Source organism: Schistocerca cancellata, chromosome 3, assembly GCF_023864275.1.
Source record: "Schistocerca cancellata isolate TAMUIC-IGC-003103 chromosome 3, iqSchCanc2.1, whole genome shotgun sequence".
NCBI classification, from domain to species: Eukaryota; Metazoa; Arthropoda; class Insecta; order Orthoptera; family Acrididae; genus Schistocerca; species Schistocerca cancellata.
The window spans coordinates 42,635,660-42,924,017 of NC_064628.1; the positions used below are offsets into that span (position 1 = coordinate 42,635,660).

Below are 288,358 nucleotides of genomic sequence, written 5' to 3' on the forward strand. Positions count from 1 at the left end.
TAAGCATTTTCTGCTCCTAAAACGAAACATTAATTATTAATACACATGTAGTTTGCAAGTGAATCCTGACGATACAGTTTAGTAACATGATGGTATATACCTCTCAGGATCCTCAGGAAAAATAAAAAAGACAGCTGTGGTGTCTTCTTCCTGTTGTTGCTGCAATTTATTGCGCTAGAAACGCTCCAGCTTGTAAAAATCATTGCAGAAATCAAAATAAACAACCACTATTCGCTTTCACGATAACGCCGAACTCACAGTTTAAGTTATTGGCCGCTTGGGGCGCTGTTGGTGCGGTAGGCAACAAAATCGAGGCGTGAGTCGTGTCTGTGGTAACAAAGTCCAATGTGAGGCGTCCGTACATATGTAGGTGTGTTCTTGTCGAGTGAAGAACTTTGCTTTGGCAAAGTCGTAAGGTGTAAACAAAACAACACGTGTTTGGCAACGAGTTGATAGATGTTGTAGGTGATTGAAGGAATGATATTGTAGAATAATATTTATGTATTTATCGGTGTGTAGTTATAAGTTATTTGCACCCTGTACAGTTTATATGTGATGTGCCAATTGCCAAGTGTTGAAAACATCGTCGTTTCGGTAAGTACACTGATCGAAAAATATGTAGTTTCTTTTTGTTATCTGTCCATATGGAATATGAGAGAATAGCCTAATTCAACTGGAAATAGTTATTGTAGTTAAATACATAAGTTGTTTTGAACATAAAAGTATAAAACAAGAGCTCTTTTTTCTCCTGCAACACAATGCCTCTCACATTTGATTAACCATTGATTCTCAGTGGCTCTTAATGCATACTTCTTCTGAAACAGAGCCAAAGGTTTTCTCAAAATCAATTATTACCAGGTAGGCAATAATTCATACTCATTATGTTTTCTGTAATGGTGTCCAGGACATGCAAGCAGTCGATTTTTCTATATCCTCATTTATGTCCAGATTATTCCTTTGTGTGACAAAAAGTCTGTGATCCCCTCATAGCTGCTCCAATACTGCTGCATGAGCCACTTTCCAATGTGATATAATTGTATTCAGCACATACTTAAGCACAAGTATGTATCACAGTGCATGATAAAAGTACAATGCAAACTTTGACACTATGTGTAGGATTCAGTTAGAACGCTCATTGAAAACAAGAAGCACATCATGATTGCTTATACCAAGTACAAATCTGATGCATGGTGACCTAGAGGTGGGAAATGTCTCCTGTGTTACCAATGCTTAGAATGTGTTGTTGTGCGTGTGTTGATCGACTCATCTTCAGCATAGCTGGAGGTCTTGGTTAATTGTTGCCTATACATTACTTCATATTTAAAACTCATAATTATGAGACATTAAAACTTCACTTTGCAACACTTTTAATCTCAAACAGGATCAATTGTTACTAATTGTATGCTCCATATTTAATATACTTTGCTTTATAAGTAATAAAAATAGTAATGTAAATTCAGAAGTCCACCCCTCATGGTCACGCAGTAGCGTTCTCGCTTCTCGAGCATGGGGTCCCGGGTTCGATTCCCGGCGGGGTCAGGGATTTTTCCTGCCTCGAGATGACTGGGTGTTGTTGTGTCGTCTTCATCATCATCATTCACCCCCATTACGGTCGAAGGAAGGCAACGGCAAACCACCTCCATTAGGACCTTGCCTAGTAAGGCGGTGGGGGTCTCCCGCATCGTTCCCCTACGCTCTGTAAAGAAGCATGGGACTTCATTTCCATTTGTTCAAATTCAGAAATGTATATACAGTAGAGAAGTCGCTCATGAGTATTTTGGTCCATAATATGTACATCAGGGACTCTTACCATCAGGTACTGCCTCTTCATGCAACATATCACTCTCTTTACTCCTGTCAGCATTGATCAAAATGCATAGGTCAAAGTTGCTAGTCACCTCATAAACCACTTCGCCAGTGCAGTTTATGCAATACATATACTATAAGCAACAGGCTACATTGGTCACATCTAGGAAAGTAACAACGTAGCTTGTTAGTGTAAGAGGGGGGTGGGGGTTGTTTTTCCGGGTTTGCATGCACATAGTTAGCTCTAATATTTTTATGGACATTTAACAAGCATAATAAAAATATATATTTCTATACAAGAGTGTAATTTTGCATAAAAATATTTGAATCACTGTATTTTTGTATGTTTTGTATTTCAGTGGCATTAGAAAATGGGCCTTACAAAGCAATATTTACGATACTCGCCATCAGGACATTTCAATATAATAGCAAGCACTGACTGCAATATAGTATTTCTTACACTTGAAGGTCAGGCCGGAAGGTTTGTTGGCGTAGGAGCTTCGGAGAACATAATCATATGGGATTTGCGTCTTGGAGAAAAGGTAATTATGTATTTTTGTAATATGAATGATTTCTATCATTTAGTAATTTAGTAAAAAAGTTTATTTTTAAATTGTTGTTTTCTAGTAAAGGGAGTCATATGTTTCAAGGGAAACTGACATGTTACTGCACAATGCAGGTGTCACTGGCAGGAAAGCTGATTGAAAACTTACTGACTCTTGGCAGTAGCATAATATTGTTATAAAATGTGAATAGTCTTGTGTATCTTCTACACTCTTGACATCAACTCAGATGATGGCAGGACCTCATTCTCCCATGTTGACAAGTAGTAGTGTGCTTTGGTTTATTTGTCAGGCTGAGCCATTCTGAGAATCAAGGGAATGTGAACAATGAAACATACTGTCTTTAAAATTTCTGGAATGCAGCTGAATGGATTGGCCTTTGGAGAAAATAGAATGAATTTTCAGTGGCATAACATACCATTATTATCAGGTTCCTCCTACTGACTGATGTCCTGAGCTGGGTGAGTTGGTATGTATACCCCCCCCCCCCCCTCGCCCCCCACAAAAAAACCTGTCCTTGCATTGTTTGCATAATGTGCAAACTGCATGCTGTGTTGGGGTGACTTGCTTGTAGAATCTGAACGTGTGGTAAGGTAATTATACATGGTGAATCACCTAACACTGACATAGGAAATTTTCTGGAAATGGAAAGTGAGTGCTGTTGATGTCCAGTTTTCACGGAATGAATTGGTAGTCATGGGCTAGTATTGCTAACCAGTGGAAGACACATTGTAATAATACTTAGAATGTGCATTTTTTGTGGAATTTTTTTTTTTTTTTTTTTTTTTTTTTTTTTTTTTTTTTTTTTTTTTTTTTTTTGAGATATCGTATTTTGAAAAGTTTCCATGCACTGACACTTGTGTGTGCCATTCAACCTGCATAGTTGCTAGTTGTGGTGTTGTTATGTTTGCTTAGAGTGTGCTTGTGTGTTCCTTGAGTGCATTGTGTCTCACTAGTCAGTTAATTTATGAAAGTCCAAGCAGTAGGTCGTGAATGGATGATGGGATTTACCATTGCAGAAAAAGCCTATATGCTCATGGTGTATGGAGAGTGTAGGAAAATGCAGTTTGTTCTTCTATGGTGTATCTCAGTAGATGTCAACCGTCTCAGCAATTATTTATCAACCTATTCAACCAGTTTTGTGAAGGTGGTAGTGTAAATGTTCCTTCTGCTGTTGCAGTTGATCTCCACTTTATTTCCTGTGCAGTTGCACAGAAATGTGTCATGAGTCAGGCAAGTGTCTTACGCTTTCTCCATTTATGTAGGTTCCATCTCTGTCACATCTCACCCCATCAAGAGCTGCATGGAAATGATTGTGATAATCATACTAACTTCTGTACATTGGCATTAAAACAGGATATTCCAGCTGTATCATGTATCTTGTTTAGTGATGAAACCACATTTACCAATCATGGCAAGGTGAACTGCCGAAGTATGCACTATCGGTCTGTTGACAATCCCTGCTGGCTTCATCAAGTGTACCATCAGTATCCATGAAGTGCAAAAATGTGGTGTGGGATAGTGAACCATCAGCTCATAGGCCCTTTTTTCATAGACGGAAACTGAACATGCTCAAGTATCACAGCCACCTAACAGGCCATCTTCCACGGGTGCTAGAAGATGTTCTTCTGCAGACTAGGAGGAACCTGTGGGACCAACATGATGGCTGTCCATCCCATAGTGCACGAAGTACTACAGCATGTCATCATGAATTATTTCTCATGAATTTTTTCCAAATTGTTGTATTGGTTGCTGAGGACCTGTACCTTGGCTGGCCCTTTCCCCAGGTTTGACACCTGTAGACTTTTTTTTCTGCGCTGATGACTGAACCAGTTACACCTGATGATATGCAATGATATATTACTGCAGTCTGCTCGGACACCTCTGCAGAAATGCTAGCATGTGTGCAGCAGTCATTCTGTACCAGACTGGAAGTGTATATTACCGCTGCCAGTTATCATTTTGTACCCAACCTGTGATGGTCAGTTCTCTCATTACTGGTCAGAATCCACATAACTAGTGTATGGACTTTGGGGTTGTACTTTAGTGTGTGCTACCACAGGTATTGTACAGGTGTTGGTGTGGGAACTTTTAAAAATATCATATCTTGTAAATGACTCACACTAGAATCCTGCAACAAACACCACTGACAGCTGAATTTAGCCTAATTTTAGTTTTTTAATATCAATAGGCATTGTTCCATTAAAAAAACTATGTTTGCACACAAATACACTTTCCAAGTATTATTACAATCTGTTGATTGGGTAAAGATGAAGCCCTGACTACTAGTCCATTTTGTGAAAACCACACATCAGTAGCACTTTCCATTTCCGCAATATTACCAGTACGTGTGTGAGGTGAGTCACCCTTCGGCTCAGGTTGTAAGTTTGCAGGAGTAACTTGGTGATCATGGAACATTATGCTATTGAAAAATCATTCTACAACAACCAAACTAACCAGGTACATGCTCGAGAAACTTTAAAGCAAACAGTGTTTCCCTTTGATAACTTAACCTGAAACCTTTATAAATTTATAACAGTCCACTGTTTCTCACTTTCTTTCAAGTAAAAAGAGGTCCTTTCCACATTAGTAACAGAAATAGTGAATTAAATTTGTAAAGTTGTGAAGTTGTCAATGCTTTTTCCTATATTGTGGTTTGAACGTATTTCACTGTTTATCATCACAATGTCTACATTATTACTTACACATACAGATTTTGATCAAACCCTGTTGTAATACCTATGAGAGGGAGAAATCATTAGCAGTTTATTGGCCATTTGATATTAGAAAAATAAAGATTAAAAAAGTAAGCTACAGTAAGTTTTATGACAGTCTGCAGTTTTGTTTATATTAATGTAGACCATTAAAAATGTTGTACAGGTTTTTCAGTTTTCAGCTGCACTCACTTGTTGAAAGTGGGCAGCAGAATACAAGTATTGGGAACTAATTTACATTAGCATACTTAGCATTTGTTTTAACAGTTTGCGCAACTGGTGGAACTGATGCAATTGTTGTCATATTTAAGTAAACATCCAAAATAAATTTTACTAATCAGCTGGAATGATTTAATTTTGGATATCAAACAACTGTGTCATCATATCCAATGTCTGTGGAGCATGCTGGTAAATACACACTTCAGCATTCTGAAACCAATGAGATGACAACTGTCTTGGCCTCTAAGTAGGTCTATTGTTTTAAGTTAATTTTTATGCAAGAGTAGCACTTACTAAGAACCTGTGGAGAGGATGATTCACAAATTTCCCCAATTCTGCGATATCCCGATTGTGGGGTTTTACAGTATGTTAAGTAATTGAATGATTACAAGTGTACAGTTGTTTTTATCTTTATTTCAGCTCTCATTTTGTTCTTCAGAGGCTGTTACTAGTTTTGTCCACATCACTGTAACTTGTGAGCCATTTTCTTTGTAATCTTCTATGTAGTCAGCATTTGCGAATTCTGACCGGAAAACACCGTCTTCCTGTGATAAAGTCTACATTTTATCATTATTAAAGGTAATAAAGGCAGCATGATTAAGAGGCTTGCTAGTAGATTTCGGGAAATAAATTGTTGGGTTACAAAGATTCCATTTAGTGATCCTTCTTTGAATCTGCAAAATCGTAAGTCTTGGATATACTGAATCTGTTTATGGAAGACGAAGATGTAGCAGACTGTAGTGCATATCATGACAGAAGTATGGAACACTTTCAAACTGCTGGTTTAAATTATTGGTGGATATAAATCTCATTGCAAAAATTAATTTTGTTGGCAGAAGATGCTACTGTTTTAAAATGGAGTTTGTAAAATTAGATAATTTTTCTGCTTACAAGAGCAAGAATAATCCATAGAGTCTTGTATACAGCAGATGTGATGTGGCTATATACAAAAGAATGAAAAAAATGCAGGAGACGGAAGGAGCACAGAACCCAAACTAACTCTTGACTATTGATAGTTCAAGGAATAAGGAAACATAGTAACAACACTGTGGAAAGATACCAATAGTGGACTGGAGTAATTAAAAGATGGAGCAGATGAAATGAATGTAATGTTTAAGAAGCCTGAGATATTTAAAATAACCGCTTCGAGGCTCTTGAGAGACACATACAAAGTTCTTTTTATTGAATTTTTCCTTCGAGATTACAGAAAATGTCTTTTCATCTGGTGGAACTGGGTGTACTGCTGGTGGTATGTGTATTTCCAACACAGTATTTTAACATTGTAACTGGGCATCTTCATCATGTGTTTCCTGTGATTGGCTGATAAGCTGACGCTGTCCCATATTTATGCCTGGGCAATGTCTGGTGTTCCCTAAGCCGACCGCACCCACTGCGGGCATTTCTGGTGGTGCTATTTATCTCTAGGTGTGCCGTTTTTGCTGTTTTTTCCAGTGGCAACTGTGCTGAGGTGTTCCATACCAGGTCCACATCCGTCAGATGTATTCCCAGCACAATCAATATGCTGCAGACTTTTCTTGTGTTGTTGGCAACCACTCCGGCTCTATATCATTCCCCTGTCATTCTCCTGGCCTTTTGGGGTAGGTATGCCCCCTACAAAGTGTGCCTCCTGCCAAATCAGGCTGCTGTGGAAATTGCATATTCTGTCTGTGCATGCTGCAACAGTCCCAAGTGGCGGTGGCCTCCGTCTGGAGTTCTGTACTGTATCCACTCCAAGGATGTGTTGGTCCTGAGGTTTCTGGTGTCCATGTTGTATCTTGAGGAGGTAGTTGCCTGCTGGTACTCCATAAGAGATTCGATTCTGTTAGTTGTGCCCCTGGTTGTCTGTGGCTCATTACCAGAGAAGGGACCTTTCTTTCCATTTTTTCTGTAGTAATACTAGAGCCAGATTCCATGCTGTACTGAACTGGTATCCTGATTCTGGTTGTTCAGCTTCTCCGTCATCTTGATTATGACAGATTCAGTAATCACACTATCCCCAAATCTGTGGGTCTGATTCATGATCCTGGTTTTATCATAATGCATGGCGTGTTCAAGTTCCAGGCAATGTTCTGCTACTGATGATTTAGTGGCCTGTTGTAGCCTGGTATTCTTTGGTGTTCTTTACATCTTATTTCAACTGTTCTTGTGGTTTGACAGATGTGAGGCATACCATATTCACATGGTATAAGGTAGATACCAGGTTTCCTTAACCCCAGATCATCTCTGACCATACCAAGGAGCACCCTGATCTGTTCGATGGGCGGAACATGCTTCTGATTTTGTGTTTTTCCAGGATCCTGCTGATCTTAGTGGATAGAGGCCCTGTATATGGTAGAAAGGCTACCCTCGTGTTCTTGTTCCTCTCCCATTCTATCAGGTTGCCTGGTGGAATGTAGTGCTTTCGGATATACCTGTTTGATTACCCGTTGTCTGTAAACAATTGCTGTGTTCTAACTCTGCTGCCAAGCTGTTTGAGTCTGACAGTGTCTTGGCTTGGAGTACAAGTGTACTCAATACCCCTTTCACCTGCGCTGGATGATGGCAGCTGTCGGCCTGTAGATAGAAGTCAGTGTACGTTGGTTTCCTAGATATTCTGTGGCCTAATGTACCATCTGTCTTCATTTTCACTAGGACATCCAGGAATGGAAGTTGACCATCATTCTCTAGTTCAGTTTTGAACATAATGTTGGAGTGTCTCGAGTTCAGATGGTCAAGGAACTTGTCCAGCTTTTTTTTTTTTTTTTTTTTTTTTTGACCGTGTGGCCAAATAGCTAATGTGCCATCAACATACATGAAAAAAGAAGTCAACTGTTAGACAGCAGTAGTAAGTGCCTCATCCTTGAATCTCTTCATAAACAGATTTGCCACTACCAGAGAAAAGGGGCTACCCGTTGCGACTCCTTCAGTCTGTTCTAAAATTGGCCTCCACATAGGAAGTAAGTCCATATTAAAGGTCCAGCAAAGTTCCATCAAATCTCTTGCTGATTAAATTGAGTGTGTCCTGAAGTGGTGCCCTCTTGAACAGAGACACGACATCAAAGCTGACTGTGATATTTGTGTTCGAGATTTGCAGGTTTTTAAGACATTCCACAAAGTCTGAGTTGTGGATGTGGTGGATGCGCTTTCCCACATACGGTGCTAACATCATCTTAAGGTGGGTGGCTGTAGGGTAGGTAGATGGCTGCACCAATATGCTTACGATTGGGTGAAGCGATATACTCTCTTTATGGACCTTGGGCAATCCGTGTAGTCTGGGTAATACTGATGCTTTAATCTTCAGTTGCTTGACAACCTTTATCACACCATCCTGTTTTCTTAAGAAGAGCCCTGGTTTTCTTGCCAACTCTATCGACGATGCTGTTCTCTAGCTGATTATAAGCAGGGTTATCTAAAATTTGATGGCTCTTCTGGTCATAGTCAGTCTTCAGCAGTGCTACAGTAGAGTTCCCCTTGTCCACTGGTTACAGCACTAAATTGTCATCTTCCCACAAACTCTTGAGGGTCATTCTCTTGTCTCTTGAGATGTTTAGTTTGGATGGCCTTGCTCTAGTGAGCACCCTGCACGTCTCTCTACAAATCTCTTCTGCAACACTTGCTCCACAGATATGATGAAGCTGGAAATTGGTAGGTCTCTTATAGTGACTGCAAATTGAGGCCCCTTCCAAGTGCCTTTAAGGTGGCATCGTCCAGTGTGCGACCACTCAGATTTACTACCTTGTGATATCTTGCCCTATTTTACTCGTGCACTCAAAATTCATCAGTTTTTAAGCTGCTGCATAGTTTGATGCTTGCTGCCAGTGACCACACAACTGTATCACTCACGGACAAGAGAGGGAACAACATCAACCACCAGAAACCTCGGGCACGACACGTCCTAGGAGCAGACACAGTACAGAACTCCGTGAGAGATTGCTGCATTATGGAAGCGCACCTTGTAGGAGCATCCCAAACTCACAAGGCCAGGTGAATGACATGGGCATGACAGAAAGCTGGAGCGGTCACCAACAGCATAAGAAACGTCTGTAGTGTGTTGATAGTGCTGGGAACAGACGGGTGCGGTCCTAGTACAGAACACCGTGGCACGGTCGCCACTGGGGAAAATAGTGGAAATGGGTGTGGATGGAAAACAGAATGCTTAGAGATAAATAGCACAGCCAGAACTGCAGCGGGCGTGGACGGTATAGGGAACACCGGACACCACTCAGGTCATGGGACATGGCCAGCTTGTTGACCAGTCGCAGGAAACACCTGATGAATATGCCGAGTTACGACATCGAAATATTGTGATGGGAAGGCGCAGGCCACTGGCAGTACACCCAATTCCATGAAATTACACTAAATCGCTGGGAATGTCTTAGGATTTACGTAAAATCTTGTTTGTGTTTCAACACTGTGAAACAGCCAGTCTTATCTAACATCATGATTTTTATGTTTGTTGCATCCATTGCATAAAGAGTTTCTGGCCAAAGTATGAGAAGAACTGTATTCGTAGTTTTATACTTTGTAAAAAATATCTCCACATAGAAAACATAGTTGGGTTAATTTGTTTATTATAAATTTCATCTGTCATGTGTAATTCACTGTTTAATGCAACAAGCAAGAAAAAATTACATTAAAAACTCAAAAATTAACTTTTGGTCAACCAGTGTACCCTGTTAGCCGCAACATTGCTTATTTAATTTCTCAGAATGAGTAGAAGATTGGAATGTGAAGCTGTACTCATGTTAGATGTAGTCTGCTATAAAACTCTCCTTTCCTCTTTGTAATTTCTCATTTTTCATCCACTGCTTGACTAATAATTTGCTAGACTCCACATTTTGCCAAAAGTCCCATCTGTTGTCTATTGATCATTTTCTGTGACGGCTTCTACTGTGTAACCTGTTTGGAATACAGAGCTATTGAATAAATATTGTTCTTGTGACTTATGACTGTTCTTTAGCCCAAACACCTCCTATTTAGGAATCAACATGGTTTCCACAAGCACAGATCATTCATGAGATCCAGAAGGCACTAAGTATCAGAGACCTGGTTAATGCCATGTTTCTTGGCTTCCAGATTTATTGAAAGACTCATGAGGAAGTGTGATCTACAAACAAAAGAGATTACATATGAGGGTGAAGTAAATATGAATAGAATTAAGTGTGATCCCTGCTCATTGTTGCTTTCATTTCCAGCGTTTACTACATTATCATTCTGTTTCTTTAGTGAGAATTACAATGTCAGAATAAGTAATACCATCAAATCTTAGGCAATACATTATAATCAAGTTTTGCACAACAGAGGGCATAAAACCGTCTGAAATTTTGAAAAGACTTGCAGCACGGTTCAGGGAAAAGACCCTGGGAAAGACTTACGTGTGCACACAGCACAGTTTTTACAAGGATGAGAAACAGTTGAAAATTCAGCTCACCGATTGTGCCCAAGGACCAGCATGACTGAGGAACGTTGTTAGCCAGCTTATTGAAGACTATCACCAAATAACAGTTACTGAAATTGTCACTGAGATTGGCATAATCTACAGTAGTGTTCAGGTGACCATTACTGACAACCTTGGAGTTTTGAAAGTGTCTGTAAGGTGGATGCCTTGTCTTCTCACAGCAGAGCACAAATTTCATCATCTCGATGTGTGCGAACAGTTATTGGCATGCTACCGAACTGAAGGGGATCATATTTTTTTTTTTTTTTTTTTTTTTTTGCTCTGGATTGTGACCTGTGATGAAACATGGGTGCACTGTTACACCCTGGAATCGAAAGAAAGTGACGTGGAGTGGCACAATTGAATGTTCATGCACAACTGGCTGCTGTCACAGACATGTTCATTTTACGAAAACGGGTTCAACAAAAAATGCCTATCGGTTGGGCAAAATGTGTTTCCTGTCATGGAGACTGTATAGAAAAATAAGTTCCTGTGTGTGAATTTTTCTGAAGCTTAAATAAACTTATAAAAAAAATTACAGTTTATATTTGATTCAAACGGCCTTGCTGTGCTGGTACTGCGAACGGCTGAAAGCCAGGGGAAACTACGGCCGTAATTTTTCACGAGGGCATGCAGCTTTACTGTATGATAAAATGATGATGGCGTCCTCTTGGGTAAAATATTCCGGAGGTAAAATAGTCCCCCATTCGGATCTCCGGGTGGGGACTACTCAAGAGGATGTCGTTATCAGGAGAAAGAAAACTGGCGTTCTACGGATCGGAGCGTGGAAAGTCAGATCCCTTAATCGGGCAGGTAGGTTAGAAAATTTAAAAAGGGAAATGGATAGGTTAAAGTTAGATATAGTGGGAATTAGTGAAGTTCGGTGGCAGGAGGAACAAGACTTCTGGTCAGGTGACTACAGGGTTATAAACACAAAGTCAAATAGGGGTAATGCAGGAGTAGATTTAATAATGAATAGGAAAATAGGAATGTGGGTAAGCTGCTACAAACAGCATAGTGAACGCATTATTGTGGCCAAGATAGATACGAAGCCCACACCTACTACAGTAGTACAAGTTTATATGCCAACTAGCTCTGCAGATGACGAAGAAATTGAAGAAATGTATGACGAAATAAAAGAAATTATTCAGGTAGTGAAGGGAGACGAAAATTTAATAGTCATGGGTGACTGGAATTCGAGTGTAGGAAAAGGGAGAGAAGGAAACGTAGTAGGTGAATATGGATTGGGGCTAAGAAATGAAAGAGGAAGCCGCCTGGTAGAATTTTGCACAGAGCACAACTTAATCATAGCTAACACTTGGTTTAAGAATCATGAAAGAAGGTTGTATACATGGAAGAACCCTGGAGATACTAAAAGGTATCAGATAGATTATATAATGGTAAGACAGAGATTTAGGAACCAAGTTTTAAATTGTAAGACATTTCCAGGGGCAGATGTGGACTCTGACCACAATCTATTGGTTATGACCTGTAGATTAAAACTGAAGAAGCTGCAAAAAGGTGGGAATTTAAGGAGATGGGACCTGGATAAACTGAAAGAACCAGAGGTTGTACAGAGTTTCAGGGAGAGCATAAGGGAACAATTGACAGGAATGGGGGAAAGAAATACAGTAGAAGAAGAATGGGTAGCTTTGAGGGATGAAGTAGTGAAGGCAGCAGAGGATCAAGTAGGTAAAAGACATGGGCTAGTAGAAATCCTTGGGTAACAGAAGAAATATTGAATTTAATTGATGAAAGGAGAAAATATAAAAATGCAGTAAATGAAGCAGGCAAAAAGGAATACAAACGTCTCAAAAATGAGATCGACAGGAAGTGCAAAATGGCTAAGCAGGGATGGCTAGAGGACAAATGTAAGGATGTAGAGGCTTATCTCACTAGGGGTAAGATAGATACTGCCTACAGGAAAATTAAAGAGACCTTTAGAGATAAGAGAACCACTTGTATGAACATCAAGAGCCCAGATGGAAACCCAGTTCTAAGCAAAGAAGGGAAAGCAGAAAGGTGGAAGGAGTATATAGAGGGTCTATACAAGGGCGATGTACTTGAGGACAATATTATGGAAATGGAAGAGGATGTAGATGAAGATGAAATGGGAGATACGATACTGCGTGAAGAGTTTGACAGAGCACTGAAAGACCTGAGTCGAAACAAGGCCCCTGGAGTAGACAACATTCCATTGGAACTACTGACGGCCTTGGGAGAGCCAGTCCTGACAAAACTCTACCATCTGGTGAGCAAGATGTATGAAACAGGCGAAATACCCTCAGACTTCAAGAAGAATATAATAATTCCAATCCCAAAGAAAGCAGGTGTTGACAGATGTGAAAATTACCGAACAATCAGTTTAATAAGCCACAGCTGCAAAATACTAACACGAATTCTTTACAGACGAATGGAAAAACTAGTAGAAGCCGACCTCAGGGAAGATCAGTTTGGATTCCATAGAAATACTGGAACACGTGAGGCAATACTGACCTTATGACTTATCTTAGAAGAAAGATTAAGGAAAGGCAAACCTACGTTTCTAGCATTTGTAGACTTAGAGAAAGCTTTTGACAGTGTCAACTAGAATACTCTCTTTCAAATTCTAAAGGGGGCAGGGGTAAAATACAGGGAGCGAAAGGCTATTTACAATTTGTACAGAAACCAGATGGCAGTTATAAGAGTCGAGGGACATGAAAGGGAAGCAGTGGTTGGGAAGGGAGTAAGACAGGGTTGTAGCCTCTCCCCGATGTTATTCAATCTGTATATTGAGCAAGCAGTAAAGGAAACAAAAGAAAAAGTCGGAGTAGGTATTAAAATCCATGGAGAAGAAATAAAAACTTTGAGGTATGCCGATGACATTGTAATTCTGTCAGAGACAGCAAAGGACTTGGAAGAGCAGATGAACAGAATGGATGTTGTCTTGACGGGAGGATGTAATATGAACATCAACAAAAGCAAAACGAGGATAATGGAATGTAGTCGAATTAAGTCGGGTGATGCTGAGGGAATTAGATTAGGAAATGAGACACTTAAAGTAGTAAATGAGTTTTGCTATTTGGGGAGCAAAATAACTGATGATGGTCGAAGTAGAGAGGATATAAAATGTAGACTGGCAATGGCAAGGAAAGCGTTTCTGAAGAAGAGAAATTTGTTAACATTGAGTATAGATTTAAGTGTCAGGAAGTCATTTCTGAAAGTATTTGTATGGAGTGTAGCCACATATGGAAGTGAAACATGGACGGTAAATAGTTTGGACAGGAAGAGAATAGAAGCTTTTGAAATGTGGTGCTACAGAAGAATGCTGAAGATTAGATGGGTAGATCACATAACTAATGAGGAAGTATTGAATAGGATTGGGGAGAAGAGAAGTTTGTGGCACAACTTGACCAGAAGAAGGGATCGGTTGGTAGGACATGTTCTGAGGCATCAAGGGATCACCAATTTAGTATTGGAGGGCAGCGTGGAGGGTAAAAATCGTAGGGGGAGACCAAGAGATGAATACACTAAGCAGATTCAGAAGGATGTAGGTTGCAGTAGGTACTGGGAGATGAAGAAGCTTGCACAGGATAGAGTAGCATGGAGAGCTGCATCAAACCAGTCTCAGGACTGAAGACCACAACAACAACAACATTTGATTCACCCTCGTAGAAAACCCTTTTTTTTTATCAACTCTTGAGTATTGTTGTTGTTCTGGGTTGTTTCTCAAACTGGGTTAACTGAGATTGTAGAAAAGATGCATAGGAGAACTGCACAATCTTAGTGGGTTTGTGTTTTCACTGTAAAAGTGTTAGATATGCTCATTGAACTGCAGGGAGAGAAGTTACAATAAGGTGATTGTGCATTGTGGAGTGTTTTTACAAGGTGATTGTGTGTTGTGGAGTGCCTTTACTCACAAAGTTCCAAGAGCTCACATTCCAAAATGAGTCAAGAAACAGATTACTTCTTCCAACATATATGTCAATGTTATAAAATTAGAGAAATTCAGCCTTGTACTGACAGTTTCTCTTCCCCCAAATCATCTACAAGTGGAATATTAAATAGGGATAAGTTATAGGAACCGTCTGTGTACTCTGCACCACATCTGTGTACCATGCGAGTATTGATGTAGATGTCCCACATGCTACTGTGTTTTGTCACAGTTGGAAACTACTTCACCATTGATTGCAGCACTCACATTTGGAAGCAGCAGGGTTCAAATCCATATGTGACATCCTTGATTTGATTTTCCATGGTTTTTCTAAAGTGATTCAGGCAAATTCTGGTCCTACGTAAAATTGCTGAGTGGGGCAAAAGCTTCTGTCCACTCACTCACTGACCAGTCTGTTGTGGCAGTACAATAGGGCAAAAGGAAAACTGAAGTTTTAAGTTTCTCATTTAAGGAACCATTGACCGAGGAAGATCAGACAAACATACCGTTATTTGACTGTTGCATAGACTCCCATACAGAGGAGGCATCCCATATAGAAAAGCAACTGAAAGAGTTGAAAATAAATAAATTGCCATGTCTGGATGGAATCTCAATTCGGCTCTACAGAGAATACGCTAAGGGTTTGGCTTCTTACTTAAATTGCTTTTATCACAAATCTATCACCCAGCACAAAGTGCCAAGTGACTAGAGAAAGGGCAGGTGACTCATGTATGTGAGAAGGATAAAAGAACAGATCCACATAATTACGGACCAAAATCTGTAACATTGGTTTGCTGCAGAATTCTTGGACATATTCTCAGTTTGAATGTAATAAATTTTCTTGAGACAGAAAAGCTTTCATCCGCAGATCAGCATGGTTTTGGAAAGTGTTACTCGTGCGAAACTCAGCTTGTCCTTTTCTCACGTGATACCATGTGAACCATGGTTGATGGGCGACAGGGAGATCCCAGATTCCGAGATTTCTGAAAAGCATTTCACATTGTGCCCCGCTGCAGATTGTTAATGAAGGTACGAGCATAAGGAGTATGTTCCCAGATATGTGAGTGGCTTGAAGACTTCTTAAATAATGGAACCCAGTGTGTTGCCTTTGACGGTGAGTGTTCATCAAACAGGGGCAGGTGAGCGGGAATCTACAACTGTTTGCTTATGATGCTGTCGTGTACAGGAAGGTGCTGTTGTGGAGTAACTGTAGAAGAGTACAAGATGACTTAGACAAAATTTCTAGTTGGCGTAATTAATGGCAGCTTGCTGTAAATGTAGAAAAATGTAAGTTAATGCAGATGAGTAGGAAAAGCAATCCCATAATGTTCGAATTCAGCAATATTAGTGTACTTTTTGACTCAGTAACGTCAATTAAGTATCTAGGTGTAACATTGTGACACAATATGAAATTGAATGAACTGGCAAGGTCAGTTGTAGCAATGGTGTATGTTTGACTTCAGATTATTGGGAAAATTTCAGGAGAGTGTGGTTCATCTGTAAAGGATACCATGTAAAGAACAATAGTGTGACCCATTTCTGAGTACTGCTTGAGTTTTTGGGATCCCTACCAGCTCAGATTAAAGGAATACATCAAAGCAGTTCAGAGGCGAGCTGCTAGATTTGTTACCAGTAGGTTTAAGCAGTATGTGTGTCTTGAGGGTATTTTTGTTTCTGTCATTGAAACTACAAAAATGTGTGATTTATTTTCACCAGACTCGTTTTGCTTTATTGATGGAAAGCATCATCAGTGGTCTGTAATTAAGTTATTTACATTTTGATTTGGTTTTAGATCGAAAAACAGTTCATCAAGAATACGTTGAGAAATGCCGTCTGCTAGCACATCGTTGTAATTTTTGTGCTAGCTGAATGTGAATTTCACATAATTCTTTGTTCAATGTCTGTTTCTTTGCACTAGCAGACAGAATTTCCCAATGTATTATTAATGAACTGTTTTTCAATCTAAAAGCAAATCAAAATGTAAATAACTTAATTACAGACCACTGTTGATGCTTTACCTCAATAAAGTGAAGTGTGTCTGGCGAAAAAATCATGCATTTTTGTAGTTGCAACGACAGAAACAAAGAATTATAAAGCAATATGGGCACTTGGCCCACACAAATGAATAAAATATGTGAGTGTTTAAGAGAGGCTTTGTGAACTCAAACAGTAATCCCTGGAGGAAAGACGGAGTTCTTTTTGCAGAACACTGTTGAGAAAATTTAGAGAACTGGCATTTGAAACTGACTGCAGAACAAGTCTACTGCTGCCAATGTACATTTTGTGTGAGGACCACGAAGGTAATAGAAATTGGGGCTTGTTTGAGTCATATGGACAATTGTTTTTCCCTTGCACTGTATGTGAATGGAACAGGAAATGAAATCACTAGTAGTGGTACAAGGTACCATGCAGTGACTTGTGGAGTATGTATGTAGATAGAACACTGGGGGGGGGGGGGGGGGGGTGTTCATAAATGAAGCCACAATCGGTTTCTTTCCTATCCTCTCTTTTTGATTTTGATTGTGCTCCATCTGCAATAACCTAAATATCAACTGACATTTACAGTTGTGTATTGGTTCTACATGGATGTTAGTGACAAAAATGCCATTAAAATCAAATAAAGAAAGGAATACACATCTACAGCCACTAACAAAGCCGAAGTTTTTTGTTCCTTGTCTGGCAGCATCTGTGAAATGGTGCCTGTAAAAGTCCCAATGTAGTAGCTTGTGTTTTAGATTTTAAGAAGTTTGGTAGAGCATATCAGTTACTGCAGAATCCTTTTTTTAAAAGCTCAGTGTGCTAAGTTCGAATATAATAAATTTTCTTGAGGCAAAAACTTCTACCTGTAAAGAATCACTTGTGCGAAATGCAGCTTGTCCATTTCCCACCCAACATCCTGCAAACCCTGGATCTATGTCTATATCTATACCTACATCTCTGCTCTGCAAGCCACCTCACAGTGTGTGGCAGGGGTACTTTGTGTAGCACTGCCACTTCCCACTTTCCTGTTCCAGTCTGAATGGTTCACAGGAAGAATGATTGCTGGTTAGCCACCGTGTGAGCTCGAACCTCTCTAATTATATATTTGGCAACTCTTCTAGGAACATACACTCTTGGAACTCGACCAATAAACCACATTGTGATGTAGCAGGCCTCATGTGCAGCATCTGCCACAGGAGTTGATGGAGCATCTCTGTAACACTTTTGCACTTACTAAATGAAACTGTGAAGGAATGTGCTGCTGTTCTTCAGATGTTCCTTATTTTCTATATCGATCTTATCTAATACAGATCCAAGGCTGAGTAGCAGTATTCAAGTATTGGTTGAATGAGTGTTTTGTAAGCTATCTTCTATGTGGGTGGTCTACAGTTTCTCAGGATTCATTCAATATATCTCAGTTAGGTGTCTGCCTTACTTGCATTTAGTTGTATGTGCTCCTCTTACTCTGAATCACTCCAAATAAGTATACTCCTGGATATTTTGTGATTGTAACTGTTTCCAGTGATTGTTCTTCAATCGTGTAATCATACAATAATGTGTCCTTTTGCCTGTTTATGTGCATTTGTGTATGTTGAGAGTGTACTACCAATCCCTGCACCAAGTGCAAGGCAACAGGAAGATTCCATATTCTTAGATTTCTGGAAAGTACTTGAAACAGTACAACACTGCACAATGTTTACATAGGTCTGAGCATTTGAACCAAGTTCTCTCATATGTAAGTGGTTTGAAGACTTTTTAATAGAACATAGCATGTTGCACTGATGATGAGTGTTCATCAGTGATAAAGATGTTGTCAGGAATACCCCAAGAAGTGTGATTTGATCAACCTTGTTCTCTATGTATGTAAACTGTCTGATGAATAGGGTGAGCAGCACTCTGCGCCTGTTGGCTGATGATGCTAAAGAGTATGGGAAGTGTCGTCATTGAACAACTGTAGGGGATGTAGATAGACTTCGATAGAATGTATATTTAGTGGGATAAATGGCAGCTTTCTCCAAGTATAGTAGGAAGAGCAACCTGTAATTTTCTGGTACCTTATTAGTGGTGTGCATCGATCACAGTCACATCAATTAAATATCTAGGCATAGTCTTGCAAAATGACATTAAATTGAACAAGCATGTAATGTCAGTTGTAGGGAAGGTCAACATTTGAATTCAGTTTGCTGGGAGTGCAATGGAAATTGCACTATGTGTATAAAGAAGACTGTATACTATTCTTGAGTACTATTCAAGTGTTTCGAATCCCTACCAGGTCGGATTAAAGGAAGACATCAAAGCAGTTCAGAAACGTGTTGCTAGATTTCATACTGGTAATTTTGATCAATGCATGAGTGTTACAAAATTCCTCTGTGAGCTCTTGTAGGAATAACTGGAGGAAAGATGATGTTCTCTTTACAAAAACTGGTGAGAAAGTTTATAGAATTCGTGTTTGCGACAAACTGCAGAATGGTTCTGTTGCCATCAGTGTACATATTGTGTAAGGGCCAAAAAGACAAGATAGCAGAAATTGGGGTTCGTGTGGAAGCTTATAGACTAATTTTTCCTAGCTCCATAAAAGGGAATAGCAATGATATTAGTACCCTCAACCGTGCAACATAAGGTGGTCTTCAGAATATATATGTATATATGCTTTTTATTCTTGTACCTTCTGTCATTTGTTAAATAGTGATGCCCTGTTGTCATAATTTATAAATGGGAGGCCATTTGTAGATGTTTTCTAATGGCCATAATGCAAACACTGTCATGCAGTTCTCACTTCTGACTCAAACAAAATTCCAAATAAAGACCTGTTCCTTCTCCTTTGATCCACACCATCACAACCACCATTTTTGTTATTACTTCTCTTAATACCTAACCGCCCTTGTCAAATTAGACACAAAAGTATGTAAATTCATATATATATAACTCTTTGCCTTTACAAATGTCTGCTTGTGTCTGTGTATATGCGGATGGATATGTGTGTGTGTGCGAGTGTATACCTGTCCTTTTTCCCCCCTAAGGTAAGTCTTTCCGCTCCTGGGATTGGAATGACTCCTTACCCCTTCCCTTAAGACCCAAATCCTTTTGTCTTTCCCTCTCCTTCCCTCTTTCCTGACAAGGCAACCGTTGGTTGCGAAAGCTAGAATTTTGTGTGTATGTTCCTGTTTGTTTGTGTGTCTATCGACCTGCCAGCGCTTTTGTTTGGTAAGTCTCATCATCTTTCATGAGACTTACCAAACAAAATATATATATATATATATATATTACGTTTTTGTTTTTAAAATGTAATGTAACATGTCCAGTGCCCTTGTAAAAGAGACCTGTGGATTACTAAAACTATGGCTACTACTGACTACTCATCATACAGCACATGGTCTGGCTTCCTGCGTGCTCTTTTTATTTTTCTCATTACAGTGGAACCTCACTTAATGAGCACCTCCCATAATGCACAATTCGCATAACGAGCAAAACAAATTGTAAAAAGATGACTCACTTAATAAGCGATGTTTTGCATAATGAATGACGATGATGATTTAGTGTGACGTCACTAGCTGTTCGCTTGCGGTGGGGGGAAGTGTTCAACAATATGAACGCCTTTTGTTGTTGGCAGTGCCATATAAATGATGTCTTTAGTGCGTACTGCAGTCTGTGTTTAGTGCACTTTCTGCTGCTATCTTAGTGCAGCTTGTGGTCACGCATTTTTCTAAACTTGTGTTCACACATTGATTTTGTGTGCAAATTTTAATAACCTTCCTAAAAATGTCCCCGAAGATAAAGCCGCAAGAAGATGGCCATAAGAGAAAGAAAATTACCTTAGTAATGAAATGTAAAATCATTGAAAAATGCAAACATGGTGTGAACATTGAGCACACACATACAATTGGTCTACATCAACTATTTGCACTATCCTCAAGAACAAGCACAAGATTAAGGAGATAAATGCTTCAAAGGAAGTGACAAGTGTATCTAAACAGCTGTTTTGTTTTCCGTCGGAAGGTTGGTCCTTATATGGATAAATGAAAAGCAATTTCAAGGTGACACTTTTAACAAGCACATCATTTGTGAGAAGGCAAGAATGATTTTCACTGACCTATTTAAGAAGATGCCAGGATCATCAGCTACTGAAGAAGGGTTTAAGGGAAGCTGTGAATGGTTCGAGAAGTTACAGAGAAGAACCAGCTCCACCAACATTGTGAGGCAAGGCAAAGCAGCCAACTCCGACACAAAGGGAGAACTTTATCAGCAACTTCAAGATTCTCGTAGTTTCTGAGGATTATCTGCCACAATGCTTTTAATTGTGATTAGATTGGTCTATTCTGGGAAAAGATGCCAAAGTGTATCTTTACAATGCAGAGGAGAATGCATTGACCAGCCACAAGCCAAACACTCTGCCAAGACCATTTCACTCTGCTATTCTGTGTCAGTGCAAGCAGCTATTAGAAAATTAAACCACTTCTTGTTTACCATTCAGAGACTCCATGAGCCTTCAAGAAGTGTATAGCCCAGAAGAGCAGGTTAAATGTGATGTGGAAGTCCGACGACAAGGCTTAGGTGACACGGCATGACGTGATTGGCCCTTTGGTGAAAAAATATTTGCTTGAGATGAATCTGCCACTCCATGTCTTACTTGTTATTGACAATGCTCCTGCCCATTCCCCAGGCCTACAAGACCACCACCTTAAAGTATTTCAGTTCATCAAGATCTAATTTCTGCCTCCCAACACCACTCCGTTACTCCAGCCTATGGACCAGCAGATTATTTCGAACATTAAGAAACTCTACACTAAAGCACTCTTCGAGCATAGGTTTGTGTTGAGTGAAGCTTCCAATCTCACTCTCAGAGTACTTTGGAAATATCACTTCAACATTGTTGACTGTTTCAAGATGATTGAAAAGGCATGCATAGGGGTTACCAAGAGGACTCTCACTTCTGCTTGGAAGAAGCTTTGGCCAGAGTGCATTGTCGAATTTGACTCTGAGGCATTTAGTCAGTACCTGTGGTGCCCTTGGTCAACGAGATTGTGTCTTTGGCCAACAGTGTGGGACCAGATGTGGATAACAACCAAGAAATGACCACCGAAGAGCATATGGAGTTGCAGTGTGTTTCACAGCGGTAGGATGTGGAGAGGAGTTCTTCAGAGGAGGAGGAGGAGGAGGAGATGGTAACAGCAAAGCAGCAATCTTCTGGTGCAATAAGAGAAATGCTGAAAGCATGGGGATAGGTTGCATCGTACATTGAAAATCATCACCTCAATGAAGCATTGGCTATGCAAGCTACAAAATTATTTGACGATAACACTGTGTCACATTTTTGCCAAGTGTTGAAGCTTCAGCAGGAACAAATGATTATAGATAGCTTCCTAGTAAAAAAGAAATGGTTATGTATCATGAATAATAAAGTACACAATACTGTATGTATAATTTTCTTTGAATAAATGGCATGCCGGCCGCGGTGGTCTAGCGGTTCTGGCGCTGCAGTCTGGAACCGTGGGACTGCTACGGTCGCAGGTTCAAATCCTGCCTCGGGCATGGGTGTGTGTGCTGTCCTTAGGTTAGTTAGGTTTAAGTAGTTCTAAGTTCTAGGGGACTTATGACCTAAGATGTTGAGTCCCATAGTGCTCAGAGCCATTTGAACCATTTTTTGAATAAATGGCATGAATAAGATAATACTTTTAGTATTTTTTCTGCATGGACCTCATTATTGTATTTTACATTAATTTATGTGGGATAAATTGTTTCGCTTAATGAGTGTTTCCCACTACGAGTAAGATTCTGGAACGAATTATGCTCTCTATGTGAGGTTCCACTGTATTATAATTGTAATTCGTGCTACTCTTTTTCAGTGGTTCTACTTCCTCATATTTCAGTTAATTACTACTGAGGCATCCTCTCCTCTCCTCTTTGTATATTTTAGTTTGTAAAATTTTACTGTACTCAACAGATTATCATTGAATGTGGAATAAAAATCTCAACTGGTACTTTAGTTTGGAGTGACTTTGTCTTCCTTCTGTTTAATCTGCTCTCTTTGTTATTTCTCTCGTACCTCACAAAGATATAATCATTTATCCTAGCAGTTTGTGATCAGTTGTTTTACACTGATTTCATCTTCACCCATTTCTCAAGATTTTTAATGTGTGCACTGTGGCTTTCAGCATTTTTGTTTGATTTTAGTAGTAAAGTCAGCTGATGTTCACACATTTATGTTCATTCCTAGGCCCAAGTATTGGAAGGTGATAAGCATGAGGTCAGATATCTAAATGCCAGTCCCGATTGTAGGCACTTGGCTGCTGGTTATTCAGATGGAATGGTCAAAGTCTTTGACCTAAAAACTGGCGAGAATGTTACAAATTTTGCTGGACATCGTTCTGCCATTACTTGTCTTTCGTATGATTCAGCTGGTCACAGATTAGCATCGGCATCAAAGGTATGTTTTTAATCATAATGAAATTATGTTACAAATAAGATTATTGGTACATAAGCTAACAGCATTAAATTATCAATAGCAGAGATGTATGCAACCCATAGCCACCAGCATATGAAAGTGCTGATAGGAATGTACCTGTGAAAATAAGAATTGATACTTTTGTTACAAAAATTTTATATTTATGTTTTTTCTAAATTCGTGAGGTTCATCAATGCATATTGACTTCTTTTTATAGATAGTTATGGTACTACAGCACTATTATTTTTTAACAGGGAAAAATTATCAATGAGAAATGAAATATTAAAAATACAGCTGTAACTTAGGTTTCAGTAAAATGTTACCAGACACACATTATTATAAACAATTAAATAATTATCCACATCCAATACAGTATTTTGTGTTAGTTCAATAAATTATGTTTCATTCATTGAATTACAATATACATTACATTTCCAATATTATATATGTGCCATGTGTGATCTAAGAACAGTGATCTAATTTAATCAGCATTGAATGTTAGCATTAAAATATCCAGAAATAATTTTTGTTGGTATGTGACCACATTGTCATGTTATAGGGCCACTGTTTCAAATTATCTTAATCAGAATGGTCTGTTGAGTAAATAATAAATCTTGAAAAATTCCCAAGCAGTTTTATAAATGTTTTCAACAAAATCTTTTACTTCAAATGTGCCACAGCAAATTAAAGTACGTTAAAATGGATCATTAATGCTATAAAAATCGAGAATGCTGTTGATAAAATTAGCATATCATCACTAAATAAGAGCAGCAAATTTACAGAAGTATTCTGTGATCTCAGTAAAGCATTTGACTCAGTAAGTATGTTTTGCTAACCCACAGATTAGATAAGTATACAATTAGGGACAGTGTTGTGCTGTGGCTTGTTTCCCAGTGAGGAAGATTCACAAGATACTTAATATTGTAAAACATAAAAATTCCTGAAACTTCCTGGCAGATTAAAACTGTGTGCCCGACCGAGACTCGAACTCGGGACCTTTGCCTTTCCCGGGCAAGTGCTCTACCATCTGAGCTACCGAAGCACGACTCACGCCCGGTACTCACAGCTTCTGTATAGTTTGGAAGGTAGGAGACGAGATACTGGCAGAAGTAAAGCTGTAGGTACCGGGCGTGAGTCGTGCTTCGGTAGCTCAGATGGTAGAGCACTTGCCCGCGAAAGGCAAAGGTCCCGAGTTCGAGTCTCGGTTGGGCACACAGTTTTAATCTGCCAGGAAGTTTCATATCAGCGCACACTCCGCTGCAGAGTGAAAATCTCATTCTGGAAACCTACCCCAGGCTGTGGCTAAGCCATGTCTGCGCAATATCCTTTCTTTCAGGAGTGCTAGTTCTGCAAGTTTCGCAGGAGAGCTTCTGTAAAGTTTTGAAGGTAGGAGACGAGATACTGGCAGAAGTAAAGCTGTGAGTACCGGGCGTGAGTCGTGCTTCGGTAGCTCAGATGGTAGAGCACTTGCCCGCGAAAGGCAAAGGTCCCGAGTTCGAGTCTCGCTCGGGCACACAGTTTTAATCTGCCAGGAAGTTTCATGTCAGCGCACACTCCGCTGCAGAGTGAAAATCTCATTCTGGAAACCTCCCCCAGGCTGTGGCTAAGACATGTCTCCGCAATATCCTTTCTTTCAGGAGTGCTAGTTCTGCAAGTTTCGCAGGAGAGCTTCTGTAAAGTTTGGAAGGTAGGAGATGAGATACTGGCAGAAGTAAAGCTGTGAGTACCAGGCGTGAGTCGTGCTTCGGTAGCTCAGATGGTAAAGCACTTGCCCGCTAAAGGCAAAGGTCCCGAGTTCGAGTCTCGGTTGGGCACACAGTTTTAATCTGCCAGGAAGTTTCATATCAGCGCACACTCCGCTGCAGAGTGAAAATCTCATTCTGGAAACCTCCCCCAGGCTGTGGCTAAGACATGTCTCCGCAATATCCTTTCTTTCAGGAGTGCTAGTTCTGCAAGTTTCGCAGGAGAGCTTCTGTAAAGTTTGGAAGGTAGGAGATGAGATACTGGCAGAAGTAAAGCTGTGAGTACCAGGCGTGAGTCGTGCTTCGGTAGCTCAGATGGTAAAGCACTTGCCCGCTAAAGGCAAAGGTCCCGAGTTCGAGTCTCGGTTGGGCACACAGTTTTAATCTGCCAGGAAGTTTCATATCAGCGCACACTCCGCTGCAGAGTGAAAATCTCATTCTGGGTAAAAATTCCTGTCTCCATCATTAATTCACTCAAAACATCTCAAAAATCCGTGTGGTACTGTTCAAGACCAAAAAGTCAAAATGTCAGGAAGTTAAAGAAAAGTGGTTCACAGCAGAAATAGATAAGAATTTAAACTGGATTATGCATATTAAATGTCTAAAAAGTAAATGGTATGCTATGTAAATAATATGCACTATCTCTAACAGGGAGAAATAGGAAAAAACAAAAGAGATGCAGCAATTTTGAATCCATAATAAGATGTGGTATTGTTGTTTGAGTATGCTCTAGTAATGTATTGCATATTCTGAATCACTTAGATCGGTCATTTAAAAACAGAGATGAAAGTAATTTTATCCACATTGATCAGAACATAGTGGAACTCCAATTATCTGAACTCTTAACTATTTGCACCAGTTATGCAGATCACGTTGAGAAAAAAGACATATGTCCTGTATGTCTAAAATTGTTGGCTTCGTTCGATAGTTATTACAGTATACAGTACAGTGTACAATTCTTTATCATTCTAAAATCAATCTGCAGTGAATGTATTAAAAGACAAAATCTTCCAGTGAACAACAAATACAGTGAACACATTGTTGTATGCACAATAAACACACTGTTGTGTTTAAAGTGCCCATCATTCAGTGCAGCTCAGTTCCATCTTTCGTACCTCTTGTTTTGTTTTATGCATGTGTTTTAATTTACAGTGTGGCATATGCCTTCTAAAAGGAAATGGGTTACCTTATAGATTGGCAGATAAAGAAAAGTCCATGAACAATTAAACAAAGTCATGGGTGGTAAACAGTTAGCTGAGATGTTTAGTGTCGGAACATCAACAACTTTGGATCCATTTTATTTTATTAAGTCCTCAATTGTGAACTTTGTATCTGTCCTTGGGAATGAAGATGGAAGTTTGTTGAGAAAAACAGCAGAAAACAAAGAGCTTGTGAGGCCATATTCATGTGGTTTTTGCAGCAGTGATCATTGGGAAACCATGTTTCAGGGCAGATTGTTTGCAAAAAAGCTAAACTTTTAGCCAAGGAAATGAACAGTTTGTCTTCATTTAAAATAATCAAAGACTGGCTATGGAAATTCAATGGATGGGACGGCATTTGTGAGTTAGATATAAATGATAAAGTACCAGCAGAACCAAAAGCAGCAGAGAATTTTATTGAAAAATTCAAAATTGAAACAGAATCTTATGACCCTGAATTTTTATACAGTGCAGGTGAGACATGCCTTAGTTGGAAGGATTTACCTGAAACAACCTAAGCTTCTAAAAGAGATACTAGTCCTGCTGGCCATAAGGTTAGTAAAGACCACCTTACTCTGCTAACTCTACTGTAAGCGAAGTCATAAGAGTAATTAGATCATTAAAAAATAAAAATTCTACTGGTGTGGACAATATTTCTAGTAAAATACTGAAACACTGTTATAAATTTGTTAGTCCCGTGGTATGCAACATATACAATACATCCCTACAAGAAGGGATTGTCCCTGACAGACTATAATTGGCTGCAGTGATTCCTCTCTTTAAAAAAGGTGATAAAAACATTGTTACAAACTATCGCCCAATATCCCTATTAACTACCTTCTCGAAAATCCTTGAAAAACTCATGCACAGGAGGATTGTAGACCATCTCAACTTCCACAGTATCTTAAGCAAAAATCAGTTTGGTTTTCGTGCCGGTCTTTGTACTGAACAGGCAATATTCTCTTTCAGCAACCAAGTTTTGGAAGCCATTAACAAAAAAATGTCTCCAGTGGGTATTTTTTGTGATCTTACGAAAGCCTTTGATTGTGTAAACCACCAAATTCTCTTGAAAAAGGCAGAATACTATGGTTTAGGTGGTACTGTTGGCTTGTGACTACAATCATATCTACAGGACCGGAAGTGGACTGTAATGCCAAATGGCTCTTCTGGAGAACCTGCCTCGTCTGAATGGGGCACGATAACGTGTGGTGTGCCTCAAGGCTCCGTTTTGGGCCCACTGCTTTTCCTCATCTTTATTAATGATCTTCCTCTTTGTTCTGAGACAAACAGCAAATTTACCCTGTTTGCTGATGATACCACAATTCTAATTGACGATTTGATAGATCACGATCTTGAACAAACTACAAATACTGTTTTTAATGACATCTTAAATTGATTCTCCTCAAATGGTCTCTCACTCAATGCAGATAAAACTCATTATATGAGGTTCCATACATCACAAAGTAATCTTGATGAAATTAACATAAAATGTAGAGATCAACCAATACAGAAAGTTGAAGATACAAAGTTCCTGGGTGCTTAAATGGACAGCAAATGTAATTGGTCAGTTCACATTCTTCATCTATGTAAAAAGCTTAGCTCGGCGACATTTGCATTACGGGTAATTTCTTCAGTGGCTGAAGTTGACACCATTAAGGTTGCCTACTTTGGCTACTTCCACTCATTGATGTCATATGCTGTCATATTCTGGGGGAACCAACTGCTTGCAAAAAAAAGTTTTCACCATCCAAAAAAAAGGAATCAGAATAATGTGTGGGGTCCATCAAAGACACTCTTGCAGGCACTTGTTTCGGAAGATAGGTATCCTAAACAACTGCCTCACAGTATATTTTTTCCTTGCTGACCTTTGTGTGCAAAAATTATTCTATCTACCAAGACAACTGTAAATTCCATGGCTATAACACCAGAAACAAAAACAATCTACATTTTGAAATGAAACGTCTCATTCTAGTACAAAAAGGAGTTTACTACTCCAGCATTAAGCTATTCAATGCTCTACCACTACATATCAAATGTGTTCATACAGAACTGCCAAAATTTAAACAAGTTTTCAAAGATTACCTGACAGAGAAATCTTTTTATACTGTGGATGAATATCTGAAGGAAAATGTTACCATCACTAAACTTATTGTGTCTAGAAGTAGTTCAATTGATTTTATTGTGCATTTGAGCATTAGCACACTTTTTGTAACAACAAATTGGCTGTACCTGTATTTACTCTTATAGGCCTAATATCTGATTTAACTTTGTGCTCTTATCTTTAACCTTTATTTGAAACTCCTGGTTGTTATGTTATCTAGCTGACATTGTATCTATTACTGTATTTATAGTATGTCTTACTTAAACTATGTACAATTTGGCATTGAATTGCCCTTGTATTTATTGTAAGTTTAAATTGAAACCTGTACAATTTGACACATTCCACATCCTTGTGATTGACTCACTAACTGGATCTATGGAACATGAAATAAATAAACAAACATGAAAGTAAAAAATACCCATTCTGTTAGGAAAAACAAAAAAAAAAAAAAAACTCCAATCTTTCATAAATGTTAAAAATGTTTCCACCTTTTACAATAATCATCCAAAGGTGTGGATGACTGCTACTCTTGTTTTGAATGGTAAGATTCAATTTTCATATCTGAAGAGGGGGGGGGGGGGGGAGAGAAAAAGGCCAAGGGAAAGAAGATAGTAAGGTAATGGTAATTCTGGACAGTACACCCACCCACGCCACAGGAAGCCTTCTTGGTAGAGAAGATTGATGTTTCAAAACACACTTCTTGCCTCCAAACATAGTGAGTTTGCTGCAGCCAATGGACCATTTAGTTATAAAAAATTATGGTTCATCACCAAAAGTTGAAATTAGAAGACTACTAATTCATGGTGGCAGAAGCATGGAATTTGGTGAAGACAGCCACATTAAAAAAATAAATTGAAAGTCATTTCAATCAAAGATAAGCTACAGAAAGAATGTAGAAAGACTGTAGAAGAAATGTGAGAAGGAAGAGGAAGGAAGAGAAGTAGCAGAGGGCGAAATATCACACAACCTTTTGGAAATTCTTGGACATTCCAATTGCAGTGCACAGGATACAGGTGACTGGCTTGCTAGTGATTCCTCAGAACCTGTGTTCCAAATTCTCAGTGGCTATGAAATCACTCTTAAGTCAGAGAGAAGAAACTGTGGCCAGGAGGATGACATTGTCACTGAACTAGGTGAAGGACCGTCAGCTGGTGGGGCATTTGCAGGTCTTGACACTGTGCTGACATGGACTGAGTTGTAGCCGGAGTGTGACCTTATACAGCTGCTAATTGTCAAATGGATGTGAGACTTAGCTGCATGAAAATGATTGAAGACAACAAAATAACCGTCTCTGACTGATATGTTTAGCAACTGACAGGACAGGTCCAGTCCAGAGCAACCAGATAATTGGGGTTCTACTGTACCACACTTAAACATCTTAAAATATGAGAATGAAAATTTACAATGAATTTAAAAACAATAAAATTCTAAATAGGAGGATAAATAATAACTGTAGCAGATTTACTCCCTTATTAAGTTCAACCTGCTCAGAGAGCCGAGTGCATTAGAGCGCCACTTTCGGGATTCAGGATACGGTGAGATGAGTCTGCCCCAGACTGAATCCACCTCATGGATTAATGATGAGGACTGGTGAGCTGACCAGTCTGGATTTGGTTTCTTACATTTAACTAGGTAAATACTGGGCTGGTACCATATCTCGCCCTGGGTGTATTCTAAACACTTAGAAAACGTTCTTACATTTCAACATTACAGAAGCTCTCCTGCGAACCTTGCAGAACTAGCACTCCTGAAGGAAAGGAGTGCTAGTTCTGCAAGGTTCGCAGGAGAGCTTCTGTAAAGTTTGTAAAGTAGGAGACAAGGTACTGGCAGAAGTAAAGCTGTGAGGACGGGGTGTGAGTCGTGCTTGGGTAGCTCAGTTGGTAGAGCACTTGCCCGCGAAAGACAAAGGTCCCGAAAGGCAAAGGTCCCGAGTTCGAGTCTCGGTCCGGCACACAGTTTTAATCTGCCAGGAATTTTCATATCAGCGCACACTCCGTTGCAGAGTGAAAATCTCATTCTGGAAACATCCCCAAGGCTGTGGCAAAGCCATGTCTCCGCAATATCCTTTCTCTCAGAAGTGCTAGTTCTGCAAGGTTCACAGGAGAGCTTCTGTAAAGTTTGGAAGGTAGGAGACGAGGTACTGGCAGAAGTAAAGCTGTGAGGACGGGGCGTGAGTCGTGCTTGGGTAGCTCAGTTGGTAGAGCACTTGGCCGTGAAAGGCAAAGGTCTCCAGTTTGAGTCTCGGTCCGGCACACAGTTTTAATCTGCCAGGAAGTTTCATATCAGTGCACACTCCGCTGCAGAGTGAAAATCTCATTCTGCACCACTACTATTGCCTCAACCATATAACTGTTTACCCAGTATATGAAAGGAGAAAAGGCAAAAGAAGAAGGAGAAGAAGATTCAGTCACAGTTCAGAATCAATAGCAACATTCATAAGTAAAATGTTAGAAGGAGAAATTACTTACAGTACCTGTCATTCACCCTTAGCGGGCACAGAAAGGTATGAGATATACAGTCATAAAACTCATTTACCTTTTACTCATTGATGAGAATAATAAAATTAACAACTGATAATCAGATTAACTTTAAACACAAACTAATATCGCAACTGCTTGACAACTCTATTTGGGAGGGAGGAATTTCTGAATGTGTAGTTCTTTAATGTGTGTGTGTGTGTGTGTGTGTGTGTGTGTGTGTGTGTGAATTAGAGTGTACTACTTTATAGAATTTCTGATTTCCAGGACACAGATGTGATCGTGTGGGATGTTGTTGCAGAGACTGGTCTCCATAGACTTACAGGACATAAAGGTGTTGTTACAAATGTCAGGTTTATGACAGATCACAACTTTCTCATCAGCAGTTCCAAAGATACCTTCATTAAATTTTGGGATTTAGATACTGCGCATTGCTTCAAGACCCTTGTTGGCCATAAGTCAGAGGTACATGTCCAATGTTTATTTCCTGCATTTTATTTAATTTCCGGGTAAGACATAATCCAATGATCATTCTCTAAAATAGCACTGTTTCCATATGTCACTACTTTTTCTTATACACTATGTGATCAGAAGTATCCGGACACCTGGCTGAAAACGACTTACAAGTTTGTGACGCCCTCCATCACTGATGCTGGAATTCAATTTGGTATTGGCCCACCCTTAGCCTTGATGACAGCTTCCACTCTCGCAGGCATACGTTCAATCAGGTGCTGGAAGGTTTCTTTGGGAATGGCAGCCCGTTCTTCACGGAGTGCTGCACTGATTAGAGGTATCGATGTTGGTCGGTGAGGCCTGGCACGAAGTCGGCATTCCAAAACCTCCCAAAGGTGTTCTACAGGTTTCAGGTCAGGACTTTGTGCAGGCCAGTCCGTTACAGGGATGTTTTTGTCATGTAACCACTCCACCACAGGCCGTGCATTATGAAAAGGTGCTCGACCGTGTTGAAAGATGCAGTTGCAATCCCCAAATTGCACTTCAACTGTGGGAAGGAAAAAGGTGCTTAAAACATCAATGTAGGCCTGTGCTGTGATAGTGCCATGCGAAACAATGAGTGGTGCAAGCCCCCTCCATGAAAAACACGACCACACCATAACACCACCACATCCTAATTTTACTGTTGGCACTACACACGCAGGCAGATGACGTCCACTGGGAATTCGCCATACCCACACCCTGCCATCTGATTGCCACATTGTGTACTGTGAGTTGTCACTCCACACACTTTTTTCCACTGTTCATTCATCCAATGTTTATGCTCCTTATGCCAAGCTAGGCATCATTTGGTATTTACCGGTGTGATGTGTGGCTTATGAGCAGCCACTCAACCATGTAATCCAAGTTTTCTCAGCTCCATCTAACTGTCATAGTACTTGCAGTGGATCATGAAGCAGTTTGGAACTCCTGTGTGATGGTCTGGATAGATGTCTGCCTGTTACACATTAAGACCCTCTTCGGCTGTCGGCGGTCTCTGTCAGTCAACAGATGAGCTTGTCCTGCGTGTTTTTGCGCTGTATGTGCCCCTTCACATTTTCACTTCACTATCACATCGGAAACAGTGGATCTATTGACGTTTAGGAATGTGGAAATCTCGTGCACAGACGTGTGACACAAGTGACACCCAATTACCTGACCACGTTCGAAGTCCATGAGCTCTGCGGACTGCCCCATTCTGCTCTCTCATGATGTCTATTGACTACTGAGGTCTTTGATATGGAGTACCTGGCAGTAGGTGGCAGTACAATGCACCTAATATGAAAAACATATGTTTTTGGGCTTATCCAGATACTTTTGATCACATAGTGTAATTTTTGTCGTCATTTAAGTATTTTCAGTTAGTCTCCTCAGAAAAATTGCATTTTCCTGAGTAGGGAGGCAAGCAGTGTATTTGGTGTAAATATTAAGATCTCATATGTAAGATTAAGGATTGTGGTCAGTAAGATCACAGATTCATCCAGGAGAGAATGGCATTACCAGGATTGTAATACATTTATTTGAAGTAATCTTTAGGTGGCAGAATTGTGTGAACTGGTTTCTGCTAGTAGTGCAAGGTTCCTGATTGTATTTATACTGCCTGTTTAGTATTTGGCTACAGTGTCACTTCTGCACTCTCTGCCTCATATCACACATACTAAAGAAATCTTTTTTGGATATGTGAGTGATGTGTTCAGAATAAATCTTTAGTTCAAAATTATTGTGTCAGTGTTGAGTCATTTAAAATGTTGTTTTCTTGGATCTTATTACATAATTTTTCATAATATGGTCAAAGCTGATTTGGATAAAATATATTTTTTGTGGTATGAGAATGTCATGATATGGAATGCTAGTTCTTTCCCAGACGTCTATTGTACATTGATTTGAATGAAATGAACTATATATTGTTATGACACTTCCTGGTAGTGATTGAAGATCTCCAGTATAACTCGGTTATACTGCAATAGAGACCTCCAGCTATCAGTAGAGTTAGTAAATACAGGCACTAGGAAACAGTATTATAACTCAAACATTGATTTTCTTTTATATTTTTGGACTCTTTTTACACTTCTGAGTCGTGCTTCCGAGAGTGTGAAACTTTGTTAGTAAATTAAAGACATAAATAAACTCACTTTCTCTCTCTTTTTCTCACTCACTAGGTCTGGGGATTTGAATTGATGAAAGAAGATAAATACTTGGTAACTGGATGCAATGATAATGAACTGCGAGTGTGGAATATTACTTTCAGAGAAGTCCATGGTGACAATTCTGAAAATATTGACAATAATGTAAAACATTCCAATACAGAAGGTTTTCTTACTGGAGAAGACGTTGATAGTGATATGTTGGTGAGTCACAGTTATATTTAAGCTAGGAAGTATAAATTAATAGCACTAGTAATGTGTATATTCTGAAGACTGATTAAAAGGAATAAATTTTGAGAATTCATTGAGTACAAGACATTAATTTTATAAAATCTTTTCTTTCACTTGTCAGATTCCATGTATTGCTGCTGCTGCTCTCTCTCTCTCTCTGCTTTTTCATCAGTCCTCTGACTCGTTTGATGAGGCCTGCCACAAATATCTCTCCTGTGCCAGCCTCTTCATCCCAAAGTAGCACTTGCAGCCTACTTCCTCGGGCATTTATTGAATGTATTCCAGTAACTATCTTTCCTACAGTTTTTACCCTTTACAACTCCCTCTGATTCCAACTGTTCTGTTCTCCGATTTTGAGGAGATCTTCCTCATTACTTATCATTCCACCTAATTTTGAACATCCTTCTGTAGCACCACATCTCAGAATAATTTGATTCTTTTTTTCCAGTTTTTCCATATTCCGTACCGCCGTACAATGCTGTGCTCCAAATGTACATTCTTAGAAATGTCTTACTCAGATTAAATCCTATCTTCAATACTAGCAGTGTTCTTTTGGATAGGAGTGTCCTCTTTGTCTGTGCTAGTCTGCTTTCTGTGCCACACTTCCTTAATTTGTGAAGTTTTTTTGGGGGGGAAGTTGCTACTCACCACATAACGGAGATGCTGAGTTGCAGATATGCACAACAGAAAGACTCTCACAATTAAAGCTTTCGGCCATTAAGGCCTTCATCAACAATAGTCACACACATACACACACACACACACACACACACACACACACACACACACACACGACTGCAGTCTCAGGCAACTTGGTGGTTTCGGTTTTCGTTTTATTTTATCTTTTTTAAATTTTTTTTTGTCTTTTTGAAATGAAATATTGAAATTTTGGAATTTAATTACCACCATATTTTTTAACTAGGCTTCTCTACTGGGATTGTCTGTTGGCAAGTAGAATTTTGGGACGTGATTCCCACCTAAAAGCTATCGGACTTCGTTTTGCAAAAGGTGAAATTTTAGATGCAGGTTTTATTTTGAAAGCAGACCAGTCTTATTCCACTGATTGGTACCATTAATATGTAGTCATTCACCAATAGACATCCTCGAACAAAGTAAGCCACATTTACTTATCAAATTCATGAAAAAACTGAGGAAAAGAGGTATGATTAATCATAATGATAAACACAATGAAATTAAATAATTATTATTATGCAAAATGAGCACAAATAACATAATCTCTGCTTAACTGCAAGTGTACCGGAGAATTGCTGATCAAGAAGAGAGAGAACAAAAAGTTGCCGCTGTGGTTCATTTAACATTACATAGATACTGTAATTTACAGAGAAGTTTTATTGTAATCACAGTGTCTACTAAGCAGTGATAAAATCGTCTCAGTGCTACTGGATGAAAATACAGTCACGAAATCCGCTAACACTCGTGTGAACATTAAACAACCCCCTAAATTTTTAAAGGTTTTTAAAGTTGTAAAAAGTTTTTAAAATTTTCATCACTTCATTAAGTTTTAGTCTTTAGATAGTCCCTTTTTTTTCATCATTTCATTCGTTTGAGCTGGAGCCTGTTTTAGCTTTGCCAGGAATGTACTATGTCTTCCCATTCGGGTGTGATCCTGCTGGAACCTGGCGAAACGACAGTAAGGCATAGGCATCCAATTCCTTTCTCATAGAATTTAAAAACGTTACACATTGACAAAATCAGATCATTTAGTACAATTAATCAGCATGAACAAATTACATCGTTAGAAAAACATTAAGGTGGTAATTTTTAGGAATCATCATATGGGTTTTCGTTCCAGAAATACGTGTTTTTTTTTTTTTAAACAGTTTACAATAATCACTAAGTTGAACATTATTCATTCTTGGTCAATGGTTATAAAGGTGATGCATTGTAGGCGAAGTCAGTCGGGCTGCGGCATTCGCCGTTGCTGTGGTGTAGAGCGGTCACGGCGGCGTGCTCATAATGTTGACAAATCTGCATACGTGTGCACCATGACGATCTGCGTTGTCTGCGATGGAGCAAGAAGAATGCGGAGTTCTGGGCTGGTTGTGCTCGACATGATCCAGTCAGCTCAGGATACAGGGTTACATGAAACATCCGTAGATTGGGGCCAGTAACACAATTTTTAATACGCGCTCCCTAAAGAGAATTTTATCAGTCGGTAGTTGTAATCACTTGCAACATTTAATTTACATCAGTTTGTTCGGTAATAGCTTTGGGTCTAATGTACGGTTTTTGTTCATGCACTTTACTGTCAGTTCACATCTGCACTGTTACTGCACAAACACATGCATGTTAGTTTCGGTTTCTGCACATTCATTAATGTCTGCAGAATACCGTACATTACACATGTTTGCAAAGTGTTTATCAAAATTTTCGTTTCTTAAGCACTTAGCTTTGCATTGGCTTGTAGTAGTCACATGTGACGTCACATCCATAAAGGTCGAGTGCTACAATTTCTTCCACAGTTTATGCGTGATACACACTATCTGAGTTCCATGTAACAACAGTTCACTGTGTTCCACTTCAGTAGATCATCACATCACTTCAATGCTGTCATCTGGGTGAGTAAACAAATTAAGTTCACTTGCCACTAAGAGTGCCGTCCAGTCGACATTTGTGCAACGTGTGTGTATTTATTTCACCAGGCAAAATTGTATTATCAGACATATAACGTCTCTTGATAACACATATTTCTTTTTGCTCTTGTATAAAGAGTCCTCCCATGAAATGCAAATTTACGTGCGCTACTTCACCATTGACAGTTCTGTTTGCCATTGACAACTTATTACTCAGAACATGTCAGTACGTATCATGTTACTTACAAATGTGCTCAAAGAAAAATCCCACAGCTTATGTACTCTGTTGTTGGTACCAGCTGTATCATTTACATAGTATTTATATTCTATAACTTTCTAACTTTTTCCTCTTACAGTTCTTCACGACATTAATTTAGTTGTGTGGCTGTTTACAGTAGTAAAGCCTAGCTTTACATCATTTTGTCATGTAATGCAAGTTTGTTTATTACTACTGGAGCTAAGGACCTCACTGACTGTTTTTGCCTCACACAAACTGGTGTGTGCCGTTTAAATTAGTCGCGAGAATTAGTGCAGAATATGAATCTGCTCATGCCACAATGTTGCCATTTCACTTCTATCAGAATAAAATTTCAGTAGTTTTATCACTTCACTTTAAAACACGACCCACAGTGATTAGATTAGATTAGATTAGGTTAGTTTTTCATTCCATAGATCCGTGCTGACCAGATCCTCGTGGATGTGGAACATGCCTTTCTTTTTTTAAATCTGAAATAACAATACTAATAGTATGAATATATACAATTTGTCCCTATTAAAAAATTCGCCAATGGAGTAGAAGGAGTTGGCCATTAGTAAGTCTTTCAGGCTACTTTTAAACTGATCTTTATTTGTAACTAAATTTTTTATGTTTGCTGGCAAATTGTTGAAGATGAGTGTTCCTGAGTAGTGGACCCCTTTTTGAACTGAAGCAAGTGTTTTTAAGTCCTTGTGCAGATCATTTTTGTTCCTGGTTTTGTATGTATGAACTGAGTTGTTTGTTGGAAAAAGAGATATATTATTTAGGACAAATTTCATTAAGGAGTAAATATACTGAGAGCCAGTAGTTAGTATACCCAGTTCTTTGAAGAGGTTTCTACATGATGTCTGTGAATTTACTCCACAAATAATACGTATTACACACTTTTGGACTCTGAAAACTTTTGTTTGACTTGAAGAGTTACCCCAAAATATTATACCATATGACATTATGGAATGAAAGTAGGCAAAATATGCAAGCTTTTTCATTTTTATGTCGCCTATGTCAGCTAACACTCGAATTGCAAATACAGATTTGTTAAGGCGTTTCTGCAGTTCTGTGGTGTGCTCCTCCCAACTGAATTTATTATCAAGTTGTAATCCCAGGAATTTAAGACTGTCAAACTCTTCTATGTGCTCTTCTTCATACTTTATGCATATGTTGGACGGAAACCTCTTACAGGTTCTGAGTTGCATGTAGTGAGTCTTTTCGAAGTTTAATGTCAGTGAGTTGGCTTTAAACCATTTCCATGAAAATATCATTAGCAGATCTTTCTAGAACTACACTCGACATACTATTTATTGCAATACTTGTGTCATCTGCAAACAAAATGAACTCTGCTTCTGGCAGTGTAACTGACGAGAGATCATTAATGTACACAAGAAAAAGCAATGGCCCTAAGATGGATCCTTGTGGGACCCCACATGTAATTTCTTCCCATTCTGATGATGACTGACAACTTAATTCACTAGTCCCTTGCACTGACACCCTTTGTTTCCTGTTAGCGAGATATGACTTGGACCATTTTGCAGCACTGCCCATGACACCATAGAATTCTAATTTATTTAAAAGGATGTTGTGGTTCACACAATCAAATGCGTTTGACAAATCACAGAAAATACCTGCTGCTTGTAATTTGTTATTTCATGAATTAAGTACATTTTCACTGTAGGTGTAAATAGCCTTCTCGATATCAGAACCCTTCAGAAATCCAAACTGTGTTCTTGATAATATGTTATTTGTGGTCAGATGGTTGAGAAGCTGCCTGTGCATTACTTTTTCTAAAATTTTTGAGAATGCTGGCAAAAGTGAAATCGGTCTGTAGGTTGGTGGTATCTCTTTATCCCCTTTCTTGAATAGAGGCTTAACATCTGCATATTTTAGCCAGTCAGGAAATGTCCCAGTTATAATTGACTGGTTACACAAGTAACTTAGAATTGTACTAAACTCACAAGAACACGCCTTTATTAACTTTGTTGATATTTCATCATAGCCACTAGAATGGTTTGTTTTTAAAGATTTTATTATGGAAGTTATTTCTTTTGGTGAAGTGAGTGACATATTCATGTACCTGAAGCTACTTGTAAAGGCTAGTTTCAGATATTCAGTAGCTTGCTGTTTATGTTTGCAAACTACATGCTAGGCATAAACAGAAAATTATTTTATAACACTAACCATTGCATCTGTACAAAACTTAAAATCTACTAATAGAAAAACTTTATCACCTGTATGGCCTCTGCCTTACTTTCTTTACTTAGAATTGCATAGCAAAAGAAATGGAAAAATTGAATCCATGAAAATGTTACTAAGAGTACATCAAAATAAGATTCTTGTTACTTTTCTCTTCATAATATTAATGAAATGAATTTACTTAAAAGATTATTTCTGAACTTCTACTATTAATGTGAAAGTTTGTTGTTCAGCAGATTTACTTAAGATGTACTTATGCACATGAAGAAAATAAATTTGTCTTAAGACTACTATGTACACTGGCTTACGTACTAACATATTTACAAGTTCTCATAATATTTATGTAGGTACATCCACTCTAGGAAATGTTTACTCAGTAAAATATTTCTTTATATCCTGTTGTAACATGCAACGGATTTCATTCAACACAGCTCCTCTGTTGGCTCATGGGACAGTACAGGCAAAATGTTTCGTGTGGCTTTACTTGCATTATATACCCATATCTTTTAATTATACTGGGCTTACAGATATATACTTGTTTAAAAGGTTAATTCATTTTGTTGTACAGTGTTTAAATAAACTGATTCATAAACTTTGCTTCATATTTCCTGTCTGCATACTGTACATCAAATTCCTGTTGACTGGGCTGTGTTTAATCTGGCAACATAGGAAATTGATTGTCACATAAAATTACCTCTGGTTTTACATATTTGATTTGGACTCCTTGACATAACTTACTGTGAACCGGCTTCCTTTTAATGAATGGTAGGGCTATCCTTTTCCCATTCACTTTTAATACACATTTGCCACAAGAAATGTCAATTACTGCATCTCTTTCTTGTAAGCACACTGATAAACCTTAACAAACCAAGAATGTCCTCTCCATAGCTCCATTACCTGCCTCAACTAATACATGAGTCTGCATATGTACTCCCTTTGACTTATTTCCAAATGCACCCATGATCCTACAATTGTGTACCAGCAGCATATATGGTGTCTGAAGTTCACAAATCTTATTATAGAATTGTAAAGCCATACAATTTGTAGCTGCGCATGTGTCAACAGTAACTCTGGTTGGTATCCCACCTACTACTGCGTGAAATGTAGCTTGGAGTGTTTCCTTTTCTGTTCGTTTACACAAATGGTTTTCTTTGCAAAGTTCATCACTCAGATTTTTTCCCTGATTATGTCTTATTAAATACAGGCTTTTACGACATTTGCCCCCTGCTTCTTCCGTGACCGCCATATGAAGTCTGTATGAGGTCGCATTTAGTTTATAACGCCTCTGTAGTGCTGGACGTAGTGTTGCCCACCAGTTTTATAATTCTTACTGGTGGCTGTTGCCTCCAGTTGTGTTCAGCGGCACTGTTCAGTGGTGCAGGAGCACCATCTGATTGTGTATTGGTTCTTGTGTTAGGATGCCAATTACTGTTTGACTGCTGTGTTATTGGTTGCCAGTGGTTTGATTGATTATTGTTATTACTATTGTAATTACTGTACCCTGGATGATACCTGTTGTCTTGCCTATGCCACTTATTAAAAGGAGGAGAATTTCTTCCATCCCATGGTCCTAGGTTATTATTACTGTTGTAAGATTAAGGCAAACTATTCCCATTTTTGAGACCTTTACCATTTTTATTGTGATATTGATAATAGTTATTACAGTTGTTACTCGATACTTGAGCATTACTGCCCCCATTCAATTTTGCGTCTTCATGCAACAGGTCAATAGAATTAAGCATTGAAATGAAAAGTTCTACACCTGAATCTGTACATGAAGTAGTTTTTCTTTTATTGGTACTGGTAATTTTGATTTTAAAAGCCCTATGACTTCTTGTTTGAGCATTGGTTCATCCCAATATTTCATCTTATTTATATACTTCTCAAAATATTTATGCAGTGTACCTACTTTACTATTGTTCATCTCAGGATTATATCTCTCATGCCTTAAATGTTCTTGTGTTTTTGCTGGCCAATATTTATTTAGAAAAGCGTTCTCGAATTCCTCATAAGTATGGCAATAATCTATTACTCCATTTGCCCATAAGGCTCCATCACCCAGAATATGGGTAGTGACAAATTGTATTTTCTGTTTATTGTTACACGACTTTGGTAGTATCTTTTTGAAATTAAATATTGAAATTTTGGAATTTAATTACCACCATATTTTTTAGCTAGGCTTCTCTACTGGGAATGTCTGTTGGCAAGTATAATTTTGGGACGTGATTTGTGCCTAAAAGCTGTCGGACTTTGTTTTGCAAAAGGTGAAATTTTAAATGCAGGTTCTATTTTGAAAGCAGGCCAGTCGTATTCCACTGATTGGTACCATTAATATGCGGTCATTCACCACCAGACATCCCCATACAAAGTAAGCCACATTTACTTATCAAATTCATGAAAAAACTGAGGAAAAAAGGTATGATTGGTCATAATGATAAACACAATGAAATTAAATTATTATTATTATTACACATAATGAGCACAAGTAACAGAATCTCTACTTAACTGCAACTGTACCGGATAATGGCTGATCAAGGAGAGAGAGAAGAAAAAGTTGCCAGTCTGGTTCATTTAACATTACATAGATACTGTAATTTTTACTGCATGAAAACACACAGTCACGAAATCTGCTAACACTTGGGGCACATTACATTTTGGTCTACATCCTTCATGAGAAGTAGAAAACACACACACACACACACACACACACACACACACACACACACTTTCTATGCTTCCAAAGCTGTCTCAAACTTGGGCTGCAATAGTGGTATCCCTGTGTCTTCCAAATTGACTCCCATTTCTTACTTTTTCTGTCATGTCATCATCAGACAAGTCCCCCCCCCCACCCCCCACCCCGCCCCGCCCCGCCCCGCCCCGCCCCTTAGAGACCTCCAATGCACTCTTTTCCATCTATCTCTCTCCCCTCTTGAGTATGACAGTCAGATTCTCATGGCTTCTTAATAGTGTTGCCACTCTTGTTTTTAATTTTATAAAAGGTTGTTTTGACTTCTCTTTATGCTATAGCAGTCCTTACAATTACCATTTATTTTTTGATTTCTTCACATTTTTCCTGCAGCCATTCCATCATTGCTTCCTTGCCCTTCCTATTTATTTCATTCCTGATTTACTAGTCCTGTCTTTGCCTGCACGATTTTGTACTATCTTCTTTCATCAATTAGTGGAAGTATTTCTTCTGTTACCCAAAGTTTCTTCACACTTACATTCCTTGTATGTATGTTTGTGTGTCCAACCTCTGTGATTGCTCATTTTAGAGATCTCCATTTCTTTTCACCTGAACTACCTACTGTGATATTCTTTCGTACAGTAATTACAGTTTTAGAGAACTAAGATCACATCTCATCAGTCCTCGGCACTTCAATATCCCACTTCTTTCCACATCAATTCCTCCAGACAGTTCTCTTTAAACTTCAGTCCTCTCGACATCATTAGTAAATTGTGGTCTACGTCTACGTCTGCTCCTGGGTTCACCTTACAATCAAATATGTGATTTTGGAATCTTTATCTGACCATGATGGAATGTGATCCAACTGGAATCTTCCTGTCTCCAGACCTTTGCCACATATTCCTCCTCCTCTTGTGATTATTGAACTTTGTGTTCACTGTTACTGGCTGAAATTTATTGCAGAACTCAATAGTTCTTGTCTTTCATTCATACTACCAAGCCTCACTCTTCTATTCCTTCCCCTACTGCTGCAGTCCAGTCCCCTATGGCCATTAGATTTTCATCTGCTTTTACATAATTAATTACCTATTCAGTATCATTATATACTTTATCTCATCCTCATCTACTTGTGAAGTCTGCACATATACCTGAACCGTTGTTGTTGGACTTTGTTCGATGAGATCAACCCTATCACTGAACTTTTCTGTACCCATCATACCAAAAATCAATTTTTTCTTTCCATCTCACCTGACTGGCCCGCACTGTTATCTAGAATAATTAAACCGTTGCATTTCCCTTCTCATATTTTGTAGCTTTCAGGCCATTTTCAAACATCTGACATTCCATGCTCTGATTCATAGAATGTTATCCTTTTGTTGCTTATTTCGTCCTCTTTGGATGGTTACCTCTGCCTTGGCAGGCTCTCCCTGAGATCCAGATGGGGGAGTAACCCAGAATCATGTGCCAATGGAGAGATCATCATGACACTTCCTATTACAGGCCATACGCCATGTGGATAAACATTGTGTGTCTGTAATACAGTGGCTTCTATTGCTTTCTGCACCCTCACATTGTTGATTGTTGCTTCTCTAGAAACTGTAATTAGTCAGTTGTTCGTGCTTTTAGCTGAGTGGTAAATAATTGGCAGAAGAAGGGCACAATGTTCCATTTTTATCGGCAGTTTCAGTAATGTTATTTATGAGGGAAATTTAGTTGCAAAATAACTTTTTTAATGTTATTGTGTGAATGTCCACCTGGATGTATTTTTAAGTGTAGCTGTTAGTAATTGGTATTGTACACACAGGATTTCGTGTGCCTCATATATTTTATTTTTGATATCAGTTAGTATGCTTTGGGCTTTGTATGACTTCTGGGTTATGTGTCATCTAACTGACATTATTTTCATGCCAGCTGTTGGTTATTAGAGATTTGATTTGTTGCAGAGTCCAGTTATATGTCAGAAGGCAGGATCTCTACTCCGATTTGGGAAGGGCCGAGTTGTATCTTTAACTGCAGACTCTACAGGACACGTGTTGTGCTGCCATGGAACTGATAACAGTTTGGAATTGTATCACTTTAAGTCGGATGAAGAAACACAAGCACGCTTTAAGAAGAGGCAAAAAAGGGAGAAAAAAAGACTTTCCCGGTATTTCCACAATAATCTATTAATTTAGCATATAAATGTATTTACATTATCCAGCTAAATATATATTTTAAAGGTAGTTATTGCTTATTGAGCATCTGTTATAAGGCTGTTTGATATAAGAGTGGAAAGTGTTTGTGTGTTTTGTATTGCACAAACATATCAAGGAAATACAGTAATAATTTCTTTCAAAATAAAATTCATGCATCAGCTGCACAGTTATTTATAGTGTCCCAATGTTTTTTACGCTTTTTGAAGACGCAAGGGTGATCTGTCAAAACTGCTGAGCAAAACAGAAATAACTGTGCAACTGATGACTGAATTTTTTCCTGAAATATATACCATACTACTGTTGCTGAGAAAGTAACAGCTAGGAATAAAATCATAAATAACTTCTTTGTTGCGTCGTTTCTAAATGAGTCAAATGGTAGATTTCAGAATTTCTCCTCCTCAAATACAGTCAGTTCCATCTTTCAGTTCAGCTAATTTGAAACATTCTTGATGATATGACTGTCTCAGAGAGAAAGAGAGAGAGAGAGAGAGAGAGAGAGAGATTTGAACACAACAGCAGCTTTGGCTGTTCTTAACTTGCCCTTTACAGTAGTCTGCCATGATGCAGGTTGTTGTGGCTGATTTAACTGCAGTCGACATCTTGAAGAAGATTGCAAGTTTCTATAAATTTGTCCTTTTCACTATGTGTGGCATAGTGTTACTAATAGAAGTACAGCAGTATTATGAAAAGGATTAATTGCAAACCACCATAAAGATGATAGATTAAGTTGCAGGCAGGTATAACAGAAAGACTGTTACACTTTGATCTTTCGGCCAAAGCCTCCTCCAGAAAGGAAACACACACACACACACACACACACACACACACACACACACACACACACACACACAAGCACACCTCACGCACACACAACTGCTATCTCAGGCCAGAGGTAGTGCTCATATGTACGTGAGGTGTACTTACTGGTGTGAATGGTGTATTTCCTTTCTGAAGAAGGCTTTGACCAAAAGCTTAGTGTGTTACAGTCTTTTCGTTATTCCTGTATGCAACTCAGCATTTTATCTTTATGGTGAGTAGCAATCTATCCTTTTCATAATATTGCTGTTATTCCAACCTGGACTTTCCATTGTTTAACAAATGTACAACCATACAGTTGCTGGCTGTGTGTGTGTGTGTGTGCGTACTGTTTAATACCATACAGAAGAATGCAAGTTGAAAATGTCCAATTTACTGTTTCTATTCCCAAATATTTCTCTGTAATTCATTTATACATTGAAGTTTTGTCTTTAACATTGTTTGCATTGCTCTACATAGAATTTTTATCCTGTTACGGTAGATAGAAAACATTTAATTGTTGTGCTACTTTATGTTACCACAGCAGATTTGTTAAAAACATTGTTTTGGGTTTGCCAGCAGATCACATTGTCTAAATTCCACAATATTTCATCAAGGCTAGTGCTGGCAAGTTTCTGTATTGCTTTTTTGTGGAAACATCCATATTTTGTTTGAACAGTTGTGGCAGATGAGAAAGAAGTTATAAGACTGGTGATGCATTTGCAAAGAGACTCGTCATCAAAATAGATTTGCTTACAATGGTTGTCAGAGCCATAAAAGGAATAATTTACATAAATGCAACTTTCATATTGACATTTTTTTAGATGATCATTGTGAGAGAAGAGTGAACATAGTCTTTGTCAAGGAAGTTTTTGGGTTATTATTTTGTCCCATTGACTTCAATTTGTCTGAATTGACTGAGACTAATGAACAACTTTCATCTCAGTATTTCATTTTCTTGTGTCTCTTACAAGGCTTTACTTCTTTTTGACTCTCACCACTCTCTCAAAACCTCTTTAGCAGTATTATTAACCATGGAACATCGTTATGTATGGCCCACCTGTGTAATGTAGGCCAAAGTAAACTTGCATTTTCAGTGCAGTTCCGTAGAGTGCCCTAGGTTTTCAATCTTGAACAGGATGAAGTGGCTTGTGTGCTGCACTGTCCACTCTGTCAACATGTCTTGTAGGGTCATTTCAAGGTTATATTGCATGTACATTGTCATTTTACAGGAAGAAGAGTTGTTACAAAGGGTAGTTTTACACTGAAGTGGCATGCACCACAATGATGAAAGTGAAACATTCAACCTCTGCCGTCAGGCGTACAGTACTCAAAATCTTTACATAGTGGTAGCTGGTAGTCAACAGCACCAGCTGATGATTGCTGCTTGGTAATTATGGCTCATAGGTAACCCAGGGAGAATGCTATAGAAGTTTGTGTTGGTTTGTTGGAGGCAGCTGACAGCGCTATGTCCCAGACAAACACAACTATCAGGCAGCTGAGAGAGCTATGTCCCAGACAAACGCAGCTGTCTTCACATGATCAGTGTGATCTGTAGTTGTTGATTATGAACAAACAAGAAAAGAGATTGTTTGAAGGGAGTGAGAGAGAAAGAGAGATTAGTTTCTTTGGTACATTGGCAGGTGCAGAATTTGAACATGCTTGGTACCAATTGAAACTTGCAAGAACCTTCCGCAGATACTGGATGGTCTCAGGTGAGTTGTTGTCATCAAACTTATGTTGCTTGAGCAGTAATAGCTCAACCATCTTCCAGATAGTGTGCCAAAGAAGATGCAAACATAGCACGGGCTGGAGTGAGATAGTACTGAATGTTACCCAGCATCAGATTTTGATTTCAAAAATGCATGCTGTCGAACTGACTGTCTTTCTTCTGATTAAAGTGCAATTTTTTGGCAACGTTATTTTTTTTAGTTTGATTATGTTTATTCTGTCATTCCCTTCTCCCCTTGAATCTAAGCTTACACGCATTTGAAGATATTCACGTGGTACGAAAGATAGTTTAAAAACTGTTCTTAGTAGAAAACTGTCAGATGTCAGCCATTTGTTCTTCTTAATGAGGTGGTTTTATAATATTTCAGATCTGTGTTGTAAGAAACTGAAACATTTTGACATTACTAATTTGACTACAACACTTGTTGTAATGTGTATTTTTATTTCTGTATTGCTCCCTAATTCTGAATTTGTAGAAGTTTGACACTTTGGGTTAGTGTTTGCATCTGTGAACACTTTGTTGAAGCTCTTTTTGTGAAATGAGCAATGAATCAGTTCCTAGTCAATCATATGATGTACTGGTTCTCAGGAAAGAAAGATCAGTATGCATGGTGACAGTAGATAACAGTCCTTACTAGTTGTGAAACATAAAGAATAATTCTGTGGTGCATTATGTGAGGGAGGTGGAACACTATCCTCTCTCTCTCTCTGAATTACTCCTCTTCCTGTGTTTGGTGAAACCTGATTGTTTCACTCCCCATTCTCCATGCTCCTCTTTCTCAGCAGCACAAAATAAAAAGCTTAAAGGCTATGCGTTTTGCAATGTTTGTGTATAAGAGTAGTACTTGTACTTTACGGTTCATGGGTAATGCATTATGTCCAAAACATTTGTAGGGCAGAAGAGAACTGTGATCCACCTGAGGCTGATACATCCCTGGTCCCTGGATTGAAAGATGAAGTTGCAAGATTACCTGTAATTAAAGCAAATGGAAAAATTAAGGCAGCACATGTAATTATGGGGAGTCAGAAGGAATTAAGAGTAAGTTTTATTTGTTTTATGAAAGTCTACTATTGTTACATTCCATCCTGGATTTTCCATTGTTTGATTTTATGAAAAACTTATTTTTAAATATCGAATAATGGGCCCGACTTGTTGGCCAGTACCTACCTTTGGAGACTTCTATCTTCTGCTGCAGTACATTGCCACAAGTTGCCCACAGTAATCAGGTAGTAAATTTTTATGCCTTTTGGATTGTAATAAATCCACCTGATGATGGTGTGCTCCACCAAAACACATAATGGAAAGAACAATAAAGAGACTACTTAATAGTAATTATTATGTCATATTGATGTTCATAATGGTCACAGTCAAGTATAATGTAAAATGTTCACATGTAAAACATCAATACAATAAAAGTATACATACTTAAGCAACACTTGTAGCAATAACTGTTTATTTTAATAATATTTTGTGTTTTGTTTCCTAATCATTCTGCAATTTGTTGTAGGTATCTGTGTCCCTCAGTAACAACAGCATTGAGCTACATTCAGTCGTCGGCACAAATAAAGAGGCAGAATGCAAATGTATTCGTAAAATATCAAGTCAAGGACATCATTCTGAAGTCCGCTCAGTGTGTTTCAGTTCAGATAATTTAGCAATTGCCTCTGCAAGTGCTGAGGCAGTAAAATTATGGAACAGGTACTTCCATTTCATTCCTAAATGTATAACATGAGAGTGGATGCTAGAAAACACACATAGCATTTGAAGTCTCTAATGAAAGGAAAGAATGAAAGTTCTTCCCATTAAGTGATCCTCTTCATTACATTTTAATACAGATTGTGACTAACAGAGTCACCATATTGATGTTGCAGGGTGTAAATCACTGTAGAAATAGTAGATACTTGTGAACTGAGGCATGTCTTGTGTATTTGGAGTCTTAGCTTTGTTTGTATATCGGATGGATATGTGTGTGTGTGTGCGCGAGTGTATACCTGTCCTTTTTCCCCGTAAGGTAAGTCTTCCCCTCTCCTTCCCTCTTTCCTGAAGCAACTGTTTGTTGCGAAAGCTTGAATTTTGTGTGTATGTTTGTGTGTCTATCGACCTGCCAGCGCTTTTGTTTGGTAAGTTTCATCATCTTTGTTTTTAGATATAATAAAAAAACTAATAGATAAGATGTAAGATGAAGTGCACTAGCTCCTATCTCATCATCTTAGCTGCATAAAGTAGTGAAAGCATGTTCGCACCTCATCTCAAGCATTCCAGTCCTATGGAAAATACATGATTGCTCAACATGAAGCAATTACAATGCTGTCACCAAGGGAAGTGTTAATTGGTTCACCCAGAAAAACTATCTGCAGTACTGTATTAGTGAAATAATTTAAAAAGCCATCATATATACTACTAATCGACATCTACATACATAATCCACTCATAACAATGTGGTGCATAGTGGAGGGTACTCTGTACCACTGTTTTTCCTTGTGATTACCTTGTCTGTTCCACTCACAGATGGAGTGATTGGAAAAAAAAACTGTTTGTATGCTTTTGTATAAGCCCTTATTTCTCTTATCTTGTCTCCGTGGTCCTTAAGAAAGATGGATGTTGTGTGAGTACGATCGTTCTGCAATCTGTCCCAAATGCTGGTTCTCTAAACTTTTTCAATAATGTTTCACAAAAAGAAATCTTCTCCTTCCAGGTATTCCATTTTGAGTTTATGTTGCATATCTGTAATACATCTACATCTCATCTGTACTCTGCAAACCACCGTGAGGTGCTTGACAGAGAGCACTTCCCATTGTACCAGATATTATGGCTTCTTCCTTTTCCATTCATGTATGGAGCACAGGAAGAATGATGGTTTGAATGCCTCTGTGCATGCAGTAATAATTCTAATCTTATCATCACGAATCCTGTGTAAGCGATACATAGGGGGTTGTAGTATGAGAATGGCTAGAAAAGTTCTCAGAATCACCACAAGAGGTCAGCGCTAGCACGAGTTGTTCATGTGATATTCATTGGACTTTTGCCTGTAAACATATGCCACGTCATTGCTCTTGGAAGAGAGCTGTGGCAGCAAGGTGGCTCAGTGATTTGCAGAGATTGAAAAAATCAACATTCATGCAGTGATTAAGTACTTCATAAATAAAAGTATGAAAGCAAAGGTCATACATGCTGATTTCCGGAATACATTGGGGGCTCTGCTCCTTCATATTCAACTGTTGCCAAGTGGAAAAATGAATTTAAAATTGATTGGGCCAGCTAAGATGATGATCCCCGCAGTGGTTAGCCAAGATGTATCACTACTCCAGAAACCATTGCAAAAGGGCACAAAATGGTCATGGAGGGTCACTGATTGAAAGTGCATGAAATGGCTCATGCTTGCCAGATGTCATCTGAAAGGGTATATCACATTTTAACTGAAGAATTATAAGTGAAAAAATTATCTGCAAGATGGGTGCCACAACTCTTGATGCTGGATCAGAAATGTATGAGAATGGACATGTCGGAACAATGTTTGGCCCATTTTAGCAGAAATGAATAAGATTTTTGGTGCCTGTTTGTGACCACAGATGAAACTTGTGTGCATTACTGTACCCCAAAGACAAAACAACAAAGCAGTGAAAACTCTCCACCACCAAAGAAAACAAAGACAATTCCTTTGGTGTGGAAGGTCATGGCATCAGTGTTCTGTTTGTAGATTACCTCCCCACTGGGCAAACAATTACTGGAAAATACTATGCTAACCTTCTGGACAAATTGCAACAGAAGGTACGCGAAAAAGGTTTAGTAAGGAAGAAAGTCATCTCCCATCAAGACAATGGGCACCCGCAAACATGTGCCATCGCCATGGCAAAAATACATGAACTAAAGTATGAATTGTTGCCACACCTGCCTTATTCACCTGATATGGCTCTGTCAGACTTCTGTCTCTTCCCAAAACTGAAAATTTTTCTTGGTGGACAAAGATTCACTTCAAACAAAAAATTGATAGCCAGAGTTAACAACTGTTTTGCAGGCCTGGAGGAAACTCATTTTCGAGATGGGATCAAGGCACTGGAACATTGCTATACCAAGTGCATTAATCTACAAGGAGACCACATTGAAAAATAAAAAAAGCTTCAGTTATGTAAGTACTTTTTTTCTATTCTGTCCTGAGAACTTTTCAAATCACCCTTGTATATCCCTAGAGTAACCAATTGAAGTCGGCTCTTGAAGCTTTGTTAATAGACTTTCTCAGGATAGTTTATGTCTGACTTCAAGACTCAGCCATTTCAGTTGCTTCGGTATCTCTGTGACCCTCTCCCATGGATTAAACAAACCTGTGACCATTCGTGCTGCCCTTCTCATTGTATGTTCAATATCCCCTATCAGTCCTATCTGGTAAGGGTCCCATACACTTGAGCAATATTCTAGGATGGGTCACAAAGGTGATTTGTATGCAATCTATTTAGTAGACTGATTGTACTTCTCCAATATACTACCAATAAACCAAAGTCTACCACCTGCTTTACCCATAACTGAATCTATGTGGTCATTCCATTTCATATCCCTACAAAGTGTTACAACTGTGTATACGTATGACTTGACCAATTTCAATAGTGACTCATTGATATTATAGTCATAGGATATTACGTATTTTCATTTTGTGAAGTGTACAATTTTACATTTCTGTACATTTAGAGTAAGCTGCCAATCTCTGCACCGTCGTGAAATTTTATCAAGATCTGACTGAATATCTATGCAGCTTTTCTCAAGTAGTACTTCATTTTAGATAACTGCATCATCTGCAAAAAGCCTGATTTTATGAGTAATATTGTCTGCAAGGTCATTAATATACAACATGAACAGCATGGGTCCCAACACACTTCCCTGGGGCACACCCAAATTTACTTCTACATCTGACGATGAACTCTCCATCCAAGATAACACGCTGTGTCCTCCCTACCAAAAAGTCCTCAATCCAGTCACAAATTTCACTTGATACCCGATATGATCATACTTTTGACGTAAGTGTAGTTGCAGTTCTTGGGGTTGCCATAAGTTCTGGAAATCAGGTAATTTCAGACATGTCAGGGAAAACGGGAAAGTTTGTGTGTGTGTTGTGTGTGTGTGTGTGTGTGTGTGTGGGGGGGGGGGGGGGGGGGGGGGGAATAAATTAAAAAAAAAACTGGAAAAATCTAGTTTTTTGTCTCAGTAAATGAAATGGTTTGTTTATCGAGATGTCATGTACCATCGCTGACTGGGCACATCTTAGTATGTACGCCACTTCCATACTCCCTCATTATTACTGCTCCTCCCATTCCTACCATCCCCTTCAGCGTGCAGTTAGTGCTGCCACCACTTTTTGCCACTAGCCTAGCAACTGCCGACGAGAAGTGGGGGGGTGGGGGGAAGGTGCGAGAAGCGGTTAGTTTGCATCTGATTCTCAGAGATTCTTGACGCAGTGGCCATAGGTGGGGGTCATGTGTGCACGAGTTGTGTCTGAGTGACCGTGTAAACGTGTGTATGCTCTCGTTTTCTGACAAACGCTGTGGTCAAAAATTTAGCTGTGAACGTGTGATTTTCTTTTCTGTGTACCTGTCTGAGGCTCAGCAATCGTATTTACAGGGAGTTGCTACCTATCCTCATTAGTATTGATTCTCAGAGTATTCGCACAAGTTGTGTTACATGGATTGACCACTGCAGTCTCATTTCATCAATATGGTCTCTGTGACATGTGAATAGCTGGCGACACGCGTGGACTTTGGGGTTATTTCTAAAATCAGTGAAGGTAGTTTGAATTTGTCTTGCGACTCCAAGGAAATGCATGTTTTTGTCATCAAATGTGTTTTGTTTTATCGAAAAAAAGTAACAGCAGTGGTCTTAATGAAACACTTATACCATTTGGCTTGCTTTCTCGATCTAAAAACGGTTCATCGCAAAAGACATACATGTTAGTACTTAAGATTTTTGCTCACACAGGGGAGAAATATGGAAGTCTTTACTTTTTTTTGTGTCTTTACTTACCCTTGAGATATCAAAATTTGTCAGGGAAAAATGCTAAAGCCTGTCTGGAAATCAGGATAATATCAGTGAATTTCACGTGGGGAAACTTGTGGCAACCCTGAGTACTGAGTCAAATGTTTTTTGGAAGTCAAGAAACACTGCATCTACCTGGTTGCCTTGACCCAAAGCTTTCGATATGTCATGTAAGAAGAGTGCGAGTTGGGTTTTACGTGATCAGTGTTTTCGAAAACCATGCCGATTGGCATACTTGCGTGTTGGATGAACCTACCAGTAATAAATGTAGCAGCATGCCTCTCAGTTGCTTCGATGTCTGCCTTTAATCCAACGTTGTGGGGATCCAATCACTCAAGCAGTGCTCATGAATGGATTTCACTTGTGTTCTGCATGTAATGTGCTTTATAGATGAGCAACACTTCTAGATCCTCCCAATAAACCAAAGTTGACCACTTACCATTCCTACATGCTCATTCCATTTTCTGTTGCTAGATATTTAATCAACATGGCTATATGAAGCAGCACACCACCGGTACTATATTCAAGCACTACAGGATTGTTTTCGTATTTATCTTCATTAACATACATTTTCCCCACATTTAAAACAAGCTGTAATTCATCACACCAAATAGAAAATCTATCCAAGTCATCTTTTATCCTTCACAGTCACTCAAAGATGATACTTTCCTGTACACTACAGCATCCTCAGCAAACAGTCCCAGGTGTTGCTCACCATACTTGTTAAATCATTTAGACAGAGAACAAGAGCAGTCTTATTGCACTTACCTTGGGCACTCACGACTGTATTCTAGTTGCAATCCAATAACTCTGATGGAAATTCTAAGATCCAGCTACAGCCAAGCAATTATCTAGTACCAACATTCTCCAACTTGTTTCTCATAATGTTCTTGGCAATCTCAACAAATAAAAAGGAATTGACCATTTTGTATGTTTGCAAAAAAGTATTGTATTCAGTGTTAGTAACAAAATGCAGAACTTGCACTTTGTCTAATGAATGGCAGTTTCTTTAAATTTAGTTTAACACAAGATAATTACCATAGGTAAGGGAGCAGAAATAATGAATGACTCACAGAAATAATGTGTTAAACTAACTTGTGGGTGAACAAAGCAGCCACGCAGTCTTGTTTCCCAATATACCTGCACACTCCTTAACAAATATATTGTACTCCTTTCCAGTTGGCACCTGCCTTTCTTCTGCCTTAGCTGTTAATAAACAAGTTAGTGTTATTACATATGAATGTCTGTGTGATTTTATGTGGGCTAGGAGAAAGCACAGTAGCTCGAAAGCTGTTATGTGTTTCTATGTGCCACACAACCACCAGCTACAGGTGAGTGGTTCATTGGCCCCACCTTGTTTATTGTTTCCATCCTGGAATTTGTTATTGTAAAACTTTGTATTCAGACATTCTCTTGCAGGAAAGTGCCTCATTTCATCCCACATATTTAGCTGGTTGTATGTTTTTTTTTTAAAAAAAGGTGGTAGCTTTCTTTCAATAAATTTTGGATTTGAAAAGTCACTAAACTTCACAAGAGCTATTAATTATTAAGGAATTTGAAAGTAATTGGTTTGAGTTATGTGGTAATAATAATAATACAGTTTGCATCAAAAGCCTGGTGCAAGGCTTTTGATTGGACGCCACTTTGCTGACTTGTGCATCCCTGACCTACCCCAGAAATCATTTCGGGGAAAGAGGACAAGTGGAATTTGAACAAAGTGTTGTACCTACCAAATATTCAATCATTGAGAGATGAAGCCTGAAATATTCCATGGGCTGATTAGGATTACATTGCACGACCAATTGGTTCTGTGTTGGGTAGACACAATGTAGTGCTCAGAGTGCAGGGAGGGGGATTGTTTGGGGGGGGGGGGGGGGGGAGGGAGGCACTCCAGCTCATCAAAGATGACTCAACATTTCTGCTGTTTGGTGAGTCATCTCCTTTACTCCTCCTTATATTCTGCCAGAACTTTCCTTATTATATTTAAAAACTAGATAAACTTGAACTACATGTGCACACCTGGTTTCATTACATGTGATTTTCCTGTGATGTTTACTGAGAAAAGGTTAACAATTAAGTGAACTACACTATGAGCACCATCATTTCATTAAGTTATAGTAATAAGCTGCATTGCAATAAAATAGTCGACATTTGGTAATGTTTTCAGTAACTAAATATAAAGAACACATATTTTAGTTTTTATTGAATCATGAAGAGCATGGCTGACCTTTTATGTTGTGAGGTAGATCAGTAACTTTTGCCTCAAGGTACGGACAGAAAGAAAATAGAAATTGATTTTTAAACACCATTCCAGCCTGTATACAAGTTTTTTGTGATCTGGCAACTCCACCAGCAGTTTTCTCTCTCTTGCCTTGTGAAGAAAGTCCTGCTTCTTAAAGCTAGTCAGGTTCTTTCTGCGCCTTTTTAGCTTCTTTTGCACAGGAAGACTCTTCCCCTGCCTTTATCTGCTTGTTTTTTTCAAATTGGAAGTTATTTTCCCTCGTAGGTTTATGGTCATTGTGATTTAACTTGAAATATTTCTGTTACTTCTTCTCATATTTGACATTAATTTGATTTAGTCATTTTGGTTCCTAATCAAAATAAAACACATTGGTTTTCATTGAGAGAAAATAACTGATGTCCAAACCTTAATAACCAACAAACCAGGAACCAACTGCCTACATCTGGAAGCAAAAGCTAACAGGAGCATGTAACTCCATTTAATCTCAGATGTATCTGTTGGTCCTGTGTTTTCGATGTCCATCTGCACTCCTTGACCTTACTTGCAGTGCAGTTGCTAGTATGTTGCACTCCAACATATGAATCATGATTGATGATTTATTCTAAGACGACAACACTCTGAGGTTGGTACACTTGTAAATGAATAGCAGGCAAATCTGGTATAATCTTAAACATTGTTGAAGCTCAGAGGCCTCCCGTTTTGAAGGTGGATAAGCAGTATTAAGTTATTGTTGCTTTTGTCAGGATTCATGGAGCTCCTAGCACATTACTACCAATATGAAAGACAAAGTTACACGCGTATGAATTTACAATTCTAAGCTGCCAAAACCGCACTATGCCATGTGGCATACAATTTATGCTGTCTGCCCGGTAGGACTTCAAACCAGAGTGAGGATAATTTATGTTTTGCTGGTAATTAATAACTTGATGTTCTTCAAGACACACAAATAATTAAAACCAACTGCCACCACCAAAAACTAATGAGTGACAATAAAATCACAACACTGAGTCAGTGAAAACTGGAATAGTCACAGAATCCTACTTGGTGGTGTGAGTAGAATGATGGCATCTCACATGACATAAGCTTTGCTCATTACCTACCATCTTGTAACTTTGTGTATGTTGTCACAAATCAAAATATGCTTTGTCAACAACAATGAGATTCAATGCCTATGCAAATGATTAGGTGTTGTTAACTCAATGTGAGCAAAGCCAAAGCTTATTATGCCATACAGGTGGAGCTGACCTTTGCCCGACGTCCCACCTCTTCCGTCACCCAGCCACATTCTCTCTGACAGTGGTGTGTTTCCCCCACTGCTGCCCGTCCTGGGCTTCAGTGATGACATAATTTCTCCTACCTCTAATGATGACAACCCATAATTTTATGAGGAGCTATTTTTCCTTCCCCTTTCTGCAATCCCTTAGACTGTTCCACCAGTTGTAGCTGAGTGGTGTCCATCACTCTCTTCAGTCAATGTTAGTGTTCTTATGCCAGCCTTTGAACATCCCGGCATATTGTAGTTTGAATTCCCGCCGTGCTTGCTTGTGTTTCTGTGCGCACCTTGGCCCGTCTCTGCAACAGTGACTGTGAGTGGCCACTGCCAGCTCTAATGAACGCAGGTCATTAAGCACAATTAAAATCAGAATTTTGTGATTCTTCACTCGGGTCACAATGCAGTTTTCACCAGTCTCACTTAAATAAAATTGTACATCCATCCACATATGATTACATCTGATTTCTTCTCTCCTTCTTTATGCTGGACAATTGACATTTCGTAAATAGCACCATTTTCTCTTTCAGTCACATTTTAGTATCAAAAATTAGATTGAACAATATGTTTCAGTAGCTTGTAGCCATTATCTGATGCCCATTTGCTTATTATACTTTATTACATTGTGCTTACATTTGCCGCAAGAGTGTGTTTTTGATTTTGTTGATTATGCCAGTGAGGTTAGGTGGTGAAATTTAGTTGGTTGTCAGGTAGGAATATAGATCAAACTTGTGGCACGCAGTTCACTAAGCAATATCAAAAACATTCCATACACTTACATTAGCTTTTTTGTCTGGAGCAGTTGGAATAGTTTCACAGACCAATGTTCTAGTTGTGTAACATCACTGACATGCGAAACAACAAAAAATGTTATGTCCAATGTAACCAGACAGTATAGTGTATGGTTAGTAGAGGGGACACTTGATATTGGCAGCATGCTGCCAAAATGGGGCATTCCAAACTAAATATTCATATTAAAGTATCACTGAAATAGAATTGTGTTTTTTTACAAAATTCACAAGACACTCCCCACACTCATCCACTTCCATGTTATTTAGATACATTTAAGTTAAAGAAAAAAAACCTTCTTTCTGGCTTTTAGGTATTTAGTGGCTTATGTTATCTCACCTTTGTCCTACAATTGAAATAAATTTTTAGATAGTTATTTTAAGTGACTACTTATTCTAGAATATTCTTTTTCACAATGGTTAATGGAAAAACAATGGTTGTCTTGCCTGAAGGTTGTGTATATATATGTATTAATAACAAGTATTTTCACAGACCATCATTAGCCTGTCTACGAACTGTTGAGACAAGTTATGGACTGTGCTCATGTTTTGCACCCGGAGATCGGCACTTGCTTGTGGGAATGAAGGATGGACAAATTGCTTATTATTGACATAGCAAGCTGGAGAAGTTTTAGAGGCTATTCAGCACATACAAAGGAACTGTGGTCAGTTTGTCTCACAGCTGATTCGGTAAGCAGACATGGGTATTCCTGTGTTCTCTATATACCACATTACAGAATGGCAGAAGTTGCAGTATGAGGGCACATGAGATGTTGGCGATCATAGACAGGGGAGGGGACTGTAGATATTTTTTGGTGATATGCAGTAGTGAATGAATGCTGGGTAGCCCCACGATAGGGAGGGAAGTGTGATTTAATACAGTTAAAGGCATCATGACTAAAAAACTAAATAGTTTCCTGCACTGCAATATACGTATGAGATTTGTTCAAAAAATTCCAGAACTTTGGCCACAAAATTGTTCTATGCTTATCTTTTACTTATTGTGCACGGTCTTCTTCGAAATACTCTCGCCCATAGTTGATACACTGCTTCCAACACCGTTTCCACTTCCATAAGCAGACTTGGTACGCCTTTTGCTGGATTGTGTGAAGCGCCGTCTGCAAATTTTATTTTATCTCATCTATTGTTGCAGATCTCTGTGCTTTCAAAGGGGTTTTGAACTTTGGAAATAAAAAAAAGATCATCTGGGGCCAGGTCTGGATAGTACAGAGGATGAGGCAGCAAAGTGATTTCATTTTTTGTGCAAGAGTCACACACCAACAGGGACGAATGCGCAGGTGGTGCATTATTGTGATGCAAGAGCCTGACTTGTCTCACCATGTTTCAGACTGTTTCCTTCTCATACTTTCTCAAAGGTGTTGCAACACGTCCCGATAGTACCATCGATTAACAGTTTGTCCCTGTGGCACGAATTCATGATGAACTAATCCTTCAAAGTCAAACTAACTATCAGAATGACTTAAACATATGACCTGACCTGACAAGCTTTTCTTGGTCTTGGGAAACTTTTCCCAACGCATTGCGAAGATTGAACCTCGGTCTCAACATTGTAACTGTAGACTCACGTCTCATCACCAGTTATGATTCTTTTATGGAACGTCTCATTCTCTTTTGAGTGATCCAAAAGCGCTTCACAGATTGTGAGGCAAAGGTCTTTCTGATATTGACTAATGAGCACTGGGGTGAACTTGGCGGCAGCACGATGCTTTCCAAGATGCTATTTCAGGATTTCGTGACAAGATCCAACTCAAATGTTACATTCTTATGCAATGACTCAGACAGGCAGGTTTTGATTGATATGCACAATTTTGTTGACTTCCTGACATGAGCATCATCGGTAGACATCGAAGGGCGTCCTGCGCGAGGGTTATCATTAACTTCTGTCCGGACATTTTTAAAGTGTGTGAACCATTCGTAACACTGAGTATAGCTTAAGCACTCATCACTGTCAGCTTCCTGCATTATTTGGCATGTCTCTGTAAAGGTTTTCTTGAGTTTCATGCAAAGTTTGGTACTGATATGTTGTTCCTCTAACTCTGCCATCTCAAAATTCACAAACTGTGCGACACAATGTTCTACTCAGTACAGCACTGAACAATAACTAACACATATAACAATGAAACTTCTGGCAGTTACACATTAAAGACAGGCATGTACAGGGATGCCAACCACATTTCGCTCTAATATACCATTGGTCCGAAATTATAAATCTTCTGGAATTTTTTGAACAGACCTCATACATTTGCTTGCCTTCTATTTTAGGTTAGAAGCTAATTTCGTTGCATATGTACATGTTGTAGTTGTCAATCACTCGTGAATATGAAAGCTGATTTTATGGATGAAGTTATTTCTCTTCCCATTGGTTCAACAACTTAGTACTTAAAATGCACAGTGACAAGTGGAGAAGTAGTTTATACATGGATCAGGATAATAAACTGATGGACAGTTAGGTATGGAAGAGGGCAAAGTTGTCTTTTCCATGTTTCCCACGTGACCATTGTGGTTGTGGTAGCAACAGCTGTGCTATTCAGTTCTGAATTTTTCTCTCACATTTCCTACTAACATATAGTATTGAATTTACCTTGCAGTATTGTAACATCCTTATCATTTTTCCCTGCAATTTTGCTTCTAGTTTCGTACATTTTATTTTGTCAAATAAAAAAATCCTAAAAAGAAACAAAACCAGCCACAAGGCGATAAAAAAACATAACAGTTACTTAATCAACAGCCATTGTTGTCCACGTCTGACTGTGGCAACCTGGGCTTGAGGAAACAGAGCAGTATGCAAGTGAGCAGGACAAAGGCATGATCAGGCTTGTTTTCTGGTTGGTTGTTGCAGTTGCAGTAGCTGTTAATAAACAGCTTGCTGTAAATTAATTCGTTATTCTGATCAGGGTGTAATGTCAACAACTGAATCTGTGATTCTATTCCATTTCCAAGGAAGTGTATAAATAGCTAGAGATATTGATAATATTTTACATTATATTTCATTTGGTTAGTACTATAGTACATAGAAATTGCAGATAGATAAAATGAAATCAGAAGAATCAATGGCTGCCAAAAGTTAGTGTCCAAGTGTTGGGTTATTTACATGTAATAATTGTGATCTCATGCTTGAGGTAAAAAATTGTAGTTGTGATTATTTTATTGTTTCTCAGGGTAGAAGTAAATTCTTAATTACAATTCAAGGTAGTGAATGTTTGGATAAAGTTGTTGCATTAGTATTATTTGAAGCGTCATTGTACAACTTTTTTCAGAGTAGCAGATACCACAACAGGGTTCATAGCATGTGTGGTAGCTCAAGTGTTTAACTGAGTAGCATGTACAATTTATCACTTATAAGAAATTATGTGTGCAGTAGTACTAGTTACAAAACAAATCTCATCCAAATACCCAACATCCCCACATTTCTAATACATCTTCACCAGAATTTCAAAATATTTTACAGCATTTCATTACAATCAATGACAAAGAAAGCCGAATATGGCCACACAAGTCTCAGTTCTCCCAATTTATTGGAACAGAGAATATTACACAATGGCTCTCGACTGGGAAAAATCTTACAACAATGCCTCATGGTCACATAATAATTTGGGTTACTGGACAAAGTATGTGACTGAGTTGAAGGCTTTCTGATAAACAGGAATCAGTAATATATTTTGTGCAGATAATATTTGAAGGAAGTCATATTTATGTACACCCCCATGAACCATGGATCTTGCCATTGATGGGGAGGCTTGTGTGCCTCAGTGATGCAAGTAGCCGTACCATATGTGCAACCACAATGGAGGGTATCTGTTGAGAGGCCAGACAAACGTGTGGTTCCTGAAGAGGGGCAGCAGCCATTTCAGTAGTTACAGGGGCAACAGTGTGGATGACTGACAGATCTGGCTTTGTAACAGTAACTGAAATGGCCTTGCTGTGATGGTACTGCAAACAGCTGAAAGCAAGGGGAAACTACAGCCATAATTTCTCCCGAGGGCTTGCAGCTATACTGCACTTTACTGTATGGTTAAATGATGGCGTCCTCTTGGGTAAAATATTCCGTAGGTAAAATAGTCCCCCATTTGGATCTCCGGGCATGGACTACTCAGGAGGACGTCGATATCAGGATAAAGAAAACAGGCATTCTACAGCTCAGAGTGTGGAATGTCAGATCCCTTAATCAGGCTGGTGGTTAGAAAATTTAAAAAGGGAAATTGATAGTTTAAAGTTAGATATAGCAGTGGCAGGAGGAACAAGACTTCTGGTCAGTAGAATACAGGATTATAACCACAAAATCAAATAGGCGTAATGCAGGGGTAAGTTTAATAATGAATAAAAAAATATTAACATGGGTAAGCTACTACGAACAGCATAGTGAATGCATATTGTAGCCAAGATATGACACGAAGCCCGCGTCTACCATAATAGTACAAGTTTATATGCCAACTAGCTCTGCAGATGATGAAGAGATTGAAGAAATGTACGATGCAATAAAATAAATTATTCAGATAGTGAAGGGAGATGAAAATTTAATAGTCATGGGGGATTGGAATTCAATAGTAGGAAAAGACAGAGAAGGAAAAGTAATTGGTGAATGTGGAATGGGGGTAAGGAATGAAAGAGAAAGCTGCCTAGTAGAATTTTGCACAGAACATAACATACTCATAGCTAATACTTGGTTTAAGAATCAAGGTTGTATATGTGGAAGAGGCCTGGAGACACTAAAAGATTTCAGATAGGTTATATAATGGTGAGACAGAGATTAGGAACCGGATTTTAAATTGTAAGACATTTCCAGGGACAGATGTGGACTCTGACCACAATTTATTGGTTATAAATTCTAGATTAAAAGTAAAGAAACTGCAAAAAGGTGGGAATTTAAGGAGATGGGACCTGGATAAACTGAAAGAATCAGAGGTTCTAGGGAGTTTCAGGAAGAACATTAGGGAATGATTGGTAAGAACAGGAGAAAGACATACAGTAGAAGAGGAATGGCTAGCTTTGAGGGATGAAATAGTGAAGGCAGCAGAGTATCAAGTAGGAAAAAAGATGAGGGCTAGCAGAAAACCTTGGGTAACAGAAGAGATATTGAATTTAACTGATCAAAGGAGAAAATATAAAAATGCAGTAGATGAAGCTATTGAAAAGGAATACAAATGTCTCAAAAATGAGACCACCAGGAAGTGCAAAATGGCTAAGCAGGGATGGCTAGAGGACAAATGTAAGGATGTAGAGGCATATATCACTAGGGTTAAGATAGATACTGCTTACAGGAAAATTGAAGATACCTTTGGAGAAAAGAGAACCACCTGTATGAATATCAAGAGCTCAGATGAAAAACCAGTTCTAAGCAAAGAAGGGAAAGCAGAAAGGTGGAAGGAGTATGTAGAGGGTCTACACAGTGGCATGTACTTGAGAGCAATATTATCGAAATGGAAGAGGAAGTTGATGAAGATGAAATGTGAGATATGATACAGTATGAAGAATTTGACAGAGCACTGAAAGGCCGAAGTCGAAACAAGACGCTGGGAGTAAACAACATTCATTAGAACTACTGATAGCCTTGGGAGAGCCAGCCCCGATAAAACACTGCCATCTGGTGAGCAAGATGTATGAGACAGGTGAAATACCCTCAGGTTACAAGAAGAATATAATAATTCCAATCCCAAAGGAAGCAGGTGTTGACAGATGTGAAAATTACCAAACTATCAGTTTAATAAGTCACGGCTCCAAAATACTTGCACAAATTCTTTACAGACGAATGGAAAAACTAGTAGAAGCCGACCTCAGGGAAGATCAGTTTGGATTCCGTAGAAATGTTGGAACACGTGAGGCAATACTGACCCTAAGAATTATCTTAGAAGATATATTAAGGTATGGCAAACCTACACTTCCAGCTTTTGACAGTGTTGACTGGAATACTCTCTTTCAAATTCTGAAGGTGGCAGGGGAGAAATACAGGGAGCGAAAGGCTATTTACAATTTGTACAGAAACCAGATGGCAGTTATAAGAGTTGAGGGGGCATGAAAGGGAAGCAGTGGTTGGGAAGGGTGTGAGACAGGGTTGTAGCATATGCCAAATGTTATTCAATCTGTGTATTTAGCAAATAGTAATGGAAGTAAAAGAAAAATTTGGGGTAGGAATTAAAATCCATGGAGAAGAAATAAAAACTTTGAGGTCTGCTGATGACATTGTAATTATGTCAGAGAGAGCAAAGGACTTGGAAGAGCAGTTGAACGGGGTAGACAGTTTCTTGAAAGGAGGATATAAGATGAACATCAACAAAATGAGGATAATGGAATGTAGTCATATTAAATCAGATAATACCAAGGGAATTAGATTACACAATGAGACACTTAAAGTAGGAGATGAGTTTTTCTATTTGGGGAGCAAAATATCTAATGATGGTCGAAGTAGAGAGGATATAAACTGTAGTGTTTCTGAAGAAGAGAAATTTGTAGACATTGAGTATAGATTTAAATGTCAAGAAATCTTTTCTGAAACTATTTATATGGAGTGTAGTCATGTACGGAAGTGAAATATGGATGATAAATAGTTTAGACATGAAGGGTCTACAAGCTTTCAAAATGTGGTGCTACAGAAGAATGCTGAAGATTAGATGGCTAAATCACATAACTAATAAGGAGGTACTGAATAGAATTGGGTAGAAGAGGAATTTGTGGCACAACTTGACTAGAAGAAGGGATCAGTTGGCATTACACGTTCTGAGGCATCAAGGGATCACCAATTTAGTATTGGAGGGAAGCGCAGAAGGCAAAAATTGTAGAGGGAGACCAAGAGATGAATACATTAAGCAGACTTAGAAGGGTGTAGGCAGCAGTAATTATTCGGAGATGAAAAAGCTTGCATAGGATAGAGTAGCATGGAGAGCCGGATCAAACAAGTCTCTGGACTGAAGACGACGACAACAACAACAAAAAGAGCTGCTGACCAAATAAACCTTTATTCATTAATAGTCTCAATCAGAATGATCATCAGGCAACATAAAATCATTATAGCGCCTGTGTGTGTCACCCTTACTGTGTCTTCAACAAAAATAAAATTTGGATTTTTTTTTGTAGTTTACTTTTAATTGGCACAACATTAACATTCACACCACATAGGCCACTGTAATAATTTTATGTTACCTCATGATGATGGTGATGATGATGTCCGTTTTATTTAAAACTAGTAGTGGATAAAGGTTTAATAAATTGTTCTCAGTGGCGAACCCATAGATAATCAGTGCTTGGGGCAAAGGGAGGCAGCTGGCACTCAACTGGAGAAAAATAAGTGTAATGCACCAAAATAGACAAAGATGGCTGCAAAAGGTAACTGTGTGAATAGTTCAGATGAGAAGCCTAAATTAGATTTTAGTGGGACTTAAGTTACCAAGCAGGGTAAATTCCAGTGTCCAGCCCAGACATTCACACTATACAGTCATTAGTACTCATATGATAAAAATCTTGATTGGTTGCTGTATGGGGAAGAATATGAATCAGCTGCTCACCAACCATCACTGCAAACAGCTACCCTTAGGACTAAATATTTTAAGAGTCAAAATGACAATATTATGATAAGGACATTTTGCTGTTCATCATATAGAGAAGATGCCAAGTCACAGACAGGCACAACAGAAAGAATACCAAACATAAGCTTTTGGCCAAAAGGCCTTCTTTTAAATTTGGTGAGTAGCAATTTGTCTATTTCAAAATACTGTTATTATTTCATCCCAGATTTTTCAAAAGTCAAAAAGAGATTGACTGACTGTTAAACAAGAATGTTGACATGATATCTCTGCTAGCAATTTATCAACATGTGATCTGATCCTGTTGATCCAAGGCTTTGAGTTTTAAAAGCATGCAGGACCGAGCTGAGACTGCTTAACATATAACTTTACTGAGCTTACCAATGTTCAGCACTATTCATGTGGCTCGACATATCATCTGGTCCCTGGTAGGCTAATATGTTAAGAGTAGGGTCATTGGAGGTCCTACTGGCACATGCAAGTTCCTGGGACATCAGTACACTGGTTTGGGTGGAAGAATGTTGGGAGTGGTGGACTAATGGAGTTCAGCCAGTGGCGTAGGCCGTGGGTCACACCAGATTTTTTCTGTGCCCACATCTTGCTACTCAAAGATTGATTAAAAAGACAACTTGGACTGAACATTTACATTGAACAGATGTGGCATCGGCATGTATCCCACTGTGAGAAGAGCAAGATTTGAGTAGAAAGTATTGGAATGCATTGTTAAAACACAGTCATGTAGGACATACGTACAAGTGTCACCAAAAGATGTTGAGGTTCATGCCCATCTTTAAAAAGATATTAATTGTTGCTGACCTATATTAACAGTGTACTTTCTAAAGAGGTACTGATGTGTTAGTTGGGTCCAGAAAATGAAAATGTCTTTTAGCACTCTTTTAGCAATATCAACACACTTTCAATAATGTGTATTACCAAGGGGGTTAGGAGGGACTTTATGCCTCCCTGGAGAGAGAGAGAGAGAGAGAGAGAGAGAGAGAGAACGAACAGCATGCCTCTTAAATAGATATTGATGTGTAAGGTCCTGGACCTGAAAATATTCAGTATGACATTCGTCGAGGAAAGTTACTTGTACTACTAAGACTTCAATTTTTGCATTGAGTTTAACTGAAAAATTCAAAACATTTATGGAACTTGATAGAAGAATTCATTAAATACCATTTTTTTCAAAACTTTACAGTATGAAGTAACTGACTAGATCACAGTATTCAAAAGGTGGATATAAGCCCCCTCTCCCCCCCACCTCCTTATTCACAGAATTGCTCTTTCCTGCCCTACAGGCAAATGTGTGTTAGCAACAATCTACTCAAGATTTATGTATTGTGTTGAAGGTAAAAGACAGTAGTGAACCATTCGTGAAGTAAAATCATGCAGGAGTACAGTTCATTGCAGGGGAATTACATGCAGAGAAGAGGAGAATGCAAATAATGTCCAGGATTTGGTTCAGATTTCAGAATAGTTAGAAAATACCTCATTACTTCCATACCATAATGTGTTGGGCCAGAGGTGAACATACCAGCCATTAGGTAGGTGTTCATAATATTCTGGCTGAGCAGTGTATACTGACATGGAAATGTATGCACATTTTTGAACCATCATGGACTCTTTGCCTTTCCAAATATTAGTAGCACCAACTTTTATGTTCCATGTATGTTATGACATAATAAAACAGTTAGTCCGTATTAAATGTTTCACCTCTTCTGAGCTCAAGAGTTTTGTCAGACAGAAGGTGTAAAAGTAAACCCGTTTCACCTGCATTAAAAACATCAGTGGGACTGTACTTTCTATGACTGATGGAAGAGTATTTTTCCATGACTGAACTGTGCTAATGTTCGTGCTTCCAGCCTTACCTCGAACACATTTATACACTAAATTATGCCTGTTCTGGAACCTTCGATGCAACCATTGGATGCTTTGAAATCTGCAAGTCCCAACTTTTGTGCTAAATATATTCTGCAGCACAAGCCAATGTACGATGAATTGGAATGTTCAAAGCATGAGCTTGTTTATTCACTTAAATGGCACATTTCCCAGTTCAGGAAACTGACTGTCACACACTTTCTTTTGTTTATAACAATGAAAACAATCAGTTATTGACAGAATAATTTAAATGGATAGATAAAAAAAATCTACTCACCAAGCGGCAACAGAAGAACACATTTACAGGCTGGTGGCTCCTTCTTCTGGCAGAAGAGTTGAAGGGGAAGGAATAGGGTTGAAGTGAAAGGATGGGAGAGGTTTAGGAAAATGGGTACAGTTTATAAAAGTCACCCAGAACCTCGGGTCAGGGGGAGACTTACCAGATGGAATGAGAAAGAAGGAATGACTGTTGGGGACTGCACGGGACAAGATTTGAAAACGTAAGAGCTTAAAGGTAGAAGACAGGGTAATATGCAAGACCGAGATTACTACTAAAACATCATGCACAAGTTAATAACTGTGAAAAGCTAAGTGCATTGTATGTAACAGAGGTGAGAGGGGGATGGCAAAAAATAGACAGGTCAGGAAATGACAGATGCAGAAAATTAAAATGGAGTGAAAAAAGGAGTAGTTACTGTGAAGAAATGCTGAGATGAAAGGAAATAACATAAATTAAGACTAGTTGGCTGGTGAGAACCAAGGACATGTTGTATCGCTAGTTCCCACCTGTGTAGTTCTGAGAAACTGGTGTCCTGGGAAAGAATCCAGATGTGTTGAAACAGGCACCGAGGTCATGACTGTCATGTTGTGGAGGATGCTCTGCAACAAGATATTGTGTGTTGCCAGTATACACCCTCTGTGCCCATGCCCATTTGTCCTGACTGATAACTGGGTGGTAGTCATGCCGATGTAAAAGGCAGAAAGTGTTTACATAGTAGCTGGTATATGATGTGTGTCATTTCAAGATGGCTCTCCCTTTGATAGTATATGTTTTGCCAGTTACAGGGCTGCTATAGGTGGTGGTATGAGTGTGCATAGGGCAAGCTGAACATTCCCTCAGTCAATGCCCACCTGATTTCAAACCTATGACTTCCATCTTTATGCTTACCAATGATTACTTCACGTTAGAGGAGCAGACATACAAACAGATCAGGAGTATGGCCATGGGAATCAGGGTGGCTCCTTCCTATGCCAACCATTTCACAGGTCACTTGGAGGGGGCTTTCTTGGGATCCACAAGACGTCAGCCACTAGTTTGGTTTAGATACATTGATGACATATTTGCAGTATGGACTCACAGTGAGGCTGACCTGTTAAAATTCCTGTAATCTCTAAATACCTTCTCCCAGTCTCCTTGATGTTGATCTCTTTCTCACTGAAGGCCAGCTATGCACTTCAGTCCACATTAAAATAACAAAGAGCTGTACTTACATTTTGACAGTTACCATCCTTTCCCTGTCAAACATTCCCTCCCATACAGCCTTGTTATTTGAGGCAAACATATTTGTTCAGATGCAGACTCTTTAAAGCAGTACACGACCATTCTCACCTCAACCTTCACTGGACGTAATTACCCAAACAGTAGATTTCCCGGGCCATCACATCCAGTCCTGGTACTGCTGATCCCTCCAAAAACATTGTTGGAGCACACCACTTGTCACTCGGATTATACTGATCTTGAATGTATTAATCAGCTACTTCGACAAGGCCATGATTTCCTAAAATCATGCCCTGAAATGAGATCAATTCTGTCTGAGATTTTGCCCACCACATCTAGAATAGTTTTTCTTCATCCTCCCAGCCTCTGCAATATTCTTGTCAAACCCTATGAGTCTTCGGCACCCATCTCCCTACTCTATGGCTCCTACCCCTGTGACTGTTTCCCCTGCAAGACTTCCTATTCCAGCTCTGTAACAAGCAAAACATATACTATCAAAGGGAGAGCCACTTGTGAAATGACGTGTCTTATACCAGCTATTATGTTAACACTGTTTCGCCTTTTACATTGGCATGACTACTACCCAGTTATCAATCAGGTTGAATGGGCATAGGCAGAGGGTGTATACCAGCAACACACGATACCCTGTTGCAGAGCATGACCTCGGTACCACATGCGCCGTCTGGACTCTTCCTCCAGACACCAGTTTCTCAGAACTGTGTAGGTGGGAACTAACGTTACAACATGTCCTTGGTTCTCACCACCCACCTGGCGTCAATTCCTTCCATCTCAGCACTTCTTCACAGTAACTACTCCTTTCTTCATTCTATTATAGTTTTCTGTTTTCTACAGCTGTCATTTCCTGACCTGTCTATTTTTCACCTTCCCCCCCCCCCCCTCCCACCTCTGTAACACACAATACATTTAGCATTTCACCCTTATTAACTACTGTGTGATGTTTTAGTAGTAATCTCTGTCTTTCATATTACCCTGTCTTCAAATTTCTTCCAGTGCACTCCCCAACATCAGTCTTTGTTTCTCATCCCATCCAGCAAGTCTCCCCTGACCCGGGGTTCTGGGTGACTTTTCAGAACTGTACTCCTTTTCCTAAACCTCTCCAGTCCTTTTCCTCAGCCCTCTTCGTTCCCCTTCAACTCTTCTGCCAGAAGGAGGAGTCATTGGCTCTGAAAGCTTGTAAAAGTTAAACCTTCGTGTGTGTGTGTGTGTGTGTGTGTGTGTGTGTGTGCGCGCGTGCGCGTGCGCTCTCCTGCTGCCACTTGGTGAGTAGATTTTTTTTATCTACTCGTTTTTGTTTGCTGTTTTGCCCATTCCAAACATGCTACTTCAGTTATTTTTCGTTTGCTCACTGTTGTATCTAATGTTGATGGAGGAGTGTTCAGTTGTTGTGCAATATCAGCCTGCTTCATGTGTGAATTTCTTTCCTTATCCTCAATAATGTTCTAATTCCTTTGTAAACTGTCTCACTGTCTTTTTATCCATGACAAACCGGTATACAGTTTAACACAAAAAAGTAACTGACTAAAAAGGAAACCACAAAAAAAAGAAAAAATGCAAACTGAGGGGCAGTCAAACGCAAATCACAAACAAAGGAGACCAGAGACTGAATTTGGCTGTTACAGAGCTCAGAAGTTGTCAGAGCTACTACCAACCCGTATAAACTACTTCAGCGTGTTATTTCGACCATATCAAATGATCTGTATGACCTGCAAAGTTGCTGGCACTGAATACTGAAATGTCCTGCACATTTCTGCAATCTCCCAAAAGTAGGAAAGGTTTACAAAGTTGATGAATCAGTGCAGCCAATATGTTCAGCAGTACTGCACCATCTGGAGGGAGATATATGTTGCAGACAGTTATTTCCTACATCTTATGAATCCTGACAGCCACAGCTTCAAGAGGACTTTGAAAGGGCACAGGTTCACCACATACAGAGTTCAGGACATAGGTGCAAACTCCACCTCACACACTATTATATTCGGTACGGTTCTTTTAATATCCCCTATAGCCGTGGAGGGCAGTGGCCGTATTGCTGGGAACCAAGTTTCCTGGAGGGCAATGCAGGAAACAGGCATAAAGCTTAATAGTCGCCGTAGCTCAACCAGGTGGTGGAAAAAACCGCATCCTACTCCCACCACTCTCACAACTCTCGGTGGCAAAAGTTGCAGCGGCCAAATGTTACCAATACCACCAAATTGAAACATGCTAAGTGGGGAGGGAGAATGTGCAAACAATCAGATCAACATGTGTGTAATGTAGTTGGGACTGTGACTTCTAAAAATGGATGTAGTATGCAGGAAAACACTGTGAAGAGGGATGTATTTATGAGTTTCCACTGTACATTCATCAAAAGCTTGAGATTTTTATCAAAAATAATGTAACTTAGTAAATGAGAAAAATTATTTGTGAGCTCCTACCATAAAAAATTTTATCCTTAGAGAAGAAAAGAATGGTAATGAGAGAGCAGATTCATAAAGTGACAAATTTCTGACAACAATTCCCACTAGACATGTAAACATAGATAACCATGCTACTACCTCCTGATGTTGAGAGACTGATGTGGCTACCTCTCTGTGTCAGGCAACTACAAGTTGTTAAACCCAATACAATTATCTGCTCTGAACAGAAATGATGTAAGAAGCACCTCACCTTGCACATGCCCAAAGCCTCCTCTCCCATTCTCTTCTCAAACAGCTAAATATTTGTTTTTCTTTGTTTTCTAATCAGATGAAAATATAAATAACATCAAATATTGCAGGACATATTTGAAGTACATTCATAAGACGGTTCCAGAATGTGCTAATGCTAAGATGAAAAAAAAGTTAATATGTAGTGGGACGCAAATCATTTAACCTACTTCCTTTGGCACAGTAATCCACGAAGGTACCCATTATGCTACACTGTAGTCATAAAATTTCGGTCTTTTGTTTTGGGTATCATAGTGTCTCGTGAAGGCTTACCGTATTTACTCGAATCTAAGCCGCACTTTTTTTCCGGTTTTCGTAATCCAAAAAACCGCCTGCGGCTTAGAATCGAGTGCAAAGCAAGCGGAAGTTATGAAAAATGTTGGTACATGCCGCCACAACTAACTTATGCCATCGAATATATGTAGCGCTACGCAGGCATGCTTTGAAAGATAAATACTGGCGCCAAAACCTCTGCGTCAGTAAATAAATTTAAAAAAAAGTTGAAGACGAGCTTTTTTCCTCCGCCGCGAGTTTCGACCACTGCATTTTCATACATTATCCCACGAAGTAAATACAAATTCCGTATTGTTCATCTTCGAATGTAGCACAATTTCAGTGTACTACGAAAATCTGACTGGCAAGACTGTTTGGGATGTTTGTCAATATGGCCAACTCTACGTTCTGAATTTTTTCCTATCTGTGAGGAGAGATGGTTGCTAATAGGAACCTGATGAAATTTGAATCACATACAGTATTCTCTTCACCATAAGAATAATACGAATATAAACATTTTGCCATGTATTCTTTCGTGTTTGCTGCTATCTCATTTAAATCCTGTCTGCCAAATAAACTACGAAACTAGAGTGAGACAACAGCAAACGCGGAAGAATATACGTTTCGTGTCATGTTTATATTCGTATTATTCTTATGCCTAATAGTGATACAGTCAGAAATGAAGCACGGTAAGTGACTAGATTTTTAAATCTGAGATGACTCTAATTTCTGTGCAGAATTTGATGTAATAAAGAAGCGGCCGCAAAGCTTTTCAAACGGAGAAAAATTTTCGCCCAACTCTCGTTCAGAACATGTTCTATCATACGCAGTCTATTATTTGATTCTTGTTGATGATTATCAAAGAAAGCAGCAGTGTAAGTAACAACAAATAGCAGTCTCTTGTCATTGTTTCGCTAATGAGACGATTCCTCTCTCTCTTTTTTTTAATTGTACGCGGCGGTAGCGCGCCCAAAAGCAAGCCATGCCGCGAGCCGCGACAGGCCGTAAACACGCACTATCGGAATGCGACAAACAATGCATGACACAGTGTAGTAATGCATTTTCAGCTTAAGAGTGACGCAAACACCTATAACAAAGAAAACGGCACTTATCAGATGAAAGCAAAATAAGCAATCGATTCAAACCAGACGAAGCACGTGAAAAAGGAAGGGCACCCGTATAAATACGGACGGAGCGCCTGACGCATAGCAATAGCTACGTGGTAAAGCTTAACTGCTAAGCTTACGACTCGAACCAAACTACTGTAGCTGTATCGTCATTCATTCGACCTAAATTGTGTCTCATATTACAATGGACCAACTTTGTTTCGATTTGGAGGTGCGGCCTACAACTTTTCTTTCCCCTTGAATTTCGAGTCTCAAATTTCAGGTGCGGTTTAGATTCGGGAAATTTTTTTTCCTTTATTTCGAGTCTCATTTTTCAGGTGCGGCTTAGATTCGAGTAAATACGGTATATCCTTTATGTGACGTTAACTCTCATCTAATAATAAGGGTGATGTGTTTCTTATAAATCTTCAGTGTGCCTTTACCATGGAACTGCATACTGTAAATCATAATACAAAATTGCTAAATATGCCAAAATTAATATGATGTCCACCACACTGAGCTGGCAGCTGATAGGTAATCTTTCTGTTTTGTAGGTAGCTTACACTTCTATAAAAAGACAGTATAGACCATCCTTACAGCTCTTCTCCCTCCCCCTCCCCTCCTCCCCCCTGTGCGAGTGTGTGTGTGTGTGGGGGGGGGGGGGGGGAGGCATGCACACATGTTCTCTGATAATGGAATATCATTGAAGGAATAATTATATAATAATAATAATAATAACAGTGGAAAGAGTAAATGCAACAACTCACTATATAGTTTAAGGTTGTGGTAGTTGATAGGCGCGTAAACAAGACTAAACATTGCTAAGTTTTTTGGCAAATTCTCCTTCAGAGCTAATTAGTACAAGAAACACAAGTTACCTATGCAGGTATACATATGTGTTTTTCATCTGCTAATTTACATCCATTTTAAATTTTTCAGCTTGGCTGTGTGACTGGAGGAGACAACACAGTAAAATTTTGGCAGTTTGAATTAGTTGCTGCACCAGACAGTAAGGCCAAAGTGCTTTCATTGCTACACAAGCGAACATTGAAGTTGGATGAAGGTGTTCTGGCTGTGAAAGTGTCACAGAACAATAAATTCTTGGCTGTATCTCTGTTGGATTCGACTGTGAAAATTTTTTTTGCTGACACCTTGAAGGTACGTAGAGTAGTAATGCTATTATTATTTACTTAATAGTGCTATTACATCTGGATTGTTCCTACATAAATGATTTTGCTATGTGGTATGCTTGGTTACAATAGCATCTAAGGATACAACTGTGGCTGTGTGTGTTTTGTACCTGTCTACTACTCAGCATCTTCAGAAATATTAAAACTGACCAATTAAAGAACAAATAATTCTGCATCCAAATAATGTTGAAAGTTTTTCATAAGTGAACATTCTCATGATTTCAACTTTCCATTTGGAAACAGTATGATGTCAACACTTTAATAAAGGCTGCTGCTTATCTGAGAAGAATGGAAATTAACAGAACAGGAATTGTGACAAGATGGGAAAGTAGGTTCTTGTCAGGATATCGCTGTCTGTTGAGTTCCTCTGTTTGAGTAGCTTTACGACTGCCTTCAACTGCAATAAAAGAAAAGTAACGAAGATGCAGTTTTTAATCACGAACTGCCTTCATTTTATGTGACATATCATGTAAAAGTACAATAGTACTGCACTGTACTTGTACAATCCTTGCCCCTCGCTTAGCTTGCATTTGTTGTGAATCTCTTACCAAACGCGTAGTCCTAAGCAATTGGAAATAACCGCAGGTGACACCTGTATATAAGAAAGGTAAAACAGCAGACCTGCAAAATTACAGGCCAATATCCTTAACATTGGTTTCTTGCAAAATTCTTGAACACATTCTGAATTCAAATATCATAAATTTCCATGAGATTGGAAAGCGTATGTCCACAAATCAGCATGGTTTTAGAAAGCATCACTTGTGCAAAACTCAGCTTGCACTTTTATCACATGATGTACAGAAAATTATGGATGAAAGGCAAGAGGCAGATTCCGTATTTTTAGATTTCCAAGAAGCACTTGACACAGTGCGCTACTGCAGACAGTTAAGTAATATACAAGCATATGAAATATGTTCCAAGATATGTAGGTGGCTTGAAGACTTTTTAAGTAATACAACCCAGTATTTTGCCCTTAACAGCCCATGTTCATCAGAGACAAAGGTATCATCCGAAGTGCCCCAGGGAACTTGATAAGACCATTATTATTTTCTCTACACATAAATAATGTGGCAGACAGGGTGGGCAGCTGTTTGCTGATGATGCTGTAGTAGTGTAAGGGAAGGTATCGGAGTTGAGTGACTGATTCGTGATTGGTATGATGAATGGCAGATAGCTCTAAATGTAGAAAAATGTAAGTTAATCTGGATGAGAAGAGAAAACAAACCCATTATGTTCAGATACAGCATTAGTAGTGTCCTGCATGATACAGACACATCGCTTAAATATCTAGCTGTAGCATTGCAAAACAATATGAAGTGAATGAGCATGTGAGGATTGTGGTAAGAAAGGCAAATGGTCAACTTCAGTTTATCAGGAGAATTTTAGGAATGTATGGTTCATCCGTAAAGGAGACCGCACGTAGGATGCTAGTGCGACCTCTTCTTGAGTACTGGTCAAGTGTTTGGGATCCACACCAGGTCAGGTTAAAGGAAGACATTGAGGCAGTTCGGAGGTGGGCTGCCAAATTTGTTACTGGTAGGTTCAAACAATACTCGAGTAACACTGTGGAGATGCTTCAGGAATTTGAATGGGAATCCCTAGATGGAAGACAATGTCCTTTTCGAGGAACACAATTGAGAAAATGTACAGAACTGGCATTTGAAACTGGCTGTTGAACAACTCTACTCCTGGCAACATAAATTTTGTGTAAGGATCCTGAAGGTGAGATAAGAGAAATTAAGGCTCATACAGAGGCGTATAGACAGTCTTTCCCTTGCTCTGTTTGTGAGTGGAACAGGAAAGGAAACGACTAGTAGTGGTACACGGTGCCCTCCACCATGCGCCGTATGGTGGCTTGCAGAATGTGTATGTAGGTGTAGATGTAGACTTCAACTGAAGACAGTTGATTGAATGACAAGAGTAAATTTTCCTTGTGTTTCCGTTTCTTGACTGTCAACTCCAGCAAGTAGACAAGTTAAGTTACGCAGGGAATCTGCAAGGTATTCTAATACAGGAGAGTCAGACTCACCTTTGCGTAACATTTTAGTAACATCATGATTGCCCTGAAGGGCAAACTGTGATATGTTTGTGAACAGGTCTTGAAGTGAAGTGAGGGAGTGGATTACAAAATAAAAAATATAGGGTGTTATTTAAAAAAGACACATTGCTGTTGATACCTTCATAGTGAACAAAGTTTCAAGAACAGCAATCATACTGGTTAATGTCGCCTTGGTAGATGGACAGTATTTGCTTTATACATTTTTATTTTTCTTCTGGTCAAGAAGTTCATTGTGAGGGTCCAGATAAATGTGACTTTCTTTGTGGTGTGGAAACTACTGCTTGTACTGTATATTTGAACCTGGAAACCAAATTGTCTTAAGTACAACAGGCATTTGACAATGCCAACATTTCCTTTTGGCATGATTAGTTGCATGTTCACCAAATTTTTAAGAGATTTTATCACTTCAGAGTATTGACACATCAGAGACCTGCGATTCCAGGTATACTTAATGGGTTCTTTGCCATGTCATCATTCACAGAGATTATAGGTTGACTCTTACACAGAAGATTCCAGAACCAGCCACATTTTACAATGCTATTTTTTTATTTAAACAGCGCCATTACCAGTTTCTAACCGACATGTTCATCTTCCGATGGCTAGTTTGCATTTTACATTAGATTTCGCCTTTTGTTTCCCCCCCTGACGAAACGTCCTTGGGGTGTTAGTGCCCTACAACTACAACAAGATGTGAGAAAATTTGCCTCACAATGATTTCAAGTGATGTAAACAAATTATTATTATTAAAGGGAGATGTTTCAGTTACTTATGATGAAGAATCCGTGCCATTATGTTCCAGTGCAGGTTGCTTATCATATTGCAGCAGCGAATACTGTATAATGCACTTTTGTGTGTATATATGTATATGCATATGATGTAAAGCACCACTTACACACTAAAAAGGTTCATCACATGGAGGTATGTATATGGAGATGGTGATATTACAACCATAACAATGCCAAATACTTCCACTCTCAGAGATATTTCATTATGTGCATGTATGTGACAGTAGAAATTTACAAATTGCTAATGGTACATTGCTTACTATTTACATTGAAAGAGAACTGATTAAAATTAAGTTAAACAAATAAAGTAGTCAGTTATAAAGTGTTACTGCAGTGATATTACGTAAGTATTATGCTATACATTGGAACAAAAGTAAATGTTAAGGGCTAGATGTACATAAATAATGTTACAGCTATGGGCATATTATGGCATGCATTGAAAGCACAGTAAATGGGTTGGGATGGATGTTATATAAATATTACAATAGTGGACTTTTTTTTTTTTTTTTACTTTAAGTTGGAAAACAGGTGAATAAAATTTTGAAGAAAGGCTGCATTGGCTAACTCGGTTTGTTCATTGAGGAGATTTTGTGGTGATTTGCTTTTATGTACATATATTTAAATCTCTCCAAGCAAATTCACAAGGCTACCTTTCTCATCATGGTGCAATACTTGTACATGGTCTTCAACGCTCTTTATTCCACGACTGTTGGTAGTTGTGCATGTGGCAAATGTGGATTTTGAAATATTGTTAAGACATATGGCATCTATATGCTCTTTGAACTGTGTTCTAATGCTTCTTCCAGTTTGTCCCATATAGTAAGAGGGGCAACTTTGACAGCTGAGTTTGTATATGCCTGATTTTTTTTTTTGTATGGGGGGGGGGGGGGGGGGTTGTTGTTCTTCTTTAAGTTGTGAACTGCTAACTGCTGGAGTTTGTTGTTTGTGTGGAAGCTAATTTTAATGTTTGTATTTTTAAATATGTCGCTTATTTTATAGAATATGCTCCCCAAGAAAGGTTCCGCAATATATTTTCTGCTGTTTTTCTACTGTGTCTTGTGTAAGTTGCATGATTGTCTGGTGTGCAGCTTTGTTTTCTGATGGTTTTTTAATATCTTTTGATTGTTTGTCTATCATGAGAGGACTATATCCATTGTTTGAAGCCATGGTTTCAATGATACTGATTTTTTTTTCTTTAACTGGTTCAAGTGGAATTTCGTGTAGGCGGTTCAGTGTGGATCTAAAATATGCTATCTTATGCTGGTTTGGATGACAAGATGAGCTGTTGATACAGTGGATGTTGGTTTCCTATAAATCTCAAAATTATGATTATGGTTTTTGTTGGTGATTTTTATGTGTAGGAAATTGATGTTGTTGTTATTCTCATGTTCAATAGTGAATCTAATGTTTTTGTGCATGCTACTCAGATTTGTTGCTAATGTGTCTATTTCCTCATTGGTGCCATCAAAAAGTATAATTGTATCATCAACATATTTTGATGTTGATGTGACTGTTAGCTCCAAAGAATGTCTGCTCTTAGTGATTTATGTAAATATCTGCTAATGTGGATTTTGAAATATTGTTAAGACATATGGCATCTATATGCTCTTTGAACCATGTTCTAATGCTTCTTCCAGTTTGTCCCATATAGTAAGAGGGGCAACTTTGACAGCTGAGTTTGTTTATGCCCGATTTTGCATTGGTTCCAATGTATAACATAATATTTACATAATATCACTGCAGTAACACTTTATAACGGAGTGCTTTATTTGTTTATCTTAATTTTAATCATTTCTCTTTCAATGTAAATAGTAAGTAATGTAACATTAGCAATTTGTAAGTTTCTACTGTCAGTACATGTAGGTAATGAAATATCTCTGAGAGTGGAAGTCTTTGGCATTGTTATGGTTGTAATATCGCCATCTCTGTATACATACCTGCGTGTGATGAAACTTTTTAGAGAGTTAGTGGTGCTTTACATTATGTGCATATATTTATACAAAACAGTGCATTATACAGTTTTCGCTGCTGCAAGATGGTAAGCAACCTGCACTGGAACATAATGGCACGGATTCTTCATCGTAAGTAACCGAAACGTCTTCCCTTTAATAATAATAATTTGTTTACATCACTTGAAATCGTTGTGAAGCATAATTACAGTTAAAAAGACATCTCACATTTTGTTTGGTTGTAGGGCACCAACACCCCAAGGAAGTTTTGTCAGGTGAGGAAACAAAAGGCGAAATCTAATGTGAAACGTGAACTAGCCATCAGAAGATGAACTTGTTGGTTCAAAACCGGTAATGGCACTGTTTAAATAAATAAATAGCATTGTAAAAAGTGGCTGGTTGCTGGAGTCTTCTGTGTAAGAGTCAACCTATAATCTCTGTGAATGATGACATGGCAAAGAACCCATGAAGTATACTTGGAATCGCATGTCTCTGATGTGTCAATACTCTGAAGTGATAAAATCTCTTAAAAATTTAGTGAAAATGCAACTTTTCATGCCAAAAGGAAATGTCGGCATTGTCAAACACCTGTTGTGCTGAAGACAATTTGTCTTCCAGGTTCAAATATACAGTACAAGCAGTAGTTTCCACACCACAAAGAAAGTCACATTTATCTGGACCCTCACAATGAACTTCTTGTCCAGAAGAAAAATAAAAATGTATAAAGCAAATATTGTCCATCTACCAAGGCGACATCAACCAGTATGATTGCCCTTCTTGAAACTTTGTTCAGTATGAAAGTATCAACAGCAATGTGTCGTTTTTAAATAACACCCTATATTTTTTATTTTTTAATCTTCTGTGTAAGAGTCAACCTATATTTTGTACACGTCCATGGGCTCAAAATGTCAGTTTTTGACAAAATAGCATTAACAGAGTTCATTATCATTTTGTTGTTGAAACAAGTTCACTACTGCTGTGAACATAGACCTGCATGTATATGTGGCCGTAAGACTTCGCAGCTTCATTTGAGACTGCAACCCAGTGAATTTCACTGTTTCCTTCACCTCTTCCTGAAGTGCTTCACTTCATGCTTTTCTTATTTTGCTAGTTCCATCTTTAAACATTGCTTTTCCCATAACAATGAAACCACCCTCTGACCATTTCAGCTTAGGATAGGTGTAACAGTTTTCTCTGCCAATGTCATATTTCCTCAAATTACTGCACAGCAAATTGCGCCAAAGATGCTGCATTTTGGAGATCTTCAATTCTGTACATCAGTTGAACTGCATATTTTTGTAAGATGTAAATGTAAATACAGAGATGGCCAAATATGACACTTCAGCTTAAAAAACACCATCATCAACATGGCACCTGCATGGTTTGCTTCAGTCAACCAACCAACAGGCAATGGACACACTGACTCCACACAGACATTTTTCTGACAGTAGAACAGAACATTGACAATATGTATCATAATATTTATTCAGTATTACTTTTACTATTTTGTGAAATGAAGTCTGTGTTGACTGCTTGATCTGTAGCACAGCCCTAAGGACTGAAACAGTTAAAAAGAATGAGGTGCCATGTTGATTTATGTGTCTGAAAAAGCTAAAGTGCCATGTTTGCTTACTTTCATATTTACACTTGCATGCTACATAAATATGCAGTTTAATTAATGTGCCACACTAAAGATCTTGCCAAAATGGGACATTTTTCTTGTATTCTACAATATCACCACCACCACCACCACCACCATTTAAGACTAATTATGCCTTTCAGCATTCAGCCTGGAGCATAGTCCCCCTTATAAAATTTCTCCATGATCCCCTATTCATTGCTAACATTGGTGCCTCTTCTGATGTTAAGCCTATTACTTCAAAATCATTCTTAACCGAATCCAGGTACCTTCTCCTTGGTCTACCCCGACTCCTCCTACCCTCTACTGCTGAACCCACGAGTCTCTTGGGTAACCTTTGCTTCTCCCATGCGTGTAACATGACCCCACCATCTAAGCCTGTTCGCCCTGACTGCTACATCTATAGAGTTCATTTCCAGTTTTTCTTTGATTTCCTCATTCTGGACAACCTCCTGCCATTATACGCATCTACTAGTACCTGCAATCATCCTAGCTGCTTTCATATCTGTAACCTCAACCTTATTGATAAGGTAACCTGAATCCACCCAGCTTTCACTCCCATACAACAAAGTTGGTCAAAAGATTGAGCAGTGCACAGATAACTTAGTCTTGGTACTGACTTCCTTCTTGCAGAAGAGAGTAGATCGTAGCTGAGTGCTCACTGCATTAGCTTTGCTACACCTCGCTTCCAGTTCTTTCACTATGTTGCCATCCTGTGAGAATATGCATCCTAAGTACTTGAAACCATCCACCTGTTCTAACTTTGTTCCTCCTATTTGACACTCAGTCCGTTTATATCTCTTTCCCACTGACATTACTTTCGTTTTGGAGATGCTAATCTTCATACCATAGTCCTTACATTTCTGATCTAGCTCTGAAATATTACTTTGCAAACTTTCAATCCAATCTGCCATCACAACTAAGTCATCTGCATATGCGAGACTGCTTATTTTGCATTCACATATCTTAATCTCACCCAGCCAGTCTATTGTTTTCAACATATGATCCATAAATAATGTGAACAACAGTGGAGACAGGTTGCAGCCTTGTCTTACCCCTGAAACTACTCCGAACCATGAACTCAATTTACCGTCAACTCTAACTGCTGCCTGACTATCTATGTAAAGACCTTTAATTGCTTGCAAAAGTTTGCCTCCTATTTCATAATCTCGTAGAACAGGCAATAATAATGTATTCTACAATAGGGCTAGGAAATTTGACTTCAGCAGATAAAACTATTATCAACTGACACCACACCTAGGTATCAGTTTTTAAATAGGAAATGAATGGACATTTTAAGGTTATGTATGTACCTCAGCCTTGAGAACAAAAATCAAGATCCAGTTTCAACATTAAATAACTAGCAGTTACTAATATCAGTAAATGTCCTTCAGATATATAAGATTTTATGTGGGAATGGGGAAGTGCCAGATTTCCCAGTATTTTGTAAAAACCACGGATTGTGTGTTATGTCACTGAAAACTACTGTTTTCAGGTTATTTTCCATGTTACCATTTACACGAAATCCCTCCTTCCTGTGGGTCCAGGGGTTAGAATAGGCCCAAGGTATTCCTGCCTGTTGGAAGAGGCAACTAAAAGTAGTCTCACAAGTTTCGGCCTTCATATGATGGTCCCCTGTAGGGTTTGACCTCCATTTTACAAAATTTTTTCGAAGAGCAAGCCAATTGGGGAAGGGTGCCTTATGTGGTGCATTGTGTCCATGGTGCATTGTGTCCATTGTGCATTGAGATCTTTAGCCCACTTCCTCATCATCGCATTGCAGTCCCGCTCATTCTCAATCTCTTGGACGAGGACACCTTCCTGGGTGCGTTTTCTGCCATACACTGTGCAATGTCACCTTCTGCACTGATGATGACCATGGACTACTTAGCACCTCATATCCAGCACGGTAGCCAGTCCGTTGTGGTGGAGCCACCATGTACCTTGTTGGTTGTAGCCCCCTGACAACACAGGGATAACTCTGCTGATACCTGCGCCGTTAACTCTCCACGTATGCCATGGAGTAGATGCCATTCTCCGTGGGGCATCAGGACTCCCAGCAATGGCCATCCTGCCAGATGGCCCTTGCTGAGGCTGGGTGGTGCCCATGGAGAGGCCCCCTGGTTGGAGTGGGTGGCATCAGGGCGGATGACATGCCATGAAGCGTAGTCCGTCATCTCTTGCTGGTGGGCTGTCACCAGTCTAAGCAGGCAAGGTCTAACTTCAATGCTAAGAAATATGACCCAAATTATTCCCCTCCCTGGCCACACCATTGGAGGAATGCCAGGCTAAGGATGGTAGTGAAGCTTATTCGCCCTGCTACCTCATATGTACAAGAGTTGATGGGGAATCTTTCCTGTCCATGAAGCCTCAGTTTTTTGTGGAGCATTTGGAGGATTAGTTTGGGGAGGTGGAGGGCTTGTCCAAAATGCGCTCTGGGTCAGTCTTTATAAAAACAGCATCCTCTGCCCAGTCACGGGCATTACTCACTTGTGACAAGTTGTGGGATGTTTCTGTTACCATGACGCCCCATAAGAGCGGAAATATGGTCCAGGGTATTATATCCCACAGGGACCTTCCTTTGCAGTCTATCAATGAGCTGCGTGCCAATTTAGAGCGGGGAGTCGTTCATTTTGTCCGGCATGTCCATCATGGTGCAAGGGATAATCAGGTTGCCACAAGTGCCTTCATCTTGGCCTTTGAGGGTGAAACGTTGCCCGAGAAAGTCAAGGTGATGGTCTACCCAATTCACCATGTGCCCCGCTTCCCATCTGTGTCAACTGCAGACAGCATCATTCACCTTGCTCACCAGACTGCAGGATTTTACAGAAAGAGAAGAAAATCATGGAATATAAGACCCTGGACCGAGTGACCTACACTGAGGCTAAGAGGAAATTTGAGCGCCTACATCCTGTGGCTATGACCTCCTCTTACGCCGTCGCTACAAGAACAGTTGTCGCCCCGTCAGTTCCTCACATTCCTGTCGCCTCTCAGAACCAGAAGACTACCCTTGCCCCATTGATGGTGGGGAGCACTTCCCCTGTTGCTCCTCCACCACCTACTTCGGGAGCAACCCCCCCCCCCCCTCCCCCTTCCCCACCACCATTGGGGAAATCAGTCCCCACTTCTGAGCTGGAGAAGCATAAGTTGTCTTTGGCTCCTCACGCTAGGAAGGGGTCCCTTGGGTCACTCCCTTCCCAGGTTTCTGGTAGTGGGAAAGATTACAGCTGCGAATGGTTGAAGAGCCCAAAAGCAGCTGGTTGTAGGGCTTCACGCTCATCCTCAGTCCCGGAGACAGAATCGGTGAAGTCCTCCCAGCCAGGGAAACCCAATGAGCAGCAAGAGAAATCTGAAAAGAAGGTCCCCAAGACCAAGGGAATTGCGCTGGCACCCACACCACTGCTACCTACAAGCTCTGTGTCTGGGGATAAGGTGGAGATTCTGGTGTGCACTGAGGACCTAGATGTCACCGAACGCTCAGACACAATGGATATAGACTGCTTGGGCAAAATGTCGGTGGCAGCAGGTGACCCTGAGGTGTAAACTGCTTCATTGAATGTTCCATGCCTTCCCAGTCTCATGATGATGTCATCCTCCGGTGGAATTATCGTGGTTTTTTTCCACCACCTGGCTGAGCTACGGCAACTGTTAAGCTTTACACCTGCTTTCTTCATTGACCTCCAGGAAACCTCGTTCCCGGCAATGCGGACCCCTGCCCTCCACAGCTGTAAAGGATACTACAGGAACCGTAGCGACTATAATCGAGTGTCAGGTGGAGTTTGCGTTTATGTCCCAAACTCAGTCTGTAGTGAACCTGTGCCCCTTCAAACCCCTCTTGAAGCTGTGGCTCTCAGAATAAGGACGATGCAGGAAATAACTGTCTGCAACGTATATCTTCCTCCAGATGGTGCAGTACCCCTGAACGCATTGGCTGCACTGATTGATCAACTCCCTAAACCTTTCCTACTTTTGGGTGATTTTAACACCCATAACCCCTTGTGGGGTGGCACCGTGCTTACTGGCCGAGGCAAAGATGTCGAAACTTTACTGTCTCAGTTTGACCTCTGCCTGTTAAATACTGGGGCCACCACAAGTTTCAATGTAGCTCATGGTAGTTACTCGGCCATTGATTATCAATTTGCAGCCCAGGACTTCTCCCATCTATCCACTGGAGAGCACATGACACTGTGTGTTAGTGACCCCTTCCCCATCTTCCTGTCACTGCCCCGGCGTCAGACCCACAGATGCCTGCCCAGACGGGCTTTAAACAATGCAGACCGGTAAACTTTCACCTCTGCTGTCACCGTTGAATCTCCCCCACACGGGAACATCAATGTGATGGTTGAGCGGGTGACTACAACAGTTGTTTCTGTGGCAGAAAACATGATCCCTCGCTCTTTAGGATGCTTCCTGCGAAAGGCAGTCCCTTGGTGGTCGCCAGAAGTCACTGAAACAATTAAGGAGTGTCAGCGAGCTCTACAGCGGCATAAGCTGCACCCTTCCCTGGAGCACCTCATAGCGTTTAAATGGCTCCATGTCCACGTTCGCCAACTTATCAGACAACGGAAGCAGGAGTGTTGCCAGAAATATGTCTTGACCATTGGGTGCCATACGTAACCTTCCCAAGTCTGGGCAAAGTTCAAACATGTTTTCGGGTACCAGACCCCAACAGGTGTTCCCGTTGTTAACACAAATGGCGTGATATCTACTGGCACAAATGCGATTGCCAAGCACTTTGCTGAGCGCTATGCTCAAGCCTCTGCGTCAGAGAATCCCCCCCCCCTCGCCAGTCCTTCGCACTCTCAGACAGCGGCTGGAAGTGAAAGTCCTCTCATTCACTGCACAACACAGTGAACCCTATAACGCCCCATTTACTGAGTGGGAGCTCCTCAGTGCCCTTGAAAATTGCCCCGACACAGCTCCTGGGCCAGATCAGATCCACAGTCAGATGATTAAACATCTCTCATCTGACTGCAAGCGACATCTCCTCGTCATCTTCAACCAGATCTGATGTGATGGCATCTTTCCATCGCAGTGGTGGGAGAACACCATCATTCTGGTGCTCAAACCTGATAAAAAACTGCTTGATGTGGATGGCTATTGGCCCATCAACGTCACCAATGTTCTTTATAAGGTGCTGGAATGTATGGTGTGTCGGCAGTTGAGTTGGGTCCTGGAGTCATCTGGCCTACTGTTCCATGTCAGGGTGGCTTCCACCAGGGTCAGTCTACCACTGATAACCTTGTATCCCTCGAGTCTACCATCTGAACAGCCTTTTCCAGATGCCAACACCTGGTTGCCGTCTTTTTTTTATTTACGAAAAGCGTATGACACCACCTGGTGATATCGTATTCTTGCTACATTATACGAGTGGGGTCTCCGAGGCCCACTTCCGATTTTTATCCAAAATTTCCTGTCGCTTTGTACTTTCCATGTCCAAGTTGGTGCCTCCCGTAGTTCCCCCCTTATGCAGGAGAATGGGTCCCGCAGGGCTCTGTATTGAGTGTATCTCTATTTTTAGTGGCCATTAATGGTCTAGTAGCGTCTGTAGGTCTGTCCGTCTCACCTTCTCTGTATGCAGATGATTTCTGCATTTCTTACTGCTCCACCAGTACTGGTGGTGCTGAGCAATGCCTACAGGGAGCCATCCGCAAGGCGCAGTCATGGGCTCTAGCTCACGGTTTCCAGTTTTCGGCCACAAAGTCGTGCGTTAAGCACTTCTGTCGGCATCTTACTGTTCATCCAGAACCAGAACTTTACTTTAATGACAATCCACTCACTGTAGTGGAGACATATCGATTCTTAGGACAGGTTTTTGGTGCCCGATTGACTTGGCTTTCTCACTTTCATCAGCTTAAGCGGAACTGCTGGCAGCACCTCAGTGCCATCCTCTGCCTAGGCAACACCAACTAGGGTGCAGATCGCTCTATGCTGCTGCAGCTCTACAGAGCCCTTGTCCAATTCTGTCTTGACTATGGGAGTCTGGTTTATGGTTTGGTGGCACCCTCAATGTTGCTTTTACTCAACCCAGTGCACCACTGTGGCATTCGTCTAGCGACAGGAGCTCTTAGGACGAGTCCGGTGACCAGCATCCTGGTGGAGGCCGGAGTCTCGCCATTGCAGGTTAGGCGTGCACAACTGCTGGCCAGTTACATTGCACACGTTCGTAGTTCTCCTGCACATCCGAATCACCATCTTCTTTTCCCACCCAGGGCAGTTCATCTCCCGCATCGGCGGCCAAGGTCAGGGCTTCCAATTGCAGTCCGTGTCCGATCCCTTCTTTCGGAACTGGAGTCCTTGCCTTTACCACCTATACATGAGGTCCGTTCACGGTGTACACCTAGGCCGCAGTTTCACCTGGACCTTTCACATGGCCCTAAGGACTCAGTTAACCCCGCAGCTCTCTGCTGACACTTCCTCTTGGCTCGATGACTGACGGTCACATCAGCTTCGCGTATCTCCATGGAGGATATATTGAACAGTATTCCTTGCCCGATGGCTGCAGTGTTTTCACTGCAGAGCTGGTGGCTATATGTCGTGCTTTTGATCAGATCCGTTCAAGTCCTGGGGAGTTGTTTCTTCTGTGTACTGACTTCTTGAGCAGCCTACAAGCTATTGACCAGGACTACCCTTGTCATCCTTTGGTAGCGTCCGTCCAGGAGTCCATATATGCCCTGGAACGGTCTGCTCATTCTGTGGTGTTTGTCTGGACCCCAGGTCACGTCGGAATCCCAGGCAATGAACTTGCCAACAGGCTGGCCAAACGGGCTACGCGGAAACTGCTTATGGAGGTTGACATCTCTGCAACTGACCTGCGTGCAGTACTAAACCACAAGTTTTTGTGGCTTTATGAGAGGCATAACCTCAGCAGTCACAACAAACTGTGTGCTATTAAGGAGACTACAAATGTGTGGCAGTCCTCCATGCGGGGCTCTCGCAGGGGCTCTGTGGTTCTCTGCTGGTTCCGCATTGGCCACGCTTGGGCGACACACGGCTACCTCCTGCGCTGTGATTATCCACCTCAGTGTCAGGGCTGCGCCCCGCTGACAGTGGCCCATATCTTGGTGAACTGTCCTCCTTTGGCTGCCCTGCAACGGACTCTTCAGTTACCAGACTCACTGCCATTCTTTTAGGTGGCAATGCCTCATCGGCTAATTTAGTTTTACATTTTATACATGATGGTGGGTTTTAGCATTCTGTATAAGTTTTCGCACATGTCCTTTGTTCCTTTGTGTTCTCCACTCTAATGCTTTTAGGGTGTATGTTTTAACGTGCCGCAGAGTGGCTGGCTTTTCCTTTTTATTCATGTGGTCGGCCAGCCATGGTCAACTGCTCTCTTGTTTTTACCCCTTCTACCTGTTTCTTGCTTCTCTCTGTGGTTTTTTTACTTTTCCTGTTTTGTCCATAGTAGTGTTGGTTGTCCTTGTGTTGTTGTTCTGGTTCTTCCTTTCTCCTGTTATTGTGCTGTACATCTCTTTTCTTTTCTTCTTTTTCTTGTGTAATTATTTTACTGGGAACAAGGGACCGATGACCTCACATTTTGCCCCCCCCACCCCACCCAATCTTTTAAACAAACCAACCAACACGAAATTTTCCTGTCCCTTCATACAACTGGAATTGCATGGAGAGAACTTTTATATGATTTGTCACGTCACTTGGGGGACAATCTACACTAAATTTCGTAATCTAAATCTGACCACAGTTGCTTGATCACTTTGTATCTGTCAGAGTAAACACTGAGTTATTTACGTTCCACCAGGACTTTCCATTATCATAATTTTAAATTGTGTATTTTAGTTCTCAGTGTTTCGATTTATGCCTTCAGTCATAATGTTACATGAGCAAAAAAAGAATTTATGTAGTATAGGTCTCACAAGGGGAGGCCGCCAATTGTGAAATTCAGATTCGATTCATACTGCGCATAATAAAAGCTCATGGCCAGAGGTGTAATGTGGCAAAGCACCAAGATGCACTTCTCAGCCGTTGTCGAGAAAATCGACAGTTAAAAGAAACCGTTGTGGTGAAATACTCTCTATGATTAATAATTTTCTACAGCGTCGTGGCGCAGCGGTAAGCGCTCGGGTTCATAATCCGAAGGTCGCCGGATGGATCAAATCTCGCGCCATGCAACCCTCTTTTTTTTTTTTTTAAATGCGCGCGCGCGCACACACACACACACACACACACACATATATATATATATATATATATATATATATATATATATATATATATATAATTCCCAGCAATCAGTTGCAACAATTATGCATATAATATGTTGCTGAAAGTCGTTTGTTATGGAATAACTGGCGACTTCAAACATCATTATGTTTTCCGCAAACAGAGTTGTATTTCACTAATGTTATTAATTGTCTTCATAATGTTTACCATTTATAGTTAACGGAAGACGTATAAACGATATTCCGAAACGAATACGTGTAGTGTAAGTCAAACGTTCGAATTAGAATAGAGACCCCACGATTTTTGCCGATATGATACGATACGCGTGGTATGCATCAAACCTGACGAATGATAGAACAATTTTTCAGAATGTCAATCAGGTGTGTTTCCCAACAGATAATTTAAAAAAGAATTGTTGTTGTAAAAATGCATTGTTTATCAGATGTGCTCGATGTCGTGCTGTTTTCTGCTTTCCATGTTTCTATGATAACTATCACTCTGGTTCGTGCGATACTCCAGCTACTTCTGGTCACTAATTGTTAATTATGTGCGAGTGTATACTGAACTTTTCAATAAATTGTATCCATTTTAATATTATTTGTGATATTATGTTTTATTTCAAGTATTATTTTTCCACGACAAACGACTTTCAACTACTTATTATATGCATAATTGTTGCAACTGATTGCCGGGAATTTTTGTGTGTGTGTGTGTGTGTGTGTGTGTGTGTGTGTGTGTGTGTGTGTGTGTGTGTGTGTGTTTGTATATATACATTTGAATTACAACTGTCGATTTTCTCGACAACGGCTGAGAAGTGCATCTTGGTGCTTTGCCACATTACACCTCTGGCCATGAGCTTTTATTATGCGCAGTATGAATCGAATCTGAATTTCACAATTGGCGGCCTCCCATTGTCAGTTGAACACTTTAGAATGGTGTTGAAGTGTACAAGTAACGCATTGCCATCTCTTTCCTTGCAGCTACATTCACTGCAAAAAATTATAAATTCAAAATTAATCTTCAGACAAGTGTGAGTACTGCAGTCATATTTGATTCATTTACAGTAAGAGCGAGCCTGTATAATCATAGACCATCTTTCACAGAACTATTACCAAGCAAAATGGCAGAGAGGTTAGCATACCAGACTGTCATTTAGGAGGAACAGGGTTGAAATCCTTGTCCAGTCATTCACATCTAGATTTGTCATATTTTATCTAAGCCAGTGAAGGGGATTGATGGGATGACCTCAAGGCTGATTTCATTCCCCATTCTTATCCTTATCCTTACCCAGTTCAGAAATTTTGAGTTGTGCGTCATACAGAAAAACTGGTTACATAATTGAAACCTTATTGCTGTGCATTTTCTAAGAAAATGTATTGTGTTAATTGTGCTGTTACTGCTTTAATATACTTGTAGGTCAAATGTACAGTTACCTGTGTGATATCATTTATAAAAATATTTACTTTTCTTTCAGTTCTTTGTTTCTCTTTATGGTCACAAACTGCCTGTGCTTTGCATGGACATTTCATATGACTCAACAATTATTGCAACTGGAAGTGCAGATCGCAACGTGAAAATCTGGGGACTGGACTTTGGAGACTGCCACCGTTCATTGTTTGCACATGATGATTCAGTAACAGGCCTAATGTTTGTGCCCAAAACCCATTACTTTTTTACTTGTGGAAAAGATGGAAGAGTGAAATATTGGGATGCTGATTCATTCTGCAAGATTGCCACATTGCAGGTGATTTGCTTTATTCTTTCTTGTTATTTTTTGTTTTAGTTACATAGCTGTGAAAGCACAAAATTATGTGAATTCCATTTTCATAAAATTTGGGAAACTTTTAGAGAGAATGCCTTGGGAAAATCATGAGTAAAGGAGTGGTTCAGCTGCTTCAGAATAACTGGACATTGGTGGAGAGTGACCAGTATTCTGGGATGCCACAAACAGTGCACATTGCAGCTGTTGTGTTGAGGAAATAAATATAACAATTGATGTTCTTTGTTTCACCTTTAAGGAGATTTCACCTTAAAGCAGATTTCTGAAAAGTTGGGATAAGCAAAGATTTTACTCAGGAAATTTTATGTGATAATTTGAATACATGCACATTGTCTGAAAAATTCATGCGGAAGCCACTGTCAACAGAGTAGAATCCAAAAACAGCAGGACACGTGTGAAGAAAAAGCAGTGGTATGCCAACTGTCTTCTTTGATAGCTGTGGCTTGTTGCAGTATTGAAATACACCACAAGTAATGCAGTTAACAACAAAATACTAGACCTGTGAAAGGCAAAAAAAGTGCCTGGTGCATCATGATAATGCTCCAGTTTATTCATCGCACCTGATACAGAATTTCCTGACAAAAGATATTATTTTGGTTTTTGGTCAAGTTACCCTACTCTTCATACATGGTTTGTTTCAACTTCTGGTTGTTATTTAAATTGCAGATGCTACTGAAGAGGGTCTCTTTAAAGAGCAAATAATGCAGAATGTGATGAGAAACTGGTGACCACTCCAAACTGTGTGTTTCTAAAGATATTTCCATCAGTGGAAAGATGAGCAGTAAATATATGGTGTCAGACAAGGCTCATCATAAGGAAATACTTTGGAGGGAATTATGAAAGCATAAAGAATTTGTTTGTTGTAGCAAATCAGTCTTATATGGAAGAGTAAAGGTGATTTGTATGAGAAGATTTGTCTAAGGAAATACTTCCATATGTTCGTTGTCATTCCCTTACTTTTATTTCAGTGACATGTTATATCTCCAGAACACACCATTTTTGTATTAATTTAAATATTTTTGTTTTTTTGTCTACTAGTGTATTCAAATCCTTGTCTGTAGCTTATGTCTACAGTCACTTTTCAAGTTGCTTTAAAAGAATGGTGCAAATTCCATGAAAATGATAGTAGTGGGAAATTACTTTTTAAGCACATACTTTATAAAATATCAATAAGCAATTTTATTGATTGTACTGACCTTTAATCTGAAACTGTTGGTCTTACATAATTTTTACATTTCATTTATACCTTTTCACCAAAAATCTAGAATTTAGTTTAACAATGAAAATAAGCAATTTTTGACAATGTGATGTAATTGGATAGATGAAAAACCTACTCGCCAAGCAGTGACAGGAAAACGCACACAGAAAAAAGTTTTAGGTATCAAGCTTCTGGAGCCAATGGCTCCTTATTCCAACAGAAGTGTTGAAGCAGAAGGAAGAGGAGGTAAGGAAAAGGACTGGAGAGTTTTAGGAAAAGGGGTAGATTGGAAAAGTCACCCAGAATCCCAGGTCAGGAAAGACTTATTGGACAGGATGAGAAAGACAGACTCTTTCCTTCTCATTCTGTCTGGTGAGTCTCCCCTGATCTGGGGTTCTGGCTGACTTTTCCAAACTCTACCCCTTTTCCTAAAACCCTACATTCCTTTGCCTTCACCCCTTTTCCTTCCGGTCCAAGCCTTCTGCTGGAAAATGGAGCCACTGGCCCCGAAAGCTTGTGTACCTAAAATTTTTCTATGTATTCTGCCGCTGCTTGGTGAGTAGATTTTTTATGTATCCAATTACATTAGAATTATAGTTTGATTCAGTTTCTTTTGATGAAGTTTTTTTATCTGGCTTTCTAGCTCAAAATATTTGAGTTCTGTATAAAAAATTTAACAGAAGTGTGAAGGGGATTACAAAATCTGGACATATATTACATATGTAAATATGCCATCAAACTGTAGACAGGAAGTATATTTAACTTCAAATCACAAAACTTGCTACATCATACACTAAAATGATTGTGTAATAAAACTATGCAGTGTATGAGATAGCAGTTGGACCCAGTGAGAGAACTGCATCCCATTAATGACATCATGGTATTATCTGTTTGTAAATACATTGCAGCACAATGAAAAATTCTTCTGTAGGACTTGACATAGAGTGGAATGTATCTTTGTATTTATCTGCGCTATCAGGTCCCAACTTAACCAGCACCTTGGAAATCAGGACGCATTCCAAAAGAAGTGCCCACAGTGTGTGACAATTATGATTGTATTTTGATATCGTTGCCACTAATTTCACTCACAACTAAGAGGGATCTTAAAAAAAAGTAAATTACACATTATTATGGCAGGCCAAGTAACTTTTGTTGAATGTTGCATTATACTTCAAAGTGATGCAGATACATGACACAATTTTCCAATATAGTCACCAGGTCTCTGTTAACAACAGTTGAAATGTTCTTCCAAATAGAAGTCCACCTCTTCATTATGCAACTATTCAAGAACTGCTATGTAAATGTTCTCATCATTGGAAAAACTCCTTTCCCCAGTTGTGTTTTTAGCTTACCAAGAAGGTTGCTTGGACATGTCGATGGTCTTCCTTTCTGGTCAACATCACCAACATCGCAGCTAGATGTGACATTGCATTTGGTTCATGTACTACAAATTTTCACAGTGAATTTGTGTGCAATTTAGATGTTTTGCCCACAGGAATACTACTGTCCCACCTGCTTCAACTTTGGAGTATGTTTCCAGTTGCTGCATAGTTTATCTCGCACAATCTGATGCGCCTGTTATCTGTACCACAGCAGAACTGTGTCTACAGGAAACCCATAACACATGCTCTCTTCAGATGATACACTATTTGTGTTGTGCAATGGTCTTACCATGGAGCAATATAAGAACTTACTTCCAGAACTGCCTATGTATTTAAGCTGTGCTGTTAGTCCCACCACCTCACAAAAAGATGTATGCTGTACACCACTTGATAACATCACTCTGCAGATCAAAGTTAATGCTTTTTTCTTTTAATTAAATAAAATTTCAAAATTTCCCATGTAGTTTACACATTTGTCACAAGAGGCACCACATCTGCAACAGTTCAAACCTAATTCGTTTATTATCCTGTTTATTGTTGCCAACTTTCCTTCTGTTTGGACTGATACTGATGTTAAGCCAAATCCAACACTTCAGTTCATGAGCGATGCTACACACAATATCGTTATTATTAGGTTGGCAGCGTTAGTAGACAAACATTAGTAGCACAGCTTGTTCTGACTTCTAGCAATTCAACACTACAAGTCCAGATCTCAAGAAAGTTAACTGCATAATGACTGTAAACACTGCTTGAAAGCCAGCACCTGGCCAGCATAATTCTATGTCAATTACAGCTTTTGTTATGTTCCTCTCGTGTAAATATTGTTTCAGTAAATGTAAATGGCATGAAATTTATTATTATGATAACAAAAATGTGGGTGTGAATTAACATTGCCAGCATAGAAAATTTGAAGGGACCAAAAAAAATTGGTTCCAGGAATTTTTGGAATTTACTGCACACCTTTTTTTCAAACATGCATGTTGTTCTTCTGGGAGGACACATTTTATGTTCTGTTCTTTCCAAGTAGCTCATGCCTTCTCATAATGTAATCTAGCTCAAATACAAGACAGTAATAATACATGAATGTATGAGATATGATCAAAAAGTGATAGGAATTTTTTAATTTCCCAGGATTTATACATCAGATTTTCAAATTTTTTTCTGTCTTGGTGGCACATGTGTTCCTGATTGCATTTTCAGCTGTTCTCAGTATTTAGTTCATTGTTGACAGTCGAAAAAGTTATGTGTGTTTTCGAGTGCTAGGGGAATTTTTACTTAAAAAAAAGGTGGAGCATATAATTTACCTTAAATTTTGCTTCAAAAATGGAATAAAGTGCAGCAGCACATTCCAAATGTTGCTATGGCTTTTGGCGAATCTACTATGAGTAAAACAGGAGTTAACGAGTGGTGTAAATGTTTCAAAGAGGGTCGAGAAGACATTGAAGACGACAATCACCCTGAATGCTGTGGCACATCAGTTACTGACAACAGCATAAAAGAAGTAAAGAAAATTAAGCTTATACATTACAGATACTTTAATGTTCATAACTGTTAATTGAATGTAAATACATAAGCGTGCAGCCAGTCACTTTTTTGAGTAATTATTTATTATTCTGTGAAATGGTTTTTGAATCTTTTCAGGTTCGTTTTCAGGCGGTTTCTGGAAGATGCATCATTATTTCTAGCATAATACTGGCTTTGTTCATTAGTGTCCATCTGTCTGCTTTCATTTTCATTTTGTTGATGGCCAATTGGTATAACACACACACACACACACACACACACACACACACACACACACACACACACACACACACACACACAATATTCATTTACACTGTGACAGCAAAACTTTGCTAGCATCCAACATGTGCTGTAAAACTGTTGCTTGTAACAAAGATCTTGACAGAAAAATATGGCCTCAGCCTACTTTGCTCAGAGATGTAATTTATTCTTGTTTACATGTATTGGAGTCGTCATAAGAGCAAATATTTTAGTCAGAATGACGATAACATGAGAGCACAAAATAAAGTAAATAAATGAATCAATTACTACAAGAACAAACATCAAGTGGTCTGATGTCTTATTTCTATTCGTATATTAATGTATATTACAGTCAGTTTATGAGCAAATATTTTGATCAAGGTTTGCATTAAAATGAATGTCCAGGAATAAAATAATACACATTTATAGTATTTGCAGTGAGATACAGCTGTTTGTATGATCATGACCTTTATGTTTAAATTTAAAAATTAAAACAATAACAAACATGTAAGTGAACTGATGGTTTATTTCTGTTCTTACGTTAACATGATCTGGAATATTAGTAAGAGTAGTTTGTGTTTATTTTAGCTAAAGGTAATATGTATAAAAGTTACAATGTTTGTAATGGGCTAAAGCTGTTTGTATGACTATACACTTTATAAAAACCAAGAAGAAAAGTTCAAGTGAACTATTGACTTATTTTTGTCCTTACATTAATGTGATCTGGAATATTAGTAAAAGCAGATTCTGTTTGTTTCAGCTAGAAGTAATATGTATAAAAGTACTGATTTATGTTGACAGTAGTAGGCTTTACCACTTAGAAATATAGTACAGGTTTTATTCTGTGGTAGGGTATTTACATTGACACCAGTGTAGAGGGATAGGGACAGGGATTCGGGGAAGGAGGGGGGGGGGGGGGCGGTGTATGGTTGGTTGAGTGGTACTTGTTTTGAACTTGTAAGTCTTCAAACCCCTGAAGAAAATTTGTTTCCCAGTGTAGTTTAGTCATTGAGAAAGTAGTCAGTTGCTGTATTTGTGTAGATAAATATTTCAGTTTCTTCAAGAAGGTCAAGTATCATGCTTTTGTTGACAAAATGGAGTATTTGGAGATTTTGTTCAATATTGTTTGCAGAATGATTGTTTGGGCAAGATGTGAGACAAAGCTGGATTTGTTCAGGTTGTTAAGAAGGAGTGCATGTATGTGTTCTTTAAATCTTGTTGTGAAACTTCTACAAGCTTGTGCAATGTAGAAGTTTGGACATTGTGATGTTTGCGTGCATTATTTCATCGTTGATTATCCTCAGTGTCGACATACTGCGTTATGATACTGGCCGAAAAATGTGGGGTGAAGTTCAACTTTGACTACTTGTAATGGGCTAAAGCTGTTTGTATGACTATACACTTTATAAAAACCAAGAAGAAAAGTTCAAGTGAACTATTGACTTATTTTTGTCCTTACATTAATGTGATCTGGAATATTAGTAAACGCAGATTCTGTTTGTTTCAGCTAGAAGTAATATGTATAAAAGTACTGATTTATGTTGACAGTAGTAGGCTTTACCACTTAGAAATATAGTACAGGTTTTATTCTGTGGTAGGGTATTTACATTGACACCAGTGTAGCGGGACAGCCAACAGGTGCACAGTTGCGTTTCACAGTTCTTTACTTTCACTGTTCACAAGCCCCCAATAATATGCAGTTATATGGCCAGTGCACTGTTGTTTAACTTTCAATATGCCTCATTAATAGATTGCAGGCCAACATCCACATACTGCTACAATCGTTTACTGTTGCACATCTACGAGCAGTATCAACCTAACCACACAATTCACAGTCTTTCAAATAAATTTAACAGACACTGCCATTGTTTTTACACAGCGTATTTTTGTTACACTTATTTCATGGTTAAGTTGATGCATTGTTGTCGTTCCAACCAACACAAGTTTCTTGTCTGAAATTTGGCCATGGACTGACTGTCTCGAGCACAGAAATTGGGCCTTTATATATCCTCAAAAAAGAATAGGTACTGTTCAATGTTTAAGTTACATATATTACAATTAAAAAATCACTCATTAAATCAGTTGAATACATCGAAAAATTCATTCTTTATTAACAGTTTCTTCTACTACAAGGGTTAGGCCGAATTATTTGTTTAGATGATGAAATTAACAGGTATCATTATGCAAACAATACTTTTGACAAAACTGTTAATTACTTTGGAATTAAGAGCTGGCTTTACTAACATGTTTATAATTAATACAGAAATTATATTTGTTTATAAGTCAACAATAAAATTAAATTTGCAAAACAATTACTGATTTCACTCTATAACAAAAGATATTAACTAGGAATAGTCAAAATAAATTAGAAAAATCAATTACATACATAAAACTAAGCACAAAATTAGATCCCTTTTTTTATTATTTATTTAACTGAGGGCCAACCTTTCCCTTTTATGAAAATGCAGATTATACTCATGTTTGTTAATGGTAATTAGTCAGAAATGAACAAACAAATTTAAGAAGGCAGATGGCAAAACAAGAGAGGAAGTAAAAATATCCCAGCTTGCTTTGTCACAACATGAGTTACAAATGACTTTTGATACTACTGTATAGTGGTTGTAGTGTTGTGTATGATTTTATTTTGTATTTTGTCGTTGGTTAAGAAGCTTATTATTATGTTGTATGTCTTGAAGAATTTGGCAATTTCGTGAGAAATCTTCTCTAAGAAAGGCAGGCTTAAAAATGTGGTCTTCTTGTTTGTGGGTGGTTGTTCCGCAGTTGGTTGATTTAATTTTGCTTTATGGATTAGTTTATCTTTTATTCCAGGATTATACCCATTTCTGGAGACAATTCATTTAGAAATTTCTGTATTTTTCAATTGGGATTGTAAGCATGCGATCAACCATTGTTCTGAAGAATGTTTTTTTATGTTGGTCTGGATGGCAAGAGGACTTGCGTATGGTAATATTGGTGGTTGTTGGCTTCCTGAAAATTTGAAAATTATGCTTCTAATTTTTATTTAAGATCTTTAAATCAAGATAATTAATTGCCTTCTGATGTTTCATGTTGTACTGTGAATTGAATTTTGTGGTGTAATTTATTAAGTTCTTTGGCTAGATTTTGTATTTCTTCTGCTGTCCCATTGAATAGAATGCGAGTGTCATCAACATAGCATTTGTAGTATAGCAGCTTATCTTTTAGTTGGGTTTGGGATCTAAAAAAATTCCTTCAGAACTTTGAAGACTTACTAGTTCAAAACAAGTAACCACTCAACCAACCATACACCGCCCCCCCCCCCCCCTCCTTCCCCGACCCCCTGTCCCTATCCCTCTACACTGGTGTCAATGTAAATACCCGTCCGCCGCTCGTGGTCTCGCGGTAGCGTTCTCGCTTCCCGAGCACGGGGTCCCGGGTTCGATTCCCGGCGGGGTCAGGGATTTTCACCTGCCTCGAGATGACTGGGTGTTTGTGTTGTCCTCATCATTTCATCATCATCCAGGAAAGTGGCGAAATTGGACTGAGCAAAGATTGGATAATTGTACGGGCGCTGATAACCACGCAGTTGAGCGCCCCACAAACCAAACATCATCATCATCATCAATGTAAATACCCTACCACAGAATAAAACCTGTACTATATTTCTAAGTGGTAAAGCCTACTACTGTCAACATAAATCAGTACTTTATATCTAAAAACAAAGATGATGAGACTTACCAAACAAAAGCGCTGGCAGGTCGATAGACACACAAACATACACACAAAATTCAGGCTTTCGCAACAAACGGTTGCTTCATCAGGAAAGAGGGAAGGAGAGGGAAAGACGAAAGGATTGGGTTTTAAGGGAGAGGGTAAGGAGCCATTCCAATCCCAGGAGCGGAAAGACTTCCCCCTAAGGTAAGTCTTTCCGCTCCCGGGATTGGAATGACTCCTTACCCTCTCCCTTAAAACCCACATCCTTTCGTCTTTCCCTCTCCTTCCCTCTTTCCTGATGAAGCAACCGTTCGTTGCGAAAGCTTGAATTTTGTGTGTATGTTTGTGTTTGTTTGTGTGTCTATCGACCTGCTAGCGCTTTTGTTTGGTAGGTCTCATCATCTTTGTTTTTAGATATATTTTTCCCACGTGGAATGTTTCCCTCTATTATATTTAAATCAGTAGTTTTATACATATTACTTCTAGCTGAAACAAACCAAATCTACCTTTACTAATATTCCATATCACATTAATGTAAGAACATAAATAAGTCAATAGTTCACTTGAACTTTTCTTCTTGGTTTTTATAAAGTGTATGGTTATACAAACAGCTTTAGTTCAGTACAAACACTGTAACTTTTATACATATTACCTTTAGCTAAAATAAACACAAACTACTCTTACTAATATTCCAGATCAAGTTAACGTAAGAACAGAAAGAAACCATCAGTTCACTTACATGTTTGTTATTGTTTTAAATTTAAACATAAAGGTCATGGTCATACAAACAGCTGTATCTCACTGCAAATACTATAAATGTGTATTATTTTATTCCTGGACATTCATTTTAATGCGAGCCTCGATTAAAATATTTGCTCATAAACTGACTGTATTATACGTTAATATATGAATAGAAATAAGACATTAGATCACTGGAAGTTTGTTCTTGTAGTAATTGATTCATTTATTTACTTTATTTTGTGCTCTCATGTTATTGCCATTCTGATTAAAATGTTTGCTCTTCTAATGACTCCTATACATGTAAACAAGAATAAATTACATCTCTGAGCAAAGTAGGCTGAGGCCATATTTTTCTGTCAAGATCTTTGTTACAAGCAACAGTTGTAAAGCACATACTGGATGCTGGCAAAGTTTCGCTGTCACAGTGTAAATGAGTATAGAGTGTGTAAAAGTATGTGAAGTGATATACCAACTGGTTATCAAAATGAAAGACAGATGTATATTAACAAAAAAAGCCACCTATACTGTCACAATAAGTAAAAAACTAAATTTACAACCATATCAGCAGATAAGCAATAGTCATGGTGATATATTAAAGCAGATGCCATCTTCTTATCACAGAGACGACACTCAGAATTATGCTAGAAACAATTGTGTAACTGCCAGATACCATCTGAAGGTGAACCTGAAAAGGTTCAAAAACCAGTTCATGGAATAATAAATAACTATTCAGTAAAGAATAGTGCTCTGGTAAATCACCAAATTACCATCAGAGAGGTTACTGATGATGTTGGCATATCCTTTGGCTCATGCCAAGTAATTGTAACTAAAAACAACATCATGCAGGCATTGCTCAGGAATTGCAGAATGACATCGACAATGATCCAGAACTTCTAAAGAAGATTATAACAGGTGATGAAACATGAGTATACAGATGTGATATCAAAACAAGGCCCAATCGTCCCAAAGCAAACTGCCTGAAGAGCCAAGATTGAAAAAAATTTGACAGGTTTGATCATATGTGAAGGTTCTTTTCACTGTTTTCTTTGATTACAATGAGATAGTGCATCACAAGTTCCTACCTTTTGGTTGTACAGTAAATAAGGAATACTACCTGAAAGTTAAGTGCTGTTTACATGAAGCTGTCCGAAGAAAACGGTCAGAATCATCACAAAACTACTTGCAGAAATTGCACCACTGTTATGCTGCTGCTCACACCTCAATGCTCGTTCATGATTTTTTGGCAAAAGCCAAAACTGATATGTTGCCTTAGACACCAGTTTCACCGGACGCGACCACTTGCGTCTTCTTTCTACTCCTGAGGCTGTAGAGAATTATGAAAGGACTTCGTTTTGCCGCCATTGGTGAGATATGAGATCTGTTCAAAAAATTCTGGAATGTTCATAATTTGGTGCCTGTGGTGTGTTGGAGGGAAATACGGTTAGCATCCATGCATGCACCTGTGTTTAATGTGTAACTGCCGCAAGTTTCATTGTTGTATGTTCGTTAGTTACTGTTCAGTGCTGTATTGAATAGAATGTTGTGTTGCACAGTTTGTGAATTTCAAGATGACAAAGTTAGAGGAGCAACACATCTGCATTAAATTTGATATGAAGCTCAAGAAAACCATTTTACAGGCACAACAAATGATGCAGGAAGCCTACGGTAACAAGTGCTTAAACCATTCTCTGTGTTACAAATGGTTCACACGGTTTAAAAATGGCTGGACGGAAATTAAAGATTACCCTCGTTCAGGACGCCCTTCAGTGTCTACTGATAACACTCGTGTTAGGAATGTCAACAAAATTGTGCATGTCAATCAAAGACTGATTGTCCAAGAGATTGCAGAAGAATGTAACATTTCAGTTGGATCATGTTATGAAATTCTGACGCAGTGTCTTGGAATGCATCATGTTGCTGCCAAGTCCGTCCCATGGCTCATGAGTCATGTGTGACTGTTGCACAAAAAAATGAAATAACTGTGCTGCCTCATCCTCTGCACTTTCCAGACCTGGCCCCTACGGACTTTTTTTTTTCCCCCAAAGTTGATAACGCCATTGAAAGCATGAAAATTTGCAATGGGAGACAAGATCAAAGAAAATTCTCAGATGGCACTTTTTGCAATCCAGCAAGAAGCGTACCAAGACTGCATCCGGAAGTGGAAATGGCATTGGGAGCAGTGTGTCAATTGTAGAGGAGAGTGTTTCGTAGGAGACCATACACAATAAGTGAAAGGTAAGCGTAGAAAAATTTTGTGGTCAGAGTTCCAGATTTTTTGAAAAGACCTCATAAAAAGAGAATCACTGAAGGAGTTGAACATCATAATGAAAGGTGAATTCCAGAACAGCTTTCAAGTTTGGGAAAAATACTGGTGCAGATGTATTATACCAGAGGGAGATTGCTTTGAAGAGGACAAAGTTGGTGTTGATGAATAAATAAAAAGAAAAACAAAAATTCACGTTACTTTATGATCACACCTCATATTGCATATCTTGTGTGTGCCAACTTATGTCATTGATTTAGTTGTTGTCGTAAATATGTATCCCCCCCCCCCAGCAGAAATCGCCCACTAATCAGTGTCCCTATAGATTAGATTTACCCTGTTGTCTACTCTTACACAGTGGTGACTTTCTGCTGGGGAACAAATCATTTAACTTTGTGAGGACAAATCATTTAGCTTTGTGAATTTTTGTATGTCCCAATTCATATGGGGCTTAGTTCTGATGTTTCACTTCTAGTATTTGAAGTGGTTTGTGTCAGAGTGACATTTCCAATTCATGAGGACAAATCATTTAGCTTTGTGAATTTTTGTATGTCCCAATTCATATGGGGCTTAGTTCTGATGTTTCACTTCTAGTATTTGAAGTGGTTTGTGTCAGAGTGACATTTCCATTTCATCACTTTTATTTTGTATTTCAACATTTATGCTACATGTGATCACAATTTCATTCAGTATAGACAAATGTTAATTTTTTAATTTTCATGTTCAGAATTGTATGCTGTTGGTGAATTGTTCATTTACACAGCATGTGTATTAGTGGAAAGCATCTGACACTGAAAGTATAAACTATGTAAAGTCTAGCAAGCGATGTTAAGGACTATATAAATATACAGTATGTTTTTGTGTATACAATCATACATGTGATTTACTTTTCAAACAGGCTCATCATGGAGAGGCTTGGGCATTGAGTGTGAGTGCAAATGGACAGTGGGTTGTGAGTGCAGGATCAGATAGAGTCTTGCGTTTGTTTGAAAAAACTGCCGAACCTCTTGTTTTAGAAGATGAGCAAGAACAGGAAAGAGAACAAGAAGACAGCAACAATCTTGTAACTGGTGAGGATACCGTTGTGCCTGGCCACATTGCACCTAATCTCCCATCCAAGAAGACAGTTGGCAGTGAGCAGGCTGTAAGTTATTAGATACAGATTTCTGCGTGGTGTACTGTAGCAACATCTTATCCTGTGTTTATTTTTATTTTGCATCTATTAAGTGAATTGCAATTTTAAAATGTGGTCATTTCCATGTCCTATATTGTTGCTGTAGACGTAATGTTTGCTTACAGATATTACAAATTTTCAAAAGAAACTGCTTCATGTGTCAACACTTAGGACAATTTCCATTTACCATGAAGTCATTGGACTTTCCTTCGTGTGTTAATTATGACATGAGTTGCATAATCTGTGTTACAATAGGTTTTACGTTCTGTATAGAGTCCAACATTGAAAAAGAGTGTAGAATAGTATCCACAACAATAGAAATAACAACAGTTTAAATCTGTTTGAATACTGGAGAGATTGATAGACATAATTATACACATACATTTAGAGTGCAGCAGCAATTGACATTGGAGAAGAGACATTGAATTAAAGGATAAAAAACTGTGATGAGGTGGTGGATTTTAAAGAATTTAGAGAGAAAGAAAAGTGAAGATGCAACAGAAGTTATGGCATTTAGATGTAAAAGTTCTTCAACAGGCTGTGAGGAGCTGTAAAGATGAAGAAGGCACCAGGATATGGCTCAGTATATCCAGAGCTGGTGAAGTTTGGTCCACTGAAATTGTTGGAGATGCTAAGGAGGCTGTTTGAAAGATTATTGAATGAAGACGATGCTCCATCATAGTGAAAGCAAAAGCCTGATTTGTAAAAAAGGATCCTGTAATAACCAAGACCTGGTGGAAAAAGAAACAAGTCGCAAGCAGCAAGAAGGATTTCAAGCAGGAAGGTCAGTAATGGAGGACATTTTCACAATGAAACTAATAAGTGAAAGATGCACAGATGTTGGACTGGAGATGCATGTTGCCTTGATTGACCTAGACATAGCATATGGTAATGTACACACCAACAGACTGTAGGAAAACTTCTAAGAGAGAGAGAGCTCAAAGATTGTGAAAAGCTGTTATGAAAGTAATGCAGCAAGAGTAAGGATAGAAATAGTTCGACAGAAGAATTCGAGATGGATAAGGATCTGCAGCAAGGGTATGGGCTGTCTCCAACCCTTTTAAGCTATATCTAGGAGCAGTTGTGCAGACTTGGCATAGAAAATGCCAGGTTTGGCAGTGACAGTAGAGGGCACCAAGATACTTAGCATGTATTTTGCAGGTGACGAGGTGCACTAGCAGAAGTTGAAGATGATCTGAGTGATATGATAAGAAAGCTTAAAGAGAAATACAATAAGGCTGGCCTGATGATAAACATGAAGTAGTGTGAGTTCATAGCCAGGAATGTAAAAAGTAAATAATTTAGACGTTGATGGAGAAGTAATTGTAGGTGTGGAAAAGACAAAATCTCATGGACTGTTATTTAATAGACGGCACAAGTAATTATGAGATCACTGATACTATTAATAAAGGATAAGCTGTAACAAGGGCAATGAACTCTGTTCTGCGGAACAAAAATATAAGATGAACAAGAAAGGAGAGAATGTATTAGACTATAGTCCAAGGTGAAGTTTTGTAAAAAAAGGCTGTTTGCCACTCAGTCCTGGATCTACGATATTTATGAACCGGGGCAAAAACTTGATAGTGGTGTCCACCCTCCTCTTCGAGCATTTGAGATAGAGCATCAAAAATTTAAAAAAAGAATAGATTTTTCAAAAATACGTTCATTTTGTAGCACACACAGCATTCTTCTCTCGCACATCACTATATTTCGCTCTGTGGAATTCAAACGTGTTTATTTTGTAATGGGAGCTATTGATCATATATTCAGGACAGTGGAATTTAAGAGATCCTATGGTGCCTCTCCTGCTCCCAGTCAGCTGGTTTCATATCCTACACTCTTCAGAAAATTTTGTCCCCCCCCCCCCTCCCCCCCCCCTCCCCCCCCCCCCCCAATAACTTTCTCTTTTGTGTGACATAAAATTAAATATAGGAAACAAAAACTCAGTAAGGCAAGAGACAAGCAAACCATTACATATTTCTTCAATCCTTAGCTCTCTGTACAACTGACCCTTAGTAGTGTAGCAATCTGGCAAAAATTATCTGTCAAAATTTCATTTTCGTGGGTACATTGAGAAGATAATATGTAATCTATGTAATCTTTCTTACCTGTTGTTCCTGTTAGTTCTTTATTTCCACTCTGGTAGTCTGAATCTATGGATTTTGCTAGTGAATTATAATAACACTTATAATTCACACACCCAAACAACTACATAAACGAACAGCGATTGGCATTCACCCATTCCGGTTTATTTGGCTCAGCTCATATAGCCCCTCCCGCTTTTGCCTGTGGGGAAAGTTTTTTATTTCTATATGTGACGAGGATTCCTCTGGCAGAGATATCCCATACACTATGCACTCATTCAGAAATTAACTTAGTATTCATTCAGAAATCAACTTAGAAAGTGTTCAGAAATGTTCAAAAACCAAGAGAGATGCATTTCAAAATCATATGAACAATAGATAGGCCATTGTACGTTGGTTTTAGGCGCATTGCAAAACAAGGTTTTTTCCTTCAAGAATATGAAATTGCCACCTGGAGCAGGTACCTTGGATTGCCCGCCCCACCCCCCACCCCCAACCTCTCTCCCTCCACCTCCCCTCCCCAGATCTGGGCCTGTTGCCACTGAGAACGATTACTTACGATGAACCTCAAGCTGTACTCTGATGGATAGGATAAGAAATGACATAATCCGACAAAGGATAATGTGATTTGGTCATGTGAATAGGATGAATGATAGATACGGTAATACAATGGATAGGTTATTACAATGGATACCAGTCCAGTGGAAATAAAGAGTCGGCCACAACACAACTGGGAGAATGATTTTGGAAACGGCAATGGTAGCAAGGAAAATGAACATTGAGAAAGTCACCACAGAAGAAGATGGCAGTTGGGGACAAAGAAGCAGTGCCGGCTGTAGATAATCCACAAGAAAAAGAAGAAAAGTAATGCAATTTGTGTGACTGAGAAAGGAAATGAAAAATGCTTGATGGAGAAGTGGTAGATTGCTACTTACTGTAAAGAAGACATGTTAAGTTGCAAACAGGCACTATTAAAAGACACTTACATAAAGCTTCAAGCAGTAGCCTTCATCAGCAGAAGAGAAACACAAACCATTCACACACACGCACAAGCACACCTTGTGCATACATAACTGCCAACTCCAGTAACTCAGGCCGGGCCGAGCTGCCAGAGTTGGTGATCATGTATGCATAATGTGTGCTTACTTGTGTGTATGAATGCTGTATGTTTCTCTTTTGCTGATGAAGGTTGAGGCCGTAAGCTTAATGTAAGTGTCTTTCAATTGCCTGTCTCAACTTAACGTGTCTTCTTTACTGTAAGTAGCAATCTATCTATCGTTTCCTACATTGTTGATTTTCTTACCTGGAGTTTCCATTGTTTGAAGAAAAAATGGGGTATCCCTTCTTTGTCAACCAAAGATAGGTAGTCATTAAGTTAATTTCAGGAGAAGAAGCAACAAAAGCCCGTATTTCAGTTTTTTATTAAATGTAATGCGGTGCCAGATCTTGTGGACAAACATATCTTACATGGTGAGTTTTATTAGAGATTAAAATTTTGTACAAATGAGTGTGGTTTTGAGAGTGTAAGAATGGAATATTCAGTCACGGACTACACTGTAAGTACAGTCTAAATCCTCTCATGCAAGCGTCAGTGAATAGCAATATTTTCACCAAAGTAATGTATCATGTTTATAACCCATTGGAAATATCCAATATCATAATGAGATATCATTAACATCATCGCTGGAACATGAAAATAACTAATTAACTTCAAAACACTATAAATGAAAACTTGCAAAAAACCCAGTATTAGTAAAGTGTCAGTTGTAAAACTATTTTGGCTGCCAATTGTAAGGTGATGTGAGCGTGTGTTCCACATTATTATTTCACTGCCAGTGTCAGGGAATAAATCCTGCAGGAATGTATTCAGACAGGAAAAAACTCCGCTTTGGTGACATGAACAAATGTGTTTGGTGTGTGTCTACAGTAGACAGATGATAGATTATTAAGCAGATAGGGATGTGTTAATGTATTAAAGAAGTAGTTAGTCCTGAGCAAAGCACAAGAAAGTAGTTTAATTAACTGGACTTGTTAAAGTGTAGTATACAAATATGAATATTATTGCCCAATACAAGGCTAATGAAAAGTATTCAAAATCTAGCAGGTGCTCTGACGTTATTGATTGCTTGTTACATAAAAACAACCAAACCAAAAATTGTATTTCAGAAACTGAATAAGTATTTAATTTTTTTTATTTTTGTTCTCCCCTATCTTTACACGTAATGTAAGTTCACAAAACAAAAATAGTCACCTGGGATATAAAAGCTATTAGGAACGTCTATGACTTTGAACGAGATGGGTAGAGTGGCAGGTGTTTTGAAGGTTGACATTTAACAGTGGAGACAATTCCACTGTCACTGAGTGGCAAAACAGATATAAATCATGGGCATCCCAAAGGTTATTCATCTGTGTCTGCGAAGCTGATGACACAGGGTACGTTGTCACGGTGTACATGCTGTGGGAAAAACCTGGGAATTTTTTCATCTAGGAGAAAATTGGAAAAAACCCAGGTTTTTTTTAGAATTATGGAACTTTTTCATTGTTTCAGTTTTCAGTTAAAATTTTTGTTATTTTGACTGGTGAGATCTGATACCCTAACAAAGAATATTACTGCTTCCAGCTACTGCAAAATAATACTGCGCCAATGAAACATAAACAAGGAAAAAATTAAATAAAAAATAATAAAACTTAGTTGCAAAGGAAATGCACCATTTACAACAAGAAAACACACACTGCACATACAAGCACCTGCCAAGAGCAAAATCTGTCAAAAGCTTTAGGATGAAGACTATGTAATACTTCATAACAACAAACTGCTTCCAATGAGCACGTCGTCACAACTGTTGAAGTAGGTTCATTTGAGCAGTTGCCAGCAGGCACATGCACATGCCCATGTGCAGTTGAGTCGTGTAAGAGCAATACCTTTTCCTGCTTCTGGCTACTTGAAGTGTGGCTGTTAACTGTGTTGACAGTAGCAACAAGCAGCCAGTTGCTACCCAGACTAATTTTTCTATCACACCCGAGCTGACAGATTCATGCATGCGCAGAGCAATTAGAGGTGTAGGGGTTGCGGGGGTAGTCTCCACATGGGCTGTGTTTACATTTCACGAGTTTGCTGTATCCTCTTCGTTTACAGCTCTCATGTCTCTGGATATTCAAATCTGCAGTTTAAGCCAAATTTTGCATTTTAGTATGGTATACGAAATTCCGATGCTCTTGGAGTATCCTCTGATGTCCTGTTTCTTTTATGGCACAATGTAAGATCTCTTAATGCTTTATATGTATGAACATATGGGCTTCCTACACATCATATTTGTGCACACACAGTAACGCTTGCTTTCTGGCACTCTCTAGCAACTGCTGAAATGAACCCGATTGTAACAGCTCGCTGAAAAATATTATGAATAGTGGTTTGAAAAACATTGGTTGGTTGGTTTGAAGATTAAAGGGACCAAACTGCAAAGGTCATCGGTCCCTGAAAAACATTGTTTTCAAAGTAAAATTTCTTTTACACAAGCTGAATTATATTACGAATGAGAATGTGCAATGTAGTTCTTAAATCACTAAGCATTTGACTCTCATTTTAAAACTTTTAACACTTTGAGGACCAGCCACTTAGAAGAATTTTGAACTCAGAAGACTCGACATTTACGTCATTATTTAAAATTTTATTGGCACATTTGTGTGATGTATCTTAAAATATAACATAGGCAATAAAGACCAGTATTGTATGTAAAATCTTAACTCCTCTTGTAGCTTATTAATCTTTGAGACCAGCATTATACATGAAAACTTAGCTTTTCTTGTAGCTACACTGTGTACATTAATTTAAATCACTAACCTTTCCTGTTTGTGCATTCACACTGCTTAACAGTTATGTTGCTATTGGCTGACTACATCATGTGTCTATGCTCTGAATATCTGCTGTCATTGCCTGTTGAGATCATGTGACATGAGTCATGATTGACTTACAAAAACACATCGCACTCTCGATTTCAGTGATTCGGAAACTAACATGCTGTGTTTGGTGGAATTTGAATTTATACCTTCATAATGCGAAAATATCTTGGTGCACATGAAAGATATTTGCAAAATGTTTTTTACCATGCATTAGGGTTTCTTTTCATTCCATTTGAGCTCTCACCAAAGAGCTTTTGAAAAAAATTATTTGTAAAAAATTGTAACAAAGGCATAAAAGGTAAAATAAATGCATAAATAATTATGTACAGCAGAGTTAGATCCAATGAACTACTGGAACTCTTGCCTGTCCTTGAAATTTATACTTTCCAGTAACAGGTGATAAAGCGTATGAGCTTGGAAACCATTTGAATATAAGTATTCTGTCAGATAGTTATGCTGTTTTAGTATCAATAATAATTTTCTGTCAGACAGTAATTGCTGCTTTAGTATTGGCTCTTACATTTAGAAACCGCTAGGAAGGGTTGTGGGCATTTTGTATGTTACTGGGAGGGTGGTGATCAATTTTTTTGTGCAGTGAGCTTATTTCCGTTCCTAGTTGTCAGCAACAGCAATTTCTCTTCTTGCTAATAACCCATCGTCACAAGGCTTCCATGCCCCACAGATGTGTCACATGTAAATCTTGCAAAACACTGCCTCAGATGTACTTATATTTTCTCTATATTTTACGCAATGTTGAAAGAATACTTCAGTAATCACACAGTACAGTTTCAGCTTTCAGTAATGCTAGGACTTTCTCTGCTACACTTCTGTTTCCTCATTCCGTGCCATGGAGTCAAATCTGTAGTGCATTAACAGCGTGCTTTCAGGTGTTCAGCCGAATTATTGAGTCCATTTTTATGCAAAGTGCTTCAGTGACTGACCAAGTGATTTTCAGAAGATGACTGGAGCAGTCAAAATATTGTATGTAAAAATGAAATCAACAATTCAGTTGAACACTTGAAAGCACACCATTAATCAATTGTGCTGAGGAAACCTGAGACATCTACAATCTTTTTCCAAGACTTTTCAGCTTCCACCTGTTGACGTTCTCATCAGGTGTCTTATTATCTTAAATACATACTTTTTTCTTTTACTTTTTCTTTTAAATACATACTTTTTTCTTTTACTTTTTCTGTCCCAATTAATTAATGTCATGGCTCCTGAAGGAAAGTTCCATTATTTCACTGAATGGATGGGTGCATGTCTTGCAAGGTTTGGGTCACAGCAGTCACATATCTTCACATAGTTGAAGTTGTTCCTTTTGTGTAAAGAAGATTATTTTCTCATGATTATTGTAGTTGGCAGTTTGTATGGTGTCAGTTTTTACCATAAGATATTTTTAAAAAGTAGCATCTTAAGTTAAACTGTGAATTGTGTTGCTAATAGCAATTACTACAGAGTTTCATTTTAATAGGCTGAGCAGCTATTGGAGGCATTGGAAGTGATAAAAGATTATGAATTACAACTGCAAGAACATGCGGCAAGTAAAGCATCAGCCCAGACTGCTCCTCCACTTCCACTGCTGATGCAGGCCTACAAAGCTGCAAATTCGAATGAGTACCTGTTTGAAGTACTGCAGCGTATTAAATCCAGGTAGTATTCTCATGAAAGGAATATAGATTTAAATGTTCAGTTGTCCAGTAAATTTTTTCTTTTCAAGTTAACAGTTGTTGTTATCACCAACACCACCTTTTTCTTATCTTGTACTTTGGGTCATTAGCAGATTCCCATTTTTGCTAATCATAGTTTTCATATTCTGTCTAGCCTTGTTCAAACCATCTCTTCCTATTACCTTGATCTTTGCCTTCTCAGTTGCAGGATTTGAACTACTCTTTAATACATAAAAATTAATAAAAATGGTACTCCTAAATTTTAGCACCACAGTTTCCTACTTAATAGTTGAGAGTGGGGTTTGCCATCAGGATATGGGTAAGAGGGACCCACATGGTACTAGAAGGAATGGAGACTAGGATGAAGGAAATAGTGTCTGTGAGAGGTGGTGGTCTTAAAAAGAATCTAAAGTAAATATGTTAAGTGAAAAGGATGGTAATAATATAAATAATATTGTGGGGCACAAGAAAGTGAACAACGGGGGGCGGGGGGAAATATAGAAGGGAGAAAAATAAGCATATAAATGAAAAGCATAATGAACACCCATATAAAGGAAGTAAATGAATAGGATGGAGGTGAGCTAACATAGGTCAGGAGGTATTTAGAATGTGAGAATAGGTTGTCTATTTAGTTCCTATATCCAGACTACACAGATACATGCTTGTTAGTAGGACCCAAGCAGTCTATATGGCATAGTAAGCTCTTGTGTTTCTTGAGCCGTACTGTAGATAATTTTCAGCATAGCTGGTAAATAACATTAATAATTTCAAGTGTACCCCTGCCTTTAATGGTATGCACTTTACCAGTGGTTGGACTGCTAGTCGGTAGTTGAGGGTAGGTGCATGGGGCAGCGAAAGCCCAATTCTGGTTAGTTTGATGTGGACTGAAGTTTCAGTGCAAGTAGCAATTAGGTGACATGGAATTTTTGAGAATTACCATGTAAATTTTGATAGAGAAGCAAAGTTAAGCTGTCTGAGGAAATGGAATAGTTTACGTCACTATTAGTCCTATCCCCAAACATACCATTCATGAACTTGTACTACACCAGGTGATACAGTGTCTTGGGGGTAAGGAATACCCATTCAGTGTTGAAAAGGTTGACATAGGATGGATCCATAGTCATCTACCAGATTATTTTGCAGGTATGACCCACCATGATGAAGTTATGAGTAAGATGAAACTGGCTTGTCCATTAATGACTGAAATTTTTGGGAGGGTTTTTGGTGAGTGTTGGAAAGATACAGAAACTGTGGTTCAAAAAGTTAGAGGTAGTGCATCTATGTATTTTTATATGCTTCTATCATCTGTACTGGGAGCAGTGTCTTTGAAGGTAAGTAGTGGGCCGACAGTCTGTCTTTCTGTGAATTTAATAAATTTGTGAGTGCCATTTTCCTTTTTATACCAATAACATTGTTTACAAATTTTGATTTTATCTAAATTAAAGTCATTGGGGTGTCCTTAAAAAAGAATATGAAACTAAGAAAGTAGGCTAACATAGAAACTAGAAAATTAATGTTAATTCTGAACTGGCAAAGGTAGAATGAGTTAAGATCACAGTTGGGTTGATAGGAGACAGAATGCAGAGCAAAAGAGGGATTGAAAATGAGGAAGCATGATTGAAAATATTTTTAAGTGGTTGTTGCAATAATTGGTAAAGAAAGAATATAAATGGTTAATAAGGTGGTAGCATTGTAGAAGCTTAAAAGAAGGGATTAGAAATCATGTTCAGAGAATAGGCTCAAAAAACTAAAAACATGATTGTAAATAATCCTGCTTACTTGAGAAGTGGAGTTTGGAAAATTTATCAATGTTTGTACTGAATGAAGAAATAAAAATAAAAATGAATACACTGTCTGGTCAAAAATATCAAGGCACATATTAGTGGACATTAATGTTTTGTGTGTACACCCTTTTCACTTATTACAGCTTGAACTCTGCTGGGACACTTCCAATGAGGTGTCTGAAGGTCTGTGGAGAATTGGCAGCCCCCTTCTTCCTCAAGAGCTGAAACCATTGAAGGAGTGATTTTGGATGCTGGGATCTACACTGAAGTCGACATTCTAACTTGTCCCAATGATGTTCCATTCGAAGTCATTGGTTTCCAGTCATTGGCTGTCCAGTGGCTTCACTCTTTATGGCTTCTCAAGTGTCGCTTAGTGTTGACTACAGAAATTTGAGGCTTCTGAGAAGCTGCTCAACCATTGTACCCCCATTCTTTTTAACTCTATACACACAGTCATTATTGTGCTAGCTGGATTGCCAGTAGTACTTTGGAACTCAGGGTCCCCCCTCCTCCCCGCAGCCGCCCTCAGCAATGCTTTACAGTCCCTGTCCCTGTCAGTCGGGTACATGAGATGTGCCTGATTTTGATTTAGCTATGGCTGTTCCTTCACAGTCATACCACTAATAATCAACTTGGACAGCATTATAAGTATTGAAATGTATCTCATGGATTTGTTATTCAGGCAACTCCAATGACTAGACAATGTTTGAAGTCACTGAGCTCTCCTGCCTGGCACATTCTGCTGTTTCTGCATCCCTACTGACAATACAATATTCCCTGCCCCTTTTTGTACTAGCGGGTCTGCTTCTTGTGACATCTAGTGGTCAATTCTGCACTACATACTGGTATCTGGACACTTTTGATCAGATAGTGCGATTGGGAAAAGTGTGTGGAGAAACAGATACCAGTGATAAGTTAAGTGCTAAGGCTGAGAGAGCTGTGGGGCACTGCAATTTGGTTTTTTGTTTCATTATTGCTTGTTAATAACAGTTAGTGTTAAAATTGTGCAACACTAGGTGACTGGTAGGAATGCAATAAGCAGATATGGTAGAGGAATGGAAATAAGAATGAACAAGAGATTGACGAATGAGTATTTTGTATGAAGAAAATACATCTACGAAGATAGGGCAAAACAAGGTCCAGGTATGGTAGAGAGCCAGTAGTAAAATATTGTGAGAACAGAAACAATAAACAGAAATGAGAAAAAATAAGCACTCACCTGTAGCTGAGTGATGTGTAGAATATAGAAACTTACTCCACCACTGGTAAGTTTCTAACTTCATAGCTACCCCACTTTTTCTAGTGCAAGTAAACATACACATTCCTACATGTGCCCACATTTGCATGGAAATAACAGTGGTTTTTTTTTATCTCCATTAGCCCTATGACAGGTTTGATGTGGCCCGCCATGACTTCCTCTCTTGTGCAAACCTCTTCATCTCAGAATAGCACTTATATTCAGCATCCTCAGTTATTTGTTAGATATGATCCAATTTCTCTTTCCCTACAGTTTTGATGCTCTACAGCTCCCTCCAGTACCATGAAAGTTATACCCTGATGTCTTAACACATCTATCTAGAAAGGGATAATGTAGATAATTTTAGACCTATTTCTAGGCCACCAGTGTTTGCTAAAGTTATTGAAAAGGCTGTGTGTTTAAGGATAATTGATCATTTTATATCATACAATTTGCTATCAAATGTACAGTTCAGCTTTAAAAGTCATTTGACAACTGAAAATGCTATATTCTCTTTTCTCTGTGAGGCACTGGAGTTTCCTCATGGGTCACTCCTTCTATTCTTTTGAGGAGCTCCTTGAAAAATTAAGCTGATTGTTGATTGTGTTTACTTAAACTTGTGGCTTGACTTTTTCAGGTTCATAAACATTTTATTTTATCTGTTGTTAGTTTTATGTTGTAATTTCATGTACTGACATTTTCCATGACCTTGGAGATTTGCTACTCAATTTGGTCCTACGGAACTTGACGTGTAAATAAAATAAATAAATCCTGTCTTTTCACCTTGGCTGTGTTTACCACACCTTTCTCTGCTCATTTTTTTTATTTTATCAGTCAATTTAGTTTTCAATTTTCCTCTGTAGCACTATATCTCAAACACTTCAGTTCTCTTCTTTTTTGGTTCTCCACAGTGCCATGGTTCACTGCCACCCAATATTGTGCTCCAGTCATACATTCTCAAAAATTTCTTCCTCATATTAATGTCAATGTTTACAGTAATAGACTTTGTTTGGCCAAGAATGCTCTCTTTGCCTGTGCTGGAATGCTATTTATGTCTTCATTTCTTCGTCCATCATCCTGTAACGGCTGGCTCAGCTGATTTTTCATGGCTAATTTTCCATCCAAGATAGCAGAAGTCTTTAGTCTACTTTGTGGTCCCCAATTTTGACAGTAAGCTTCTCACTTATCTCATTTCTGCTAGTTCTCATTACTTTTGTCTTTCTTCTCTTTATGCTTATTCCTTATTCTATGATCAGTAGATGGTTTCCTGTTGGCATGTCTCTCAATTCTTCCTGCTTTCACTGATGACTGCAGTGTTGTCTGCTTATCTTATCACTGATATTCTTTCTCCATGAACCTTAATTCCACTCTAGAACCTACCTACACTGAGGAGCCAAAGAAACTGGTACACCTGCCTAATATCGTGTAGGGCCTCAGCGAGCATGCAGAAGTTCCGCAGTATGACGTGGCAGGGACTCGATTAATGTCTGAAGTAGTGCTGAGGAAATTGACACCATGAGTTCTGCAAGGGTGTCCATAAATCTGTATGAGTATGAGGGGGTGTAGATCTCTTCTGATAAGCATGTGGCAAGGCATCCTAGATATGCTCAGTAATGTTCATGCCTGGGGAGTTTGGAGGCCAGCAGAAGTGTTTAAACTCAGAAGAGCATTCCGGGAGCTGTAGCAGTTCTGCTTTAAAAGTCGTTTAACAACTGAAAATACTATTTTTTATTTTCTCTGTGAGGCACGCTGACACATGTTGATGGTCCAGCATTGAAATGTGATCCAGCATTGAAATGTGCAACAATTTGCGGAAGGGTTGCACTTCTGTCATGTTAAATGATTCTCTTCAGTCGTCGTTGGTCCCATTCTTCTAGGATCTTTTTACTTAGGGTCGGTTGGCAATTTTTGCACCCTGCAAATATCTTTTCTAAATCATTTTGCAATTTGTTTTGATCTTCTCATGACTTTACTAGATGGTAAACAACAGCATCATCTGCAAACAACCTAAGACAGCTGCTCAGGTTGTTTCTTAAATAATTTATATACGTAAGGAACAGCAGAGGGCCTATAAAAGTACCTTGGGGAATGCCAAAAATCATTTCTGTTTTATTCTATGACTTTCTATCATTTACTACTAACAGTGATCTCTCCAACAGGAAGTCACAAATCAAGTTGCATAATTGAGATGATATTCCATAAGCAGGCAATTTGACTACAAGCCGCTAGTGGGGTACAGTGTCAAAAGCCATCTGGAAGTCTAAAAATACGGAATAAATTTGAAATCCCTTTTCAGAAGCACCCAACACACTGTACGAATAAAGAGCTAGTTGTGTTTCACAAGAATGATGTTTTCTAAAGCCAAGTTGACTGTATGTCAATAGACGGTTCTCTTTGAGAGGTAATTCATAATTTTTAAACATAGTATACATTCGAGAATCCTGCTGCATATTAACATCAACGATAGGGGCCTGTAATTTAGTGGATCACTCCTACTACCTTTCTTGAATATTGGTATGACCTGTGCAACTTTTCAGTCTTTGGCCACCGAGCTGTGGAGCTATCGCATGAGCACATTCTGAAAGGAAACTAATTGATATGCAATCTGGACCAGAAGACTTGCTTTTATTAAGTGATTTGAGTTGCTTCACTACTCCAAGGATATCTACTTCCAACTTATTCATGTAGGCAGCTGCTCTTGATTTGAATTCTGGAATATTTACTTCGTCTTCTTTGATGAAGAAATTTCAGAAAGCTGTGTTCAGTAACTCTGCTTTAGCAGCACTGTCATGGACAGTATTTCCATTGCTGTTGCACAGAGAAGACATTGATTGTGTCTTGCTGCTAACATACTTTACATCCAACCAGAATCTCTCCGACTCTCTTCCAGGTTTCAAGACAAAGTTTTGCTGTGGTAACTGTTATAAGTATTACGCGGAAACTGTTATAAGCATTTCGCATTGAAGTCCATGCTAAATTGCAGTCTTCTGTAGAAGATCACCAATCTTGGATATTTTGTGTTCGTTTAAATTTGGGGTGCTTGTTTGGTTGTTTCTGCAACAGTTTCTGAGTCATTTTGTGTATCAAGGGCATCAGCTCTCTCATTTATTAATTTATTTGGTGTAAATCTCTGAATTGCTGTTGATATTATTTCTTTGAATTCAAGTCACATCTGGTCTGCACTTTTCTTACATTGTTGATTTAGAAGGAATGGAGATTGTCTCTCAGGAAGGTGTCAAGTGAATTTTTATCTGCTTTGTTTTGAATAGGTATAGTTTTCATTTATTTGTAGAAGATTTGGGAGCTACAACATTCAGTCTCGCGATGACAACCCTGTGTTCATTAATTCCTATATCCATTTTAATGCTCTTTATTAGCTCAGGATTATTTGTTGCTAGGAGGTTCAAGTGCGTTTTCACAGCCGTTTATTAGTCAAGTGGGCTTATGAACTAATTGCTCAAAATAATTTTCAGAGAATATAGTTAGCACAATTTCGGATGATATTTTATTCCTACCACCAGATTTGAACATGTATTTCCACCAACATATTGAGGGTAAATTGAAGTCACCACCAACTATAATATTATGAATTGGGTATGTGTTTGAAATTAGACTCAAGTTTTCTTTGAACCTTTCAGCAGTTATGGCATCTGAGTTGGGAGGTTGGTAAAAGGATCCAATTATTATTTTATTCCGATTGCCAAGGATGACCTCTACCCACACTAACTCACAGGAACTATCTACTTCAAACAAATTTCACTACAAGATAAACTACTTCTAACAGCAACAAACACTCCACTGCCAACTGTGTTTAGCCTATCCTTTTTAAACACTGTTAGCTCCTATGCAAAAATTTTGATTGAACTTACCTCAGCTTTAGCCAAATTTCAGTGCCTATAAAGATTTGAGCATTAGTGCTTTCTATTAGCACTTGGAGCTCTGGTACTTTTCCAACTCAGCTATGACATTTTGTAACTGTTATGCCGACGGTTCCTGGATCTTTGTTCTTCCTGTGTTCTACCTGCACACTTTGAGACTGAAGCCCTTTTTGTGTTTACTCAAGACCCCCCCCCCCCCCCCCCCCCAAAAAAAAAAAAAAAACGCCCAGTCCACGCCACACAACTTCTGCTACCCATGGAACTGCCCCTGCGTGTAGTGGATTCCTGACCTATTTAGTGCATTTACCTTCCTTGCACTTACAATTTATCCGTCCAACTTCTGTGATCGCCCTTTTTAGAGATGTCCATTCTTCTTCCACTGAACTGCCTTCTGTAGTATTAATGATTGCAGTATCTACAGCAGATGCAGAGTTCATTGTTAAGTAAACATCTATTCATAAATATGGATGGACAACTGAACTAAAAGTTACTTATTGGTCCTTGGTCAAAAGTAAATATCGGAATGAGAATAACACTGATGATAGGCGGTAACAGGTGCAGTCATCAATAATAATTTAACATTGCCAAAACAGCCAAGCGTTTTCGCACAAAACTTAATACATTAAAGATCAGGTGACACTCTATTGTCTCTCCCAGTGGTCCAGGCAGGTGCAAAGGTGGTTGCAGACTGCTTGCTGTGATGGCTAGAGGGAGGTGTAACTGTGAAACTGAAGTACCAGTGTGTGAATATGAATAGTACTACTTCATGCCTGAGGAATATTTTCAAAATCTATAAAATATAAACTGGTTTGTGTGCATGGGTATGATTCGTACATACACAGCAAGTAATGTAATTTCTTGCACAATATTTTTATATTCCACACTGATGAATGGCTGAATAAGTGCTCAAGTACTAGATTCAAATGATTATCATTTTTAAATGATGAAAATAATCTTTTCACTGAGAAGCATAGTGGATAGCTCAGTCAATTAAAATACTAAATAATATTTCATTTGAAAGAATGAATATGTGGTTCAACTGATGGAAAACTTACAGATTGGTTTCACTAGGAAAGGAAGATGAGTAATTCAGTCGATATTCAAAACTATGACAAATTGAGTGAATCATTTTCATTCGTTTGTTCCCATAGACTAGTTTCACTCAAAATAATGAATAAATAATTCAGCCATTATGTACAACTACAACCAAATGAGTCTGTTGGTTTCCAACAACCGACTGAATCAATTGTTTTCATTTGGTTGTTCCCACCACTACTTATACTGTAGTATTCCTGACTTTTCCTGAGAAGTTTTGTACTTTCTGCTTTCATTGATCAATTGAATTATTTCTTTGGTTACCTACAGTTTCTTTGCATTTATCTTCCTTGTACATACACATCTGTGATTGCCCTTTGTAGAGATGTTCATTCCTCTTTCACTGAACTGCTTTCTGAAGTATTAATTACTGCAGTATGACCGAAATGTGGTGCTACAGAAGAATGCTGAAGATTAGATGAGTAGATCACATAACTAATGAGGAGGTGTTGGATAGGATTGGGGAGAAGAGATGTTTGTGCCACAACTTGACTAGAAGAAGGGATTGGTTGGTAGGGCATGTTCTGAGGCATCAAGGGATCACCAATTTAGTATTGGAGGGCAGCATGGAGGGTAAAAATCGTAGAGGGAGACAAAGAGATGAATACACCAAGCAGATTCAGAAGGATGTAGGTTGCAGTAGGTACTGGGAGATGAAGAAGCTTGCACAGGATAGAGTAGCATGGAGAGCTGCATCAAACCAGTCTCAGGACTCGAATTCTGAAGGTGGCAGGGGTAAAATATAGGGAGCGAAAGGCTATTTACAATTTGTATAGAAACCAAATGGCAGCTATAAGAGTTGAGGGTCATGAAAGGGAAGCAGTGGTTGGAAAGGGAGTGAGACGGTTGTAGCCTCTCCCCGATGTTATTCAATCTGTATATTGAGCAAGCAGTGAAGGAAACAAAAGAAAAATTCGGAGTAGGTATTAAAATTCATGGAGAAGAAATAAAAACTTTGAGGTTCGCCGATGACATTGTAATTCTGTCAGAGACAGCAAAAGACTTGGAAGAGCAGTTGAACGGAACGGATAGTGTCTTGAAAGGAGGATATAAGATGAACATCAACAAAAATGAAGATAATGGAATGTAGTCGAATTAAGTCGGGTGATGCTCAGGGAATTAGATTAGGAAATGAGTCACTTAAAGTAGTAAAGGAGTTTTGCTATTTGGGGAGCAAAATAACTGATGATGGTAGAAGTAGAGAGGATATAAAATGTAGACTGGCAATGGCAAGGAAAGCATTTCTGAAGAAGAGAAATTTGTTAACATCGAGTATAGATTTAAGTGTCAGGAAGTCATTTCTGAAAGTATTTGTATGGAGTGTAGCCATGTATAGAAGTGAAACATGGACGATAAATAGTTTAGACAAGAAGAGAATAGAAGCTTTCGAAATGTGGTGCTACAGAAGAATGCTGAAGATTAGATGGGTAGATCACATAACTAATGAGGAGATGTTAAATAGGATTGGGGAGAAGAGATGTTTGTGGCACAACTTGACCAGAAGAAGGGATCGGTTGGTAGGGCATGTTCTGAGGCATCAAGGGATCACCAATTTAGTATTGGAGGGCAGCGTGGAGGGTAAAAAGCGTAGAGGGAGACCAAGAGATGAATACACCAAGCAGATTCAGAAGGATGTAGGTTGCAGTACGTACTGGGAGATGAAGAAGCTTGCACAGGATAGAGTAGCATGGAGAGCTGCATCAAACCAGTCTCAGGACTGAAGACCACAACAACAACAACTACAGTCCAAAAGATTTCAAATGCACACCATCATTTGTCAGTATTTCCATATTCCACTTCTTTCCATGTTGATTCTTTTTTTTTCTTAAACTTCAACCTACTCTAAATTGTGGTGTGAGTCTATCTCTGTTCTTGGATAAGCCTTAGAATCCAGAATCTTGTTTTCGTGATCTCTGTCTGAATATGATGTTAGCCAGCTGATATCTTCCAGTGTCCTCCAGCTGTTTCTAAGTATAACTCCTCCGCTTGTCATTTTTGAACTGTGAATTCGCTGTTACTAACTGAAATACATTGCAGAACTCAAATAGTCATTCTCTTCTCATATTACTACTACCAAGCCCATATTTTCCTGTAACACCATCTTCTGTTCCTTTCTGTAGTGTTACAGTCCATAATAATTACTAGATTATCATCTCCTTGTGCATATTGAGTTACCCGTTTAAAACTATTATAAGCTCTCTCTAGCCGTTCATATTCTGCTTGTGACTTCAGCATGTATAACTGAATTTTTATTGTTGACATTGCACTGTTCTCAATTCTGATGAGTGTAATTCTATTACTGGATTGTTAAAAGTCACCCACTCTCTGACCTACCTTTCTATATGGAACGCATCCTACTTCTGTTATACCATTACCTTATATCCATCTGACCAGAAATCCGTATCTTTTTTCGATTTCAGTTCACTGACTCCCACCCTCTCACCCTGTAGGAGGAGGAGGTTAGTGTTTTAACATCCCGATCAATGAGGTCATTAGAGATGGAGCACAAGCTTTGGAAACAATGGGGAAGAAAATCAGCTGTGCCCTTTCAAAGGAACCATCCTGACATTTGCCTGAAGCAATTTACAGAAATCACAGAAAACTGAAATGGCTGGACACAGGGGCGAACCCACAGTAGGGAAGCTAGAAAACCTGAAAATGGAAGTGCAAAGGCTCAACAGTGCATTAGTAGTTATTAAATGAGAATATTGTAAAAATGGAACTGGCTCTTTCTTGATCATATTTAAAGGAATATTAAATACTGTTCCTGTTTGTCCTCAGTGAACTAGAGGAGGCCTTGCTATTGCTTCCATTTCCTTCAGTCTGCGAACTGCTGACACTTCTGCCACGCCTACTGAAATACAGCAGTTATGGGACTGAACTTGCAAGCCGTGTTTCGATATTTCTTGTGAGGATGCATCATGGACCTATTGTAAGCAATCGGAATCTGCTTCCTGTTCTTAAGCAGCTGCAGGAGATAACATTTCGAAGATTGAATGAACTTCGGGTAAGTAATTTGCATGTTTTTTTTTCCGTAAAAGATTGAAGGCTTTCATCATATGGTCGCAGATTTAGGTTTGCAGCTCTATTCTGTTTCTATATGTTGTATCATTAAGAAAGCGCATAATATATCATCAGTAATTTGATTGAAGAAAAATTAAGCAAGTGTGTTTTATTATTGGTTTGGAGGAATCTTATCCCTTTTGTGTGCTCATTTCCTACATACCTAATGCATTCGTGTTGCCATAACACACTCATTACACTGTTTACAGTTTAGTTCATCTATGATTCCTTCTGAGAAGTCCTGTTTTTGGCCATCAGCTTTGTTGTAAACTGCCCTCTCACACATCTGTTCCCCTTTCTTCTGAAAAACCTTTATTCCTTGGTCATATCCTTTTACTCTTGGTAGTTCTAATAATTTTATATATCTAAAAACAAAGATGATGTGACCTACCAAACGAAAGCGCTGGCAGGTCAATAGACACACAAGCAAAAACAAACATACACACAAAATTCAAGCTTTCGCAACCAACAGTTGCTTCATCAGGAAAGAGGGAAGGAGAGGGAAATACGAAAGGATGTGGGTTTTAAGGGAGAGGGTAAGGAGTCATTCCAATCCCGGGAGCGGAAAGACTTACCTTAGGGGGAAAAAAGGACAGGTATACACTCGCACACACACCCATATCCAACCGCACATACACAGACGGCTTTCAGATATATTTTTCCCCCGTGGAATATTTCCCTCTATTATATCCATATCATTAATTTGAACCCAACAATTGCATTTGTTATTGTCACTGTTGCATTTCGAAATCTTTTCTGTCGTATTATTTTCTCTCTCTGTTTTTGCCACTAGTTTCACTTTGTATTCACCTTCTCCTTTTTACCTTAATCTACTATACAATTTTATCCCGCCTATATATACTCAATAATACGTAACCCACTTCCAAACCATAACCAAAAAAAAAATTTTTTTTTTCGCTTTCAACACTACCGCTGCTATAAAATCCACTGTTTCTAGTTCACAAACAGTTCCTTTCACCTATTAAACAACCATTTCGGCTGGTTCTAATAACTTTCACTTTATTTCCATTTCCATTTTTCCCACATCACCGATCATTTTTAGTCGCTTCCCACAGGTTTTAATGTCGTTATTTCTTCGTCAGACAATTGTTAGCCTCATTTTCATAATCTGCCACCACAAAACCACTCCTTTTAATACATTTACATGCAGTTTTTTTGAAATTTTCCTGAATTTCTCCACCCTTTAACGTGTTTTGGCGGCCATACAACCACCTAACCTTTGTGCACATTGTTGTCTACCAACCCAAGTTCACCACAGGATCAACATAGCCCAGCTTTAACCAACACTTTTTCGCCTTTTTTCACACCAGATCTCCAGTTGCTTTCTAGTTCACCTTTATCTCTCCCCATATATTTTTATTTTCATTTTCATTTCAGCCTCATGTTACACTTTCCACCTTCTAATACCATGTCACCCTCACAACACACCCACAACGACCCCGTTAAGTTTTATTCACATTACCTCCGCAAACAGGTGTGTCTGTGTATGTGCGGTTGGATATGGTTGTGTGTGCAAGTGTATACCTGTCCTTTTTCCCCCCTAAGGTAAGTCTTTCCGCTCCCAGGATTGGAATGACTCCTTACCCTCTCCCTTAAAACCCACATCCTTTCGTCTTTCCCTCTCCTTCCCTCTTTTCTGATTAAGCAACCATTGGTTGTGAAAGCTTGAATTTTGTGTGTATGTTTGTGTTTGTTTGTGTGTCTATCGACCTGCCAGCGCTTTCGTTTGGTAAGTCACATCATCTTTGTTTTTATATGTATATTTTTCTTCCAGGATGTGGTCGGTTACAACTTACATGGCCTTCAGTTTCTGCAGAGAGAGCTTGAGGCTAAGCAGAGTGTACAGTTGTTTCTTGATGCGACAGTGGAGAAGAGGAATAGAGACAAGCAGAGAAGGAAAAGAGAGAGAGTTGCTAAAAGGGCTCTACTCACAATGTAGACTACTTTTCATATGAAATGTGTGTATGTAATGATTGAACTATTGTGCATATTGTACAGAGAAAAGATTTTTCACCATCAGAAATGTATTCTTATCTTAAAACTCAAGTATTACCAAATGCTGGTTTGGTACTATTTCTTTTGTGCCTGTTCCAGAAGTGTATTATTCTGTTGATAATGCCTTACTGAGTAAGGTAAAATTATTGAAATCATTGTACCTGTAAAGTGTATATTAATTTTAACAACTGGATCATCTTAGCAATTTTTTTCTAATTCTGTCTCATTGTTATAAATTGTATTTGGAGTTGTAGCATGTCTGTTATTTTCAAAACTGTTTATTTATCTATTAAAAAGTTATATAATACATTTTATACACTTTTCTCAGAAAGGTCAATGTCTAGTTGCTGAAAATGATAAACATCGCTGATGGTTGTAAGTTACAGTTTTGACAGTTTGCCATCTTCAGACTTCTAGAAGCAAAAAATGTGTCATTGATATACAAGCTAGAAAACAACTTTCACTGAAAGGAATCCAGCTCAAGAATAAATGGAGGAGGAGTGCTACTGCTGTGTCAACCCTTCGGTTGTGCAATATACTTCAAGACAAAAAACATTCCACGTTTGTCATAATCCTTGACATCAAAAGAGAATATTACAGCACAAGTGAAAATGGAAGCCGAGCCTGTGTCTGAATTACTTTCCTGCTGCAAGACACTGATATTTACATGGGAGTAAAGTTCAGGAAATGACTGTCATAATTGTCAGGGGTTTTCCTTCGTCTCCATAAGGACATTTTGAGGAATGTGCCTCAGAATAGAGTCCATTTCACCTGCCCCAATCCTTCATTGACAACATGTTAAATGATCTAGTCATAAAGCATTGAACCTCTACAGCAGCAGATGAATCAGCAGTGTGCTTCCTACTATCATGTACATAGTTGGGGTGGAGACAGAATTAAACTGTCATTTCTAGACATTTTATGTGAATGTAAATCAGAGGGGTGGCTCAGGCACTCTGTATATTGCAAGGTAACAAATAGTGACATATATCTCTGTGTAAAGCTTTCATTATCCAGCTAAGTAGAGTACAGTTTTAAGTGTGACGACATGAAAGTCATTCCTTCTGACCTTTGTACTGTCTGTAAAACAAATCACATTCCAACAACAGAACAAAAACTTTCCAAAAGCAACTCCATAGTGCATGCATGACTTTCAGACGTCGCCTTCATAAGAAGAGCGCTAGTGGTGTGGACACTGCTAGTGTCGTCATCACTGGCAGTCTTCTAATTGCCAACAGAAACCATTGGATGATGTCTAGTAGTTGGAGGAAATACTGTGGAAGTTATACGAAATGATCCAGCTGTAGAACCACATATTCCACAGATTGCCAGGAAAGCTTGAAGTGTCACAACACTGTTTTCGCCACTCTCAGCCGGAAGCAGATGCTTTCAGAACAGCTGTATCCAAAAGTGTAGAAACAGCTTTTGCACGAAGGGAAACAAACAGTTGTCAAAATTATGACAGATTTGTGAGAAAAAGTGAAAATTTTATGGTGAATGAACTGTGGAGTAAAGTCGTGAAAAAATATTATGTGTTGTTCTTGTTTTTACTTTGAGAAAATGCCACATGATATTGTGTGTACAACAGTTTGCAGAAACCTGAGTTAAATTGTATATGAAGGGTGTAGAGATTGTTGCCAACACAGTTAGCAATGTAACTGAAGTTTAATATCTGCGAAAGCTATGTACAGACTTAATTACTGACAGAGAGGGTTATTTATGCAAGCTAGTTATTCACTCTTTTCTTGAAACATTACTGGTTATAGAAGAAGGTTGTTTCATTCCTGTGGTCACAAACTGCATTGCCTCTTCAGTTCAGGGCTCATCATAAATTTGATCAAGAGCTTTTGATTCTGTGTTCTATATTGTTTACTATATGGTGTGCCACATAAAACCAGTATGCCTTACGTACCAGTTAATTATCTCCAGTCGAATTGCTTGTAAAGTGGCAACACTGTCATGAAAGTTAGCTACACTGCATTTTGTAGGAAAGTTGAGTGCAGCTGCGTGTTTGTACATCAGTTGTGGTGAGAAGCTCGTATTGTTGAGTTGTTACAGAAATGGGGCAGCTCGCATTAGAACAGTGGATTGATATTGTGGACAGGTTCCATCAAGAAATGTAAAGAAAGGTTTTAAGTGAAGTAACCTGGTAATAAACTCCCCACAACTAGTCAAATTCACGATTGGTACAAGAAATGGAGGGCTGTTGTATCCGTTCTGAATGTGCAGAGGAATAAGCGACCGATGGTGAGGACCCCTGAAAGTATAGACAGAATTTGCCTGGACATTACAAAAGTTCCCACAAATCCATAAGGAGGTTATTGCAGCAGGATGGTGTATCTTGTACATTGTGTCATTGTGTACTAGAAGGTATGAAATTAAAAGCCTCTCATGTGAGTGTGCTGCAAGATTTGAAATTTCAGGAAAAAGCCAAAAGAGTTCATTATTGCAACTGGCTGTTAACACAATTACTAAAGGTTACTTCAACTCATTGCTTTACTTTGTGTCATATGAGGCCTGGTTTCATTTGTCAAGTTATGTAAACTCCAAGAATTGCTGATACTGGTCACAGGACAATCCACATATTCTGCATGAAGAACCTTTCCACCGACAGAAGAGAGATGTTTGGTGTGCATTGTCCAGAATGCACATTATTGCCCCCATAGTTTTCAATTGCACCAAAAATAAAAAAGCATTGCCATATATCTAGAGATCTTTGACTCTTTATATGCACAGTTAACAGATGCAGAGCAATTGTATGCCTGTATGCAGTATTCCAACAAGATTGAGCAACAGCTCGTGTCCATCCAAAGTATGGCCCACTTCACCAATGTGTTCCCCAAAGACATACTTGTCAGTAGAGGGCTCTGGGCCCCAAGGTCCATGGACTTAACATTATGTGGTTTTTACTTATGAGGCACACTAAAAAGCAAAATGTACACTGACAATCCTCGCACAATAGACAATCAGAACGGAACATTAGTAGAGAGATTAACATCACCGTGCCTGCAGAATCACAGCATATTCCTGGTAGCATCATCAGGCAAAGTCAGCGATGCCTGAGTGACCATGGCCACCGGTTCCAGCATCTTTTATAAACAGGTAACTACATGTTTTTTAATGTTACTATTATCTATTCTTTGTCCGCCCCCGGTAGCTGAATGGTCAGCGCGATAACGTCAATCCTCTGGGCCCAGGTTCGATTCCCAGCTGGGTTGGGGAATTTTCCCCACCCAGGGACTGGGTGTTGTGCTGTCCTCATTATTATCCTCATCACTGCAGGTTGCCGAAGTGGCATCAAATTGAAATACCGGCACCCAGCGAATGGCCTGCCCGACGGGGGGCCCTAGCCAAAAGATTAAATAAATAAATAAATCTATTCTTTTTTAGTTAGTTCATTGTTACTTGAATTTCGAGCATGAGGTGTACTGTATTTCTCCACATGCTTACAAGTTTTTGCAGTTATCAGGTTTTGATGTTCTGCCTCATCCAAATTTATTAAGGAAACTTAGCTGCAATGTATATAAGTAGCCCTAATCTTAAGTCACATGAAGGATGAAGTTTCATTTTTGGAACCCATGTATTGCCTGTGAAGAAATTTAATGTAGAAAACTTGTTTAATGTAGTGATGACATCATTAGTAGGTGTGGGAACTGTTGGCTTTCCAATTGCTTCACTTGTAGATATTGCCATCAACAGAAAATCCATTACACATTTTGCAAATCCACCACATGCCAATTTTGTGTACCCATCTCGCACAGGTAGTAAGAGACCAGTGGTTTTCTGCATGACACTGTTCATATTTTTTAATACATACAAAACAACCAGATAAATCTGAAGAACCATAAGCAAATGTTTTGTTATCCAGATCTTGATAACCCTGATAGTGTTAGATATGCTTCTTTTGTTGGAGTCTGTGGCCTTCATCTTTAGAAAGGCAAAGTGCTACTCAAGTGTTCAGTGATCATGTTGAAAGTTGCTTGGTTGAGATGGGGCCAGTTTATAATGTAGAGAACTGGGAAGGCACAGCTAAATTTATAAATTTCATTAGGACCAGGTGGAGCACAATCAGTGTTGTAACACCTGTAAAAGGAATTCAGCATGAAAAAAGGAATGCAGAAGGCTCCGACAGATAAAGCAGGACACATGCATTATAATTTTCTGGATAAATTTATTACTTGGTTAGACAAATGCAGAGTTTTAAGGTCAGGGAATGATAAACTGTCCCTAGAAACACACACAGCTCTTCAGCTTACTACTCATGGATTAACCCTTTCCACCGTAGTAGCAAGTGACACTCAAACACTGCGAATTTTGTTTTCAACTCTGATGTTGAGCCTCATTCAATATGATTTTTCATAGCTCTCACATGCTCCATTATTGAATCTTACTGTACTAGGCATTGATGCCACATAGCATTGCCATCCAGGGAAGCCTATGTTAACTAAATGTCAAACTGTAGCAGTTATGATGTGTGTTCAATAATGGCCCCAGATTTATATCCCTTTTACTGTGAAACCCCACATTCGTCTTTGGACAAACGATGACCAGTTGTCATGCAAGTTACTTACAGTTTCACTCACAGTCATGCCATAGCGAACCGGATTCCCTGAGAACTCTCTACTGATAATGAAGAATATCAAGGTTGGCAAGTATGCTGTGATCAAGCAACCAATATTACAACAATACAAGATACTACTTCATGACTTCTTTTTTTACTCCAGCAATTGCTTCCAAGGCAAGAGTGATTTGTAGCATAACAATTCAGTACATTTCTGTCATCAGTAAGAGAGATCAACTCTCCCCAGAGTCTTTCAGAATTTCCCTGACTTTTTCAGTCCACTCACTTTTCCTGAGAACTCTAGATTGCCCAGACAAGTTTCCACCCTGTGTTTATTTAGTTTTCACTGTCATGCTTATGTTGATTACTGCAAAGAGATTGTGACAAGCACCTAGTCACTGTACTTTCATTCTTCATTTGACAGTGAAAAATTATATTTAATTATCCACCTTCCATTTGAGCTTGGCTGGATTACTTCAAAGTAGTTTTGTTTGTTAATATGGAATATACTGATTAGATACTAGCAATGCAATCAGAGAAGAGAAGGGTAACTCAGAGAAGGGAAGGGTAACCATTTGGCACCACACAGGGGGCAATTGTTTTGCTGAACAGAGGTTGGTGCTCGAGATTCCACTGTTGTCTGACAGTGACCGGCACAGCACAAGCTCTGGCCACATGAGTACCATGCCTCCTGAGCTGAGGTGCCATTTATCACGTGAATAAGAGACTGCCTGACTACAGCTCTAGCCAGTTCCTGCCAAGTTGTTGAGTAGCTCCAGTTAGCAACAGATGATTTCTGTATTGTGAACTGTGAAAGTGTTTTAATGTATCCCAGTTTTGTCAAGGACTTGTATAAGGATTTGAAACAAGGATGCTCTGTGCCAAAGTCGAGTGAAATACAATATTTTTCTAAGTGGTTGTGTTCTGTCATTCTTTCGATTTATGCTTCAGAAACCATGCACCGCCCCAATAGGACAAGAGTACTTTTGGCAATGAGATTACTTGGTCACTTCAGGAAGAAAAGATGAACAATGAAAGTTTTTATGTTTTATTATACAGCTATTTTTTTCTAAGAATTGGGATGCACTAATTACTTAAAACTGGCACTGAAAGTGAGGCAGTTGTTAAAAAAAAAAACCCCTTGACAGTAAGTTCAGTTTTGTTTCTTTTTCAGCAGACCGTAGAGCACTTGCATTTGATTTTACACTCATCACTGACCAAATTATGCACTGCATCACAAGTAAAAACATTTTGCATTGGGGATAGGTGGAGGTGTGTGGAAGGCAGTATAAGCAATACAGATCAAACAGATAAAAATTATTTCAAGTTGTGGCACAGTGTTTGGAGTTTCCTCTTCTTAGAACCTTGAAGCGACTGCACTTAAGTTTCATTTTTTTTTTCTTTTTGCAAAAGTAATCCAGTACAATAGTTAGTGTTCCATACAATTTTCTTCAACATTTGTGATATAATGTATTGAGCACACAAATTTTCACATCATCAGTCATAATTATTTTCAGCTTCTACTGTTCTCTCGTTCAACAGCTTTATGATCTTTGCAGAGTCAAATAACTGTATGCAGCTACTTTCACAAGAAATTAATGTGAGACCGACCACTGCTACTTTTCATATGAACCAACCACACCAAAACTTCAGAGGGTTATTCTCACATATGATGTCTGTATATGGATGACATTTAATTAACACTGGATGCTTATATGAAAATATATGCATCTGCAAAGTTAGCCAAAATTTTCTATGTCCAAATTTTAAGGCAATTTGTGGGGGCAATATCTCAACTACGTCTCGTTGAATCCTTTTTTCTTGCCACAGCTGGAAAGGGCATGCTTTAATCTTGCAGAGCTATATTGCTTAATGTTTGGATCTTGTGTTTGGATGCATAAGAATACCTTTCAAAAGTTCTTACTTTAGCGCTTTGAGAAGACTGAAAAGTGAAATATTTGGCTAATTAAGTCTCATAATACTACTGGTAGTTATTTTATTTCAGTATACAAATCAGTTTCAAACATTTGTTTAACATAAGCTATAAAAAAAAGTATACAGTAATACTCAGCACCGGAAATTTGAAAAACAAAAGTATTAAAAAGTCAGTTCCATTTTTGATTAAACAGTTCTACAGTTTTGTTAAGGAGAGATAGTTTATTGTCTTCTTAATGATGATGATGATGATGATGATCACGGTGCTTCTAAAGTCTGGAATCCAGTGGAAGGAATGAGCAGAACCATGTGGATGTATAAAGCTGATGAAGACATCTTGTTGTTCATGTGAAACTTCATATACGTTTCCAACCCACCAAAAATTGTCATACATACATGCAACATACAGTCCCGGTAGTAAACTTGCAATTCAGACTACTGAAATTCCTTCATCTGCTTGAAGGCATTAACTGTGAGTGCTATAGCATCATTGGAAACTCTGCTTACTCTGAGCTGATTACAATTACTTGGCTTAAACTGAAGATTTTCTCTTGTTCCAGCAATTGTATGGCCCCTGGAGAACTTTGTTTCTTGATCAGGCTGAATTTTTGCAATTTCTTCTTTTGGTACATAAAAAAATTTATGCCTGGAATACTATCATCACAGAATTTGAACAAATCATATGGAATCGAATTTTGATTATCTAAGGGCCTCTGCAGACAAACAGTGACTTCTAGTCTTTCTGCAGTTCCCCCCATGCTATCACAAGGCAATTTACCATGGCCTGTTCCAAAAATATTCCATTCAGCAGTAATACCAAAATCCTTTGGGGCAGACATAAATTGATGAACCCTTTGAAATTCTGATATTGGGCAGCTGAAACATCACTAAAGTAGTAAATGTTCTTAATGTTTTCAATCTTTGTTATTAAATATGATATTAATTTTATTTGAAAGTCATGAACAGCAATGGTATCATGACGGAGGCAGTCACTGATCATACAAATGCTAATACTTTGACATTCTTTGCCACCAAAATGGACAACAAATGGATGTAATGAGCCCTGACTGCTCTCCCAATGAAATCCTTGCACAGCATCTTGAACAACAAATGAATAATCCTCATCAAAATCTATCAATATAACTAATTCATCCTCTGCAAGTTTTCCTTTTAGCTGCTTAAAATATAAACTTTGGTGTTTTGACACAAAGTGATGACTTCTCAAACCGGTAATTTTCAAAATCAGTGCTTCCATGAAATCTTCAACAGTTCTCTGATGTGTCTCCATTGTGTCTCTGTCAGTATGGATCCAAGGCTTGTATTCAATTGTTTCTTCGGAGTCACAGTCTTTAAAAGCATCTTCAAGAAAAGCCTCTAGATGTAGATTTCCTGCACATTCCTCACCACATTGCAGCATACAATCTTTTGATTCCAAACTGCAAACAGTTGTGTTTTTTAAATCAAATCCTTGTAGTCATGTTGGATGGGAGTTGCTGAAGCCAACATTAATTTGACATTTTGATGAATTTAACATACACATACTGAATGTTTTCTAGAAGTAGTACACCATTTTGGCCTGAGCTCACAAAATTTTGAGAAGCTGAGTTGATTTCCGTATTGCGTACAATAAACAATGGGCACTTGTTTCAGGTGACAAAGGAGCAGGCACTTCTGCTTAAGAGTCTTTTCCTTATTTATTCATACTGTAACACAATCTTTTTTGCCTGGGCATAAATGAGAAGACTCATCATCTTAAAAAAAAAAAGTGAGAACATTTTGTTTTACTTCATCATTGAGGTTCTTTTTCTTTTCAGTTTGCATGTGTTGCCAAAATCCCACCACCTTTAGTTTCCTAGCTTTTTAGCCATTTTAGTCGGAACAGCAAATTCTTTAGCTGTTTTTTCAATAATGCAGCTATTTGGGGCCAGGGTCAAAATTTGCTTGAAGTCTGTAGTTCTTCAATTAAGATGTCCATATCTTTACATTTTTGGCACTTTCTATCTGAGCAACATCTACTTGGCTCACACCAACAGCCATGGCAACTGCCTAGTAATGCTGCCTTGAGCTTTCAGAACTTTGTGCTTTATTTCTCCCATTGAATCCCTTTTCCTAATCTGTTGAAGCTCTAAAGGTGACTCTCCAAGTGACGATCATGAAGTATTAGCAATAAAGCAAGCATCAACAAAATCTATATCTTCAGTGGATGGTGATTCTTGTGTATCTTGATGGGGTGATTCTTTTTGGGGTATTTCATCTCTACATTTGGTACAAATTTTCTGAGCGCATTTAAAAACTTCATTAGTCAATAACTTCAACCATCAGACATTGCAATGGTTACTGGAGTTAAAGCTTTCTTGATTATGTATTTTGATTTACCAAATGTGTTGCAGAAGTCTTCTGCAGGAAGTGAAATTGTAATCAACAAAGCATCATGACATGAACACTTTTGAACATCTTCAGGTAAATCTAGCCCTGACCTACATCACAGAAACTCCCTGTCCATTTGTGACATTTCTTTAACTGGTTGTAGTTGATTTTTGCCATAGCAGAAAGTGATGACTTATGGCAATAAGCTCCATACGACCCACCAAAATCGCAGGGTGCAAGGGTCTCTTGGTTCATTTTGTACAGAAGTTTATTAACCTATAACAATCAATTTTGAAAGGTCATGAATGTCCTGGTTTGAAGCATAATGTAAGATGCTACTACACACAGATTCATATGAATCATTCACTTAAAATATCACAGTTTATGTAATTTACTTGTAACAGATTCAGTCTTGTTTGTAAATAAAATATATGAATTAGACTGTAAGAACATGAATATAATAGAGTCGAACATTCCACGTGGGAAAAATATATCTAAAAACAAAGATGATGTAACTTACCAAACGAAAGCATTGGCATGTTGATAGAAACACAAACACACACACAAAATTCAAGCTTTCACAACCAATGGTTGCTTCATCAGGAAAGAGGGAAAGACTAAAGGATGTGGGTTTTAAGGGAGAGGGTAAGGAGTCATTCAATCCCGGGAGCGGAAAGACTTACCTTTGGGGGAAAAAAGGACAGGTATACACTCGCACATACACACATATCCACCCGCACATATACAGAGACAAGCAGACATTTGTAAAGGCCTTTACAAATTTCTGCATGTGTCTGTATATGTGTGGATGGATATGTGTGTTTGTGCGAGTGTATACCTGTCCTTTTTTCCCCATAAGGTAAGTCTTTCCGCTCCCGGGACTGGAATGACTCCTTACCCTCTCCCTTAAAACCCACATCCTTTCATCTTTCCCTCTCCTTCCCTCTTTCCTGATGAAGCAACTGTTGGTTGCGAAAGCTTGAATTCTGTGTGTGTGTTTGTGTTTGTTTGTCTTTCTATCAACATGCCAACGCTTTCGTTTGGTAAGTTACATCATTTCTGAAAGTATTTGTATGGAGTGTAGCCATGTATGGAAGTGAAACATGGACGGTAAATAGTTTGGATAAGAAGAGAATAGAAGCTTTTGAAATGTGGTGCTACAGAAGAATGCTGAAGATTAGATGGGTAGATCACATAACTAATGAGGAAGTATTGAGTAGGATTGGGGAGAAGAGAAGTTTGTGGCACAACTTGACCAGAAGAAGGGATCGGTTGGTAGGACATGTTCTGAGGCATCAAGGGATCACCAATTTAGTATTGGAGGGCAGCGTGGAGGGTAAAAATCGTAGGGGGAGACCAAGAGATGAATACACTAAGCAGATTCAAAAGGATGTAGGTTGCAGTAGGTACTGGGAGATGAAGAAGCTTGCACAGGATAGAGTAGCATGGAGAGCTGCATCAAACCAGTCACAGGACTGAAGACCACAACAACAACCACCTTCAGCTAAAACAATGATTTTTGATTATTGATGATTCAAACATTCAGCACTACACACTACGATTGTACATTATCAACACCAAAGATAGCACTGCACAGAAGGTTACCACTGTGAAAATTGCCAATAATGAAAGCAACGATTGAAAGTGGTGCATTTCAGCAGGGTATCATTGTGAGGATAGAGCCTTAAAAACCTACTGCTGCTTTATAATGCTGATGGAAAGTGAGTGATAGTGCATTGTGTGGTTAAAACGTTCTAACGCAACACAGCGTTCTAATATGATCATCTAGATTTTATAATTTTTAAGAGCATTTTATGAGGTTATACTATATTTACAGTCTATATTGTACAATAATATAAATATACTTCTTGTTAGCACAGTTACATTCCGTAAACCACAGGCAAATCTATTAAGAGACACTACAAGTAAATAACTGCAATGGTAAAGCGAAAGATTTTTGAGTCATCAGTCTTCTAACTCTTTTGACGTGATCCACCATGAATTCCTTTCCAGCCTCCAATTCTTCATCTCAGAGTAGCACTTGCAACCTACATCCTTGAGTATTTGCTTGATTTATTCCAATCTCTACCTTCCTCTACTTTTTTACCCTCCACAGCTCCCTCTAGTATCATGGAAATTATTTCATGATGCCTTAACAGATGTCCTACCATTCTGTCCCTTCTTCTTGTCAGTGTTTTCCATACATTCCTTCATACAATGATGTCCTCCTAATGTACATTTACAGATATTTCTCCCCCACGTTAAGGCCTATGTTTGATACTAGTAGACTTCTCTTGACCAGGAAAGCCTTTTTTGCTAGTGCTAGTCTGCTTTTATGTCCTCCTTGCTTTGTCTGACATAGGTTATTTTGCTACCTAGATAGCAGAATTCCTTAACTATATCTACTTCATGATCACCAATCTTGATTTTAAGTTTCTCGCTCTTCTCATTTCTGTTACTTATCATTACTTTCGTCTTTCCTCAATTTAATCTCAGTTCATATTCTGTACTCATTAGACTGTTCATTCCATTCAGCAGAATCTGTAACACTTCTTCATTTTCACTGATAGCAGATATTATCATTGATATCCTGTCACCTTGAATTTTAATTCCACTCTTGAACATTTCTTTTATTTCCATTGCTGTTGTCAAATGTATAGATTGAACAGTAGGAGTGAAAGACTACATCCCTGTCATGCCCCTTTTTAATACAAGCACTTCATTCTTGGTCTTCCACTCTTCTTGTTCCCTCTTGGCTCTTGTGCATGTTGTATATCAGCTGTCTTTCCCTATAGCTTACCCCTATTTTTCTCAGAATTTCGAACATCTTGCACGATTTGACACTGTTGAACCCTTTTTCCAGGTTGACAAATCCTATGAATGTGTCTTGATTTTTCCTTAGTCTTGCTTGCACTGTCATCTTCAGCATCAGAATCACGTCTCTGAATGTTCTTCCTAAAGCCAAACTGATTTTCGCCTAACACATCAATTTTCTTTCCCATTCTTCTGTACATTATTCTCATCAGCTACTTGGATGCATGAGCTGTTAAGCTGATTGTGTGAAATTTCTCACACTTGTCAGTCCTTGCAATCATCAGAATTGTGTGAATTATGTTTTTCTGAAAGTCTGATGGTACACTGATAAGCCAGAACATTATGACCACCAACTAACTATCAATGTAAACCTGTCCAGGCGATAGCAGCATCACCTGACAAGGAATGACTGAAATTCAGACACATGCACAGTGCATGTTGTCCATGAGTAGACTGGAGAAGGTGCGCAATATATTTTTTATTTATTTATTTATTTATTTACACATCAAGTTCCGTACGACCAAAGTGAGGAGCAAATCTCCAAGGTCATTGAATGTGTCAGTACATGAAATTACAACATAAAAGTAATAACACAAAAATAAAATATTTATGAACCTGAAAAAAGTTGATCCATAAGTTTAAGTACAGACAATCAACAATACAACAAGAATCATCTTAATTTTTTAAGGAACGACAGAATTTGAGGAGTGACCCACGAGAAAACTCTCCAGTTTCAATTTTAAAGCGCGTGGATTACTGCTAAGATTTTTGAATTTGAGTGGAAGATTATTGAAAATGGATGCAGCAGTATACTGCACAAGAGTTAAGGAAGTCCAATCCAAATGCAGGTTTAATTTCTTCCAAGCATTAACTGAGTGAAAGCTGCTTATTCTTGAGAATAAGCTAATATTGTTAACAAGAAATGAGAGTAACGAATATATATATTGAGAGGCCAATTTCAAAATATCCAGACTCGTGAACAGGGGTGGACAAGAGGTTCGTGAACTTACACCACCCATTCCTGAGCCAAAAATATCCTTTTAGAATGGGAAAAAGTTTCCCCACAATATAATACCACACGACAAATGAAAATAAGCTAAGTATACTAGTTTTTGGGTCGAATATCACTCACTTCAGACACCATTCAAATAGTAAAAATGGCAGCACTTAGTCTTTGAACAAGATCCTGCATGTGGGCTTTCCACAACAGTTACTATCTATCTGAACACCTAGAAATTTGAACTGTTCAGTTTCACTAATCATATGCCCATTCTGTGAAATTAAAACATCAGGTTTTGTTGAATTGTGTGTTAGAAACTGTACAAACTGAGTTTTATTGTGATTTAGCATTAGTTTATTTTCTACAAGCCATGAACTTAGGTCATGAACTGCACTATTTGAAACTGAGCCAATGTTGTCCACAACATCCTTTACTATCAAGCTAATGTCATCAGCAAACAAAAATATTTTAGAGTTACCCGTAATACTAGAGGGCATATCATTTATATAAATAAGGAACAGGAGTGGTCCCAACACTGATCCCTGGGGTACCCACCCCATTTGACCATACCCCACTCAGACCCCACATCACAACCATTCGCAGCATTATGAATAATGACCTTTTGCTGTCTGTTGTTAAAGTAAGAGGTGAACCCATTGTGAGCCACTCCCCGTATTCTGCAATGGTCAACTTCTGGAGCAATATTTTGTGACCAACACAAGCAGACACCTTAGTTAAATCAAAAAATATGCCCAACTATAGCATTTTCAGTTGTTAAATGACTTCTAAAGCCGAACTGTACATCTGATAGCAAATCATGTGGTGTAAAATGATCAATTATCCTTACATACACAGCCTTTTCAATAACTTTAGCAAACACAGATGGAAAAGAAATAGGTCTAAAATTATCTACATTATCCCTTTCTCCCTTTTTATAAAGCAGCTTTACTACTGAGTATTTTAATCGTTCAGGAAACTGACCACTCCTAAAGGAAAAATTACAAATACAGGGCTAACATATGCAGCACAGTACTTTAATATCTGGCTAGGTATTCCATCATAACCACGAGAGTCCTTAGTCTTCAGTGATTTAATTATTGACTCAATCTCCCCCTTGTCTGTATCACAGAGGAGTATTTCAGACATCAATTTCAGAAAGGCATTTGCCAAGAAAGTTATACAATTCCCTGTAGATTTTTATTTAATTCACCAGCAATGCTTACAAAATGATTGTTAAATACTGTACATATATCTGATTTATCAGTAACAGATATATTTTTACTGCAAACTACCTTTATATCGTCGACCTTGTGCTGCTGACCAGACACTTCCTTCACAACTGACCATATGGTTTTAATTTTATCCTGTGAATTTGCTATTCTATTTGCATACCACGTACTCTTTGCCTTGCTAACAACATTTTTAAGCACCTTACAATACTGTTTGTAATGGGCTACTGACACTTGATTCTAGCTATTTCTAACATTTTGATGTAATTCCTGCTTTGTTTTACGTGATATACTTATCCCACTACTCAGCCACCTGGGCTGCCTATTACTGCTAGTACCCTGTTTAGAATGTTCTAATGGAAAGAAACTCTCAAAGAGCATGAGAAATGTGTTAAGGAAAGCATTATATTTATCATCTGTGTTATCGGCACTATGAACATCTTGTTCCTTGACAAGGTTTAAAAAACTCTCTGTTGCTGTTGGATTAACTTTCCTACATAGTTTTTAATTATATGCGACAACTGTTTGAGTACAAAGCCTTGTAATATTAAAATTTGTGCATCATTGTCTGAAGGGCCATACACCCTTTTACTAACAGAATGCCCATTTAGTAATGAAGAATGAATCAAAATATTGTCTATGGCTGTGCTACTGTTCCCCTGCACCATAGTTGGAAAAAACACATTCTGCATCAGATCATACGAATTTAGATCTACCAACATCCTTTTCGTTGCACCATTATATACAAAATTTATATTGAAGTCACACATATAACTAATTTCTAGTACTTCCTACAAAGTGAATCAAGAACCCTCTCTAGCTTGAGCAGAAATGCTCTGAAGTCAGTGTTAGGGAACCTATAAACAACACCAGTTAGAAGTTTCGTTTCACTAAATTCAACTGCTCCTGCACAGATACATATCTGTTCATTGCAGATCCGTAATACGTCTATGGACTCAAATGGAATACTGTTTTTTATATACATAGCCACTCCCCCAGCCCGCAAGGAACTCCTTGAAAAACAGCCAGCTAATCATCTGTATCCTGGTAAAGGAAGCCTCCAAATTGTCAAATCATTTAAGTGGTGCTCCAACATACCAATAATTTCAGAGTCAACATCTATAAGCAGTTCACTAACTTTATCTCTAATAACTCTTATATTTTGATGAAATATGCTAATTCCTCCTCTACTTGGAAACATGACATCCTCTGAAGGTGAGCCCTTCTTTAGGTATACCCATCAGCCCTTCATTAGGTATACCTATAAGTTGACTTCAATCTTAAAAAAGTGCAGCTCTAACACCAACCACTACAGAAATATTTTATGAGTGGCCCCACCATCACCCACTACACTGTCACCTATAAGCTTTGCCAGTCTCCCCTTCCCATACCTAATGAGGTGTAGGCCATGCCTAGTGAAACCCCCAGGCCTAGCGAAACCCGTTCTACTGATAGACCCAACTGGCACCACTGAAATGTTATCCATGCCTCCCCAGTCCCATGTTAACACGCCTAACAGCTGCATTAAGATGAGGTCATTAGATGAGGCTGATCATGACGCTGAAACAGTTGCACGAAATGCACATTAGTGCCAGCAGTTTGAGTAGCTATCTTTACCAGGTCACCACCTACATCATATTCCTTGTCCCTATCAAGACTGTTCCCTGCTCCACCCACTATCACTACCTGATCCTCCTTCGTGAAAGGCCATTCACCCTTTTACTAACAGAATGCCCATCTAGCAATGAAGAATGAATACCCCTGCACCACAGTTGGAAAAAACACAGATCCGTAATACGTCTATGGACTCAAATGGAATTAGATAGGTGGTCATAATGTTCTGGCCGATCAGTGTATATGTTCTACACACCAATGTGAATAGTCATTTTGTCACCACTTCCCCCAACGATTTTAGAATTCACTTTTAAATTCTAATACAGAATCCCCTATCTCTTCATATCAACTCTTCTTCTGTCACATCATCAGACAAGTCTCCTTTCTGAGTTTAACCAAGAGCAAATTGTAATGGCCTGGAGGCTCGGCATGAGTATTTCGGATACTGCATGACTTGTCCGGTATTCGAGGAGTGCTGTGGTAAACAGGATAGGCGGTGAACTGTGGCAGAACCAACATCAGACTTTAATGCTGGTAGAGCACAAGTGCATCTGAAAACACAGTGCACCAAACATTCCTAATGATGGGCCTCTGCAGCTGACAAACCATGTATAAGCCAATATTAACACCATGACATTGTCAACTACGAGTGAACTGGGGACATGACTGTCAGCATTGGACGTTGGCACAGTGGCAAGGCGTTCCATGGTCTGATGAATCCCAATACCTCCTTCATCATGCCGATGGGAGGGCGTGAATCTGTCATCTTCCAAGGGAACAGCTCCTTGACACCCATACTGCAGGCAGGAGACTAGCTGGCAGGGACTACATTATACGCTGGAGAACAATTGTGTGGGCATCCACAGCTCCTGTGGAGCTCATGCAAGACACTATGATTGCCAACAAATATTGTACACTGGTTGCAGACCGTGACAATCACATTTTGCGATGGTGAGTTTCAACTCGCCAGATCTGATCCCGATCGAACACATCTGGTACGTGATTGAATATGGCATCAGAGCTCATCACCACTACCACTTCCCCCCCCCCCCCCCCCCTGGAATTTATGGGAATTAGGTGATTTGTGTGTGCAGATGTGGTGCCAACTCCCTCCAACAACCTACTAAGGCTTCATTGCTTCCATGCCACAATGTGTCGCCACTGTTATCCACGCCAAAGGTGGACGTAGCAGCTATTAGGTAGGTGGTCATAATGTTCTGGCTGATCAGTCTCCACTGCCATTCTCATATGTTCTGTACACCAACGTGAATATCCATTTTGTTGCCACTTTCCCCAATGATTTTAGAATTCACTTTTAAGTTCTGATTCTAATGCAAATGCCTCTCCCTTCAATATCAACTCCTGTTTCTTCTTCTGTCACATCATCATACAAGTCTCCCCATCATAAACACCTTCAATATATTCTTTCCACCTATATGTTCTATCCTCTGCATTTAAAAGAGGAATTCCCATTGCGTTTTTAATTTTACTGAAGGTTGGTTTGACTTTTCTATTTGCTCGCTCAGCCCTTCCGACAATCATTTCTTTTTTGATTTCTTCACATTTTTCATGCAGCGATTTTGCCTTAGCTTCCCTGCACTTCTTATTATTTTATTCCTGACTGACTTGTATTTCTGTGCTCCTGAATTACCGTGAACATTTTTGTAGTTCCTTCTTTCGTTGAATCAACTGAAGTATTACTTCTGTTACTCATGGTTTCTTCACAGTTAACTTCCTTGTACCTATTTTTTCTTTACAAATTCTGTGATTGCCCCTTTTAGAGACGTCTATTCCTCCTCAACTGAATTGCCGACTGAGCTATTCCTTACTGCAGTAACTATAGCCTCAGAGAACTTCAAGTGTATCTCCTCAGTATTTCCATCCCACTTCTATCCACATAGATTCTTTCTGACTAGTCTCTTCAATTTCAGCCTGCTCTTCATCACTACTAAATTGTGATCTGACTCTACATCTGCTCCTGGGTACACCTTACAATCCAGTATCTGATTTTGGAATCTCTTCTTGACCATGATGTAATCTGAAATTCCTGTATCTCCCAGGCTTTTGCAAATATATCTGCTCCTCTTGTGATTCCTGAACAGAGTATTCTATGTTACTAACTAAAATTTATTGCAATTAGTCTCCTCCTCTCACATTCCAGTACCAAGCCCATATTTTCCCAAAACCCTTTCTTCTACTCCTTCACCTACAACCACATTCCAGTCCCCCTTGAGTATTAGATTTTCATCGCCCTTTATGTACTGAATTACTCATTCAATACCCACGTAAACTTCATTTTCAGCTTGTGACATTCGCATGCATATCTTGAAATTATAAATCCTAGTCTTCTTTCCATTTCACTTCACTGACCCCCACTATATCTAAATTGAGCCTTAACGCTTCCCTTTTCAGATTTTCTAGTATCCCTAATACATTCAAACTTCTGACACTCCACATACCGACTCGTAAAATGTTATCTCTTTCTCATTGTCATCTCCCCTTGGCAGTCATGTGGATATATATTGTGTGTCATTAATGCAGTGGTTCCCATTACCTCCTGCATTCCCATGCCATTGATCATTGCTAATTCTTCCACCTTTACAGGCAGTTTCCCACCACCAGGGCAAGAGAGTGTCCTGAACCTCTGTCCACTCTTCCACTCTCTTCGACAAGGCCACTGGCTGAATGAATGTGACTACTTAAGCCAGAAGTCTTCGGACACCATTGCTGATGATTTTTATTCAAAATTTAAGCAGTGGTGGGCTTTGAACCTAGGATTGATGATATTTTGAATAGTAATTAAAGATGCTACCCATAGACAGAAGGTAACAGTGTATTAAAACACACACAAAAAAACTATGGAAATTATGTGTCTCTACTGCTTTGCCCAAGCCTTGTATGCCACTTGAGTTGTCTAGAAGCATAACTTAGCCAGTCACAGACCAAAGAGAGAAAAAGTGTAAGCCTGATAGTGATGAAATTTGTGTGTAGTCTGGCAGATGAGTCTTTGGTACTGACAGATCAGTACTGTCATTAAGTTGTGTAGTAAGCACAGGAAGACAGCCAATGATGGATGGTATTGGAATAGGCAGCATGAGCTGTGTTGTTGCACTACGTATCAAACATGTGCATAAGTCAATCTTAGTAATGAGCTGAATACTTGTGACAATAGCAGAATTTGAAATATAGTTTACTTGATATTTAGTGTTTATTCATGTTTACTGCATAGGTATATATGCCCAGTACAGAAAATCTTACAGCCCTAATAAGAAGAGGTTGAAAAATCAGCCAACCAGTTGCAAAATAAAGGTTTATTAATCCTTGAACTAGGTTTCATATTTTTAAAAATATCTTCTTCAGAAGCAGTGGGCCTTGTTACATTAGATTCAACTTCTTCAGATCTACACAGTTGCGGTTTCCCAGCCAATGTTTAAGATTTTGACAACCCTAAGATTTTAAGTAAATCCACGCATACTACACAGATAGGCTCGCAAACTCATGGGTTCGTTGATAGACTACTTTGGGAAGAACAGGAAAATGGTGAGCCCTTATTACATGTAGCTTAAACAGTAAAGGGAACTGCAATATCTGTGAAAATAAGCACAAATACAGTAATAGCACAATTAAAATACAATGGGACTGGAGCAACAAAGCTGCAGATACCAAGACTAGTAGCTCAGAATAAGCAAATGACAGCTTTAAACAATTCCCATAAAGATGTATTTGCCATCATTCACATTTACACTTACCTCTGGTATCTGCAAGAACTGTCTTTCATTTTGATAGAAAAAGAAAATGATTCATAGGTTATTTGGTTCCAAAGGCCCTGTCTTCTTATGTTACTGAAAATCACTTGACTGACATGTTTCTTACGAAAGTGGGCTATTGTTATGGCCATTCGAATGGCATCCCACTCTACACAATGTATCTCTTGTTTCAGTGGTGCTAGTTTTCAGAGAGATCGATGTAAACTTCCAGAAGGCCTAGCATTCAGAAGAATGCAACTACAGTAAATAATTCCCAGATTCAATGTATTTTATTCTGCAGAGAGAGAGCCCAAATAAACAATTTATATGGTAACTGATCCTTTAGGCCCATACAGCATAGTTTTTTAGGAAGATACAGCATAGTTTTTTTTAGGAAGGATACCTGTGAAGGAAAACCAAATAACTTAAATAAATGAAGAACTCGGGATCAATAGCGCGTTGTCCCACTAAACAACAAACTACTGCCTTCATCTATATGGAATCAGAGTTGCCACAAAGCTCTGGGAACCAGGGAATTTCAAACTTGTCATGGTAATTTTGGGGGGGAGACACTGGACGTTTCTCAGTTTTGGCTCAGTGCTTAGAATGGTTTGTCCAAGGAAATGCCACACATCGTTGCTGGCTGTGTGTAGCCATGTAGCTGCTGGGTGTCATGCACCACATCCTTTCTACAACTCCCCCCCCTCCCCCCCCCAGCTTTCAGTCAGTGCCGCCACCAACGTTTGCTGTTAGCCGAGCAGCTACCGACGAGAGTGGCAGGGAGGCGGAGGAGTGGTTTATTTGAATTTCAGAGAATTTGCACAAGTTATCCATGCATGGATTGATAACAGTGGTCTCAGTTCATCAACATGCTGTCGGTGACATATGACTATGAGTGTGAATAGCTGTCCACACACGAGTGGATTTCCATGATGGGCCAGAATTGTGAGCCAGTTCTACGGATATCTCTGATAGATCGGGCCCACTGATCTGAGGCCCATTGTTTCCCACTAACATACAGGCCCCGCTGGATATAATCTCTCTGATCTGCCTGTAGGCCAGGTCAGGTTCGGTTTGGGTGTGCTGTAAATCGGCGGATTTTCATGATTTATCCTTGAACTCTGAACTGCAGTGTATGCTTGACAGGCCATGGGTTATATATGTCAGGAGTTGCTACCATGTTTCACTGCAAGTACATTGTACAGTGCAGTGTTTTACAGGTATTTTATTTATTTTAGTACATGTCACATTTTGAAAGTAGTTTACATAAATAATTGAGAGAAAGTATAGACGATGTTAGGAAGAAAACTATGGCAGTTGCCAATGGTTTGTACACTGTATACTCAGGTACTTCTCCAAACAAAAAAATCACACAATACCTCTAAAATAATGGACCTAACACACACAACAGCTCACAATGATGAAAATAGTACAAGCAACAGTTACTGGTGCACACAACAGTGTTGGTTTCCACAACTCACCACCAACCCTCTTTTACACTTCTTTCAAGAGCCCTATACCTTTCTGAGCTTCTGAAATAACTGAAAGTACTTTCAATCCATCTTTGCAACTACAAGAAAATACATATTTTTGCCACCAAATGTGTTTTGTTTTATTTAAATACGACATCATCAGGGGTCCATAAAAAACTTATTTACAATCAGGCTTGGTTTCTGCACCTAAAAGTAGTTTGTTACGAAAGATGATAATGTTACAATATGTTACGTCCGATTTTCATTAACATCAGAAAACACTGTCTGCTTGCACGTTTTCTAGATTTTCTTTCACTTGCCACAGTTGTTTCTTGTACTGTACTGGCATAGTCGGACTTAAAATACCTTCACTTATCCTAAACCATCTATGGATAATATGTTCACATGAATGGAGAATTTTTTCTAAAATTTCATTTCAGATAAATTTTGTAGCTTAGTTTTTGTAACACTGTGGTCCACTGTTGGAATACTGTCAAGAAATGTTTCAACCATCTCTTAGTATGCTCTACTTTTTTACATTATAGATTCTGCCTGTGTAATGTTCATGTGTCAGTTTTCACACACAAGGTAATTCACAGTACAGTTCTGTAAGTTTTTGGATGTGGTCATTGGTCCATTTCAAAGTTTGAATTAACTCTTTAATAAACACATAAATCCTTTAACTGAAATGGCTTTTATTTCTTACCTTTTTACTTATCCTTCAGATCTCAAAATTTGTCTGGGAAAAATACTAAACCTGTGTCTGGAAATCAATGAATTACCATGGAAACTTGTGGCAACCCCAGAAATATGCAGAGCAACTTTAAATTAGGATGTAGAAATTCAGGGTGAATTTAGAATGATACATAAAGGCAGCTCTAAAGCCGCTAATGCTGCCAAATACTGAATGAACATCATGTAATCTGGAATACAAAATAAATAATAAAAAAATTGCTGGAACAAAAGCAACACTGATAGAGCATTAGACTGATCACAATAATTCTTGATTTTGGATTGTTTTATTTAACAAAACAATTCATTTTTATTCTGCAACTGCCAATGTGCAGTTTACATATCAATGAAAGTCAAATATCTGAAACAGTTATAAGAGAGAACTTTAGTTAAAGAAGTATCTAACGTGAGCTGCTTGAACTGGAGCGGCTGTATCTGCGACGACGTGCTGGGCTACGTGAGCGTGATCTCGGACGTCTGCGGGGCGGAGGTGTTCGCCGTCGCGGAGGAGGTGGTGTATGTCGTCGATACCTGTTTAGAGAAAAATATAAGTATCACTTACCATGAATATATATACAGGACACATGTCCACATAACATCTTTTCTTTATTTGTGTTTGAGGAATGTTTCCTGAAAGTTTGGCCGTACCTTTTTGTAACACCCTGTATATGGTGCACCGTACAGTTTAAATCTGACAAAGTGTTTGCTCGCAGCAGAGGTTTGAACAGAAGACTGGTGCATTTGTTAAATTTTACAATGCTCTTAATAGTGACTCAGTAATGGAAGCACTGGTTTTGAGATATACTGGTAATCTTTCATCCTAGATGACTGTTACTCTGATGATCTACACTTATATTTCCTTTTGCTGGTTCATAATAAGATGTTTTACATTTTTAAGTAAAACAGTAACTGCAAGTGAAAATGTCAAAAGCAGAAATAATTCTGGGATCAAACTGGAGTACGACACCTTTGAAAGCTTTAAAACATAGTTTGGCAATCAATAATTACATTGAAAAAGTACAAAGGTAGGTAGATACATCTGGTACAAAAGCAATGAACTACTTTTTGGTTGTACAAATGTCCCAGGGAGATTCCATATCATTTCCTCAATCAATTTAAATTTATTCCACTAAATCAAGTATGCCTGGCAAGGTCACCCATACCCGGGGGTAAGGGCACCCTCCCCTTTCCCCCTGCCACAGCTTTCAAAAAAAAAAAAAAAGTATAGTAAGATATTTTTATTTCAAGAAAATGATTTAAAAAGCAGTATCACCCAAGTTCTTAACAAGGTCTGAACAGGAACTTTTTATGGCTACTTGTAAGTCATCAATCGTCTTCCAAAAATATTTAAAATGCTCCACACACCCCAACCCGTCCTACAAATTATGGTATGAGCATCCTTGATTCTTGGTAGTTGGGTTGGATTGTTTTGAAGGAGGAGACCAAACAGCGAGGTCATCGGTCTCATCGGATTAGGGAAGGATGGGAAAGGAAGTCAGCCGTGCCCTTTCGAAGGAACCATCTCGGCATTTGCCTGAAGTGATTTAGGGAAATCACGGAAAACCTAAATCAGGATGGCCGGATGCGGGATTGAACCGTTGTCCACCCGAATGTGAGTCCAGTGTGCTAACCACTGTGCCACCTCGCTCGGTCGATTCTTGGTAGTGTACGTACAAACTGTCTACATGCATAAACCTATGCAAAAAATCCTACACGTTGTAAATAAATATGTCTAGATTCTCTGTGGTGATGAAATGTTCTACGCATTTCTTTTTGGTCAAAAAAGTCAGCACTTATGTCATTCCACATGCACAGATAATATTCATGGAGGGAAAAAAGAATCTGAATAATATCAGCTGTCTTGCATACATTCATTTTGCATAGGGCCTTTTCCAATTATTTCCTGTGTGATGACCTTAACTGCCTGGCAATAATGTACTTCATTTTCTGTGCTTGTGAAACTACATTTAAATGCATTAATGATGAAACAAAATATAATCTTAAATACAAATGCAGTGTGTGCATGAACTTAATTCAGCAGGTTTTTGTCTGTACAGCATGAAACTTGTTTCTTTCAATTATCTTGGCCACATGTCACATTAATTAAGTCATATTTACATATTGTATTTATTTGAAATTTCCAGTGCAACCTATGCAGGCATTATAATCAGCAGCACTGGCAATACAAAACTTCATATTCTATCAAATAAATTTATTAACTTTACCAATTTACCTCATAGTGTAAGTTACACAGGTTTAGTTGGTTCATGCACTTTGGGGAAAAAATCATGGCAGTCAAGGCCAAATGTGTAAATGCTTTTGCCCACAAAAATACGAAAGACAGAAGAGCCACTGGGGTTGCAGTAAAGAGCATTGCTATGGCATATGGCATCACAAGCACTTTTACTATTGGATCTTCGAGAATCACACTATGGTGAAAGTGGAATATTTAGACTACAAATCATCCACAGAAGTTTTAATATGACATTTCTTGTTATGAAACTGAGGCAAAACAGACAATTCTGACTAATGTTATCCATCAAAGAATTAAACATTCTTATAAATGAATCTCAAATCTGAAACCAAGTTCTGTAGGCAGTATATATCACTGTTACAAAACATCAAGAGGTTTGCACTATGGTTTTAGGTTGATTTTCTAGGCTGCAAAAGTGTTGAAGCAACCATAATGATGGTTATGACTCATCAGGTGCCATGACTGTCATTTACAGGCTCTGACATTTCTACACCATACCATGCACTTGACCTAACAGGGCACTCTCATGAATAGGGGAATGGTGTTCAGATTGTGTATCTCAGAGTGGGAGGTAAATAAATTTGATTTGTATCATAAAACTCAAAGTGGACATGTTAATGGTTTATTTACTGACACAGCAACTTTACAGTCTACTGTCTATGCTGCAACAGTTCATCATACCTAATACACCCCATGCAAAGAGAATAGCTGCGGGTACTTGCCACTGTACCACATATTAGTGTTTCGCACTGCCCCATTTGCATATGGAGTGCAGGAAGAGTGACAGTTAAAGGCCACTGTGCTTGCTGTAATTAATCTTATCTTGTTTGTCTTGTCCCTACAGGCATCAGATGAAGGCAGCTGTAGTTCATTCCTAGATTCTTCATTTTAATACTGGTTCTCGCAACTCTGGCACTAGGCTTTCACAGGTTACTTGACATGCTTCTTCAAGTGTTCAGATATTTTTTCACTTCCATGACAAACCTGTAACCATTCATAGTGCCATTTGTATGGTATGTTTAATATGGGCCCCACACACTTAAGCAATATTCTAAGATGAGACACAAGTAAGCAGTCTCCTTTGTTTGCTGACTGCATTTTCCCAGTATCCTACCAATGAACTAACCTTTGTCACCTAATTTATCAAGGACTGAGAATATGTGATCATTCCATTCCATATCTCGACAAACTGCTACACTCAGGTATTTCTATGAATTGACTGCTTCCAATGTTACTCAATTACATTGTAGCTATGTTGCTGTTGTTGAGGTCTTCAGTCCAGAGACTGGTTTGATGCAGCTCTCCATGGCTGCTTCTTTTCCAAGTACCTACTGCAACTGACAACCTTCTGAATCTGCTTGGTGTATTCATCTCTTTATCTCCCTCTATGATTTTTACCCATTAATACTAAATACTATACACCAGTATTAAATTGGTGATCCTTTGATGCCTCAGAATGTGTCCTACCAACCGATCCCTTCTTCTAGTCAAGTTGTGCCACAAATTCCTCTTCTCCCCAATTCTATTCAGAACTTCTTCATTAGTTACGTGAGCTACCCATCTAATCTTCAGCATTCTTCTGTAGCACCACATTTCGAAAGCTTCTATTCTCTTCTTGTATAAACTATTTACTGTCCATGTTTCACTTCCATACAAATACTTTCAGAAAAGACTTCCTGACCTACTCGATGTTAACAAACTTCTCGTCTTCAAAAACACTTTCCTTGCCATTGCCAGTCTATGTTTTATATCCTCTCTACTTCGACCTTCATCAGTTATTTTGCCCCCCAAATAGCAAAACTCATTTACTACTTTAAGTGTGTAATTTCCTAACCTAATTCCCTCAGCATCACCTGATTTAATTCGACTCCATTCCATTATCTTCGTTTTGCTTTTGTTGATGTTCATCTTATATCCTCCTTTCCAGGCACTGTCCATTCCATTCAACTGCTCTTTCAGATCATCTGCTGTCTCTGACAGAATTACAATGTCATCAGCAAACCTCAAATTTTTTATTTCTTCTCCATGGATTTTAATTCCTACTCTGAATTTTTCTTTTGTTTCCTTTACTGCTTGCTCAATATACAGATTGAATAACATCAGGGATAGGCTACAACCCTGTTTCACTCCCTTCCCAACCACTGCTACCCTTTCAAGCACCTCAACTCTTATAACTGCCATCTGGTTTCTGTACACACTGTAAATAGTAGAGTGCTGCAACGCTCCATGTTTGACCGGTCATGGCTCGCCTGTTGACGGGGGGACCGAGTCGCTCGTGTCCGGCCCCACACGACTCGGCTCGGTCACGTACTCGCCCCATGTCTGATGTCCAGATTCCGGACACGCGGATAACCGAGCATGACCGGTCACCGCTGACGTCTCACCTCGCCTCGCCACGGCTCACTGCACTGTACTGTACAAATCCAACGCCTCTCTCTCTCTCTCTCTCTCTCTCTCTCTCTCTATTTCTGTCTCTCTCTCTCTCTCTCTCTCTCTCTCTCTCTCTCTTTCTTTTAATACAAAAGTAATGTTTCCAAGAACGGGTACGTTACACAGCTAAATTCATAGAGCACTTTCTTTTATAATATTTACTCCCGTCTTCCTAACGTCCGGGAATTTTGTTGTAAATAAAACATTGATCAGAAGAGACCAATCTGTGTTAATGTAATGAAATGTAAGCGTCAAATAGTGCACCTGATTATGCGAATCAGTCCACATATCAACTATCGCAGCACATGTTTTATTAATAACTTCTGCAGTAACAGAAGGCATTATACTGTTTCGTATTGCATTAGCTTGTTCTTTGACATGTCTGCTTATAGTAGAGGGATGTGGCATGACATCTGCCACGTTAACTTTTCCATAATAATGTATTAATTCTTGGCCTACTTTTCTGAAACCTTCACCGCAAACAGCATTAAAAGGTCTCCATATCTTTAGCACACATTGCAACACACTTTGCTGTAATACTATTTTTTATTACTGCCGGTATTCCTGAAGGAGCTGTATCTTTGTGAGGTTTCTTGCAACTGTGTTCCTTTAAAAGAGTGGTTCCCGATTGGAAACACAATAATGTGGAGCAGTTTATGCACGATACGTATCCAGTAGACGCACTGTTTTCGTCTACAACCACCAAAAATATGCTCCGTACTTGGCTTTTTAGACCTTCCCGTCTCTTCAATGTGTAAACATTGATTTCAATCTTACGTCTTACTGCACTGCTTTCCTCGCACTGCATGATTGCAGAGAGAGAGAGAGAGAGAGAGAGAGAGAGAGAGAGACACCGCAAATGAGAAGCCCGTACTGGCTGCAGTCTCACACGGATAATGACACGTGTAATGTGTTTGAAGTTGCGTGCTACGTATTCGGTCACGGCTTCTATGCTCGGTCACTGAACTAGTGCGGGCAGCCTATCCAGTTAGGGTGTGCTCGGCCCATCTCGTATTTTGTGCTCGCTTACTCGGTCATGCAGGACTCTAGCTAAATAGCCTTTTGCTCCCTGTATTTCTCCCCTGCCACCTTCAGAATTTGAAAGAGAATATTCCTGTCAACACTGTCAAAAGCTTTCTCTAAGTCTGCAATAGCTAGAAGCGTAGGTTTGCTTTTCCTTAATATATCTTCTAAGATCAGCCATAGGGTCAGTATTGCCTCACGTGTTCCAACATTTCTACAGAATCCAAACTCATCTTCCCCAAGGTTGGCTTCTACCAGTTTTTCTATTCGTCTGTAAGGAATTCGTGTTAGTATTTTGCAGCTGGGACTTATCATCTTGCTCACCAGATGGTAGAGTTTTGTCATGACTGGCTCCCCTACGGCTATCAGTAGTTCTAATGGAATGTTGTCTACTCCCAGGGCCTTGTTTCGACTTAGGTATTTCAGTGCTCTGTCAAACTGTTTGTGCCGTATCATATCTCCCATTTCATCTTCATCTACGTCCTCTTCCACCTCCACAATACTGCCCTCAAGTACATCACCCTTGTATAGGCCCTCTATACACTCCTTCCACCTTTCTGCTATCCCTTTCTTGCATAGTACTGGTTTTCCATCTGAGCCATTGATATACACACAAGTGGTTTCCTTTTCTCCAAAGGTATCTTTAATTCTCCTGTAGTCAGTATCTATCTTATCCCTAGTGATACATGCCTCTACATCCTTACATTTATCCTCTAGCACCTGCTTAGCTTTTTTGCACTTCCTGTCAATCTCATTTTTGAGACGTTTGTATTCCTTTTTGCCTGCTTCATTTACTGTATTTTTACATTTTCTCTTTTGATTAATTAAATTAAATATCTTTTCTGTTACCCAAGTGTTTCTACAAACCCTCGTCTTTTTACCTACTTGATCATCTGCTGCCTTCACTATTTCCTCTCTCAAAGCTACCCATTCTTCTTCTACTGTATGTTTTTCCCCTGTTCTTGTCAATCGTTCCCTAATGCTGTCTCTGAAACTCTCTACAACCTCTGGTTCAGTTTATCCAGGTCCCATCTCTTTGAATTCCCACCTTTCTTTGGTTCAGTTTATCCAGGTCCCATCTCTTTGAATTCCCACCTTTCTTCAGTTTTAATCTACAGTTCATAACCAATAGCTTGAGGTCAGAGTCCACAACTGCCCATGGAAATGTCTTACAATTTAAAACCTGGTTCCTAAATCTCTGTCTTACCATTATATAATCTATCCGAAACCTTCCAATGTCTCCAAGGGACCTATTCTGTATCGTTCATACCGATCGGTGTAGTACGTTTGTCTTGGTGGTGACTTCATCTTCAGTTCTTCATCGAAATATCCTATTCAGCAAGCTTCTGAGACCTGTTACCAAACAGTCCTCCCACCGATTTTATGACAATTGTACTGAGAGGTTTTGGATTTCGGTGTGGCCCTGTCGATCGGTGAGCTGTGGTTTATGTACACCTATAATTTGTTATGTTAAACATATTTAGTGGTTTTAGCTTTGGATTTAGTGATTGTATTGCTAAAGAATCACAAGAGGATGCTTCCGGATGGAAAGTGAGTTCATAATAGACTATTTTCCTTTGTTAGAAATATGGTGATGTCAGGTTGTTACTGTGAATGATTACACACAAAGAAAAAAGTTTTCGTTCAATATTTTCTCTTATTTTTATGCAAATAAGAGTTTAAAGATCATTAAATATCAAAACATCAGCTCTGCTTACGTATATTACATGAGTGTGAACTGACATTACTAGTGACTTTGTGTACTTTTTCCCACAAATGGTTTAGTTAGTAATTATCGAAACGGGTTTACAACTTTCAAGTAACAATGGAAAACAATTATGTGAAGCCTGATATTGGAAACTTTTCAAACTATTATGCATTTATGACTTATGCAGCACCATTTGGCAATGAAGTCAGCCTACATTTCTCTATGCAATAGTATGAGAATTGAGTGTTCTGTTTCAGTTGTTTGGCGTAGCGAAGTGGTTAGCGCACAGGGATGCGATATGAAAGGACACGGGTTCACGCATGGATGGGCGCAAAAACTTTTTTTCCTCTTCAAATATGCAACATGTTCTGAGACATTGTTATTTGTGTAAGTTAAGATTTTTCAGCAATATTTGCTATTACTTACATGTAAGAGCACACTTCCTCAGTAATGATTTTGTGATTTCTGTGCATTTAAAAAATGAAATATGAAATTGGTGGAGATGAAACTGCTGTGAGTGAAACAACCGTCAATGACCTTTATATTCTTGCTTGTCAGAAATAATCACCATTTTTTCTGAATATGTAGTGATTTCAGAGTATGTGGGTAGACAGGAATCTAAGAGCACAATTTAAATTACTGGGAAAGTAACTAGCAGTAGTCATCTTCATAATTTTGCTTGTCACAAGTATTTATCTGCGATCGAATCCTCAACAACATTAGACAGAGATGAAAGATCTCTGCCATAATATTTTTAGACCGTAGCACCATATACGAAACATTTTCATTCATGAGATGCATGTTATAAACTTTGACGAACTGCAGGAGCTCTCGAAAAAGCATTTTTTCAATTTTCTTTTTAAGACCCAAATTGTTGACATATCATATAGGGAAGTGGGCTACTTAATCATTTGGATCTCTAGGAGCAAGTTATAACCACATTCTGTTTATTTTCTTGTTCTTTGAAACTCTCAGAATCAATTTTTCAGGTGTTTTTACAGATGTATTAGTACAATGTGGTACCACCCACTATTCCTAACTCATTTCCCGAAATGTAAAATCCAAAACGCAATGTCAGTGTGAATGAGAATAAGATGACATAATGTGGCATTTATGACAGAATACTTATATCGTTATTATGCATGCATGGAAACATGCGATCATGGAAACTGTAAAAATTTCAATGCATTTCAGCTGAGAATCATGCAAATGGATATACTGTGCCTGATACTGTTAAGGAGGAGGCAAGAACAATGAAGGCAGGCATGCACGTCAACTCGATGCGCTTGCTTTTGATTGGCTTGCACAATGCGAACCGAGAACAGCGCTTCGGTTATCTAGACCCGAACGGTATTGCTTCCAAAATGTATACTGAATAACGCAGGGGCTCTAATTCGAGTACTGGACCGTTCGGAGCTCTTGATTACCGAAACGATCGGCACAAAGGCGGAAAGATACAGAATAGGCACCCAGGACTCTTCCATGTATACAACCTTCTTTCATGATTCTTAAACCAAGTGTTGCCTATGATTAAGTTATGCTTTGTTCAAAATTCTACCAGGTGGCTTCTTCTTTCAATCCTTACCCCCATTCCATATTCATCTACTACTTTTCCTTCTCTTCCTTTTCCTACTACCGAATTCCAGTCCCACATGACTATTAATATTTCGTCTCTCTTCACTATCTGAATAATTTCTTTTATCTCATTGTACATTTCTTCAATCTCTTCGTCATCTGCGGAGCTAGTTGGCATATATACTTGTACTACTGTGGTAGGCGTGGGCTACGTGTCTATCTTGGCTACTATATGCGTTCACTATGCTGTTTGTAGTAGCTTGCCCGTGCTCCTATTTCTTTTATTCATTATTAAACTTACTCCTGCATTACCCCTATTTGAGTTTGTATTTATAACCCTGTATTCACCTGACCAGAAGTCTTGTTTCTGTTGCCACTGAACTTCACTAATTTCCACTATAAGTAACTTTAATCTATCCATTTCCCTTCTTAAATTTTCTAACCTACCTGCCCAATTAGGGGATCTGACATTCCACACTTCGATCCACAGAACGCCAGTTTTGTTTCTCCTGATAACGACGTTCTCCTGAGTAGTCCCCGCCTGGAGATCCGATTGGGGGAGTATTTTATCTCTGGGATATTTTACCGCCACCATCATTTAAGCATATTGTAAAGCTGCATGCCCTCGGGAAAAATTTAGATGTAGTTTCCCCTTGCTTTCAGCCATTCGCAGTACCTCTTGGTTAATGTTACATGGCCAGATGAGTCCATCATCCAAACTGCTGCCCCTGCAACTACTGAAACGGCTGCTGTCCCTCTTCAGGAACCACACATTTGTCTGGCCTCTGAACAGATAACCCTCCATCGTGATTTTATCTATGGTATGGCTATCTGTATTGCTGAGGCACGCAAGCCTCCCCACCAACAGCAAGGTCCATGGTTCATGGGGAGGGTTGTAGTCTTAGGATACAAATTTTCTGCATTTTTGTGAGGTTCGTAATTTTACATTGTGTATTTTTAAGGCAAGTTGCCAATCTTTTCCACATTTGACTGGATATTTGTGCAACTTTTTCAGATAGTACTTGAACATACATAACTGCATCACCAGCAAAAAGTCTGAGATTACTATTAATATTGTCTACCATGTCATTAATACAGAACATGAGCAACAAGGATCCCAACACACTTCTCTGAAGCACACCTAAAGTTATTTCTACTTCTATCAATGAGTCAACAATATAAGGAAAAAGACAGATTACTACTCGCTGTAAAGATGATAAGTTGAGTTGCAGACAGGCACTGTTACACGTTTTGGCCAAAGCCATCTTTCATTCACACAAGCAAGCACACCTCATGCACACATGATTGCTTGACTGCTTCGTGAACGTGTGTGCGCTTCACTACCCTCAATTTTAGTTCCTGTGTCCTCCATAGGTGTCTGGATTTTTAACTTTGGGGACACTGCCAGCCTTTACATTTGATTAGAATTTCTGTGGGTCTTGTGAGATACCCCTGAATAATAATCTGTTAGGATAGTCACTGAAAGTTTCATGCATTGCTCTCTTGACAGCCAAATGTATTTCATCAGCATTTCTCTATCTACACCCCTACGCCTTGTTTTGCACATACTGTGCATTAGTCGCTATTTCTTTAGAAGTAACTTTACTGAGATAGTATACGTGAAATACTGGATCCCTCCCATCAAGAACTGTTCTACTAGGTACATAGTGTTTGTTTGGTCAACTATTCTTCTGAACTTGAGGCATAGTTCTTCTACATGCACCAACCCTGAACTAACTGATTCAAGCTTCTCGTTGAGAGTTGACACTACCGTTTTTTTTAAGTCAAGTTTACTAGTTGTATTAGTTGATCTCTGTACTTTCATAATAATTGATGCTACAACTGCCTCAAGCTCAATGTTATTAGTTTCAATGTGGACATCTTCAAAGAGGTCTGGGATATCTGTTGCTATTACATCTAATATATTTCCACCAGGGTAGGCATTCAAACTGTCTGTTCTATGTAGTTCCCAGAGAAAACATTAAGTCTTGTCATGGCTGCCATTTACAACTGTAATCATCCCAAGCAATGGTTGTTTCCATTATGACAGTATGATCATGGAACATCTAAAATGCAGCCACATAAAAAGAATGCCTTACTAATTATTGTAAATTATTTCCACATGATACACTTGGTGGAAATTTTTATGTGGGCCTATATTGTTGCATATAGCAAATATTCATTTCTTCCATTCATTCAAGGAATTCACCTCACTATTTTATCAGATTCACAGAATTTGTGCACAATCATTTTAAGATGTAGTTGAATAAAGACCCTCAATTCATTATCAAAGGTATCTTGATAGCCACTACCAAATCACACATACTGAAAACATCTCTACTGCATGCACAGTGAAGTACCAGAAGCCTCGAACTGGATTTACTTCTTTCTCTTCCTTGAATCTTTCTTTTTCCTTCCTCTTCTTTTCTCCTTTTGTTGTTCTGCCAAATCTGTCTCCTTTACTTTATCTCTCTATTTATCTCTCTTTTACTGTACCACCTCCTCTCTGTGTTCTCTTTTTATTTTCACTGTTTCGATTATGTCAGCTTACTCATTTCTCACAGCCTATTATTCAACATTTTTGCTGACTTCTTAGTACTTCAAATCTCAAATGTTGGTAGCAACAGCAACTACATTTCCTAACTACCCAGTGCCTCTTAACGCTGAACGGTGTCTCTAGCCTTTTTGTCATATCTTTCCTTGTATCCCCGTCATTCTTGGTACTACATGTCATTCTCAGTACTACACTTTTAAAACAGGTAAATTCAGCTGTTATTTATTCCTACCAGAATGAACCTTCTTATTTGGCTGCTTTATTTTTTTAAGAAAATAGATACAGCATGTCCAAAGGATCCTATCTATGATAGAAGACACACAAAAATGAAATCATCCTGAAACGCAAACTGTTTTTGAGTTTTTTTAACAACAACAATGTGGCAACCAAGTAAACCTTCCAAAACCTAAATCTGATTTTAAGAGAGTATAAACTCAGGTGTCATAAACAGGGATTTAGAATGCATTAACATCAATAACATTTTCTATTTTAAAAGGTTTCATTTGTGTGTTTTTTGTCAATTCTCTCTTCACTTTAGATAAGATTTAATAATTTATTTAATTTTAAACAGTGAACACTTCAGTTGCAACTTCATTAACACGTACCATAGTACCTGTTTTAGTACTGCACAGTAAAACTACCCCCAGCACTACACATAGGAGTACTTGCCATAAAAGACAGTTCGTGCAGTGTTTGGTGAGTATGGAGAGGTATTGCCAGACTGAAGTTTTGAGTAAGGATGTGTGTTGTGCCTGGTTAGTCTCTCATTAACCTTTGGCTGCTGCATATGTGCTTGCTACAAGCAGGGTTGAATGCTACATTATCAGCCCCTAATGCATCTACCTGTGCTAAGTAGCCTGTGTCTGGGCTGGGACTACCTGAGTGGTCTGCCTCATCTCATGCCCAGTATTTCTGAAGTGCTTTCTTCGATGTCTCCTCCTGTTTTTCTACGGCAAGAGTTCTCAAAGAGTGCGCCAGGGCGCACTGGTGCACTCTAGATCATTTACAGGTGTGCCCTATAATATTTTAGGAAAACATAGGGCCAAATAAAAAAGAGCATATAGCTACTCAATTTTATCCATTTCATGACAAGTATAATAAGGAACGAGTCCTTAAGTTTTGTCGAATAGTTCAGTTTGATTAAGGAAATAAGGTGGCTTATTCACCTTGTAGTGTTGACAGTATTCGGAACATTTCATGCCGACTGTCTTCTCTCTTCCATTGCTGCTAATATTAGCTATCTAACAGAAGTGGCTGTTTGGGGACTGGCCAAAGGTATTTCAAAATAATGAGTGATGATAAAGCCATTGCTGGCCCACTGAGGTCATCCCTTACACTACCAAGAAGTGTAAGGATTTCTAGGGAAAGTGTAATTCGCAGTGGGGAAAGAAAAATAATTATTCAGATAGCAGAATGCTGCGGTCTGGAGAAACAAAACGGTCAGATAATTGTCACATTGCTACAATCATAACAATATGCAGAGGTGGTAGTGATTAATTTATTTAATAATGAATGTCACTGTATTTATGAATGTAACACTTTATTCATGGTAAAGTTTGGTGTGGTCAACACAGTAACTTATTTGATATGTTGTAAAAAAACTTGCAGTCCAAGACTACAACCATGGACTGCAAGTTTCTTAAAACATAATTCTTCATGATCAATCATAATTAATAAATGCCTCAAATGCCATTTTCTTCAACTCCTTGCATTAGAACTGCATTACAACAGCCTTACCTAAACTTCACAATTTTTTATAGAAATAATGCGCTTTTAGCGAACCCTTTTTACTTTTGTGTGTAAAATATAATTACATCAGTCGCTGGGCAGTACTGGGCACACAAGCATCCGTGGGTAACTAGCACTGGTCGTGAAATTTTCCTAACCATCCCTCTCTCACCACCCTTCGCCCTGTAAGGGCCGTGCAAATTATTTTTGCATGCCTTGTTCCCTGCCTTCTTTCCGTAACCAAATGGTACGACACTTGTGGTGCTCTTAAAGTTTGAAAATAAACATTGAGTTAATCCACTGTGTTGTCAAGTGTTAATGGATTTCAGGTCAGATCCAAATGTTCAGTCAGATGAAAACTGTGAAAAAATATTTGACAACTGATAGATTTTTCTGACAGAAACTCTTACAGATATTATCTGATCGTGTAGTGCTTTTTTATGAGAATGGAGGCTTTCTCGGCGAATCTCGATGATAAAATCTTCTCTGGTTGACAGCCGAGTAACATTGACTCGGCTGTCAACCCGAGAAGATTTTATCATCGTGTCGTGCTTTTGTTTCACAGTTGATTTGCCTATGGACATTTTTCTTTTATGATGGTAGCCATGCTGAAATTGAGACTTGTGCGCTATGCATATGATCACGACTTGTCCATAGAATTCCGAAGGTTCCATGCTATTCCAAATTATTGCAAAACTATTCCACCTAACTCCAAGTAGCACTGCAACAGGACATAGGAAATGAATTGATTATTATTATTATTATTATTATTATTATTATTGGCCATTATGACCTATTTAGGTACCACGACAGTGTATCAGAAACTACAAATAACATCGACAACCAGTCACTTTTTAATAACATTTTATAGGAAGTGCGTAGCTTTCTGTTGTCAACAAAATATTATTGAAAAGAGAAACTGGGAGAGAAAATTATCCATGATAGCTGGTTATTGTTTGACCTTGAGCAGTCCGTGACTAAACGAATTTCATTTCATGTTCTTTGCTACAGATGAGTAGCACATGTGAACATGATCATTGTTGTTCATGAAGCCTTGCTACTTCTGAAACATCATTTCCACTGCACTTTAGAGATCCAGTGGATTCATGACAGAAGCTTACAGCAAGGTTAACGGAACTTGAAAATTATCGTTGGCAGCACTGTTACCTCTTGGAGGTACAAGAATCCATGCCCAGAAGGAAAACATGTTTTCATTGTTGTGCGCTTTGCGTTACTGCTGAGCTTTCAGGTGATTTGCCAATGAGGTGTTGTTAGCATTAGTTGGGCACGTGTTTTGTGTACAGCATACTGTTTATTTTGAAAGTGCTAAAGTGAATCTTATATGCAAAATACAATTGAATAAAATGGACAGGTTTCTGAAAAACCTTCATGGTGTTGAAGAATCCAATTCTGGAAGTGAACAAACACTAAGTGCAAGTAAAAAAGCAAAATGACGGCCTACTCGTAAGTACTTAAGCTATGGTTTTACTCGGACTGAGAGTGAAGATTATCCTTTCATACTACACTTAGTATGTGGGTATAAAATGGCAACTGAATACCTGCTTCCTAGTAAACTGAGCAAAAATTTAAAAACAATGCATTCAAGATAAATCTGTAAGTCATTTCAAAAGATTGTCTGAACATCAAACAAGGGCAGTAAATTCTTTTAAAAGTGTAATGTCTGTTTCTGATAAAGCTCTGATCACTTCCTACCAAGTATCTGAACTAATACCAAAGAGTACGAAAGCTCATACTATAGGTGAGTCCTTTATTTTGCCTGCTTGCAAAAAAAGGTCATGACGATGCTAGGAAATGAATCAGCTATGAAAATAGGCAAGATTCCTTTGTCAAATGATATACTTCATAGGCTTATTATAGAAATGTCAACTGATATTGAGAAAAATGTATTCAGTAATAAACTCAAGCACTCAAACTTTGCATTGCAACTTGACAAATCAACAGACATTACCAACAAATTGCAACTCTTAGCATTTGTCTGTTTCATTATTCAAGATCAAATAGTAAATCAGCTTCTTTTTTGCACAGAATTAAGTGTGCCTACTAAAGGTGAGGATGTTTTCAACATTTTAAATGATTATCTTAATAATAGGCAGTTAACACGGAAATCATGTGTAGGCACTTATACAGATGGCACCACTTCAATGGTAGGCTGTGTTATTGTAGAAAAACAAAATGAATATGTTACTGTAACTCACTGCTTTCTTCACAGGGAGGCCTTACAGCAAAATCAATGGGAGAAAAATTGAGAGAAGTCTTAGAGTAAGTTGTTCTAAAACAAGACCTGTAAAAATCCGTTTATTCGAGAAACTTTGTATCGACATGGACTCAGAAAACAGACTGTTGCTTTTACACACAGAAGTCATTACTTTTCTCTATAATTTGAATTAATCATTCATTTTACTGCATTATTTCATTTCAATATGTTTCACTTAATAGTCTCTCTTGCCTTTCGTCTTTGCAGGATAGGAGGCAAAACAGTGCTCGGCTGTTGCATTTGGGTGACAATCATGCTTCATGAATCTCTCACATTTCTTATACAAAAATTATTTGTTCATATTGTGATAATGTATGTTTTTTATTAATATAAGTTGCATCTGCCACCTTCAGGTGGCAGGGGTAAAATACAGGGAGCGAAAGGCTATTTACAGTTTGTACAGAAACCAGATGGCAGTTATAAGAGTCGAGGGGCATGAGAGGGAAGCAGCGGTTGGGAAGGGAGTGAGACAGGGTTGTAGCCTCTCCCCAATGTTATTCAATCTGTATATTGAGCAAGCAGTAAAGGAAACAAAAGAAAAATTCGGAGTAGGTATTAAAATTCATGGAGAAGAAGTAAAAACTCTGAGGTTCGCCGATGACATTGTAATTCTGACAGAGACAGCAAAGGACTTGGAAGAGCAGTTGAACGGAATGGACAGTGTCTTGAAAGAAGGATATAAGATGAACATCAACAAAAGCAAAACGAGGATAATGGAATGTAGTCAAATTAAGTCGGGTGATGCTGAGGGAATTAGATTAGGAAATGAGACGCTTAAAGTAGTAAAGGAATTTTGCTATTTAGGGAGTAAAATAACTGATGATGGTCGAAGTAGAGAGGATATAAAATGTAGACTGGCAATGGCAAGGAAAGCGTTTCTCAAGAAGAGGAATTTGTTAACATCGAGTATAGATTTAAGTGTCAGGAAGTCGTTTCTGAAAGTATTTGTATGGAGTGTAGCTATGTATGGAAGTGAAACATGGACGATAACTAGTTTGGACAAGAAGAGAATAGAAGCTTTCGAAATGTGGTGCTACAGAAGAATGCTGAAGATAAGGTGGGTAGATTACGTAACTAATGATGAGGTATTGAATAGGATTGGGGAGAAGAGAAGTTTGTGGCACAACTTGACTAGAAGAAGGGATCGGTTGGTAGGACATGTTTTGAGGCATCAAGGGATCACAAATTTAGCATTGGAGGGCAGTGTGGAGGGTAAAAATCGTAGAGGGAGACCAAGAGATGAATACACTAAGCAGATTCAGAAGGATGTAGGTTGCAGTAGATACTGGGAGATGAAGAAACTTGCACAGGATAGAGTAGCATGGAGAGCTGCATCAAACCAGTCTCAGGACTGAAGACCACAACAACAACAAGTTGCATCTTCTGTAGTCTGGATGCAAAATTCAAAATAAAATGACTTAATTGTTATTTTATCACACTATTTATTTCCTATATGGACTGCTGTAAAATATTTCTTAGAAATGTGTATACAGTGCGCCCACAATCATTTGCGGCCTTTTAAATGTGCCTAAAGCTCAAAAAGTTTTAGAACCACTGTTCTATGGTTTCTCATCTCCGATATGAACATTATAGTAGGTTTAAAAATTAGTTTCTGACTCTCTGGCTTCCATGCAAATTAACTGTTGTTACAAATCCACAGTGTTTAAAGATGGTTTTTCCTTCACTACTGTCTGAAGTAATTTTGGTAACCCAAGCTGAAAGTTACGTGTCACTTTCAATATACATCAGCACTGTAACCCTTTAACTGCTCTGGACGTGTTAACGTGTGTGCCTTTGTACCTGTCCCTGTGTGCTCTGAACGTGTGTAAATAGGTTCAGAGCACACAGGGACAGGTACAAAGGCGTGCACATTAACAGGTCCAGAGCAGTTAAAGGGTTAATGAAACATGGGAAGTCCAAGTTGGAATATCAACAATATTATGAAAACAATAGATTGTTACTGACCATAAAATTGACACGTTGATCTGCAGACAGGCATAATGAAAACACTGTTTCACATTCAGCTTTTGGCCAAAGCCTTCTTCAGAAAAGAGAAGAAAAGAAATGCACACATGGCCACTATCGCCGGCTGCTCTGGCCAGAATGCAATGGTGTCGCATAGATCGCAAGCAGCAATCTGGAGAGGGGCAGGAAAGGGGAGGGACAGCATCATATGGGTGGGGAAGCATGCAGGAATTAGATGGTAACTGGACAAGGCTGTCAGATGAGTGTGCAGGCACAGAGCATATCACAATTGATGGTGAGGGGATGTGAACTGTGTGGAGGTGATAAGGCAGACGGCGGCAGATACTGTTGGATGCAGAGTGTGGGGACAATAGATTGTCGCAGGTTGAGGCCGTGTGATTTTGGGAATGGAGAATGCATTGTAAGGACAGTTCCAATCTGTGCAGATCAGAAAAGATGGTGGTGGACGAGAGGATCCAGATGGTCCAGGTTGTGAAGCAGCCCTTGGAATCAGAAAGTACATTGTGTTCAGCTGCATGATGGTGGTGGCCATTCATTCTGGTGGACAGTTAGCTGTTAGTCATTGTTTGTTGTTGTGGTCTTCAGTCCTGAGACTGGTTTGATGCAGCTCTCCATGCTACTCTATCCTGTGCAAGCTTCTTCATCTTCCAGTACCTACTGCAACCTACATCCTTCTGAATCTGCTTAGTGTATTCATCTCTTGGTCTCCCTCTACGATTTTTACCCTCCACGCTGCCCTCCAATACTAAATTGGTGATCCCTTGATGCCTCAGAACATGTCCTACCAACCGATCCCTTCTTCTGGTCAAGTTGTGCCACAAACTTCTCTTCTCCCCAATCCTATTCAATACTTCCTCATTAGTTATGTGATCTACCCATCTAATCTTCAGCATTATTCTGTAGCACCACATTTCGAAAGCTTCTATTCTCTTCTTGTCCAAACTATTTATCGTCCATGTTTCACTTCCATACATGGCTACACTCCATACAAATACTTTCAGAAATGACTTCCTGACACTTAAATCTATACTCGATGTTAACAAATTTCTCTTCTTCAGAAACGCTTTCCTTGCCATTGCCAGTCTACATTTTATATCCTCTCTACTTCGACCATCATCAGTTATTTTGCTCCCCAAATAGCAAAACTCCTTTACTACTTTAAGCGTCTCATTTCCTAATGTAATTCCCTCGGCATCACCCGACTTAATTCGACTACATTCCATTATCCTCGTTTTGCTTTTGTTGATGTTCATCTTATATCCTCCTTTCAAGACACTGTCCATTCCGTTCAACTGCTCTTCCAAGTCCTTTGCTGTCTCTGACAGAATTACAATGTCATCGGCGAACCTCAAAGTTTTTATTTCTTCTCCATGGATTTTAATACCTACTCCGAATTTTTCTTTTGTTTCCTTTACTGCTTGCTCAATATACAGATTGAATAACATTGGGGAGAGGCTACGACCCTGTCTCACTCCCTTCCCAACCGCTGCTTCCCTCTCATGCCCCTCGACTCTTATAACTGCCATCTGGTTTCTGTACAAATTGTAAATAGCCTTTCACTCCCTGTATTTTACCCCTGCCACCTTTAGAATTTGAAAGAGAGTATTCCAGTCAACATTGTCAAAAGCTTTCTCTAAGTCTACAAATGCTAGAAATGTAGGTTTGCCTTTCCTTAATCTTTCTTCTAAGATAAGTCGTAAGGTCAGTATTGCCTCACGTGTTCCAGTATTTCTACGGAATCCAAACTGATCTTCCCCGAGGTCGGCTTCTACTAGCTTTTCCATTCGTCTGTAAAGAATTCGTGTTAGTATTTTGCAGCTGTGGCTTATTAAACTGATTGTTCGGTAATTTTCACATGTGTCAACACCTGCTTTCTTTGGGATTGGAATTATTATATTCTTCCTGAAGTCTGAGGGTATTTCACTTGTTTCATACATATTGCTCACCAGATGGTAGAGTTTTGTCAGGACTGGCTCTCCCAAGGCCGTCAGTAGTTCCAATGGAATGCTGTCTACTCCGGGGGCCTTGTTCCGACTCAGGTCTTTCAGTGCTCTGTCAAACTCTTCACGCAATATCATATCTCCCATTTCATCTTCATCTACATCTACATCCTTTCCCATTTCCATAATATTGTCCTCAAGTACATCGCCCTTGTATAGACCCTCTATATACTCCTTCCACCTTTCTGCTTTCCCTTCTTTGCTTAGAACTGGGTTTCCATCTGAGCTCTTGATGTTCATACAAGTGGTTCTCTTATCTCCAAAGGTCTCTTTAATTTTCCTGTAGGCAGTATCTATCTTACCCCTAGTGAGATATGCCTCTACATCCTTACATTTGTCCTCTAGCCATGCCTGCTTAGCCATTTTGCACTTCCTGTCGATCTCATTTTTGAGATGTTTGTATTCCTTTTTGCCTGCTTCATTTACTGCATTTTTATATTTTCTCCTTTCATCAATTACATTCAATATTTCTTCTGTTACCCAAGGATTTCTACTAGCCCTCGTCTTTTTACCTACTTGATCCTCTGCTGCCTTCACTACTTCATCCCTCAAAGCTACCCATTCTTCTTCTACTGTATTTCTTTCCCCCATTCCTGTCAATTGTTCCCTTATGCTCTCCCTGAAGCTCTGTACAACGTCTGGTTCTTTCAGTTTATCCAAGTCCCATCTCCTTAACTTCCCACCTTTTTGCAGTTTCTTCAGTTTTAATCTACAGGTCATAACCAGTAGATTGTGGTCAGAGTCCACATCTGTTAGTCAAATCTACAGAAAAAGTTAGATAATGATTGCAGCAGAGCTGGTATAAGACATGGCTGCTTCCACAGGTGGCCAAGACTCTGATGGGGTAGGATAAGCCAGTGACATGACTGGAATATGAAGTGCTGGGCGGGTGGACTGGACAGCTCTTGCAGCTGGGTTTTCCACAGGGATATGATCCCTGTGGCTAGCGGCTGGGATTGGGAATGGTATAGGGATGGACTAAGATGTTCTGGAGGTTTTACGGGCGACGGACCATAACTTTAGGAGGAGTTGGAAGGATCTTGGCTAGAATGTCTGTTGTTGCACGGCATGGTGATAGACAATCGAAGCCCTGATGAAGGATGAGTTTCAGTTGTTCCCGTCCAGGATGGTATTGGGTCATGAAAGAGGCACTCCTTTGTAGTTGGTTCTTGGTGGTGGTGGGAGAATTGGGTATGTGTGGGGATATCACAGAGGAAATCTGTTTGCAGATGAGGTCTGGGGGATAGTGCCTGTCTGTGAAGCTCTTCGTGAGACCTTCAGTATACTGGACAAAGGAGTTCTTGCCACTGCAAATACAATTTATCTGGGTGCCCAAGATGTATGGGAGGGGTGGTTGGTGGGTTTAATGTGGACAGAGGTGTGGATGGAGCCTTCAAAGAGTAGGTGATCAATGTCCAGAAACATGGCATGCTGGATTGAATAGGACCCGGTGAAGCATTTGCAACAGATGGTGTTGAGTTGTGAAGGAATGAGGATAGAGTATTTGGCCCCGAGTCCATATAATAAAAGCATCAATAAAGCTGAACCAAACCACAGATTTGGGGGTTTCAAGTTCCTTTATCGCTACATTTCAATAATACCTACTGAATGCATGCATTGTTCACCCTACTAAATAAAGAAGTATACCGATTTCATTCTGGTCAAGTGGACACTTTCTGTGCATGTTCTGAATACAAATTTTTGTTGTGCATGTGAGATGAAAATGTTTTCTTTCTGATAAAGCATATACACTCCTGGAAATGGAAAAAAGAACACATTGACACCGGTGTGTCAGACCCACCATACTTGCTCCGGACACTGCGAGAGGGCTGTACAAGCAATGATCACACGCACGGCACAGCGGACACACCAGGAACCGCGGTGTTGGCCGTCGAATGGCGCTAGCTGCGCAGCATTTGTGCACCGCCGCCGTCAGTGTCAGCCAGTTTGCCGTGGCATACGGAGCTCCATCGCAGTCTTTAACACTGGTAGCATGCCGCGACAGCGTGGACGTGAACCGTATGTGCAGTTGACGGACTTTGAGCGAGGGCGTATAGTGGGCATGCGGGAGGCCGGGTGGACGTACCGCCGAATTGCTCAACATGTGGGGCTTGAGGTCTCCACAGTACATCGATGTTGTCGCCAGTGGTCGGCGGAAGGTGCACGTGCCTGTCGACCTGGGACCGGACCGCAGCGACGCACGGATGCATGCCAAGACCGTAGGATCCTACGCAGTGCCGTAGGGGACCGCATCGCCACTTCCCAGAAAATTAGGGACACTGTTGCTCCTGGGGTATCGGCGAGGACCATTCGCAACCATCTCCATGAAGCTGAAGCTGGGCTACGGACCCGCACACCATTAGGCCGTCTTCCGCTCACGCCCCAACATCGTGCAGCCCGACTCCAGTGGTGTCACGACAGGCGTGAATGGAGGGACGAATGGAGACGTGTCGTCTTCAGCGATGAGAGCCGCTTCTGCCTTGGTGCCAATGATGGTCGTATGCGTGTTTGGCGCCGTGCAGGTGAGCGCCACAATCAGGACTGCATACGACCGAGGCACACAGGGCCAACACCCGGCATCATGGTGTGGGGAGCGATCTCCTACACTGGCCGTACACCACTGGTGATCGTCGAAGGGACACTGAATAGTGCACGGTACATCCAAACCGTCATCGAACCCATCGTTCTACCATTCCTAGACCGGCAAGGGAACTTGCTGTTCCAACTGGACAATGCACGTCCACATGTATCCCGTGCCACCTAACGTGCTCTAGAAGCTGTAAGTCAACTACCCTGGCCAGCAAGATCTCCGGATCTGTCCCCCATTCAGCATGTTTGGGACTGGATGAAGCGTCGTCTCACGCGGTCTGCACGTCCAGCACGAACGCTGGTCCAACTGAGGCGCCAGGTGGAAATGGCATGGCAAGCCGTTCCACAGGACTACATCCAGCATCTCTACGATCGTCTCCATGGGAGAATAGCAGCCTGCATTGCTGCGAAAGGTGGATATACACTGTACTAGTGCCGACATTGTGCATGCTCTGTTGCCTGTGTCTATGTGCCTGTGGTTCTGTCAGTGTGATCATGTGATGTATCTGACCCCAGGAATGTGTCAATAAAGTTTCCCCTTCCTGGGACAATGAATTCACGGTGTTCTTATTTCAATTTCCAGGAGTGTAGTTACTTCGTATTGTAAATGAAATATACTGATCACCTGCGAAAACATTCTCATAATTGGCATTTGTTGTGAGCTATGTAAAAGACTTTTTAACTTCAAACAATGGAAAATCCAGGATGGAATGTAGCAATATTATGAAAAAAATAGTTGCTACTCACCATACAGTGGAGATGCTGAGTTGCAGACAGGCACAACAAAGAGACTGTTACAAATAAAGCTTTTGGCTCGTAAGGTCTTCGTCAAAAATAGAAGACACACACACACACACACACACACACACACACACACACAAAAGTTGCCCGAGTTGTGCGTACGCGCGCGCGCGCGCGCGCGCGCGCGCGCGCGCGCGCGTGTGTGTGTGTGTGTGTGTGTGTGTGTGTGTGTGTGTGTGTGTGTGTGTGTGTGTGTCGTCTATTTTTGACTAGGGCCTTAAGGGCCAAAAGCTTTATTTGTAACAGTACTGTCTTTCTGTTGTGCCTATCTGCAACTCATCATCTCCACTATATGGTGAGTAGCAACTTTTCTTTTCATAATATTATTACTTTTTAACGTCATTTATACTGTGTCTCGAGACTTATTTCTTAGCTTTGTGAGCGGTATTTTCTCCAGATTAACTGAATGTTCAATCACTGGAGGAAGGTAGACTGCCTGTCTATAATTAATATACTTTGAGAACAATACGTCTATGAAGAAGTTCATGTCCTATTTGGAATTTTGGCAATACATTTCTAATATTTCCAATTACTTCTTGTTCATCACAAATGAGGACAGTTCTCTGCCAGTCAGCTAGTAATTTTAAAGTAATTGGGTAATCTGAAAAGTTCATCCTTACCTGGGTGTTTTCTACCACAGTAATTCACCCAAAAACAGTCACAACGGGCAATATGTGTAAGGGCCTAAACCACTTATGAAACTGTACAAAAACTTTATATTTTGTTTGTAGCTGAACATTAAAATCTTCTAGTCAATGAAAATAAAGGAGTACAAATATTATGTATTAATCTATAAATAGTTCAATACTATAAATATACGATAACTTATTACAATATTTCTGTTTATCTGATGCAATGTATGCTGTATTTTAACTTTTGTGTACTACACAAATGAAATAAGACATCACAGGGCTTCAAACCTCGAGTCTGCGTATTTGGCAGCACAGTACCTTACGTCAAAAACAACATGCCTGTATTATTCCATAGCTGACAGTTGCGTCCCTAAAGGGAATCAACAAATGCATGATTAAGGGCATGAAAATCGTTTTCTTTCTAATCAAATTTGCTTTTCACAATCACTTCATGTTCTTTGGGTACAGATGAATTGCCAATTACATCTCTTGTTGAAACAACACTGTAGTGTTACATCTGCTGACACAGACAACTTAAAACTGTTTCTTTCAGAATCTGTGGAGGAGCCATCTATTAAGCTGACATCAAACAATACATCATTACTGTCACTCTTGGTGAGTACCTCTACAATCTCTTATTCAGTAGAACAGATGATGGAACAAATAGTTTGATGCCAATGAAGAAGCACATAAATAATACTTAACAACCAGAACTGTGAAAAGCTACCAAGATACGAGGCAGAAAAACCAATGTACACTTACTTGAACTCTTCAAAAGCAAACCACACAAATACCCAAGTAGTGGCATGACTGTACTCAGAATTAGCACTCAGAGGACAGCAAGAAGGTGTGGGTTAATTTGTCAACAGCATTCAAGAAAGATAAGCGTCAAGGTTTAAGTCTTGGATCAACAAGAACAACTGTTATCAAGTTTAATAAACAGTTGGCGCAACACCAAAAGCATTGCCACTGGAAGGTAAATCTCCTCGTTCCACATGACAAATATTCAATTCAATGATGAAAGAACATTGTGAAACAAATCTGCCTTGAAAAACTAAAATAATAAAAGGTTTTCTGCACTAAAAGTTTTAGAAACAGCTTTCACCCCAGTCATAACCAGCAATAAGTTATATATAGTAGAGCGAAATGATACTACCTTTACCTTACAATTTCTGTTTTGTGTCCTTGAAATAAAAGTTTTATTTTCTAGCGGAAATTTTCTTTGAAAGATGTAATTTTTGCATCTGTCCAATACCTTGGAGGTGATCTCCAGCGAGGTGCAGGTCTCCTGATGGGAGGAGGTGGACTACGCCTTGGTGGTGGAGGCCTGGGCTTCGGCTGAAGCACAGGGGCAGCAGTGATTTCCTGTCCGTCGATTTGGCCTGCAAGAAAACAGGGTCCCAGTACCTCCTTGGCATTTTTAAAAGAGAAAAAGTAGAAGAAGAAGGAGAAGAAACTATCCCAGAGAACCAGAGTAATACTACTACACATTAGTAAAATATGTCATGACACAAAGTACAAGGGACATCAATAATCAGAGAGACAAACTGATCTAGAAAAAAACTCTTATTTTTACAAAATGAGACTTTTACTACTTCTCAACATAATCCCCACCAAAGTAAACTTGTCCAATGAGTAACGAGCTTTTTATTCTTTGACCTCACCATTGTTACTGAACCTTTTCTATGTTCTCTGAGTGGACCAAACAAATGAAAATTCAAGGGAAACAAATCTGGACTGCAGACAGGATGAGGTAGTATCTCCCCCATTTCTTCAATGGTTTATTGGGTCAGTCGGGCGGTGCGAAAGTGAACAGTGAAGTGTAGCAACATTATATCTTTTCTTTAAGATCTGTGACATTTTTTCCTCACTGCTACTTTTGCTTGGTTCATTTGTATTAACATTAGCATTGTTTATTATAAGCTGATCGTCCAAATAATCACAAAAGATCGCACCTCGGGCATTCCAAAAGATGGTCAACATGACTTTTGCCACAGATATTTGTATCCTGAATTTCTTTCAGATACGTGAGCCGGTGTGCTTCCATTCTACGCTTTATCTTTTCGCCTCTCAAAACAATGAATCGAAGTTTCAAAACGTTTTAAAATCTTGTTTCGAAAAGGGTCACCTTCTCTTTTGAATCTGTACGCACTTTGAGTCTAGTTTCCTTGTGTTGTTGTGTTAACTCTTTTGGGGCCCACATTGCATTCGTTTTGCTGTCCTTGAGCTCTTTACTGATAATTTTAGAAACTGTGTCAACTGTTTTTGCTATATATTCAACTGCATCATGTCAGTGTTCATGAATAATGCCGTCAATGCGGGTCTCAAGTGAAAGAGCTGACTCTTCGACTTTGCTACACGAAAAATCGAAATGTCGTCGTCTAATACTGAAAAAGCAGTTAATACAAATAGTACCCAAGACTGGTGTGGTTTCTATTTTGTGTATTTTGTCATTGTCTGCTACATAAAATGAAATAGGGCTTTCAAATATTGTAGCAATTGTAACACACACCAAATAAGTGAGACTGTTTCGGTAATAATTGTCATTTTTATAACATGACAGAATAAATTCACAAAGTGCCAATATCAAATGCCTATTTGGCATACTACATGCAAAAAGCTATGATGTTACGAAATAGTTTCAAATTTCATTCATATGCTCCAGTTTCTCAAGCATGAGATCAAAAAGTCATAGTATGAAATTTTTGCATAAATTTGGAATCGTCATATTCTTCCATAATTTGTGTGATGTCCCCATTTCTTCTCCGTCCTCGTTCTAACAAACAATCTTGTCATCACTAATTCTGTAACTATTCCTGCCACTGTCAAAACTCATTCTCCAGTTAACTTCACTAACCCTGCCAGAATCACCTGTTTAGTTATCCTGCGATTATTCTCCAGTTCGGCATTATTACATGTTCGTACAACGCGTTTTCTGCACTACTCCCAGAATAGAACTTAAGCGGCTACTAGCTGGGGTCTGTACAACTGCTCATTATCAGTGTAGTGATTTGGTCAAAATTTTCTGTAAAAGTTTCATTTTCTTATCTGTTATTCCTGTTAGTCGTTTATTTCCACTCTGGTAGACTCAATCTATGGATTTCACTAGTAATTATAACAATGCTGATCATTCGCAAACCCAGTCAGCCACATAAACAAGCAGTGACTGCCATTCATGCCTTTGGCTTTATTCCGCTAAGCATATACAACCTCGTCCCCTTTTGTCTGCAGGAACGTTTATTTCTAGATGTGACGAGGACTCCCTTGGCAGAGACATCATGTACACTAATGCACGCATTCAAAAATCAACTTATGGTTCATCCAGAAATCAACTTATGGTTCATCAGAAATCAACATAGAATGTGTTCAAAAACCAACAGGGATGAGCTTCAAAATCTATGAAAAATCGATAGACCAACACGCACTGAATGCTAGGTGCTTTGTGGAACGAGGTTCCCCCCCCCCCTCTAGAATATGAATTTGGTGCCCCCCCCCTCTCCCACTGGGATTGCCGCCCACTCCAGTTACCCCGATTTGCCCCCCCCCCCCCTCCCCCCGATCTTGGCCTGCTACGCACGTGTGAATCTGGCAGCTTGGGGGTGCCAGTAAAATTTTTCCGGGTAGCATCTGGCTGCTTGCTGCTGCTGCTGCTTACACAGCCAATAGCCACATTTCCGTAGCCAGAAGTGGGAGAACATACTACTAATATGCGACTCAACTGCTCATGAGCCCGCTCCTAACTGCTCAAAAGAAGCTAATGTAAAAAGTTGCGATGTCACGCTCATCGCAGACAATTTGTTGTTATTAAGCATTGCATAGACCTGCTAAAGCCCTTGACACATTTTGCTGTTGGCAGACACTTGTATGAGCACTATGTATTGTTGTTTTATATGGCACATTTTCTTTGTAATTTAAGTTTTATTTTCGTTTTTTTCTGTTGTTCACATTTTATTGCTGCAGTATTATTCTGCAGCAGTGTGATACAGTAACATCCTTTGTTAGAGTATCGGTTCTTGCCAGTCAAAATTACAAAAATTTAACTGAAAAATAAACAATGAAAAATTACTGGAATTCTAAAAAAAATCCGGGGTTTTCCAGGTTTTCTCCCTGATGAAAAACTTCCCAGATTTTTCCCAGATCTCCCCAGGTTGTATACCTCCTGTTATATTGTATACGCTGAATCATCGATGGAGTGTCATACAGTACACGAAAAAAAGTGTGGAAAATAAACAAAAATTTTGACACAACTATGTAACAAATTTTTTTATGTAAATTGGAAGTGCATATCTTAACCTATGGCCACACGAAAAAGAACATAGAAATTGTTATCACAGGGAAAAATAACTAAGTAACATTTTATATAATGGAGGGAAACATTCTACGTGGGAAAAATATCTCTTAAAACAAAGATGATGTGACTTACCAAACGAAAGTGCTGGCAGGTTGATAGACACACAAACAAACACACAAAATTCAAGCTTTCGCAACCAACGGTTGCTTCATCAGGAAAGAGGGAAGGAGAGGGAAAGATGAAAGGATGTGGGTTTTAAGGGAGAGGGTAAGGAGTCATTCCAATCCCGGGAGCAGAAAGACTTACCTTAGGGGGAAAAAAGGACAGGTATACACTCGCGCGCACACACACACACACACACACACACACACACACACATATATCCATCCGCACTTACGGTTGAGCAACCGTTGGTTGCGAAAGCTTGAATTTTGTGTGTATGTTTGTCTTTGTTTGCGTGTCTATCGACCTGCCAACACTTTCGTTTGGTAAGTCACATCATCTTTGTTTTTAGAGATATAAGTAACATTTTATTTATGTAAAAATAAGGGCATGAACTGTTTAAAATCTACAACTGTCATACATCAAAACATGGAATATTACACAGAAAAATCCACTGATAATGTCTTTCACATAAAAGGTGTGTAATTTATAAATGAACATCAAGTCAATTTTGTGTGGAGATTTAACAATGTTATCTTTTTGACTGATTTTCTAGGGAAAAATAATATTAATGAATCTACTGATTACTATAACCTTAAACAGACATATGTTCACCTAACTGCAACTTAAAAAACAACTTACTTCACATTTACCTACACTAACTTAAAAAATTTAGCACTTTTGACAGTGTTGCATTTATTTCAGAACAACCCATTACAAACTGTAAACTACCTACAAATTTTATTCACATGTTGTCTGTTGCTAGCAATTCCCTGCTGATTTGTCTCTCATACTGTATTGCAGTATTCTCCTATGCATCAGTTTTAGGATCACAAGTATGATTATTTTATAGGGACAACTAAAGAGAAAATTTGTGTATGGGAATTCGACCTATGGCATCACAGGAACTAAGCATGATCATCTTTCAGCTCCTCACGAGTATGACTATTAATGTAAAACAATTTCTGAAACTAAATTAGATTATTACCTCCATCCATATGTTTCATTGCATTTTCAGCTTCATTTGGAGTTTCAAACTCAATGTATGCAAAGCCTCTCCCTGTATTTGGGTGCAGCCTGTCTACAGGAAATTCAACACTTTTTACATTTCCATATGTTGAAAAAATTTCTACTATGTGATCACGAGTCACATTACGAGTCAAACGACCAATGTGAATTTTTGTGGGACGTGGTGTAGGCGAATGTTCCTTGCGCTTCCGTCTTGGAGTAGGAGTCCTGAAAAAAAGGGAAAAAATGTTGTCTTCTTATACAACTTATAGTACACTCTAAACTAATATTGTTTGTTTTACTGTTTATTAGCATCTGCAAAAATGTACTATTGTATAACTGCAGTAATATGCTCAGCTTGCGTTCTTTATTTAGTATAGTTCGTTTTTTCACAGAATGGTTTAAAATTATATTAATAACTCCTTTGCCACTGTTCATTGTTACTACACAAATATTCAATATGTTACATCACGATTCTTTAAGATAATGAATGATGCCACTTAAGATGAACTTGACATGTGCTCTAGTAGAATAAAATGAATACCTTAAAAAACAAAGAGAGTCCACATGTTGGTTATGCTAAACAAAGTAATACATACATACATACTTCTGTTACAAAAAATTAGCAAATAAGAAGGGAGGTATATCAGGTCCACAAAAATTACAGTCAGACAACACAGAGGATGACTATTATATTTATCAATATAACAAGCCTTTAAAAATTTATACAACCTTGTGTTTAGAATATTGACACTTTTTCACCAAATCAATCAATTAAAATAAACATGAAATGGTCTCCCTAGATAACAGGAATTATGTTAAAATGTTTTCATGCTAATAAGGACGTCTATTACGTAAAATAAGCAAATGTTTTCCACCCTTTTTAGGGAAATATTTCCAGAATGTAAGAGGCAAAGAAAGGTGCTTAACACAGAGTGAATATGGTCTTCTTTTTTATTGTGTTTCTAACGATAAAGTTTAATTTAAACATGTCTGAATTTATTATTGACACAGACACTAATAAACACAAAGTGACATATTAAAACCAAACATTGCTGAGTCAAATATTATAAAACTTCCAAATGCAATGGGTCACGTAAGAAGTATGTTTTCAACATATTATGCAAAGATGAGGCCAGAAGTTTGACATTTTTCATCAGTGTGTTTCTTTACATTACTTTTACAGTATACTTGTAATAGTTGGGTCATTTGGGTAGCAAGTGTTTTCTTTTCTCTAAATTAAGCTCATAAAGATCGAACAACTGCATGACCGCCTCAACCATGAAATGTATTTCCCATAAATGAGAAAGACCCGGCAAGCTGTGGGTGACATAATAAGAAACCTGTAAACTATTTTTTCCCTGATTACTTCCTCTTTTCTGGAAACTCTTGGTCCATGTTGTTTACCAACTATTAGTTCATTATTTCTCAAAAATATTGTTTTTCCACCAAAGGGAAACAGCCACAAGATCTATCTCTAAGCACCAAGAAAGAAATAACTTTTTACCTAAGTGTCTTGCAACTTCACTCAATATATTACCTTTTATTTTTAACAGCTAAATTCAGTGGCTTGGATGCTACTTTCCTTCCAATTATCTGAAATATAACTCAATGCATAATCACATCCAACACCAATATCATGATCATAATTTTCTAGTGATAATCATTCAAGCTTAAAACTCAGCTTTTATCAATAAGATTTTGGTAATATTCTTTGGTTTATGTAGCTGGCAGTGACTGCCAAGACGTAAATGAATAAGGAGAGCATGACAGTGTACCAATCACTCCGGATAATTATGATGCATGAAAGTAGACTGTATAGTATGTAACATGAGATGTAACTTCTCCAAAAAAGAGGTAATGTCAAGATCTGGCTGAAAGTAATTATTGTTTGTGGTTTTAAACTCAACAAATACAATAGCACTGACTTGTGTAAAACTTAATACTCCTATTCTGGTGCTGGTTTTTAGGTTTCTCTGTAATACATAGAGAGGATCTTTCATCTTCTTCTCCTGCTGTGACACGCTTGGGATTGTTCTTAGCTGCCAGTATTCTGTAATTATTATTGTGTTCTGCTGAGTCTTCCTCACATCAGACCCAGCAGACTTTCAATGTAGATAACTACTTTGTGAATCAGTGGAAACTTATAATCACAAATTTACTAGGGATATCTAGAGGTGCTAGTGATGGCATCAAACAGAGGCCATAAATCATTATCCCACAGAACACCTAAACTTTTAGACACAACCTGGTAATAAAGCAGACTGTTATTCCTGACAAGGGAAGTACCCCTATCCTATCAATTAAAACAAGAAAGAAAAAAATGATTTAAAATATGGAGATGAACACATTTAACTTCCGGGCAAAGCCTTCTTTAAAAAATAAATAAATAAATAAATAATAAAATAAAAACACGCATGCGCACACAAGCAAGTACACCTCACGCACACATAACTGCCATCTCTGGTAGCTTGGACCAGTGCTTACTTGTGTGGATGTGTATGTTTCCTTTTCTGATGAAGGCTTTGGCCAAAAGCTAAATGCATAACAGTCCTTTTTGTGTCTGTATGCACGTCAACATGTCAGCTTTAAGCTGAGTAGCAATCTATCCTTTTCCTAGTACTGTTCCAACCTGGAGTTTCCATTGTTTGATCCATCAAGGTCATTTACCTGTAAAATTCAGCATTTGTGTACAGCTGGTGTTTGCACGTTAATGAAGCTATAACGCTACAGAAGTGCCAGTCATTGGAGAAACAATACTGTGAAACAGACAGTTATGATCAGCAGATTCACAAGATTTCTAAATGAAGTTTTTTTAGGCAACAGGCTTAACACTTGCTTGGAACAACACACATGTACGCCTGCAGTACTTACAGAAGCATATTTCCCAAAGTAATAGTTGCTATGTGTTACCGGTTCTTCCCTTACCTGTCATCAAAGTGCAAATGTGACGTATCAATTACGTGATAAAACACAAAAGAACGGTGCAGCCTATGGCAATGGCATGAAATAATATGATCACTGCAGTTTTCATACTGGACCACTGCAGTCGGGACACACCAAAAATGATGTAGCACGTCCTTATGTTGCCCTTGTCAAGTGTGCACACTGTTCCATTCCAGTGTGTTCACATTTGCACTTCAATGATGAATAAGGGAAGAACATATTGCAACACAGGAATTCCTAATTTGGTAAATCTGACTCTGTAAGTAGCACATGTGTTAGCATATATGGTTTCAACCATATGTTTAGCTTTTTGGCAAATAATGCCTCATTTTTAACTCTTGTGGATCTGCTGGTCATAGCCATATGTTACACAGCATTCTTTCTAAAGAAACTTGTCCTTCTGGACTCTGTAGATTCATTAGCCTCAAAAACAGACTGCATGAAAATGCAGATTTTTACACATACACTGCCCTGATGGGTGGAAACACACACATTAACATATTTTAAAATTACTGCTATCTGGGTTTTACCCTTTCAGCTGGTGTACTTTCCTTGTGAATAGAAGCCTGCTGGGATGAAAGTGATGCTGATCTAAACAGACATCTGGGGGACACAATGCCTATGAAACATCTGAGCTGTATAAATACAAAATTAATGTTAGAACTGCTAGCGCCAGTGCAAATGGAAACAAAAGACTTCAGTTGTGCAGATAGCACATATGGAGAACACTTTGGGAAGTATAAAATCTAAACGGCATTTTTCTGAGAGTGAAGAATAGTAATGGCCCCTGCGATCATACTAACAGGATGGGCAACTGGTAGATAATGAAACCATTTAAGGATACTACATTCATTACATGGCACATATATTTCACTATATGATAGTTCCCTAATTCACATGACTGAAATTACCCAAAATCAGTTTGTTGGTCATTAGAATAAAATACTATAATTTTTCTGACTTGCAAAGTCACCAAATTTGAAGATTACTGACCATTAGGTTGCAGTCACAATGGCTCCAGTAATGGTCGCCAGACACTCGATGACATTGGCTGACAGCTTACTCACAGAGCCACTGATCTCCTTGGTCAATTTTTGGCATGACCAAGAAGATTAGAATCTATTCTAACAAATAGATTAGAATGTTTCCATTCTGGAAACACCCCCCAGGCTGTGGCTAAGCCATTCTCTGCAATATCCTTTCTTTCAGGAGTGCTAGTTCTGCAAGGTTCGCAGGAGAGCTGCAAAGTTTGGAAAGTAGGAGACGAGGTACTGGCAGAAGTAAAGCTGTGAGGACGGGGCGTGAGTCGTGCTCGGGTAGTTCAGATGGTAGAGCACTTGCCTGCAAAAGGCAAAGGTCCAGAGTTCAACTCTCGGTCTGGCACACAATTTTAATCTGCCAGGAAGTTTCAGATTAGAATGTGTTCTGACATGGCAAGTACTGTTCACTCTTTCCTCAGTTATGGGGATAACAAGATGAGTTTTATGAATACATGAGATAAAGAGAGAAACATTCTATCACTTGAGATGATTTGTGGTCACACTGGAAATATTACAAACACTCTGCAAGATTTTGAATAAATTCAGCAAAACAGAAATATCTCAATTAACCTTCTATAACTGCCATCAAGCATGTATGCAAAAGATAAATATAAATTGTAGAATTATATTCTACAAACACCTAAAGCAGTGAAAAGGAGAAGCAAGTACAGCACATTTGCATACCACCTCATAAAACAGAATCACCACCCTACCGGCATAAAAATGCCAGTAAGCAGTAATAATGATTTGCAGAAAGCTAATGCCTACCTACCACAACTCAAAAAAGATTCACTACAGTAACTTTAAGCAGAAAAATTAATATGCACAACTTTTTTCACTTTTGAGATTATAATCTAGACCCAAAATTACAGATACAGATTTTGCCTATGTTGCAGATTGTGAGATAACAGGCGAGTTGTGGCACCCTGAAAATATTTTGGAGTTGGTGTGGCCGCACGGGCCGCTCGGCAAGCCAGGGCTTGTCAGCAACCACGTGGTGCCGAGCATTAGCCGGAGCAAGAGGGGTAGCCCCAGTACATGGTCCAGGCACACCGTGTGGCTGGGAATTCCATGTTGACACTGTGTCGAGGACTGTGCTTTGTGTCGATGAAGGAGATTTGTATGCCGGGAGTGCCAAAGATGGCGAACTTTGTGAAACCATAATGGCAGACATTTCGCAGTTCACGTAGAAATTAATAATAGTCGGAGGAATCATGATACCTTAAAAATAAACATGTACATTACCTTTATTTACACGTTGATTCTGATGGTGTAATGAGATTTTCAATATTTTTATTTGTTTAAAGTTTAGTATCTGACTGTAAATTATACAAGTAACATCCAGCAATGAATTTCCAAAATCTAAACGGTTCATCTAATTTTGTCGATTGATATGCCTTTAGAAAGCTACTAGTGTAAACCTAAAATGGTACGAATTACAGGCATGTGACTTGAATAGTACATGAGTTATTGGAGGTCAAATTGACCGATTACTACTGATCAAGTCAAGCCATAAGTACTTCACAGTTAGACGAAAAAACGGTAGCACCAGGCTTATAAATATATTTATTCATCTATGTCTTTGTTTATATCTGATACATACTATTCATGACGAAATTGATCAAATATTTACTGTGTTTTAGTAAGCACAGGGGCATTAGGCTACTGACCTACTTTTGCTTCTATTCCTTTGATATATGTTTATTTAATCTATTTATGTATTCAATAATGTGTGTTAAGAGTGTGTTTATGGTCCAGCCATAGGAATATTTATTTAATTTCAAGTTATTTAAATGTAAATCCAGTATTTTGTATGTGTTTCAATATGTTTGTGAGTGTGTGTTGGCTTGGAGACATGGCGGGAGCACTCTGACCAATCACAGCACTCATTACTACAGTAGGCGACTACGGAAATCAATGGAGAGACTGTATGGGAGTGGGAGAGGAGCATCGGGTCACACAGGACACACGGAAGTGCTGGACGGGAAGGCATGACAGATGGTCACAGGAAATACCTGGAGAGTGTTGAGCAGTTTGCGCGTGGTCATGGGATATAAAATTATTTTGTAGTGCTGACTTGTGAGATTTCTGTGGCTTCTGCAGTGAAGACGTAGTATGCATTTAGAAGTGAATATCTCACGAGCTATGTTGTTGCTCATAACTAATTACGTGAAGTAGGAATCTATTGTTTCCCTGTTATTAAACTTATATTTTATCTAATTGCTGGACCACCGACACCAATAAGTGTTTTGCAGTAATAAATGGCATTCTTAAAGGTATTTCAGCTACGTACTCATCATTTAAAGTCGTTAAAATAGTACCTGCAGATTTTAATTAATTGCAATCTTTCATTTATAAATTTCTATGTTACATTCAAAATTTGCAATTGCCGAGTGATAGGAACCTTCAACCATTCGATTCATGTGTGTATTCATAAAGTATACTGTAGACTCGGGCAGTATTTGGCATGTAATGCGGCAACTAAGTATCCCAGCACCTAGAAAATGAAACCAGTCAAATCTTTTAATATTTCAACTCTGAGTCTGAGGGTACATAGTTGAGGGCCACATTTTTTTATTTGAAACCCCACAAGATGATATGCTGCAAATGAAACATATACAGGAGGCTGAAATGGCTAGACAGCCATAGAACATACATAATGTAATTTTAAGTGCCATAATGTTCAATTAACTGTTATTAAATTTGTAGGTTGTTGCAGTAAAATAGTAATTTTGGACCAGAGATTCCGAGACATATCCATGCTGTTCTCTCTCTCATCCTCAAGGTGCCACTTACTCTTACTTTCTACTGAACTTAAAAACTTCTCACAATATATGTTTTGCATGTGGGAATGTCAGCCACTTTGACCAAAGAAAGTAAACTGATTTGAATTTCAGTGACTGTCATTCAAAGTCTGTAATTTTGAATGATGAGAGCGGCTGCACTGAGTCTGCACTGGACTGGCCTACTGATATATCTGATGTCAGTAGTCTGTGGAATTCCTCGATGTCAGTGTCACTATGACTGAAGCCTAAGTGGCTTGTATTGAGGGGAAGGGGGAGAAAAAGTTAATTATCCATTAGTCTTCTCCAGTACTTCCCACTGAAATAGACGAGTTTATTTGTAAGGAATGGTGTTAGGCATCACTGACCACCATTCATAATCCAGATGCATCAATCAGGTTGTTCTGGATATCAAAGGTAAAGCTCCTAATATCAGGGTGACGTTCATATTCTGTCCAGTGAATGTAAAATTACATTAACAAGGAAATGCAACATGGAATTATGATTGCTATTCTAAGTAATGAAAACACAAGAAGTTCTGGTTGCGATTTCCATTTCTTCATGTTTGCGCAGCTTAGACGTAATGGAAATTAATCCCAGTTTTTTGGCAGCAATATTAATGTCTGAAATGCTTTTACATTAAATACAGCTTTGAAATAAATAGTATATATATTCTGGCTGACAAAAAGTTGTTAAGCATATAAATGAATACTTCTTGATACACGTAACACAAAGAAAATTTCTTTTCTCATAATTATGTTAGTACAATCAACTGAAAAGTGATAGGTACAAAAGAGACGTCTTAGATGTGGGTACATGGAAAAGTAGAGGTATTTGTGCCTGGGTTCACTTTATGTGAGCAAGTAATGGTGTAAAATTAGGTCCAGTGTTAACATGTGGCTAGGACGTTATTAAAAAGTGTCTAAAAATACGACGTTCTCTTACTATATGCTGCTACTGTCTTCCTGAAAGATTTCTGTTCCAAATTTTATGGCCAGATTCTAGAAATGTGTTAGAACTAAAGCACAGAAGGAAAGAAGGAAGGATATCTAGAGTTTAACATATGATCACTGATTTGGTCAACAGACAGGGTATACACCTGAATTGGAAGTGGATTGATTAGGAAACTGAATGTGGCACCCTCTCAGCATTCACATTTAAGGAAAGCGCAGTGCAGCTAAATCTAGAAGGCAAACCGGGGTATGAACCCAAAGAAGGACAAGATCTTACAGAATGGCCCCTACTGTACATACCTTGAACAACTTCGCAATGACAAGTAACAATTCATCAATTACCTTGATCGAGCTTTAGGTCGAGGTTTCTCTGGCTTCTTTTTCCTTTCTTCTTCTTTTTTCTCTTTCTCTTTTTCTTTCTCTTTCACTTTCTTTTGTTCTGCACTATGGCTGCGAGTGCGTCTCTCTGGCTGTGGCCTGAAAGTAGATTCCCTTCCTCAAGCATCAAATAACTCAAAACTACCTACCTAATGTTTTAATCAAAATAATCAATCTTTGAAAATATAATGTAATTTGACGGATAAAAAAAAACTTCTGACCAAGTGGCAGCAGGAGACCACACATATATAAAAGGTATTACAATTTGCTAACTTTTACAGCCAGTGGCTCCTTCTGGCAGAAGGGCTGAAGGAGAAAGAAGAGGGGTGAAGGGGAAGGACTGGTGAGATTTAGGAAAAGGGGTCGAGTTCAGAAAAGGCGCACAGCACCCCACACCATGGGAGGCTTACTGGATGGTAAGTCCCCAAGTCAGGGAAGACTTACCAAAGTCTAACTCTTTTCCTAAACCTCAACAGTTCTTTCCCTTCACCCCTCTTCCTCCCCCTTGAACCCTTCTGCCAGGAGTAGCCACTGGCTCCATAAGCTAAATTATAATACCATTTATACGTGTGTTCTCTGGTGCTGCTTAGCAAGGAGATATTTATCTACCCAATTACATTAAGGTTAATGTTGTAGATACATAAATACTGACATGGACAGGACTGATCTACTGTGATAGTAACAACTTCTGGCACTGATCCAGCATCCTGATGACTTCAGAGGTACGTCTGACACACTGTAACATAACTCCAGGGCTTTATATCAGTTAATTAAATGTGGAGCCAAGATCCTACAGGTACTAATTAGCATTCAGCAATGTGTGTGGCGGTTGTTTTATGGGGTTATTGATTACAAACTGCAGCCAGTAATGGTAGTACAAACTCACTGGAGCATATAATCATTCATATTTCAGTGTCCACGACTGACAAGGGTAAGCTGTAGCCAACAGCGATAAATGTTTGATCAATAATTTTCCTTACCAATGTGTGAGACTAAATTATGTAGGCTGTTGATCAAGAATGAGTAGATTGTTTTATTTTGAAAGACTGAAACAGAAGTGTTTCCTGCCCACAAACTACTGAAAGGTTTAGCAGAAATAATGTTTCCCCTGCCCCAGTCAGTATGGTGCACAGAAAATTTCAAGAACACACCCAACTATCCACTGAATTTCAGTGATGTATTAAGGACTTTCACAGCATGTATGTAAACTAGCAAAGAGGCTCTCCCTGAACGTTTGTCAAATACGTTCAAGGCCCCATCTACTATGCAGGCTCCCTCTACTGTATAAAAAGTAGCAATTTGTGGGAAAGTGCTTCTATTTCAACAGCAGGGTCTGTCAACGTATGGGCAGTGACGAAAAAAGCGTAGGTGGTTTCTCACTACAAGCAATCCAGTAATAAATCTGGGTAAACAGTTTCATGAGGAAGAAATATATTGTAGATAGATAAGGATTTTAAGTCCTGTCACTTACTCTAGTACCCCTCCGGTATACCCAGCAAATACAATGAATTGAGTTATTTTCCATGAGGAAGACACCACCATGGAAACAAATGAAACCCAGAAGTGAAATAGGCTGCACATCAACACCAACAATGTCTATGATCATTCGATTCTTTCTGCTTTCTGGATGGTTGAGACAGTGGCAAAAATAGTGACTTGTATTTCAAAGTGGAGTTTCAACCAGCCTGAAACTAATTATGCCTAGTTAAAAAAAGAAAAAAAAAAGTCTTCTCCAATGGGTGTACGAAGATTGTACGGCCCATCATTGTATATTCAAAAGTGAATGGAAATGATTTGCACAGCTAGACTTATAGTATTTGCACTTTTTCACTGGCCTTGTGTATTACAAGGAAACACTTTTTTGTTCCAATGTGTTTAAAATAATAATGTTCAGCTGAACAGCATTCCTATAGATACATGACATTTTCAGTTACACAGCGACATTTGGAAACAAATTCATATATATTTTATGGTTGTGACTGATACCAGTGATTAATCAGAGGTGATTTAGTCCAACGATAACCATAGCTGCAAAACAATACCATCCATTTTTGTAATAATTGACAATGGTTTTCCTAATCACAACTTTATCCCACTGTCACAGAAACAAAGAAATCTTTCACCACTTCCCAAGTGAACTACTGATGCTGGCAGGAAACAGATATAATTTCAGAAACATATTGTAATCACACAGTGTTAATACTAAGTAAAAAATATTTTGTAATGTATCTCACAGCAGTTATGTATACCTAGAAGTACATTTCTTATAAAACATGCACAAGATTAAAGTTAAATGTGACAGACCATATTATTTCATGATCTAGTTTATAAGTTCCTCATCTTAACAAGATATCATAAATATAGAGCCTGGGGTGCAGGCAATTTACAATGTATCTTAACTTTAGTGCCTGCAAACCATGAATAAATCACCAAAATAGTTGACAAGCCTTCACATATTGTAATTTACAACCTACTGATGAGGAACTACACAAGTCACATCATGATGATTACAAGAAAACAGCAGTTTACTAAAATGTATAATACCAGTGCTGTTACATACATGTTTTAAATTGGAAGTTCTCACACCATGATGTAAAGAAAATGCAAGGTAATGTGCTGAAGCTGATTTCAATCAGTCAATTTGGTGCAAACTGTGTGTAAATCAAATTGTACAGTAAAAGAAAAGTGCGCTTTCAGTATCAGCAGCTACTGTACTGCATACTGAAGTTTTTTTTAAACTAATGTGATGAACGATGGGAATTGAATACGTCAAACTGAGTTGTTTGTTGGTACTGAATTAGAATACTCTTTCAAAATTTTCTACGATTTGCAGACAAAGTTAGCCAATATTTTGTTTGATTAGGTTAAAATTTAATCACACTGTCACAATCTTTGACAAAGTCAGAAATAAAGACATACAAGAAGATACTGCAATGGCACATATACATGGTGTACATAAAGTCCAGGAACACTTTCAATTATTTATTACGCAAGAACTAAACATTGTACAGATATCATACATACGTAATTTTTAAGAGTTTGGTAATTTGCTGATAGTCAGCGTTAGTCGCAAACATGGTGAGTTCAAGTGCGGAGCGAGCTTTCTGTGTGTTGAAGTTCGCAAAAACAAGTATGCTACAGCTGTTCAAGAGATGTTTAGAACCAAGTATGGTAAGAAGCCACTAACAAGGAAGGCCATTTACCACTGGTACAACAAATTTGTTACGTTGGGTTGCTTGTGCCTGATAAAGAGAAGCGGACGTCTCAGTGTGAGTGAAGTGAATATGGATTGCGTACAAGACACATTCGTAAGGAGTCTAAAGATATCAGTGCATCATGCATCTCTTTAACTCGAACTGGCTCCAATGACAGTGTGGAAAGTCCTGTGACAGAAGCTGTCTATGAAACCATTCAAATTGGAGCTAGTGCAGAAGTTCAATGACGAAAACAAAGACAGGCATTTTGAGTTTTGTTCGCAGTTGCAACAATTGAAAGAGGATGGGGATGGCATTGTTGATCGCTTACTTTTTAGCACCAAAAGCACTTTTCACACTAACGGGAAAGAGAACAGGCATAATTGTTGAATCTGGGTTACAAAGCATCCACACGAATGCACTGAATTAGAGGGTGATTCCCCAATGGTAAATGTTTTTTGTGCTTCATCATGTCGAAAACTGTATGGGCCATCCTTCTTCACCGAGAGCACTGTCACTGGATATTTCTAGTTGGACATGTTGCAGCAATGGCTGAAGCCTCAAACGCAATGGGACTCTCCGTTCATCTTTCAGCACGATGGGGCTCCACCCCATTTTCATCGTGAATTTCATGGGTACCTGAAAATGGAGTTGCCGCATCAATGAATCAGCCATGCTACACAAGGAGACAGATGTTTCATAAAATGGCTTCCCCGATCACCAGATCTCACTCCGTGTGACTTTTTTTCTGCGGGGACCCATTAATGATCTGGTGTATTGCCACCACTACCATGTGATGTAGCACAGCTCTGGGAGAGAATACGGAAGCGACTGCCACAGTCGACGATGCCACGCTGGGACAGGTATGGCAAGAATTCGATTACCATTTTGATGTCTACCGGGTCACTCATGGTTTGCATATTGAATGTTTGTAAAAAAAGAAACTTTCAGAGTTTTTCTTCAAAATACAATATGTATGACATCTGTACAATGTTTAGTTCTTGTGCAATAAATAATTAAAAGTGTGCCCGGACTTTATGTACACCCTGTATATCTTTGGCTACAACACATATCAATGTATTATGGTAGTTGCATTTTCACATTGATATTTGTTGGCTTTGCCAACTCCAAAGCAAACTGTCACATCCAACCTAACCCAGGGTATGCTACAAGTCAGTCTGCCAGTATATCTTGTTTTCTTCAATTCAAGTTCATTGGCTTCACCAAATCACAATCAAACCATAACATTCCAACCTAATCTAAGTCTCAGGCTTTGCTACAGATCAGTCTGTCAGCACATCGAGTTTTTTTCCATTACAAATATGAAAATCAGTAGTCAATCTTAAAATTCATGCTACTAACAAGAGCAGTGGAGTTATTCTGATGCCCACAATATCGAAAACAAATGTAATAATTTTGTATTTTCTGCTGAAAAAATCATTAGATTAAGCTAGTCTCACTGGCTACCTTATACTAAAGCTAGTCACATTGGCTACTTTATAGTATCACCCAACTGGTACAACCAAGTCAAAAAGTTGTAAACTCCAGCTTGCAACACAAGAGCCATGCACTTTAGCCTACAATAGGGACCCACCATGAATGCAGTTGTCAAGCTGATTTAAGTTTTCCTAAGTAATTTCAGGTAAATGCCGGGATAGTTCCCTGATTGTGGCCATGGCTAAACCCCATCCCATCCTCATAAAAGCATACTTACTTACTCTGTGAGTATGTACATGTTAAGCTATTTATTTTCATAGTATTACAATAACAAAATTTATATCATTGTGAGATGATCCTTGGATGAATGACTAAATTAAATCAAATGAGTTTTGCAGTGATGAACAGTAAGTTATCTCACATGTCCCAACATAATCACTGTCTCAAGCTGTGTAGTGCATTCAAAAAAAATGACCATCTGCAATGTGAGACACCTACTATAGAACTGAAGTTGTTATTGTACTCTACTTTATTAATAGCAATCTCTTATGTACCAACCAAACAGTTATCAGCAAGCTATAGCAGCTCGTACAGAATAGTTGTTATTATCACCTGCTTCGCTAGCAGTAGTTAAATTAACCTAACCTGAATGAATTTCACACAACAAAACATGCCTGACCTTTATAAACTAACAATTCCACATCTAAAACATAGTCTGTTTTTATTGGTTTCCTAAAACAGAACTCTGATGGGCTACACAAAACTGATATTTCCAAGTTACGAGTAGTATTGTGCCCTTCACTGGCCTCAAACTTAACTGTAGTCCATCACTTTATGCCTGTTATCAAACATGCTGCAAAGTGGACATCTCACTTTAAAAAAATCAACACCTCACGTTATTAAAGTTAGCATGGAAGTAATAACTAATTTCACACAAACCACCATAAGTGTTTAAAACTATAATATTCACATTAAACTCTACTTCCGAGTGCATTGGCAGTTGCCATGAGAGAACTCAGAAGGCCTTTTTAACAACCACTCAATGTGCCTCAGACCACCATTAGGAATCAAAACAACTGGCACTCTGGAAGCCATACCTCCAAACTCTATGTGATAAACTGCATAATCACAAACCTGGCTTTCACTTTAGGACGAGCCTCTGAGCTTGAGCTGGAACTTCCACTGCTGCTGGAAGATGTACTAGAACGTGAGCTGGATGCTGAGCTAGAACTGCGAGATGAACTTGATGCGCTTGATGATCTTGAACTGCTTTCTGAGGAACTGCGGAAAAAGGAACACATTTTAGTACTGTGTTGATAATGGACACTAAGGCATCATACACTTCTTAATTTTAAATCTAAGCTGACTCATAATCCCAACTAATTTCCCTCACAAATTTATGGACACAAGTACAAAATGTTAGAACAACTCACACTCAAAGACAGGTGAGCCACTTTGGTTCATTCTTTATAAAGCAATGCCAACTTACATAGAAAAAAGCTGGAGAAGTAAGTGTCTTTTAGAGCAGAGCTACAACCATTTCGTGTAGAGAAGTGTTTCTACAATGTGAGTGAAAAGTTAGCTTTATTGTTCAGTTCTTTTGATTCTATTACCTGAAATACTGTGCTGTGGTTTTGTTTGCAAAAGAATGTTTCTGCTGTTGGTTTTCTGTTTCCTTGCTTCAGATACTGTGCAAAACAGTACCTCTGAGAAAGGATCTGATGCTAGTTTAGCTGTGATGGCTGTGGTGTCAGCTGGTTTCCACGTGTTTGTGTGTTATATTTTTCAGAAGAGTTGTAGAATGTGTTTTTAATTTTTCAAAGGTATTTCACATCAAAGTTTCATGTTTTAGTGCTTTTCTTCTTGTGTACACTGTGCTTTTCACCAGTGTTACGTAATCTGTCATGTGTTTTCATTTTTTCAGTAGTGTTTTTACCATCAAAATTTCTTGTTCTTGTTATATTATCAATTTACTTTTTCAGGGTGGCTATTCAGGGAAAGGGGGGGATAATAATGACTTGTTTCCTCTCGGCTGAGATATACTGGCCATACGAGAAGTTTGACCACTGTTTCTAAACACCAATAATTCGTATGGAATAATATTTAGATAATAAGTATTTTAAAATTTATGATTTATATAACTCAATAAAATTAAATTCCAATGCTATGTTTAAAAAAACACAGAATTTTTTGAGATATTGTGAAACTCCTGACAGTCCCTTATTTTTCCAGGTAAAATGTAGTTCCCTGAGAATTCCAAGTATTCCAAAAGAATCGCCACCCTGTTCTTGTGCATGTTGCAATTGCAATGTAGACTATTTATTTGTGATTCGCTCAATGGCTATGCCAGTCTTATTGCACTGGACTCACATTCTAGAGGAAAGGAGTTTATTTCCTGTCCAGTCATCCTGACCTGGGTTTTCCATGGTTTCCCCAAGTTGCTAACGAGAATGCTGGGTTTGTTCCTTTGATTAGGCCATGGCTGACTTCCTGCCCCATCGTTGCCCAATCGCCTCCTACTTTGTTAATGTTTTATATAAATGTATATATTTTTCTGTAATGTATCTGACTAGTCCGATACTTTCGTACTGAATGGTCCAAGGATAAATGAATAAAATGAATAAATAGATTTATTGATGTTGAAATAACTGGCCATCAGTCCTTTTATTTACAGTGAGGTACTACAATAATTAATGTTGTTGTTGTTGTGGTCTTCAGTACAGAGACTGGTTTGATGCAGCTCTCCATTCTACTCTATCCTGTGCAAGCTTCTTCATCTCCCAGTACCTACTGCAACCTACATCCTTCTGAATCTGCTTAGTGTATTCATCTCTTGGTCTCCCTCTACGATTTTTACCCTCCACGCTGCCCTCCATTACTAAATTTGTGATTCCTTGATGCCTCAGAATATGCCCTTACCAACCAATCCCGTCTTCTAGTCAAGTTGTGCCACAAATTTCTCTTCTCTCCAGTTCTATTCAATACCTCCTCATTAGTTATGTAATCTACCCATCTAATCTTCAGCATTCTTCTGTAGCACCACATTTTGAAAGCTTCTATTCTTTTCTTGTCTAAACTATTTATCGTCCACGTTTCACTTCCATACATGGCTACACTCCATACAAATACTTTCAGAAATGACTTCCTGACACTTAAATCTATACTCGATGTTAACAAATTTCTCTTCTTCAGAAATGCTTTCCTTGCCATTGCCAGTCTACATTTTATATCCTCTCTACTTCGACCATCATCAGTTATTTTGCTCCCCAAATAGCAAAACTCATTTACTACTTTAAGCGTCTCATTTCCTAATCTAATTCCTGCAGCATTGCTCGATTTAATTCGACTGCATTCCATTATCCTCATTTTGCTTTTGTTGATGTTCATCTTATCTCCCCCTTTCAAGACACTGTCCATTCCGTTCAGCTGCTCTTCTAGGTCCTTTGCTGTCTCTGACAGAATCACAATGTCATCAGCGAACCTCAAAGTTGTTATTTCTTCTCCATGGATTTTAATTCCTACTCCGAATTTTTCTTTTGTTTCCTTTACTGCTTGCTCAATATACAGATTGAATAGCATTGGGGGGAGGCTACTACCCTGTCTCTCTCCCTTCCCAACCACTGCTACCCTTTCATGCCCCTCGACTCTCACAACTGCCATCTGGTTGCTCCCTGTATTTTACCCCTGCCACCTTCAGAATTTGAAAGAGAGTATTCCAGTCAACATTGTCAAAAGCTTTCTCTATGTCTACAAATGCCAGAAACGTAGGTTTGCCTTTCCTTAATTTATTTTCTAAGATTAGTTGTAGGGTCAGTATTGTCTCACATGTTCCAACATTTCTATGGAATCCAAACTGATCTTCTCCGAGGTCAGTTTCTACCAGTTTTTCCATTCGTCTGTAAAGAATTCTTGTTAGTATTTTGCAGCTGTGGATTATTAAACTGATAGTTCGGTAATTTTCACATCTATCAACACCTACTTTCTTTGGGATTGGAATTATTATATTCTTCTTGAAGTCTGAGGGTATTTCGCCTGTCTCTTGCTCACTAGATGGTAGAGTTTTGTTACGCCTGGCTCTCCCAAGGCTGTCAGTAGTTCTAATGGAATGTTGTCTACTTCCGGGCGTTGTTTCGACTTAGGTCTTTCAGTGCTCTGTCAAATTACTGTGTCATGTGTATATAATGCCATAAATCCCATAATAGCAATGGAAGTTAATTCTGAATTATGTTAATAGCTGGCCTGTTTATAGATGATGTCACCTAACTGAAAAAATCCTCTTCTCCCAGTTGATTAATGGGTGGGGCCAGGTACCAGATAATATGGAAGAACTTCTCCAACAAAACAGACACATACATCAAAAATCAACAGTTAAGGACACAAAAAAGTTGAAGGCAGGAAAAAGGAAGACTAAACTTAATGTCCCGTTGACATCAAAGTCATTAGAGATGAAGTACGAGCTAAGAATCATTCAAGCAGAAGGTAATCAGCTGTGCATTTTTAAAGGAAGTTGATTTGAACCATTGTCCTCTCGAATGCAAGTCCAGTGTAATAACCACTGCGCCACCTCACTTGGTAAAAATATCCAGCACAGCAATCAGCAGCAGCCCATATAGACTGACCAACATAATTACTGCCATACTTGCAAGGAATATTTCAAGTCCTTGGCATTCTCAGGCAGAGATTACCTTTAACTGGTCACAATATTTCCTTAATTTTCCTGTGTGGGTGAAACAATACTCTGATATCTTCTCTGTTTAGGATCCTACCTATCTTACTAGTTGTTGTGCCACAGAATGTAAGCTTCACTATGTCTTGATCTTCCCAACTATGGTAAACGGAACTGCACCTTGGTTTTCTTGACAACCTTGACCTAATATCACAAACTGAATGTCCTTTACATCTGAACACCATCATCAGATGATTCATCTCAGAGAAGAGGCACTCCTTGTCCAAAACAGTTTTGGCTCTGTGAAGTAGGGTGCTCTACATAGCTCTCTTCTGAGCTGGATGGTGAATGTTGCATCAGTTGAGATACAAGTCTGTATGCACTCATCATTTATACACAGAATGGTAGAGTTGTCCCTACATTTTCAGTTTCACCAACATACACTCCTGGAAATGGAAAAAAGAACACATTGACACCGGTGTGTCAGGCCCACCATACTTGCTCCGGACACTGCGAGAGGGCTGTACAAGCAATGATCACACGCACGGCACAGCGGACACACCAGGAACCGCGGTGTTGGCCGTCGAATGGCGCTAGCTGCGCAGCATTTGTGCACCGCCGCCGTCAGTGTCAGCCTTGCCGTGGCATACGGAGCTCCATCGCAGTCTTTAACACTGGTAGCATGCCGCGACAGTGTGGACGTGAACCGTATGTGCAGTTGACGGACTTTGAGCGAGGGCGTATAGTGGGCATGCGGGAGGCCGGGTGGACGTACCGCCGAATTGCTCAACACGTGGGGCGTGAGGTCTCCACAGTACATCGATGTTGTCGCCAGTGGTCGGCGGAAGGTGCACGTGCCCGTCGACCCGGGACCGGACCGCAGCGACGCACGGATGCACGCCAAGACCGTAGGATCCTACGCAGTGCCGTAGGGGACCGCACCGCCACTTCCCAGCAAATTAGGGACACTGTTGCTCCTGGGGTATCGGCGAGGACCATTCGCAACCGTCTCCATGAAGCTGGGCTACGGTCCCGCACACCGTTAGGCCGTCTTCCGCTCACGCCCCAACATCGTGCAGCCCGCCTCCAGTGGTGTCGCGACAGGCGTGAATGGAGGGACGAATGGAGACGTGTCGTCTTCAGCAATGAGAGTCGCTTCTGCCTTGGTGCCAATGATGGTCGTATGCGTGTTTGGCGCCGTGCAGGTGAGCGCCACAATCAGGACTGCATACGACCGAGGCACACAGGGCCAACACCCGGAATCATGGTGTGGGGAGCGATCTCCTACACTGGCCGTACACCACTGGTGATCGTCGAGGGGACACTGAATAGTGCACGGTACATCCAAACCGTCATCGAACCCATCGTTCTACCATTCCTAGACCAGCAAGGGAACTTGCTGTTCCAACAGGACAATGCACGTCCGCATGTATCCCGTGCCACCCAACGTGCTCTAGAAGCTGTAAGTCAACTACCCTGGCCAGCAAGATCTCCGGATCTGTCCCCCATTGAGCATGTTTAGGACTGGATGAAGCGTCGTCTCACGCGGTCTGCACGTCCAGCACGAACGCTGGTCCAACTGAGGCGCCAGGTGGAAATGGCATGGCAAGCCGTTCCACAGGACTACATCCAGCATCTCTACGATCGTCTCCATGGGAGAATAGCAGCCTGCATTGCTGCGAAAGGTGGATATACACTGTACTAGTGCCGACATTGTGCATGCTCTGTTGCCTGTGTCTATGTGCCTGTGGTTCTGTCAGTGTGAGCATGTGATGTATCTGACCCCAGGAATGTGTCAATAAAGTTTCCCCTTCCTGGGACAATGAATTCACGGTGTTCTTATTTCAATTTCCAGGAGTGTATATAAGAAAGGCAACTTTCTGTTCTCTTCCATATCTGTGATAAATTTTATGTTTGAGTGCATACTGTTCACACAGTTAATGAACTGCTGCAGCGCTTCACTGCTATGTGGCCTTCCACTGATACTTTCGTAAACAGGGAGACCATGATTTCATCTGGGTCTATCCTCATCTGCTTGATGACATCCACAATCACTTGAGAATATGTAGTATGAATTCTTCTTCAGTGGCTGATCATATGTGCCAATAATATTGGTAAATACTTTGGCACACTGCATTAGGGGAGCCAACTGCACTCACAATCACTCTAAATGGAACACAATCTTTCTTGGGCAAACCATACAACCTGAGTGACCTAGGTGGTCTTGGCCTCAAGTTCTTCACAAGTTCGTCAGAGAGGCCCGAGTACTTTAGTTTTTCCTCCGTCTTTCTGCTCAGTGTTGATGTGAGACCTGTAAGTTTTAGCGCTTTTGGATCCATAGTTTCTTAACATTAACAGGGGCGAATTTGTCCGAAAATAAATTTGCTACCAAAGTAAGTGTCTTTTGAACCCTTGTATCTCATTAGGGACTTCTGGTACATACCATCTTCAACAGCTATCTGAAAGAGTATCTTTTTCTCTAAAAATTTCAAATTTTCAAGAATGTTTTTTTCTTTTGTGGTCTACAATTATCCTGTAAACTTTCTCATGCTAATAACTATTGGCTCAGTCCAGAGAAATATTGACATAAGATGAAAAATTAACTTTTGCCAAACTTAGTCGCCTCCCCTATCTGAGACTGAAATTATAAATTTTATTGTTTTGCTACCATTTTCTCCATAAATAAGAAGTTTTGTAAATTTAGATTGGTGAACATGAACTGCAGAGTTTACCAAAGAAAGTAACAGAAATGTTTTTGTATGTCTGTAGCCACATTTTCTGGCTTCCTTTGTTTTTGAGGAGGAAGGTGATGCAACAGTCAAACACTACAAGCTAGTGCAATAATATATGAAGCATTCATTTTTTCCTCAGGTGCATGACTATATTTATTTTTGGTTAGTGTGTGATGCCCCACATACAAATACTAACTGAATATGAAACATTAGGCTTATTCTGTAAGTTCTGAACATTTTTAGAAAGATATTACACACATGAGAAGTAATTAACTTTAAAAATCTAATCAAATTTTACGTTTGAGGTAGCAAAATACTGTTGATTTGAATACCAGACGGATTCAGCAAGAGAAGAAAATCTGCCAAAGTGTTCTTTAGGTAATTTGGATACTTCAAGTTCTCATCTACTGCTGTGTAATTCCAGAATATGCTGCCAATGCTGGGAGATTTTTCTCTTGAACAAAAGGAACTGTTTTTGAGAAGTTCTGGCTGGAGGCTCAGAGATGAATGTACAATTTGTCTTCATGATAAAGCCATCTGGCTGAAAACATCTGAATCACTGCAATTATCATGCTGCAATTCTTTTCCAGGGAAAAATATATGTAATGGGTTAATGAAACTGTCAAATCAGCTGAAAAAATTCAGCGAGAATGATTCAATTGACAAAAAGCTGTGTCTAAACTGTCACATGGAACTCCTTAACAATTTGGCTGCTGTTACAGCTTAGGCTTCAACTGATTTCCAGATGGAGGCATGAGATAAGTTTAATAGCAATTTGAGTTCTTCTTTTGGTTCCTCTTTTAAAATTTTGAGAATCAGTAAATACAAAGTGCATGAATCATTCTGATTATACTTAGCTCTTGTCAGGCTTGAACGGAAGAAAGCACAGTTCTACTCATGCTGAGAAAAAATTCAGATTCTCACACTCGAACCACTGAGTTGGTCCATTAAAAGAGATTGCAGCACAATTGTGTTTGTGAGAGAATGGTTAAAACAACCAGAAAGTCAAAAAGTGAAATAAAAAGTGAAATGTGCACAAGGGAAAGAGGAGGTAAAGTTCCTTCTTATGGACTAGAGACTTGAATGGTTTTTTTTTTTTTTTTTTGGCTGGTTTCAACAGTTTGCAGTACTGAATCAAAGCTTGGATGCTCCATTATCATGAGAATAACTCTGAAAGAAATTAACTTGATTCACACTACTGATGTATACTAGGACATAGGGCCTCAAAAAGCTACAGAGTACAAATAGTGGATTCAAACAGATTGTGGATCACTTGGAACCAAGCAAGTGCCGGTAGATGATTTTGTAACAGAGATGGCCTCAAAAATCTGACCTCACCATTCTGAGTTCAGAATGTCAAACTAAACGTCTCAACACTATGATGCAAAACCTTAGTGTGTCGACCGAATTGCACTCTACATCTACATGATTACTCTGCAATTCACATTTAAGTGCTTGGCAGAGGGTTCATCGAACCACAATCATACTATCTCTCTACCATTCCACTCCCGAACAGCGTGCGGGAAAAACGAACACCTAAACCTTTCTGTTCGAGCTCTGATTTCTCTTATTTTATTTTGATGATCATTCCTACCTATGTAGGTTGGGCTCAACAAAATATTTTCGCATTCGGAAGAGAAAGTTGGTGACTGAAATTTCGTAAATAGATCTCGCCGCAACGAAAAGCGTCTTTGCTTTAATGACTTCCATCTCAACTTGAGTATCATGTCTGCCACACTCTCTCCCCTATTACGTGATAATACAAAATGAGCTGCCCTTTTTTGCACCCTTTCGATGTCTTCCGTCAATCCCACCTGCTGAGGATCCCACACAGCGCAGCAATATTCTAACAGAGGACGAACGAGTGTAGTGTACGCTGTCTCTTTAGTGGACTTGTTGCATCTTCTAAGTGTCCTGCCAATGAAACGTAACCTTTGGCTCGCCTTCCCCACAATATTATCTATGTGGTCTTTCCAACTGAAGTTGTTTGTAATTTTTAACACCCAGGTACTTAGTTGAATTGACAGCCTTGAGAATTGTACTATTTATCGAGTAATCGAATTTCAACGGACTTCTTTTGGAACTCACGTGAAATCTGAAGAAAAATCATAAACTTCCACTATGGGTCTGCTGGACAGAACAAAGTTTCCATCAATCTGTGCTACCACCACAAAGATTTTGGTACAAATGCTGAGTGGAAGTTGTTTTGGAACAAGTAATGGAAAATCAGAATATGCTGAAATTGGAGAAACTGTGAAACATTTGACTGTATGAGGTAGCCTGCAGTGCTCAAAGGAAAACTTTTGATTCATACAAATTCTGTGAGTGAAGCTTGAATAAAATTGAATTAAATTTTGTTTAGAAGGCCCAAATTTAATTAAGTATAGTTTCTTGGGAAGAAAGGTTTTCTGTGACTTCTAGAGTTGCTGGAACAAGAAAAAGTCACTAGTTAATTTTAAAACAACTCAAGTGAAAAGACTTTCAGGGGACATCTTGTCATTTGTTGCCAAAATACGAGAACTGATGATGGGTCAGAATCTATTGCTTCAACAGTCTAACCAGAGCAGCTTGTTGAATGCATCTATGACAACAGCTGATGGGTTGTCAATGTTAGTGAAATTTCATTTGAGAAGACTGATGCAGCAGTAAATTTCATAGATGCCTGTAGTCCTTCAAGATTGTTTCACTGCCCAGTTCAAAAAGATACATGCTGCATCCCTGGTTATTATCACAAATCAATCAGTGCTATCTACAACATCAGTGGGTGAAAAATAGACTCTTTCTGAACCAGTTGTTCATAATGTTGTTGAAAAGTTTAAATTAGTGCAACACTAATGCTCTTTTGTCATGAACGAAAGTATCTCAGTTTGGGGACGATAAATATATACACATGCAGCTTGTGAAACTACATGAAACTCCATGAAGGCTTTGGAATCAGTTTAAAACACCCACACAAGCCTTGGGAACCTTTATCAAGCAACCCACTAGCAACTGCGGGTTTGGGAAGCACGAGAAAGTCCCACAACCATGGTGGGACTTGCATTGCTATTGGATGTGGCCCCTTAGTGATGAGGATAATGCCAGTTTTACATAAACTATGAACAATGCAAGAAGATGTGTAACCTTTACTCTCCAAACTACTGATCTACTACAAATACTTGACTGGATAATTGTAGACCTTCAAGGAAAATTACATTTGTGAAAACTTAATATTTTGTTAATTTACAAGTTTTAGTAGCTTGTGCTACTACGCAAATAAGATTACAAAGGAAGTAGTTTGTACATCAACTACATAAAGATATCAACCTACACCAACTTCAGAGAAATTTTATCATGATAAAATTTACTGACAATTTTGAGCAAAAATAGATAGCCACATGACATCAATTATCTTGCCAAGTTTTGCAGCTTTACCACAATTATCCACAGAATTACAGCACTTCCAATATGTCACTCCGACATTTGCACACTCTTCGCTCACAAAGAATTAAAATTTGCGAGCTAGAAATTTGTAAATCTTCCCTTGGTACTTTATCAAACCTCCACAGCTAATTTTAACAAAATCTGATACTGTCGAGTAGAGTCTATCTCTAAAATTAGACCACTTGAAACCCTAAGATATTTATTATGCACAAGTAAGCCAATGATTATTCTCAAAAGTCAACGAGTCAACATAATGCCAAAACCATTTCAAGGGCCTTACATTGTAATTTCTCAAGACAGTAAATTTTTCTCGATATAGGAAATAAAATAAAATAAAAGAAGTTGTTTATTTTCATATAGGAATAGCCTCCCGAAAATTCGCGAAATACATGGAGTTCCATATAACTGCTACTACTGTGAGGAAGACTGTTCATAGTAAGACAAGTTTATTGTCACACTGCATCACTGTTTCACACAAACACACAAAAATCACGCCTGTCATTTGACTGGGGGTTGGTTTGAATACTGCTATGCTTTACTGTGAATGATCTTGCTGGAGATGGGTGCTACTACCTTCTTTAATATGTGCTGTGCCCAACCCAGCTAGCTGTAGGAAGCCCATAGTCCACTAGGAATCCACATGCAGTGCAGTTTGGCATTTTACGTGTACAGAAAGCATTCCCAATGATGATGATAAGTGTGGTAAAAATTCTAAGACTGATGCGGGATTGAGCCACATATCTTTCTATTATTAATCCAATAATTAACCACTGAGCCAAAATGTCACATTTGACTATACGTATATTACAATGTCACAAATACATGCAAAGTTGTAGGACCCAAATATTATGATCACTAGGACTGTTGGTTATAATGAAATTGGCAAAATCTGAAGTTCCTTTGGTGATAGAGACTATGTAATATTGGCACACATTGTATTTCAACTGACAAATTGTCAGCGACAGTAATATTTGAAATGCTCTTTTTAAAAAATATTTCTGACAGTATTTAATGAAAGCATTCCAATAAAGAAATGTAAAGTAAGGTAACATTAGTTACAGAGCGCACTGAGGCATTCAAGCAATGTTTCTTCCTGTGCTTGGTATGCAAGTGAAATGGGAAGAGACCCTAACAAGCGATACAATGTTAGGTACACTCTGCCATGCATTTTACATTGGTTTGCAGAGTATATATGCAAGGAGTGTAACAGTTTCAAAAATAAGATGTCAGAAGGTGTTAACATTTGGTATTCTACACATCTGAATAATGTGTAAAAGCAAGATATTTTGCATAATAAAGACTATATATTCATGACAGTTCCTGCCAAAGTAGCTTATGTTTCATGCAGGAGTGCTTATATATTTAAAAAAAAATAGACCCAGGAAGAAAAGGACACAATTTAGGGAATATTAAGAAATCCAACAACAAACATGAAGCTGTACTCAAGCTAACAAATGGTATTAAAACCATTACACACACACAGACTGCAATTTACATTACATAATTAAAACATGATGACTAATTTCGGTTGTGTAAAACAACTAACTTCAGACAGTTCAAATCATAAATGCACATGAATATGACTTTAACAGTATCAATAGTCATCATCATGCAACAAAGCAGACTAAGCCAACACCGATGTAAAAAAAAAAAAAAAAAAACCATTGTCAAGGCTCAACCAGGTCATAACCCAGAATCTTGCAATGTGCAGGTAAAAAAACCAAGATATTTTGCATAATAAGGAGGGGGGGGGGGGAGATAGTTGGACAAGTAAAATTGCATCAGTCACCTATTATATGGATCTATAAGGCAACAAGAATTAAAAGCTGATCCTCAGCCTGATTGTCAAGAGTGTAAGAGGCTGAGTAAGAGAGAACAGGTACATCTTCCTAGTCTCGCTGGGCCAGGTTCATTTTATTTCTGACAATAACAAGTATATGGAGTATAATGTAACAATGGCTATGTTTATGTGACATTGAAATGCTCTCTCATCAATAAGGTTGTGGAACATTTTTTAATTTAGGTTGCCACTGCATAAGAATATAGCTTACTCACTGTATAACATAATGTCAATGGACAGATTAAAAAAATCTACTGACCAAGTGGTGGCAGGGGAACAAACACACAAACACACACAAAAGGATTTAACTTTTACAAGCTTTCAGATCCAGTGGGTCCTTCTTCTGGCAGGAGAGTTGAAGGGGAAGGAAGAGGAGTGAAGGAACAGGACTGGAGAGGTTTAGGAAAAGGGGTAAAACTTAGAAAAGTCACCCACAGGTGGGAACTAGCACTACAAATGTCCTTGGTTTTTGCCACCCACCTGGTCTTAATTTGTGTTAATTCCTTCTGTCTCAGCATTTATTCACAGTAACTACTCCTTTCTTCACTCCGTTTTAGTTTTCAACATCTTTCATTTTCTGACTTGCTAATTTTTTGCCATCCCCCCCTCCCACCCCTGTTACATATAATGCACTTAGCTTTTCACTCTAGAACACGATGTTTTAGTCATAATCTCTGTTCTGCATATTAACCTGTCTTCCACTTCAGGTTTTCAAATCTTGTTCAGAGTAGTCCCCTACAATCAGCCTTTCCTTCTCATCCCATCCGGTAAATCTGCCCTAATCAAGGGTTCTGTGTGACTTTTCTAAACTGTACCCCTTTCCCTAAACCTCTCCAGTACTTTTCCTTCATCCCTCTTCAATCCCCTTCAAATCTTCCACTAGAAGAAGGATCCATTGGCTCTGAAAACTTGTAAAAGTTAAATCCTTTAGTGTATGCATTCCCCTGCCACCACTTGGTTAGTATATTTTTTAATCTGTCCATTTACATTATATAATCAATAATTGATTATTTTCACTGCACAAAATGTTACAATGCATGTAATGGAAGAGTGATGCAATTTTACTTTTGCAACTGCCCCAACCCACTTTATACCTGAGTCACAAGATTATGGGTTATGCCCTAGTTCGCATATTGTGATGCTTTTAACATCAATATTGTCCCAGCCCCCCCCCCCCCCTTTTTTTGTTGCTATTAATACTGTTCAGTGCATATTCACCAGCAATTGTTGTACACAACCAAAACTAATCATCATGTTTTATCTATCTAATGTAAAGTGCGATCTAGGCATTAAAAGTATTATGTATAATTTCTTTATAAAATTTTAATAAATTACGTTAAGACTGTTGTCTCTGTTCCTGAGAATGTCAGGCTTCACAAAATCATTTTAGGCCATCAACAAACATAATTATGTTTACTTACTCAGAGGTTGCACTTGGTTTCATCCTGAATACCAAATTATCTAACAGAAAACAAATCATTGGATTAGACATGGGGTAGTGATCTGTAAAATATGACTTTAATCAAGTCAATGTAACTTAGACTGTCCTACTCAATTCCGTCTGTCATTTCGAGTTGGTGAACCCTGGGAACCTGAGGAAGTACTTGGAAGATAGGGTATGCAATCCTAGTACAGAAACAGGATCAGGGAAGATGAGAATGCAAGAAAAGGTTCTCCGCAGAACAGCAGGTTGGGCTAAGGGTTGATAACCCGTACCCAAAAATATGCCTTATTTGAAAGCTCCAGGAAACATAGGCGGATGGATCCTACAGCAAAGCAACAATGATTATGAGAATTGGATCATAAAATGTACAGACATCACATAGGATTGGAGTCCTTGAAAATCTGATTGGAATAGCAAAAACCTACAAGGTGGATATCATGGCCTTGCAAGAGATACAATTGGCTGGACAGTGTACCTTCCACAAACAACAGGGTAATAGGTACTATAGCAGCCACAATAGTGAATACATTTCTGATGTGGGATTTATAGACAATAAAAATACTGGACAACTAGTGACAGGATTTAAAGCAACAAGTCCAAAGATGTGTAATATACAAATATAGGGGAAATTCTGTAAATACAGTCTCTGAAATGCACATCACTATTGAGGAGAAGACAGCAGAAGAGAAGGATACTTTCTATGAGAAATTGGTTCAAGCTTATTGACAATATCCAAAATATGATACAAAGATGGTGATACGAGATACTGATGACGCTAAGGTAGGACAGGAGCATGCCTTATCCCCAACCAATGGTAAATACAGCCTCCACAAACAGAGTAATAATAAAGCACTCCGCTTGACAAATTTTACATCACTTAATATGGCAGTCTTTAGCACTTAGTTTCAGTATAAAAATATACATAAAGGGACATGGGTATTGCCAGACATTATGAGGAGCCAAAGTGATCAGACATTAATAGATACCAGGTGTGACTCTAATGTATTACACTGCCATGATTTCAGAGGTGCTAACAGGGACTCCGATCATTACCTAGTCATGGTGAAAATAAAATGGAGAATTTCTAATGTACATAAAGTTAAAGGAGAAAGACAACATAACTATAATACCTCAGAATGGTTTTCAATACAGCACTAGAGAAAGTATCAACGTCTGCCCAAATCAATACAACAGGCACAATATACAACAGAATGGTGCAAGATCTAGTTTATGCAGATGAAGTGGATATTACTTTAAGAATAGAACTAGTTGCCAAACACTTTGGCACTTGTGGCAGCAGTAATAGAAATGTGACTGGAAGCGAACATTAAAAAAACCAAATATATTCAAATAATAGACCAGAACTAAATATGATGCCAGAAACTGACCATGTACAAACAGAATCTACTAGAACACCACCTGATGATGGCAGAATGGTTATTCCCTGAAATATCGTGGAACTTCGACGATCGTATCTGGCTGGACACCTGAGAACTTTGGATACAGAATCTACTAGACATTTTTCCTACCTGGGAGCACTGGTAATATCAGTTTGGAAATAAAAAAAATGTCCCCAGCTAGCTAATAAATGCTACAATGGGCTGTCCACATCACTTACGGCCAGAAATCTGTTCCGAAGATCAATGTGTCAAATGTGTAAAACTTTAATAAGTTCAATATTAAATATAGCTCAGAAACCTGGACATTGACACAAAAGTGTAAGGAGTTAATGGGATGTTGTGAACAGAAAGTGTTTCACAAAATCTATCAAAGTTATCAAAATAAACCGCCCAAAATGGACCAGCCATTTCTGTCATATGGAATATGAGGACACAAGAAAAACAGCACTGCTACAAAACCCAGTGGGGTGATGAAGCAGGGGAAGACCAAAACTTCAATACTTGGATGACGTACAAGATCTAAAAATTATTGATGTCAGAGATGGAGACAGTAAACAGGGGCAAATGGGATGATGTCCAAGAACAGACCAAGGCTCATCAAGGGCTGTAGAGCAAGGAAGATGAAAAGGAAGAAGAAGAAATCAGTGTAGATGTTCTGCAAAGATTTGTGCTGAGGCCTTCTTTTGTCTGCCTCCACAGCAGTAATGATCTCAATTATCTAAAAATGGATTTTTGCTTAATAAAAGTAAAATTCAGCACATAACTCGTCGTTTTTAGTTTGATAACCCAACTTTCCCTCCAATGACCTTAGTTCTTTCGAGTTACTGAAGTGTATATTTAAATGACAAGTTATTGTGGATACAAAATACATTAGCGGTAACTTGTTTACAGTAATTTATTTGTTATGGTCGCTAATGAATTGTGTAAATTGAGTCTATATTACAATACCTTATTTTACATGTTTTTGTATAGGTGTTACATCATATCGTATTATCTTGTAGGGAAACTCTAATGATGTTTACAGCATCATTCTATTGTAGGAGGAGGACATCTACATTTATATTCCGCAACCAACCTTGCAGTCTGTGGTAGAGGTACTTTGTGTATCACTGTTACCTCCCCCCTTTCCCACCCAGCCGAGAATATATCACGGAAAGAATGACTGCGAGTAAGCCTCTATGTGGACTCGAATCTCTCCAATTTTATCTTCATAGTCTTTTCATTAGATCTATGTAGGGGGAGTATTATATTTGTTGACTCTTCTAGGAATGTATGCTCTTGGAATGTTAAAAGTAAACCACACCAGACACAGAATGCCTCTCTTGCAGTGTCTGCCACTGGAGTTGGTTAACCATTTCAGTGATACTTTTGTGCTTACTAAATAAATCTATAATGAAACGTGCTGCTCTTCTTTGGATCTTCTCTATTTCAACTATCAATCCTATCTGATCAGGTTTCCACATTGATGAGCAGTTTTCAAGTATTGGTGAAATGAGGGTTTTGTAAGCTATCTCCTTTGCTGACGAACTAAATCTGCTGAAGATTCTGTCAATGAATCTCAGCCTGGCATCTGCCTTTCGTGTTTTATGAGGTCGTTTCAATTTAAATCACTCTGTACTTACAGTCCTAGATATTTCATAGTCTAATCATACAATAATGCATCTTGCTGCCTATTTATGTGCAATACATTCCATTTGTTCCTGCTGAGGGTCAATTGTCACTCCTGCATCAAGCATCAATCCTCTGCAGTTCTTCCTGCATTTCCCTACAATTTTCTAACAACATGATTTCTCTGTATACAACACCACCATCTGCAAAAAGCCTTATGGACCTCCTGATGCTGTCTACTATATTATTTATAAATATTGTGAAATGTAATGGACCTACAACACTCCCCTGTCTTACGCTCCAAGTCACTTTACATCAGAAGACTTCTCTACACTGAGAATGATATGCTGTGTTCTGTTCGTTATAAATTTTTCAAACCAGTCACACAGTTGGCCTGATATTTCGTAAGCTCATATTTTGTTCAGTAAGCAGCAGTGCGGAACTGTACTGAATGTCTTATGCAAGTCAAGGAACATGGCATCTATATGGGTGCTAATATCTGCCACCTTCTGGGTCTTGTGGATGAACAAAGCAAGCTGAGTCACATAATCATCTTTTTTTGGAAACCACGTTGATTCCTACTGAGGAGATTCTGAGTCTCCAGAAATGTCAAAATGTCACAATATGCAAGCATAAAACATGTTCCCAAATTATGTAACTGAGCAACATCAGAGATACAGGTCTATAGTTATGTGTGTCTTTTCATCAACCCTTTTTGAAAACAGGAATGACCTGTGCTTTTTTTTCAGTCATCAGTAAAACTTGCTCCACCAAAGATGTACAGTACACTGCTGCTAGAATAGGAGCAAGTTCTTTCGCATTCTCTATGTAAAAAAACATACTGGTATCCCATTAGGTCCAGTAGTCTTCCCTGTGTTAAACAATTTCAGTTTATCTTCTTTCCCACATCACTTTTTTTTATATCAGCCATTTTGCCATTTGTGTGATGCTTTAGAGGCAGCACTACAGTGTGATCTTCCTCTGTGAAACAGGTGTTTATTGTCATAACCTTTTCTACGCTGTCCTCCGCTTCAGTGCCATTATGGCTACAGAGAGTCTAAGCAGGTGGTTTCAATCTGTTGACTGATTTGACACAAGCCCCAAACTTCTTGGCATTTTCTTTCAAGTAAGTAGACAAAATTTTACTGTTAAATAGGTTGAACACTTAATGCATGATTCTCCTTACACTAATTTTGGCTTTGTGAAATTTTTGCTTGTCTGTGAGGCTTTGGCTACGTTTAAATTTCCAGGGATTCTCTCTTTACTTTCAGGGCTGCTTCCCAACAGGCTGTCGAACCATGGCAGAACTTTTCCATCCCTCACAACTTTTCTCTGCACATACCTGTCCAAACAGTATTGTACAATGCTATTGAACTTTGTTAACTGATCCTCAACATTGTTAGTGCTCGAGATGAAGCTTTCTTTTTTACCAGTCAGTTGATCTGAAATCTATTTCCTGTTGCTAAGGAGAAAGATCTTCCTGCCTTTCTTTGTATTCCTATTTACAGCCATATTCAGTGATGCTATTAATGGCCTTAAGATCACTGATTCCCTGTTTATGCTAACCGGATCTTTCCAAAGTATGGCATTCAGTTCTTTGAACAAATACTACTACATTTTGATTTATACAGTGTGCCTGAGGAGGAATGGTCAATATTCATAGCTAGGACAGGACCAATAATTTGAGGCAAAAAACTAGCAAACATGGGCTCTAAAAAAGCAAAAAAAAGCTTGCAAAAATATGCTCTTAAATGCATTCCTTGCGATCTATGAGCACATCTCCATCTTTGACACTGTGAAACAAATCTCTTCTACTGCAGGCTCTTTGTTCTTCATATACTGGGAGGGGACAGTATGGAAAAGAAGAAGAAAAAGATATGGAAAACAAAAGAGCTGGCTGTAGAGAAGATTTGTTTCGCAGAAACAAAGATGAAGAAGTGCTCATAGCTCCCAAGGTACGCTTTTACAGCCCACATCTTCAATGCTTTCTGGCTTTGAATGATCATTCTGACATATCTCTAAATATTGAATGTTCCTTCTGGGACACATATAGAGAGAGTGAGAATCAAAATCCTGAAAAAATTTCCATGACTATGATAAACAATAGACATATTTATACTCAATGCCGTAGACTACAAAGACCTATGAACCCCTTGAGCATAAATGTATGTATAATAAGCTCCCAGTAGTTGCACAAGATCTTCCAGAACTTCAATTTAAACAAACACTATATGCCAGATCAGTTGTCAACACATTGTATAAGATGAAAAAATACATTACTTTAATATAACTTCAGTAGTTAACCCATTGTTTTTCGTATGTATTAAAAAAAAAACTAAATTAAACTCCGCCCAAACAGGCCATGAAGGCCTGACTGGCTGCCGTGTCATCCTCCACCCACAGGTGTCATTGGATGCGGATATGGAGGGGCATTTGATCAGCACACAGCTCTCCCAGCCGTACGCCAGTTTACAATACTGGAACCGCTACTTCTCAATCAAGTAGCTCCTCAGTTTTCCTCACAAGGACTGAGTGCCCTCCGCTTGCCAACAGTGCTCTGCAGGCTGGATGGTCACAAATCCTAGTGTCACAGTTCGATAGCACTTAACTTTGGTGATCTGATAGGAAATGGTGTGACCACTGCAGCAAGGCTGTTGGCGTTTTGTATGTACCAATTTAACTAAATTGTTGTCTGTTTAATATTCATTAGTGTAATGACCAAATGATAAAAGATATTATTATTATAACTGCACACAGTAACAGTTATTAAAATACTGATTTTGTATGTGCTGAATTTGCTACACACCTTACTGTAGCCATTTCAATATATATTTCAAAGAAACAGCAAAGCTAGTGCATTTTCTCATATGGACTTTGGCAAAGTGCCAATAATAGCAGTCAGTCATGTTGGAGAAGTTTATAGTATGACTACTGTAACATGAAAATAGGTTTTTAACAAACTGTTTTCCTCTCAGAAAACAGCTTTAATGACGGCAAAGATAAATTGCTAAAGTTTTCCCCCGTCAGTTTTCATCACTGCTTTACACATTGCTGAAAATAGCTAAAATGTTTTTGTGTTGTGTGCAAAATCCTAAAACTGTTAATGCATACATTACAGAAAAGTAGCATATACAAGGTACAGTATTGTTTATTGGGGTAACTCGACAAACATAGTGCGGATACTAAAAACACAAAAGAAAATTATACGAAATATGTGCACTGCAAATCACAAAGAACCATGTCAACCATTTTAACTCTGCCATCCTTATACATATATGAGTTTATTACACATTTATACATCAGACATGAATTATTTGAGGGAAACCATTTTGACCATTCACATGAAACCAGAAACAAAGAAAATTTTATGCTCCCCACCCACCGCCTCAGACTGTATGCCCAGGTACCTCAATACAAGGGAATGAAAATTTGTAATAAATTAAAAGGGAACAAGTTGATGCAGATGAATTTCAGTTCACTTAAAAGAAAGCTATATGAGGTACTGACACTGAAGTGTTATTACACAGTGGATGAATTCATGCGAGACAAACTGGAAATTTGAGCTGGGTACAATGTGTTACCCTTATAGTGTCGTTATTTATTATAGTGCTATTGTTTATCAATGTAAAAATCACTGTAATTGTTTTATAAATTTTTGACATGTCTCTTGTACGCAAACGAAATGGATTGCAAATGTATGTCATGAGATGAATAAAACACAATTCACTAGATCTATGTACGAAAACTTACATCCAACAATGAGAAATATTGACAAATATATGTATTTATCATGCAAAAAGAGTATGATTAATTAACTTGACTGTATTACACCATTAAATATCCAACTGGAAACGAAATTATACTCGAAATTTATAGGCGACAACAGCCGCGTTCTGACTTTCGGTGAATATAAATGAGATACTGCAACACTGTGAGTCTGACATTATTACGTGACGCGACTGGGATATCTAAGTAAAACAAACAGAATATAAACAATAATACGGCGCAGTACCACAATAAAAAAATTATTTATTACAAAGCTGTGACCCGTTTTCATGTACCTGCGGCTACTACTGCCACTTCCACTGGAAGAAGATGGAGCTTTCTTCTTCTTATCACGGCCTCTTTCTTTCTTGTTTTCTTTGTCTGATGCCCCGGAGTCTGAATCACTCTTCGCGTTATTACCTGCGCGTCGGTTTCTGGCCCTGATGAAAAAAATGAAAATTTAAGTAGCCGTTTAATATCGAAATCATTCAGTAAGCATGGAGAGGAGGGAATGCACAACCGCAACTCACATTTTCTTCTTAGTTACCGTTTCCACAGGCATGAGGAAAGGAAACTTTAACACACAAACGCGACAACAGACACCAATACTAGTTTGTTTATGTTTCACACAGTCACAGACAATCACACACTGTACAATTACATCTATGAACTTCAGGCACCAATTGATACGAACCGTTATCGATGTTCCAATCGATCAGTAAGTACTACAAAGAGTTTATGCGCTCAATGCAGTAGCACGTGAGTAGCGCGAATTCCTAAAAAGTACGCGTAGGCCTAGCTCCATCTACATTTATATTCTGTCAATCACTGTGAACTGTCTGGCATAGGTTACGAGAGAGAATTATTCTTCGGGGGATGATTCTCTCCCACGTGTAGATGCACTTATAGCAATTTTTACTAGATCTCCTAGATCTGTGAAATGTAGATATTTTCTTTTTCTCTTTTAGCGATGTCGCCTCCTTTCAGACTTTTTCTTCTATTGTTGGCAGCAGGACATGGCATGTTATCGCTGCTCTGAGCATGGCCCACATCGGAAGTATGTTCCAGTTTCGGAGACCGGCCTCATTATCTCAGCAAGGTCGAGAAGTACGGTTAGCGGGGCAACTAGCGAAGACTGCTCAACGCCTGTCACAATGGCGGCTGTCGCGTGGCAGGGAGCTGCCTGCCCTGGTGTCGATATATTGTCTGATCACCTAGAGTGATCATCTCGTTCCTCCCCTGGCGTGTTGTCGCTAGCACACTTGCCGGTCCACTCATGCTAACCTCTGCTGCGTCCTGGAACAGAGGCAGCTTTGGCTTTGTTGCTGACCAGCATCAGTGTGTTAATGGTTGATCCCACCACTGTCGGTAACAAGAACAATAACATCAAAAGTTAAAGATAATGAACCAATCAGGATTGATAGAGTGAAGAAACAGAGTTTTCCATAAGATAGCTCGAGAACTGTGGGTTCTTCAGGAGAAAGTCAGTGTGCTCTAGTAATACAATGTGTTTACATGTGCCCTATCTGAAACAATTTTCAGTAAAGTAGTTATTGTTCATTAAATAGTGTGTGACCATCATTAGTTCCAATCCACTTAGACTAGTGACACTGAGATACTTCACAACAACGAATGCACAACACCTAAAATGGATAACTTACAATACCAGCAAGTTGTCACTCAGGATGCAGACTCAATTCGCGAATTGCACACCATTCTCATTCTATCAGTGCAGGATGAAGAAAATTGGAGGAGACAGGATTATGAACCTACAAACTGCACAGACTATGTAAGTTTTTCCAGACCAATCGAGCAGCAACCTTCGTGCAGTATGGGAGCCAACATGTCGAAATTCTGCCACAAACCACCAAACATTTTACAAGATACCACATGTGGAATATTTTCAACATCAGGTTGTTTCACCACAAGACTTAACCGCTCCAGAATATAACCTAATGTTTCCGCTCACTTTGCGACATACCACTCTATCCTTCGAGATCCGATTTTACTTCTACGTCTATTTTAATCGCACAGCCGAGTGAGGTGTGCAGTAGGTGTACCTACTACCGAGCTGCAAGTGTGCCGAGCAATTTTGCCGTCCAGACCTGGCAAAACGATATCCTTTCAACAAGTTTTTGACGACAAGCCAGTGAGATCAGGAAACATTCCTACATTAACAGCGTTAGAGCCCAACCAACCTTAGATTAGTTTCAAATTGTCGAATTAATTCTACCAAAGGCCTTACCGAGGAAGGTGCTGCTGTGGTTAGCACACTGGACTCACATTCGGGAGGGTAATGGTTCAAACCCGCATCTGGCCATCCTGATTTAGGTTTCCATTATTTCACAATATTGCTTCAGGTAAATGCCAGGATGGTTCCTGTGAAAGGGCACAGCTGACTTCCTTCCCCATCTTTCCCTAATCCGATGGGACCGACGACCTTGTTGTTTGGTCCCCTCAATTGAATCAACCAACCAACCAACAAAAGATCATGCACGAAGAAGAAATCAGCACCCTTGGTAAGCTACATCAACCAATATCTTACCCAATAACACCTTATACAGAGCATTATTAATACAATTTCTGCCTCCAATACAAGCCACGCTTATATCAAGGGAGATAGAACCTACAGAAGTCAAACTGAACTTAGCAGACAGAATCCAAACATTATCTCAGTTATATAATGAAAGCTATTCGTTCGTGCATTAGATATTTTTTCCATGTTACGCTGTCACCCAAATTTGTACAACAAGAAAGGTATTCTCCTGGTGAAACACGAGCACTTACAAGCTCGCTCAAGTCTGGCAAGGCGAGCGTGAGGTATCATGAGACCCACAGCGACGATGCGTAACGGCAGTTAATCAGACTTTTGTGAAGCAGTCAACCTCTCATGAACACAGGACGTCGCCCTAAGGTCGTTCACCTTGCAGTGCTATCAGAACAACACAGCGACTTACTCTGTGACAAATATGTTGGTATCACGAGAAGTTTGGTGCAATAGTTCACAAATTTATTTCACTTTGTAATTTCAAATACCAATAACAATAGTCTGCTACAGGAGCATTGGATGGCTCCTTCAGCAGGGTCTGAATGGGCACACAGGGGTAGAGGTTTACTCGTTATTGGCACCTTAGGCAGATAGAGTTCAGGGCTGACAAGAAAGCCAGAGTGAACTTGGTATGTAGGAACCACGTCTAAGATGTGGAGGCTGCCTTGCTTACAGATATCAAGCATGCAGGGTGCAGTCGTCTGCAAGTTGTGGCTCACATCAGCACCAACAACGCCAGCCACATGGGATCTGAGGCCATCCTTAGTTCATACAGGCGACTGACGGAAATGGTGAATGCTGCTGGCCTCAAGTGTAGGCTGCAAGCAAAGCTCGCAATTTGCAGCATTATGAACTATAGATGATTGGGCACCTCCAGTTTGCAGCCGAGTGGAAAGACTCAGGCAAAGGAATTGTCGACTCTTTGATGGTCTTGGCTGCATATTTCTAGACCTGCGTTATCGGTTGGGGATTTATAGGACTCTCCTTGATAGATTAGGGACGCACTACAAAAAGAAAGTGGCTACTCGTGTAGCAGAGTACTTGTGGAGTGCACATGAGGTTAGGCTCGCCAGTCGATACGTAACTAGGGAAGTCAGAGCACGTTGAGTATAAAGTGCTTAGACTGACGAAATTTTATCAGTAAATTGTCGAAGTATTCGTAATAAAGTTCTGAATTTACTGCCCTCCAGGAAAGTTCTCACGCTCAGACTATTCTTGGGACCGAGAACTGGGTGAAACACGAAGTGGAAAGTTCTGAGATATTTAAAGAGTCATGGAATGTATATCGGAAAGACAGATTAGAGGCCAGGTGGAGGAGTATCCATTGCAGTTGACAAAAATATTGTCTCTGTTGAGGTCGAAGTTGAGCGTGAGGTGAAACCTAGTTAAAAGTTGGATGTTATCGGCCACCTGAATCTGCTGTGACAGATCTAGAGTTATTCAAAGAAAGTGTACAGTAAGTAGCACATAAATACCCAGATCTTGCAATACTAGTTGGAGGCGACTTTATCCTACTGAGTATAGAGTTGGATGTCTATGGATTCATTGCATGGGGTACAGACAATGGTAGTGTGAAATACCTTTGAACACATTTTCTGAAACCTCTCGTGATCAAATAGTTTGGCAATCCACACATAATAGAAATATCTTCTACCTTGTAGCGACAAAGAGGTTGGTTGGTTAGTAGGTTGATTTGATGGAGGCACAGAAATCGTAATTCAGGGTGGCCTGACGCAGGTTTGAACCATCGTCCTCCCGAATGTGAGTCCATTGTGCTAGCCATTGCACGACCTCGCTCCATCTACAATCAGTCAAGAAGACTAGAAGAGGGTTTCTGCTAGATAGAGCAGAAAAACAGTTGTTAGCAGTTCACTTAGATGATGAACTAACATCACTTAGTTCCAGGATGATGGGTGTAGAGGGATTGTGGGCAATGTTTAAGCACACTGTAAATTGTGATCTGGAGAATCATAAGCCAAGTAAGTGGATTAAGGACGCAAAAGACTCACCAAGATTTGGATAAATGATGAGAAAGAAGGGTTGTTGCACCCTTGGTTCAAAAGAGAATGCACAAATGATGACAAGCAGTGGTTATTAGAGATTTGTACATCTGTCAAAAGATCTATGTGTGGAGGGAGCAGGTGGTGCAGATCAGTATTTAAAGTCCCGTCGACAAGGAGGTCTTTAGAGGCGGAGCTCAACCTCGGATTAAGGAAGGATGTGGGATATCGGCCATGCCCTTTTAAAGGAACCGTAGATGCATTTGCATGGAGCGATTTAGGAAAATCCTGGAAAAATCGTACCTGGATGACTGGATTGGGATCTGAACCGTCATCCTCTTGAATGTGAGTCTACTGTGATAACCATAGCCCCACCACGTTCAGTGCTCTACACATGCAGCATACCACAACTACCAGTGTCATACCTTAGCAAAAGATCTTGGAGAGAACCAGAGAAAATTCTCGTGCTATGTAAAATCGCTAAGTGAGTCTGAGGCTTCCATCCAGTGACATGTTGACCAGTCTGGTGTGACAGCTGAGGACAGCAAAACGGAAATCAAACTTTTAAATTCCATGTTTAATAAACCGTTTAAGCAGGAAAATCGTACAAACATACCGTCGTTTGACCATCGAACTGACTCCCTTATGGGTGACATATGAATAATTATCTCTGCCTAGAGAAACAACTGAAGGAGACGAAAACAAATAACTCACCAGTTCCTGATGGAGTCCCAGTTCGGATTTTCAAAGAGTGCTCTTTAGTATTGCCTCCTTATCCAGCTTGCATTTGTCGCGATTCTCTCGCCCAGCGCAAAGTCCCAAGCGACTGGAAAAAAGCGTAGGTGACTCCTGCATATAAGAATGGCAGAGGAACGGGAACCCTCAAAGTTACAGATGATGACTAACATCAGTTTGCTGTAGTGTCCTTGAACACATTCTCAGTTCAAATACAATAGATTTTCTTGATACCTTTAAACTTATATCCACGAATCAGTAAGGTTTTAAAAAGCACCTGTCGTGCTAAATTCAACCTGCCCTTTTCTCACATGATATACTGCGAACTATTGATGAAGGGCAACAGCTATATTCCATATTTCTAGATTTCCAGAAAGCGTTTGTCATGGTGCCCCATCGTAGGTTGTTAACTAAGGTACAAGCATGTGGAATAGGTTCACAGATATGTGAGTAGCTGGAATACTTCTAAAGAAATAAAACCCAGTATGTATGCCTTGACGGCGAGTTTTCATCAGAAACAAGGTTTTCGTCACGAGGGCTGCAGGCAAGTGTGGTAAGACCGCTATTATTCTCTATATACATAAATGATTTGGCAGACAGAGTGGGCAGCAATCTGCAGTTGTTGGCTGATGATGCCGTGTTACACAGTACAGTGTCAAAATTGAGTGATTCAAGATGACTTAGACAAAATTTATAATTTTTGTGATGAATGGAAACTAGCTTTAATGTAGTAAAATGTAAGTTAATGCGGATGAGTAGGAAAAACAAACCAATAATGTTCAGATACAGCATTAGCAGTGTCCTGCTTGACACAGTCACATTATTTAAATATCTGTGCCTAACGTTACAAAACGGATTAAACTCTAACGAGCATGTGAGGATTGTGGCATGGAATGTGAATGGTCAACTTTGGTTTATTGGGAGAATTCTAGCAAAGAGTAGTTCATGTGTAAAGGAGACAGCATAAGCCACTTGTGCGACCATTCTTAAGTACTGCTCGAGTGTTTTGGATACGTTCTACGTTATATTAAAGGAAAACATCAGAGCAATTGAGAGACAGGCTGATAGATTTGTTACGAGTAGGTTCAAACAACACCCAAGGGTCTACAGTCATTATTCACGCAGTCAAATGGGAATCCCTGGAGTGGAGGCGACGTTCTTTTTCAGTAACACTATAGAGAAAATTTAGAGAACTGGCAATTCAGGCTGAGTGCAGAATGATTCCACTGCCTCCAACATACACTGTGCATAGGGCCCATAAAGATAAGATACGATAAATCATATGGATGCATATAGATAGTCATTTTCACCTCGCTCTATTTGCGAGTGGAAGAGGAAATAAAGTGACTAGTATTGGTACAGGGTACCCTCCGCCATGCGCCGTATGGTGGATTCCTGAGAACCTGTGTGGATGTACATGTAAGGTATGATGTAAGCAGGTTGCAAAATCAGTTGACCAAAATAGCCTTATGCTCCATCGGCTTATGGACCCCAGAATTTCCATTTAGAATTGTCATGCCGCAGGTTCCTGGTTGACTCTGGTTCAGCAGTTAATACAGTGTCATGGGAGCAAGCTTGTTTAGATTGCAATTGAAAGGAGACATCTCTACATGCTATTAATGAGACACCTGTTAATCATTGTGCGAAATGACACTTGATGGCCACTCCAGTGCAAATACAACTGAATCTTTGTGATAGCATATGTACCAGGGCCAATTATAGGGACGTATTTTCTCCACTATCATAGACTGTCACTCGGCATAGCCAGCAATCATGCTAATTAGAGCTCATGTGTTTCCGTTTTCTTCCAGCATATGCTCTCCGGAATTGATTGCCTTTCAGATTAGGAGCAGGATAGGCACATCTCAGCATTGCACAGGACGATATGGTAGACGAAAGGATGGATGAGGAAGCCATTCAAATATTTGGTTTCAGGTACATAGTCGACAAGTAGCAGGTACGGCGCGAGTGAAGTCTTCAAAGCCAGGTGGACTTGGGAAGGCGAAGATATAGGTGTTCAAAAACATGTTGTAGGACAGGCATTAGTAAAGAAAATGTACTGCTCTTCCTAGATGAGAGTGTAATCAGCATAAATTTATAACTGAGGCCCTTGTGTGGACAGAAGTATCGAGAGAAACAAAATATATGAGAAGAGTTAACAAAACTCAAGCCAAAACAATCACATTATTGCGATATTCAATTGTAAGAATCTTGTTAAAGTTCGTTGATTCACGTTTGTAATTCAATCACTAGAATTCACATAGCTGGAACATGAATGCAATATCTTTCAAATGTTACATGCACGCTGCTTTAAAATGGTATCATTATTCAGTGCAAGCAGCTACCAGTTCACATCATTGCAATTTCCTCCACAGTGCACAGGCATCGATTTTGCAGGTGTGAGCAGTGGCCTCCTGCGATGATAGAAACTTTTATCTATCATCAGTACAAGACTGAAGAGAGCATGGAAGCAGTGGAGACACCCAGTGGGAGCAGCATGAAATCAAATGTGGCTCATGTGGCAGGTCCTATGACTGCTGCTGTTTCCATGTCACAGCTATGTGACAGTGACAGAATAATGAGTCCACCGAATAGTTCAGATAGCACACCGACCCTGGCACTCACTTTATAATGTTTACATATTGCAGTGCCTTCTCCAGTCATCAATTTGGGAGCACGGGCGCAGATCGCACACGGTTGAATATTAAGCTCGCCAAGATAAGTAATTAATTCTATAATAACTGTCAATTAAATTAATATTACACCGTAACGAAGTTAATTAGAGTCTGTTTTATATTATCTATTGAAGGTTTCACTAGTTTCAAAGTATATCTTGAAAAAAAAAAAAACCATGAGGGCCGGTTTTCGCATACTTTAGATGTAGGTTTACATACATATTTAAGACATTTATTTAAGTATTAAGTGAAAAATATAGGTTGTTTTCATTACACATATATTTAGTACTACCGTATCTACTAGGGGGAATTAAAGGTTTTAAGTTCTATCTTTTATTTCCTTTCAAAACGTGTAAAGTACGTATCGCGCATACACTATCCTAGGCCTATTTTTTCGGGTATGCAAGTTTTGATTTTTAACGTTAATTTAACTGCATTACGTTACTATATTAATAGTATACACATATATTAGTGTTCCACTTATTACAGTGGCTTTTGTGATGCCGTTATTGCATAGATAAAGTTTGAAAAAAATATTGTAAACAACCATGAGCGAGAAGTGTTAGAGCTGCCATAGGAAAGTCAGTTTTGGGGTTCCGTGCAGCTGTTGTGGCAGATGGTTACATTGGGATGAGTGTAGTGGCATGGGAATTGGGGACATATATGGGTCTTTCCATGCTATTTCAGATTATGTTCAAGGGATAGGAAAATAGCGAAACAGGAAGGGAAGATTAGAACCCTTCAGGTTGAACTGGATAGTGCTAGGGAGGAAATGATGAAGTTAAGGGGGGAGGAGGGTGAATACAGGTGGGAAGTGGTAGCAAGGAACAGGGGCCACAGAAAGAGAACAGTATGAGACAGTTTCATCATTGGCGCAAACAACAGACTTGCCTTGCTATCTCAGTCAGCTAAGAAATAGGCTCAAGTCGATGTAAGTGTAGTCAGCACTCGACAGAATTTCACCAAATGTTGCAAAAAAAGTAGAAAGTAGGAGAAAAGTTCTGTTGTTAGGTAGTAGCCTGGAAGAGGTGTGGGCCAGATTTTGCAGGAAAAATTAGGTGATAGGTACCAGGTCACAAATATTTTCAAGCCCAGTGCATGTCTTAGCCAAGTGATAGAGGATGTAGGATCATTGTGCAAAGGTTTTACACAGCAGGATCATGTTGTGGTAGTGGGTGGAGTGGGAAACAGTATTGATAGGTATCAGGGCTACAATATTGAGTGTGATCTGGTAAAACAGCATCTGCAACGAACCATTCAAATGTTGGCTTGGTTCCCGCTTTCATGCGGTGTGACTAGCCCCAGTTGAACAACACTTGCAGAACGGTCAATATGGAGCTAGACCAGCTGCTTCGGGCATCTATTTTGTCAACAAGCATAGGTTTGGTTCCTGTTGATGATATTGGTAGGTCGAACTTCACAAGAAAAGGCCTGCACCTCAATAGCAAAGGGAAGGGTAAACTGGCTGAGATGACAGCAAAATCTTTAAGGGGGGGGGGGCACTGAAACTCATGGGGGTACTTTTTTAGGCTAAGATCAGTATCCAATCATCATACATTGATTGAAATTAAGCTTAATGAAAAGTTCAGACAGGCAGGTACTAGTGATGTGAAAATATAACGAGATTCTCATAACAGTACAGTGAAAAATAATGTTAGTATGTCACAAGATTCATATAAAGGTACAGTAAAAAATAATGTTAATATATTGCATCAGAATATCAGGGGATTAAAAACCAAAGTAGATAAGCTTCTTGTTTGTATACAAGATTTAGAAACTGAGGGTGGAATAGATGTACTATGCCTGTCTGAACATCATATAGTCACAGGTACGGAAATGGTAATCGTATGTGAGATATAAGCTTTCAGCAGATGTAAGTAGAGACACTATGGAGAGAGTCATAGTGTGAAAAGCATGTAAACTAAAAAAAATTGCATACAGCAACACATAGAAGCATGTCCATGTGAGCTTAAACTAAATAAAGGCATTTTTATAATTGTAGCCGTGTATAGTTTCCCATTGGGAAATTTTCAAATATTTTTGAAAAACTTGGATTCTTTGTTGTGCTACCTGTCAGACAAAGGAAAGCAAATTATTGTTCGTGGGGATTTCGACATAGATTTTCTGAAAGAGTCAGATAGAAAGCCTGACCTTGAAGTATTACTTGGTTCTTTCAATTTGACATCAGTTATTGTTTTCCCTACTCGGGTAGTACAGGAAATCAGCACACTGATTGATAACGTTTTCATAGACCAAGATAAATTCAATCAAATAAAAACTTTTCCTGTTATGAATGGTCTGTCTGATCACGATGCACAGCTAGTTACAGTATATGATATAGCCCCATACAGTTCTCCAAGATAGTGTATTCCATTAACGATTTAACACTTCAAAATTTTAGGGAAAGCTTGCAACAGTTAGACTGGGATGAGGTGTACAGATGCTAGTTTAAAGGTTAACCTATTTCATGATACCTTTGTAAGTAAATTTGAAAACAGTTTTCCTAAGAAAACAGTGAAATATAATTATAAGAAACGTTGTAAAAAGCCAAGGCTTACTAAAGAGATAAAAATATCTTGTAAACAGACAAGGGAAATATATCTTATAGCTAAGAGGAGTAATGATCCCAAAACAATGAAACATTATAAAAACTACTGCACTATATTAAGAAAAGTTACTGGAAAGTCCAGAAGTATGTGTATTATGTCTGAGATTAACACATCTGATAATAAAATTAAAACAATTTGGAATATTGTGAAAAGGGAAACAGGGCAACCAAGAGCACAGGAAGACTCTACTTCTATCAAAGACAATGAAAAGTTTGTTAACAAGAAGTCAGAAGTAGAAAACATTTTTAATAATCATTTTTTAAGTGTTGTAGAGAAAATAGGTTCCAACTTTTCATTAGAAAATGTGAGGCAGGATATCGAAGAGACAGTACCTACGCAGTTTGATAAAACTGAAATTCAGCCCTCCTCTCCTACTGAAATTAGGAAGGTAAAAAATTCACTCAAAAGTAAAAGCTCACATGGAATTGATGGCATTTCCAACAGAGTACTAAAAGCTTGTTCCCAACAAATAAGTAGGGTTCTCAGCCACATATGTAGTAGCTCACTGAAACAGGGAATTTTTCTAGATAGACTGAAATATGCTATTGTTAAACCATTGCATAAACAAGTGGATAGATCTGATGCTAACAAATGCTGCACACTCTCACTTCTGATAGCTTTGTCCAAAATTCTTGAAAAAGTAATGTATTAAAGAGTAGCATCATATATTTGTAAAAATGAAGTACTAACAAAATGTCAGTTTGGTTTTCAGAAATGCTTTTCAACCGAAAATGTTAGATATGCTTCCACTGATCAAACATTAAATGCAATGAATAAGCGAACATCACCCACTGGGATATTTTGTTATCAGTCAAAGGCTTTTGATTTTGTGAATCATGAAATTCTTCTAGATACGCTTACATATTGTGGCATGAATGGGACAGTGCACAAATGGTTTAATTCATACTTACCTGGAAGAATGCAGAAGGTTGAAATTAAGAGTCCTCTAACTGGGGAGGTGTCAAGAATGGTGTCCCACAGGGTTCAGTCTTGGGTCCGTATTGTTCTTAATATACACTCCTGGAAATGGAAAAAAGAACACATTGACACTGGTGTGTCAGACCCACCATACTTGCTCCGGACACTGCGAGAGGGCTGTACAAGCAATGATCACACGCATGGCACAGCGGACACACCAGGAACCGTGGTGTTGGCCGTCGAATGGCGCTAGCTGCGCAGCATTTGTGCACCGCCGCCGTCAGTGTCAGCCAGTTTGTCGTGGCATACGGAGCTCCATCACAGTCTTTAACACTGGTAGCATGCCGCGACAGCGTGGACGTGAACCGTATGTGCAGTTGACGGACTTTGAGCGAGGGCGTATAGTGGCATGCGGGACGCCAGGTGGACGTACCGCCGAATTGCTCAACACGTGGGGCGTGAGGTCTCCACAGTACATCGATGTTGTCGCCAGTGGTCGGCGGAAGGTGCACGTGCCCGTCGACCCGGGACCGGACCGCAGCGACGCACGGATGCACGCCAAGACCGTAGGATCCTACGCAGTGCCGTAGGGGACCGCACCGCCACTTCCCAGCAAATTAGGGACACTGTTGCTCCTGGGGTATCGGCGAGGACTATTCGCAACCGTCTCCATGAAGCTGGGCTACGGTCCCGCACACCGTTAGGCCGTCTTCCGCTCACGCCCCAACATCGTGCAGCCCGCCTCCAGTGGTGTCGCGACAGGCGTGAATGGAGGGATGAATGGAGACGTGTCGTCTTCAGCGATGAGAGTCGCTTCTGCCTTGGTGCCAATGATGGTCGTATGCGTGTTTGGCGCCGTGCAGGTGAGCGCCACAATCAGGACTGCATACGACCGAGGCACACAGGGCCAACACCCGGCATCATGGTGTGGGGAGCGATCTCCTACACTGGCCGTACACCACTGGTGATCGTCGAGGGGACACTGAATAGTGCACGGTACATCCAAACCGTCATCGAACCCATCGTTCTACCATTCCTAGACCGGCAAGGGAACTTGCTGTTCCAACAGGACAATGCACGTCCGCATGTATCCCGTGCCACCCAACGTGCTCTAGAAGGTGTAAGTCAACTACCCTGGCCAGCAAGATCTCCGGATCTGTCCCCCATTGAGCATGTTTGGGACTGGATGAAGCGTCGTCTCACGCGGTCTGCACGTCCAGCACGAACGCTGGTCCAACTGAGGCGCCAGGTGGAAATGGCATGGCAAGCCGTTCCACAGGACTACATCCAGCATCTCTACGATCGTCTCCATGGGAGAATAGCAGCCTGCATTGCTGCGAAAGGTGGATATACACTGTACTAGTGCCGACATTGTGCATGCTCTGTTGCCTGTGTCTATGTGCCTGTGGTTCTGTGTGATCATGTGATGTATCTGACCCCAGGAATGTGTCAATAAAGTTTCCCCTTCCTGGGACAATGAATTCACGGTGTTTTTATTTCAATTTCCAGGAGTGTATATTAGTGACTTGCCACTCTATATTTCTGAAGATGCAAAGTTAGTTCTTTTTGCTGATGATACAAGTATAGTAATTACACCCAAGAAGCAAGAATCAGCTGAGGAAATTGCAAATAATGTCTTTCAGAAAATTATTAAGTGGTTCTCTGCAAATAGACTCTCACTAAATTTTGAGAAAACACAGTTTATACAAATATGTAGAGTAAATGGCATAACACCATTGATAAATGTAGACTATGAGCGGAAGTCTGTTACTGAGGTACAATACTAAAAAATTCTGGGTGTGTGCATTGATGGGAAATTGAACTGGAAGAAACACATTGATGATCTGCTGAAACTTATGCTATTAGGGTTATTTCAAATTTTGTTGATAAACATATCAGTATATTAGCCTACTACACCTATTTTCATTCACTGCTTTCATATGGCATCATATTTTCGGGCAATACATCATTAAGAGAGAAAGTATTCTTTGCACGAAAGTGTGTAATCAGAATAATAGCTGGAGCCCACCCAAGATCACCTTGCAGATATTTATTTAAGGAACTCGGGATATTCACAGCACCTTCTCAATACATATATTAACTTATGAAATTTGTTATTAATAACCCATCCCAATTCAAAAATAACAGTGAAGCGCATAGCTACAACACAAGAAGAAAGGATGATATTTACTATTCTGGATTAAATCTCACTTTGGCACAGAAAGGAGTGAATTATGCTGCCACAAAAATCTTTGGTCATTCGGCAAATAGTATTAAAAGTCTGACAGATAGCCAGCCAACATTGAAAAGCAAATTAAAAGAATTTCTGAATGACAACTCCTTCTACTGAATAGATGAATTTTTAGATATGAAGTGGTAACTGTAATAATTAATTAATTAATTAATTTGTGTACAGAAAACTTATGTGAAAGTGACACATTCCACATCATTACGAAATGTCGTATTCAAGATCCATGGAACAAGGATTAATGTTTGTATATGTATGTCAACATATTTCACATAGGATGGTACCCTGAGACCAACAGTGTCACATGTCTGGCAGTTTGTTTGATGTACAGCTCACATTTAACAAGGTGCTCACTGGATTTGGTTTGCAATTAGCAATTTTTGTTTGCACTTAAATAAAAGAATTCCATATGACCGATGGGAAATGTGTCCACATTTTGTTCTTTTAACACAATCGGTTTCTTCATGCGTCAATATTATCATCTGCACAAATGTTTATGGGCAAAATAGTTTACATTTCATAACTTACAGTACATAAATGTCTCTGAAGTGCTGATGCTGATGACAGTTCCAATACACTCATGTTCACACAAAGTATCACTGTGTAACAGAACTTGGTTCATTATTCACTAAAATATTACCGTATTCAAAAAAATAAAAAGCGCACTAGTCGAATATCTGAAGGAAAGTGTTTGCTAAGCTAGCTTAATTGATTAACAAACCAGGAAGTCAAGAAATAAAAGAGATTACCCTAAATGAGAATTGAACATGGTATAATTCTGTCTATATATACAGGGTGGTCCACTAATCGTGACAGGGCCAAATATCTCACGAAATAAGTGTCAAACGAAAAAACTACACAGAACGAAACTTGTCTAGCTTGAAGGGGGAAACCATATAGCGATATGGTTGGCCCGCTAGATGGCTCTGCCATAGGTCACACGGATATCAACTGCGTTTTTTAAAATAGGAACCCCCCCTTTTTATTACATATTGGTGTAGTACATAAAGAAATATGAATGTTTTAGTTGGACCACTTTTTTCACTTTGTAATAGGAGGCGCTGTAATAGTCGCAAACATATGGCTCACAATTTTAGACGTACAGTTGGTAATAGGTAGGGTTTGTAAATTAAAATACAGAACGTAGGTACGTTTGAACATTTTATTTCGGTTGTTGTAATGTGATACATGTACCTTTGTGAACTCATAATTTCTGAGAACGTATGCTATTATAGCGTTATTACCTGTAAATACCACATTAATGCAATAAATGCTCAAAATGATGTCTGTCAACCTCAATGCATTTGGCAATACATGTAACGACATTTCTCTCAACAGCGAGTAGTTCGCCTTCCGTAATGTTCGCACATGCATTGACAATGCGCTGACGCATGTTGTCAGGTGCTGTCGGTGGATCACGATAGCAAATACCCTTCAACTTTCCCCACAGAAAGAAATCCGGGAACGTCAGATCCGGTGAACGTGTGGGCCATGATATGGTGCTTCGACGACCAATCCACCAGTCATGAAATATGCTATTCAATAACGCTTCAACCCCACATGAGCTATGTACCAGACATCCATCATGTTGGAAGTACATCGCCATTCTGTCATGCAGTGAAACATCTTGTAGTAACATCGGTATAACATTACGTAGGAAATCAGCATACATTGCACCATTTAGACTGCAATCGATAAAATAGGGGCCAATTATCCTTCCTCCCATAATGGCGCACCCTACATTAACCCGCCATGGTCGCCTGCTGTTGGTGAACAACGCTTCGTCGTTAAATAGAACGCATGCAAAAAATCTGTCATCGTCACGTAATTTCTATTGTACCCAGTGGCAGAATTGTACACGACTTTCAAAGTCGTCACCATGCAATTCCTGGTGCATAGAAATATGGTACGGCTGCAATCGATGTTGACGTAGCATTCTCAACACGAGACGTTTTTGAGATTCTCGATTCTCGCGCAATTTGTCTGCTACTGGTGTGCGGATTAGCCGCGACAGCAGCCAAAACACCTACTTGGGCATCACCAATTGTTGCCGGTTGTGGTTGACGTCTCATATGCGGTTGAACACTTCCTGTTTCCTTAAAAAACGTAAATATCCGGCGAACGGTCCGGATACTTGTATGATGTCTTCCATGATACCGAGCAGCATACATATCACACGCCCGTTGCGCATTTTGATCACAATAGCCATACATCAACACGATATCGACCTTTTCCGCAATTGGTAAACGGTCCATTTTAACACAGGTAATGTATCACGAAGCAAATACCGTCGGCACTGGCGGAATGTTACGCGATACCACGCACTTATACGTTTGTGACTATTACAGCGCCACCTATCACAAAGCGAAAAAAGTAGTCCAACTAAAACATTCATATTTCCTTACATACTGCATGAATATGTAATAAAAAATGGGGTTACCTATTTTAAAAAAAAACAGTTGATATCTGTTTGACCTATGGCAGCGCCATCTAGTGGGCCAACCATAGCGCCATCTGGTTTCCCCCTTCAAGATAGACGAGTTTCGTTCTTTGTAGTTTTTTCATTTGATGCTTATTTCGTTAGATATTTGGCCCGGTCACTATCAATGGACCACCCTGTATATATACAGATGCTTATTTCGTGAGATATTTGGCCCGGTCACTATCAATGGATCACCTTGTATATATACATAATAGTACGGGGTTTAGCCTCTACGAGTGGCAACACAGATGCTGCCTCTGGCATCCAGTCAATATACACTCCTGGAAATGGAAAAAAGAACACATTGACACCGGTGTGTCAGACCTACCATCCTTGCTCCGGACACTGCGAGAGGGCTGTACAAGCAATGATCACACGCACGGCACAGCGGACACACCAGGAACCGCGGTGTTGGCCGTCGAATGGCGCTAGCTGCGCAGCATTTGTGCACCGCCGCCGTCAGTGTCAGCCAGTTTGCCGTGGCATACGGAGCTCCATCGCAGTCTTTAACACTGGTAGCATGCCGCGACAGCGTGGACGTGAACCGTATGTGCAGTTGACGGACTTTGAGCGAGGGCGTATAGTGGGCATGCGGGAGGCCGGGTGGACGTACCGCCGAATTGCTCAACACGTGGGGCGTGAGGTCTCCACAGTACATCGATGTTGTCGCCAGTTGTCGGCGGAAGGTGCACGTGCCCGTCGACCTGGGACCGGACCGCAGCGACGCACGGATGCACGCCAAGACCGTAGGATCCTACGCAGTGCCGTAGGGGACCGCACCGCCACTTCCCAGCAAATTAGGGACACTGTTGCTCCTGGGGTATCGGCGAGGACCATTCGCAACCGTCTCCATGAAGCTGGGCTACGGTCCCGCACACCGTTAAGCCGTCTTCCGCTCACGCCGCAACATCGTGCAGCCCGCCTCCTGTGGTGTCGCGACAGGCGTGAGTGGAGGGACAAATGGAGACGTGTCGTCTTCAGCGATGAGAGTCGCTTCTGCCTTGGTGCCAATGATGGTCGTATGCGTGTTTGGCGCCGTGCAGGTGAGCGCCAGAATCAAGACTGCATACGACCGAGGCACACAGGGCCAACACCCGGCATCATGGTGTGGATAGCGATCTCCTACACTGGCCGTACACCACTGGTGATTGTCGAGGGGACACTGAATAGCCCAAACCGTCATCGAACCCATCGTTCTACCATTCCTAGACCGGCAAGGGAACTTGCTGTTCCAACAGGACAATGCACGTCCGCATGTATCCCGTGCCACCCAACGTGCTCTAGAAGGTGTAAGTCAACTACCCTGGCCAGCAAGATCTCCGGATCTGTCCCCCATTGAGCATGTTTGGGACTGGATGAAGCGTCGTCTCACGCGGTCTGCACGTCCAGCACGAACGCTGGTCCAACTGAGGCGCCAGGTGGAAATGGCATGGCAAGCCGTTCCACAGGACTACATCCAGCATCTCTACGATCGTCTCCATGGGAGAATAGCAGCCTGCATTGCTGCGAAAGGTGGATATACACTGTACTAGTGCCGACATTGTGCATGCTCTGTTGCCTGTGTCTATGTGCCTGTGGTTCTGTCAGTGTGATCATGTGATGTATCTGACCCCAGGAATGTGTCAATAAAGTTTCCCCTTCCTGGGACAATGAATTCACGGTGTTCTTATTTCAATTTCCAGGAGTGTATATACAGGGTGATCCATGGATGGTGACCGGGCCAAATATCTCATGAAATAATATACAGGGTGATCCATTGAGAGTGACCAGGCCAAATATCTCATGAAATAAGCATCAAACGACAAACGAAAAAACTACAAAGAATGAAACTCGTCTTTATATATATATATATATTTATATATATATATATATATACATACATACACACACACACACACACACACACACACACACACACACACACACACACACACACACATATATATATATATATATATATATATATATATATATATATATATATATATATATATATATATATATATATATATTGCTGCAACAGTATGTGTGGAGTACATGAAATGATTCTGCTTACAGGTCAATAGTACAACCAGTTCTGAGGTACTTGGAATTGATCCGATGTGTATCACCCATAATGGTATGGGGTTTAGCCTTCATGAGTGGCAACACAGATGCTGCCTCTGGCATCCAGTCGATTATACAGATCGCAAATACTGTCCTAGGATATGTTATGCCATGCCCACTCGACCTGTACATGCAGTTCTGTAAGAGCTGTTGGTTGAAGAGTTCTACGAGTCACTTCTCATCCCATTATAACCCACATGTTCTCGATTGGAGACAGGTCCACAAATTCTGCTGGCCAGCGAAGTTGCTGCACATCTTGCACAGCACATTGAATTTCACGTGCAGTGCGTGGGCGAACATTATCTTGCTGGAACAACTTACCACCTAACTGTTGTGAGGACAGCAAAAGAATGTGTCTAACAACATTCTGCATATAATGAGCACTGGTAAGCCTCCCCTCTAGAAATATCCAAGGCCAACAAGAGTTGTAGCTTATTGCACTCCAGAGCATGAGGCCTTGGGTGGGCTTAGTGTGTCTTGGACAAATGCGCTCTATGAGGCAGCACTCACCAGGTCAACATCTTATGTGCAAATAACCAACACTTCGATGCAGACAGAATCTGTCTTGAAACTTCCTGGCAGATTAAATCTGTGTGCCGGACCGAGACTCGAACTCGGAACCTTTTTCTTTCAAGGGCAACTGCTCTACCATCTGAGATACGCAAGCACGACTCACAAACTGTCCTCACAGCTTCAATTCAGGTCTCGGTCTGGCACACAGTTTTAATCTGCCAGTAAGTTTCAAATCAGCGCACACTCCGCTGGAGAGTGAAAATTCTAGACTCTGCCTTCATCACTGGAGACCACAGCTTGAAATTTCTCCTTCCAAGTGAGCCTCTGATGGCATCATTCGAGCCATGCACGGGATACTGTGGCATGAGTGGAAGACAGGCTAGAGGTGTGCTTGCCCTTAGTCCCAATGCTAATAGCCATTTCACAACAGTTCATACTGACTTGTCTACTCTCACAAGCCCTCTTGATTGTGATGTGGATGCTGTACAATCTGCTACTGCTGCCCTTACAGTATGAAGATACTGGCAGACACCTGTGGTGCATGGACATCCAAAACAATGTCTATGAGTGTGAGAATGTTCATGACTATTGATACCAGCGTTATTGCACAACTGACGCAGCACATCCAGCTTGTGTGGCAGTTCTCTGAAAGGACTATCCTGTCACTCGGAAGGCCACAATTTGACCGCTTTGAAACTCACGCAGTTGGCTGTAGGAAGCACGATTGTGTCTGCATGGCTTGGTTGCCTGCTTGCTTCACATGTATGTATCATACTGAGCCATCTGGCCAGGAGCATACCTGTTAAATGGTAGAAACAGGTGGAGCTCTGGTAGCTGTGCCACTACTCTGTCTGTTGGAAGACGACGTTGAAACCATTATCAGTACATTTACTATCCTCCAGGGGGCATATGCCATAATCATATAAACATCGACGTTCTCTTTCCAGGTGTACTAATTTTTTTCCAGGTTGTCTATCCCAAGAGTCATCAAGCACATTTTGTCTGGTGTTTCAGCAGATATTTATAATTTTGTTTTTACATTGTGCAGCTGGATTCAGCCCAACTAAATAGTACTCATCACAGCTTCAATACGATTTCCTATGTCGATGGGAATGGTCGGTTTTTTTTAGACCTGAATTTTTCTGGAGGAAGCAAATTTTTTCTTTATGCTGTGAATCTCATAGGTGATTTTTAATGATTTTCGATCTAAGATGTATACAAATGTATGTATCCATTTTCAAAATATACTTAGTACATTTTGCTTCTTTTTATGGACTAAAATAATTAATTTTTGAATATTTACTGTTGTAATAAATAAACTGATCATTCAATAATTACCATGCAAAATAACAATAGTAATAATCATTTATACAGCTGAATGTAACTAAGCAAACACTTCCATATATTCTGGTGGTCAAAAGCTGCTGCACATTGCTACATTGGCTTGTTGATATTTTTATAGTGAAGCCCAACAGTTGGCAGCAATTGTACATGCTAAAAAGATTGAACATTCACAAATGTGCACATGACTTTTCCACTGTGGAAAAACATTTCTGTTGCAATGAAGAGACATACAATTTAATGAACACAACTGGAGCCAGTGGGTCTAGAAGTGTTAAAGCAGAATTTCACGCGCCCATTCAATTGAACAGTCCCAGATTAGTCTAGCATGATATATATTTAATTGATGTGTAGTACCAGGGACAGTAAAACACGAAGAATAAGCAGCAATCCACACCGAATCAGCAGGTCTGCATGCTTGGCGGTAGCAGTCAGTGTGGGCCTTGGAAGTGACATCATTGTTTTTGTTTTACTGTTCCTGTTAATATGTATCGATTAAACGATAACGCCCTAAACTAATTCGGAACCCCTCCAAATTACGATTAAAAAATAATTCTGTTTGTAATGGGAAACAAACCGATGCTTTCTATCGCTGTTGGGCGCCGCATGAAAGACGGGATGAGCAGGATTTTTTTTAGTATGACTGCAGCTACATGTTGGAATAATGAAATTCCAAATATCTAAGAAAACAAGAGAGGAAATGCGTCTGACGACCTGTAGGAGAGTGACCTGGTACATGGTGTTGCAGGGTAGGTCATCCTGAGAAAACACTGTTGAAAGAAATTCATACATTGTGCCGTTTCCAAGTTAATTAACATTGAAGTTAACCAATCAGGCCGTTGTGTGCGCAAATTTAACTGACCTTTTAATGGTGTCACCAAATGTTTTTCCTAAAACCAAACAAGAGAGAGATGCGGAAACTGGACGTGAGAGTGTAGTAAGGATCGAACCGAAGCCAAAGGGTGAATAGTCTTGTGCGCTATGCTGTGAGAACAACTGACACTAATTGTCATAGGATGCCTGGTGCATAGTAGCCTGATAGGCTAACTTCAATACTAATTAACTTGGACATCGCGCAATGTATCGAATTTTTTTCTTACATGTTTCTTCTCAGCACAACCTATCCTGCAACACCCTTATAACCTTTTCAGACTGTTTTGACCACTCTGTGTATACTTGAAACTTCATGACATAATGAAAGTAACCATCCTGCTTCTGAGTTAAATGAAATGAAGTGATCGTATGGCATTGTTGGCAAGGAGCTCCTATCCGGTGAAGTTCGGTCGCCGAGTGCAATTCTTTCTTCATGGGGCGACTCGCGTGACGATGATGTGAATGAAAAATGAGAACAACACAATACCCAGCCCACAAGCGGAGTAAATCTCCAACACAGCTGGGAATCGAACCTCGGTTCATTGCATGGGAGGTAAGCACATTTCCACTCAGCTAAGCAGGCGAACTCCTGAGTTAAATAGGCATGGAATTCCCTTCCTCGATCTAATCACGCTGCAGAGCCTGCAAGAGTTCCAACACTCTTCAGTTTGTGATCCGTTTAGTGGACTTTATGTAAAAACTTACTGCAGGTCCTTTTGGACAATATCTAAACGTCAATAACTTTAGTGTGAGGTGTGCTCCCTTAACAGATGTTCTATTCTGCCTGACTGTGAATGCACAGTGCTACTTGACATACTTTAAAGAACATTACACAAGAATGATACATGAGTGAGTGCTTAAATATGATTAAGGTTACTATGATTAAGTTGTGCTGGTGGTAGCTCAGCTGGAAGAGCACATTCCCACGAAAGGCAAAAGCCCGGAGTTCGAGTCTTGGTACGTCACAGAGTTTCAACCAGGTGGGAAGTTTCATATCAGCGCACACTCTGCTGCAGAGTGAGAATTTCATTCTGGAAACATCCCCCCCCCCCACTCCCAGCTGAGGCTAGGCCACATCTCCGCAATATCCTTTCTTCCAGGAGTGCTAGTTCTGCAAGGTCTGCTGGAGAACTTCTGAGAAATTTGTTAGGTAGGAGACGAGGTACTGGAGGAATTAAACTGTGAGGTACAGATCCTGAGTCGTGCTTGGGTAGCTCGCACGATAGAGCATTTGGCCCCCAAAAGGCAAAGGTCCCGAGTTCAAGTCTCAGTCTCGCACACATTTTTAATCTGCCAGGAAGTTTCAAGATATACACTGAAACAAAAATAATTTATTTCGCTTAGCATTACTATTTCTTTTTCAAAATAACAAGATACGTCAGCCTGTTTTGCCTTCCTTGATAATATGTTGGCATATTCGGTATAATAGTACTACTAAGTGTATTAGTAAAGTAATGGTGTCCAGTTGTATCCAGTTTACTCAATGGCTGACGAGAGAAGAAATCTAGAGAGACAAGAAGAAAAATGAAAGTCACTCACAACATTTAATGAACGAAATTCAATAAAAGTGTGTCTTTGTAAGCATTTGCTGTCTCTGCTAATAATGAGAGTGCCTCATGTAAATATTGGCTGTATTTAATGAAAAAACTGCATAGTTCCTAACGAATACCTAAATTACTTTAGCAGTTTGGACAGCCTAGGTGCAGTGTTCTAATGAGGTGAAACATTCTCTGCCACAGACAACATTTCAGGGGTCTGCTTGATGGGACTACTTCGTGACAAAGGCTGCATCTCAGGCATGAACCTGCAAATAAATATATGCTTGTTGCTCGTAAGAGGGATGGGGTGGAAGCTGTGACTAAACACAGCATGGAGCTTGGGGAGCAACAAAGAGGCACACAAAGGGCAGCCAAACCGTGTGGAGCAATGAGGAATGGGAGCAGCAGAAGGTGGAGTGCCTGAAGTCTGAGTCAAATATCTGGTAATGGTGCCAGCGCCATGGGTGTTTCACTGCACTGTGTACATCCCAGATATCAGCGAGGGAAATTAAAGGGGACCCAGTGAGGTGCGATGTGGCTGGGACTACAACTCTGGAAAGAAGAGCTGCATGGCACAGTGATGAGAATAGAGGTTGTATGAGCTGCAACATGGCACAGCTGCACTGACTGCTGGGTCAGGGTGGACACTTGGACAGATGAAGCATGTATGGCTAAATACTGTGCAGGTGGGATGTAGAGTCCATCACACACCAGTATTCTCTGGGCTTGTCAAGTGCTTTTGCTGCAGTTGCTGCCATCTGCCAGTTGCCTTAGTGAGATGATGGCACAGCAGTGGGATATGGCATCAACTTCAGGGTGCTTCAGCAGATGAGACGGGATCTGTGGGGCCGCTGGAGGAGCATCGCCCGTGAATCCTTTGGGTGGTGGAGGCGAGGCATCAGATTCAGATTTGGGTGCTGGTTGCTCGGTGTCGGGTTTCACAAGCTGAGAAGAGGGGACAGGAAGGAAATTGAAGGGAAGTGACGTGACTGCCTCTGGGCCCAAGGCGCTGCTCAGTGGTTCAATGGTGCTGGCAGAGCAGCATCATGCATGGCACTGGCAGTGTCAGGGGTGGCGTCGGCAATGGCGCAGCAGTCGGAGCAGTGGCATTGTTGGTGGGCAGGGAGATTTCAGCAGTCGATGGTGTATGGGCGTCATTGAGGGTGAGTACATAAGTTGGCTTTAACCTGTCGCAGACACAGCTAAAGGGACACCTTCGACACATAGGTATATGCTTTGTCATTTCGTTATAAAATGAGGTGAGGATCCAAGTATTGTGGATGGAATGGGAGCTAGTAGGCATCAATGCATAGTGTAGTAGTGTGTAAATCAGTCTGTCATCATGAGAACATAGACACAGGCATCTGAGGACAGCAGGTATGTAACCTCCCCCTCACTTACCGACCTTAATGACAGTGAAAAATGAAACCGCGTGTACCTAATGGGAGTTTTGGAAAAGCAATCGTCACCGAAGTTAACCTGTCGGTAAAGAGGGAGGAAAGGGTTACATCTAAATGAAAGGAAATGTGCTAATGAAACTGGTGGAAATTAATTTTGAAAAGGGGTAAAGTTAATAAAGAAAGTAAATGTGCAGCCGTTACGTTAACAATTAACTAGCGGTAATTAGGTATTTGAGATTTGGGGGAAATCACGGTCGCCAGTCCTAAGGACAATTACTATAGTAACTGAAAAAGAAAGGTTATTACACATAGAATTAGCACTAGAAGCGTGGCAACTGAAGGTTGACACGTGTAGTGTGAAAACTGAAAGTTTGTCAGAAGTAATAAATTTCGCTACGCCCTGACTTAATTTAGCAAAGAATTAATAAAACCGGAAAATCGAAAGTTAATTTAGTGACTGAAGTTAACAGTGAGCTTTCTTTCTGAAGCACATCGAAATTCAGTAAAATACGGTTAGTCTTGGACTACCTCAACAATCATTTCTAAAGCTACTTGAATCTACGCAATTTAGAAAGAAGAGATTTAACTTTGAACTTGAATTAAATGATTCTGAACAATTAACAATAGTAAAATTTAGTACGTACCAAGCTGAGCTGCAGTCACAGGTAAGCTAAAATATGGTAACAAAACTCGCACTCTTAATTTGTGCTTGTGTAATCTGAATATTGTATCCAGCTAACTGAACTTTGAAATTAAAGCAGTGAAATGATGTTACTTTAATGCTGGCGTCTGAATTTCAACGACACTCGGGTTCATTCCGGAAAAGGAAGGGACCCTGCTTGGCAATGCAATTGGGACAATGAGCAACAAAGGTTCATTCTAAGTTGCTGTAATTATAGTTACGAAAATGGTACAGTTTGAAAAGCTGAGGTCTGCCATACAGTTCTAAAACTTTACTTGCGTCCAGTCTTCCTTGTCGGTTGATTGAGGGTTTGAAGCTGTCGGTCGAGGAGGTGGCGACAGTCACTCATTGTCGGCCGTCGCTGTTGCAGAAGCTGGATGTTGGCGCGCCTTCTTCTCGACACGGTCACCAGACGAAACGGGCTCTTGACGTGCGCTAGTTAATGTTTCCCGTCCGCGACACCATTTCAGAAACTATCATCGCAAGTCGAGCGCAATTACATGCTGCCAAACCCCGAAAGCGCGGCAACTCGCGGGAGCGTCACACAACACACCTGCTCCACTCGCTACTCCCGCCACACTCCTTCTCTCAGCCCGCGCTCCCCGCGGCAGAGTTAACACTACCAAAGATCCTACACACTTTGATTCTTCACACGACCTATCGACGTAATCGTTCGATAGCAGTTTTCCCTAGGCAAGACCCAGCGTAAAAATACAAATAATATTTACGAAACAAACCAATTATACATCGACATAAATGCATAAATATACAAATAGTAAAACAATTACAATATATAAAGAGACAGAAATGTCATATCTTGAGGTAACAAAGCAAGGAAAGAAAATAATACAATAGATGGAAATAGGAGGCTATGCATTTCCGGCGTTACACGTGCCCCACATTGTCTGAGGATGTTCGTGTAACGTAAACAGACTCAGAAAATGTCCCAAAAAAGAAACAGCGGAAATGCATACCCTCAAAACATAACAAAATTTAGCATTCGTCTAATTAACCATAAACCAATTTTTAGACGATAATAATTGAGTGGAGACACTTCTAATCTTATTCCACTCTGTTATCTTGCACTAAATAAAACAGGTTGAAAACATATTAAAATTCATAGAAAACATAGAAAATGGTTTAGCTATTCTAAAAATCTAAATTCCTAGCAGTATCAAGAAATGGAATACTATTTACAAAATTAATCAGTGTAGTTGGTCATAAAAAACAGGGATATCAAAATACGCAAATTAATAATTAATTACATAGAATACACATTTTATATAACCTTTTCATAATTAATACTCTCGCCATTAAAGTCCACTTAACGCTAAACAAGAAAATAATATACAGCAGATCGACAAAAACATAAATATTGACAGCAGAATTCTTTCACATCAGCTGTCCGGGAAGAAAAACAACTCCGCCTTCCGTACTCGCAAGTACAAAGAATGCCGACAGCGGCACAAGAGCCGACAGCGGCACAAGAGCCGACAGCGGCTCCACCTCGCCACTATTGTTGCGCCCGCCTGTGCGGCACGCTTGATCTCACTCGCCTGCGTAACGGTATTTCCAGAACGTCCGTTTCACTAGATTCTTTCGGAAAAACTCACTCCCGAGTAATCTCAAGGAGTCCATAAACACTATCACAGTGGATAACTCAACACTGTCCATCATCACACGCATGTACTAGCCTGAAACTTAAAACAGCGTCTAAGTACATCGGCAATGACTAATAAAAACACACAATCATGAAATATTACAGAAAGTTACAAAATCATATTTACATTGCTTAATCTACTGTGACTCAGCTGAAAACTTAAACTAGCAGCTTGGATTTTTCAGATGATTACTAATCAGTTACTCTTAAATCATTTAGTCAAAATTAATTACTTATTAATTACAACTTCTTTAATGACCTCTAGGTCAGGCAAAAGCATCGTAACATAGCACATCCTTAAATCTTACACTCTATATTTACATACTGTACAAATTACCCATTGTGTGGTATTAATCGATCCTAGGTTGGTACAATTTCAAGTCTACAATATTCCGTATACCTAATCGTTTTCCAGAGCTTGGATACTCTAAGCAATAAGCATTTGTGTGAGGTATACCAATGACTTTATATGGTCCATTATAAACAAACTTAAATTTAGAGATTTCATGGTCTATCTCGCTCGATTTCTCATGAGCTTTTACAAGTACTAAGTCTCCGATTGCAAACTTAGCAAAACGCGCTTTAGCGTCATGCCGACGTATGCGAGCATCGGCTTTTAGCTTCATTACTTCTCGCAAACGATCTTTTTTCACACCAATACTAATGTCAATCCGTGGAGGGAATTTGATTATCTCTTCCACTAAACTTTTACTTCTGTCATCCAACAGGATTTCCTCTGGAGAAAATCCCGTCGATTCATGTCTCAAGGTGTTCATAATTCTCTCAAATACTGCTACGTATTTGCCCCATGCCCTGTGATTGTGATGGCAATAGGTACGGCAAAGTCGGCCTAGCTCGCGCATATACCTCTCAGCGGGATTTCCAGCCGGACAGTAAGCTGAAATATGGATCACTTTTACCCCATTACTTTCCATACCTTCATTCCACAACTTAGAAGTAAATTGTGCCCCATTGTCTGATAGAATCGCCTTGGGCTTACCAATATGAACAAAATAATCGTTCACAAGCTTGCTATAGACCGCTTTGGCCGTAGCTTTCCTAATCGGGTATAGTTTGATGAACTTGGAAAAAGCTTCTAGCACTACTAAAATATAGGCAAAGTTTCCTGATGACTTGGGCAAAGGTCCGTACAAGTCCACGCACAGTAATTCAAAGGTGTCGTTAGGCCTTATACTTTGCATAGGACCACGACTCGTACAGTTGGTAACCTTCACCTTCTGACATAAATCGCAAGTTTTCACTCTGTCAGTAACGCGTTTTAACATGTTGTTAAAATGCACTACTTCACTCAGCTTTTCCGTACATTTCTTAGGTCCACAGTGACCATACGCCAAATGGTAGTAGTCTATTATTTCCGTGACGTATTTGGTGGGCCAGCATACCCGCCAAATATTACTATCTTCACCCTTACGTATGTACAAGATATGATCGTATATCTTGTAATACTTTCTTAATTTCTCTCCTTCTGGACTCCTTTCGTCATATCGGGTTTTCACCATATTTAAACAACCGTCCTCGTTCTGATGACGACGTAGATTCTTACAGATGTCCACTACTAATTTACGTCCCTCAACTTCTTTAAAATAGTATAATTTGACCACTCCATCTGACTCATCTTTCAATACATCTTGATTAGACTCGGGCAACCGCGACAGCGCATCCGCTACGCAATTGTCGGTCCCTTTTACGTAACAGATGTCATAGTTAAATTGCTGTAAATACAGCGACCACCTAGTCAGTCTTTCGTGAAGTAGTTTACAATCCTTCAGATAAGTGAGTGCCTTATGGTCCGTATGAATAATCACCTTACGGTCCCATAGGTAACCTTTGAACTTCTTGAATCCCCACACGATAGCGAGACACTCTTTCTCAGAAATCGTGTAGTTTCGCTCACTTTTTGATAAAGTTCGACTCGCGAACGCTATCGTCCGGTGTTCCTTGTCCTCTCCTTCACCAACTTCTTGGAACAGTTCTACCCCCACCCCGTAATTCGACGAATCCGTTCCCAGATGGAAGGGTAGCGATAAATCAGGATGAAATAGTATGTTAGATCTCAACAACTCGTCTTTTAATCTCTCGAAAGCGGCCTGACACCCGTCAGTCCACACAAACGGAACGTTTTTGCGTAAGAGGTTATTCAAATTTTCATCATTAAACACTTGTCCTTTTACAAATTTGCGGTAAAATCCTGTTAACCCTAGAAAACTTTTTAACTGTTTCCTAGACTTGGGTGGAGGACAATTCCTTATTGCCTCTAGTTTCTCTGGGTCCTTCGTAATACCAGCAGTGGTAATTACATGCCCTAAAAATTTCAGTTCCTGCTTCACAAATTCGCATTTCTTTAGCTTTAGAGTCATTCCGCCACGGCGCAATGCTCTAAAAACTTCATCTAACAGGTCACAATGGTCATGCCAAGTGGCATTGGCCAACAATAGGTCGTCAACATATACAGTTAATCTTGAACTCAAAGCCGGTCCTAGCACTTTATCTAGGGCCCTGATGAATACGGACACAGATATATTAAGTCCAAACGGCAGTACTCTATACTGATAACACCTGCCCGCAAACAAGAAGGCGGTGTATGGCCTAGATTCTTCTTCGAGTTCTATTTGCCAGTAACTAGCCGTCAGATCGAGGCTAGTCATGAACTTAACGTCATGAAAACGTTGCAAAATCTCCTCCATACTCTCTGGTCTGTCTGTTTCGCGTTGAACGACCCTATTCAACGTGCGTGCGTCAATCACAATACGCACACTACCATCCCGTTTTGGTACAATGACCAAACCGTTATTGTATGGACTCGTACTTCTTTCAATCACTCCCCATTTGATCATCTTATCTATCTCCCGTTGCACTGCTTCCTTTTTGGACAGCGGTATAGCATACGGTCTCACGAAGAATGGTTCGTGCGGAATTACATGCAACTTGCATTTATATCCTTCCACAAGTCCCGGTTTGTCTGAAAACACACTCTTATTCCTCATTATTACTTCATACAGACCTCGTCTTTGTTCGTGTGTTACGTTTGACACACCGTCTACAATACTTTCCAATTCACTTTCTACACTATTGTCAATTCCGAGATTCCTCACATTACAGTAATTCAAATTCATACCTACGTCAATAGCATCCGGCCAGTTAACAATGTGTATAGGCTGGTATTGCCTATGCACACCGTCTCCTGCCTCGTCAAAACTAACTACTATTGTTTTATCTTGTGACGTACATGTCAAAGTTTTGCTTTCGCAATTGATCACTGCACGGTACTTTAATAGCCAATCTAACCCGATAATTACTTCCGTAGTCAAGTCTGGCACGACGACAAACTCTTGTTCAAATCGTGCCCCACATATCTCGAAGTGGACAAAAATCTGTTTTGTGACCGGTTTACTGGCCTTCCCAGTAGCACCGATAATTTTCACTCCTGTTACTGGCATAACTACGATGCCAGGTCTGTCTTTCAGTAACTCAAATATTTTCCCAGATACAGCACTCAATTCTGCACCGGTGTCAATCAACACGTTTAGTCGTAGGTCGTGCATATTAACAGACACTACTATCTGTCTACACTTGTCCTCGACTGTTTCTTTATTTTCCCACAGTAAATCCTCGTCTATATCCAGGTCATTCCAGAAAAAACCATCCGGCTTTGATCCTAAATCCGGCTTATCTGGCTGCTTTTTCAGCCTCTGTTCACATACAGTGTTAATTTCAACACGCTTGTCCTGAGGCTTAGTCTGTAGCTTCACCTCCAATACCGAAACCTTTTCCTGTAACTCGTCAACTAGTGAGTGTTGCTTTGCTATCAATTCATTAATCGTCACCTTCGTTGATTCCACTTTGGTCAGATTAATCTCATCTGCCAATCTACCTGGATAAATGTGCCCAGTAGTATCTGCAATTACTTCCTCTAGATCTGCGCAACCCACACTGTTATCGTCTGACCGTATAATGTCAGCTCTAACCTCATACACGCTGTAATCTATGTGCTTTTCTACCAATTGCGTCCGGCTATCACTAAAATTTTCGTGATCTTTCTCCTTAATACTCTCGCAATGTTTAAACTGGAGGTTCGCGTCGGATGGGTCGGTTACTTCTACCACTGAAACTTTTGGTAAAGTCTGCCGGTTAGGGCCAGAACTTTCCGTTACTACTTCAACATCTAACTCCTGCGGGACGAAACACGACGAATATTGCTTGTGCTCCCCCTTAACATCAACTATTTCTAGTAAAGTCTGCCGGTTAGGGCCAGAACTTTCTATCATTTCACAAACACTATCTTCCTGCGGGACGAGACGCGGAAAATCCTGCACGCGCTCCTCATAAACACTTCTCCCATACAGACCCCTATAATCTCTTAGTTCGTCGTATAAGCGACCGAACTGCCTTAACCAGACCTCATCCCTCTCTGCATCCCCTCGCTCGATGACGGACGTTTTATCCGACATCTGATCTCCTGTCAACACTTGCGAATCATTCTTAAACTCAATCTCCAGTTCCGCTGTGGGTGTTACAGCTGCCACTTTATAATCGATTTCCGGAACACTACTTAAATTGTTCTCACTGACAGTGAATGTATTTTCTACTGCCGTGTATACAACTGATCTACTACTTGTGGGCGCACTCTTTTCTCTTAACACTGGCACACTCTCCCGCCGTTGATTATTCCATACGGAATTTTCATAACGACGACACCTGGGTTTTCTCTTGTTATTGGGCCTGCAAAATTTCTCCACGCCCGGTCGGCCCCTCACCGGCGCGGCTAATGGTTTCCCTGTCTCGTCCCAGCAGATACGCTCCCCGGATGCTGCTGAGGCGGCTGATCACACCCTCTGGCGTTATTACTATTCTGCGAAGCCCGTATCACGCTAGTGTGATACTGGTTTCCGTCATTCCTGTTATTATTTGCATTGTACCGATTGTTATTACGGTCCGAACCATTATTGTTATTGCTGCGGTATGCATTATTCCCATGGTTATCATTGTTGTGGTTGCTGTGGTACTCGTTGTTGTTACCACGGCCTCTACCACTGTCGCGATTATTGCGCCAATTGTCCTCGTCCTCAACTCTTTCCAGGAAATCATTCACTGTCCTATAATTGCTTCCTACGTAGCGTTTTGTATCATCTGGAAGCTTCTTGTAGAGTTCCCAGACTATTTCGGATTCCGTGCGGCGATCACGCAAATATTCCAACTTGCGGATCCAGCCCTCACAAAACTCCTTCATCGAGCCGCGCGAATTCGCATCGAAAGGCCTCGATACGACAAATTCGCGCCAGACACTTTGCTGTTTTTGCTCTGACCAGTATTCAGCCAGAAACAAATTTTTAAACTCGTCAAAAGTCAGGTTCGTAATGTTGAGGTTTAAGCCCCAACGCTTGGCATCACCAGCCAGCACATCAATAACCGCATTAATTTTTCTCTCATTAGTCCATGATCTGGGTAAAACTCTTTCACAATTTTTAATGAAATCCGTCGCGTGTATACCGCCTTTTTTCAAGGGGTCGAACCGCTCCTCTTTCGTCAACAATCCCGAACTATGTGCACAGATTGGCACATAGCTCTGTTTTTCGTCAAGTTTCTTTTCTAATTCCGACACTCTCGTAATTACTTCGCAAGTGGTTGTCACAAGCGTTTCCACTTCCCTCTTTTTCTCTTCGCAGGTATTAGCCTGCTCCCTCACTTTAGTGTCTACTTCGGACACTAAAGCCATTAAAGTTTCCACCTTCTGTTGATCCTCTTTTTTCACTAATTGAATTTGTTCCGTCACCTTATTCTCGATGATCGGAGCAACTGCTTCTCCTACACTTTTCTCGATTCTGCTAATTTCGGAATCAAAACGAGTATTTATGCTCGCAATTTCCGCCTGAACACCTATCATTTCCTGTTTAAGATTACCGATTTCGGTATTAATTACAACAATATCTTCTTTGATTTTATCAACTTTTGTATTAACAACTCCAACATTGTTGTTAACAACGTTAATAGCTTTGTTCTGATTGTCTAGCATCCGTTCAATTTTTTCAGACTGAGCTTCTTGCTTGGCAGCCTGAGCTTCTTGCTTGGCAGCCCGAGCCTCTTGCTTGACAGCCTGAGCTTCTTGCTTGGCAGCCTGAGCTTCTTGCTTGGCAGCCTGATCTTCTAGCTTGGCAGACAGAGCTTTAATTTCTGCCGATTGACTCTTGATTTCGTTAATCAAAACATTCAATAAATCAGTTAAATTCCCGGAAACTACCGGTTTTACTTCCGTAGCGGCTTCCTCTTTAATTGTCCCCCCGTATTCGTCATCAAGGGATTCACATTTCATTTTCACTTCCGATTCCGAAACATTTTCTAAAGTGTGGAATTCCATTTCTGCTCTTTGTTGCGTTTCAGCGGTCGCGTCTTTCATGCTAGCCGCCTGCCCCTGAACAATGGGTACCGCGGTGCGCGTTTCCCACTGTTCGACCGATTGTTCCGTATCCAATTCTACCAAATTTTGGCAATTGTTGCCTTCAATCATTTTAATAATTTTCAATATAAATGCCAAACCTCAAATATAATTAGGATCACTTCCACTACTTATTCTCGCTGACGTAACGGCCTGTACGTAACCAGTACTTTGTTACGAGATTTGCACAATGCAAAATTCGTGTCCAGAACAACCTCAAATCCGAAGATTGTCCTGTCACCAGGTCGCCACGTGTAACCTCCCCCTCACTTACCGACCTTAATGACAGTGAAAAATGAAACCGCGTGTACCTAATGGGAGTTTTGGAAAAGCAATCGTCACCGAAGTTAACCTGTCGGTAAAGAGGGAGGAAAGGGTTACATCTAAATGAAAGGAAATGTGCTAATGAAACTGGTGGAAATTAATTTTGAAAAGGGGTAAAGTTAATAAAGAAAGTAAATGTGCAGCCGTTACGTTAACAATTAACTAGCGGTAATTAGGTATTTGAGATTTGGGGGAAATCACGGTCGCCAGTCCTAAGGACAATTACTATAGTAACTGAAAAAGAAAGGTTATTACACATAGAATTAGCACTAGAAGCGTGGCAACTGAAGGTTGACACGTGTAGTGTGAAAACTGAAAGTTTGTCAGAAGTAATAAATTTCGCTACGCCCTGACTTAATTTAGCAAAGAATTAATAAAACCGGAAAATCGAAAGTTAATTTAGTGACTGAAGTTAACAGTGAGCTTTCTTTCTGAAGCACATCGAAATTCAGTAAAATACGGTTAGTCTTGGACTACCTCAACAATCATTTCTAAAGCTACTTGAATCTACGCAATTTAGAAAGAAGAGATTTAACTTTGAACTTGAATTAAATGATTCTGAACAATTAACAATAGTAAAATTTAGTACGTACCAAGCTGAGCTGCAGTCACAGGTAAGCTAAAATATGGTAACAAAACTCGCACTCTTAATTTGTGCTTGTGTAATCTGAATATTGTATCCAGCTAACTGAACTTTGAAATTAAAGCAGTGAAATGATGTTACTTTAATGCTGGCGTCTGAATTTCAACGACACTCGGGTTCATTCCGGAAAAGGAAGGGACCCTGCTTGGCAATGCAATTGGGACAATGAGCAACAAAGGTTCATTCTAAGTTGCTGTAATTATAGTTACGAAAATGGTACAGTTTGAAAAGCTGAGGTCTGCCATACAGTTCTAAAACTTTACTTGCGTCCAGTCTTCCTTGTCGGTTGATTGAGGGTTTGAAGCCGTCGGTCGAGGAGGTGGCGACAGTCACTCATTGTCGGCCGTCGCTGTTGCAGAAGCTGGATGTTGGCGCGCCTTCTTCTCGACACGGTCACCAGACGAAACGGGCTCTTGACGTGCGCTAGTTAATGTTTCCCGTCCGCGACACCATTTCAGAAACTATCATCGCAAGTCGAGCGCAATTACATGCTGCCAAACCCCGAAAGCGCGGCAACTCGCGGGAGCGTCACACAACACACCTGCTCCACTCGCTACTCCCGCCACACTCCTTCTCTCAGCCCGCGCTCCCCGCGGCAGAGTTAACACTACCAAAGATCCTACACACTTTGATTCTTCACACGACCTATCGACGTAATCGTTCGATAGCAGTTTTCCCTAGGCAAGACCCAGCGTAAAAATACAAATAATATTTACGAAACAAACCAATTATACATCGACATAAATGCATAAATATACAAATAGTAAAACAATTACAATATATAAAGAGACAGAAATGTCATATCTTGAGGTAACAAAGCAAGGAAAGAAAATAATACAATAGATGGAAATAGGAGGCTATGCATTTCCGGCGTTACAGGTAGTCGACGATCTTGTCAACGTGAAAGAACCAGTGCTCAAGAGGGGGGGGGGAGGAGAGATGAGGATATGGGTATGCGAATATGATGGCCCACTTTAGTGTGTTGGCATAGGTCACAGGTGTGGGACCAAGTGGAACAGTCCTTTTGGAACGACAAGCTAGAAGAAACGTTCCTCAGTGGTCCCAAAATGAAAGCACTGATTCACTGATGGGAGCACTGTTTCAAAAACGAACATGCACCACTAGCACACACTGAAGAAGGCTTGCCGCTGATGGGAATTCCAGTTAGAAACCTGGTAGACATGCTGCAGTAGTAGAGTGGAAAGGCACTCCTGTCCATAGGTGTCCACTTGGGAGCAGGTGCTTTGGAGAGCATCTAGCTGTGATCACAAAGGTGTAGTCGCCTACTAGGACAGACTGTGAGATTCGCAAAATTTTAGAATTCAGGGAGATGTCTCATATCACTTTCATGATAAAACATCGTGTGAAACCTCCCCTTAGAAAAATTTATGAATGACAGTGCTGGTAAAACCCTTACTTTATTTGATTTTCAAACAGCTGAGTAGAACTGAACGTACTCAGACATTTCACTCTTTACTTATTCTGATCAATACTAAACTGACACACAATTTTTTTAGCGTAACGCAATCTGACTTTCAATGATCCCTGCAAAAGAATGGCCCTGAATAACAATAACCTATACCTTTCATGAATCACTTACCTCACAAAAATCTTCATTACTCGAACTGCTGCAATACAGCGAGTGCCAATACTGCCAGCTAAATAAAAGATTCTAACTACTGAAGGCACTAACTACTGATAGGCATAGTTAGGAAATGAAAGATTTTGGTAGAGAACAAACAATGTATTTACCTTAATAATGTTCAAAAGTCATCATATATATATCAGTTCATGATATCCAGTATTACAAATTTACTCTTTCTGATGGACACACGTCCAGATCGTCCGCTCTCAAAACTCTTCCATCTCTCTCCCCACATCCACCACTGCTGGCAGCTCACCTCCAACTGCACAACACTACACGCTGTTCACATCCAACTGCCCAACACTACAATAGCGAATATTCCAACAATGCCAACCAGCCACAGACTGCACACAGCACAGCCAGTGATTTTCATACAGAGCACTATGTGGCGTTACCAACACAAAAACCTACACAACCTCCTTACAAATGATGTGGAAGGGGTTAACTTGCATTCAAATAACAAATTAATTTGTAAATATAGCTACATGCTGACCATAACTTATTTTAATATACAGATGTGGTTTAGGGTTAACTACCACCTTTTATACATGACAATAGTAGAAATTATTCTGCAGAGTAGTTGTGAACTTTTTCAATTTGTTTTCAGATTTTACTTTGGCGTCTGTCAGACATTATATGTCATTGGGGAAGTCATAAAAAATTTTCGTTGTAGCATTGGGCAACAAATATCATTTTTTGTATTGAAATTTCATTGAAATTACACACAACATTCTTCCTTTTGAACAGTGGTGGTTTATTTAGACAAACTTTATAGATATGTATGTGTATATATGAATATGCACTGTGAAGCATTAGTCAAAACGCCGAACTTCTTAAGGCTAGTTCAGACTGGCCATTTTGTCACAACATAGCACTGTCAACGGTTAACAGGAACATTGTTTTGATGTCTAACATCATTGTCTGTTGTTGATCATGAGACTTTCAAGCGATTTTTTTCTGGTAAACATTCATGCTCTCATCCTCCACATTATGCTTCTTTGTGTTAGGTCTTGGTGTTTGTGGTTGATATCAGCTGGTTTTCTACATATGTTTCATTGTTCTTTCTTACTTATTTCAGAAAACATTCGAGGACAGATTACATGACTTGAATTGACTTCATATGACAAGGCACACAGTGTGAATTGTAATCAAATAGGTTTCTACAAGATGGTTGCAGGTGAGCACCACATATTATTCTTATTGCACGTTTTTGAGCAATGAATATTTCCCCTCTTAAAGCCCTCTTACCACAGAATATTAGTGAATGAAAGTGTGAAACATATTTGTATCTCTCAAGATTTGTCCACAGCTCGTAGTCTCGTGGTTGCGTACTTGATTCCCGAGCACAAGGTCCTGGGTTCGATTCCCAGTGGGGTCAGGGGTTTCCTCCTGCCTCGAGATGACTGGGTGCTTGTGTTGCCCTGATCATTTCATCATCATTCATGGAAGTATCGAGATTGGACTGAGCAAAGCTTGGGAATTTGTACAGGCACTGATAACTACACCATTGAGCACCACATATCATCATCATCATCATCATATCTCAAGATTTGCATTGATTTTAAGTGTACATATGGCCGAACTAAGTTGTTTTAGAAGTTCTAAAATGTAATTTTTCCAGTTTAAATTTTCATTTACAGGGACACCAAAGATTTTTGAAGTTTCCACGCTGTTTCTACATCCTCACCATGTGTTATACATCTCAATTGAGTAATACCTGTAGTTGTACAAAATTGAATATGTTGTTTTTCTCTAAATTTGAAAGTGAGAGAATTCACAGAAGACCACTCAATGTGACTTACAACACTCTACTGGTCACATGTGATATCTCAGATACAAAGCTACATATTCTCGTACAAGGTGGCCCCCCTACATGTGCGGACCAAGATCCCCCCTCTCCTATTCCTCTCGCCCTCCTCCTTGTGGGGCGAGTGCCAATTGTGCGGTGACCTTGTCGACTTCAGTTTGATGGGTTTGTGGCTTTTATGTATAACAGAGATACCACACGACTACATTATCACGTAAGTGCATTGTGTCTGCTTTCCTATTTTGGTGCTTGATGTAAGTCGTTTACATAGTGATGTCTGTCATTTGTAGTCATTTACTAGCCTACAAAATACCATAGCCAAATAAGCACACATATGTCACAGATACAACTCGACTATATATGTTACACATGATATGTACTGCCTTTATGGCTATCTAAGAATGTTTCTGGATGATAATATACTATCGTCGACTTGTTACAGGTCAATATGGACACTGGACCAAAATATGATCTCAATAATCCTTCTAACATCGAAAACCTACACGAACTCCTATCTGACGGATGTGACATGAGTCCTAATGACATTTCGAGTTTCATGGGTTCCGCACAATATCCTTTAGGTCAGGTACCATGCCTACGGCACACAGTGTGCAATGTACCATAAGAAGACTGTGACATAGATGCAGAGGAAATAATCGACGAACGTCTGGACAGTTTAGAAACGGAGCAAAACGACGCAAATGTTTTATCTGAGGGCGAAGAGAACGACGAATTCTATGTTTGCCACAAAAAGAAGGGCAAGAAAGTCGTCGACTCCATTTCCTGAAAAAAAACTTCTTATCATTCGTCGAAAAGGGGGAAACATAACCTACTTAGGAAAATCCCGGGCCTGATCGGTAGAGCTCGTGACGTACACACAAAAAGACACGTTGGCATATTTATTTGGTGGCAAAATGTTGGGCATCATTGTACGTTCCACAGGCCAATATATCCATTCAGTGAAAGATCATTATTCGCGGGAAAGAGACGTCAAACCCACTGATTAAACAGAGTTGAAAGCATTTATTGGGCTTTTAAATATTACTGGACTCTACAAAGCTGGGAAACTAAACCTTGAAGATTTCTGGGCTAACGGCAGATTTGGGATTGAGATTTTCTGACTCACCATGACTCTCGTTCGGTTCCGTTTCTTACTTTGGGCTCTGAGGTTTGACGACAGAAAAAAAAGAGAACAGAGAAAAGCTCTAGAATGTCTTTACCCTATTCAGGACATTTTTCATAAGTTTGTACTAAACTGCCAACAATGTTATTGTGTAGGAGAAGATGTTACAATAGATGAAAAGTTAGAGGCCTTCAGAGGCAGGTTAATTTCATCCAGTATATACCATCCAAGCCCGCAAAATATAGGCTGAAGATACTAGCTGCAGTCGACTCAGGTGTGTATTATACATGGAACATGGAAATTTATGCAGGAAAACGGCTCTGAGCAATGTGGGACTTAAAATCTGAGGTCATCAGTCCCCTTTAATCTGGGAAAAGAACCAATAAGAGGCCAGATGCTAACGTGTTTGCTGCTGCCCCATTTGCCTCAGACCATTTGATTCTGGCTTCCGGAACTTCTTCACCAATATGAAACGCCTGTGACACTCAACAGCGCAACTGCCAAGGGTACCAAAACGCAAAAGTGGTGCCAAATATGTTGGGCGAACAAGACTACAAGACTCAATCAGTACAAGTGCAAAGGGTGTGATCAATATTTATGCCTGCAACACTGTGCAATGCTTTGTCCCGAAGGCCGTGACATTGATGAAGAAATCGAAAACGATGGCTGATAATACATCTTCCATTTTTATTTTACTTTCTCTGAAGGGTACGTTATTTTGTATTAATTTCCTACCTGTTTCATTATTATATTCTAGATACAAATGCTGTATACTGAGAAAGTATCTATATGTCAATATATAATGGTTCAAATGGCTCTGAGCACTATGGGACTTAACTTCTGTGGTCATCAGTCCCCTATAACTTAGAACTACTTAAACCTAACTAACCTAAGGACATCACACACATCCATGCCCGAGGCAGGATTCGAACCTGCGACCGTAGCAGTCCCGCGGTTCCGGACTGCGCGCCTAGAACCACTAGACCACTGCAGCCGGCTGTCAATATATAAAAGTTATATTTCTAATTATCATAAATTAATGCTGTATTGCTAATTTTTAATACACATATGGTTTGTTCTGTGAATTGTTCACCTGTTCTGCCCATCATCTGGGGTAAATTGAAGATAATGGTGTAACATTGGACCTGTATCTCGGGGATACAACGCGACCTCCAATGTCCCTCCTTGAGGCGTGACCAGTGGAGTGTTAAGAACATTTTTACTAAATCTTTTGTTACTCTATATTCACTTGAATTGATTACTGTGTCATCCATAAGAAGAACTAATTGTGTTTGTTGTACGTTAGACAGAAGAACGTTTGCTTTTATGAGAAACAAAGTGATATTGAACCTAATATTGAGCCTTGATGATCCCAACATGTGATTTATTTCCAATCAGAATAATCTCCTCTGATTACATTGGTTGAATTACTAAGTGCAACTTTCTACATTCTTTTGGTCAGATATTATATTATCCATTGTTTGTATACAGCCCCAATTTTTCTAAGAGGATATTCTGATGCATTAGATAGGTCGTAGATATATCAACCGGTATTATTTTGTTATTTAACGGTTGTAAAATTTACTGAGTGAACATGTGCCCACATCTACATGGAAATTGTAATTAAGCAACTCTTCTGATACCCAAACTGTATTTTACGGAGAATATTATTGTTGCTCAGGTGGAATAATACACGAAAATACTCAATTTTCTTCGTAGTTGCCGGAGATCCTGGTCATGTGTGTGTGAATACTGCCTCCTTGTGCGAATGAAAGTGTGTGTGTTTACTAATCTTAAGGATAATGTGGCCAAAAGCTGCGTGTAAGTGGCTTTTCGTTGCATTTGTCTGCAACTCAACGTGTTACTCTTACGGCGTGTAGCAATCTATCTTTTCCTTGTGTTATTGATAAGTCAACCTGGGGTTTCCATTTTTCAGTTTCAATTTCAATTCTCGTACAGGATGTATGCAGTCATTCGCTTTATAAAGTCGATAGTTTGTTTTTAAATCGATAAGTACATCCGGTATCGACTTCCACTATCACAAACGTAAATGTCTTTCTTTGCCGATCACTCATCAAGATGGCTCCTAAACCGAAGCCTGCGGAAAAATCCGGTAATTAGAGTGTAGATACTATATTATTTATTTGTATCGTATGAATTAATGTATGTTGTGTTAGAGAATCGGTAGGAGTATATTGTTCTTCAGGCTCTGTCGATATATTGTCTTATTTATTTTCATGGTACCCCTTCAACGTGTTCTAAACAAGCCACGCGGTTGGTTAGAGCTACACGTGCACTTTCAGTGTTACTAGGCTTCAGGGCACTTTCGTAATTAAAGTTTCGTGATGTTAAACGTAAGCAGAATTTTTAATTGTCAATTTTGCCCGTGCCACGTGAAGGCAACTAATGCGTAGGTTTTCCCTCGTATGTTAGAAGTAACATGTTGTACCATGTGATGTTTAGGGATGATGTTGTTGCTCTATTCTGATCTTCAGGTTCGTGTTGCTGGAATGTTTTCTATGTAGTTACGCGCTAGTAACGTTAGGAGATGTAAATTAGTTCGTTCTCCAGTGCACTAATGTTGTGTATTATGCTGCATGCTTTCTTTTGTGCAGTTGTTTTCTAAGCGTGTACTGGTTTCCGACTGAAGTTAGTGTATTTTTTTTTTTTATATTTCTGAGAAACATACTTAGATTTCAAATTGCGGTTGCCATTTACTCGACGCAGATTTTAATTCCAAACTTGGGTCGCAAACATACTGTTAATGCGATAAGGTGCCGTAAGTGTTTCCTCAGGAAAGCTTCTTTTTAAAGTCGCCTTGCAATTTGTCCATACTTTAAGGTGATGGGTTGAAAATGTCACCCTTGTGTTACTGGTTTGAGCGTAGGTCTGTGAATTTGCTGTTGGTCTGTATGTAAATGTCAAAAATGTGTGTGCACTTGGGTTCTTGGTATGTCGTAATATTTCACACAAGGTGAGTGTTAGAAGAAATCACTATATGTAAAAATCTATTTTTGTATAGGTAAAGTGGGTCGAAGGTCTAGAATTCTAGAAACTCTCGTGATGTGTTTATACATGAATGCTTGTTCCTTGCCCCAGTCACACTTCCCACTAGGACATCCTTGTATTGTAGGCCTACACTTGTCATAGGGATGCTTTCACCACAAGATGTTAGGGAAATTTTAGCATACAATATATAGTGAATGTGTTCGTGTAATGGATTAATGGTTTCTACAACAAATTTAGAAGGGGGCACAGCAGAATTATATTTCATATTAATCATAAGTGTTAGTTTTCGTACTTTAGGTAAGAGAGGATGTACCTATAGAGGTAAGAATATATTCTTCTGTCCATAGGGAAACCCGACAAAAAGGCGGAGAAAACGCCTGCTCCGTCTGCCTCAGGTGCATCAACATCTGGTGGACCGCCAGCCAAGGCAGCAAAACAGTCAGCTAGTTCAAAGCCAGGGAGCTCTGGCGCAGCTGCAAAGGCTGCTGCCCCAGCTCCCAAGCAGACACCTGCTGCATCTAGTTCAAAGCCTGCCGCAGCCAAACCAGCAGCAGCTGGTGCTGCGAGTAAGCCTGCTGCCGCAGCTGCTACAAAATCTGCAGCAAAGCCAGCTGGTGCTACGGCCAAACCTGCTGCAGGTGCTGCAAAGGCATCTGGGAAGACTCCAGCAAAGGCACCCGTTCCACCAGCGGCGGGAGCTGCTGGCAAGGCGAAGCCAGCTGCGGGTGCAGCACAGGCCAAGGGAGCAGCCAAGCCCAAGTCTGCCGCTAAGCCTGCAGCTGGGAAGGCTGCTGCCAAACCTGGTGCAAAACCGGCAGCTAAGCCAGCTGCCGGTAAGGCTGCCGCCAAGCCGGGAGCAAAGCCTGCAGTAAAGGCTGTTGGTAAGGCAGCAGGCAAAGCTGTAGCTGGCAAACCAGCAGTGAAGAAGGTTGTTGAAAAGCCCAAGAGAGATGTTGCGCCAAAGAGTCAGAAAGGAGGCAAGATAGTACGACCAGTGCAGAAGGCACTTAAGATTCAGAGGAAGGTAAGTAAAATGTATTGATAGGAAATTTGTATATTTATAAGTGGTAGCTGTAAGTTTGCAAATTTATAACTTATCTCCAGTACCAAATATATATCCAAAGCTTTTCCATTGGAGGTGTGAATGCTAGGCCTATAATAGTAGTTATAGGCCTACGTAATATTACATGTTGTTGAAATATTCGACGTATTGCATATTGTTGAGTTCAAGGCATGCCTTCTGCGTGGTTTACATGTCGCTGTGGGTTTCATTTAGTTTTGTGGGTATTTGTTTGCTACACAATTTCTGTTAATTCTTTCCTAACATTTTTTGGTTATTTCCTGAAGTGAGAAAAGGAAGTGACAAAAATTAAAATTTGTTGCTAATACTATCACTACCTCCAAATTGAGGGTAAAGTTACTTTGTGCTTATAGTGCTTTGAACTGTGGCAGTTCTGTAACAAATGTAATGTGTGAAGATAATCCATTGAAGTTCACTTTTATATTCAGTTTCTTTCCGTGCACTGTGTGAAATAACCCACACTAATTTCTAAGAACTCCAAAAACACATTTACTGAAAGTATAAATATAGATGCAAATCCTGGCTAAAAATGTGAAATTAGTTAATAAGTGTGATTACTAATCTAATTGATTCCACATTAACTATTTCACCAGTCATTGTTGCAAATCAATTTCTGTGCATGTACATATTGACAAATTAAACTATCTTTACTGATATTGCACAGTATTTGGTGAAGCTCAGTGTGGAAATGTGTGTGAGAAATAGGGTACATGGCACAAATGTACTGGTACATGGGCATGTTCAGTAGTAGTAATGTTCTGGCGTCGCATACGGCTATGTAGGATTAAATGTGCATGGATCAATCCTTTTCTATAGTGTTGACAAGATCGGATAGCTATCAATGCGCATGAAGAGACTCAAAAATATGCTTCTCAGTGCTTGTGCTACATATTTAAAAACAATGTTATGAAGTCTGTGTAAATGTTAACTTTGTGGCAAAAGGATGAAGTTGAAGCACTGTGTTCAATGGTTAAAAAAATGCTGCCCACTTTTATAGTGCTAAGTGAAGAAAACAAGAGCCGTTTCCAAAAAAAAAAAAAATTGTTGGAAGTTAATACAAAATCACATTCTGCCTGAAAATCTGGTAAATACTGATATTGGGGTGGACTACTGAACTCCTAAATGAAGATTTATCTTGCCTCAGAAGTAGTTGCCAAAATGGAGATGAGCGTACATGCATTAAAAGTGACAAAATTAACTCATTTGATTACATTAGTAGCTTCAATAAATTGAGCTGCAGTCAGTTATGATCAATGTTGTAATTATTGAATTCTGTAACATTCTCTTCCTTTGGCAGAGGTGCATATGTCCAATTTCCAGAGTTTAACAGAAGACACTTAGTACAACTACCTTAAGATTATAATCTACATCTGTAATTATTAACCCCTTAATGAAAACGGTGAAAATATACAAAAAGTTGTCACTATTGACTGCAGATATACGTATTTTGTCTGGATTTACTTCCTTGTCCTTGAAGGCAGGCTTCAGAGTGGCTAATACAGATCTAGAACACATTTTGGATACTACATTACTTTTTGCACACACACATTGTTGTGATGGTTTAGTGCCCTATGGTGATATAATAATAATCCATTTGTACAGAATTTAGGTATTCAGATGTTAGTGGACAGTCGTTACATACTGTGTAAATAGTAAAGTGTTTCTTATTAGCATTACTATTTTGTGTTTATCCTGCACTTGTCAGATTACATTGCAATACTCTTACAGTGAATAGTGAGTGTGTTGTATACATACAGTGGTACACCTGACAAGTAGTCTAAAACAAAGTAGGTTGGATTTGTGTACTTCCATAGGAATTTGTCTGTCACAGGTTTGGTTCAATTATTCATAGTAGTTTTCAGGAAATTTTGTCAGTGAGTTTTGTTGCTTTTAAAAGATACTGTTGAAATATGAATTAATGAAGCAGTTGCTAACAAGATGCACAGTACGCTACAAACTAGGACAACCCATTTACTTTTGAATTTGTATGTCTTTTTTTTTCTTTATATGTGTCTGTGTGTATGCGGATGGATATGTGTGTGTGTGCGCGAGTGTATACCTGTCCTTTTTTCCCCCAAGGTAAGTCTTTCCGCTCCTGGGATTGGAATGACTCCTTACCCTCTCCCTTAAAACCCACATCCTTTCGTCTTTCCCTCTCCTTCCCTCTTTCCTGATGAAGCAACCGTTAGTTGCGAAAGCTTGAATTTTGTGTGTCTATGGACCTGCCAGCGCTTTCGTGTGGTAAGTCACATCATCTTTGTATATATATAAACAAAGATGTGACTTACCAGACGAAAGCACTGGCACGTCGATAGACACACAAACATACACACAAAATTCTAGCTTTCGCAACCAACAGTTGCTTCGTCAGGAAAGAGGGAAGGAGAGGGAAAGACGAAAGGATGTGTGTTTTAAGGGAGAGGGTAAGGAGTCATTCCAATCCCGGGAGCGGAAAGACACCTTAGGGGGAAAAAAGGACGGGTACACACACACACACACACACACACACACACACACACACACAAAAGCAGACAAATACAGAGGCAAAGAGTTTATATATGGATATAATAGAGGGAAACATTCCACGTGGGCACACACACACACACACACACACACACACACACACACACACACACGCGCGCAGACACAAGCAGACAAATACAGAGGCAAAGAGTTTATATATGGATATAATAGAGGGAAACATTCCACGTGGGAAAAATATATCTAAAAACAAAGATAATGAGACTTGCCAAACAAAAGCGCTGGTAGGTCGATAGAAACACAAACATACACACAAAATTCAAGCTTTCGCAACAAACGGTTGCTTCGTCAGGAAAGAGGGAAGGAGAGGGAAAGACGAAAGGATGTGGGTTTTAAGGGAGAGGGTAAGGAGTCATTCCAATCCCGGGAGCGGAAAGACGTACCTTAGGGGGGAAAAGGACAGGTGTACACTCCCGCGCGCGTGCACACACACACACACACACACACACACACACACACACACACACACACACACATCCATCTGCTTATACACAGACACAAGCAGACATTTGTAAAGGCAAAGAGTTTAGAAAGAAACATTCCACATGGGAAAATATATTAAAATCGAAGATTCCATGACTTACCAAACGGGAAAGTGCTGGTAGATAGGCACAATAACACACACACAAAATTGCTAATTCTTGCAAATCCTCTCAGCTTACATAGAATTTTTGCTTGCCACCATCAGCCATGGCAATTCACTGCAAATAGAGTAAAAATTCAGCAACTCTCCACTGTCACATTTAAAACACTGGGGGATCAAGAGGGAGTCATAGCTTTGATCAATTATGTAATGTTGCAGTGACATCAGCTTTTGGTGCATACATTGTTTTGTATAGGTTAAAGAACCTGGTTGTGGTGACTGATCTTTAGCTTAACCTGTTTGAAAACTCGCCACTGAAACCACATTAGTTTGTTGCATCCTTTCTGTGGTACTGGTCAAACCTGAAGACTCATATCAAATATTCTTCTTTATCTTGCACTACCTATGGTTATCACAGTGGAGTGCACAAACGCTGTTGAATAATGCATTGACTGTTAAAGAAAATGTGATGTCAGGTGCGCAGAATGAGCAGCCCAAACTCGACTGCTGCTCATGACTCCAACGTTTTCGATTTTGAAAACAAATAACATTTCAGTGTAAATTTTCTTTGTTCCCTTTCCATTTTAGATCTCAACATGAATTGAAATGCAATTTTTTCTCTTACAAATCAGGTTCTCAAGGGTGAACATGGATCTCGTTTTAGAAAGGTCAGAACATCAGTGCACTTCCGTAGACCGAAGACATTCTGTCCACCCAGAAATCCAAAATACCCAAGGAAGTCTGTTCCAAGGAGGAACCGGTAAGAAGTTTGGTTGTACATATCATTGTGGTCAATGTCAGTCTAAATTAATGTATTGTGGCTTTTTTGCTGTGTGTTCTTGATTTTTGTCTTCTTATAGTGAATTGAACACTTATTTTTACAGACACCTGATATGGTTATTGAATGTAGTGCTGCCTTCACTAAATAATAAAGCTGCATTTGAAAACAGTAGCTTGTTGACACTTAGATTTTATTATTTTGGCTGTCGAAATACTCAGTTGTTTTATTGGCTTGCCTCCCCTAATTTAAATGTATTGTACAAATTTGGTACAAATAGTAAATCATTAATTGTAAATTTATTTCAGCATGGATGCTTACAATATAATTAAGTATCCTTTGACAACAGAAGCAGCAATGAAAAAGATTGAAGACAACAATACACTGGTTTTCATAGTCCATGTAGGTGCAAACAAACACCATGTTCGTGCTGCTGTGAAAAAACTGTACGATATTGATGTAGCAAAAGTAAATACTTTGATTAGGTATGTATTTCCCTAATATTTTGCCTTCCACTTAGTACTTGTACATGCTTTTATCTCAATTTTTAAACCTTCAAATGCACAAAAGAAAGACATTAGAGTGTGGGGATGCTCACATTTTTTAATTTTCAGCAGGAAGTAAAAGCGCAGTAAATGGCTAATTACCAGTAATGTTTTTTATTTACTGGATCTATTTGTTAAAATGTTTTGGATTATATAATAGAAGGATCTTTGTTCTAATTAAGAGTAACTTTAAAACTGTTCATTGTTTGGTAGCAAGTTTATGCAAATTTGGGTCTGCTGAGGCTAATTTGTTCTCTAAATTCTATCAAAGTTGAGAAAGCATAATTTGTGACCAGCATGACTTTTTTTTTTTTTTGTTTCAGGCCAGACGGGAAGAAGAAGGCTTATGTCAGGTTAGCACATGATTATGATGCATTAGATGTTGCTAACAAGATTGGAATTATATAAACTGATTTGTACTTGGGAATTGTCATACAGAAAATAAATACTGTATTGTATTAAGTCTCATGTTTATTTTACTGTTTGCATTAACTCATAAATGTTTAATAACATACCGTGATAAGTGGTAATCACAGTATTTTCTCAAATAGATATTCCACTGGTATTTTTTGGAGTGTACTATCAGAAAAGTTCCAGTTCTACAGAATGTATTGATTCTTGGTCGAATTTGTCCACTTGATTCGTGAGAAGTCACAATACACAGTAAAATTTCAGGATCATTGTTCAGTTGTTTTCAAATACAATTTGTTAGTGTAATGCAAGGCCAAATTTGAAGAGAGTAGTGTGTAGGAAATGAGGTGTTAAGGAGTTCACTGTCATGAAGATTGTTTCAGAAGGAATGGGTCAGTTCAAAGTTTGTATAGTTTCATATAATTTGATATTCAAATTAACTAAAAATTCAATGTTCAGTGAGAAATGTCACAATGACCTGGTAGTCATACATTAACAGAATGGACACCAGGAGAACACATCTGCCTGAGCATGTCAAAAGTTTGGATTTGAAGAGGATTGTTCATTCGAGACTGCCATGGGTATATTTCTTTATCCCAGTGTGTGACCAAAAAATCTAATTTTGGGCAGTGTCAACCATCTAATCTGAAACATATTCTAATATAATCATCATATTAGGATATCAACAATATTATGAAAAGGATAAATTGCTGCTCACTGTAAAGAGAAAATGTTGAATTGCCAACAGCCACTATGAAAAGGCTTACACACTGAGCTGTCGGCCAAAGCCTTCTTCAGAAAGGAAAAATACACCAACAAATGAAAGAAAGCACAACCCATGTGCACAAGCTGTGCTTGTTTGTGTTAATTGTTTCCTTTCTGAAGTAGGCTTTGGCCAAAAATTTTGTAAGTCTTTTCTTTGCGCCTGTGTGCAACTCAACATGTCAATTTACAGTGAGGTGCAATATGTCCTTTTCGTTATACTGTCCTTATTGGTCTGTGTTGTAAATAGACCTTAAAAAGGTAACTGCCCACCAAAATTTAGTCCTAGGATAAAACATTTTTGTGGTCATAGACAGGAATAAAAGAAACAAATTGTACATGTCCTGGACATGCTTTTATTATTATTATTATTATTTTTCTGTTATAGTTTGTGAAAGATTCATACGTTTACTCCCAAATATTTCAAATAGAATAGTATCTGAAGTTGGTATTTTTTGTGATCTGTTGAAGATCGTGAATTGTTTCCCTGTTAAAAAAGGCTTAAGTTCAGTGACATTCTTGATTTTACAGCCAGCTGGTCCGTGTCGTACTTATCAAATTTTAGGATACATGTTGATGCAAACATAAATGAGTTACTCAAACAATTGAGTTCAGCAACTTTTGCCCTTTGTGTTTTGCAAGACTTTCTAGTCTTATGACATAATATTCTGGGATTACTGATCAGTTAGATGGTGGTAAATGTACGTAAGTGAGGAGGAGGACATAATTTTTGCCCACTATCATCTTGTACATGTCTCTTCAGAATTGGGCATTTTAACAGTTCATTCACAATATGTACAGGGTTATAAGAAACTCTGGGGCTTTGGATAATGGCAATGAAACAACTGTACACACAGGAAGTGGGTATATCTCAAAGTTCATATTTGTAATACGTGAAGTGCGGACACACACACACACACACACACACACACACACACACACACACACACACAGTCACAAACCGTGCCATATAGCACTCCCTTTAAGGTGGGAGAAAAACTAGGAGGAATGCTCTATCCTTAACACATGTCTGTTTTGTGTATGGCTTATAAATTTCATGCAGTCTTTGGAAACTGGAGGTACTTAATGAATAATTCTGTATATTTGGCATTCGCTGTTAAAGTGATGTATCTACAACACTCGAACAAAAATGAGTTATTTGGCTACAGCTATTGACATGGGAAGGAAATATTTAACCACAGAGAAACCTTTGTGTAGCAAAATGCATACTTTCTGAAACCAAATTTTAAACATAACAAAATACTTCTTTTAGACAAATACTATTCCATAAACTTTAAAAAGAACTGGTAGCATGTAGCTAAAGAAGTCCTAAATTTTTCACTTTTATTAAAGACTACTGTAGCATTATTAACAGAATCATGGAACTGATTCATCCTACATGGTTTCATTAATAGTTACGCAAATGTGTATCGGAAAAGTAACATTTTTGTGCTTTATAGTTTCTTTACGAATAAAGGTATGTGCGTGTCAAGAACTAAATTGAACTACCAATTTATATGTTTATCAAACAAATAAGAAAATTTATAGGAAATAATTGTAAAGCATTTAAAAATTTCAGGTGGTAACATCCTGATTAAAAAAATACAAAGCTAGAAAACAGAAGTGTAGCCAATGAGAACTTGTTAAAGAAAAGCAGATTAACAAAAACATTAATCTTAGAAAATGAAAATTTTCCATACACAAAAAGGGCACTTATTAACAAAGAAACTCACATGTTCGGACATGAAGAATAAAAAGTAAAGTAATCTAACTGAATGATGTAGCTATTAAAGAAAAGCGAGTTTTAAAGAAATGTGCATGGATGGGAAGGTATAAGGAATGTTCAAATAAAAGGTATGAAACATAAGAAATAGGATGAAATTTTCATGTCACTTTATGATAATGTGAGACGTCTAGGGGTTGTGAGTGTAGCATCTGGCATGCCCCTATAAAATTCAAAGCTGTGCCGTCAACAGACAAGATGATGATCACCTTCCTTGACATCCAATACTTATCATACCCTACAAAAGTATGTCAAGAGCAAATGGCCTGGGCTGCTCATGGAGGGAGTGATTCTGCTCCAAAATAATGCATGTCTCCAAGATCACATCTAGTGTAATGGTGAAGTTCGAGTGGGAGCAGCTTGGGCATTTGCCCTGCAGCATTGGCAAAACTCAGTTTTTATTTATTCTTCCTGAACTTTTAATTTCTTTTTCATTACTGCTAGTTCAATGTAGATATTGAATAACATCACAGATAGGCTACAACCATGTCTCATTTCCTTCTCAACCATTGTTTCACATTCATGCCCCTTGACTCACATAAGTGCCGTCTGGTTGCAGTACAAGTTGTAAATACATTTTTGCTCCCTGTAATTACCCCAGCTGCCGTCAGAATTTGAGAGAGAGTATCCCGGTCAGTATTGTCAAAAGCTTACTGTAAGTCAATAAATGCTGTAAATATTGGCTTGCCTTTCTGTAACCTATCTTCAAAGGTAAGTAATCAGTAATGTCTTGCATATTCCATTTATCCGGAATCCAAACTAATCTTCCCTGAGGTCTGCTGCTAGCAGTTTTTCCATTATTCTGTAAAGGATTCACGAGGTATTTTGCAGTTGTGATTTATGAAATTGATTGTTCAATAACTTTCACATCTGTCAGCAACTGATTTCTTTGGAACTGGAATTCCTATATTCACCTTAGTTCAAGGTGTTTGATACATCTTGTGCAGCAGACAGAAGAGCTTTGTCATGGCTGGCTCTCCCAAGTTCTGATTGAATATCGTCTACTCCCGAGACCTTGTTTCAACAAATTATTCTCGCAGTGGTGTATCTCCCATCTCATCTTCCTTTATGTGCACTTCCCTTTCTGTAACATTGCTTTCATCTCCCTTGTATAGATCCTCTACATATTCCTTCCACCTTTCAGCTTTCCCTTTTTTAGTATTCGTTTACCATGTGAGCTCTTTAATATTCATACAGCTGCTTCACTTTTCCCCAAAGGCCTCATACACCAACAAAATGTGAAAACCAATAGAAAATTGGGTTGCAAGTCCAGGCACATTTATGGCGCAGGAAGTAAGGTAACTGTCGGCAGCAGTATTATCCATACAGCTACCATCATATATGCCACCTGAAACAATTAAGTGGACAACCTTTGGCGTCTATCATGATTCCATACCCATTCAAGCCCAGCAATTTTGGGAACTGACAGACTTGTGATTTAACAATTCTCCGGTGAAGATGGTAACAACTGGCTAGTGTAAAGGTTGTTTATTTAATGCTGGACCATTGCAAGTTCCACACTATAGCATTTTTTATCACGCTCCCAGTGTGTCAAGAACACAATTAAATATTATTTTTAATTGTATGGCAGAGGTAGGGATGCAATGACTGATGTCCATTGTCAGTGGTTGTCAGATCATAAGATCCTATTGTCTGGAATTGGCAAATGAATGGCAAGCCAGTAATGTAGTCTATTAATCTGCGCGATGACATAGTTTTATGTGCCTTTGGTCACCATATTCACTTCTGCACCTGATGTGGCAGTCTCTTATGTATGTCCACCTATTGGCCAGGTACTACTAGGAGCCAAGTGGATATTAGTGTGCATCTATTGTCACAGTTCATCTATCAAAGCAACAACAAAATGAAAGATGCACCAGGCTCCACAATAAATGCTGTCAACAACCTGCACACACCTGGATTCCCAGAGTCAGGTTTTAGCTCCAGCCCAATAGAACACAAGAGGCTCTATGGCTCAGACAACATGCAAATTTAGTAGTGGCAGGAAATCACAATGAGTGCTGCATGACTATACAATTACAGGAATCTCATGTACTAGCTTGGCAGTCTTATTTTTTAGAGAAAGGAGAGTGGTGAAAGAGACGAAGCAAATTGAGTAACAAAAGTGCAGACTGGTTCCCATCATCTTGGCTGGCAGCACTTGCAAGGGTGCCCAATGAGATACAGGAGTAAACACAATGGCCAAAGGCACAGAACACACTGTGCTGTCTTAGCTGCATTGTGATTGCGGCGCTTTGGTAATGTACTTTGCTTTGTTCTCTGTTCATTTCCAACCAATAAGAAAATAAAAATTACTATCAATAAAGGACATTGGTCTCCACTTTCTTAGTCCTGCCATCCAATCAAAGACCAGGTTAAGGATATTCTTGGTAAATTGATGCTAGGAACGTAATGAAATGACACTGTATAAGATCTGAATATGGCACTGGTCCATCAGTAAATATTTGACTTCGATGAGGGTAGCTTGCAATAATGGTGAAATGTTAGTCCATATAAAAACCAGACTGCAGGGTCACATATTTGAGGAGACTCTTATTGACACCCACAGTAGTGCAATAACGCAAACTACATACTGTCGTCTTGCTCAACACTGGCACTCGAACAGGACATGCGGATCATAACTTTATTTTGTGCAATAGATTCTGACTGTCCAATTGGAAATTTTTGTCCCAGTGACCCTTCCTGCATCCCATTGCAGTAATCTGGTAAGAGCAAAAATAGCAGGTATATCTTCAGCTGGACCTACTATGTGCAGGGCAAACTTTTCCAGCTACCTACTGACTGGTCTGTCTCACTGTAGTCATTCCAAAAGTAATGACTGATGAATGGGGATCCTCAGCACATGACTATTTAACATATCATTCCGTGATCAAAGTGTCTGCAATGGAACATAAATGTAATTAATGTGCTCCGTTAAACACACACTCAAAATGATAAATGTAATGTGTGTGCATCATGTTGACACATTAGCAGTCGAGCTCCTTGGGTTTAGGAATCACCCGATACTATGATAGATAAAGACTACAGATGTGCTACACTGTCCAGTCACATTGTCTCTCTGCATATGTTTGATATCAACGTGCAATAACCTGTCACAGGTGCTGTGCATAGGCTTCCACAGGAGGCACCTGGTTCATACTGACTGCTGTTCATCTGTGATGAAGGCTGGAATTCGTATGCCAATAGAGCAAATGGATGCCCGGTGAGTGGCAACAGGTTGGCTTTGAAGGCGAATCATGTTTCATGCTCCATCAGACACGAGTGTTGGCATGAAATGTCTGAAAGCAAACACCCAGCAACAATCATTGGAAGGAGTCAGACCAGAGGAGGGAGTATTTGGGAAATGTTTTTGTGGCATTCTGTGGGTAAAATGTAAACTCCGTCCACAGGCCCTGGCTACCTAGCGTTACCGACCAGCCGCCATGTCATCCTCAGCCCACAAGCGTCACTGTGGATATGGAGGGACATGTAGTCAGCACACTGCTCTCCCGGCCATATGTCAGTTTCCAAGACTGGAGCCGCTGCTTCTCAATCAAGTAGCTCCTCAGTTTGCCTCACAAGGGCTGAGTGCAAATTAGCACTTATCAGCAGGATGGTGCAACATGTAACACAGCTTGCGGTACATGTGCATGATCTGACGAGTGCCAGGATAAGTATACCATACTCCACAGGCCACCAGACTGCCTGGATTTAAACTCAATTGAGAATCTGCGGGACCACCTTGATTGGGCTGTTCGTGCTGTGGATCCTCAACCAAGAAACCTAGCACAGCTAGACGCAACACAGGAGTCAGCATGGCTGTTGGAACCATCCAAAACCTCATTGAAGCCCTTTATGCACATCTCTCAGCAGAAGTTGTTCATACTTTTGGCAGTGGTCACATTAATATGACTGGACAGTTTATTTTATTTAGCACTTCATATTAATTAGTATCACCGGTACAGTCGCAGGTACTTCCCAGATTTAAACATCATCTTCTGCTAATCTTTGAAGATTATATGTGTGGCAGAACTACATTTGCACTTGAAGGTAAGATGATAAATGCAATCTGTTTGCATCATGTTGGTGCATTAGCACACATTACCTATGAACATTATGCACTTAGTGGAGCAGCTAATTAAAATACTCCTTGTTGATGGTGGTGCTATGTGATCAGGGGATACTTCTTTTATTTTCTTGGGGCTTAATTCAGCTTGAGATAAGCCACAATACCTACAGAGAATTGCTGCCACACGTTTTTTAGGATGCAGAAGCACTCTAGCAGTTGCTGGTTTGGTTATTGGTGGATTTTTTTTGTCCATGCTAGTGTATCCTCTGTGAGCCTCTTCATCTGTGAATAACTATTGCAACTTACATCCACTTGAACCTGCTTACTGCATTGATGCCTAGATTTCCCTCTACAGTGCTTCCTTCCATTAACAAATTGACTACTCCTTAACTGCTTTTGTCTCTCATTTTGTACTCTCTAAGCATCACCTGATTTAACTCTTAATACATTCCATTATCCTTGGTTTAAGTAAGCTGACGTTCATCTTATAATCACTTTTCAAGACAGTATGCATTCTGTTCAACTGTTCTTCCAAATTCTTTGCCCTCTCTGACAATTACAATGTCATTAGCAAACCTCAGAATGTTTATTTCTTCTGCATGGACTTTTAATTCCCTTCCCAAATTTCTCCTTGTTTTTCTTTTCAACTTGCTCAGTGAACGAGTTGAAAAATATTGTAGACAAGTACAACCCTGTCTAGTCCATTTTCAACCACCACTTCTATTTCATGTTTTTTAACTGTTACAACAAAATTTTGGTTTCTATACAAGTTGAAAATTACATTTTGCTCCCTGTATTTTATCCCTGCTACCTTCAGAATTTCAAAGTAGGGTATTGTAGTCAACATCTTCAAAGGCTTTCTCTAAATCTATGAATGCTATAAATGTAGGTTTGCCTTTCTTCACCCTGTCTTCTAAGATTGTCAGTATTGCCTCACATTTTCCTACTTTTCTCCAGAGCCCAAACTGATGATTCATAAGGTATGCTTCTACCAGTTTTCCCATTCTTCTCTAAATAATTCATGTCAGTAGTTTTCAACCATGGCATATTAAACTGTCAGCACCTGCCTTCACTGGAGTTGTAATAATTGACATGTTCTCCTTGAAGCGTGACGTTATGGCATGTGTCTCATAAGTTTTGCACACCAATAGTTTTATCATGAATGGCTCTTCCTAGGATCTCAGTAATACTGAGGGGAATTTTATCTGCTCTGAGGTCTTGTTTCCTCTTAAGTTTTTTGGTGCTCTATCATATTCTTCTTGTAGTATATATTCCCATCTCATTTTACTTCCTCTTCCCTGTGTTTAATATTGCCTTCAAGTTAATTTCCCTTGTATAGATCTTCTATATATTCCTCCCACCTTTCAGTTTTCTCTCCTTTACTTAGTACTGTCCTGCCATCTGAGATTTTGATATTTGTACACCCAATTCTTTTTACTCAAATGTTTCTTTAATTTTTCTAAACACTGTGTGTATCATTCCTCTATACAGGCACACTTTTAGAGTCTTTTATTAGTCTTCTAGCCATTCCTGCTTACCCATTTGCATTTGTTTGGTCTCATTTGTAGATGTCTGCATTCCACTGCATCTGCTTCATTTTGTTCCTTTCCTCGGTTAAATTCAGTACCTCCTGTCTCAAGATACTAAGGGATTAATATGAACAGAAGTGTGGCTCTGAGTGCCATGTAAGTAAATAATTTGCGATTTAGAGAGGTATCATATGGTTTATGCTTGCATTCAGAGGGTTGCTGTGAATGACAATTTCCAGCTGAAGACTAGCACGTTAGAGGACTGTGACATCAGTAAAGATCAGGAGGGCAAGTGCTGGTTGTGGAATAGGTGTTAATAGGAGGTAGATCAGCAGATGGTTATTGTTCAGGAAAAATGACTGGGTTTTGTAGATATTGGATTGTTGGTATTGGCTAGTAATAGGAGAGTTGAAAACAGCAATAAAATGGTCAGGATGACCAGCCTTGTAAATCTTTAATATTTTAGTGGGGTGATTTTTTACAGCCATCAGATATCCAAGGAACTGCATTTTTAACATCAGCTCTGCAAACAAACCTTTATTCCCTACCAGTTTTGGCCTCTTAGACTATCATTACTAACAGAAAGGCCAAATACATTGTACTGAATAGCAATTCATCTTTCTATTAGAAGATTCAAAAGACCTCAATGTTGCAATTATTGTACAGGACCAGCTATTATGTATCATGACCTTAAATAACAACAGATTGGTCCTACAACATATGCCTAAATATAAAGGAACTATCATGGAAAATGATCCCAACTGAGTAGGATCACTGTGATGTTGAGGACTTTCAAAACATCTAAGAGAAAGATGAACTTCTTTTCCGTTTGATGTATTTGCCTTTTCTTCCAGTGATCATGGTGTGAGTGACTGAAACCTGTATAGAATAAAGGTTTATTTGTTACAGCTAATGGTTCAAATGCAGTTCTTTAAATTGTAAATTTTTGTTAGAACGTGAGATTGTAAGGAGCTGGTGGATATGCAGTTTAATGGGTATGGATGTTACGATCTTGGGATATGTTCACCATCTCCAGAAGGTCATTGTTTTAGCTAAAACAGTGCTTGTCAAACCACTGCCTAAATCAAGTATTCATGTGGCCTGGAGTTCTCAGCTTTATTTTATGATAATATGCATCTAACAGGTAACAGCCAACTCCAAAAAGGTAAACTAACATCCTTCTCTTGCTCAGTAACAAACAAAAATACTTGCAAGGACAGTGAGATTTTAAGATGTGATAAAATCTAATTGACATTGGCGAATTCAGCCATAACCTAAGTAAAGTTGGCCACTTACCTCAGGAGCTGAGGGCTAAGTAGGGTAGCCACTGTGGGGTTAGGGGATGTGAGAAGAGAACTGTTTTATGTTTTGTCTTCCAGTGCTTAAAACTCATCAGTGTGGGTGACTTGTACTGATCAGCTGCTGTGAATGAGCATCTTCAAATGAGGTTCGTATTGGAAGCATAGAACATAAAATTAATTAAGTCTGGGGTAATACAACACAGTGAGTGGAAGAAGACAGGCATTTAAATCATTTATGACATTTCTGTGACTATGTCTAATATTCAGTAGTGAATTTAAATATAAGTACAAATACTATTATTAAGCAAAGGCTTTTGCACAGTGAGGTTGGCATCAATCTGAAGCAGACCACAATCAACACAAAGTGAAATGTAGTGATCGGTATTTTGGGACTGTTGGCCAACATACCATGCCTTCATTGTAGCTAGTGTATTGGGGGCTCATAACATACAAATCTATGCAGGTTATCAATAACAGGACTGAAAGTTATGTGGCCTGAGATGCCGCCCCACAATGTCATTATTGGCTCTTGAGCAAATAAGTTTGATGACTACTGAGCTAGAAGAGTTGTAGAAATAAATGCTGTGTGTTGTTTTCATATAACTGGGAAAAGCCCTCAGCCTACTGAGAAAGATGTATACTGGAGATAGAGACCAATGTATGTTCTTTGTCTTCTGGCCTTATCCTGTCTCTTCACAGGGTCTGCATGTGAATCAGGATTTGGCAATGTTAATGGTCAGATGCCCTTCCTACTGCCACCTACTCTCTCCCAAGATGGAATTTGAGTACCCCATATTTTATATTTTGTGTGATCCCATATGAAAGTGTGAGAATATTCTTGAAATGTTTGTGAGTCATTTAACTGAGATGAGATGTGGGTAGCAGCCCAGTATTTGCCTAGTCAGACAGGCCGGCACACCAGCCCTCATCGTTAATGTACCGGGCGGATTCAGTCCGGGCCCAGTGTGACTCCCTATATCCTGGAAGTGGTGTGGTAACATGTACAACTATTTGGGTGGGTATGGAGAGTAATGCATGAGTATTGAAAACTGCAGATGAAGTATGAGTAAAGCTGAATTGCATTGAACACAGTGAAGTGGACCAGATGTTATGAAGAGATTTGATCTGATCCTAATTCAAGAGTGTGCATTTAGCTTGTCATTATAACTAAGGAAGAACTACAATTGTATAAAGATTGTTTTTGTATGTCAAGATTAGAACTGGACCATAAAACAAACAGTGCAGGATGCCATATTTAACATTACTTCATTACAAGGTTGAAGCCTAATTTTATTCTAATGGCATAAGTTGTTAAAGTTGTATTCTGCTTTATCTCCGGTTGTAAGAGACCAGGCATTCAATAGGTGTAGACCTATGTTAATGGTTCCCTGATTTTTTTTTTATTGTGAGCACAATAACATTTGCAATATCACAGAATGTTAAACAAATGTGCTTGAGATTTGCAGCCATGGGAATTTTTTTAAAGGATAGCATGGTTGTGTTTAACTGTAAAACTGTTTATTCAGAAAACCCAGTATAGGAGTTTCAGTTGTGTGGCTATTATCAAGTGCAGTTCTGCAAAACAGGTCAATTTTTTCAGTACTCCATGTGATAATGGCCACTCAACTAAAACTGCAGTAGTGAATTTTATCAATCAATACATTTTCAGTCAGAAGTGATTGTGATAATGTTTAAAAAATTAAACAAAATAGTTTTCTGTTTTAGTCTTCCAAGACTGGTAAGTTGATATGAAACAAAACCAAGAGGGCATTATCAATTTATTGTCTCAAATTGCTTTGTCCCCTATCAATGCTACTTTCTTAAAACAATTGAGAAGACTGAAAGAAAAGATATGGTTTGGTAAATGAGTGCTTACTTCCTGTATTAGCGTCACAAACTGCAGTCAGTCTATGGGCTCAACATTTCACCCCCCCCCCCCTCCCCCGCCCCAGCTAATTCCATTGTACTCTTATCCTGTCAGTCAATCATAGCCGTGGTCCTCTTCTTGGTCTGTTACCTCTGAAATCTTCTTCCAGTAGCTACCTGGAGATCTGACCTTGACACATTACGTGTCCCTACCACTTCAGTCTCCTCTCTTTAACCACTGCCACGGTGTATAGGGATTCAGCTCAACAGAAGGATTAACACACTGACATATGTGTATGATGGAGTTTTAATAGCACAGAATGAGAAAAATATGGTTAGATTGTAACAGCACTAATGGAAGGGACAGTGAGAGCAAAAAGTAAGATGAATATGGATGAGACCAAATACCTCATAGTGAGCATAGAGAATGATGACAGGCATTTAGATATGGATGGTAAAATCTTTTAAAGGGTGAAAGAGTTCTGATATTTTTGGGCATTATTTAGTAAAAGGAATGAAGTAGACTAGGAAATAATAACAAGAATCCATGCAGGATTTACACTTGGACACATCCCCAAGTCGCAGCCTCTATCGAGGTCCACGAGGATTAGGATCGAAAGGACTGTAATCCACTGTCTGGTCCTATACAGAATAGAGACCTGGGCTATAATCCAAAATATAAATAGAAAACTCCTGAAATTTGAGAATGCTGTCATGGAACAGATTTTTGGCCAAGTAAAGTATGGAGACAACTGGAGAAACATGGTTATTTATTTATTTATTTACATATTTTACACCCACATTGGAGCACTTTATTCAGTCCATATACATTTAAGTCTTAATACTAGATGTAGATTTGTCTTTCCTCTTATGCTCCCAAAACTTCTTCATCCTTTCCAACCTGGCTGCCCTTTCTTCGTCAGTTATGTTGTATTTTTTTCCGTGTAAATGTCTTTAGTTTAAATCTCGTGTCACTTTGTTTCAGGATCTTCTTCTCTTCTCTGCCTTCAATTTGTTGCATTGTCAAGCCTAACTCATCTAAATCATCTTGAACTTCTTTGAACCAGTTGTTCTTGGTCTTACTTTTCCAAAAGCAGGTGAACAGTTGTTTAAGTAGCCTGGTTTCTGGTAATCTGTAAATGTGGCAGAAAAAAGCAACCATCCTTTTCTGTGTTGTGTCAGTTATTGACTCAGTTTCTTGGTATACAACTTCATTAGGTAATAGTCACCATTGCCCCACTTTTTTTTTTTTTTTTTTTTTTTTTTTTTTTTTTTTTTTTTTTTTTTAAGGATTCTTCTGTCTGCCTTCTGTAGTTTGTCTGTGGTTGATTTGGTGTTCATATTGAACAGTGTATCACTAGCATAGGTTGCTTCAGGTTTAATAGCAGAGTGTCAGTGTCTGAGTTTTGCATTTATCGAGAGATATTTCGTCTTGTATGTTGGACAAGTTACGCTTGTTTCAGTTTGGTTGTTGTGCTTTATACTGACCTTTTCTTGTTTGAATTCCAACTTATCTCTTTGTTATAGATCATTTAATTATTTTCGATTTTGTAGATAAATAATACTGCTGCAACTTTCATTGACATCTTGTGTAACTAACTGCAAAGATAGTGCAGTTAGTTCAATATTTCAGTCACAATCAGAACAATTACTGTCTCTCTAGGATTTAATGCTCTTTGAAACTATTGGTCGTGTCCTGAAATGTAATGCCCTTAATGATGAGTATGATTTACTTGCATTTTTTGGCATTTGATTATCTATATTTGTTGTATGCAGACATTTTATGTATTTTCAGAAAATGTCATTGAATGACCAGTGATTTGTTCTTGTGTATTTTTTTAATAGTGCCTATTTAATAATGCTCTAGATTGCCCAATCACCAAGTGGCAGTAGTTGGAGCCACTTACAGAGTTCTTCTGACAGACAGGGAAGTGTTGGAGGAAAAGAAATTGATAAGGCTTAAGGACATGCGAAAATCACCTAAGATCCATGGTTAAGGGAGACCTCACTTTGTAGCGTGACCCTCAACTTATCATTGTTAATTCTTGGACTCTGTTATTATCCTCCCAGGAAGCAAAACGTCACCACTGTGATTCTTGACTGGTGTTTGCAGCGTCTGTGATTATCACTCCCCCCCCCCCCCCCCCCAATGATTCAGATGGACAAGCAGTCTCTCCTTAAAAATCTGGCCCTTCTCAAAGATTCATATCTGAACCCATAGAGGGTAAAGATCCACTCAGATCACACATTCCCATCTTCATCCTCTGTTTGAAAATTCTGAACACTGCCACTCTATTGAGTGAGATGATGCAGTGGTTATAACACTGGACTTGCATTCAGGAGGATGATAGTTCAAATCCATGTCCAACCATCCTGATTTAGGTTCTTTCTGATTTCCCTAAATAGGTCCATGGCTGCAGTGTCTTCACTGCTGAATTTATGGCCATTGAATTAACCCTTAGCCATGTTCATTCTTGCACAGGCAAGTATGTCCTAATCTGTAGTGACTCCCTTAGCAGCCTTCAGGCTATAGACAAGTGCCACTCTCCTTACCCACTGGTTACGGCTATCCAGGATCTTGTCTCTGACTTACATCAAGCTGGGCAGCCAGTTACTTTTGTTTGGACCCCTAGTCATGTTGGGATTTCAGGAAATGGACGAGCTGACTGGTTGCCCAAACTGGCCACCAGGATGTCTATTCTGGAAATGTGCGTCAAAGAATTTGAGCTTCAGTCATTTATATGCCATGGATTGCTGCAAGTCTGGAACTCAGATTGGTCTGCCCTAATCTCCCCAAACAAACTGAGGAGAATTAAGGAGACCATTATCACATGGCAGTCTTCCCTGCATGCTTCTCACCGGGAATCTACTGTCCTCTGTAGACTCTGCATTGGGCACACTTGATCAAATACTCAGGCATGAGGACCGCCTCACTGTTGATGTGGAGGCTGCCTGATGGTGGCTCACTTATTTGTAGAGTGTCATAATGTGGCTGCCTTGAGATGGCATTTTTATCTTCCTATGTCTTGTGCTAGCAGATGACATCAACTTGGCTGATCTGATGTTACGTTTTGCCGTCGAAGGTGGTTTCTAGTGTTCCTTTTAAGGTAGCTTTTTGGCCTCGTTGATTGCCTGAGGGGTTGGTGGGCACGCCTCCCGGCTTCCCCCCCCCCCCCTTCCCCCCAGGTGTCCCTTGTCAGCCCTTGCTTGGTGGCCCAGCCTGGCCTCTACCCCTCTACCCATTCCCCATTTTTTTCTCTTTATTCTTTTCCATTTCTTGGTTTTAATGCCTTGTCTTGACTGATCTTTTAACAACCTGTCTATGCTGTCTTTTTTCTGGGCTTTTGTCTCATGTTTTGTTGTGTTAGTTACACTAGGGCTTTCCAGGATTTGCCTTTCACTGCCTTCCTTTTACATCTTCCTGGTTTGCCACTTAATGCATGAATTGACTGATGACAGTGCAGTTAGTCCCTTTCACTCCAAACCAACCAACCAACCTTCCTTCTGTGTTAATCCCACCCTGTCCATCACATAACTATTGGCTCCAAATCACCCACTAAACACATTTCTGCTTTAGAGTTACCAATGTCTGCAAATTATTGTACAAAAAATTTTGTTTAATATTGTACATCATGACAGTTTTCTGTTTCACCAGAATTCTCTCTCTCTCTCTCTCTCTCTCAGAGTCTGATCCAGTCCCGGAAAGTATCCTGTCACAAGTGGGGCACTTTTGGGGTTCTTCTGTGGGAGGTTCTGGGTTTGAGGGGATGAGGAAGTGGCTCTGGTTATTTGCTTCTGTACCAGGTCGGGAGGGTAGTTGCGGGGTGCGAAAGCTGTTTTCAGGTTGTTGGTGTAATGGTTCAGGGATTCCGGACTGGAGCAGATTCGTTTGCCATGAAGACCTAGGCTATAGGGAAGGGACCGTTTGATGTGGAATGGGTGGCAGCTGTCATAATGGAGGTACTGTTGCTTGTTGGTGGGTTTGATGTGGACGGATGTGTGAAGCTGGCCATTGGACAGATGGAGGTCAACGTCAAGGAAAGTGGCATGGGATTTGGAGTAGGACCAGGTGAATCTGATGGAACCAAAGGAGTTGAGGTTGGAGAGGAAATTCTGGAGTTCTTCTTCACTGTGAGTCCATATCATGAAGATGTCATCAATATATCTGTACCAAACTTTGGGTTGGCAGGCCTGGGTAACTAAGAAGGCTTCCTCTAAGCGACTCATAAATAGGTTGGCGTACGAGGGGGCCATCCTGGTACCCATGGCTGTTCCCTTTAATTGTTGGTATGTCTGGCCTTCGAAAGTGAAGGCCAACTGACCTGCCTACACTGTGAAGCTTTCTATGTGGGAATGACCAGCAACAAACTGTCCATTCGCATGAATGGACACAGGCAGACATTGTTTGTTGGTAATGAGGATCACCCTGTGGCTAAACATGCCTTGGCGCACGGCCAGCACATCTTGGCACAGTGTTACACTGTCCGGGTTATCTGGATACGTCCCACTAACACCAACCTGTCAGAACTCCGGAGATGGGAACTTGCCCTTCAGTATATCCTCTCTTCTCGTTACCCGCCAGGCCTCAACCTCCGCTAATTTCAAGTTGCCTGCCAGTCAACAACATCTTTGCCTTTGTACTTCCGCCTCGACTGACATCTCTGCCCAAACTCTTTGCCTTTACAAATGTCTGCTTGTGTCTGTGTATGTGCGGATGGATATGTGTGTGTGTATGCGAATGTATACCTGTCCTTTTTCCCCCTAAGGTAAGTCTTTCCGCTCCCGGGATTGGAATGACTCCTTACCCTCTCCCTTAAAACCCACATCCTTTCGTCTTTCCCTCTCCTTCCCTCTTTCCTGATGCAGCAACTGTTGGTTGCAAAATATTGAATTTTGTGTGTATGTTTGTGTTTGTTTGTGTGTCTATCAACCTGCCAGCGCTATAAGATGATGTGACTTACGAAACGAAAGCACTGGCAGGTTGATAGACACACAAACGAACACAAACATACACACAAAATTCAAGCTTTTGCAACCAACGGTTGCTTCATCAGGAAAGAGGGAAGGAGAGGAAAAGACGAAAGGATCTGGGTTTTAAGGATATATATATATATATATATATATATATATATAATAGAGGGAAACATTCCACGTGGGAAAAATATATTTAAAAAGAAATATGATGAGACTTACCCAACAAAAGCGCTGGCAGGTCGATAGACACACAAATAAACACAAACATACACACAAAACTCTAGCTTTCGCAACCAACGGTTGCCTCGTCAGGAAAGAGGGAAGGAGAAGGAAAGACAAAAGGATTGGGTTTTAAGGGAGAGGGTAAGGAGTCATTCCAATCTCGGGAGCGGAAAGACTTACCTTAGGGGGAAAAAAGGACAGGTTTACACTCGCACACACACACATATCCATCCACACATACATTTTCAAATGTCTGCTTGTGTCTGTATATGTGTGGATGGATATGTGTGTGTGTGCGAGTGTATACCCGTTCCTTTTCCCCCCCTAAGGTAAGTCTTTCCGCTCCCGGGACTGGAATGACTCCTCACCCTCTCCCTTAAAACCCACATCCTTTTGTCTTTCCCTCTCCTTCCCTCTTTCCTGATGAGGCAACAGTTTGTTGCGAAAGCTTGATTTTTGTGTGTATGTTTGTGTTTGTTTGTGTGTCTATCGACCTGCCAGCGCTTTTGTTTGGTAAGTCTCATCATCTTTCTTTTTAAATATATTTTTCCCATGTGGAATGTTTCCCTCTATTATATTCATATCATCTTTCTTTTTATATATATATATATATATATATATATATATATATATACAAACAAACACAAACATACACACAAAATCTAGCTTTCGCAACCAACGGTTGCCTCGTCAGGAAAGAGGGAAGGAGAAGGAAAGACAAAAGGATATGGGTTTTAAGGGAGAGGGTAAGGAGTCATTCCAATCCCGGGAGCGGAAAGACTTACCTTAGGGGGAAAAAAAGACAGGTATACAATCGCGCGCACACACACACATATCCATCCACACATACAAGACACAAGCAGACATTTGTAAAGGCAAAGAGTTTGAGCAGAGATGTCAGTCGGGACGGAAGTACAGAGGCAAAGATGATGTTGAAAGACAGGTGAGGTATGAGCGGCGGCAGATTGAAATTAGAAATTAGCGGAGATTGAGGCCTGGCGGATAGCGAGAAGAGAGGATATGCTGAAGGGCAAGTTCCCATCTCCGGAGTTCTGACAGGTTGGTGTTAGTGGGAAGTATCCAGATAACCCGGACGGTGTAACACTGTGCCAAGATGTGCTGGCCGTGCACCAAGGCATGTTTAGCCACAGGGTGATCCTCATTACCAACAAACACTGTCTGCCTGTGTCCATTCATGCGAATGGACAGTTTGTTGCTGGTCATTCCCACATAGAACGCTTCACAGTGTAGGCAGGTCAGTTGGTAAATCACGTGGGTGCTTTCACACGTGGCTCTGCCTTTGATCGTGTACACCTTCCGGGTTACAGGACTGGAATAGGTGGTGGTGGGAGGGTGCATGGGACAGGTTTTACACCGGGGACGGTTGCAGGGGTAGGAGCCAGAGGGTAGGGAAGGTGGTTTGGGGATTTCATAGGGATGAACTAAGAGGTTACGAAGGTTAGGTGGACGGCGGAAAGACACTCTTGGTGGAGTGGGGAGGATTTCATGAAGGATGGATCTCATATTTTTCCCACGTGGAATGTTTCCCTATATATATATATATATATATATATATATATATATATATATATATATATATATATATATATATATATATATGGTAAGTCACAGCATCTTTTGTTAATATATTTTTCCCATGTGGAATGTTGGGAAACATTCCATGTGGGAAAAAAAATCTTAAAACAAAGATGGTGTAACTTACCACATGAAAGCGTTGGTATGTTGATAGACACACAAACAAACACAAACACACACACAAAATTCAAACTTTCACAACCCACGGTTGCTTCATCAGGAAAGAAGAAAGGAGAGGGATAGACGAAAGGATGTGGGTTTTAACGGAAAGGCTAAGGAGTCATTCCAATCCCGGGAGCGGAAAGCTATCAACATACATATATGTGACATAACTTACCACATGAAAGCGTTGGTATTTTGATAGCTTTCTGCTCCCGGGATTGGAATGACTCCTTAGCCTCTCCCTTAAAACCCATATCCTTTCGTCTTTCCCTCTCCTTCCTTCTTTCTTGATGAAGCAACCGTGGGTTGCGAAAGCTTGAATTTTGTGTGTGTGTTTGTGTTTGTTTGTGTGTCTATCAACATACCAACGCTTTCATGTGGTAAGTTACATCACCTTTGTTTTTATATATATTTTTCCCACGTGGAATGTTTCCCAACATTCCACATGGGAAAAATATATTAACGAAAGATGCTGTGACTTACCAAATGGGAAAGCGCTGGTAGATAAACGCCATAAAAAACACACCTTATGGGAAAAAAGCGACAGGTATACACTCGCGCGTGCGCACACACACACACACACACATATCCATCCGCACATATACAGACACAAGCAGACATATGTAAAGGCAAACTCTTTGCCTTTACATATGTCTGCTTGTGTCTGTATATGTGCGGATGGATATGTATGTGTGTGTGTGCGTGAGTGTATCTCTTGTAGTCTGGCCTCGGCTCAGTAGCCAGAGACAGTGGTCGCGTGTGTGTGTGTGTGGGGGGGGCGTGTGTGTTCTAAGTCAGAAGAAGGCCTTTTGACCAGAAACTTAATTGTTTTGTAGTCATTTTGTTGTGCCTCTCTGCAATTCAACTTTTCCACTACAGGGTGAAAAGTATTTAAACCGACAAACTCTGGGAGGTTGTAGGGGACATCAAAACAAATATTTTTCCCTAATGTCATTTGTTCCTATGAGGAGTATTTAAACCGGTAGAGGAAGATTTCTTTGGCAGCAAATTAATTAAACCAACAAAATCTTCTCCATTTTTTATGACCAAGAGACAACACATTAACACAACCAGATTTCAGTTACACTAGATGCCTCCATTGACAAGTAAACAAAGGTTACACCGTCAGATCATGTTCTGTCTGACATGGGCAAAAACCCGAGGAGTATCCTGAATTGTTCCTGCTGCTGCTACCATCCGAGCAACCAGATCCTCTCCTGATGCAACAGGAGTTGCGTAAACAAGGTTGCGCATCTCTCCCCACACAAAAAAGTCCAGAGGGGGATTGAGCAGGCCATGATACATGACCACCTCTGCCAATCCACGTTCCTGGGAACCGTCGGTCCAGGAATCGACGCACACGACGATTGAAATATGCCGGCGCCCCGTCATGTTGGAACCACATGCATTGTCTTGTATGGAGTGGGACATCTTCCAGCAATTCTGGCAATGCTCTGGCGAGAAAATTGTAATAGTGCCTGCCATTTAATGGCCTAGGTAGCAGATATGGACCAATTAAACAGTCCCAAACAACACCGACCTACACATTAACAAAGAACCGCACTTGATGAGTGCTAGTAACTGTGGCTTGTGGGTTATCCTCACTCCAAACATGCGAATTGTGCATGTTGAAGACTCCATCATGCGCGAACGTTGCTTCATCGGTAAACAACACAGAGGATGGAAATGTAGGACGCATTTCACACAGTTCCAGGTACCACTGCGAAAACTGTGCTTGGGGAGGATAATCAACTGGTTCCAGGTTGTGGACACGCTGTAAGTGAAATGGAGGTAACAACTGCTCTCAAAGGACTGTTCTTACATTCATCTAATTCGTCCCCATGTTACGTGCAATTCCACGAGCGCTGATAGAAGGATTCCGCTCCACATGCTGCAAGACAGCTTTCTCAAATTGCAGCATTCTTACCGTGCGACGGTGTCCCTGTCCAGGTAATCTGCTAAATGACCCAGTCTCACACAGACGTTGGTACACAGCAGCAAAGGTCGTATGATGTGGGATACGGCGATTAGGATATTGTTGTTGATAAAACCGCTTTGCAGCTCGTCTGTTGTGGTGCGCTATGTAGTATGCACCAACCATATCAGTGTACTCACTCCAGGTGTATCGCTCCTTTAGTAAACAGAGAAAATGCACTACTGCACTGGTGGACAGCAGTTGCCTACAACTGAAGAGCGTAATACGTCCTCAAACAACTGAAGATCGTAATATGGCCTCCACCGGTTTAAATAATCCTCATAGGAAAAAATGACATTAGGGAAAAATATTTATTTTGATGTCCTCTACAACCTCCCAGAGTTTGTCGGTTTAAATACTTTTCACCCTGTATATTGTCATTATTACACTCAGGATTTTCCATTGTTTCATACATAAGAAGGGAAGTCTTTGTTGTTCAAAAACATGCTATAAGAATGATATGTGGTGCTTGACCTTCAGCTTCTTGAAACTACTTTTTAAGGAATTACCACAGTCAGAAAGAATAAATTGCTTTTTACCACCATGAAGGAGGCATTGAGTTGTAGACAGGGACAGTGAAAAAGAATGCCACATGGTGGGGACAGGATAGTTTCAGGATAGGACTGCTAGGTGCAGCATGAAAGAGCTAGGTAAACAGCAATCTGCTGGGGTGGATACTGGGGTTACAGAAGAATTGTGAGTGGGAGATAAAAGGGTAGGGTGAGAGAAGAATCTAGTGCACTCTGTAGGAGTGTGCAGGGATGTATGGGTACAGGATAGTGGTACTAGGTGGAGCATAAGGAGGCTGTGCTGCTGGAGGGGGGAGGGGGGGGGAGGGTACGACAAGGACAAGGAGGAGGAGAGACGTGGAGAAGGGCAAAAGACTATGCAGGTGTGTTGGTGGCTTACAAGGCATATGTAGTACTGCAGGAGGAGCATCAAAGGAGATGAGTAGCTGGAGGACAGGAATTGACAAAACTTGGGGGCACAGGAGCAAAACTTATGTTGCCATGTGGGTTAAAGAGTGCGGTGCAGATGTGGCAATGCTTTTTGGACTCCCTACCTGGTTACTGTGTGGTAATCGCCGAGGACAAAACACAACTCCAATGCATTTCGGTCACTTTTCTCGGCCACGAAGTGTTGGCTGCAGGTATTAGACCCACCTCAGACAGGATTGCGCTGGTTAGCCAGCTACTCCCACCTGAAATGAACCACGACTTGCGATGTTTTTTGGGGATGATTTAACTTCTTTGTCACCGCATCCGTAAGGCTGCATCACTACAAACACCACTGATAGATGCTCTGTCAGGCCCACATACATCAGGCACATGCAAAGTACCATGGGCCAAGGAAATGGAGTGTGTATTTGCGGATTTGAAACAGGCCCTCACGCAAGCAGTCACTTTAGTCCACCTGGTCGCGGATGCCAAAATCTCCATGGATGCCAGCGATTCTTCAATCGCGGCTGTCCTGCAACAGCACACTGGAGACGAAGTACAACCCCTACACTTTTTCTCAAAAAAGTTATTGCCCTCCCACAAGAAATGGTCAGCATTCGACTAGGAGCTACTTGCTGTGTATGAGGCTATACGTTATTTCCGCAAAGACATTGAGGATAGAAACATTATGATCTTCATTGACTACTGCCCCCTCACAGATGCTTTATGCACACCACCTGCAGACCCCACACCGCCGGTCTCACCATGTAGACCTTATCACTCAATACACGAACAACTTTCACTACATACGGAGAGCAGACAACATTGTGGCTGATTACCTCTCCCACATCTCTGCCATAGATAGCATCATTGACTTTGATGCACTCGCTTGAGCGCAACATCATGATGCAGAAATCATGAAATTACTCATGTACAGTGTCGCAGCTCTTAAGATAGAACCTCAAACACGCCATGGGTCAAGTGTCCCACTCCAGTGTGATGTCTCAACTGGTTCACCCCACCCACTCGTCCCATCATCTGCGAGAACACAGATTTCCGATGCCATACACAACCTGCCCACCCAGGCATCAAGGCCACAACCAGGCTTATCACCAAGTGCTTCATGTGGCCTGGAATTAAAGCTCAGTGCCACGACTGGATATGAGCATGTGTTGCATACCAATGCTCCAAGGTGGGTAGGCATGTGCAACGGCCTTGTGGAGTGGTGGCATTGGACCTTAAAAGCTGGTCTCATGTGCCACAACTCCTCACAGTCTGACGCATTACCCTGGGTTCTCCTGGGTATCCGCGTGTTCCTTAAGGAGGACCTTATGGCCTCCACGGTCGAAATATTGTATTGGCCCAGTTTGTTAAGGACGCACCTATGCTTGCAGACACTGAACTCCCTCCCCTAGAAGAGCAGGTGCACTCCCATATTTCTTGACAGCGTGTGCTGCTTCCCGGTTCTCACTCCACTCTGACCATGTTCATCTACAAGGAACTAAACAAGTGCAATTATGTGATGTTATGCAATGACTCAGTGCTCTAGCTTTACAATGCCCATATTCTGGCCTTCATAAAGTGTTAGCGCATGCTACAAACACATTTGACATCCTCCTACACAACCGACCTCTCACCATTTCAATCCACTGATTGAAGCCAACATGGACCATTGCTGACAATGCTGTGGACAAGCCTGCTCTTGTTGAGCTACGTACATCACTGCACGAGGTCTCCGCCGACACCAATGTCTCACCACCCAACAGCTGCTCGGCACCGGGTCCAACTCCAACCTGCCTGAGCCCGAGCCCTGATGGTGAGGGTTCCCCTTCCTCACCCCTTACCCACACTCTTTCCCTTCCCCTCATAGCTCTTTTACCCTACAAACTGATATGTCAGGTTTCTCCCTAGACGACATCTCTCTACAGGTATGCAAGGATTTCATTTCCATCCTTCACGCTCCTCCCCGCTCAGCTGACGACCCTCCCACTTCTTCCATTTCCATCATCGAACACCTCCAACTCCCTCCAGGCACAGAGATCAATGTGATCTCTTCTTTCATTGATGTTACAGGCCTCCTAACTGTCACCATCCCACTCTCTCCTTCCCCCCTGAACAATTCTGATGGTCCACACCGCTTACTCACGGACCGCTTATTACGCCTACCTTTGTGGCATAAGGACAAAGTCATTCCTCCCCCCTCTCCCTTGTCCATCAGCAGCGACTCACAGTTCTGCCTACAGACCCAGATGTACCTAATGCTCCTGGATCTTTGCCTGTGTGCAGTATCCCTGATGCCTTCCCTCCTGCATAATGCCACAAGTGCTCTGCACTGCTGGAGGGAAGGGGTGGGGCTCTGTAGTGGTATGTAATTGGTTTAGTGACCTATCTTTGGACTGCTTTCTTTGGGTTTGTTTTCGATAGCATGCAGACCTTCAGTTAGTTGTGAAGATTTGAATTGTACTGATTGTGTATTGATGTATAGCAGTATCAAGCTGACTATTAAAGTACTTATCTCTATAAGTGGAACCTTAGCACATTCATTTAAGCCATCATACCTACTTCCACAAACCATTGCTCATCACATTCTACAGCAAATAGTCGGGTCACATCAGCAACATAACCCACGATGAAAATGAGGTGACAATTGAATGAGTTCTTTGTGACTTCAACGAAAGAAATTGGAAACTTGCCTCTGCAAGTGAACAGCTAAGCAGCTGCCGGTGAAACAGTCTTTTCAGTGGAAAATTATCACATCCATGTACCGAATTTGAATTTGTGGAGGTGAATGAGCAGGAGGTTCGCAGGGCAATATACATACTAAAGAAAAAGTTTTCATCTGGATGGGATGGTGTATCCAGGGCTATTACTAAAGCGTGCTTAAAAGAAATCTCTAAACCTCTTACTCACCTGATTAATTGCAGCATTAGAGAAAATATGTATCCAATGGTTCTAAAAATGAGTGTAGTGAAACCAGTGATAAAAAGGGAAGTAAGGAAGGTGTCTCCAACTATAGACCAATATCATTATTCCCACTTTTAGTAAGATATTCGAAAGCATTATCCTTTCTCAGCTAAGTGCCTTTTTCACAAAACATAAACTGCTTGTAGATTCTCAGCATGGCTTCAGAAAAGAGCTAAGCACAACCACAGCAATTAGACAGTTCATCCATGAAGTTTACTGTCTGTTGGACCAGAAGACGCAGACTGCAGGTATATTTTTGGACCTGACAAGAACATTTGATACGGTAAACCATAGGGTACTTCTTAAAAAGCTAAAATCTTGTAGTATTGGGGATCAAGCCATGAATCTTCTAACCACATACCTGCTGAATCGTAAGCAAAGCACTAAATTGTCATACAAACTAGATAATAAAATCCTGAACTCTCAGTCCAACAGTGAACCTGTATTACAAGGTGTACCACAGGGCTCAATCCATGGACCCTTTCTCTTCCTTATATATATTAACGACACTGAACAACCCATTAACTCCCATATTGTAAGCTATGCAGATGACACATCAATCTTATTCTATGGGAGTGAATCTAACGAGCTAGAATCTCTTGCTACTAGTGGTGTAACAGAAGTAACAAAATACTTCAGTGATCAGGAACATTGAATGTCACCTAATCCCAACTACTGACATTTAAAACAGGCAATTGTCACTACAACAATATGAATAGTGTGTGTAATATCTCTGCAACAGAAAATGGTAACTGTAAATTCGTGGGTGTGTATGTTGATGAAAATTTGCACTGGACATACCACATTAATTTCGTATGCGGAAAAGTCAGTAGTGCCATATATCTCCTCAGCCAGTTCGCAAAGATAGTTCTAGCCAAGCACTGTAATTAGTATATTATGGAACACTTTACCCCTTACTCAATTACGGAATTGAACTATTGGGCTGTGCAGCTGATGTACATTTAAAAAGAATACTACTGCTACAGAAAAGCGCAATAAGACATATACATGGGATGGGACATAGAGATTCATGTCATGAAGTGTTTGTGCAGCACAAATATCTGACAATATATTCTCTGTACATCTTCAAAATAGTTGTATTTTTTATAAGTCAACCAACAGAAGCTATCAAGGGCAGTGATGTACATGATCACAACACTAGAACAAAGTGTAACTATTTCTGTAACAGAACAATGTTAAAAATCACTGATAGAAGTCCATATATCAGTGGTTTGATTTGGTACAACAAGCTACCAAACGCTCTAAGAATGTACACGGGAAATGTTTTAAAAACAGGATTAAAATCTTTTCTAATAGAAAAATGTTTATATTCTTTCAACGAATTTTAAGATAGTGATTGTAACATGAGGCATTAGCATATCAGTTGTAATGTGATAAATGTAAAAAATAGACATAAGAAGCAACAGCTACAGAATATAGTGTATTTTATAAGTGTAAATATAACCATAGTATTAAGTCTGATGTTTGCAAAAGCCATCATTAGGATGGCTTCACACAAAGAAAATGTAAATAAATAAATGTAATAAAAGCAGTAAAAAAATTCATCAATTCTAAAACTATGGATAATTACTGGCTATCCAATTACATGATCAAGAAAACTTCATTTTATCTGTGAATCTTAGCCTTCATTTTTAACAAATGTCTTCATTCAGAATTTTACTTGCATCACTAAACATTTCAAAACGTATACCAATTTTTAAAAAAGGAGACAAATACCTACCCCAAAATTACTGCTCAGTCTCAATAGTTCCCGTAATTTCCAAAATATTTGAAACTCTCATATATAATCAATTAACAGATTATTTTGAAGAAAATAATATTCTTTTGAACAAACAGTTGGCACAGATAACGAAAAAATACTATCTCAGCAGTTCTTGACATTGTAAACCAGATTATCAGTGCTTTTGAAAATAGGGTAACAGCCTCATTGGTTTTATGTGACCTATATAAGGCCTTTGATTGCATCCTTTATGAAATATTGATTGAGAAACTTGAATTTTATGGAGTAAAACTAGGGCACTAAAGCTGATTGCTTCATACTAAAGACACAGAAAACAATATGTTTCAGTGAGAAACAGACATTCTCTAATGAAACTGGTAGAGACAGGGTACCACAGAGGCCAATGCTTGGACCATTCTTTTTTATAATTGGCATCAATGATTTACCACATCATGTTCCTCAGTCTGTGGTCTGCTATGCAGATGACACAACATTAATTGCAACTCACCAGGACACATCAGCATTACAACAAATGTCACTGGAATCACTAAATGCTGCAGTAACAATACCAGAGAAGGAAAGTTGCTACTCACCATATAGCAGAGATGCTGAGTTGCGATAGGCACAATAAAAAGATTCACACAATCATAGCTTTCGGCGATTAAGGCCTTTGTCATCAGTAGACATGCACACACACACACTCACACAAACGCAACTTGCACACACATCTGCAATCTCAGAGAGCTGAAACTACACTGCGAGCAGCAGCACCAGTGCACGATGGGAGTGGCGACTGGGTGGTGATAAGGAGGAGGATGGGGCGGGGAGGGGGAGGGATAGTATGGTGGAAGTGGCGGACAGTGAAGTGTTGCAGTTTAGATGGAGGGCAGGAGAGAAGGTGGAGAGGGAGGAAGGGGTACGTAGTGGAAAGGAGAGAAATAAAAAGAAATTAAAAGACTGGGTGTGGTGGTGGAATGATGGCTGCGTAGTGCTGGAATGGGAACAGGGAGGGGGCTGGATGGGTGAGGACAGTGACTAATGAAGGTTGAGGCCAGGAGGGTTATGGGAACGTAGGATGGCCGAAAGCTATGATTGTGTGAATCTTTACATTGTGCCTATCGCAACTCAGCATCTCCGCTATATGGTGAGTAGCAACTTTCCTTCTCTGGTATTGTTACTGCAGCATTTAGTGATTCCAGTGACATTTGTTGTAATGCTGATGCGTCCAGGTGAGTTGCAATTAATGTTGTGTCATCTGCATAGCAGACCACAGACGGAGGAACATGATGTGGTAAATCATTGATGCCAATTATGAAAAAGAATGGTCCAAGCATTGGTCCCTGTGGTACCCCTGTCTCTACCAGTTTCATTAGAGAATGTCTGTAATGCCCATGGCCTTACCACTATTGAACACTACCTTTCCCAATGCCCGAAAGATTCCAAACCGACAACCTGCTTCCTAGTTGCCATGACCAACTATATCCGCACCCACAATTACCCCTCCTTTAATGGCCTTACCTACAAACAAATCCAGGGTATGGCTATGGGCACCTAAATGGCACTATCCCATGCCAACCTAATCATGGGTTGTCTAGAGATATCCTTCGTAAACACCCAGAATCCTAAACCCCTCACCTGGTTTAGATTCATTGATGACATCTTTGCGATTTGGATTGAGGGTGAGGATATCCTATCCAAATTTTTCCAGAACCTCAACAACTCCCTATTTGCTTCACCTGGTCTTACTCAATCCATCAAGCTACCTTCCTCAATGTTGATCTCCACCTCAAAGATGGCTACATCAGTACCTCCATCCATATCAAACCTACTAACCACCAGCAATACCACCACTTTGACAGCTGCCACCTTTTCCGTATTAAGATGTCACTTCCATACAGCCTAGCCACGCATGGTCATCACATCGGCAGTGATAAGTGGTCCCTCTTGAAATATACTGAGGTTCTCACTGAAACCTTCACAAACTGTAATTATTCTCCCAACCTTGTACAAAAACAAATCTCCCTTGCCTTATCTTTCTAATCTTTCCAGTCTCCCACCACCTCACAAAGTCCCACCACCTGGCCACAGAGGAGCAATCCCCTCATAACTCAGTACCACACAAGACTGGAGCAAATGAATTACATTCTCCGCCAGGGTTTCGACTACCTCTTGTCATGCCCTGAAATTAGAAATGTCCTGCCTATTATCATTCCCACCCCTCCCACAGTGGTATTCCACCATCCACCAAACCTTCACAATATACTCGTCCATCTCTACACAACCCCTGCTCCCGACCACTTACCTCATGGGTCATAGCCCTGTAATTGACCCAGATGCAAGACCTGTCGTATACGTCCTCCCACCACCACCTACTCCAGTCCTGTCAAAAACATCACACATTCCATCAAAGGCAGGGCTACCTGTGAAACCAGTCATGTGATCTACAAGCTAAGCTGCAGACACACTGTGCAGCATTCCATGTGGGCATGACAACCAACAAGCTGTCTGTCCGCATGAATGGCCAGTGACAAACTGTGGCCAAGAAACAAGTGGACAATTCTGTTGCTGAGCATGCTGCCAAAGATGACGTGCTGCATTTTAGTGAGTGCTTCACAGTCTGCGCCACATGGATCCTTCCCACCAACACCATCTTTCCTGAACTGCACAGGTGGGAACTTTCCCTGCAATATATCCTATGTTCCCATAACACTTTTGGCCCCAACCTTTGTTAGTCATTGTTCTCTCCCATCCAGCTTCTTCTCCATTCCCATTCCAGCACTACACAGCCCTCATTCCTCCATCACACCCAGTCTTCTTCTCTCCTTTTCCGCTATCCCCTCCTCCCCTCCCATCTCTCCATTGCACATCGTGTAACCTCCCGACTGCACGTAGCTGCCCTATCCTCTTTCCACCTCATCCTTACATGCTCCCCAAGAGCACATAATTGTCTACCACCCCTACCCTACTATTCCTCCCCCTGTCCAACCCAGCCTCCTCCTTACCTCCACCCAGTGGCCACTCCCATCACATACTTGTGCTGCTGCTCGCAGTTGCCTGAGACTACAGTCATGTGCATGGGAGTTGCATTTGTGAGAGTATGAATGTTTATGTTTGTTATCTAATTTTGATGAAGGCCTTACTGGCAGAAAGCTGTTTTTGTGACAGTCTTTTTGTTGTGCCTGTCTGTGACTCAGGATCTCCGCTATACGGTGAGTAGCAACTTTCCTTGTCAAAATAGTTTTATACTGTTGTATTGGCATCATCAAACCTTGGCACAATAGTTTTCTTGGTCTGTCTGTAATTGGCTATCCTCTGTCCACATTTAATTCTTACCAAACAGTGATCACTATTTCCATCAGCACCACAACAGCTACCCACTTCTAATATATCAGAAGCATGCCATCTTTCTATGAGTATGTGTTCAATCCGATTTTTTGTGGTCCCATCTGGGGAGCATCATGTAACTTTCCTTATATCCTCCTTTTGTACCTATGTGATTTTAATAATGATGTTATTCCCTATGGCAAAATCAATTAGTCTGATACCATTGTCATTAGAAGTTTCATGAAGACACTCCTTACCAGATACTTTACTATATGCAATTTATCTTCCTACTTGTGCATTGAATTCTCCATAACCTCCTTGACATCATTCTTTGCCACCCTTGCTATTTCCCATTCCAGTTGCTCATAGACTATATCTTTTTCCACCAGCTATGAATCTTCTATTGGAGCATACATACATATGAAGGATATATTGAAGAAGTGAGCGTTCATTCATAGTACACAGCTGCAAAATACTAACGCGAATTCTTTACAGACGAATGGAAAAACTGGTCGAGGCCGACCTCGGGGAAGATCAGTTTGGATTCCGTAGAAATGTTGGAACACGTGAGGCAATACTGACCCTACGACTTATCTTAGAAGAAAGACTAAGGAAAGGCAAACCTACGGTTCTAGCATTTGTAGACTTAGAGAAAGCTTTTGACAATGTTAACTGGAATACTCTCTTTCAAATTCTAAAGGTGCAGGGGTAAAATACAGGGAGCGAAAGACTATTTACAATTTGTGCAGAAACCAGATGGCAGTTATAAGAGTCGAGTGGTATGAAAGGGAAGCAGTGGTTGGGAATGGAGTGAGACAGGGTTGTAGCCTCTCCCCGATGTTATTCAATCTGTATATTGAGTAAGCAGTAAAGGAAACAAAAGAAAAATTCGGAGTAGGTATTAAAATCCATGGAGAAGAAATAAAAACTTTGAGATTCACCGATAACATTGTAATTCTGTCAGAGACAGCAAAGGACTTGGAAGAGCAGTTTAACGGAATGGACAGTGTCTTGAAAGGAGGATACAAGATGAACATCAACAAAAGCATAATGAGGATAATGGAATGTAGTCGAATTAAGTCGGATGATGCTGAGGGAATTAGATTAGGAAATGAGACACTTAAGGTAGTAAAGGAGTTTTGCTATTTGGGGAGCAAAATAACTGATGATGGTCGAAGTAGAGAGGATATAAAATGAAGACTGGCAATGGCAAGGAAAGCGCTTCTGAAGAAGAGAAATTTGTTAACATCGAGTATAGATTTAAGTGCCAGGAAGTCGTTTCTGAAAGTATTTGTATGGAGTGTAGCCATGTATGGAAGTGAAACATGGATGATAAATAGTTTGGACAAGAAGTGAATAGAAGCTTTCGAAATGTGGTGCTACAGAAGAATGCTGAAGATTAGATGGGTAGATCACATAACTAATGAGGAGGTATTGAACAGAATTGGGGAGAAGAGGAGTTTTGTGGCACAAATTGACAAGAAGAAGGGACAGGTTGGTAGGTCATGTTCTGAAGCATCAAGGGATCACAAATTTAGCGTTGGAGGGCAGCGTGGAGGGTAAAAATCGTAGAGGGAGACCAAGAGATGAATGCACTAAGCAGATTCAGAAGGATGTAGGTTGCAGTAGGTACTGGGAGATGAAGAAGCTCGCACAGGATAGAGTAGCGCGGAGAGCTGCATCAAACCAGTATCAGGACTGAAGACCACAACAATAACAACACAGTTTCTTTCACCAACAGGCTTAAAATTCAACCTGAAAACCTGTGCCTCCATATCCTCTGCCTCCACAGCTTAGAACAATGTGTGTGTCTCAGCTGCTAATATTCCACTTCCTTTCTATTTCACCTCTGGTACTGCCACCAACATCACATTACATATCTTCATTTCCTTTTTCAGATTCTGTAGTCCTCCAGTCTTGTTCAGTGTTCTCACATTCAATATTGCTAAATACCAATTGATGTGCCATTTTCATTGCCAAGGTGCTTTATCCATTACAACTATCTGGCTTCCTTTGTCCTTTGTTTCCATAACAAGCTCTTTTTTCTGGGGGTACGGTTGTTAGCTCCATGCCTAACCCTCCTCCTTTATCCGGGCTTGGGACTGGCACTCCCAGTGGTGGAGTTGAATGAAGTGTTATGTTCCAAAGTGTACGCAAAATGTAAGGAACTGGAGGGTGTCCAACCTGGATTATAGAGCTTACAAGAGCATTTTCCTCAGCTTCAGCTTGCATCAACCACCCATGTGACTCAGGCTGCAACTGGTAATGAGCAGTCTCCACCTATTTCCACTATTGTACAAAATACAAAACATCTTAGCACATCTTGACCATTCTGCGCCTATTACCGCTGTAGTTCATGCTGGACAAGTGCTGACTGCTTCACACAATAAGTTCAGCATTCACTGCAGCTTCTCAGATATATCTCTGAGAAGGTGATATGCTCAGAGACAAAGACAAAGTGGAGTGCTTATGACAGGGAACCGTTAGCCACGTGTGAGGCTGTTAGGCACTTTAGACTGTATGTGGAGGCATGACTCTTCATTGTGTTCCCTGATCATAAACCTATTTCATTTGCATTTACACTGCTATGTGAATCTTTTCACACTGCCAATTCTGACAACTGGAATTTATCAACCAGTTAGACATATGCCCTGTAAAAGGGGCAGACAGTGTAGTAGCAGATTATTTTTCTAGGATCAGTGTTATATCTGGCAACATAGATATCAATTATGGCAAATTATCAGGAGGTAAAACACTGGAGTGGAGCAAAAAAGGCTCCCTGTGAATGAATTTAAGACATTATTATGGTTTCTAAAAACCATCCTCACCGTTCTGTGCCTCCTGTTTTTTTGCAGACAAGATTTTGATTCTATTCAGGGACCCACGCACTCAGGAGAAAATTGTATGCTTTGTATTGTCACTGACAGATATGTCTTGCAATGCATTAAGTGTGACTGTCACTTGTGAGTACAAATTCAATTATCATCTGGAAGGCTGAAGTAAACTGCCACGTACACAAGTCATTAGGTAGGGGAAAGTGGGGGAATTTGCTGCACCTGAGGCATTTGCATTTTGACTATAACCTTTATTCTATAATACCTAGAGGTTTCAAATTTTGTATAGCATTAGCTGTGCGTGTTTACTGTAATATAAACTATAAATATAAAGCTACACTTTTTAGAAAAAACTAATAATTATAACATCATTGCATTGTGTCATTTTAATTGATATACCAGAAAAAATGACACAGTGAGTGGAGTAAATTGGTACAAGAGATGGTATAAGGTATTTAATTCCACACATCTTATAGTAGAAAATATATGCATTGAATATTAAGTATATCAAATAAAACACTGAACAACATAGTTTGCAAAAAGAAAATAGCTAAAATATCAGCTTAATTAATGATGGAATACATGCAAAACAATAATAATAGTTTTCTATAAATAGAGACAAAAATGAAGAAGAAGACTCAAATGTAAGCATATTCAATAACTGGCCGCTTGCATACCTGTAAAACAAATAACACTTCTTCAGAGAGAAGTTACAGTTATAGTTTTTAAGATTGTCCTACCCACTGCATTCAGAATTACACCAAGAAGTACAAGAAATACACTGGTACCATTCCTGATCACTTTGTCAAATTCACCACATACTCTGCACGGGTTTTTGCCACTGGTGTGTTGTGCTGGATGGCATTCTGTCTAAAAGAAGTCCCATTATGAATAGTACTGACAACATTTCTGAACTCACCCGCCATCCAAGAAGCTCTCCCTGTTTTACAGGTGTACTCCTTGGCCTCTGAACAGGGCAACCCATTCTTATAAAAAGACATACTATGTTATTTTGACTGTAATTAAATATACATTAACATATCTCATTTAGCTATTTACTTCCAGTAGTATGAAACTGAAGTGGGTAAAATGGTGCACTCAGCCTCTGTGTGTCAAATTACCCCAAGAAGAATGGCTTATATAAAACTATAGTTCCACACTCACACTTTTCTTAAGAGAAATAATATTTTTATAATGGTGTGTGTTGATGTCCAGAGATAAGCATAAGAAAAAAAAAAACTTATTTTAACATAACAGGTAATGGCAAAATGTCTTAGAAACTGGAGATCAAATACTAGAAGAAAAAAAGATAAAACACACTCTCGTTTCTCGCATTGACATCTGGTAAGTAACGGTTCCTGCATCCTGTATGCTTATTTGTTTAACTGAAAACCATATTGCATCCCCATTGAGACAAGACTAGTTCTCACAGTGAAAGATATACTGATATGCATCATTTTATCTGCTGCACCAAATTCCCTCTCTCCCCCCTACATTCAATGAATCTACACAATGTTTCACACATGAACACATTGATTTGGTGGTGCCTCTAGATATGGCAAAGGGTTCCAGGTACATCTTTATGGGAATTGACTCTTACACAAGCCTTGCCTATTGCTGACACCTCAGCGAAAACAGTGGCACATACTTTTCTTACTACATGGATTTCCCATTTCTAGTGTCCCACCAATGCCATTACTGATCAAGGATTTCAGTTTGAATTGGTTCTGTTGCTTTTAAACACAATATAATTTGAATGACACATGGAAATTTTATTTTACTTTTAATTCTTCTTTCTTCTGGTAGCTGTTACAAATTGTTGACCGTCCATAACAGCTTGCCAGCTGGAATCAGGTAGGAACAGAAAATCTCTGAATATTTGAGAACAAAGTAATGGATTCCTTCTACAATGTAGCAGAATATACACTGACTTCTCCAGTACAGGTAGCTGAAAACATTCTGTGTAAAGTTACATAAATGCTTTGTTGCAAGTATTACATAAAATGAGCAGCTTATAATTATAAGAGGAGGAGCAGTGGCTTTTTCCAAAGAAGCCCTTTTTCTCCTGAAGCACATAAAAATATATATGACAATTTAAAAGTAATTCCCATAATTATCAACATGAATAGATCGTAAATAGTCTTCGGTGGCTGCTTTTGCCTATTAATATATGATTGGACTCTTCCTGCATCTCTGAAGGCTTTTCTTTATGCTGGGATGTACAGAACATGATGTATGTGTAAAATAGTAAATCCCCCAAATATTTTCTTACATTGTAACTCCTCCAAAATTTTATATTTCTCTGGGTATCAGATTGCCTTCTGCATTAATTTGAAATTATTGCATGTTATTTAGATTCATGTAAGAATGAATTAACTCAAGGCAGTTGCCAATTAGGACTCCACTGGCAAAATGTAAAATGGTGTGAAAAGAATAATAAATAACAGAACTGGCACACCACAACAGCACTCAATGATATTATTAGCATCTAGTTGTGTGTTGTGTGATGTGCAGATCAAACATTAAAATGTTATTCCCGTTGAACTACTCAGTGTAGTGTTGTGATTACCTTACTTGCTAGATTGGCCTCAAGTGGTGTGGAGATGCTTGTCCTCGAGTTGATGTTGAGAAAATTATTCTTGCAGCAGATCTGGCCACCATGTTGACGGTCTGTGATGTTGTCGGATGCCCAGTTCCAGGATGTGTTGACTGCACAAGTGACCTGACTTCTCGTAGAAGGTGTGAACTGTCTGCCAGATTTTGTTCTGCAGTAGTGGGGTGCCTGTTTCTTCATGTGGCAGATGGGTTGAATACAAACACATAAGGCACAAAGTGAGTTCCCGAACTCAGTTCTGCACCCTCTGCAGTGCTGCGATATGTGAGTTAGTGGCCTTTTCCCACACCGTGGCCACATGTGCTAGCTTTGGTCTGACCAGAGTTACGAAGAGGGTAATGCCATGGTGTGGAGGCAGCGACAACCAAGATTTAAGCAGAAGACTATTTCAGGTGAAGACTACTGCCTGGTTCATTGTGGCATTGAATTTAAGTCGCCACTTCATCACCCATGCTTCCAGTGCATCCCACCCAAGTTGTGGGCAGTGTCATGCTGTGAGTGAACAGTGCTGTATCATTGGTGTGATGCACCAGATCTACATGTGCCACCCACAGTGCATTGACAGTCTGCAGGGAGTACAGTAAGAGGCCAAGCACTAACCTCTGCAGCTCTTCT

The 288,358-nt window shown here is 39.6% G+C and overlaps 3 protein-coding genes across 3 annotated transcripts; 2 read left to right on the forward strand and 1 right to left on the reverse strand.

Moving 5' to 3' along the window:
* Positions 1–395: 395 nt before the first annotated feature.
* Positions 396–122,004, forward strand: LOC126176882 (WD repeat-containing protein 3). Its single transcript, XM_049924082.1, is given in 16 exon segments — positions 396–594; positions 2,166–2,348; positions 22,826–23,035; positions 30,840–31,037; positions 33,224–33,412; positions 43,109–43,311; positions 46,781–46,925; positions 47,395–47,585; positions 56,699–56,801; positions 56,803–56,895; positions 72,140–72,358; positions 88,478–88,747; positions 100,723–100,968; positions 108,457–108,635; positions 119,428–119,653; positions 121,505–122,004. Coding segments are annotated over 15 exon segments (2,808 nt in total). The 5' UTR covers positions 396–594; positions 2,166–2,177; the 3' UTR covers positions 121,670–122,004.
* A 21,467-nt stretch (positions 122,005–143,471) lies between these two features.
* On the reverse strand, positions 143,472–206,507 carry LOC126176883 (RNA-binding protein with serine-rich domain 1-A-like). Its single transcript, XM_049924083.1, has 7 exons — positions 206,351–206,507; positions 206,117–206,260; positions 186,077–186,223; positions 180,276–180,410; positions 172,192–172,439; positions 168,006–168,132; positions 143,472–143,726 (listed from the first exon to the last, which is right to left on the reverse strand). Exons 1-7 carry the CDS (start codon positions 206,380–206,382, stop codon positions 143,597–143,599), a joined length of 963 nt encoding a protein of 320 aa, XP_049780040.1. The 5' UTR covers positions 206,383–206,507; the 3' UTR covers positions 143,472–143,596.
* A 39,647-nt stretch (positions 206,508–246,154) lies between these two features.
* Positions 246,155–253,140, forward strand: LOC126176885 (uncharacterized). The gene is made up of 5 exons (XM_049924086.1): positions 246,155–246,254; positions 247,498–248,174; positions 251,988–252,115; positions 252,442–252,618; positions 253,002–253,140. Exons 1-5 carry the CDS (start codon positions 246,221–246,223, stop codon positions 253,084–253,086), a joined length of 1,101 nt encoding a protein of 366 aa, XP_049780043.1. The 5' UTR covers positions 246,155–246,220; the 3' UTR covers positions 253,087–253,140.
* The last annotated feature ends 35,218 nt before the right edge of the window (positions 253,141–288,358 follow it).

Coding starts and splice junctions, on each gene's coding strand:
- LOC126176883 (XM_049924083.1), bottom strand. CDS start 206,382: ATGCCTGTGGAAACGGTAACTAAGAAGAAAAT. Junction 206,261..206,350: donor ACGGTAACTAAGAAGAAAAT/GTGAGTTGCGGT, acceptor TTTTTTCATCAG/GGCCAGAAACCGACGCGCAG. Junction 186,224..206,116: donor AGTGGCAGTAGTAGCCGCAG/GTACATGAAAAC, acceptor CTTTTTCCGCAG/TTCCTCAGAAAGCAGTTCAA.
- LOC126176885 (XM_049924086.1), top strand. CDS start 246,221: ATGGCTCCTAAACCGAAGCCTGCGGAAAAATCCG. Junction 246,255..247,497: donor GAAGCCTGCGGAAAAATCCG/GTAATTAGAGTG, acceptor TTCTGTCCATAG/GGAAACCCGACAAAAAGGCG. Junction 252,619..253,001: donor AAAGTAAATACTTTGATTAG/GTATGTATTTCC, acceptor TTTTTGTTTCAG/GCCAGACGGGAAGAAGAAGG.